A 259,741-nucleotide genomic window follows, 5' to 3' on the forward strand; every position below is an offset into this window, starting at 1 on the left:
GTTAGCGCTCATCCTCCAGCTTCACTGCGTATATGTTATGCTAACATAGCTGTGTCGCTAGTGATCGTGTAACACATCATTATATACCAGCTAGTCCAACTTCAGCAACCCTACAAAAGTCACTGCTGTTTAGTTTTCTGTCTTCATTTATGTTGGAAGTGACAGCAGAGCTGTACGTTTCAATTTATTCAGAACATGCTATATCATGTTCGGGTGGAAACTATCGAGCTAACTCCCTGCTAACTTCTAACTCATTGTTCATTAGACTTTGGGACCTGAAGCAGATGGAGTTTTGGACCCAGATTACTCTGTGAGGCTCTGACTACGGTAGCCGTAATGCTCCGACAATCCATCAAGCGGTGTGGCTTCGTAGCTTACCGAAGTCATAATAAAAGATTTTTTGACAGATTTGTGAGCACCGTGTAGCACATAACATCGGTTCGAGGTCAGTAAGCACAACCAGAATTCATACATAAGGTGCACCGGATTATAAGGCGCACTGTCGATTTTAAGAAAATTAAAGGATTTTAAGTGCGCCTTATAGTGTGGAAAATACAGTATATGTTATTTACATAAAGGTTTGCCCAAACTGAAGAGACATTTCAAACCATCTAATTTTGCAAACAAATGCTTAATGTGATTTGTTGCAAAATACATTTGTTGCAGGAGTGGTACTGATTTTTGGTCTGGATCACCATTTTGCTAATATCTGCAATATAAAGAAATCAACTCTCTAAAACAAAACAAAACAAAAAAAAACTAACTTCATGGGAGCCTCTGCTTCGGCTCCAGCCGGGAGCGAGGAAACTGAAATGTTTTCATTTAATTTCTCTGAAAGCACATCAGTGAGTGTACAAATCCAGCTTTTCTGTGAAGCTTTACACTAAATAATACCAAAAGGATGAGAAAGGAAAAAGATTAACACGACTGATCTCAGCCTCCTCTGGACAGAGCGTTCAATCACAGATGTTTTTCTTTTCTCTCTCTTTGTCACTTTGTACGTGAAGAGGATTTCTCACCAGTGACCACATGACTTCTGAATTTCAATTAGGGACCTGGAGTATATGGACAGCTCTCACTTAGCAAAGATAGGGATCTTTTAAATGTCATATAATCTATATACACTTACCAGTAACTTTGTTAGATACACCTTGCGAGTATTGATTTGGATCACCTTTTGCCTTCAGAACAGCCTTCATTTGTGCATTCATTGGTTTTGAGAGACGCTCTTCTGCAGGGGTGTCGGACTCGAGGGCCGGTGTCCTACAAGTTTAGATGTGTCCAACACAGCTGATTTAAATGGCTAAATTACCTCCTCAACATGTTTTGACGTTCTCCAGAGGCCTGCTAATGAACTGATCATTTGATTCAGGTGTGTTGACCCAGAGTGAAATCTAAAACCTGCTGGACACCGGCCCTGGAGGCCTGGAGTTCGACACGCCTGCTCTTCTGCATACCTTGGGTGTAATGAGCTCAATAGAGTCAAGTAATTCTTCTGCTCAGTGAACTGCTACACACTGAGTATTTTCTCTTTTTCTGGACCAGTCTCTGTTAACCTTGATGGTTTATAAGTCAAACCCTGAACCGGTTTGTGGGGATAATCTTCATCTACTTATTTTCTGTATTTATTTCCTTTTGTCTGTTGAGGCATTTTTCTGTTTTTCTGATTTATGCCAAGGCAACATGTATGTCCTATCTAATACGTGGTTCTGATTAGACGTTATTGCCACTGGTCGTCTTCATGTGACTTATCACGGGTGATTTAAAATGGCGTTTCCCTGTGTGTCACTGTCTGTTGAAGAGGAGGTGTCCTCCAACCGTTGCACATTACTAGATGCAGTAAATAAGAAAATTTGAGTTCTGCTGTGGGCAAACTGTCAATTCTTTTCTATGTTCAGCTCTGCACTTGCCCCACGTGGTGGTGAGGATGTACATGGATTTCTTTAAATAACAGTTGAACAGGAGGTACTTGGGGAAGTGGATGGCGACTTTTTGATGCAACATTTCGCAGCCTTGCCTGGTGCGGCATTAAATGCGCTCTGTGTTTTCCTTTAAGTCCAGTCAATTTGATTTGTAATGACTTTAATCAAGGCTGCAGTCTCACAGGGCTTCACGACGCCTACATTTTGAAACAACAAATGAAAACAAGGGTAGCAATACTTTCTAAATCTAGAATCTGCCTGGTGGGGAAATTAAACTGCAGCTGCCAGTTCTAACAGCTTTCTCTGAGCAAAAATAAGAAAAAATGCAGAAAACCGATGTGAGGTTAAATAGATCTATTTAGAAATACATTATTCATGTGCCCTTCAGTAGACATTAAACTGACTTTAAATTATAGCCTGAAAACATTTCTCTTGCCTCGTTGTTGGCTGAATATATTGCCCTTTTAAAGCATCTGCAGGGATGGTTTTGCACTAATGATTCCTGCAACGCTTGACCATAATCCACTTTACTCTGCTGTAGGTTGATAATATAAATCCCACTGTCACAACAGGAAAACATGTTAAGAGATTTGTGGTTATATTTACAGAGTTTATATCCTGTGTACTTTGGCTTAATAAAGCTGTTTTCTGAGCATCTTATCAAGCACCGAAAACACACAACCAATGTCAGCGTAATCCTCATGGTGCCAGGCGACTGTCAAAGCATCTTTGTTCCTCTGCCCGTCACCTGGATAAAAAGTAAACTGATCCTAAATTGAACAATATACGCTGCCACTGCTGCTCCTGTGAGAGTCATTTCGCATTGACTCTGGAAAATCTTTTGAAAAAGCTCTAAAAAAAAGAGAGAAAAGTTGACCAAGTTGAAGATAGCCTGACAATATCTGGGAAAATATAACAGCAAACTGAAGAAGAAGAAAAAAAGAGACAATAATTTGAGGGAGAATGAGATGGAGGCTCCTGCTGAGCAGAAAATAGCTCACCATCTCGGTTTGTGAGATAACAACAAATAGGAGGCTTCTGTAAATGTCATCCTGTGGGCGTGTGTAATGGGAGGTGTGTCACAGGGTAAATGAGAGACTTTAGCTGGAGAGAACCTCATGATATCGACTGTAATGGGACAGCTTAGGTGATACCTGCAGGAAAATGGAGGCTTCTTACTGAGATAATTATATGACTGAAAACATGGGTAATTTTCATCACAATCTTAAAGAATTGAAAATGACTTGGGCTTGTTGAATATCACTTTAGAGTCCAAGTCATTTACGGGCAAACATGAGAAAATTGGCATTTGTGCAGGTGGAAGCTGAATTTCTGAATTACATTATGTTTTAACAGAACAGGCAGCTCATGTTGTAAAATGAGCCGAGGCTGCCGAGAATAAATCTGAGCTTTTTTTTTTTGCTTTTTTTTTTTTTTACAGCAGAATGTTTTTAAAGGTTTAGTTTCATTAAAAAATCAAAGAAAAGAAAAGAAAAAGATTTTGCTGTACTAACATGGATTAAAATGTGTCTAACACTATCAAACAGATTATGACATCTAAATTTTTAAGGTAACTTCTATTACCTGTTAATGATCCTTAGACTGCATTTAAAAAGATGACATCTTCTCATCTAAAAAGTTAAGCTGCGACTCAAGATCATAGCAAAGTGTGTAATGGACACACTGGTAAACCCTCTGGATGTTCAGCTTTCTCTGTCCTAAGCGTCAAATGTACATGCATGGTTAATTTGCACTACCAGCAGGGGGAGATAATATTTAACGCCAACAAGTCGCTACCACCTGTGGGAGGTATGAAATACATTCCAGGCTCCTTCCATGCCAGGAACTATTAAGACGGTGGCTGATATGTATTTAGAAGTAAATGTGCCAGCAATGTCTCTTTAAATGTTTTCCATTTATTTTTTCATGTTGGCTTGAAATAAAATATCGCCATCTGCTGGTACTGCAACTTACCGCAACTTAAGCAACTTGCGACAGGCAAAGCTTGACATCGTTACACGCATTGCTGTGGCTAGAAGTGCCGCAAATCTGTATTTTTCTGAATGCCCACCAGGGGGCTACTCATCTGGCTGCAAAAATAAATATGATTGTGTAAAAGTGTAACAGAAAAAAGCTATTTTCAGTTCAGATCAGTTCATAATACTACATAATGTTCAGTTTGTAAATTATGGATGCTCTAAGAGTCAGAGTACTTTGATGGACTTCTGGGTATACAGGGTACACCCTGGTGACCTGCACAGAGTGTACCTGCCTGCAACACCATGAAAGTTTGGATGGGCTGCAGCTCTCTTGTGACGCTGAATTGCATAACATGCAGAAATGTGTATCCATTCTCTACCTCTATTCTACCTGGAATAGAGACAGAAAGGAAGATCAGACAAGATATGCTTTAAGCTGGCCTACCTTGCAATTGACAAGTTTCTGCTGTATTTGTATAGCGCTTTACTTAGTCCCTATGGACCCCAAAGCGCTTTACACTACATTCAATCATCCATCCATTCACACACAGGTGATGGCAAGCTACATTGTAGCCACAGCTGCCCTGGGGCGCACTGACAGAGGCGAGCTTGCCAGACACTGACCACCACCAGTAGGCAACGGGTGAAGTGTCTTGCCCAAGGACACAACGACTGAGACTGTCGGAGCCAGGACTCGAACCGGCAACCTTCCGATTACAAGATGAACTGCCAACTCTTGAGCCACGATCACTTTGTTTACAAAACACCTCAGCTTGATAGACTTCACTTGTCAGTGAGGTATGTCATGGAGGTTAACTCCATCTTCTCTACATCGTACAGCAGCATGACTTCAGTCCTTCAATTTTCAAAAAAAGAGCCTTTTCCGACTAAACGGTTTGCAAAGGATAAAAACAAACAGTCTTAGAGACACAGACATCCAGGTGACGAATTTCTGGAATTAGATTGTTGGACAGTGTCAGAAATCTCTCAATCTCACATATTCCTGCTGTCAGATATTTGAAGGTCCTTCCGGCACATTTTTTAAAACTTTCTAGTTTATGCAGAAATTTTTGAGGAGATGTGAAATTCTTTCTACCTCTCTTTCTTCATTCTTCACATTTGTGCATACTACTGCGACAACAGAAAGGAAATGAAGAGCACGAACTGCTATCTCCAGTTTTCCAGTTTAATAGTTCAGTTTGTCCCCTCCTGTTTTAGAACAATGGACTTTTTTAATTGCATCGTGAAGAGACACAGGAAATACACATTTTTGTATTCATTGCAACAAAATCAAAGTAACAAGAACAACAGAAGCGTTATTTTTCAAATATATGACAAGGTATATAATGTCTAATGACTCGACTGGATAAACATCTGACAGCACTGTGTTCAGGTTAATTACACCTGCTAAAGGCTCAGGATACATGAGCCAGGAAGTGCAGGGCACAGAGACAGCTTACATAACTAAAAGTAAAGGATGAGAGCGAGAGTTAAAAACGGGACTGTATTTTATCCATACACAGTGGTGATTAATGATGAAACCAGGCAGCTAAAAGACAATAGAGATGATGCAATCACAATGGAGGGAAAGAAACAAAAAGTAGGAAGTAAAGAAGACACGGTAAACACGCAACAGGCTAGCACTAAAAATGAAAAGCAGAAACCAGGAAATGTCTGTGTAGGTTTTCAGTCATGGTAGCCTTAAGAGCTTAATAAAAGAAGACAACTAAAGAAGTCCAGTTGCTTTCCTGTTTTTAAGCTCTCAATAGAGCTGTTTAGAAGCTGATTCACAAATAGACATAACATTGATCTTAGGCAGCATCATGTGTCGGCGTTGAGAAGCGGTTGGATTATCATGCAAATGTCAGGCTACAGTGCGCTGCTGATGGTTTTTAAACCAAGTTTTCCTCCATGGTCACAATGACTCACTAGTCAGTGATTGAGTCTAACAGACTGATGAGGGTGGAAGATGAAGGAAAGAACTCAGACAGAGGAAGGTAGAAGGCAATGACAAGTCAAGAGACAGAGTTTAAATGGAGCATTAGCTCTCCTCGTCTGCAGAGAATATTTATCAGATTGCTCTACAGTTCCCCAGCTTCGGTTTAAGAGCACCTTGACTCTTCCAAGCTCTCCTTCTTAATAGGAGATAACACTGGTCTAATCTCTAATGGAAAAATAACAGTCCCCAGAGAAACAGAGCTAATCTGTGACAGAGAAATAACAGCAGACGAGGACAACTTTTTAAACATGTCTGCCTGAAGACGACATGTACTTTTAACGGATTATCCTCACACTCATCGCCTTCTCTCCCCAAAAACATTTCCAGCCTCTCCTCTGTGTCTGCTTCCACATAGTGGAGTCAGTGTTTGCCCTGATTTGTATCAGTTATCACGGCAGAGCTACCTTACAACCTTGCTATCCAATAATGAAATGATTTTCCAGTTTCACCTCCAAATGCTCTTATCAGCCATGTTGAAGGCTGTGAGGAGGAGGGTCAAGCCTTCAACAGCCCATACATTTTTTCTATTAATTGTGATCTTTTATCCAGCTTTAAATCCCTCTAATCTGGGTAAAGACTTAAATCTGATAAAAAGTTAGAAATCAATTGGATTTGTTAATTATATCTTTATGGATATGGAGTATTATGGAAAAAAATGCTCAATATATAGAGCCTGATTAAACGCCACGTTTACTGATGTTTACCTTACAAACATAAGATTGTCTGTTGTGTTGCCTGTATTTTCCCTAAGAAACTGCTAGGCACTATTGTGCAGCAGTGCAGTGTTGTTGCTGCATGAATGAACCATGGTTACTTTTCCAATTACAAGCAAAGCAACACATTCACAGTCACACAGAAATGCAAAAACAGAAACAGAATGAATTCTTATGAACTGATGAGAGAGTCCAACATTATCCCGTGAAGGTCAGGAGATCCCTGAGAATCTCCATATTGAGCATTTGAAACATCCAGGAATTTGTTTGTGCTGGTTAGGCAGCGTTTTTGTGCAAAAATTTGATGTGGAGAAGTGGAGCCCAGTGATTTTCTCCACTGACCTTACTACTCTCTACAGGCTCCCAACCACACATGCATGTGGTCAATAAACTGTCTATAGTGCTGATATAGTGCTGAGGGCGAGAGAGGGAAAGTGAGCTCTTCTCAAAAATTGCACGAGCCGCTAAGCTCTCTTTATAAGCACTCCGGTGTTCAGTGACCACAACAAACTGTCTGTTATCTGTAACCTTTTTATTTATTGAAGTTGTTGAATGAAGTAAAAGAAAAAAGACAGGCTAAAACCTCCATCTAAACATAAATACACATGTACTGTGTGGAATCCAGGGCAGTTCTGGTGGGTTAAAACTGCTTTTTCACATATCTTTGTCACATATTTCCACTGAATCTCTTTCGTTTCTTCTGTGTTTTATATACTCATTCAAAATATAAAACATATAGCAAATACGAGTACAAATCTAGGTATAATATGTGTAGCAAATGTGGATTTCAAATGGCAACATGTTTAAGGTGTTAACAAAATTATTGAAAATTAAAGCACGTTGCTGTCATAATTTATTTTTCTGCTTCTGTTTTATAGATAGATTGAGAGAAAGAGAAACAGATCACTTTACATATACAACAGTGATATAAAACGACAAAAATAAAAAATACAAATTAGGTAAGGTAATAAAGAGTAAAAAGTAAGACTGAGATTATCCAAGAGAGTAGTTCAAATGTCATTAATAAATAATAAGTATGATATAAATCTGAGAAAGAGCTGCAAGAAGGTATAATACAGAAAAATGCCTGATAGGTATGTTGATGTGCCACAGAGTTATTGTTCAGTTTTATAGAGAACAGTAATTTCCTGCAGCGTTCTTCACGTCAGAAAGATAAAAACCCAAAATGTAATTCTTCAAAGTGTTATAACTAAAATGCCAATGAATAGAGCTGATTTTAACCATGTTGATTGACTTCTGACATTTAGGGACGAATAAGGCTTTGCACACGATTTAAAAGAGAGACAAGGTTGGAGAGGCAAGTTTGAGATGTCTTGTACATGTGCTATGGAGGGATACTGGATATATTGGGCAAATGATGTTGAAGCTGTCAGGCAGGAAGAAAAAAGGAAAACCACAAAGGAAATTCATGGATGTAGTGAAGAAGGACATGCTGACAACTGACCTGACAGAAGATGCTTCAGATGAGGTGAGACTGAGGCAGATGACTCCTAAAGGAAGCAACAGAAAGAAGAAGACAGGATTTAAGCCACTTTCTCAGATAAGAGCACCGTTATATGGATTTCCTATGTCTCACCTGATCTGGTCTGAAATCCCTGTGATAGACCAAAGTCTCTACTGACAGGATTGTCTTTCACAAGCCTGAAAAAGAGGCCAAAGGAAATACAGAAATCTGGTTCCCTCTCGGAGCACTCGAATATGCTGAAAAGCTAACACGGCTTATTGTCCAGTGACACCATAAACACTCTGCCTAACCCCAGCTTTAATTGATTGTAATGAGCTATTCAGACAAGGCTCCTGTGTCAAATGTCTGAGTGTCTCATTTAACCAGCCCACACATGAATGGAATTAAGTGTGTTCATTAGAGATGAATGAAGGAGAAGTGGAGGGAAGTACCAGCGGACAGACTTTGTTACTTCCTACATGCTGTACTGTAGGTGGGCTGATAATTAGCAGGAAAAACTCTGCCATCTAATTACTCTGCAGTCGGTCAAATTATAATCTGTGGGAGGTCTGGATGATTACCAGAAGCCTGCTATTAGAAAAGAGATCTTTTCCCTTCAGCAAAACATCATGTCAAAATATCAAGGGCTTCAAGCTGAACCAGACACTGCTTTTTAATGAGAGAGCTTCTCCGCTCTGCTCACTTCCCTGAAAAAGCAGCATAGAACTGGTTATCATGAAATAACTACCTTTGCTGTTAGCTGTAAGGTCTCTAACGTCATGTTGCGATGGTTTGATGCCGACATGGTGAGCAGAAAATATATAAAAACCGTATTATGTGCTGATCCTTGTAGCTGAATATGAGGAAGAGTATTACAGACATTACAGAAGAAGTTCGGGGATGTTGAGGGTCATTTGTTTAATTCATTCAGTAGCAGGTGCTGTAAACATCAAGGAAAAAACAGCATCTTCACCATGTTACAGAGCTTCAAAGCCTAAATTAGACTGGGTTCCTTTAAAAGCTTTGAAGTCTGTAATGCAATGATTTTTCTTTCTTTAGTTGGTGCATTAACACAGATGTAATATGCTTACATGCAGTACTGATATGACACGGCTTACTTAAGACAATAACCTGTTCCCACCAAGTGGAGATGCTGGACTTTGGTGAGATTAACGATGATACTTTTTAATAATGTTGAATTTGGAATAGATATTTAATTTAAATGGTGTAGGTGTGTGTGGAAAAAATAAGAGGAGCAAAAGAAGGGAACTGAAGGCTTTAGTGGGTTGTTAATAACAAGCTAACCGGTGCTCTGCCAAAAGTCTAGATGTACCCAACAAACAGCAAAGCAACGACAAAGCAACGACAAAGCCAACACTGGTCACTACCAATTAGTACTTCACGCATTTGGCTGAAGAGTCTCTTTCACTTTGTCTCAGAGCATTAGCAAGCTTGTATTTTCACTATGTACACAATGTGCAGGGTGGTTGAGTCCAGCATGTAAGAAGGCAAGTTGTGATGACCTCATTGACTGCAGTAATCACCTGCTAAAATCTGCCAGCTTTTCTCACTTGATTTAACTATTGTGTATCTGCTACACAGCTTGAAGGGTTTTTTTTTTTTTTAATAATTGCTCAGTCACACTAGATTAAAAGTAGAATTGCAACTTCCCTGCAACTGGGGAAAAAAATAAGTGGTTTCCACTTTTTTTTTGCATTTGCAAGTAACTGTAGGGACCTCTTTATTCACAAGGCGATTGCACATGTTACCTAGTCAGAGGTAACCCAATTCCAAACAACTGTGGTTGACTTTGTCTGAGTATAGTTTGCAGATAACTGCCATTATAAATGCAGACAGACTGCCAGCACTTCGCCATGAATCTGAATCAGACTCAGTTGGATGTTTTCTGGTTATATTATTTTACGCTAGGTGACAAATCGCTGGTATATTATGCTTCCAGGCACCCAACACGTCCCTATATTACAAGATCAGAAAAATTAGAACCGTTTGGAATGAATCTACACATGTACATTTATTTTACTTAAATCGCTTTGGAAAACACTATCTAACATCATTACAGTGGTGAGGGTTACTGATAAGGTTAGGGTTAGGGCTGGAATGTCTATTACCGCGGGACTGTTGTTCTACTGGATTTCATCCACAACCCGGCGCATAGCAGAGGAATAGAACGCCTCGGGATGTGACAAATCGTCGGTATATTACGCATCGGAAGTGAGAGCGGTCTGAAGTGCAAGGTTGCCAAGCACCTGTGTCATTTTAAATTGCTGTCATACAGCAACTATGTAACTATTTGTGACCCTCATAGATTTATGTTTATCTTGATGCCTCGAAGTTGAGTTAAAGACGCCAAGTGGCTGCAAGTGGTTGCAGAGCTAGGTCCATCTACAGATGTTGGCTACACACAAGTCATTGCATTTTAAAGCGATGATAATATGTGTTTAATGTTAAGGTTAGAGTGAGACTGGGACTAGGTGGAGGCCCTACAGCTTTCCTATAACCACCCTATAAATACTTTGTTTTACCATTAATTCAGTTCAAATGAGTCGCCTCAAGATGCTTTAACAGAGTGTGTCTCACAGTAAATAGTGATGAGATTTTAGGACATTGCGTGATATCAAAAAGAAGGAAAACAAATACAGAATAGCTGGAATCAAGTCCCTAATCGGAAGTTCAGTTTTTTCTACCCTGTCTTCAGCTGAGATGAGGAAACACACAATATCTCTACACTATCAAAAGGCCCTTCGTAGAGCCAAAACAACGCTCCATTTTTCCTGCATCCTAAAAAATTGTGAAATCTCACCAAATACAGGGTTTATAATCTGCGTATGGCTACACTACTCACACTCTCAGCCTAATAGTATGTGTAAATCCAAGCATTATGTACTCTTAATTGCAAGTATGAAAGAACATGATTTGACACATAACAAATTTTGCTTGGCTAGCTCTGGGTGAACTGCAGGGTTTAGGGTGAGCAAAAAGTCATTTCAATTGCAAAGTGGGATTAGTAGCCTATTCATGAAAATGTGTATTTCCATCCGCTCAACTGGCTTACAGTACTATTCTGCTATTGCATTGCCGCATATTCTGCTCATTTATTGTGTGAGCGATGACATAACTGGATACTTACTGCATTAGCGTCTTGTACGTAAAGATTAAAACATAATTGCACCATGTTTACAGGCGCACAAAAAGCATGCATCAGCAGCTCTCATCAACATGCAGATCTGTCCCGCTAAACCCTCACGCACCCCTCTGTCATCTAAGCAGCCTTTAATATAGCTGAATATCACAGTAATTACAGATTTTAAAGCTGCTGTTTACATCGCTGTTGAGGAGTAGAGGTGAATAATTGAGGGATTTAAGTCAGCAAACTGGCCAACTGGAGGAGAAAACAGAGCCAGAGATTTTTAATGGGGGAAAAACATGAATAATAACAGCAGTACCTGATTTCAGCAAAGGGCATGCTCTTTAATTTCACTCAGGTTTCTCTATTTTCTCCTGATGTGACTTATAGATCAAACTTACCTGTCCATTCATGATAAAATAAAGAAAAACAAAAGCAAAGAGATGCCAGTAAAGTTTAAATTATTCATCTGTGTGGAGGTGCTGTGAAGTAATACTGCATCTACAGGCAGCACTGGGTGATATAGTTCTGTCTCAGACCACTGACCACTGGTGTAATACTGCTGTAAATGGTAAATGGACTGCATTACCATGGTGGTTTTCTGGACTCAAAGTGCTTTACGCTATAAACTTCATCCAGCCATTGGCACGTGCTTTAATATAAATGGAAGTGATTTCAATTCACCATTACCCACCACCAAAACAATATCTTTTTCATATTGTTTTGGTGGTGTGTAATGACTATGGAGCTGCCTACTTTTGTGGTACACACATTTTCTTAAATATAATAATAAGTAATACTTCTTGAAAGTTCAGATAATAATAATAATAATAATAATAATAATAATAATAATAATAATAATACAAGTGAAACCTTTTCTACAATCACATTGCATTTGTCTGTAATACAGTGATGTAATGCATTACAGTATCTCAATATAATAATCACATTACATTTACAGTTTAAGGTAGTAAAACCTACCATGCCTTGATTCTGCAAAACTTTAGTCACACAAACCTCAAGACTGGTCAGTGACCTCCTCACTATGGATAATGTGTGCACCTGGACCATCGAGGAGATGCTGCTAGATGTTATTGTTATTGAAATTGATTGCAAATAAGTGCGATATGGTGCCGCCAGAGATGGGCAGTAACGCGTTACTTGTAAGAGAATGTCTCACGACAGTGCCGTAAGAAAGTGCGACGTTTGTGGCAACAGCTGTGTGCAGATCAACAATGGATAATATATCGAGTGCAGGGGAGAGTATGAGCGTGCAGCGTTTAAAGCGTGGAAGTACTGACCTTACTTTGAGTTTGATTCCATAAAAAGTGACAAAAACATTAGCGTCTTCTGTGCGTGGGAAGAAAACTTCTTTTTACACCGAAAACCCCCTAAACTTCCAAGCAAGCACCGAGTGCGCAACGATGTAATGGGAAATTCACAGAGAAACTCGCGGATTCTTCCACTGACCGCCGCGGCACACCTGCACCAGGGTAAACCTCCGCCTACGCCACTCCTGCTTTACAGGTGAAAATAGAGCAACAGGACCACTAGTCTGTGACTTTATTTATTTTCTGCTGTGTTTTACTTGCATCTATTTGAAAGAGTGAGTGTAAACACACACAAAAAATATTTTATGTGCTGGAATGTGCAGAAAATAGGTTTAAATATTAAACAAATTTCTTCCAGTCAGAGAATGTTGCATATAATTAAATTTTTGCTTGATGCATAAAGTTAAAAGATTAAAACTAATAAAACAAGTTTTAAAAAGAGACTTTTCCATTTGATTACATTTTGTATGATGGATTATGCAGAAAAAGTAGAATTGGGCTGAAAGATCTATCGCTTTATCACCTATTCAGGTTGTAAATCGTGTTTTTAAAAAGTAACTAAGTAATTAATTACCTTTGAAAATAAGTAATCAGTAAAGTAACGGGATTAATTTTTTGGGGAAGCAGTTACTGATTACTTTTTTCAAGTAACTTGACCAACACTGGGTGCCGCATTAAAAAACCTCCTTGCAGTTGCTTAGTTTGCTAGCAGACTGCAGCGGTTGCCACTAGTTGCATGGAAGATATCAGGTGATCTGCTAAAAATCACAAATATCCATGAAAACTGAGCAAACTTCAATCTAAATTTGGGTTTTTGGAATGTAATGGTTGCAGTGGTAAGGTTCAAATTTTAGTCTGAAGGGAACTGGCAATAGAAATCACATTATTCTTAGCAGTTGCTCTCACTGAAACTTAACGACCAGCTTGTACTAACCAACAATGTGGTTTGCTGTGTAAGGGCAAAACCATACCATAGAGGGTCCTTATATAATTGTTAAGATAAGTGGACTTATATAATGTTTATTGTTATATTGTTAGCATTTACCTCCACACCATAAAAAGCATGAAGTAAAATAATGCATTACTTTTTAAAAGCAATGTGTAATTTATAATATTTTTTTCAGCGTAACAACTCCAGAACAATTTTCAGGTGCCTTTATCTAACATGTGAATGAACATCAAGCAAAACTAGAATAACGGAAAGTTAAATTAAAACATATTTGTTGCACTTTGTATATTTTGCAAAAATACTGTATGGTTGTGACAAACGTGCACAGCACACCATTCAGGAGAAACGCTCAGTGCGGCATCAACCGGTGCAGTTTTAACACGACATTGCTTTAAAACAGAGGCAGCTCCAAAGCTTCAACCACTGTGTGTATCGAAAATAACCAAAGGAAGGGAGCTACATAAAGCCCTGTGAGTCACAGCGCCATCGCAGATGAAAAAGCCAGCACATCAAAGCTCTTTCAAATGTTAACCCAGGATGACAGTCTCTTTCCCTCTACTGTCAACTGATTGGCGAAGAGGGGAAGAGACTGGTATTTATCATCCTAATCAGACGCATTAGATGTATACCGCACTGCCCACAGATGAGACTGAATCCTTTAACGAGTTTAAATTCTAGTTGGCTGTAGAGATTATTTGATCTGTTTGAAGTTTTCTTCAGCGAGTCTCTGATATCGCCGCTGATGCTGAAGATGTCAGTTATCAGCTTTACTTGTGGCCTCTGATCACAACCAGTAAGCGGATACTTAAATGAATCGAGCAGGGACCACTGATGTGCGGCAGCTGAATCATATCATAACCTCAGGCGTCTTAGCACTTGAACAGAGAGAGGCGCTAAGTGACTCTTCACAGGCAATCACTTTGTCACCCTCTGCTCCTGGATGCCACACGGCTTTACATATTTCTCTCATCTCTGGGATGTTAACAGCCATCATAAATGTCAGCACTGAAGGATGAGCATCCTCCCACACTCCAGTTAAAAGGAACACACATAAAAGATGTAAATGTATGTAAATTGTTATGGTTATTGAGGGGGAAGTCTTTGCTGTATGTCACATTCATTTAACAAAGAAACAAAAGATTGCAGTGGTTTACATTTTTTTTGTAAAGAATCCTACCTCAACTAATTTTCTTTCATTTTGTTGCGGAAACACATGTCATCGTCCTGCAGAACCCTTCAGATATGTAAATGTAAGAACAAATTGATTCACAAACACAATTACTGTTTAACACTCCTGCAATTCGTGTGTAAAGCATGAAAACATGATAGTTTTTATTTTTTAAAAAGCATTGTTATTTATTTTCATCAAACAGGCGTTTTTTGTTGATAACCAAACAACCAGAGTTATGGATGAAAGCTGTATATTTCTATTGCATGTCACTCACACTCACATCACTGTATTCACTAACACTACAGATACACTGACAACATTTCATCGTTAAACAAGTGCATTGTCAGAGAGAAACTACACCACTGTCAGTCAAAAAAAAAAATACTGAAGAATAAGACTTTAATTACTCTATATTTAACTTAAAGTCAATACATCTCATGAAAAGGTCAAATTTCACTTCCCCAAACTTTTTTTCTAGCCTCAGTACTGTTGAAAAAAACTCCCAAAAACTAATTTGAGACCACGGTAGTTTTTGGCAAACCTTACCGGGACTTCGCTACGTACTTCTATGTTAGCAACTCAGCTCAGCAGTAGATTCACACACAAATACTTTAGCAAGCATTTCCCATAGCAGGACAGTTTATACACAGACAGTATAAAGGATGGACGTAGCCACTCTGATTTGGCCTGTTGGTCAATAAAGTCCTGTTATGAAGCCTTGAGTAGAGCATTTCAAGCCGTTTGAAACCAGATGCAATGAGGGAGGGGCAGCTCCAACAGTGAAATAGTGTGCAATGAGCATATCTTTGATAAGTCCCTCACAACTCTCTGGATGGCAGTAATTTACAAAATGGGCTTAATGTTGTTATTCGTTATGGCGAATGACCATAAATCCATCAGGGGAATATTTACTGAAGTCACACAGAGCAAGGGAGCCAGGGAGTGTTTTCCCATAGACTTCTACACAACTGTAAGTTTTATTGAAAGAGGTGTTGCCCCCTGCTGGACAATTAAAAAACTGTAGGTTTAAGGCACTTCAGTAATGCTTTTCAGACCTGGAAGCTATGTCCATGTTTTATCCTGTCTATAGGTGCACCTGTGTACTGTGTTCAAAATGACTCGTCAATCAAAGTAAAGTCTCACTGGTTATGATTACTTGTCACAGAGAAATATATATCACAATTAATATCAGTTACCTGTTGTTGTTGTTGTTTTTTAACTTCACAGAGTTTGATGACAATAAGAAAACTGCATAACTTCAGACCTGGTCACATGATTTGAGTTTCATCAAATTAATAATAATAACCCCCCACAACCTGCTAGGTTAATGATCTAACATGGCACCAATGCAAAGTGAATTTAAGCAATTTTTTTTTTTTGCTTTATTTCAATCACATTAAGTTAGGTTATTAGCCAATTTGCACATTTTCTCAACATTTGAGGGAACGTAGAGCCAGAGATAAATAAAATTGGGAACCTGAAATTTAAAATACATGAATTTAAATATGTATTTAAAACGTTTAAGTTAGTGAGTGGACAAACCTGATGACAATAAGGACTTCCTGATTTTATTTTGGAAAGTTCTTTACTCAGTTAATGACGAAATGTCAGGCAGTGTAAACAGCCCATTACACAATTAAACTAAAAGACAGTCAAGAAGCTGTAGCTCATCAGCTAGTGGAGCATTAAGAATGTATAGTTCTTGTGGCTGTGCTCACATTACAGGCTTTGCTGCACATTTCTGATTTTTAACTTGTTCTTTTTACTCTTTTTAGACAATTTTTTAAAGTCAAAAACTTAATTTTTTTTGTTTTAATCGTGAGAGTTTGATACATTCAGCTCAGTAACAGATCAAAGTATTAGACCAAAAGTCCAGTAATGCTTTGAAAGTAGCGGTATGATTATTTCATTAAAGTCCATTAGTCGGTTTGAGGGAGCCGAGTGGAAGTCAGTAGGAGTGGCATGTGGGAGTCTCGGGTATGCATGCTCTCTGGAGTGTCACAGATTATATTCCTATATTCACGGGCTTAAATTTGGCGAGCATGCAGAGCATACAGGATAACTAGCCCGTGCTTTATTTAGAACGTGAATGAAAGAGCCACAATGTTTTAATACAGCATCCAGTTCTCTTTAATACGTCCACTTGATGACAACAGAAAATATACAACAGGAAGTGGGATGTAAGCCTCCCACACCAACGGTACCACTCTGAAGTGGTTGTATAGCCCAATATAATATAATATAATATACTTAGTGCTGTAAGCGTTAATCTCGATAAAATGACATTAACGCCATAACTGCATTAATGCGGCAAATCTCCGTTAATGAGTTACTGCGGATCGCCCCGTGCGTGTGGCTGCACAGCATCAACGCGTTAGCATGGTTAGCTCGCTGACAGTACTAAATATGATATAATACAATAATGCAATTTCCTAAAAACACAGGCTTCCTTTAATTCTCGTGTGACCAGGTCTTCATCCTTTAAATGACAAATTAACAAAATTCTACATAATAGTGTAGAAAATGATCAGCCTCAAATGTAACATGGTTGTAATCTTGTTCGTCGTGTTAAAATGGTTTGACAAAACCAGAGACGCTCACAGTGACACACGGTTTCCACAAATCACTTCACAAATCCCACATTAGTGACTGGTGCCAATGTTATGCTGTGTTTGCAGAGGAAACTTTTGAAAATGTTCTTCTCTGGGTCTTGAGAAACGTCTTATTTGCTTTATACATATGCAGCGTATCATCCAGCACAGTTCAGTCTGCACGCTCATCTGGATGTCAAAGTTACCTGTTGAACCTAAAGAGTGCTGCACTGCAGTAACTTCTGCTGCGAGGACAGTCAGTGCTTCTTCACCAGAGAATGAACTCTCTGGAATCAAGAATGGGACAGACAACAACGCAAAGAGATGAATTATGCACTTTGAAGATTTAGCAACTTTTGTCATTAAAATCCCATCTGTGCATTGGGTCTCTCAGAGAGACGGTGGTGTGTGTGCGTGTGTTGATAAACAGCTGCTGTTGGGCCTCTCTGCTTGGTGGTGTTTTCATTATAACCATGTTTGCTTGACACAGTCTCTCAGATTATCTTTCAGTCTTATTATTCTCCTCTGTCTCTGCTTTCCATCAAATCACAATTCACCTGTCAGATCAGAGCAGATTAGCATTTCACAAACACATTAACCGTCTCTGTGTGCAGTGAATGAGGTGACAGACAGCCGCACTGTTACCGCCAGCAATAAAAACTTCCCCATTCAGAGACATTTAGAGCATTTGGAGATGATGCTCCCAGCAGGCAACATGCAGCAGGGAGGAGAAAACTTTAATAAAAGAAAAATATATATAAAAAGCTAGAAAACTACAAGAAAAGGTTTAATGTTGTGGTGTGCTCAGAAGAGAAAAGAAGAGACTGAAAAAGGAAAGAAAGGAGAAAATGAGTCCCTACTGTATAAAAATCTCTTATTTCCACAACTGCAGCGTACCAACAGTACAAATGCAATATGTGCTTATTCACAAGTGAGCAAGACTGTTGACTTTAAGATGTCACTTAAAAAGGACCAAAAGAATCTGTTCTAGCACAGCATGGCTGGAAAGAAATCACTCAATAAAATGTATAATTGAAATGCTGACAAAAGCAGTCCATAGATGTTTGTTAGCTAAATTCCTCTGACAAAGTACAATTGTACAAGCTCGCACAGTTTTCCTTTAAAGACGTCTTCAAGGTTCCAGAAACTCCAAATTGTTATTCTCCCAAAACTTCCCGCATAATAAAAAGGCATTACAAATGAACAAATGCCAGCACTTACAGAAGTAGTCTTCCTGAGGGCCTGATTAAGGGACAGACTTTTCCACTTCCAGTTAAGCAAACAACATTCATGACCCTCATAAAAATGCACCATCAGCCAAATAACTGCAAACAACCTGATTCTCAGGAATAAAGAAATAAAGTTAAATCAACCCATAAAAAAATAAAAACACAAAATACCTGCAGCCTTTGAATATGACAGAGTGACAATACCTAGAGACTGCTGTAGACATAATTTCCCACATATACATTTTTTTTTTTAAATATTTATAGTAGTGGAAACAAGTTTGTCAACACTTTTAAGGTCCAGCACTGTAGTCTGTTTGATTCACTATATACATAATATACAGTAAAAGACAAAACTGTTCCTTTTATACGTTCTCTATTGCGTGGAGCCGCTGCGTTGTGGCTCAGTGTGCAGTCTGAAGTGCTGAGGGATGACGGACAGTCCGGTCTGCACCCCTCCAAAAACCACCATCTCATCAGGCATTCAGAATTCTTGTTAAATGATATACTCCTTTGGGTTTTCACAGGGGACGCTCTGGGAATCAGCCTGGTTGCTAAAAGCAAAATCCTGGCTGTTTTCCTGCCGGTCCTTCACTTGCTGGTTTCGATATGTCTCTTTTCTCTGGTAGAGTAATCTGCCCGTTATCGCCAGCCCAGTCACAACCACAAAGATCACAACAGCGATGACACCTGCAGGGCAGACATATCCAGGCATTCAGGTTTGGACAGGTCTTTTATGTTATGTAGCCTGCACTTAAACTTTATATTTGAATCAATGGAGCGGACTTAATAATACACAATAGAGTTTAAAAGCACTACAAACTACAAGCCTGGAGAACTACTTACAGAAATCACAACAAAGCTTGCTTAACAGAGATCAGAGGCTGTGTTTCAGAGTAAAAGGCGGTCAAACCAAATATTAATATCACTCTATCTCTGCCTTATACCCTGCAAGTCCTTGTATGTTTGCACACGTTTCAATAAATCCCTGCACCTATTTGAGGTGGCTCAAAACCTGCTCGCAGTGCTGTTTATTAAAAAAAAAAAAAGTTAATTAAAGAAGGTACAAAATAGTGCTGAGCAGCTGCTGTTGGGTTTGTTGACATAGAGTGGATATCTCATCTCAGGGACAAAGATGTAACACAAGAAGCCCTTTAAAAGGTAAACACTAACATTTTTATTTATTAAAGTCTTACTTTTCTTATCTGACTGTAAGTATGCCAATAACAGTAACACGCTTAGCCTTTGGAAATCACTCGTCAAAAAAACATAAAGAACTGTCATCATAAGGAAGCTGGAAATAATTCGATGTCCTGCAGCTAATACCTACAGTCCTATAATTGGGTTAGACAATGAACTGAGTAGAATCCACATTGTAATTCACTTGTAAATCTCTCACAGTGCTCAGTCTCACAGTACATTGTCTGCCCATCTCTCCTGGGTAAGTCGGCTTTCTTGCCCTGCAGTCTGGTTGTTCTAATCTAACTTCAGCACACACTGAACAGAATCTCACACATTTGTACCCAGCTGGACTCCTGTTTGACACATTTCTTCATTCAGAGAAAGTTTCATCTAATTGGAATTCAAAAACAGAAATCAATTTTGCGCTTTACTACTTTGGTTTTAAAACTTTTGAAGATAACAGGGTGAAAGTTTCAGCAGAGGTTTGGTTAGTTCAGCTGCCCTTTGTACACTGAAACACCAGAATCTCTCACTTTTGTCTCGCTACAACTTTATGGGAACACTTTGGAATCAATCTTCATTTTGAATCGTTCTGGAGTGAAGCGGGGCGATGTAATTTAGTTCAAATGAAATATTTTGCTCATCATATCACCTTTGCCAAAAAACCCTTATCGCTGAAATATTGAGTCTCACGTAGTTCAAGAAAAGTTCAACAGCAAAACGCAGCAAAACAAGGTGAAGAAGGTTCACGGTATAGTGAAGTATGTTTTAAAAAAAAACAGTACCTCCAATAAGAGCCGAGTCCGTCCTAATGGCATTGATCAAAGGTTGACCCGAACCTGCTGAACCAGACTGATCTACAGCAGAGAAAGAGAAAGGATGAGATAAAGAGGGAAAAACGAGGTAAATAGACACAGTAAGGATGAAAAACCAAGGGCAACGTGAATTAAAAGAAGAGATACAGAGAGCTTTAATAGAAAAGCGAGGTAAGGTAGATGAATGAGAGGCAATAAGAGGAAATAAACTGAAAAGAAATGGACAAGGAGGGCTATTTAGAGAAACAATAACGCTCATAAAAACAGATACAAAGCAAATACTACAGCAGCAAGTTAGACGACTGTTTAAGGAATATAAAACTGGATGAAAACAAGACCGGAGGAACTCTTTGTAACTCCCCTGTGTGGGTCTAATTAATTACGTTATCAAGCACATTGTCATTTGTCGTCCCAACAAGGTGTACAAATTTAATGACACCATAATGCAGCTCACAAAAAGCAGCTCCCATCAATAAGACACACACACAAACACACACACACACACACACACGCGTTCTAACCTGCTATTGCACAATTATCATCACGTTAAAAGGGTTGGAAATTATTAGGCGTTTAGGCCAGCGAGAACAGCAGTTACATTTAAAATGAAAGGGCAGAGGTATCCTCTGAATGTTTTTTTGGGGCGTGTTTAATATATTTTTCTAGGAATATTAATAGAACTCCCATCTGCAGTGAGCAAAAGTACAGCACCCTGGGTGATTCAAGGGCTCATACAGCAAGGCTGATGTTTCCAGTGCAAGAAAATTGGGCTTTCGCTTTTTATGAAACAACTTTCCAGCCATGGCGTGAGGCAAGAATTCACTGTTGAGCCTCTATTGACCTCCCATCCCACCCTCTGCACATCACGTCTTCTCCAAACTGCAAAGCACACAGCGGGCTATATGCCAGCTTGATTGGACCCAGAGAAATAACCCTGAGCTGGAATGATAAATTCTGGCTGGAGGATTTCTGTGTACCAAACAGTTTACACGACCATCCCTTAGAAATTATGCATATATATACAGTTATGGAATAGAGCAAGTCTTTTGATGTTTAAGACTCTAATAATTTGTGAGCAATTTAATTACCACAAAACAGCTTCTTCACAGATGATGCAAATGAGGCTCCTCCTTTCTTACCTGACAGGTGGTGTGTGTTCTCAGCTGCATAGGGATTGGTTGAAGCTGCAGAGCCACAGTTAGATTGGACTAAAGGTCCAGTGATGATGACAGGGCTGGTGTCTGAGTGGAGAAGAGCTGCTTTCAGAGGACTCATGGTGTTAAAGTGAACCACAGACAGACAACCAGTAAAACCGAGGGACGCCAACTTGGCCAGGTCTGGATCCAGGTCATCAGATTCTGGGAATAAGAAAATATCAGACTCTTGAAATAAAAAATACCAAAAAGTCTTTTTTTGTGACAACCATATAATCCACTTTTGATAGTTTTGCCCTTTTGTTGATTTTATAATGATTTGAAAGTGTAACTTTACAAATCAACCAGCAAGCCTTGTGCAAGGAGAAGGATCGCTCAGTGAACCTTCAGTCAATAAAAGAAAAACTCACAATGCTCACAGAAATAACTTACATCTGACAAAAGTAATAATAAATAAAAATTCTATAAATGTTAACCAATGAAATTCAGACATTGCCTTCAACCATGCTTCAATGTAATTATTTAAAAAATAAATGCATGAAAAAGGCCTGGACAAAAATGATGGTACCCACAACTTAATATTTTGTTGCACAACCTTTTGAGGCAATCACTGCAATTAAACGATTCCTGTAACTGTCAATGAGACTTCTGCACCTCTCAGCAGGTATTTTGGCCCACTCTTCATGACCAAACTGCTCCAGGTGTTTCCGGTTTGAAGGGCGGCTTTTCCAAAGATGCTCAATAGGATTGAGGTCAGGGCTCATCTCATAGAAGGCCACTTTAAAATAGTCCAATGTTTTCCTCTTAGCCATTCTTGGGTGTTTTCGCTGTGTGTTTTGGGTCATTGTCCTGTTGCAAGACCCATGACCTGCGACTGAGACCAAGCTTTCTGACACTGGCCAGCACATTTCTCTCTAGAATTCCTTGATAGTCTTGAGATTTCCTTGTACCCCGCACAGATTCAAGACACCCTGTGCCAGATGCAGCAACGCAGCCCCAGAACATAACAGAGTCTCCTCCATGTTTCACAGTAGGATATTGATATGCTTCATTTTTTTAGAGCTGATGTGCCTTGGCAAAAAAGTTCCATTTTTGTCTCATCTGTCCACGGGACATTCACCCAGAAGCTTTGTGGCTTGTCAACATGTAGTTTGGCTTATTCCAGTCTGGCTGTTTTATGATTTGTTTTCAAAAATGGTGTCCTCCTTGGTCGTCTCCCATGTAGTCCACTTTGGCTGAAACAACGACGGATGGTGCGATCTGACACTAACGTTCTTTGAGCATGAAGTTCACCTTGGATCTCTTTAGAAGTCTTTCTGGGCTCTTTTGTTACCATTCGGATTATCCGTCTCTTTGATTTGTCATCAATTTTCCTCCTGCAGCCACGTCCAGGGAGGTTGGCTACAGTCCCATGGATCTTAAATTTCTGAATAACATGTGCAACTGTAATCACAGGAACATCTAGCTGCTTGGAGATGGTCTTATAGCCTTTACCTTTAACATGATTATCTATGATTTTCTTTCTCATCTCCTGAGACAACTCTTCCTTTGCTTCCTCTGGTCCATGTTGAGTGTGGCACACACCATGTCACCAAACAACACAGTGACTACCTGGAGTCATATACATAGGCCCACTCACTGATTACAAGATTGTAGACACCAGGGATGCTAATTAGTGGACACACCTTGGATTAACGCGTCCCTTTGGTCACATTATTTTGATTCTCTTCTAGGGGTACCATCATTTTTGTCCAGGCCTGTTCCATTTTTTAAATAATTACGTTGAAGCATGGTTGAAAAACAATGTCTGACTTTCATTGGTTAACATTCATAGAATTTTTATTTATTAAGACTTTTGTCAGATGAAAGTTATTTCTGTGAGCATTGTGAGTTTTTCCTTTATTGACTGAAGGGTATCAACAATTTTGTCCACGTCTGTAACTCATTGCTTCGAGTATTTGAGACGTGCATGTCTTTGCTTTTTTTGGCAAGAGTTTAGTGAGAAGCATTGTATCACTAAGAAATGTGTATCTATTGTCAGCCGTAAGTTAGCTTCACCTTGTAAGTTTAATCTATAGTTTTACAATTTACTGGCATGCCACAGCGACCAGACTTTGCTGTTTTGTCTTATTATCAGACTGAACTTGTTAACTTGGTTTTAGGACTAACTTTAAATGTAAATTTAAAATGTAAACGAAATGCTTTACATTAAAAGAAGCCATGTGTGTCATCATTTCAACAACAGCTTTAAAAATATAAACCTTATGGTTTCCATAGGACAGTTTAGTTAATCACTTCAGATAACTGAACTTTTAACCTTTCAGAAGCTTGCTCTGTCAACCAATAGGGTGATCTGACACGACAAAAAGCACGACAAACACTGACAGGTACATTGATCCTGCTTCACATTCCCACGTTATCAGAGTGGGACAATAGTGGCAGCTCATTGACAGTAATAAGGACACACACAACCTCACACACACTGTCAATACAACACAAACCGTTCAGCTGGTCAGCTTTAAAGTCTGCATCCATCACTCCGTTTGACACGTGCACTCTCCAGCTCTTTCTGTTCATTTTATTGACTTCAAACTCTCCATCATTCACCTCTGCTCCTTCACAGCGGTGTAAACAGCAGCTGTGAAAGCCCACATTACTGCTGGAAACAGCTGCATCACTATCTGTTCAGATGACTGAGAGGTGACTGTGGTTTAAGCAGCACACATCTGCATGCTGATGAGAGCAGCAGGAGACACTGGCGCAGCCTGTAAGCTCCTCTCGGCTGATACACTACAGCCACTCTCTCTACCCCCACTTTGTTTCTGTGTATTCCTTCCGGGTCCATTAGTTAGGCTGATGGATGACAGGGTTCGAGGGGAGTGACAGAAAATCCACTTTCCTGCTGCTCTTCAGATCCTGATCTGACTCCCAGCCTCTGCTGGTTTGACAGAGGAGAGGACCGGTCACATGCTGACATGACAGGGTTAAAACCCACAGTGGAACACTGAGCAGATTTACTGCATAAAGAAAAGGATCCTGAGGGGATTTGTATTAGTTGTGTAATAAGACAGCATGAGTGCACGGCTTCTATTACATGTGGATTTCCATTATTTCGTTAATTGTTGTTCTTTTAAACTGTTAAAGATTTTGCCACAGTTTTTCAGTTCTTACATGGTGCAAAATTGTACATTATCTTATGTTCATTACATAGCACGTCCTGATGGATGCCCCGGATGAAAGGCATTTCATTCGGCTGACTCATGTTTCACTATTAATTGCAGAGTGTTACGTTTTAAACCACCAGTGCGCTGCTGTGACTCCGAGTCTTATCAGAAAGCTGTGACCACAGCCTGCAGCCTCTCAGCACCTCGTGTTATTAACAGCTTATATCTCAGCCTGTCTTTGATGGTACTGCTCAAGGAGAGCATGAATAAGTCATGACAGAGCCCATTTCTCCCTCACCCCAGCACTGTTACAGGTCCCAGTTCAAGAGTATGCATTGGAGATCAATGAAGATGTGGTTTACACCTCCCAGAGAGTGAGTACTTTTCCCCAGGTGTCAAATCTGCACTTGTGCATTAAAGCAAACACAGTTCTGATTTAACCTCACCCACCAATCACGGTAAACCCTCGACGGAACCCCATTTGCCAGAATAAGTATCTATTTTTGTATGATAGAAAAAGGAAAACATTTGTATTTATTTTAGTTGTTATGTAATTTTTAAATATCTACATGTCTAAATTGCACATACTGCGATAATAACATGCATTTTACTATAAGTGGTTATACCATCTATGAAGATTTATGCTGTTTACAGATTATACTGTGTTGACCAAACCATATGTTTTAAGGTTTGCAATACTGTATTGCTTTATGCATACACTGCATTATACAGAGAAATGTTCTGAATATTTATCCTAGCCTCATTAATAGAAATGGGATGGAAAAAATAATGGAAGTGTAATGCAATTCAGATTAATGGCAAAAACACAAAAAACACAAAAACTGAATCCCATATTCTCCATTAACCTAATATTTATGAATCCTTCTCACCAGCACATCCTTATACTGGGACCAAACAGATCATATCCATAATTAAAATGCAATAAGTACCAATTTGTGAATATTAACAAAAAGATTGTTTAGCAGTACCATGTTTTGCATAAATGCACCATCGTTGTGTTTTGTTTCATTTGCATAGTATTTGATAGAAATATAAACATCCTTTATTGTCCCTCACTAGGGAAATTCACCTGTTCCAACAGCAACGCGAGAGAGAAATGGAGCAAGAAAATTCACACAACAGTAAAGAATAAAAATACAAGAAATAAGAGACTGTACAGGGCAAATTCACAACACAAGAAAAAAATAATACTGTAAAGTTAGGGTTTCAATAAAATAAGGGTCACTAATTGCAAAATCTGTAATCCCGGATACGTTACTGCAAAAGGCATGACGTTCGAACTCCCCAGCTGTTATTTGCTGAGGGAATTTGTCAACCTCCTACAACAACACCTGCATCATCTTAGACTGAGATTTTGATTTTCTGTGTTTCCTATTTACTGAGCCGAAGTCGTTCTTCATGTTTTCACTATGAACTGGCGATGGGGATGAGTTCTTACGTTTATTTGTTTTTACAAACTACTGCATCTCAAAAAAAGTAATATAGACTTTTTTAAAATATAATTTAATTGAATTAGTAAACCCCCACACTATGAATGTCTCTTTGTGCTCGTAGAACAGTCAACTTTCAAAGACGTTGGCCCTCACGCAATGTTTACGCAAAGTTTCATGAAGACTGATCGAGTTGTCTCGAGTTGAGAGTGAAGCTTCTTAAAGCTCAAGTTGTCTGTTTGAACTAGCTTCCAAGCTTCCATTAATTACCGAAACAATACTGATAATATTAATAGAGATGCTAAAAACACAAGTGCAACAACTGGTGAAGCCAAGTAAGTCATGCATACACTCATCATATTTCAGGCTTAAAACACATACGCAATGATGTTTCCTTTAGCTTGTTGTAATAACATATTTTCCCACAATTGATGAGCATTAAAATTAAACATATTTGCTGTGTAGTTTTATGTTCAATTCAAATTGGTTTTATTAAAAAGCGCCAAGTTACAAGAGCTTACACTGTAAAGACACTAAAGTAATACATGGAAACCCCAACAATTAAACAATGTTTAATCAACAATATTGTATCGTTAGCTTTATTTTTTCTAAAATCTTGTTTCTATTTTTATTTAAGTTAACTGAAATGTTTTTTATACCTACTTTTTAGTTTTAGCTACCCATAATCACCTGTGTTTTATAGAGAAAATGGACAGTGCTATCAAACATGTGTCATTTTCAGGACATCATACATTAAAGTTGATATCATTTTTGGCTTCTGAACTATGGCATCTTTTTTAAACGAAAGATACCAGAAATGTCTGAACATCAGTTCCTGCAGCAGCTATACACGAAGTTCAGGGTTAAAGTCATGATTAAAGACATTTTTCCATTTTGCCTCAGTCTCTTTTTTTTCCAGATAATCTGAATAATCAGGCTTGCTGAGAACAGCTAAAGCTACATTTATTTCTTTAAGTTTCCCAAAGCTGAGTGTGAAATGAGGCCAAACACCCCAGAGCTGTTATTCAAATGAGTGTGAGTCTGAGTGTTCTTTAAGTAAAAGGGCTTCTTCTCTATTTTTACAGGCTCCTCACTTACCGTGCACTCTGCCCAACACCAGCGACTTCACAGCGTTGAATTCCCCATCAGATGTCAGATTGAAGTCTTCTCTGGCATTTTCATCAATCTGAAGGAAGAGAGCTACTTCCATTATTTAAATAGGAAAGTTTTGTTTTAATTTCGGCGACTTTGAGCGGTAGGTGTGGCACGAGAAAAACATCTTACAGAAACGGTATTACGAGGTACTCTAAACGTGCTTCAAATTTGATTCAAATTTGTTTAAAATGGATGTAAAACTATCTCCATCACCTTATGACTCCTATACTGTATGCTGCTAAAGATACAACAATTCAGTATGACGGAAAGTGATAAGATGAAATGTGCCTCATAGTTTACTGGAGCCTCACAACACAGTGAATCAGGAGGCTACACCCACGCAAGACAAGGTCACCTTGTAATTTATCTCACAGTTGATAATTATATAGGCATTCTGGCTGCTGCATCCTGGTTAGATAAAATTTACCTCATACATCATCTGAGGCTCTTGTTAACAAGATAGATTCAGGAGATCCAGATACGATGAAGATGCTTCATATTTCATCTGTGGCTTATTTAATGGGCGGTTTGTCCGCGCTGTCCTGCTATAGCTGCATCCAACTACTGTGGGTGGAAGTAAACTACATTGCTGACTAAGGCTTAAAACAAAGAGGGATTTTTTTTACAATACTGTAGTGTGGTCCACACCAGAACTGCTTGCGTGTGTGTGTGTGTGTGTGTGTGTGTGTGTGTGTGTGTGTGTGTGTGTGTGTGTGTTATTGCCCTTGAGATAAGCTCCTCATTGGCAAAGACATGGAACAAAAAAAAGTTTATCTTAAGTAGCTTTGCACCTCATCTTCTTTATCTGCATGTACAAAAGCACATCATCGACATAAAAGGAGCAGGTTTTACGACACAGTGATGCATGACTTTGCATTATTTATGGAATAATTTTAGCAAGTGGCTCAAGCACCATTACATTACTGGTAACGATACTGGTTACTGGATAATCACAATTAGGATATTGTATTTGATGCAACATCATAACAACATAGCAACATCATAACCTGTTGCATCAGGCTAAATTCTGGAAGTGTCAGAAGAATCACTACACCTATCTCACAATGAGACTGCTGTGACTGTTACGAGCCACACCTGCTAATCATTCTGGAAATACAAAATAAAATGATTCTCAGTGTGTGGTTCAAACATGCAAACTAAATGTTTCCAGCAAAGAAGAAACTCTTGTCGAGTTGTGGCAGCAGAAGCTTGTTTGTATGATGTGTTTTCTGGTGTGATAATGACAGTGCAAAGGAGCAAGTAATATGGAGAGAAACGCCCTCGGGATTGCTGCCGTGCACTGAAATTCTATAGTAGATATCAGCTTTACAACAGTCTGCAAACAGTGAATAAAACATGATGTTGTGTGCCAAAGCTTATGAGATCCACAATAATGAAACATCAGTTTGTAGACTCTTTAAGGGTTATGAAGCGAAGGTGGTAGGGATGTGGCCAAAGGTTTCTATTGGAATGTGTTGCTGTTGTCACTCACATTAACTCTGCAAACAGGATCATTTGTGTGCTGCTAATCTGTCTTTTGTTCCTCCAATGTAAGAAAACAACAACCTCGCAAATTTGCATTAAACGCTGGACTTGTTTTTTTTTACCTAAAACAATACCGACGCCTTTGTGCGAGCTGGATTTCGTTGTACTTTGCCAATTTGCAAACTTGCAGTGATTTCATGAGCTGATGAAGTGTTTTTACCTGCACAGACACAGAGTCTGTCAGCCTCTTGATGGTAACGGTGTGAAGCTGTCCATTGGCCACGTTCCTCACGCTGCTCCTTAACACTTCAGCATCTCTGCTGCTGTCCAGCTTGTATCTCACCTCCAGCTTATCTTCATACATAACAGACACACACACATACTCATCAAATAATAGTGTTACAACTCAGATATATGAAAGAAGTAACATTTCTACACTTTCACAGAAGAAGGATTTGAGATCATCAGCATTAAGTTTGGTCTTTTCCTGAAAATTAGGCTTTGCTACGTTGTATAATCTTCACCAGCAGGGCAAACATACATTTAATCCTTCATATATGGATCTGAATGTTTTGAAGAAGTTGTTGTTCTATTAATTGAGATTTGCATATTAGGAGGATAAGCGCTAATTCCCCATCAATAACAGAGCTAATCCAATTAATTCCCCTAATAGTCAAGCATATTAATTGGAGATTTATCAAAAGAGTGAAGATTAAAGATTGTTTTTAAAAACGAAAGTTTTTTTTCTCACATCTGCAATATTTCCATAAATCAAAGTGAATAAATCATATCACAAGGTTAAAATTACAATTCAATATCTTCTTTTTGAGGTGCTGAGGAGAAGGGGAAATATTAAAGACGTACCACGTACCAGCTACTGCTCTAATAACAATAAATGTATTCTTTAAAAAAGGGAAAAGGGCCCTAAGTGAAGCAGTAGTGCTCGGGCTGAGAGGGTTTAACTGCAGTCAAGGATGAAAAGAAATGAGCCATCTTAGGGCAAACAAGAGAAAGCTCTCAGGGATTTAATTGGACGCTTCATTTTAAGAGCATTTACCTGACGACTCCACGGTCAGCAGCAAATCTTAATGCCCTGCTGTCCATCAGCTTTCTCTGAGTCATTAACACCAGAAAAAATCCATTTACAACTAATCTAGCAGCAAAGTGCCAATTTTATTAGATTCCTGGATGCTGAAAATGTAATTTTCAACTCAAAGTGCCTCGTACCACTCTTAAAAGTCAAACTCACAACACAATTATTTCACACAGAAGCTAAGAAAACACTTCAGCATGTTTCCAGCTCTTTTATTCAGAAGTGCGCTGACCTGCCTCCTATTATCGGCCGACCTAATCCTTATTCCTGCAGTGTCACTCATTGGGTCTCAGAGATAAGTCCAGAAAACACTTTATTCTTAACTTGAGACAAAACCTAATTGCTGGCAAAGCTGGCTGTATAGAAAATGCTAAAGGCTGACGAGGCAAATCCAGAGAGAGGAGTGATCTGACAGATTTTGATGATGGAGAGCAGGAAACGAGGTCAAAACAGGAAAAGTTGTTAGGAATGAATAGGAGAGAACAGGAGGGAATAAAAGGAGAGGAGAAGAGAAACGAGAGGAGCATCAGGGAGGAGAAGCAAATTTAAAAAATATAACTAGACAAAGTTTAGGGAGAAAAATGAGGGCTGGCATTAAAAGTTTCTGAGGTTTCAAAACTTTAAAGTTGGGAAAACTAAAAGTGGAGTTAGCAGGGGTAAGACTGAGAAGAACAGTGTACAAGGAGGATCAAGACACCTCTCAATTAACTTAAGGAGGAGGATAAGGAAAGAAAGGAGATGAGATCATTAAAAGGAAAAGAAGAAAAGACAAACAAGCGTAGGAGGCCTGTGCCCCTCTTACCATGCTTGTTGATGAGCACAGCCAGGTATTCTCTGTAGTAGGAGCTGACGTAGAGCAGCAGAGCTGGACTCTGGTTCGTCCTGAAGCTCAAAGAGATGTTCTCTGCTCTCAGTGTCATCTCAGAGTAGATGGAGGACGGCAGAGCGCTGCTGTTCCTGCTCAGCTCATAGGGCTCCTTGAAGGTGTAGCTGACTGATGTTCCAGGCTTGAAGCTGGCTGACACCTCTGGGACAGGACAAAAATAAATAGGCGAGGATTTAGAGTGCTGTTCAAATTAAACTTTAAAAGAGTTAAAGAGGTTATAGAATAGTGCAACAACATCTTATTGCTGTCATAAATACATGAAATATATGACTTTCTAATAATAAAAAAAAAAGTCAACTGACACAAAATTTTAAACTCACATTGCATATTTTATCATCATTCTGAGGCAGCGGTCCCCAACCCCCGGGCCACGGAGCGGTACCGGTCTGTGAGTCGTTCGGTACTGGGCCGCGAGAGTTGAGGCTCGGGTGTGAAATGTATGGGTTTCACATTATATTTTTATTGTTTTTATCATTAACTCGGTTTCCCTGGGTCTTTTCCCCTGTGTTATGAATAAATCTTCTGGTTTTTTGGTACCGGTACTGGTTTTATTTTGTTGTATTTATCCGCGACACCTTAAAGGCTGGTCCGTGAAAATATTGTTGGACATAAACCGGTCCGTGGCGCAAGAAAGGTTGGTGACTGCTGTTCTGAGGTATCAAAGGTCACTGGAGCTCAAACTTAAACTTTTTACTCCTGCGCAACGAGATCAGCCTTTGGAATGAACCCATCAACCTACAGTATCTATCCATTCATTTTCTTTCTCTTACCCGGGTCCAGCTCGGAAGGGTAGGGGTTTGAGCAGCGATGCCCAGGGTGTCCTCCTAGCTGGACATGCCTGAACACCTCACTTATGAGCCATCCTGAAGACATCACAGCTAAATGCCCAAACCACCTTAACTAGCTTCTTCCACTGTGGAGGAGTAGTGGCTTTATTTAAACTACCTCTTAAATGAAACAGCTCTAAGGGATGAAGTTTGCTTCTGCTGCTTGCATCCACAATATCATCCTTTCAGTCACTATTCATAGCTTGCGGCTATAGGTAAGCGTAGATTAACTGGTAAACTGACAGCTTTGCTTTCACTCTCAGCTGTACCTTTACCACAAGAGAGTCGTACATTGTCCACATCACTGCAGACACGTGTGAGTCTGCAGAGCGAGTGAGGTGTGTTGCCTCTGTGTGACAGAGTGAAGCTCAAGTACCCAGCCTGAACTAGCTGGATATTTGAAACCCACCTTATTTGTTTTACCAGTTTACTGACGTCTCCAGAATTTCAGTTATCAAAAATATCATTAATAATCTTCTGCTTTTCAGCTGATTGCTAGAGCATTGGCAATAATTTGAAAACTTCACATCCTAAGTTTTCAGCCTACATGAAAAAGATTCTAGTTTGAAAAGTGTTAGCTCTGCTTTCAATAATGTAAGAGTAAACAAATTATTTCTGGGGCACAGAACAATAAATATATACAAAATTATCCCCACAGTGTTTTCCAACTTTAATTAACTTCAAATGAGGGCTGTGGTGTAGGAAGGATCGTGCATGTCTTATTACTTAGGAACTTTATATTTCTAATTACAGAAATTAGTCTTTAGAACTTCTTGCTTTCATTTTCCAACCAGACACAGAGATTAACTTTTAATATATCAAACACAGAGTGTCTCACTGTGACTCACAAAGAAAAACAAAGCGTGCATCAGCATCAGCATGATGTGGGAGATCAGAAGATATCGGTGTTTAGTGGGAGGCGGGCTAAAAAAGGACAGATGGTTGAACTCAGTTATAGAACTAATGGAGAACACAAAGGTCAACGTGGTGACGCACTGTTAGTGACTTTAACATCAAAAACAAATCACTAAAATAGACTTCAATCATATGAAACAGTAGCTATCTACATCAAACCACATCAAGTACTTCTTGATGGGTGCTGAGTAGCATAAAAGCAGAAAAATGTTTTCAGTAAAGTATAGGTTCTTAACCTTCAGGCAGCAGGATAAACACTCACTTGTAAGTGCTTTGGCATTATTTCAACTTCCACTCCATAAACGTGAGGAATTTCACCCATCTGTATTAGAAATAACTCTGAAAGACTAATTTTTTTATGGCAAGAGAGGCAATCAGGACTGATCTTCACAGTGAAGGACTCTTCTCAGAGAAATAAAACTAACCTACATACCTTCAAACTATGCTTTAACCTCAGTGTGCGAGATGTATAAGGCAGCTGCGCTGAGGGAAGGGGATGGAAGTATGATGTGACACTGTGCAGCATCCTGTAGAGTTTAGACAGATCCTCTGGAAAGGGGTCAAAGCAGGTGACACCACTGAAGTAAAACCCAATCCAAACTCTCTCTTCTGAATATCAAATGATTTGCCATCTCCAAAACTTTTGCTTTTCACACAGAACAGTGGTGTTGGTCAGGATGTTACAAGAGAGCTAAAGACAGAGGAAGGGGTTTACTTCATATTTCTTATCTTCTGTTCTTCCCACCCTCAGAAGAACTTGTGTTTGGTTTCTTTACCTGTGTGCTTTGAGATAGTCAGCAAATTGCAAAAACAACTAACCATAAGGTCTAAAAATTCCTTAGAATAGAAATGCACAATGAAAAGCATGTGCGTCAGAATAGTTCTGCATGGGGATTCTGACATAGGCTACTTAGATTAAAATACGTTTGTGCATTGATTAGCTCGACGCTTTTTCGAATCCCGGTCAAACTGAACATTTCTTTTTGTATCACAAATACTCATTGTGATCTTTTTGCTCTGTATTTGAGATTTGAAAAGTAAAAGTGTCACGATTAGCTGTGTGGCTGGCAGTGGCTGGACCCAAGTGCAGGCCCCCGAGACAAAATATTAACTTAAGACGGCAGCTTTATTTGCTGGAAACACAAACTTGGCAATACAAAAACACAACTCAAACTAGGATTGCTTAACTAGACTGGGAATGCATGGCGTGGCATGACATAACCTGACGACAGAAGACGAGGGATACACACACAACTAACGTGGAGGACGTAATGACAAATACTGACTGACAGGGGCTAAAATACACTAGCAGGAAGATGAGGAAATGAGGAACAGGTGGACACATAGCTGGAACTTATTAGAAAAGACCAGTGTTGGGACTAACGCGTTATTAAGTAACGCATTACAGTAACTACGTTATTATTGTGGTAACGAGCACATAACTAGTTATTATGCCAAAATCAGGAACGCGTTAGTTGTTACTGGGTCGTTATTCGTTACTTCTTGCGGTGGCTATCGCGGAGCTTCCACAGATTCAGTAACATTAGCAAGTGGTGGAGGCCAGCAGGTGGATGAGGGAAAGGGGACGCAGGAGGAGCAGAGACCCGAGGCGAACTGAACTTCAGGTAAGAAGTTATGACCTGCAGTCTATCTGGGTCAGATATGAACCAAGTTTAGGTGGAGTTTATTTTCGTTATGCTGACTTTTTCGTACTGGGTACTAGCTAGCATGACGGAGTTTCTATACAGCTGGGTGGGTGCTATGATGTTACTGATGTTGAACTTTATTTTGTTCATAAGGTTAATTATTAGAGTTTCCAACCGTCCCGTAAAAAACGGAATCGTCTCGTATTCAGAGAAAATATCATGCGTTTCGTATTGAGGTGAAAAGGAACACAGTTTGTCCCGGACTTCAGCTACAATGAAAAAGACACAAAGCTGGAGTTATTCTGTGTCTTTGCTGCACAGCTGCCTCTTCTTCTCTCATTCCCTCCCCCTCCCTCTCCTGTTTCTACTTCAATCATGAAACTGATCAATGATCAGCTGATCGGCTTTTCTGTCGCAAGTCCCGTCTCTGTCGTTTGTTTTCATTCAAAGGCTTTATGATTTTTCCTATAATGGTGGGCCGGGCTCTAGTCAAAATGCCCTGGCCGATTTTTTGTCCCAGTCCAGCCCTGTATGCAGCTCATCTGCAGTCTGGTGTTACCTACATCTTCCTATTCGGAAGGCAGAATTTCCGAGTTCTGAGTGCAATCAAAGGACCATGACTGCAGTTTTTGTGTTGGATGTAAAAAGCGCACATGACGCTGTAACGTAGGCTAGAATCATGGCGGCGGTCAACGACGGTCCAGGCGTGGGATTTCTCTCGTGGAAATGTGCACATTATATTTTCCTTTCTATTGGTAGGTGGCACAGAGCACTTGTGGCAAGTAAGCAAGCTAGAAGACTGGCAGTCTTGCTGGGTATCCAGTTACGGAAGCAACACATTAACAAGAGAATTCTGAGTAAAATCAAAGTTACTTTCCCTAGTAACTAGTTACTTTGAAAGTAACGAGTAACTTGAAGTAACTGAGTTACTTTTGACAGAAGTAACTAGTAATGTAACTAAGTTACTAATTTAAAGTAACTTACCCAACACTGGGCAAGACTAGGAAGTAAAATTGAATACACTAACATGAGACAAGACCTTCAAAGTAAAACAGCAAACATGACAGGCACAGAACAGACATTGAACTAAGCCTAAGAACAAACTCTTAACCAGAATAACACTGAAACCTTATCATATTCAAAACAGGACAACTAAAGAATTAGAAAATAAACCATAATACAGAAAAACACCAAAATACAAGAAACTGAAAATGCTGGGTCGAAATGACCCAGAACCGTGACAAAAAAGTATTTTAAATGTCAAATAAGATGTCACGATGTGTTTCTAAAATCATGCTTCCATAAAGTTTAACTCTACATTATTGAGAAGTAATCTTACATTAACTAAGAGCTCAGCATTTTTTCATCAACGATGGAGCGCCTTTAAGACATTTTGGTTATACTGGACTTTTACTCTACTCATTCGACCTCAGGTGTCTCGTCAATAAGAAGCTACCCAGCAACAAACAACAAAAAAGACAAACTTTTCAAAAAGCCAAAATAAGATAAGGGCGAATGTCTGGGCCATGTACCTCACCTTGCTGTGGTATTCCTCTACACATAAACAATACATTTGTCATGTTTAATGAAGTGAGAGTACTGCGATGCAGAATGCGTGAAGCAGACTGAGACTTTTATGATGGGCTGATGAAAAAACTGTTTAACCAGATTAAACTAAAACCAGACAAAAGAGAAAATAACTTCCAAAAAGAAACGAGAAATGAGAAACAAAAAAACGAGGGGATACAGACACATGAATAAAGTTAACAGAGGGAAACTCACAGGAGATGAGGACAAAGGACACATTGAGGGATCTATAAAACTCTAAATGAAATCCGTAACTAAAACAAACAAGGACTTAATGCAGTGACAAATAGATAGAAAAACAAAACCTGCATTAAATAAAGAACAAAGAAACCACAGAGAAGTAAACCCAAAGGACTCCAAACAAAAAAGCCTCTAAAAAAGTGAGTGGGACAGACCTGGGGGTCAGCATCACTAAGTATCTAAAACAATCTGTTTTTCTAAGAGAAAAGCTTGTGCAATCAACTTCCTAAGCCATACACAATATTAATAGTAAAATGTGTGTTCCTGTATCTGCTCACCTGTTTGGCAGAAAACTCCCGCATACGCTGACAGGCTGCAGTCACACTGGAAGCCACTGGCTCTCTCCACACAGCGGCCATGGTTCTGGCAGAGCGAGCCGTAGCTGCTGCAGTGACCCGGGCAGCCGGGTTGAACCCCTGGTGTTATCTTCGCCCTCTCCTCCAAGTCCAGAGTGACGCCGTTCAGCTGCAGAGAGCGGATACAGCCCCGGAAGCCTTTCTGCCTGGATGCTGTGCCTCCTGATAACACAAAAATAGGGCATGGCATTAGCATCCCATTTCCATTTTAAACATTAATGAACTAAAACTCAAAGCCTCCAAAACAAAGAGGAAGCAAAATTCTGCATGTTTAGCTAACGATCTACTACAGCATGACAACATGTTGTCTTTGTTTCAGCCCTTCTTTCATTTCTTTATGTGTTGACAGCTTCTCCTGTCGACTACAGCAGATACACATGTCGCCTGTGCTTCCCCGGAAGCTCCAAACTGTCAAAAGTTTTTATGAAATGACTCAACGATAAAACAGCAATGAAGCAACAAACTGTAGGTGGGAAACAGTTTGGGGGATGTAACTTTTATCATCCATCTGTCTGCCTGTCTAACAGGGCATTCTGCATGCTCTCTTTAGTGGAAGTTTAAACCTTGTTTTCATTGTTACACACTCTCTCTGAGATCTTACACGGTCACCGATTCTTCACATAGTTCAAATAAGACAACCCCTCTTTTTCTACATAGATCAGAGTCGATCTATTACCTCGCTCGAGGCACTAACTCAGCAGCTCTTTGCAGTCAAAGTTAGAAGGAGACAATGTCCTGTTGTTCAGCAGCAGCTTTGCACACCAACAAGTCACTGATCTCTGTTAGAGTCTTGTCTAGGCCTTCCGTCTTTGCTCTGATACAACTCCCATAAATGATTAAACCAGCAAAGCACCGCGTAATATGAAACTTGCTTCTGACACAACATAATAGTCATTTGAATCCTCACAGACTCTCCTGGAAGTCATTGTTCATGATTCAAATGTCTACAATCCAGTCATCCTGTCATCCTTTCAACTGTTACTCTTTAAATAATCACTCAGAGAGGTTAGACACTTGGACGCCTTCACTTGCATAACAATGCAACCCTGCAGCGGTCAGACTTACAGTGTAATCACATTTTAATCAGTGTTATAATCACAGCTATTGTACCACAGTTTTCTGCATAGTGATTCAAATTAATACAATATGCAAACACCTTTCTTTAACTGCAAATGTGTCCCGACCCACAAATCTCCAGCTGTAAATGTATTGGAACATTTTACTCTGCACTTATTAAACACAGCCGTACACATACAAAATTGTGACAGTTATTGCTGTCACGTGTTTAAATATGCCTTCTGGACATCCTGACAAAAGACAAACGTTTTTACATTTTCTTCAGTCAAGAGTTTCACATGTAAAAACTGGGAGTTTAGGCTCATGCTGACATTCTTAATCAGTATGATTCTTAATCTCAGGCCATGCTGAGATTAAGAAGATTAAGAATCATATTACTTATTACACCATTTTTTATAAAATTTCCATTCAGTCATGTAAAGGTTTAGCTATTAAGAAGATTTCTTAAAAGTTGTAGATTTGCATTCTGAGAGTCAGAAAGCACAGTTTAAAAAAAACAAAACCTATGTAGTCATCTTAAACTGGCCTTCAACAACAACAACAACCCAATATAAAAGAACTAAAATAACTAACACAATCTCACGCTGTGACTCTGATATTAAAACTACAGCTCACAGCTGGCCTATTATACAACAGTGATTTCAAATACCCAACAGGAAGCAAGTTTGGCCACTTTAAATAAAGTTTCTAAAGGTTCCAGGAAGAACACCCAGCACACATAAAAGTCATTTTTACCAAACACTAATTTGAGCCCTGGGAGATATTCACACAGTTAAGAATTTTATGTTTTTTATGTCTTTTGTAGTTATGACCACCAGTTTTAATTATTTCAGCTTCATTTATCAGGAATTCTATATTTTGTCCCCTTAAGAGGTTTCCTATGGCTCCTAGAATTACCAATGACCTTCAGTCCTTTGCTTTTTTGAAGAGATGAAGACACAGAAAGCTGGCAAAATAGAATAATATATTTTAAAGTGCATTTTTATTAAATTCAGATACATTCAAATATTTATCCAGTAAGTGAAAGAAAACTTTTATCAGAATTATACAATTACAATCATTAGCTTCCACGCAACCAAATCAGAAATCTGCTGACTTTATGTTTCTCCCAAAAGTGCATTTTCAGTCACCATTATCTGCTGTTCTTGAGTTTTATGCATATTTTTTCGAGGAAACCGACATCTTTCGACACAGACGCTCATATTTCAGGACGAACATTTAAACAGGATATTTTTCACGTCTATCCAAGCTTTAAGTGCTCCACTCATCTTTGTCACGTCAAAAACCCCAGATGTCGGAAATATCTTACTCCGCTTCTGTTTGGCAGCCAAAAGAAAAGCTTTAGTAGCGCAGGAAATTTTTAAATGGCAGTGTGTGAGAGTGAAAGAGGTGACTGTAGCAGTGAGCAAAAAAGCATCCCTGAGGACCACCACCTCTGATCAAAGCAATAAAACAGCAGCAAGGAGAGGTTATTAAAGAACAAACCCTCCTACCAGGGAGGCTATCAGAGCGGTGAGGGTTTTCAACAAACATCCTGCCGTACAACTTCAGCTCCAACAAGGATTACAGAGTCTTCACATCAAATGGAAACGCTGCTTAAAGAAAACACTTAAACAGCATAATGAGGGATTTGTGATGTGGGGATCAAAGCATACATCAAAGAATTGAAATGCAGATAAACTCCACCTCTGACCAAAGGAGCAGAGCTACGAGTAAGACCTTCAAGAGAATTTCAGCCTCATATCCATCAAAAATGCATCAGCTCTAACAAGACATTTTCAGTGTCTACTATACGTCTGGATCCTGTGTATTACTGGACACGTGAGACGACATGAGCGTGAATAGAAATTAATTAGTGAAATGGAGATCAAAGCCGATGCGTGTTCAAGCCTGAACATCGAGCTCAACAAGCAAAACGCAGGAAAAAGAAAAGTTAAACTAAGAAGGAGCAAAAGCACAGCACAGCTCTGAGAAAAGACTTAAAATCTCAATATGAAACCAGGATATTTTCTGAAAACACAGATTAAAAACAAACAACCAAAAACAGTATGCTGTAGGATGAGCTGACCTGCACCGCTTGAGCGATGGCGAACAAAACAATCATCAAACACTATATGTGCTTTGTGGGCTGCTTATGCTGCACACATGAAAAGAGCATATAGATAACATGGCAATTTATATATATGTTCAGCCTAAACACTTTACATTTGATGTCTATTCCACCCCTACAGTAAGAGTCTGTAAAGTTGCAATTATAAAAAAGGAAACATACAGTTTTGTTAGCCTGTTTATTCCTTTCTTCACTCATTAACTGTTCCTTATACAACAGTTTCTCAATTTACTCATTACTGAGAAGAAACTTTCAGATGTTTGAGCAAGTATTTTTTACCATCACTGATAAACACTGATTCACAAAATAATCATTGCCACATCTCGAAATTTTGGCAAGATCATTTTTACTCAATAACGGTGTGAGCAAGCTGGAGGGTAAGAATATTTTATAATCTTTACTGAATAGAACACCGAGGCATATAAAAGCAGCAAAAATGGTAGAATTAAAAAAAAACACTGGAAGTTAGGCAATAATCACACATGCCTAGGAACCTGTTTGCGGCCTTCTGATAGCTACGGGTTGCTAGGGAAGAATGGTTCAATCCCTGATTGGTTGCTAAGTGGTTTCTGGCAGTTGCTATGTGAAACTGGGCACCGAATGGTACACAGTGCTGGACTGAAAACCACCTTGTGATTGCTTTAGCGGGTTGCTGTGATGGTTTGCAAGGAAGATGTTGACTCGTGTGCAAAGACTTGACTCTTGCTGAGCAATGGTTAAAGTGTGAAAAACACAGTGCAAACTGCAACTGGAGGCTATGATTTCTCTCCGTTTATCCTGCAAAAAAGAAATAAATTCTGAATTCAAGTAAAACAAATGAGAGAGGAAGGATGGAACATAGACAGGGAGAAAATACTGAGCAGAATAATTAAACAAATTACCGTTTTGTCTCTTTGACGGTATATTCAGAAAACAGAAAAGCTCTCCACTTCAGAATTCACTCAAGAAGTCATTAATAAGCAGTTGTTGACCGGTTCCACTGGCCATAACACTGGCTCCATCATGTTTGACAGATGATGTGGTATGCTTTGGCTCATGAGCTTTTCTCTCTTTGCCCATACTTTTTTTGTACCCTTAGCCTCATCATCATCATTCATGAGGGCATCTCCTGAACTTAACAAAGATAAGTCTATCCTTCTAATGAGTGTTTTTAACCTAGCTAGATGGAAATGGAAACAATGGAAATAATTCTTTGATCATCCACATAAGTCTTTCAGGCCTTTTGGTGTTCTTGTGCTAGTCATTGCATTCATTCATTTTAGGAATGTATGCAGTGATCAGCTGACCTCTGATAAAACTTTTGCTATCCCTCATTTTTTTTTTCAGCCTAATGATGACTTCCACCTACATCAGCATGTCTTTGGACCAGTAAAATGTTATGCAATGCCAGTTCAACACTTTGAATTAACCTCAAATTGTCCATTCCTCTGCTGGAATTACAGTTTACAAATTGTTGTTTTGTGTATAACATTTGTAATGTGAACTCTGATGAACAGGATATGAACAGTCTAGTGAACAATGATAAGTTTAAAAAAAAAAAGTATTTTGTCATCACTGGTTTAACATGCAGGTTGAATATGCCTCGTATAAAGCATATAACTTTTCATAATCAATGTAATTAAATTAGATCAACACAGCACCGAAACCCCCCCCCCCCCCCCCCAAAAAAAAAAAAAAAAAAACCCACTAAGCTGCGCTTCAAAGAGGATTCGAAGAAAAATAACAACCTTGACTTGACAGGATACCGTGCACACCGCACTGTCTATAATAGGACAATCTAGTGCCAATGCAGCTGCATTTCGAGGGATATGAAGGGAAGATCAAAGGAATCCTGAAAATCCTTGTAGAGGATGGAGTCTCATCTACACATCCCAGCATGGAGGAATAAACTGTGCATCAGTTGGTGGATAGTGATGCTGCACAAATATACAAAGGCTCAGCTATCCAAACCAAACAAAACAACTGCTTCTAACCTTCACAAAGGAAGTGATTTCTGCTGAGCTAATTGCCGAGCTCACTTTAAATTGCTGTGTGTGGATTTTTAGCACCTCCAACGCAAACAGCATGCTGGGGATTATAAATCCATGCAAGGCAATAACACGGCTTATTAATCAAGACAATGGAATCCGCTGCCTTATAAAGCAAGGCAGGATTATGGCACATAAGTACAGCATACATTGAAATATGGCTTGTGAATTTATACAAACCAACACAGGAGCTTGTAATTTACACAATAGAACAGTTTTGCCTTACAAATGGAGTCTTACAAATACAATTCATGGGGTAAAATGGATTGAAAATGTAATCACGCCCATGCTGAGGCTTGTGAATGCAAATAACTTAATATTCAGCTTTTCATACTATGTGAACAAGGAGGGACGCGGTGAGATACTGACGATGTAGAGAGAAATCTGAACACTGCTTTAAAGTCACCCCCCTTGCCAAGACACTAAAAGGGTTACATTTCATATATACGTTTTACACTTAAAATCTTATTAATAATTGTGGGGATTATTATGAGTGTAATATAGCTGAATGATATCTTTTAAGAAACGTGTTGGATGACATATTACCCTATAGAGGTTTGATATTTTTAACTTTTAAAGTGAGATGGTTTGGTACAAACTGGGGGGATGAGAGGTAGAAGTAAGGAGCCATCCAGCTGTCAGGGAGGGCTTAATAAAAAACAAGATATGAGATTACAGCCATGCTGGGAGCTGTGTGGAGGATGTATTTAGGCACCGTGGTGGTGAGAGAAATGCTGACATCAGCTTGCCGTGCTGATGTTTAGCAACTAATGTTCAGCATCTTAATCGTAGTTTATTAGCATGCAAATTTGCACAAAATTCAAAGTACAGCTAGGGTTGATGGGAATGTCATTAGTTTTATTTATCCATTTTAGCATATATTTACTAATAAACCAAAGAACCGGACAATATAGCTACAGTTTTGATCTGATGATGGTGATAGGAAAAAAGAAAGGGGCACATGTAAATAAACCGAAATTTTACTGGGAAAAAAACCCCCAACAAAATTGAACAATTTATTGAGGGATCTGTATCCAGACCAAAATTTTTAGACATATCTAGGCGTGATCCTTGAGGCCTTGCTGGTAGTATGGCTAATAACTAACTGAGCTGTTTCATAGAAAATCAAACTGGACGCACGTGTTATTAAGCTGATGCCAAATAGCCCCACAACAGCCACGAGGCATTCATTTAAATATTACTCAAAATGTGATTTGGGGGGGTCTCAAGCCATTTTACTCCTACTGCTGGTCCCAGGCCCGGATAAATGGGAGGGCTGTGGCAGGTAAGGCATTTGTAAAACCTGCGCCAAAAATGTAGATCCATCCAAGTAAGGGAGCAATGCTGCCGTCTTCAAAAAAATTGAGGTTTGTGAAAAAAAACAAAACAAAAAAAACACGTGAAGAAAAATCTCTCATAAATAAACTGCTGGAAAAGGTGTGCATATCTAAGACCCTGTCACTGATGATAAGCAAAATGTGTTTGCCCTTCAAAAGCAGCGTAAATGAATAAATAAATTACATCAATTACAAGTCATTAATCAGTTTATTTACTTTGGTGCCAAATTTTGAGTCTTCTGCTCAACAACATCATTGCTAATATTTAAAACATTAATTCACAAATAAAGCCAATAAAATACAACATAGAAACAAAAAGAGAACCAACAACAAACCAGGTAATGTAGCTAGCATCCATCCAGGTATCAATTGATGTCAACTGCTGCTTTTTTAATTACTGACATAAACTATCAGTATAATCAGTAGAGTATAACTGCTTGCAGTTTAAAGAAAAGCTACAGTATGAACCACCTGTTTTTTTTTTAAATTTACTGTCAGTTTATTGCAAAAGTAATCTTGATGTTCTTTATATTTTAAGAAAAAGACAGCACAGCTTGATCAAGCAAGCACTTTGTGAATGTGGGGATAAAGAACTCCATTTTAACAGGAAGTGACCTCTATCAGAACCACACTCAGGAAAGAGCAACCTTCCGCCATGACTGTTTGAAGGGTGAGGGGGTTAGACACCGAAACCTGATGTCTTTGTAATTATTTCCTCTATTAATGTCTTTGGTTGAGTTACGTTGTTTGAGAGGGACAGGTTGGGTCAGGTGATTTATATACAGCCATAAAGAGATGCTGATTTGAGGAGAATTCATGTGAAACTGACCATGACCATTCGTAAAGAGAGATCACAGACTTTATAGCACTTTAAGAGGCTAACTCATCAGATTTAACAGCTGCTATATAGGAAGCAGCAAACTGACAGCAGATATTTTTCTCTGCCTGCTCTGCTTTGTAGGTGAGGTGCAGTTAATTTACAAAGAGCCTATTGGTTAAACACATGCAGCCAATCTATATTCTCCTTGATTTGTCTGTTCTTGTGACCATCAGACAATTTCAGAGTTTGTTGGCTTGTTTTCCCTTCAGTGTGATTACTGGTAAGAAGTGAAAGACTAAATATTTACAGAATGATAAGACTTGAATTGTACAATTGTACTGGCTGTAAGTTAAATTTTCTATTCTATTCTATTTTTCTATTCTGTAAAATAGTCAGATTGCCTATTCCTATTAATGTACAGAATTCACCTGCTTGCTGCTACTACTGCACATTCACCTAATGTATATACTATATATATATACATATAATGTTCTTCCTCTACCCCCCCCCATTTTTGCACATGTTGAGGAGCATGTCAGGTTACATTTCACTGTGTGTTATACTTATATAACTATGCATGTGACAAATAAGGAACCTTGAATAGGGCTGCGGCATTGATGAAGTTTGTAGCTGGTTAATAAGATAACTGCGAAATTAATAACTTAGAGGTTTAGAGTTCTTTGCAGTTTATTTATTGCTGCAAGAAATCACACCATGGGCTATGTATGTGTGTGTGTATATATATAAATAATCACAACTCCCTACTGCATGCTTATTTATTGTGATTATTGTTCAGTGGTCAGAACCATTGCCTCAGCACTTTCATATTCAATAATGCTGAAGAGCTGGTGGCATCTGGCCAAGAACAGTTTAGCACTCTGTTGTAGATGATTTCTTTTCCTTTAAAGTATGACTCTGAAAGAGGAAACCAGATGTGGGGCCTGCCTTTGAATCCAAGTCTAGGAGGATTTCTCGCAAAATTAGGAGAAAATAATCAGAAAAAAGAAAAAAAGATTTGCTTCTCTTATACTTTTTAAATTTTATTTTTTAAAAAAAATCTCACTCACAGTTTATTTGACCTAGCGCCAAGAAGTTGAAAAGAGCAACTTTAGTCAAAATTATCTTCTAGATCTCAACTGAGCTCAACTGCTAGAGCGCAAATCAAAAAAAGACTGTAAAACCTCTACTTAATCTCTCAACTGGTCCCGAGTGTTGGCTGGATTTTGGCTTTCATAGACATCCTGCAGTGGAGCTGATAGGCTGCACTTGTGAAACACACTTTAGGGTCAAAAACAAGCATTAGCTTTCTAGGAGCCTCTAAAAACACTCTCTCCCACCAAGTCTCTCCCACCTTTTTAGAAATGATCAGGCAACAGGATTTATACAAACAGTAGTAAAAAAAAAAAAAATGGACTACTAATCTTTAAAATGTATTTTTCCACCCAACGTTAGCTTAGAAGCCAAAAAAACAAGGCTCGTATAGGCTCTGATGGTGCAGTAGTCAGCATCTTTCCTTGGCCCTCTCTCTCTGGAGTTGGCATCTACTGCTTGCACCTGTGAGGGGTTTCTCCAAGTTTGCACGTAAGGTTAACTGGTGCTTCTAAATTTGTGGTGTGGATGTGAGATAGATGACAATAATCAGTCAATGAAGAAGTGTGTGTGGAAAAAAAAGCGCCATGATTTTTTAAATTGTTAAGAATCCAGATACTGGTTAAAAAAAAAAGCTCTTGTTTTTGGTTCATTCATATTCCTTTAACTTAGTTTTATTATATAAATTTTCTAAAGGTAATCAGGACCCCCTGAGTGGATCTATTCGCCGTCTGTTTGAGAGCCGGTCCTCTACAGGAGCAACTGCACTGTTTATACGAGGTATCAACAAACTAACACAATAAAACTCTCTGGTTCCTAACAGCAGCTGGGCATTTTGGTGTCTGTGAAAAATGGCTCGACAAAACCAACAGAATTGTTTTTTATTAATAATTAATCTTCAGGGATGTTTGAAAGAATATATATATATCAGCACAATTTAATTCTGTGTGGGGTTTTTTCCTCGTAAACAATAGAACTTCTTTGTTACATTGGATATTTGCCAGCTAAACACTCCAATAAAATGGTCTGTGCACTGTATCTATTATCCTGCACCTGGCCTAAACGTCGGAAGGACACACACCAACCATTCTGCAAAACACAACAAAAATCCTAACATGCATTACTAATTAGTGTTCGGCTTAATGTGCTGAACACAAATTTTTATTGTTCATTAAGGTTAAATTTGTGGAGGATGAACCAACAAATAAATCCAGAAAACGTGTGCCTGAATTTAGCAAACTATAGCGAGAACAAAAACACAACAGCAACAAGAACACAAAGGCACTCAAGAATGAATTAAAACTCAACAGCTGACTATTTAATGCTACACATGCAAATACGAGTCCGTATTTTTTCCACAATTTACTTTTTCCGTCTCTGCAATGCCAACTGTAACCTACGGGTTCCAAACATTTAAAATAAAGCTAAAAGTTGAGGTAACTCTACTTCCTGGCACAGATGGCTATACAAGCTACCGTGAGAATGAAATGTTCTAAACCAAAGCCTTTGGGAACCAGAAATAGCACTGCACAGTACAACAATTCATACAGTGACATCTGATGTGAACTTAAGTGGGAGGCACAGAGTTATACTACGGGGACACGGAGGAAAGAAAAGGACTAAAAGCTAAAAGCAGACTTTAGAAGGAGCAGTACAGAAACACTGAGCTGAACTACTGTTCCCCGGAGAACAAAGAAGATATTGTCTGAGATATAGACTACGTATATTATATTCTAAAGAAGTGCAGGGGAATATATGGAGACAGAGAATTCTTTAAACAAAAGAGACATAAAAAAAAAAAGACACCAAAACCAGCAGTACTACTATTAACAAACAAAAACTGTGCGCAAATGCATCCATGTCATCCTCACCTATGAACAGCTGGCTGTTGAGCTGCAGGTGGAAGTGTCCGTCAGTTGGCGCCTCCTGCGTGGCGACAGGAAGTTCATCCAGTCGAAGCGATGCCTCCTTCACGTTCCGTTCTGCTCGGACCCGATGCCACCGGTTGTCATTCAGCGGGACGCTTGACTCCACACGAACCTCCAGTGGGCCGTTACCAACATCAAAGGAGAAAACCACCTGAGTGGAGGCTGAAAAAGTAGCAAGGGACAGGAAAACAGCGTGATTTCATTAACTGATTAATAGAACGCTTTTTAATAATGATTATATGGATCATTATATAAATTAAATCACAAAACTCATAGGCTGTTAAAATTTAGACTGATTATTTTGTGATAAGAGTCTTTTAGTATTCTGTGTAAATGACCTTAAGCTTTAAGAGGGTCCTTTTAAAATAAAAAAAAACAACAATTCATTAGAAACAACCTCATATTATTTAAGAAGCTTTTAGTAAATACTAACAAACTAAAATCTGTGTATTTCATTGTGCAACTCTCTATAGCGGGGGTCACATCACCTCTACTTTCAGCCCGTATATTGATGTGAAGAAATATAATGTAATTTGACCCTTGAAGTTACTTTTTTTGTTAGGGAGGATTTGTTTATTGTTGTGTGCAATGTTAAAATAAGTTCTTTACAGAGCAAAAATGATTTAATATGAAGGCAATATGAGCAGAGAGCACAAACATGTTGAGGGTTTGGTTGTGTTAGTTCAGTGAGGGAATTAATTAAAAGAAAACAATTTTCACTAGTAGTCAGAAACTAATGTGTACACTCATGTCTGCATTTTTATTTTGTTAAATACGAACAAAATAATTCAATAAAAAAAAATGTTCTAGAGTAGCGGTCCCCAACCTTTTTTGCGCCACGGACCGGTTTATGCCCGACAATATTTTCACGGACTGGCCTTTAAGGTGTCGCGGATAAATACAACAAAATAAAACTAGTACCGGTACCGAAAAAAGAAGATTTATTCATAACACACGTGAAAAGACCCAGGAAAACAGAGTTAACAATAAAAACGATAACAAAATAACGCTGAAAACCGATAAAAACCCTGAAAACCAAACATTTCACACCTGAGCCTCAACTCCCGCAACCCAGTACCAAACGACTCACAGACCGGCTCCCACACAGCTCCCAATTCACATATTCCAAAGAGTGGGTCAACAAAACAAAAGTCACCCAATACAGTAACATTATACAGGCAAAAGTATTAGGCCACACCTCAGTCACAGTCTGTCCAACAACCTGCAGAGACCATCTGTTGTACATCTATCAGCCAGCTGCAGGAAGCAGTGAAGTTAGAATATATAGAGACCTGAAGTGAAACTGAGTGTTTGTCTCCACTTTTCATGCTGTATTGTTTTAAATCTTTTTCTCCTCAAGTCAAGTTCAAGATTTTTCAAGTTTCTCCAATTCTTGGTAAAGTTGCTGTCACTCCCTTCCCTATTCCGGTCCATTTGCCAACCAATCAGCATTTGACCGACGCATCAGTCATCCACGCCCCAACATACAGATGGGGTTTTGGAGGATGGCCTGGGAGCACATTTGTAGTGGGTGAAAGTGCCACTCTGTTCCCTGCAAACAGAAACACGTATGCAGACGAACACATTTGGAGTATCATAAATTATACATCATGGACTTTGAATTCAGGTGTTTTTAATTCTACTGCCACAGGTATAAAAAAAACGAAGCACCTTGCTCTCCAGTTTGTCTTCATAACCATTTGTGAAATAAAGGATTTTCTATACTGTAACAGGATTCTACTGTTGCAGCAAGTTACTTTGTGAAATTTCTTTCCTTCTAGATATCCACTGATCAACTCTAAATTTTATTTTTGCAAAGTGGGAGTGTTTAGTAACCATACCAACTGTCAAAGCCATGTGAAGTGGGAGGCCATGTAAAGTTACAGAGCAGGGTCACTGTTTGCTGAAGCACATAGTGCGTAACACTCAGGTTTTTTTTCTCACACACACACACACGATGAAGCAACTCACAGATCTATATATATGATATATGAAATAAAGGCTGTAACTAAATCCTAGCTGGCTGATAAATCTATAGTGTCATGGTATAGATCATCCTTTCACCAAGCTCTGACAGAAGCCAGGGAAGCAGTTTTGGTAACACTGAGCAGGAAGTGAAAAGTCTACCGTAATCACATTTTAAAGTGCTGCACCTTCTTGCACATCCGCGAGAAAAAAAGCTTCCTGCGGTGTTCATTCGAACAAAAAGACATGATGGCAGTTGTGTAACAAACTCTCATCCTTCATGGTTTGGAAGGAGAAGATGTATTACTCTGTGAGCACAGAACAAGATGAAACAATATCCTGCAGTAACTTCATTTAGAAATTGTTCTCAGGCCCAGCTGCAGCGTTACAGAGTGATCTGAGGCAGCTGCCAACAAAGCAACACTGTTCAGATCTGAAACAACCTCGCTGACAGTGATTTCCCTGAGGAGAAAAGCTGTTGCTCCAGCAGTGTCCCTGTATTCAGCTGTGTATGTGTCCCTTTAAATCAATTTTTTAGGAAAATGCAAAAAGCAGTGCAGCGATAACACTGCAAACTAACCTCAAACTAAAGTGACTATAAAACTGGCTCATAAATGTGTACCTGTCACTTTGCTGCACTGCAGTGCTGTAGGCAAAGTAATGAGCATCCATGAGTGTAGTTCTGCTATTTCCTAAATGATACTATAGAAAGTATATAGAAGATGGACACATGACTTAAACATGCACTCTGTCTGATGGCCAGCATGGAGTGACACTTCTGAGTTCAAAGTTCAACTTTTTTTTAGTTTAAACTCTTAGGGTACACTCATTCTGTAAACCAGGGTTGCCATTAGATGAGGGAAAAGAAGAATTTCAACTTATCAGTTCAATTCTCTTATTGACTTCCACTGGGTTCACATTGGTACCAATCATTTATCACCACCATTGCTAAACAGCATGTCAAAGACATTATGTGCATACAAATTAATTGCTGTGTGGCATTGTCTCATAATTAGTATTTAACAATATAAACCTACAGGCTACAGTTCACTCAGCTTTAACATCACACTGTATTCTTGGCTACTGAGCATCAGCATGCTGTCTGTGCAGATGTTAGCAAAGCGCCAAAGCTGTGTTAGCAGCATAATGGAGTTGTTTCTGTAGATGCATTTTCAACTTTACCATCACATTCTTGTCCTTTTGCACAATAAAAAAAGTGATGTCCATAGCCATGCCAAAGACTGTGCCACAGTTCTCTTCTTCTGGCTTCCTCTGGCTAAATGTCTCCATTAAATTAAATATTTTCAAAAACGATTATTCATTAAATATTAAGTTGCTAGAAGATTCTGCAGGTAGCACAGAAAGCTAGCATTTAGAAATGAAAATTTCAAAAGTAAAGAAGAGAAACACCATTTAGCCATGCTATGACTGTTGATGCTGCACATTTTGTCCACCAGAGGGCGCTCTGCAGTGTCCCTGTTGGCAGCAGGTCTTTGGGCCACAAACACAGCTGATCTGAGCAGAGTTGGGCAGAACATAAACAAATAAAGTGTTAGCTTATTTTTGTTTGGAATTAAAATTCCTGCATGTAAGGTTGAGTTCAGGTACTCGACTTTATCCCAAACTGTTGGGATGATGATTGCGATGATTCAGATATCGTCATTATTCGGTTTCCTGCAGCTAGGTTTGACGGTGTCCTGGAAGAATCGAGGGTAATGTTGCAGCAAACCATTGCCAAAGTTACAAATGGTATCCTTGTGTCAAATTAATGTAGCTTGTTTGCATTCAGATTGTGCAAGACACAGGAAGATACAGTGATGTTTTAAAAAGGTAATATTTGTGCCTACAGGACAGTTTTGACACAGATAAAGTCTTTAACCTCTGGGTTTACACAAATCCAGATTAAAACTTTAAGTTCCAGGTTTTAGTGACACATCACTCTAATCCTCATTAAATTGGTGCCCTCAAGCTCCTACAGTACTCACAGCTCAGTTCGATGCGAATGAAGTCTTTGATGCCCAGGTTTTCCAGGAACACACCAGAGGAGCCCGTGGTTTTAAAAAGGAAGGAGATGTCGGCGCTCAGCTCTCCATGGAAGGTGGGGAAGTGCAGGTACGACGTCTCCTTGTCGAAAAATGCGGCATTCCAGAAGTTCTCTAAGAAGCATGATAAAAACATTGTGTCATGAACATTAAATGTAGCTCATAACACTTATTTATCAATGTTGTGAAGCATTTACACAGTGACTGGAACAGCAATCAATGAAAAGAAGAACAAAGTCAGTGCGATACTTTGATTTACCTTGTATTTTATTCTTAATGAGAAGCAGTTAACAGAGAATGAAGACTTAAAAGGAAATATGGATTAGTAACAGTTATGTTAGTGATAGCTAGAAGGAGGAGGTGGTGCTGAACCCATAAGAATCCATTTAATTCATAATTAATTAAACATTAGACACATAATCCTTTTTTCTAAGCTTGATACTAAAACTTCTAGTCTATTTTTTTTTTTAAATTTAGTACTCAGCATCTTTTACATTAAGGAAATGGCATTACTTCCAGAATTTATAGATCTGTGTCACATGACTGAGATCTCAAGGGAAAGTTCCAACAAGCTGCCCAAAATGGGCCACAAGCTTGTCAACCTTCTGTTTCTGTTCACAAATATCTGACCTCCTCTAAAAAGCAGGGAAACAAACGTGTTTGAATAGACTTTCTGGATTTCTAAAAAGAGCAAAGTCCAAGTCAGAGCATCATCATGTTTAAAAATATCTTGTAGACAAATCATATCTGTAACCTGCTTCCAGGATCAAAGTGTACAATAAAACAGACTGCTTTATGTATTTCTTTTCGTGATTGGTTAAAAATGTCACCATTTCAGAACGGTGAAGACCATGAAATTCTCCAGTGTCAAAGGTTAGGCTTTGATTAAAATGGGACATATCCAGTTGGAATAGATGTTTAATCCCAGTGAAACTTGTCCAAACCAATGAAATCATCGTTAAGCCCTTCCTACCAACTGTCCAAACCGATGAAAACAATGTTAAAACTTGTTCAAAGCTGTCCAAACCAATTAAGTAGATGGTTAACTTTTCAGAAACCAGTCCAAATTAATGCATGACCACAACTTAACTCGTCTAAACCAATGATATTGATGCTTAACACCTCCAAAAACACTGCCCAAATTCAGCATTTAAACAAATTAAAATACATGGGCTGGGATTAAATGGTTAAGCTTTAATGCTGCTCTATTCTACAGTTTGCAGACAGGCATACTTGTGCAATGTGGACATTTGGTATGGCAGATTTAGGACACTGACGGCAAGTCATTAGTGCATATTATTTAACAACCATCCAGAATTTTGGCTAAACAAACCTGTTATAAAAAAAACAACAACCAAAAAACAACTGGCAGGCAGCGATAGAGAGCTTTGTTTTGCCTTCCAGGTGGTCATTTATATAATGATGTGTGGTCACATAAAACCTATAAATAGGATGATTTTTGTCAGCTTTCCGTCTGCTGTAACCAAGCAGTTATGGAGACTTACTGTCTCCATGGCAACGGAGTGGTCCCACCCGGTAGGCAGCCTCCGACCCTGGCCTCTGGATGTCACCCAGCACCAAAGACCTAACCGGGAGGGTGTCCTTATGGGTCAGAAGGCCTGAGTCTTCAGTCCTGTAAAGAGAAAGATGAGAAAGGAAGAAGAGATGAAGAAAAGTAAGCAGGAAGAAGGAAAAGGTGGTGAGAGATTGAGAAAGCAGGAGACAAGGGTGAGAAGAAACACATGAAGAATGATTAGGAAGGAAAACGGGAAAGAGGAGGAATCGATGAAAAAGGAAGTTGGAGTAGGAGCAAGAAAAATGAGAAGAGAGGGAAGAAGATGAGAAAAACCATGAAAAAGGACAAATTACTTTTTATTGGGATTAACTGCTTTGACATGTATGCTAATTAGGCTAATTTGCTTGCATAAATCTCCAAGCAAATGGCACCGCTGAAAAAAAGTCTAGACTGCTGTAATAATCTGCCACAACCTGTTTTATGTGCAAGACAAATTTTCAGGAAGACAATTTAACAGTGAGACAGATCGTATCATATCCAACCTGACACTCAACACTCCATCTCCGCCAGTTTCTGTGACAGCCTTTTCCAAAAGCGCTCTCCAGACAGACAGCCGAATGAGCAGCGGCGTCCGTTTACACACATGTTCAGATAATCTACAAGACAGTCTCGCTGTCAGGTGAGAATTTTATCCAAGACTGGAAATGAGTGGCATACTCGCAAAGCACATCTGTAAAGCCTGTGTCTGCGCTGGAAAGCTTGACAGCGAGATGAGAGAAAGTAGAAGGTGAAGTGTGATGAAAGCAGCAGGATTGTTCACAGCATGAAGGACGGTAAGTAAAGAGCAATAATTTATTACTCGAGGCTAGAAAGTCTGTTTGTCCGTGTATTCAAAAATAAGTCATATTCAGAATAATGAATCCCACAATCTGAAAGGATTAACACAAGAATTTGATCAGAAATAAATACCTGCCTACTTTAGTGTTTTCTTTTATCTTTTAGAAATTACAGCTTTTGGTGTACCTACGTTTTTTCAGTTATCGTTACAGGTAGTAATGTTTAAATGCATGGGAGGTAACCTGAAAAATGCTCATACAAACTCTAAATCTAAGCCCAAAAGAGAGAGCACATACCTAATACCTGCTGATGCTGCATTTTTTAAATTACAGGTAGAGAGCTGAGTGTGCTACTGAGAGCCAAGACTCTGCAGGTTTTGTTTTACAACCCAAACTCCACCTGTCTGATTAGCAGAGAAGACTTCATTAGCGAACTCACTTGCTGAGTTGATTCGTTAGACAAAAAACCCTGCACACTGGCATGTGGTTGGCCACCCCTGCTGTAAATAATTCATTCCAGTACAAACAAATCACTGGCAAACCAACCAAAAGTTACCACAGAGAGGAGGAAGCCCCTCAAACTAGAATGGATCATTAATGTTGGACTGTGGCAGGGCTACCATAGTTTAATTGATGAAATAATGTTGAGAGAGCAAACCTGGCATGAAATGAACAAAGTAATAATAATGCCTATGAATTTTTAAAGGTCAGTACCACTCCAGGCGATCTGCATCACAGTTGCAGTAGTGTTGTAGATCCACACAGTCGCCCTGCAGGCCGCAGGCACACTGCTGGCTTCCTGGATGAGCTCCTCCCCAGTAAGTCTGGACTCGACCTTGACCTGGACCGCCAAGCCACCAGCTAAATGGAGAGCCCTCTGAAACACACAATCATGTTCATGTGTAGCTTCAACATAAAATTTTTTTACTACTACAACTTCTACTATTATTATTATTATTATTATTAAATAACACCAACTAAGGAATTGTTAAATGTTTATCCTTCTACTTCTTTTTACCTATTGCTGAGTTGAAAACCGTGACGCAATCAAAAGGCTAAATTAAAAATATTTAATTGAGATGGACAGCCAGGGATTTCCAGGCACTGGCTCGTCAGTCGCATGGATCTCTCATTATGAGCCAGTTCATGTCAGTCTTGCCAAACAGCCATACACAAACTCATAGATGCATGCTAACACATCATTAGCATAGAAGTTCTTTATTTTGAGTGAAGACACAAAGTTCATCAAACTGTGAGGAGATTGCCGCAAAATGTTCTCAACAACAAACCTAATCGAACCTAAATCATCCCGACTCTGCTGAACATGAACATTTTAAAGACACCCATAAATCAAAGTGGCTAAAGTTAAAGTTATGCAGATCTCAGATCCAGCTCCAAGCCAGCAGCCTCGGAATGAGCAAAGAATCAAAGCAGCTATCAGACAAATTATGGAGAGTTGTTACGTAAATCTGTTGCATCTGCTTTTGTTTGGTAAGGTAAAATGTGTTGGGTAAAGGTGGTTGAATAGCAGCTCATCTTCAGCTAATTGTTTTCACTTCTCTTGGTAAATGCATTGAGGAAATTAATGACTGGTTGTGCCACAATTTTCTCCAGCTAAACAAAAACAAAACTGAGGTAATAGTCTTTGGTGCCAAACAAAAACGATTACAGGTCACCAGAGAACTTCAATCTATACACCTAAAAACCACAAACCAGGCGAGAAATTTGGGTGTAGTGATGGATGCAGACCTAAACTTAGAAAAACACATTAAGACAATAACAAAATCAGCTTACTATCACCTCAAGAATATATCAAGGATAAAAGATCTGATGTCTCAACAGGACCTGGAAAAACTAGTCCATGCATTCATCTTTAGCAGGCTTGATTACTGTAACAGCATCTTTACAGGTCTACCTAAAAAATCAGTCAGACAGCTACAGCTCATTCAGAACTCTGCTGCTCGAGTCCTCACTAAGACCAAAAAAGTGGACCACATCAGTCCAGCTCTGAGGTCTTTACACTGGCTGCCTGTCCGTCAGAGGATAGACTTTAAAGTTCTGATGCTGGCCTATAAAGCTCTGAATGGTTTAGGACCAAAATACATCAATGACCTCCTGACCCAGTATGAACCATCCAGATCCCTCAGGTCATCTGGATCCGGTCTTTTATCAGTTCCCAGAGTCAGAACCAGACACGGAGAAGCTGCACTCAGCTATTATGCTCCTTATATCTGGAACAAACTCCCAGAAAGCCTCAGATCAGCTGAAACACTCAGTTTATTTAAATCCAGGTTGAAGACTCACCTGTTCTCAGCTGCATTTGAATAAAGCACCAAATCCGCACTTAAGCTTAAATTTCAAAACTTACATTTTAACTACTGATTTTATCTACTGTTCTGATTTTATCTGTTTTGATTTTATATACTGTTTTGTTTGTTTGCTTGTTTTAATCAATTTTAAATCATGCTTTTTATTTGTTTTTGTTTCTAATGTCTCTGTAAAGCACTTTGAATCACCTTATTGTTGAATTGTGCTATACAAATAAACTTGCCTTGCCTTCTACCACCAGTAGCAAAGCATTTTGTTTTCAATTGTTTCAGTGAGAGAAGATGCTGTGATTTACTTGAAGTTTTGGAGGAAACTGTAAAGTTGAACTTTTTTGTAATTGTGAAAATAATATACTGCATAGAGTAACAGTTTAGTTTTCTTTGTATATCCTGTCAGTTATTGTTCTGATAAGGAAAATTGGAATTGGCTAAAATCCACATCCTCAATTCAAAGATAAAAATCATAATCGGCCAAGAAAAATTCACTCAGTGCATCTCTAATATCTAAACTACAGCTAGACTGCTTACACATTGGGAAATGTCAAAGTCTTCCATTTCATAACTGGTATAATTTTCCTACACTAACAGATATTCTTCCTGTCAAATCAAAGAAATGTTTATCTTTATTCTCAAAGACTGAGCACATCTTATTTAACTTCAGCCTGCTGCTCTCAATGCCAGCCCAAATTAGCTGACTGCAACTGATGCACTTCTGCAAATCCTTTACTCAAACCTCGGGAAATATCAGAACTCTCACTACAGCATGCGTGCCTTCTAAATACAGGCTTTTTACTTTTAATTTACCATCAGTCTATTTCCTCCTTTTAAAAATAATCTTCAGAAAACTGGGAAAACCTGTGGAGCTTCCAATGCTTGAAACAGACAAATCTCACTCTTACAACTGTTTTCACTGATTTCAATAAACGGAGCCTAAAAAAGAAGCAGGAGATGGAAAGACAAGGTTTTGCATTTGGAAGGGTGTTTTTGATCAAATTAAATTGGATATTTTTGTTCCTATGTAAGTGTCCGGTTCTATAAAATCATGAAATTCAAAATGAAACAACAACTAGACGGATTATTTTGTGATAAAAGCATTTTACTATTCTCTGTAAATGACCTTCAGCTTTAAGGGGGATCCTCCTTTAAGAGAAAATAATCTCTTTTTGAGACAAGATTGTTAGATTTATTAGCTTTCTTTAGTTTTCCTAGAATTCTGGAGCATCTGCAAGCCGCTTTGTCACCCAGCAGCACCTTTAGCGTTGCATGACTTAGAGTCATGTCTGCTGTCATTGATATCTGCTCTGTTCTGCAGGGAACAGTCTTATTATTGGTCTCCCAGCCTTAGTTTTTCCATGTAAGTACATATAAGCGCAGGAGGTGTGACCATATTGGTGGGAAAAACCTAGAAGAGAGTCGTCAAAGGAGCTTACAAAGCTTCTTTAAGTTAGAAGTCCAGACGCTTTTCTTTGCAAGCTCCTTTGACTACGATGACCTGGATGACTGAGAACCTTCACAGACTAGAAGAGAGTCAGCAAAGATAAATTACAGCAGAAAAAAAAAATATTAATCTCACTTTATTTAAATTATACTTTTTTATTTAAACACTGCTGTGAGAACAGCCTTGACCTGTACCAGAATCCCCTGCAGTCATTTGACCAATCGAATGACTGTAGAATCGCTTGCAGTCATTTGATTGGTCATTTTAAACCCACTAAGTATTATGTGGGAGTTGTAATGTCATGAATTATTTCAAACTTTTAAAAGAAAACTGAGTCTCAAAATTTTAAGCACAATTTTCAAATGCAGGCTAAGATGTTGCCATTTGCACAACACATAACTTATTGCACTTTCTTTGGATGCCATATTGTGCCCAAGATGGACTGGGCTGTGAGAAAATAGAGTGCGGCATGGAAAGAGCCCACATGACAAAGCTAGTGTTTGAGGCGGAGGGATGCTTGCCAGCTTCTAACCCTAACACTGAATATATTGTTTTTCATATTGAGGACGATGACAGTATAAGCTGAAATATGTATTTCACATTTTGAGAGAGTGTAGGTGGAGAGATGGCGAGAGGGTGTTTGGAGATGTCTCTGCTGAGTCAGCACTCCTTTATTTTTCCCAGGGAGTGCCAGAGAGTTTATAATGGAACTTCTATTTCTCCGCTCATTCTTCCTTTTCGACCACTTTTCCCACTTTCATCCATCATTCTATTACCCACCAGACCAAAAGTTTCTTCAGTTTCTTTCCCTTATATACTCCATTATAGGTCCTGAATTGATAAAAACTTTCAAGACTCCCACTGATCTGCATTGGATGGGTAGCAATCAAAAGAAAACTAAACTGTTTATCTGGTTAGCTGAGACACCTGACGGACATTTCTGAGGGTCAGTTGGCTTCGTTACTACAGGCTGACATTTCTTGACCACTTTTGGGTTGTTGAAAGGACAAAACTCAAAGGACTTCTTCTAAGTAAGTTTGAAGTCCACATGTGAGCAATATTTTACATTTTCTTTCTTAACCCTCTCAATGCAGGCGTTGCAGATTTGCAACAGTTAAAAGCTAACAACCTGATTACCACACATACATATTTTATGAGTTGTTTTTACTCAGAAGTATCACTGCAGGTATTCTTTTGTGCATTAGCAACAAAAACTTAAGTTGAGCCTGAGAGGGTTAATTGTTTTATTTCCTCCTTTTTTTGTTTAGTTTTTTTTGGAAAGCTTTAGAAAAAGATCAGTTTGCTAGGTTGCCCCTCACAAGCATCACATTTCATCACAATTTGCCGTGAGACCAGCGTTTGATAAGTTAAATCAATGTTTTTATTTTTTATTTCTCAACACCGAACAATGTTCGGGTGCTCTTTTACACAGACTCTGAAAGAATAATCTGTTGAATCCACTGCTACTAAAACAAATTTAATGCAACTTAGGGATCAAAGTAATTGTAATTCTGTTTCTAATACTCACCGCCTCTGAGTCAATGCAATCACAACAAAACACATGAACAAAAAAAGAAAACACTAACCCAACTCGATACTCATTCCAAAAGGGGGAGGTTTTTAACAAATCCTGAACAATCAATGTTTCTGAATCATTTGTGAAAGACAAGAAAATCCCTGCAACCAAACTAAGTTTGAAGAAAGGAGTGAAGTAAGTTTGTTGTTCTCTGGCTGAGAGTGAGAGTATGATGTGGTGAGCTCCAGCTGAACAGAGTCAGCCTAATCAAGTTTTTTATTGATTTTTTTCTTTTTGACCCAAACACATTAATTAAAAGCAAGTTTTTGTCTTATTTGCCAGTTTTTTCTTAACACACATCAAAGGAAAAAGCAAGTTAAAACCTCAACGCCAATATTTTAACTACAATTTAAACATTACAGGGATGAGGATTAAATAGGATGTTTAAATAGTGAGAATTACTGAAGTTTAACGTACATAAAGAAAATTTCAGCAGCAACAGATAACGCAATTCAAGTTGTCTAAGATAAAGCTGTCAGAAACTGAACTGATAAACTAGTATCTATTTTCAGAGAGGGAAATACATAGTCAATATCAAGCACTGAGAACAAGAAATGTTTTGCCTCGCAGCAAATGGGAAAAGAACAGCGAGCCAAGGAGAGGCAGACTTCATGCTACAGAAAAGAGTTTAGTGTTTGCAGGTTGAAAAACATTTTCATAGCTATGTGCTTTTTACACTGCAACACTTCCAGTTGTTCCAGCTGAGCAGCATCAGAATAATCATTTACAGAATAATAAAGAAAGACATATAATGTTATACTGCAACTAACAGCAAATCTTTACCCAAAGTGTTGAGGAGGCGGGACTTCCTGCAGTGGTAGGACAGTTCCTGTTCGCAGTGCTCTGACTGGCTGATGGCAGCCAGCAGCTGCTCCTCTTGAGATGAGTAGTCGAAGTGAACCGAATGCTGGGACACAGCCGGAGAGGGTCGCACTCGGGTCAGCTCAGTGTTGTTGTGCAGGAGCACCATCCATGTGTTTTCCTCTGGTGGGAAAGATGAGCGTGCAATTTATACTCATTTATTATTATTACAATAAAGCTCTACTGCAAAGTTTCTTTCCTAGAATGTGTACCATTTAAATACCATCTAAGTAGCCAGACTGTGAAATTAGCAATATATGCATGATGTAACTACACAAATAAGCCTGTGATGGAAGAAAGTGAAATGGATGACAATTATATTTCTGCTTTTTAGAAAATAGCACAGATTCAAGAGTCGTCTACTTTCGTATAGATATACCTCCATTTTGGTCCTTCTGTTTAGTGTCGTGGAGTGGCTGGAAGTTATTCCAGTGTAAGATGCGTCATGCAGACAACCACAGACTCCCACATTCACACCTACAGCCAAGTTTGAATCGCTATTTAATCTGTGGGTGGAAGTCGGCGTACCCACAGGAAGAACAGGTGAACACAGAAGGACTCGAGCTGAGTGGGAGTTTTTAGCCACAAAATCTTTTGCTATGATGCAACAGAGCTGATGAAGCTTCCCTTTTCATGCTGGATCTTCATATTTTCCTTCAGCACTTTGCTTTTGAGTTTGCCGCAGTGAATCATCTGCTTCCATCTCCCTTGATCCACTACCATGCTCTCCTGTCAGAACAACCCGCTGCATGTCCTCCTTCACTACATCCATGAACCTCTGTGGTCTTCCTCTTTTTCTTCTTCTTGGCAGCTCCATGTTCAACTATTGCTGTGCAAAATATCTACTATACCTTTTCTTCGCATGTCCAGACCATCTCAACCCTGACTCTCTAAATTTCCATTCAAACTGCTCAACTTGAGCTCTTCCTCTGATTCTCACTTCTAATCCTCTACCAGGAGAGAAAGACAATCTTAGCATTTTCAACTCTAGCACCTTTGACTCCGCCTCCTGTCTTTTTGTTAGAGCAACCATTTCCAAACAATATACCATAGCAGGTCTCACCACGGTCCTGTAAACCTTCCCTTTCATTCTTGCTACTATTCTTTTAACAAATAACTGCCCTTTTGATGCTACGTGAAAAAAAGTAAAATGTCAAATTTTAGAAGCTGGAGCTTGGGAATGTTTTACTGGAAGAAACAGGAACAGATCAATTATCCAAATAGTTGATCTAAAGTATTTAATGGTCATTTGATCTTCTGCAAACCAGCCAGCTGATTCATCGGCTAAGTTTTGCAGTTATGTTTTGTTTTTTAATGTATATTTGATGTATAAATGTAAAGTGGTGACATGAAGGTGCAATGGTTATCAGTGCTATTGACTGCTATAAATTTCCCAGTCCTTCAATAGTAAATGTTTGACCTTGTTTCCTAATGTTTATGTCTAACGCTATAATTGACGAAACATAAAAAGTAATACTTTTTTTTTTTCATTTCTTTATGAGTGGGTGATTTCAGCTCAGCTCACTCTGTGTGTGGATTTTTCATGTTTTTCATGCTGCTTCCAAACACATGCATGTTAAGTTAGTGTGTTACTCCTATTCTTAGTGTTAGCCTTGCAATCGCCCAGTGACTGATCTAGGCGGTAAATTTTCACTTTCCGTCAATGAGTTGGACAAAGATAGAAAAGTAAAAACAAAGAACTAAGTAAGCATGTGATTCAGAGAAAGGTAAAGAATGTTATCATAGTTCATTTATATGATTACACAAAGGGCATGAAAGATTGAGTGAAAGAGAAACAGGAGGAGAGGGAGTGATTGAAGTCTAGGATGAAATAAAAAAAGATGAAGGTGGACAATAATGGGGATCTGGGTGTGATAAGCGGGGACATCATTTAAAGTTATGTCATCATCTCAATCATAAAAAAGGTTCAGTGATGATGGGAGGCAGGCAAGGTGTAAAAGCATGTGTGAGTCTGTGTGTGTCACCTGTCATGTTGCAGTAGACCAGCTGTGGTTTGATTGGTCCGCTGCCATCCACGTCAATATAAAAATGTCCTGACGTGTTGCCGTTGTGTTTGTATGCCTCGCAGGACTGTTCGTACACAGCTGGGAGGAAAATAATGAGAACTACATCAACACGCTGACCCACCGGAGCTGCGAGGGGATGAAGATTACACACTGTGGAGGATTACTATGCTGTGGGTGCTGCTTCATATGTATGTATCACAACTGAATCAAAGTCATGTGATCAGAGAGAAAAAAATAATCGGAGGTTCCTTTTCTGCACCGGCATCCCATAAACTAAAGTTTAATCCAACTGGAGATGACAGTAATGACTGATGGGAATACACAGCCTCAATAAATTTAACTTTATCAGACCTTCTCGCCTCTTTCTCTGTGTCTCCATAAGTCTTCCTCTCATCTCCGTCTCAAGCACGCAACAGTACATCTTCTGCAGTCAAAGATTCAAATCCATATCTGAAAGTTCCCACACTCTGCTCTCCTGTTTATCTCGCTTCTTCTCCACAGCTAAAGGCTTTTTATTCCTCACACTCCCCGAGTGTGGTTAGAGACCAGTTTTCAAAGAAACATCAGAAATAAAAATGAGACCATAGGTGAACCGTGTGGGAAACTCTCCTTGTTTTAGTCTCGAGGATTTGACTCGAGGCATTCAGCACACAGCCACTAAATCTCACCTGCAAGCTCAACTCACTGTCACGGTTTTATTTATTTATTCCCTCTTTGGTATTTTAGTCACAGCTACAGTCTCATTAACCTCCATCATATCACCTTATACACAAAAAGGCGTTATAGAGAGAAAAGATGTGCAGGTAATAAAAATAGATCTCAGGGGACACCTCATTTAAAGTTTGATTCCATAATAAAGATTTATGGACACGCAAGCAGTCAGAAGATCACACAAGAGTTTTCATCTTCCTTCAGATAAACAATATTTTCTAAGCAGGTATTTGTCACTATTTATTCTCTAACAAATACTTATATTAATTTTAAATTACATACTTTTATTCTCAGACTCTTTCTACAGCAGAGTCACAGTTGAAGATAGTTCTTATTTGTCTTATTTTGAGCATTAGTGCAGTTAATGCACCATCAGAGACAAGATGCTCACCTCTCTTCTACTTTCCTTCAAGTGATCTTTCTTTTGGCCGGCTGACAATCTGAATGGCAGGCTTCTGGGGCTTCCATACTCATCACATGTTAGTATGTAACAGGTGAAAGGATTGTAAATAACACAAATCAGGTGTCAAAAACCAAGCTGATGCAGAAGTGCTTTAAACCTGGCCAGCAGGAAGTGACTTCCTGAGGTGTACAAAGTCTATTTGTATAGAGGTCTATGGGGAAATGACCCTCAGCTTTCTTTAGTTAGAGTCAAAAAGGGGGATAATGTAGGGTTTACTTCAGAGTGAGCCTCCCTCACTGACAAGTGGTACCATATGAGTGTGCAGGAAGTAGCAACAGCAAAAAAAAAAATCAATTACATACATAGCTGTGTACCACCCTTAGAGTTTACTTTGGTTGTCACACAATAACGACAGGAATCACAGTTTTGTGTCACCAATGTAAAATGTTGGATATAACTTAATATTGTAAATAACTTAATAATTTTGACTGAACCAACCCACCCAATGCATTTTTAATTGATTTGATTTGATTGATTTGCCATTCCCCTTCCCTGTTTTTTTCCCCCTCCTAGTTTAAATTATTCAAGATGAAAAACATCCTCATTATCTTGCTTGACACGCTATCTGTTCCTCATTTGCATTTCATCTGTCCCTCTTACCCCTCCCCCCATCTTTCTCCATTTGCCCTCACTTGTTGTACTTGTCATGTGCTGATGTTTAGCTGTCAGGTGACTCACAGCTGTGGCAGGTTGCTCCGCTGTAGCCGGTGTCAGAGCAGTTACAGTGAAAGACGGTCCAGGATTGGCTGCAGCGGCCACCGTGTTCACAGCGACTGGGAGAACACCTGAGAGAGAGAGAGATATGTATAAACCAGGGGAAGAAATCCCAGTTTCCATCACGTTTTTGCAAGTAAAGAGACCATATCAGCAACAGGAAAAAGCACCATGCTGCATTCATTTTGATTAAAGCATTTTAAGAGCAGACTGTAACGTGTAGCTGGAGAGAAGATCCTGATGCAGGATGCAGATGCAGACAATACTGACAAAAAACACCCCAAACGACCAATTGGGAACAAATGCTTTTTTTAAATTGTTATTTTATGTTAATTCAATAAGCAGAAAAAATAAATGAATAAATAAATAAACATAATCGTGTGGAACAGTAGGAAACCCCAGAGAGTGCAAACAACAATCTGACAAGGACAAGGGGAAAGAAAGAAGGGAAACACAAGTGAAATCAAATGGGAAAAAAAGACCGAAAGCAACAGAAGCACGACGTGAAATCACTACAAAATAACCTTCAAAGCAAATCACAAGACAAGTAACTACCATTAAGACACATCTAATAACCAAACAAAGAAAGAAAAGAAAGAAAAAAAAACACTCAATGAATAAATAAACTAACAGATCCCACGAGAACCATGACAAAGAGTAACAGAACAGCAGCACCTTGAGGAAAAAGGAACATAATGTGTTTCTGCTGCTGATCTAGCAACCGAGCATTTAAGTGTTTGCCTTGTAAACGTTACTTTTGTATGGAAGAAATAAATGATAAAAAAAGATCATTTTAGTTTGACAGTGAAAAATAACAAGATTAATTAATGGGGATCTACTGTGCTTTTTCCCATTTTCTGCTGTATACTGTCACAGATATAAGGAAAATGGTCAAAGTTTCAAAATAAAGAGGTCAGTTTCAGACAGAATTTTTTTTCTACTATTGATTCAGTTTGATGTCAACATTGATCAGAAATCGTTTGCTTTTGTCTGACTAATTCTGCTTGAGACTGTTATTATAACCCATGAAAAAAAACATACTTATATATATGTAAACTAGTATGTTTTCCCTCCACACAGTATTTTGTTCTGCATCAGTGTAAAACACTCATCAGACTATGCCACCTCCTGTGAGTTATAAGAGCAATTTAAAGGATAAATGAATCATCTGAAGATAATATACACAATATTATACATTATATACATTATTCATAGACATAAAGAGTGTATGGAAAATAAATCTTCTCGAAGTATCAGTGCAGCTTGAAGCTGATGTTATATTAACTGCACCCAAATATTCATTTCAATGCTCCTCTAAGGCTGGGGAAGTCTCCGAGTTAAATTATTTACATGTTGTTGTATAATGTGTGCCTTGGTGTCATTGTAATAATGGTATTTACTGGCATGTAAATGCACTTTGAATCTTGGCATCACAGATCAAAAGCGTATATTGAGAAGAAAAACAAACAAACATAAAAAACACCATCATTAAACTAGCTCTGCTTCAAAAAATTCACCTTTTCATTTCACAGAGGAAAAAGGGGTTTTGCAGATGTTCGAGGTCATTTATCCTAAGACTCTAAATCCACCTAATGTGCTACTAAACAGCAGTGAAACGACATAAATCTTTTCAATCATTTCCAGTATCGGTTTTTGTATTTAGGTACAATCTGAGATGTTGCTGGGTTAAAAAGAAATTGACTTCCTTATGCTTAATGGAAAATATCCATTGAAATACCTTTCCTCTGTGATATCAAAAGAATAAATTCATTACTTCACAGACTCGTGCTTTAGATTTTTCTTTCATTTTATATAAAAGGAAAGGTTTTCCAGTGAACAGAGGATATCTTTTCGCTTCTTCTCAGCGGCAGATCTTCTCTGACTGCTGCAAGACTGTTTGAAGAAGCTCCATCAATGACTCCAGATCCCAGGAGACTTTACTGAAGCTATGTGTGTTATTTATAGATAAATATCATACTGCTGTAACCATCATAACACCAGTCCTGTGTGGGAGGAGGGATGGAGTGGACTGAAGGAGGCAGGCAGAGACCGTAAAAATCGTAAGTTTCTGCGCTGGAAACGAAATCACTAAACTCCAACATTTAAAAACTCTGCTCCCTTTGACGTGTGCTTTCCCCTTCCCCTACATTTATATGATCTACAGTGGATATGTGTGCAGTTTATAAGAGAGTTATAAACTGCCTGTGCCATGACAAATATTGTAGAGACTGTAATCATATTTACAACTTGCGTCAATGACTCCAGATCCCAGTTTTTTGTTTGTTTGCATCATCGTGCTTTTACAATTTTTCCCTGACTTGTTGTTTGCAATGTTTGCAAATGTGACTTGTGATTACTTTGTCCACTGTGGGAGATTTGTTGTGATGAAAGGCAATGTGTAATTTATTATAATAAAACAGAGCAATTTGTTATCAGAAAGCAAACATCCACAACTGCGAAGAGCAGAATATTTTGTCACATGATGGTAGAAGGTAAAGGTAAGAAAACAAGTGAAGGTCACTGTTACGTTCCCCTATAAAGTCCAAGGGATGTGGTAAAGTAACAAAAAATATCCAGCTTAAAAAAGTAGACAAGGAGGCAAAATTGTTAAAGGTTATTTAATTTGAATTGATTAATAAATCAAAAGAGACAGACAAGCCGCTATCAACTTTTAAAGAAAGAAAACAAAACCCAGGAGTTGGTCTCTAAACTGAAAAGTCACTGAAACACACTCCTCTCCACAGAGCAGGAATATACAGCCACCCCACACACAGCTCACTAACTGCAAAACCAACAAGCCTCTCTGGCACCAGAGCTCACCATTTCTCTGGACTTATGTGCTCTATCTTAATTGCTGAGTAGAATCAGCTGTACAAAAAGGGTGGCGCCTAAAGCAGGAGAGACGGCAGGAACATCCACACAAGGCTAAATTCACAGGAAGCCCTGCTGAGGCTGTAACAGTCGCAGATAGAAAACTATGTTCTCTGTTTGTCTGAAGATTTTCTAAAGCGCAACTGGAAGAGAAAAACGTTGTCGGCAACCATTAAATGAGCAACTTGTGAAGTCAAAATAAAAGATTACTTCAGCTGTGAAATAATCTTACTAACAGTTAAATGATCATGTTTTATGTAGTTATAAAAACTTGCTCTTAACTTTTATTAATTTAGTTTCTCTTTGCTTCTAAGTTCTGCGATAAGTTTTACTTTTATGAAAACTCAAAAGGCTGTACATCTTTCTGTATCTTCTATGTGCGAGGCTTCGTTTTGTTTTATTTAAGCTGAAAACACAGATCAAGGCACTAATTGCTCTTCTATTAATGACGTGGCTGAAATGGCTGAATATGTCATTATAATATGTACTGTGGCATAATTCATTCTTCTGGGTATTTCTGAACTTCTATCAGTTTATACACTACAGAAACATTGCTGTTGAACACTGCAGAAACATAATTCATACTTTTATTTGTTCACTGGCCCTGAGACTCCAACTCAGATATTTTCAGTTTCCACCAAAATGTGATGGCATGACTGTGACACAGTGTTGTTGCCATGGTTACTCAGGAGGTTACTGAATCAATAATCCATGAGTTGTATTAGAAGGTAAACAAATATGTAAATCCTCTGTCTTATTTGTCTCTTCACTCTGTTAACATGGCCGATAGATTATACCCAGATTATGTTTATTTTCCATAAGTTGCACATAAAAGATGAGTATAGGCAATGTGACATCATGTATTACTGTGTTTAAGCCTTAACACTGGCATTTCGGCTGTTGCCATCTTGTTATTTTGGAGCCAGAACCAACCTTATTTTGAAAAGACATATGAGTGATAAATTACCAACTGCTCCACAGAATGTAAAGTGTAACACAAAGACACAGATACCCATTACAAACTTTAAAACATAATACCAGAACGCTGATAAAAATTGAGCATAGATTTCGAGGTCCAGTTCACTGACAGAAATCATTGAGTTGACACAGTTTAGCCTGTCCTGGCACCCACGTGTCACTCAAAGAAAACAACACTCCAAAGCCAGGGCGACTGTGGCTCAGGGGTTGGGAAGCGTATCTGTAACTGGAAGGTCGCCGGTTCGATCCCCGGGCTCTCTGTCCTGGTCGTTGTGTTCTTGGGCAAGACACTTTACCCTACTGGTGTTGGCCAGAGGGGCCAATGGCGCGATATGGCAGCCTCGCTTCTGTCAGTCTCCCCCAGAGCAGCTGTGGCTACAACTGTAGCTTGCCTCCACCAATGTGAGAATGAATAAATAATGGCGTTGTAAAGCACTTTGGGTGCCTTGAAAAGCGCTATATAAACCCAATCCATTATGCAGTTATAAAACTGCATAATTTTAAGTTTTAATAGATCAGTTGGGTCACTTATGTAAACCCTGGATAAAAATGTGTTTATTCCACTTTAAATTTGGGCATTTTGTCATGCGACCTCTACCTACGTGTCCAGGCTGTACCCCTGTCATTTACTCAATGGCGACTACGGCAGGGTCCAGCCCTCCTGAATCCCTGAATTGGGTAGGTGGTTGAGGAGAGGACTAACGTTAACATGGGAGTCTAGAGGGATTGACTCACCTTTGAAACCAGCCTGAAGTGGCCATTTAAGGGCCTGCATTTTTTGACATTTTCACACAGACTCTATTTTTCCAGCCCCACAGGTTGATGGTACCAACCTTTTTTGGTTAATAGCGGTATCTGCAGTGATATAAAGGTTAAGAATAGTATTAGTGGTGTTTTGCAATTAGGTTCAATTTTCAGCATTTTTTCTCAGCTTGCTTGAGCATTGTCTGTTTGTATTTGTTACTCTGGTGTGTTGAGCTCTAAAACCACTGCACAACAGCAATCTTTGAGACAGATACCTCAAAAACTGTGCTGTACCTGAGAGAAGTTAGAAAATATATGTGACAGATTAAAATAGCCATATAAGCTGCTGTGTCTCTGCTAACCCACATAAAGGAGTAATGTGACCTCATTCTCTTGAGATAAAGACAGAGAGGACAACAGGAAACGATGAGTAACAGTGTTTTTATCTACACCGGTTGCTTTCCATCTGTTCCACGACCGGCTGGCACCTCCAGGAGGTTTGACACAAACACAAACACACACACACACACACACACACACAAAGACAATTTTAAGTCAGCGGTGGATGCAGCGCTCGGCAGTATGTGCAGGCTTTGAGCAGTGTGTTTTTCTCTTCTATCCTAAACGTACATTTCAGTGTGTGAGTTTACTTATGTAAATGTATGTGACAGTGTTAAACTGTGTGTTTGCCCGAACACAGGCAGAAATATTTAAGAGAAAACAGATGACTGCACAGAATCTGCAACCTCGCCTTTATTTAGATAAAAGCCCTAACTCAGCAGCCTGTCAGCCTGCAACAGTGTGATTTTTTTTTTTTAAAACAACCTCCATTTATCTCTATACTACTTTAATCTCAGAGTAAGCTGGAGCCTTGAAGATAAACCACTTAGCTTTTACTTTAAATTCACATTTCCACTTTGCTCCATTCCTTTATTTTACACAGTATATTGAGTGTTTGTGCATGTGAGTCAGTAGCAGGGAGGGTTTCAGGAATGTGACTGTTGATGCAATCAGACTCAGTGTGTCAGTAGTGTATACTGTACATGATCTATATAGATGCTTTTGTCTGACTGCCGATGAGCTTCGAATTCAATGCGGCTTTTGCTGAAATGAGAAGTCTATACACGTCTTACATGTGCATGCACTCAGGGGTAGCAAACAAATATGAATTACTGAGAGCCTGTGAGGAGATGAATGTGTGAAATTGTTTTGCGCTCTGAATCACTTTCGCAGTTTTGTTTAAATGGTCTAAAACATTCACTATCCTAAGAAGGAGCCCTCACACTTAGCTCACACTGCAATATGAGATGTTAGTGATTCGGTCAGCATCATATGGATTCTATGAAGGGCCTCAGTGGTTTTGTAAGACAGTTCAACCTGTTATTCTGACTCTTAAAACCATAAAGAGCCCAATCACAGTTGTTCTTTGCAAGGTGCAGCTTAAAGTTTCCAGGAGTAGTTTGGATGAGTGGCACTAGATTAAAAGACAGATATGCAACAAAATTCAAATTTCTGGCACCGCAGAAGGTATAACTTACCTTGGTATAAGTGGAACATGATTGAAATACATTTTCGTGTGGGCAATGTACCAGGATGGCCGAGTGGTTAAGGCGTTGGACTTAAGTTCCAATGAGCAGGTGCTCTCGTGGGTTCGAGCCCCACTCCTGGTATAATTTGGTACCACATGTGTAGTAAACTAAAGTACCAATGAATAGTGGAATTGTAAAGCACTTTGAAGGCCCTGAAAAGCGCTATATAAATGCAATCTATTATTATTAAACTAGAAGGTAGCGGTGGACTAAATCACAAGTTAATGAGTATCTGTGTTATATTAAAGGAAGACAATGAGAAAGGTCTTTTGGCCAATGATATATATCTGCTACACACAGTGATTTTTACTATATGATATCATATGTTACCTTCTCAAGTAAATGTTTTGTAGTGGATCTCCAAAAGTTGATTCGTAGCGTTTTCAGTAGGAGAAACATTTCGTCACTCATCCAAGTGACTTCTTCACTCTCAGCTGACTGCAGGTTTCCCCGACCTTATAAACAGTACATTTGCATAATGACTGAAACCAGCCCAATGAAGGAACAATGGGCTGGGAGGTCAGTTCCTTCATCATAGTTATGCAAATTCTCATGACCATTGATCAACAACCACTGATCAAAGGCCATGAGTACCATTCACAGAGAGTTGGGGAATGGCTGCAATCGCAGTATTGCAAGAGAGCGAAAGATGTACCCTCAGGCCCCCTCCTTGATTCAGAGATGGTCTTTCCCTTTTAACGTAAATGGCCTCCTTGACTCCGCACTCAAACCAGCGTTCCTCCCTGTCCAGGATGTTTACATCCTCACCATTGAAAGAGTGTCCACTGGCCTGTAGGTGTAAATATACTGCAGAGTCCTGGCCTGACGAGGTAGCTCTTCTGTGTTGTGCCATCTGCTTCACCAGAGGTTGTTTGGTTTCCCCGATATATAAATCCTGACAATCCTCCTGGCACAACAGCGTACACTATGTTACTCTGTTTGTGTCAGGGGACACAGAGCCACAGAGGCTCTGTGTTTAGAAAAAAATGCATCTCAACTGTTCCGATACTCCTGACACGTACGGGATCACTACAGGTTTTTGCTTAGGCAGCTGTTGTCCTTCTCTCCTGGATTGACTGGCGCTTTCTTTTGGCGCCTTCCCAGCTTTAACAAAAGTCCAGCTGGGATAACCACATTTACTCAGGGCCTTCTTGATGTGATGTTGGCTTTCCTCAGGGGCAGATACCCGGATGGCCGAGTGGTTAAGGCGTTGGACTTAAGTTCCAATGAGCACATGCTCTCGTGGGTTCAAACCCCTCTCCTGGTACATTTTGGAATCCCATGTGTGGTAATCTGGAAGTTATCTGTGGGAACTTACTTGCGCTTCCTTCTGCATGTTAGTAAGTAAGTGTTGTGTTAAAGGAAGACAATGAAATGCAGCTCAAAAAGCATTACTTCATCTTTCCTTGGCCTAATGATATATATCTACTAGACACAGTGATTTTTACTATATGATATCATATGTTACCTTCTCAAGCAAATGTTTTGTACTTGATAAAAAGTTACGTATTTCTGGGTTTGTTGGTCACGATCGTGACAGACTATCATTATGTGAGCAGACACCAGGATGGCCGAGTGGTTAAGGCGTTGGACTTAAGTTCCAATGAGCACATGCTCTCGTGGGTTCGAGCCCCACTCCTGGTATACTTAAATAACTCACATCATTTGCCCTGTTCTTTGCCAGAAAGAACATTTATAATTAGGGTAATTGTTCCTGTTATTACTTTGTGTATCATCAACACAGAAGCCAATTGTTTCTGCTACACATGACTTACTCTGCAGATCTGAGATGACTATAAATTACTTTTAGAAAATGGAAACTTGGTTTGCTGTAACAAAGTGGGATCCAATGAGCAAATGCTCTTGTGAGTTCAAAATCAACCCCCTGGTATCTAATCTGAGTGGATAACGTTACCACAGTAAACTGCAGTTTAATACATGCATGAAGGCCAAGGAAAACAATGTAATGGCTACTAACATGAGCATAAACTCAAATATAGTTAATCCTCATTGTGCGTGTATAACATGTCTGTGTGTGCATCAAGTTTACAAAAACACACTGAACTCACCAGCCAATTGCGTTGCTTGTGGCCAAAGATAAGTGATTAACGGAGAGTAAAGAAGGCTTCAGGGGCAAAATACTAGATAAAATATAAAGTGTCCCCTCAGGCAAGTATTTTTCCAAATTGACAAAAAGAAAGGGATCTCACAGCTGTCGACTACATTGCTATGAGTTTTAGTCACATCCATCATGCAGGTATAATCACTGGAGTGACATTTTAATCAACAGGAATGCAGCACAATGTGAAAGTGAAAGCAGTGCCCTGTTGATTTAATTATGTGTTTAGTTTTTGTATAAGTTTTTTTTTTTTCATATTTTGATGTTTCTTTGAATTTTGGTAAATATGGAGGACCAGGTCAGTGTTCAGATAAGGTTGTAAACAAGATGTTTACAACAACAGAATATTCTGCTGCAGGCATAATTGCCTCCACACTGCAGTTTTACTGGTTTTCAGTAAGCTGTGCTTTTTCTAAATAGCTATACTGCACATATGTTAGTGTCATGACACTCTAGCAATGTTTTAGTTTACTCCCTGGTTGTGATCACACATCCTTGGTTGCTTGGCAACTCTTCTTGCAGTGACAAGAGCAATCAAGCTTGAAACCAAGTTTATCTAAGAAAAAATAGCCATCAGTTTGCTTATCACAAACAGACTTGTACATATTCAATATCAGTCAAGTAAACACTGAACCATAAACAATCAATAATGCAAAAGACAAAACTATGTCCAGATGAGCAGATTCAACTTTCTGTGATTCATCTTGTTACGGCCCTGTTCACTACATTTAAAGCTACAGTCCTTGCCAGGACTGTTACAGTGTAACAGTCCTGGCATGACATGTATCAGGTCTTGTACATCACCAGGCTGTACGAGACCTGAATATTTAAGATGTTGGACTCAGATGGGTGTGTACCCATGTGGATTTAGGCCCTACTCTAGCTATCACAGATATTTTTGAGGACAAAACAGTTCTTTTTGAATCTTTGACAGCTTTTCAAGTCAGTTGAAAGTTGGATAATTTTCTTGCTTTACGTGTTCAGCTGATGTCTGTAAAAGCAGGCTTAATCTTTCATAGCTCTAGGTGAACAAGCCTAAATATGATCTTCCACTGGTATGTAGACACCTCACCAGAGATGACCTGGGGGAACAATTCCATGTACTATATATAGTATGTGGTATTGTTAGATATGAATACATGTGGGCTGCATTTAATCATACAAGGAAACACCAAAATATAAACAAAAAACAAAAGAGTAGGCAAGGAAATCTCTTCCAAGGTTGTGAACAGGCTGGCTGAGTAGTTACGGTGTTGTACTCGAGCTGCTTAAAAAACATTTTAATTGTGTTGCTTGCAGTTTGAAGTGTTGAGTATAAAAAACATGGATGCTTCTATATACTTCTATAGCAGTCTCCTTTATATGGAAGGTGTGTGTGGTGTGACCCATTTTTCTTTATATCTCACAAGTACGATTGTACAGTAGAGGCTATGGTTATTTTTGTTTTTTGTCTTGTTCTGTTCCTGCAGCCAGAACTGAGCAGGAGCTGAATTCTCATGAAAAATAATCTGATAAATGTGAGAAAAGAAAGGTATTTAATTAAACCAGCTGGAGGAGATCCTCTTTCTCTGGTGAAAATGTGTAGCTGATGTCTGCAACTGTATTCACGGACGCCATATCATATATAAGTGTGTGTTTTCTGGTTTTTGCCAAAAGGAACATTCATAATTATGATAATCGTTCCTCTCATTGCATTGTGTAATTAGTGTATCATCAAGACAGAAGGCAATTGTCTCTGTTGTGCATGACTTACTCTGCCGATCTGAGAGGACTATAAATTACTTTTAGAAAATGGAAACTCTTACACTTCTCAATGTCTTTCTGCATCTGCCGTATGCCCTGCCATATTTGCCTTTAATATTTACAACAATTAGACCTCTTTTAGCAATCCTGGTGACATAGCTTGCACTAGTAAAACCATTGCTAATTATTGGACATTAAACTGAATTATTGTGAAACTAAACTGGAATGGAGGCAACACGGTGGCACGGTGGTTAGCACTGTTGCCGCACAGCAAGAAGGTCCTGAGTTCAATTCTACCATCAGGCCGGGGTCTTTCTGTGTGGAGCTTGCATGTTCTCCCCGTGTTTGCGTGGGTTCCCTCCGGGTACTCTGGCTTCTTCCCACCGTCCAAAGACATGCAGCTTGTGGGGATAGGTTAATTGGATAATCCAAATTGTCACTAGGTGTGAATGTGCGAGTGAATGTGAGTGCGAATGGTTGTCTGTCCCTGTGTGTTAGCCCTGCGACAGACTGGCGACCTGTCCAGGGTGTACCCCGCCTCTCGCCCTATGACAGCTGGGATAGGCTCCAGCGACCCTGATAAGCGAATGGATGGATGGATAAACTGGAATGGTTACAGTGCCATACTTAGGGATGACATTTCACTTTTTTGTGTGTGGATGACTGATGGGATTTCATGTCAGAAACTTAAAATCCCTCCTCAGAGTCAATCTCATATATGCCTTGATCAAGTGCATTGGAAAGTTATATAGAAATCAGGATGGCTGAGTGGTTAAGGCGTTGGACTTAAGTTCCAATGAGCAAATGCTCTCGTGGGTTCAAACCCCACTCCTGGTATTCTGTGCTTTAGTGAAGCTTCACATAACCCTTACCTTGTGTAACAAACCTAGCAATAGCACTCTCTGGTAAAAAAAAAAAAACATAGCTAAGAAAAACTGAAGTCATTTGCATAATACAGATTTCATATCATATAATAGTGAGCATCATCTGGTTGTTATAAAAAGAGCTTTTGCAATAATTTTTCCTACACTGTTTTGAGACCAGTTTTAAATAAGACAGTGTTTTTAAAGTTTCCATAATGCTTGCAGTGTTTATAATGTCTAGGAAAGCCAGTTTTCATAACTACTGTTTTCCTAGCTTTGGCTGTATGAAGATACTGGGGCTATTCCTCCAGTAAAAATACCTAGCTTGCATTGTAAAACTGTAGTGATTGGCTTACATGTAACATGCGCTTACATCTACTTGGCCATCCTGGTAGTTTGCCCAAGGAAACTACCAGGATGGCCGAGTGGTTAAGGCGTTGGACTTAAGTTCCAATGAGCACATGCTCTCGTGGGTTCAAGCCCCACTCCTGGTAGAGTCAAATTTGCTGTCCATGTGGAGTTCTGATTTACTTTGGTGTTAGTAAAGGTAGTGACTATATCCAAAAAGTTACAGTGATGCCTTAAGTTCCAGTGGGTTCAAATCCCACCCCTGTTAGAGCAGCTGTATTCACTCATTAAACCTTAGAGGAGGGGTGTCCAACTCCAGTCCTTGAGAGCTACTGTCCTGCAGCTTTTAGATGCATCCTTGTGAATGAATGGCAGTTTACCTAAAATCAAACTGATTATATCCAAGAATAGAAAATATATGTTCGCTAGCATGTGTGTGATTAATGTTCATTTGTGAAAATGTAGCATTGTATGGTTTTCTTTCAACAGGTCTGATTTGGATTAGTTCATATTCTTGGATTTTGGCCACTGAAGATGCCAAAAAGCTGAATTATTCCATTAGTACAATGATATTGGCAGATGTGAACACTGTTGTGTTTGCATTCACTACAGCTCCATTATGTTCCCATCGTCACGCACACCCACCAACCGAGGGTGAACATTTCTCAAAGGCTGCTGCAAAACACTGAGCTCTCTTGGGAGGAAATAAATTATTTTACCAGAAAAACAATTTCAATCTGTGCCAAACGCTATTCACTCAACCCTCCCTGAGTCTCCCTGAATATCACATCCATACACCCTGTAGGATCAAAGCACCAAACACAGAGAACACCAGGTGATCAGCAAAAGTACCCGGTGTATTATGTGTGATGCTCAATTCCTTCTCTAGCTCATAAAAGATGGAAGAAAGCAAGAAAATGATGGTGCTAAAAGCGATAATGCGAACAAAAAATAATAATAAAAAAGGATGAAAGGCAGCAGCCAAAATGCTGTATATGAAAGATGACAAATGTTACAAAATGCTATCCCTCAAAAACCAAACAAAGAACCACACCAAGACTGACTCCACCTACAAGCAGGCTGAATAGACAATTTTCAAAGGTTGCCATTCAGCTTGTTGAATGTCAGGAATAGACTCAAAAGAACAACAAATGAATACAAGAGGCAGGAGGAGCTGCAGGTGCACTACCGATAAGAGCTTTAACACTGAACACATGTTCAATATCCAATTTTTAGATCTTGCTCTCTTTAGAAGTATTGCCTTTCTTTTTATGTTTTCTTTTACTCACTGCTTTTACTTTGTATTTTACACTCTCAGTTAGACTTTAGGGACCAATATTGCTTGGTTTGGAACAGGGACAGATGTAGATTCGTATTAAAATACACCATTTCATAAAGTAATCCATGTGTTTGAAAACTCAGGTATATATTTACTGCAGGGCATTTTTACATGCGCCCCCTTACTGTACCATTAAAGACATTTTTCATCAACCCGCCTCTATAGCTAGAAAAACTATTTAATTGACATGTACTCCTATTATTAAACATGGTCTACTTTACTGTGTGGAACAACAATGATTATGGTTTCCAGTCATTTTATTATTTTTACTGTAATTCATCCCTTTGAACTTTATCAAGGCTTACGCTAAGGGTATCGGCAGATGAATGCGGATTCAGGCAGCTGTAGCCATGGGCTGTCTGCTGCGCTTCACCTTTGCTAATTGGATTCACTGAACTGGACCCCTTGAACATATTTGTGGCCGTGGTGCTTTTTGGAGAATTTTAAATTAAACCAAGAAGCCCGTGTACCCTTTTGGGTTAATAAAATGTATTGTTATATTACTTAGAAGTAATTAGCTGCTACGGGTTTATGTGTGACAACTCCTCGATGGGATGACGGAGTGAGTATGCAATGAGTTACCAACAAATTGTAACTGACTATATTATTTGTGCATATGTATGTACAAACGCCCCAGACAGTCAAGGAAAAAGACTAGCATGTTTTATTAGCTAAGGGGAATGTGTGTCATGCTTGTGTATGTGTACAGGATGCTGCAGTCAATGACAGAGCCACTCCATCACATTATGGCTAAAATTAAACATGAATGCTTATCCAAGCAACACAGCGGTAAGGATTTCTGCATCGGTGTCGGTGCGTCTCAGTGTCAATGACAGCGAGGGTATAAAATGATTTAATCTGAGCTCAGTGAGATGGGTTTCTGCTGGTGCTGACCTGTCAATGATGCCGCACATGTCGATTTGCAGCTGGCTGTAATTTCCCAGCAGTCTTTGCTGCACCTTGATCAGGTCGACTCGCTGGTTCTCCACCGTGAGTAGACGCATGCAGCCCTGGAAAGTCTCGAAGAGGTTTCTACATTCCTCACTGTGCTCTTCAGCAGGACAACCTTGATGGGAAAGAAGTTTTATCAGTTAAACAAAAAGACAAGACAACACCAATGAGATTATGCTATCCTCCAAAGAAAACAACAGGACAGGCCAAGTGCACAAGGTGTTAACAAGACCAGTAGTTTGGTTTTAAAGTTTAGTGGTGGTGTGAAAATTACATGTATATTGCAGGAACTTTCAGACTGGCTTTAAATGTATAAATGAAAGCTTTACAGCATGCTTGTGAAGTGAAAACATGTAGCACAAAGCAGTAAAAACTCTGCTTCACACACATTCGTACCAGTGAAAATAATCTGTAAAATTTACGTGATACCGCTGCCTTACTAGTGCATACAGGAGACAGAGCACATAACACCCACTTGCTAGTGAATGTGCCCAAATATTAGTTGCTCTGTTCTTATATCAACACAATCCAACATCACATGCCCTTTGTCCCACAGAGCTGGCTGGTTAAAGATCAGTTAATATCTCATCTGCATTGAACACTTCTGTTCTGTCTTAGGTAAGTCCTTAAGCCCTTTAGAAAATGTCAGAACTGCAGTGCATGAGTAAAATGATGAGTGAGAGTAAAATGAAGTCAAACTCTGGTAAAAGGTCTTCTACCACATAAAGAGTGGTGCTGTTATTTGTGCTTTTTTCTTGTACTCCTAAGTGCCTAAAATCCTGCAAATGTGGACCAGAGTTCACTCCTTTCCCTTTAACACACCTTGGATTGTGTGCACTATCGAGTGCCTCCTAACTGAGAAAAAGGAAGTTGTCATGTTTAGTGACTGGGAAAAAAATTAGGTTGGCATAGCATGAGTTGAAAAGCAGTTTGAAACAGGAAAAAGGGGACTCTAAAAGGAAGTTTGACAGGAAATTGCAGTGCAATAACATCAAAGAGGTGTAGAGAGGAATGAATATCATTACTGGCTTCAAGCAGAAGAGAAATCAGCCGTTTAAGATGCTCTGCAAACGGATTTGACCAGTTGCTCCCGCCAACCTCTGCCAGTCCAGCTTCTTCGCCATCACCACCCTCACTAAGCACCTTCTACACCAGCTTCTCCTCAGCTCTTCTTTACAGTGGATTGGGTGAGAGCTGAGCTCAGGAGGCAGAATTCAGGGAAGGCGGAAGACCGTGGTGCCCGGTACTCTGGCACTTAAAGACCGTGTGTCAAAGCCGGTGGAGCCTGCCTGTGCTATCTTCAGCCTAAGTCATTGGTGCAGGAGGAAAACATCATGTCTTATGCCAGTAAGGCAGGGCAGCTAATGATGATTAATCACTACAGAGCAATTCCTCTCACTTCTCAAATAACAGAGATATGATATGGGGAGTGTGAGCCCCATGAGACCACAACTCCAACATGCACTAGAACCATTACAGTTTGAGTACCAGGGGAACACTGGTGAGGATGACCTGGTCTTCTCATGCAGTTAATAGCGTTCATAATACTGATGATTAGTCTTACGGGGATCATTTGCACCTTTTAATTGGCTATTTTATTGCTTCATATCTATCTTTAAATCATATGAAAACAGGTCATCTTTTTTGTTGTTGTCCACTTACTGCAGCTAGCGCGAGTAAATGTGTAAATGTGCGAGAGTGCACTTGCAGGATGATAAAAAAGCCTAAAGCTGTTAAACACAATGCTAGACTACAATATTGCTGAGCAGAGGGAAAACAAAGGAGATGAGATTTTTAGGCAGCGAGGGAGGCAGTGAAGTATGAACAAAAGGGGGAAAGGGAGGGATAAAAAAGAAAGAGAATGAAGTGGATTGCAGCATGAGGCAAGGACAGAGTAAAGAGAGACAAAAGCAAGATGAGAGAAAGAGTACACTAACTGTATGATGCAATATACACATACATACAATATCACATCTTCTATATAAACATAGCTATGCTCTTTTAAACTGTATTGGAACAAGCTGTTTAATCCTCTGCCTTTAAGCCAACTTAATCTGACTGACTTCCCCTCGTTAACTGAAAATCTGAACAACAGATGGGTGGAACTGTTGTGTGCCAGAGATGACCATATTAGGGATATCCAACCTCTCACTGAAATGAGAATGTGGACCAGTCTAAAGCCTGCATGAGTTTTTGGCATGTAGGGTGTACTTGCACATGTGCTGACCTCAGCATTTGAAACTGAGCCATGTTTAGTATGAGCATCCATCCTTGTAAGTGTGTGTATATCTATATCAATAGCCCACTTGCGCCTTCTTGTTCTAGTAGCCTACTTCTCATCAGTGTGTCCTGGTTCTTCAACATCCGGGCAACATCCAAGCTGGTATGGTTTCAGTTTTCTGTCTTTCGCTCATGTCTGAGGTAGGCTTGGATAGCATGGGGGGGTCTAGCCTAGGGACCCTTGTTGGATACAGGAGCTTGGAAAGAAAAGCATCTGGACTAGTTTAAGTTTCTTGAAGACGTTTCACCTCTCATGCGAGAAGCTTCTTCAGTTCTAAGACCAATTGATGGATTTTAGTCCCAGATTTTTAAGCCTTATTGGGAGTGACCCTATAATGTTCATGGACCTACTATTGATCCTCCGCCGAATCTCACCAGCCAAGGTGGGAAAACAGGTGTGGGTCACTATCAGCCAAGGTTTCAGGTGAACCCACTGTGAGACCTTGCCTCACCCAGTCATGTGACTTACTGAGATCAAATGACTCAAAATGTGAGTGAGCGTTAAGGCGTCTGGGAAGGGATCTCAAAACTGGATTATAGATGGCAGACAGTTGTAAGCGACCCCCTCTGTTCAAAGATGGTCGCTGGCATCCTCGAAAGAGTGACCTTCATCCTTTAGATGCAGATGTACAGCTCAGTCTTGTCCTGTTGAGCTTCTTGAAGAAGCTGAGACCTCTAAAAGTTAGGTAACAGCACCTTGACTGCCATTAGGTATCAGGATGTTGTTGCCTTAGACCCACTGTCAGACCCTAGTATGTTGGTGCAATAGGTCAAGGGTTCCTCCTGGTGCACCACAACGCCTCATGTGGTGACAGTATGCAGGCAGTTCGGGGAGGATACCACTGAGTGCCAATTCCAATTATTCACTCCCAACCCCTGGGAGTCATTTGGTACCGGTCCATGAGAGTTGAGGCTCGGGTGTGAAATTTATGGTTTTCAGGGTTTTTATCGATAACTCGGTTTCCCTGGGTCTTTTCCCGTGTTGTAGTTGTGTGTCTTATTTTGAAAGAAATATTTACGTGTTATCATAGCGACCAGAGAACATTAAGGGGGAGAGGGGGAGGATGTTACTCTCAATGTTGTTGGTGCATTTCAGGAGGACGCTGCTAATAAAGTTACACAATTACACAGTGAATTTGCATTTATTATTATATTTACATAATACCACAGTTTTTATCTTGGTCGTATCTTTTTATTTTGTCGTATTTATCCGTGACACCTTACAGGCCGGTCCGTGAAAATGTTGTCTGACATTAAACCACTCCGTGGCGTAAAAAAGGTTGGGAACCGCTGCAATAGAGCACTTCTGGGACGTTACATTTTGGTCCATCTGATGCCACCAGTTTACACCTCAGACTATCCAGAAGCTTGTTGATGTGCTGGTTCAGAGCTGGGAGGAGATTCCCCAGAACACCATCCATCATCTTATTTGGAAAATGTCCCAACATCGTCAGGCATGCATACAACCACCAGCCTGCTGCATCATTTTTTCATTTTGATTTTCAGGGTGTCTTTGAATTCAGTCCTCTGTACGTTGATAATTTTTATTTCCATGAAATGATGTAGAATCATTTTGTTCCTCCCGCATTACTCAATCCATATCAGTAGAGATATCAAGGATGATTTATTTTCCACACTAGTTTCTGATGTACTTTGCCATTCAATTTATTATACGAATCAGGATTATGCAATATTTAAACAGATTGTTCGCTTTTATTCTCAGCTTCCTGAATTTAATACGAACACACCCACACAGTCACGATGAAGGAGGTTAGCTGTGTATGCAGTGTTAAACACCTCAAAGATTATTTTTTCATGAACATCTAGCTTTCCAGAGAAATACTTTTAAAATCAGTTTTCAGGGGATCTTGTAACTGAATAAGAACTTTAATTACAGCCAACAGAAGGAACAGAAATCTTCTAATTGCTTTTCCAGTTAATCTAAGCATAGATATAATATGTAGAAACACATATACTTAAGGAATTTCAAAGTTTCTTAGTTTATAAAAGCCCAAAAGCCTGAATTCACTCTTACCACCAAAGAACAGTTGACTTTCTGCGGTGATGGGAAATGAGGGAGCAGCATGAGCAATGCCCCCTTCTCCTTTATCCACAGAGATTGTCAAGCGACCGCGTCTGGCTGTAAAATCCACTGCATGCCACTGACCATCATTTAGAGCAGCACCTGAGAAAACAGCAGGCGACAACCCTAATGATATTTTATTTCTTTTTATTTTAAAAACAGTATTAAAAACATAAATCAGTAAGGGGTTGACACATGAAAGGTTAGGATTTCATTGTGCAGGTTTATACACTGACCTGCGCTGAGCTCTAGCACCACTGAGCCACTTTTATGGATCATCAGTCGGAGTCTGGCATCACTCAGATATAACCAGACCATGCCCTCTTGTTGAGGAAGGCTAAAGGTGAACAGAAGCCCTCCCTTGTTCCACGTCCTGAACTGGAATCCGACAGACACACCACCCGGCGAGGACGCTGTAGTCCCGGGCAACTGGAGGAAGCTCTGTGGCCCGGGGAACGTCAAAGCAACGGAAACTGGCTCAGCACAAGAAAAGGTCACATTGCCCTGAGAGAGAAACATGAAGAGTGGAGAGTGGGGAGGTGGGAAGAAAAAAAATGATTACTGGTGAGATAAAACAACATAAAACATGAATATTAATCAGCTGCTGAGGGCGTGTCGCTGTGACCTTGTGGCGCAGCGATCTCATCAGCAAGTCTCCTTGAATATAGCAATATAGCAATGGCTCCTAACTAAAAACAGCAATGTCACCCATCACAGAGCTGTACAGGGAGGTAGATATGCATATGAACAGTGCTATACAGGCATTTCCACTGCGACCCATTGTTTTGAGTAGTGGTAATGACACTAGGTCCATTGCTAAGGCTGTAGCAGTTATATATTACAGCCCCTGCTCTCTTCTGGGAATATCAGCCTGCTATCTTTATAATGCTCTGGAAACACAGATGACATCTAAAAGCCCTTTGTAGAGCTGTTAAAGTGATATATGAAAGTATACGGTGGAGAAAGCTTCACCACTGCAAAATAAAAAGTAAAAAGTGGGCTATAAAATTCCCCAAAAGCCATTTACTAACACATATGCACAACCAAAATACTCCACATTACTGTTGCCGTGCCTTTAAGAAAGGCTAAAAGTGCTCTCTTTATCAAGACAGACTAGAACAGTGTTAATACTCTATTACTATGAGATGTATGGAGCTCTTGTAAAACAGCCTCTATTAGACCTTCAGCCATGCATGTGAATCTCTGAACCATTTTTACCAAGACGTTTTGCTTCTCTGCTCTCTCATCCTAAACTGTAATGAGAAACCATTTGTTACAAAATGGTTCAGAGTTGCTCTCCACTGAGTTCGCTACACTTATTGTCATTGGAGAAATGTTTTTTTTTTCTTTTTCTAATGATAAAGGCGAGGAAGGGCTTACTAGAAATTTAACCACCATCAAGGCTCCTCTGTCTTCTCATCGCTCAGTCTCCTCGTTAGGAGCTCATTAGCATCATTAACCAGCTAGCAGCGCCGCTGCCGGCATCCACATAATTTCCCAGTGGTGCTCTGAGGATGTGAACATGTATGAACACACCTGCACGTACAAACACATTCATCTACTCTCGAGGCTAACCTGTCGTTATTTATGCACGCGGAGGATTGGTGAGTGCTGGATAGGCAGCAGAGGAATCTGCCTCGTGCTGTTTGTAGGGATTTCTTAATAATACTAATAATCAAGTCACTAAAAGAAAAAAAAAAACTGAGTCACGAGTCTGCAGTTTATACTTTTTTTTTTTTTTTAGTGCCTCCGATCTAGCTATTGATGCTGTGTTTTCTCTCAGATATAAAACCCACAGAGCCTGGGGAGTTTGAGGAGCTAAACATTAAAGCACAAAATCAGTCGTTATCACACTATATATATATATATATCAACCCTCTCGATGCACTGATCAATAAATTATCAGAGTGTGTAAAGGATGGATTAAGCTTTAAGAAAATAGAACATGTCTAAAGATAAATATAAGGAAAGCTGTACAGCTCACACATGGGTCATTCTGCAAAGCATTTACCCCCTAAAAGTCTATTTTCTTTGCTAATTGTGGTCTATTGACTTCACCTCACTGAAAATTTCAGTCAGAACACTGTTTCCCAATAATCTTTCATCTATTGGGAAATAGATGAAAGATTAGTCCATTTTTTTTCCAGATTCTTGAGATGCTCAGGAAACCTCAACCAAATCTTCATCAGGTATCAGGTTACTCTACTAACTGTACACACTAGTAATTGTTTCATAATGCTTATGTCTTTAGAATAAATTTATTTTTCTTCCAATTGATTACGACTCCTGAAGAAGAAGCACAATTAAAAACATCCATAAGTCATGTTTAGCTTTTCCTACTCTCAACTAATTTAAACTTCTCAGCCAACAAATTGTTACAGTTATCTTATCTAAACCATTAGATGTAACACCACCCTCTCCTTTGCTAATAGTCTGCTCAACTATTAGCCCTGCGTGTTGCAGATATTTTATGCTGTAATGTTGTATCTCTTTCTATTTTAGGAAGGCAAGAATCAACACAGTTTTGCAAGATACCCAGCTTAAACCATGAGTAGCCAGGTTTTTTTTTACATTTATTTAAGTAGAGGAAGATGTCTTGGGTTCTAATCTTTGAACATATACATATACACTCACACACACACACACACACACACACACACACACACACACACACACACACACACACATATACATATAATATACATATATATATATATATACATATAATATACATATAATATACATATATATATATATATATACATATAATATACATATAATATATATACATATATATATATATATACACATATAATATACATATACATATAATATACATATAATATACATATAATATACATATAATATACATATATACATATAATATACATATATACATATAATATACATATAATATACATATATACATATACATATACATATAATATACATATACATATATATATATATATATATATATATATATATATACATATATATATATATATATATATATATATATATATACATATATATATACACACACACACACATATATACACATATATATACACATATATATACACATACCGTAATTGTCGGGCTATAAGCCGCTACTTTTTGCACAAGCTTTGAACCCTGCGGCTTTTAGTCAGGTGCGGCTTTTCTATGGATTGTCCATGATTTTTGTGATATCGTAAGACGATTTGTTTTGTTTGTTCCGCTGTTGTACGGCACTACGTTGCCTGGCGGAAGGATCGGGGTTCAAGAGTGGTATGTTAGTCACATGTCCGTCCGCCAGGCAACGTAGTGCCGTACGAAGTAGCGCGAAAAACAAACTTCAAAGTAGCGCTACGCATTCAGCGGGAGGCGTGGATGACGAGCGGCGATAAACTTGCGAAAAGCAAGTTATGCCCAACTCCACCGGTGGATTCTGACAGCGTGGAAAAGTGCGAAAACATCCACGATCACCAACGGATTTTGAAGGGTTGGACTGCTGCATGATGGAGAGGAGGACACCGCCACGGCCCTTCTGAGGGTGTTCGACTCTGACACTGACAACGAGGATTTCTTTGGTTTTGAAAGTGACAACGAAGGAGAGAAGCGGAGAGTGGATGACGAAGCCATCCTGAGCCTGTTCGTTTCCGACATTGGAGAAGAGGACTTTGGTGGTTTTAGAGCGCAGGAAGAAGAGAAAGATGGTGAATGACTGACTTTTCTTCTTGTTAAAGCCGTGTCGCTGCACCTGAGCCTAAAAGGTAGGCTGAATCTATTGTTCTGGTGTGCTGTAGGTTACTGTTATGTACTACATGTGCAAATATGTACCCATAACTTGTTTTTCAAAATATTAATAAAAGGGGTGTGTCTCCAAACAGCCATCTCTTTCCTGACAATTCCCTTTGTGCATATTCTCTTACATATGATAAGTCAACATTGAAACACCTGCGGCTTTTGGTCAGGTGCGGCTAATGTATGTACAAAACAGGATTTTCCCCTGATTTTAGCTTGTGCGGCTAATATTCAGGTGCGCTTTGTAGTCCGGGAAATACGGTGTGTATATATATGTATATATATATATATATATATATATATATATATATACACACATATATATATATATACACTGAACAAAAATATAAACGCAACACTTTTGTTTTTGCTCCCATTCCCCATGGGATGGACGTAGAGACCTAAAATTCATTCCAGATACACAATATAACCATCCCTCCCAAACAGTGGTAACAAATCAGTCCAAATGTGTGGTAGTGGGCACATCTGCTATATTGAAATAATCCATCCCACCTCACAGGTGTGCCACATCAGGATGCTGATCTGACATCATGAGTAGTGCACAGGTGTACCTCAGACTGCCCACAACAAAAGGCCACCCTGGAATGTGCAGTTTTGTCTCACAGCAAAATGCCACAGATGCCACAAGCAATGAGGGAGCGTGCAATTGGCATGCTGACAGCAGGAATGTCAACCAGATCTGTCGCCCGTGCATTGAATGTTCATTTCTCAACCATAAGCCGTCTCCACAGGCGTTTCAGAGAATATGGCAGCACATCCAACACACCCAGCACGCCCCTGCGGGCGGTTTATCCTTCAAGCTCGGGTCCTCTACCAGAGGCCTGGGAGCTTGAGGGTCCTGCGCAGTATCTTAGCTGTTCCCAGGACTGCGCTCTTCTGGACAGAGATCTCCGATGTTATTCCCGGGATCTGCTGGAGCCACTCGCCTAGCTTGGGAGTCACCGCACCTAGTGCTCCGATTACCACGGGGACCACCATTACCTTCACCCTCCACATCCTCTCAAGCTCTTCTCTGAGCCCTTGGTATTTCTCCAGCTTCTCGTGTTCCTTCTTCCTGATATTGCTGTCATTCGGAACCGCTACATCGATCACTACGGCCGTCTTCTTCTGTTTGTCTACCACCACTATGTCCGGTTGGTTAGCCACCACCATTTTGTCCGTCTGTATCTGGAAGTCCCACAGGATCTTAGCTCGGTCATTCTCCACCACCCTTGGGGGCATCTCCCATTTTGACCTCGGGAGTTCCAGGCTATACTCGGCACAGATGTTCCTGTACACTATGCCGGCCACTTGGTTATGGCGTTCCATGTATGCCTTGCCTGCTAGCATCTTGCACCCTGCTGTTATGTGCTGGATTGTTTCTGGGGCATCTTTACACAGCCTGCACCTGGGGTCTTGCCTGGTGTGATAGACCCCAGCCTTTTATATATATATATATATATATATATATATATATATATATATATATATATATATATATATATATATATATATATATATATTAGGGGTGCAACGATACACAAAATTCACGGTTCGGTTCGATACTTTGGTGTCACGGTTCGATATTTTTTCGATACAAAAAAAATGTTCATGCCTTCTTAATTTGTCATTTATTAAAATTATAAATATATATTTTAACTCAAAAGTACAGTTTTTAAATTTAACCCTAACCCTTGTACGTGTTTTTTATTTTGACAGCGAATGCGCACCTGCGGACCACTTATGTGCAGCCCTGGTTATTTAGCTCATCATATTGCAGCCACAGAAATTATTTTGTCCATGAAACCATAAAGCTGCACTTTCTTTTTGCCTTATAGTCTGATTTGTCATAACTTCTCCGTTTTGTGGTAAGCTTTTCTTTGGCTGTCACTTCTTCACCCTGACCTGTCTTATTTGGCTCAGCAGAACTGAAATGCTTTTACACGCTCACTCACATAAGCTCAGCGATATTGCGAGCCCTGTATCTGATTGAGGAATCACTCATCTTTGGAAAAGAGAGTTTATTACAGAGAAATGGCTCTTTCCAAAATAAAAGCTATACTATCCGCTTCTTCTGGGCTATATTCTCAGCAGCATAAGGAGAATCATGTGCTAACAGCTGTCTAAATGACTCGGCTAAAGTTAGTAGCATGCTTGTTGTTTTTGTCTTTGCACTAGGATGATGTCGGTGTAAATGTGCAGTCATATTCGTTGTGTTCCCACTAGTGCTTTCAGGTTAATCTCGTTGAAATGACCTTAACGCCACAACACGGCAAATCTCCGTTAACGAGCTACCGCCGATCGCCCCGTGCATGGGGCTAGACGGCCAACACGTTAACGAGCTAACTGCTCTAACACACTAGTTCCCACCCATGTAATTGAGCATTGTGTGGCACATCCAACATGCTGTTTTACTTTAGTCCATGACTCGCTTACCTTCAGGGTCATACGCCACATGAAAACCAAAATAATTCCAAACACCACATCTGAATGAGGGCGCTCAGTGGATCTGCGCTTGACAGTGCAGCCTAGGCGGAGTAGTCGAACGCAGATTCACTGAGCGCTCAACACAGACAGCATCGTCAGAAGGAAAGTTGATAAAATAAATTACAAATGTTGTATTGTTCGATACATATGCGTACCGAACCGAAAGCACTGTATCGAACGGTTCAATATCGATACGAATATCGTTGCACCCCTAATATATATATATATATATATATATATATATATATATATATATATATATATATATATATATATATATCCATATCCAGAAATCCTACCAGTGGCTGGACAAAGCTGGACTGAAAGACAGCACAGAGGCACTAATCATGGCAGCACAAGAACAAGCTCTGAGCACAAGATCCATAGAGGCTGGGGTCTATCACACCAGGCAAGACCCCAGGTGCAGGCTGTGTAAATATGCCCCAGAGACAATCCAGCACATAACAGCAGGGTGCAAGATGCTAGCAGGCAAGGCATACATGGAACGCCATAACCAAGTGGCCGGCATAGTGTACAGGAACATCTGTGCCGAGTACAACCTGGAAGTCCCGAGGTCAAAATGGGAGATGCCCCCAAGGGTGGTGGAGAATGACCGAGCTAAGATCCTGTGGGACTTCCAGATACAGACGGACAAAATGGTGGTGGCTAACCAACCGGACATAGTGGTGGTAGACAAACAGAAGAAGACGGCCGTAGTGATCGATGTAGCGGTTCCGAATGACAGCAATATCAGGAAGAAGGAACACGAGAAGCTGGAGAAATACCAAGGGCTCAGAGAAGAGCTCGAGAGGATGTGGAGGGTGAAGGTAACGGTGGTCCCCGTGGTAATCGGAGCACTAGGTGCGGTGACCCCCAAGCTAGGCGAGTGGCTCCAGCAGATCCCGGGAATAACATCGGAGATCTCTGTCCAGAAGAGCGCAGTCCTGGGAACAGCTAAGATACTGCGTAGGACCCTCAAGCTCCCAGGCCTCTGGTAGAGGACCCGAGCTTGAAGGATAAACCGCCCGCAGGGGCGTGCTGGGTGTTTTTATATATATATATATATATATATATATATATATATATGTGTATGTGTGTGTGTGTGTGTGTTAATAAAAGTAATATAATCAGGACAACAAGACAAGAATAGATGGTGCGGTAACAAAATGTAAATAAATAAAAAGGCAGCTAATGAAATAAATGCAAAAGACTAAAAGAATCCAAACATTTATGATAATGCCAGTAAAGGCATTATGTTACTGATGCAAAGAGGCGAACTGTTTGAGAGCCTGGAGTCACAGCATATAGGTGCTTTCTTGAAAACAGAAAAATGGGTGTTCTTGGTATCATGTACTTACCCTGACAGTAACTTGGTGGTCACTATTCTTAGCCAGCTCTATCAAGTTGAAGCCATTGTACAGCAGGTTTTCTATGCAGCCATGGAGGTCCTTACTGGAGGCGTCTGGCTTCTGCGATCGAAGGCTATGGACAGCTCCTAAACTCAACTATGTAGAGATCACAATGAAAAAAATATTGTATATTTTCTGTGCACATTTATATAAACACGCCACTGGTCAGTTTTATATCAGTGTGTTTTAGCACACCTGTTCGATGGCCCAGCGACTGAACTCTGCCGGGAGCTGCACTCTCTCCGTGTTTTTGTCCACAGTCAGGTTGAGGTGAGCACTTTTTTGCTCCAGTACTACATGGTGCCAATGCTGATCATCCAACAGGCTGCCAAGGGAGGTGAGATGCAGTGGTTCAGGGGAAGTCTTACCTGAAAGAGAAAGCGGGAGACAGAAAAGATGGGTGAATAAAGAATAACAAGAGAAATGGTGAAGAATGCAAAAGGAAAGACAAAAGAAGAAAGTGTTGGAAAAATACATTTAGGATAAAAAGGAGAAGGAATGGGGCAAAGGGAGAAGTGGATACAGAAGGTGAAGAAGGTAAAAATCAGCTAGAGGTAGAAGAGAGGTGGGGTTGGTCATGGAAGAAAAACAAAGAAGACTGATGGATGGCAGGGAAAGAATAAGAGGTGGTGGAGGATAAAGCAGGCAGAGACAAATAGATCGTTATTGAAAACTGCTCAGAGTGAAACTGAAATTACAAAGACAGACTTTGTTTTTTAATCCACACACCAAAACTGTTTTATTTGTAAGAAACAAGAAAAAAAAGAAACACTGTACATCAAATTGGTCACTATGAAATGGAAAAGAAGTGAAGCGCTCATCAAATGATTTCACTTATGTCATTAGGATTATTCAGTTTTCTGGTGGCTTTTAGCACTTTTTCTATTTTTACCTGATTTGACAGCGACTTTTGTTATATGACCTGTTGGCTTGCATGGTTGTCGATATCTGACCCACTATTCTGGGGAACAACAACAATCAGACTTTACACTGCATCTAAATATTTCATTTTTCTCTGAATCCCACAGCGAGGATCACTGAGAGGTCACCCTTGGTCATCTCATTAGCAACAACTAGATATAACTGCACGCTAACACTGAAAAACAAAGCCAAATATGTCCTAATGCCTAATCTGGGGGGGAAAAACTGGAGAAGACACATGGCAAGACACCATTAAAGATAGATGAGCACCAGCCGGTCCTAATAAGTGGATCCATCTCTATTCCCCCCCTAGGGATGTGAAAGAAACTGTGTTTCTGCTTACAGGGGGAACTGGAGAGAGCAGAATACTGTCAGTCATTAAAAATGTATTAGATATTCTTAAGGGAAAAGCAATTTCAACTTCAGAGAAAGAAACAGACCACTTGGAAGCTGATGGACAAATATCTTTGATATTTCACTTCGGTCTGTGAGAATATATACAACCTAGTGAGAAATCAAAGGAAAACCCTGAACTGTTCATGCTTACAGGTAGAGATCATGCACGAGTTGTTTGGATCAACTCATCTTAAGGTGCCTACGCTCACCTTTCCCTTCAGTCAGTTTATTGTCCTTGTAATTGTTTGTCTGGTCCTCTTCAGCTTTACCTCTGCTGAATCTGTCTCGCCTAAATACAACTAGCCAGATTTGTGAGTTTGTAATAAAACAAGTATTCCAGCAGTTCCCAGTATCTCCTTGTGTTTTTCCTAATGTTCTTACCAATGTCCTAATTTATGGTGTGGGCTTAACCCCTTGTTGGAAGTGTTTTCTTCCTCTGGCTGCCTTTAAATGTAACTCCTACCTGGATTAAAGGATTTGGATTTCTAAACTTACGCTACTTCCTGGTGCTCTACATTTACGCCCTTTCTTCTGTTTGTTGCAAGTTTAATACAAAGCTTAAAAACTCTCTGACTTAGGTCTAATGAAACTGTACAACATCAGGTGTTACAAATGAATATTGTCTCCTAACACGTCAGTCATGGGCTATGATGCACAGCTGGAATTCCTCCACCTTTTGCTGCCACGCGTCTTCTATTGCCACATTTTCTTCTTGTTGGTGTCCCAAACATTTAGTTTATCACATTTTACTGACTGCTGTCTGCTTGAGATAAGTTACTGTTCTGTTGTTGTCGTTTTTTCTAACTAGCGCTGTAGTTACAATAACCACTACATTATTTCAAGCTTGCATTTCTGTTTGTTGGTTGGTAGAGTTGAATAGGTGGTCATCCTGAATTTGGAACATTTTTTTCTAGGCTACCTTTAGCCTTTAGCCTTCTGCTTAGGAACAACATTTTGGAGCCACTACAAAAGAAAGATATTGCTGTGATTTGATGATTATGGTGCTTGTCTGGGACAGTCTGTGTATACCCAGCTTTAGAGAGTCACTTTAAATCAGCACAAAGCTCTTGATATAAGTGGTCTGCACAACATCCCATATGACAATCGACAGGGAGCAAGAGGTCACTGTAAAAAGTATGAATATGGTTTCATATGTCTGCCCTTCACAGTAATCAGCTATTGGGAGGATTAAATGATATGCTAGACCATGCTCTCATTTGCCATCATTGAAAAACCAAATGAAGAAAAAATGAATATCTTTTCAAAGAATTACATTTCTATCCTTCAGCAAAGTTATCAAAGAATCAATGTCAACTCAGACGATGTTAAAGAATGACTCTGCCACATGCATATATTGCAGCTCTGGTTAAATACCAAAAGCTGGAAGGCCAGCTTTTCAGGTTATTTAAAATACATTTGGCAAAAGATGACAAGTCCTCCTCCTCAGTGTCTTTTCAAACTCAGACAGCTAGTTGATTCAAACCCAGACCCTTTGTGCTTCGAGGGAACTTCGCGTACTACTGCACCACCTTTCCACTCTAGCATGTGGGAACAATAAGTTCCAGAGGTTGCTACAAATACATGCAACACGCTTTTCTTTTTTCCAAAACTTCAATCTGATATAACTAAATGAAATGCCAATCAAATATTCTATAACTTTCACCTTTCACCAAATCTTGGACCAGATTAGAACTAATTTTAACCTCGAAAGGCCTTAAACCCTTAAGCTCTAATTAACAGAAAATTCTTTACTTGGATAAACACGAATTGTTGCAGTTTGGTACAATTCAAGAATAGTAATAGCACAAATTTGAGTGACCAGAAAAACAATGTTCTTGGATAGCTCGTGCTTGGAAGGAAGAAACATTAAAACTCTTCTGATGTTAACACCTTACTGAGCTTTGAGCTTTCTTTTGTTTTTTAACTTGAGTTCGTCACGTTTTCATATTCTTACATCAGGTGGAGTGAAGAAAAACAATTTTATTATTTTATCAGAGAAAATTAAACTAATGATACAGAGGAAGTCTCTCCTGTCAACACAGTTATTGTGATGACTTATTTGATTAGAGTCTGGATGAACAGAAAGAGACACTGCAATCAATACGAGAGGAAAGATGAGAATCTCTTTATGGGCTTTGATTAATGGAAAAATTACTGTGTTGTAGGAGGTAGAGAAGAGGGCCTTACTGGATGGATGTTTCATTAGATGGATGATTTGATTACTGCATGAATGATGGGAAAGAGAAAGCAGGAATCAATATCAGAGATCAGAGGCCAAAACAGAAAATTGCTTTACTAATATTAATAAATAGAGCCATCTCTTTCCATCTCTTCATCAATCTTTCCTCGTGCGTTTTCTGTCTTTCGTATTCTCCAATCGTTTTTGGCTGTGAAATCATCGCCTCTGAGGGAGGAAACTTTTCCAGTTTTGAGGACCTAGTGTTACAAAATTTGAGACTGTCTCAGCTTTTTTGTCATCACAGTCCTCTGTTAGACATAGCTGTTAATTAAACAAGTAGTTTAATTAACAGCTATTTATTTAATCAGCAATGCAGTCAGTTTAACTCAGTATGTTAGATATAAATGATATAATTATGCTGAGCCGTAGAAGAGCTGCAATCAAGAGGTTCCAACAAACATGACAATGAAAAGGAAAACTTGTAAATATTTACAACCTTCCCTTCAAGGTCATCTTCATGTGCACCTCTTCACTACTGTCACTGTGCCTGATATCTTTTAGGTCACTCTGGAAGTCCCACTATAACCAGTTGTGTTGTGGTCCTGAGTCTTTGACCCAGCATTTTATGTTTTTGAGTTGCGTTTGTCGTTGTTTAAGCTTGTAGCTGCTTACTGTTCAGTTGTCGCTTTTGTGTATTTTTTAAAATGTATCCTCCGTTACAGGCATTTTTGTTTGTGCTCTTAGTTTAGTCTTTAAGTGCCTCCCCACGTTTTGTCAAGTCTCTGTCTGTTATGTTTCCCTGTTAAGTTATTTCTTGTTTTATTTGGGTAACATTTGTCTTGTGTGTTCTATGTTCAGCTTTACTTCGCTTGTCTCATTATCCCTGAGTTACACCTGCCATATTTCCCACCTGTTTTTTCCTTAGCCTCATTATCATTTGTCCCTTTGTCCTGTCTCATATCTTCCCAACCTTTGGGATTATTTATCCCAGAAATGTGTTTCTTTGCATTTCTGTAAAAAGTCGAGCAATAAGCTGCATTTGGGTCCACTCTCTGCCTACCACACAGCTGAACCTTGACTACTTGAACTTGTGCATCTTTGCTGGACCCTGCAGTGGATGAAAACTCCAGCCTACTCATTTAGTTAGGTAAAAAGATGAAGTCAGAGCCACGATGGCATGTGCTATCATGGAGGTCAGTTGTGCTGAATGTTGTCAAATGCCTTACTGTAGAACCTTATGTTGACAGTATGACACTGGGGGACAATTTCAATGTGTACAATCTTGTGAATGTCACAAAAAATGACAAACATGCTCCAGGTTATCTCCCCCAACTGATGTGTGGCTTTGGGCTTAGACACTGTGCACTTCTCCTCTGACAATTTCTGGTTGCTGACAGGGTTGTAGCCAAAGCCCCGGCTCTCATTACCAGTGATGATACTTATTAAGGTGACTTCTGAGTCAGTTTGACATATAAGCTGATATTTGCTCTCAACAGGTTTGAATTCTGCATTCATATTGTAGCACAGTGGTGCAGTGGACTGCTGCCTCACATATTCATATTCAAAAGTCCTGATCGGTTGGGGCTGAATTAGAATCTTGTCCAGGCTTTCCATGGTGTAACCTGCCTTTCACTAAATGTTACTCAGCCTCCTTGCAACCTTGGGATAGATAAACAGTTCAGATACACAGATACAAGTAGTCAAAATGGGACTAGGCCAAAAAACAGCAGTCCAAAGATGAACATGTAGAGCTTGGCCAACTACCAGTCAGTATGTTTTTATTTTTTAAATTATTAAGTACCCAGTCATACAAGTCTTTGATCCTATTGATTGAAACCTGATACCAAACGTAATGATTGTATGTTTATTATTATTTATAGTTTATTTTGCCATTCTTCAGGTTAATGGAAAACATGAGTATTTGAATTGTATTTAATACCATTCATTATTCATTATGCCAGTGTTTCCCAACCTTTGGGAGCCACGTCACATATTTCACATTAGAAAAATCACACAGCATCATGTTAGGGCCTTCATCTGGGTTGGAGGTTTCTCCAGGACCCAGGTCAGATTGACTACTTTTTCTTTACAAATATTTATGTATTGCTATTATGTACTGTGTCATCTCACAGCATGACTATTATGTAATTTCTTCTTCACCTTCTTATGTTTTACTGGTAGTTGGCAACCATTTAATTAGAGCAAGGCAGTTGCACTGCCCTCTAGTGGAAGAGAATGTAATTGTTCTGCCGGTTACTCATGCCGATTGCTTAGAGTACTGATCAGATGGAACCAGATCACGGCACACCGGATCACACCTCAGTGGTTGGGAAACACTGTATTATGCACTGTAGATTTATGACCTTCACACTAAATGTGAAGGTCAAGTGTCAGTTCTGATATTTCCACCTTCCAAAACTCTTTTGTCTGCTCACTGTTATATCTCTGCATTAAAACTCTGTGGATCAGAACTTACCAGGTTGTTTAAATAGAACCAATTAATGTAACAGATCACTTAACCTTGCACACACAAAGCCAGGCACCTTACAAGAAACACTTACTCCTACGTGCTGGAATAATCAATAATATACCATAAGGTAAGTACACTGAACAAAAATATAAACGCAACACTTTTGTTTTTGCTCCCATTCCCCATGTGATGGACGTAGAGACCTAAAATTCATTCCAGATACACAATATAACCATCCCTCCCAAACAGTGGTCACAAATCAGTCCAAATGTGTGGTAGTGGGCACGTCTGCTATATTGAGATAATCCATCCCACCTCACAGGTGTGCCACATCAGGATGCTGATCTGACATCATGAGTAGTGCACAGGTGTACCTCAGACTGCCCACAACAAAAGGCCACCCTGGAATGTGCAGTTTTTTGCGCTATTGGGGGTCTGGGGACCCAGAACCGGTCAGTATCTGGTGTGACCACCATTTGCCTCATGCAGTGCAACACATCGTCGCATGGAGTCTATCAGATTGTCAATTGTGGCCTGTGGAATGTTGGTCCACTCCACTTCAATGGCTGTGCGAGGTTGTTGGATATTCGTGGGAACTGGTACACGCTGTCGTATACGCCGGTCAAGCACATCCCGAACATGCTCAATGGGTGACATGTCCGGTGAGTATGCTGGCCATGCAAGAACTGGGACATTCTCAGCTGCCATCTGCCCTGAACAATGTGAACCATGATTCATCCGTGAAGCGCACACCTCTCCAACGTGCCAGACACCATCGAATGTGAGCATTTGCCCACACAAGTCTGTTACGGCGACGAGCTGGAGTCAGGTCAAGACCCCGATGAGGACGACGGGCATGCAGTTGAGCGTCCCTGAGACGGTTTCTGACAGTTTGTGCAGAAATTGTTTGGTTGTGCAAACCAATTGTTCCAGCAGCTGTCTGGGTGGCTGGTCTCAGACGATCTTGGAGGTGAACCTGCTGGATGTGGAGGTCCTGGGCTGGTGTGGTTACACGAGGTCTGCGGTTGTGAGGCCGGTTGGATGTGCTGCCATATTCTCTGAAACGCCTGTGGAGACGGCTTATGGTTGAGAAATGAACATTCAATGCACGGGCGACAGATCTGGTTGACATTCCTGCTGTCAGCATGCCAGTTGCACGCTCCCTCATTGCTTGTGGCATCTGTGGCTTTTTGCTGTGAGACAAAACTGCACATTCCAGGGTGGCCTTTTGTTGTGGGCAGTCTGAGGTACACCTGTGCACTACTCATGATGTCAGATCAGCATCCTGATGTGGCACACCTGTGAGGTGGGATGGATTATTTCAATATAGCAGATGTGCCCACTACCACACATTTGGACTGATTTGTGACCACTGTTTGGGAGGGATGGTTATATTGTGTATCTGGAATGAATTTTAGGTCTCTACGTCCATCCCATGGGGAATGGGAGCAAAAACAAAAGTGTTGCGTTTATATTTTTGTTCAGTGTATATCCGATTAGACTCCGTGTAACACACATAAACACAGATGATGTTCTGTAGCTGAACGACATCTTATCCCAGAATCAGTCAGAAAATCTATTTTAAACTTTTAAAATATGTGTCATTTGATAAATTGTGCAAGATTTTATTTATGAACATCAGAGAAAAAGACAGAATATCCTGAGTAATTGTCTTCAGCGTATTCACCCGAAGGCCTTACTAGACAAAACTGAGAGAAGATGCAGATTAGATCCATTTTTTAATGACTGAAATCTGACTTAAATGGAAATGTGTGTGCCCACGAGCAAGACGTTGTTGAGAAATAGAGTGGGAAAAAAGTTTGAAACCTAGTTTAAACTGTGAATGACTGCAGCAGTTCTTCCTCAGACCGAGTCTGCTGTCTCATCATTATAAGTCTGTACTGAACACAAGTTTAAATCATTTTGTCATTCTACTCATGCCCGCAAGACACTATCGCGTCACTGTATCTTGTCTCCTATTCTATTACAGCTCCTCAAAATCTGATTGCTCTTATCAGAAAACTGGCTGGTATAATTATTTCAGCAACTGACTGCCATAAAACACCATGTCTGTCACAGAAACTCGCTAATGATTCACAGCTCAGGTCACCAAGTGAGAAGTTTGCAGGAAGCTTTTTGCTTCCTCAGAAAGTATTTCTAGTGCTTTTTCCCTCCTGCATCATGTGAAGTGAGGTTAATCATCTTTTTATCTTTTATTTCTTTTCACTTTTTATTGTAGACTTAATTTGCACAATAATCTAAACTAACAAAAATGACACATGCAAAAATCACATTTGGTCACATTAAGAGAAGCTGATCAAACGAAAACCAACAGATACAGGATCATTTCTCATCTTAAAAGAGTCATTTAATATATATTGAGCATTTGAGTGTTGCTATAATTTGGATATTGTGAAATACTGTGGGATTTATTGAATTCTGCTGTCGGGGCTAAGAGCTTAATGTCTTCTTTCCAAAGCTAGCAAAGGTGCAAAGGTTCAAGCTTGCATTATATGTATGTGCTGAAGTAGCTGCCAACAAATTCAAGCATATAGTGGACTATCTGATCTCATTTATCATTTTTATTTACAGGCAATGGGAGAGCCTGTGAGTACTTTGTGAATAGTTCTGTTTTGGGCTTAGAGAGTTCAGTGATCCCAGCAAACATCGCTGAGACAGAAGTTTTGTGTCTCTGGACAAAAATGGTCAAAGGCTGTAGCCAAAAGTGTGATTATGAGGCAGCCAGCCAGAGGAGACACATCAAATAATAGTCCAGTCATACCCTCTCATACAAACCAGGGAAAAACAATCATACAGTACTGTGGAAAGAGCCATCTTTCTTTACATTTTCCTTCTTAGGAACCAGGCTTTCTGTCATTTTTTTAAAGTGGTCTTGACACTTGATCTTCAAGTGATCTCCTCCAGGATTTGTAAAGGTCTTTCAGCAGTCTTTGGTTGTGGTGTTTTCCTCTTCTTGTCTGTCTGGTCTAGGCATCGACTCAAAATTATACGTTTTTGTTTGAAGTGAACTGAAGACAGTCATGAAAAGTGAGTGAAGAACTTATCAGACAGGAACCTCATTGAACCTGAAAAGAAGGCACTAGCCAAAGGACTCCATTTTGCCATTTCTCCATAATAGCTGCCCACAGGGGATCTAATCACAGCCACGAAAACAACAATCCATCCTAGCTCCCCTTGTGGGGAACACACCCCATTACATCAAAAACTCCACTGACTTTACCAACAAGTTCCAGAAACTTCCTCTGGATCCGGATTAAACCAAAATGTTCTTTGATGTGGTTTCACTCTTCACTTGCATACCTGAGGCAGTGGAGACTGTCAGAAAACGACTACAGCAAGACAGTTCCTTAGAAAAGAGAACCAGCTTTACCCCCGATAACATCTGCAAACTGTTAGACCTCTGCGTTACCACCACATATTTTAAATACAACAAGGGTGTCTACAGACAAAAACATGGATGTGCCATGGGCTCTCCGGTGTCACCCACTGTGGCCAACATTTACATGGAGGAAATGGACAGTAAAGCCCTTGGCAGCACGTAGCCACTGGTACAGATACGTGGATGACAACAGGGTCGAAATCAAAAGCCAAGAAGTTTAAGCCTTCACATCAACTCAGTGGATAAAGTTCAACAGGGAAGACACAAAGGACAACAGTTTGCCACTTCAGTACTGTGCTGTGCACGTTGAGGAGAATGGAAACCTCAACACAGAAGTTTACTGGAAGCCCACACACACAGACCAGTACCTACTCTTGGACTTGGACGCGCTGGAACACAAACTTGGAGTAATCAGGACCCTGCAACACTGGGCAGAAAACATTTCCTCAGAGGTAGAAGGGAAAGAAAAGGAACACATACATGTAAAGAAAGCTTTTAAAACATAGTTATCTTAGTTGGGCTTTCATCAAATCAGTGAAGATGAGTTTTAGTCAAGACAGCTCATTGAAAGTTTGTATTAATTTACCAAACTGCAGTATAAATCCCTTTTTTTCCTTTTGCGCAAGTACCAGGATGGCCGAGTGGTTAAGGCGTTGGACTTAAGTTCCAATGAGCAAATGCTCTCGTGGGTTCAAACCCCACTCCTGGTACACACCTTTTCCACACCTTGGCTCATGTGATGATCAATAGTGGGCCAATGAACCCTTTAATATACAACTCCCACTAGGGAATCTCCATCATTTGGTCTTAGAAATGAAGAAGCTTCTTGGATGAGAGGTGAAACATCTTCAAGAAACTCAAAGAAGTCTAGTCGCTTTTCTTTCCAAGCTCCTTAGCTGTTAGCATTGTTAAATTTGCTGAACAACAATTAAGTTATAGAAACCTTGCGACCTTGCAACAAGGTCCAGAAAGCTTTTCTAGTCGACATTTAGAAAGGCCATCTGGCCGACAGCTGGGAAAAATCAGACAATTACAGGATGCTTAAATGTAAATTTTGAGATTTCATTCTAGTCATTAAAACAAGCACTTAAAGACACAAACATGTCTGACTTCCCAGCCCAGACTGCTTGAGAATTAAAACTTTCTTTTTTTCTTTTTTTTACTGTGAAGAGGAGATTCATTGCTCTATGTTTTCAGTCTCTACCTCACTGCATTACCTCAGTACTTATAATTCAAAAAACTCACCAGTGAAGCCTCAGATTGTTGTCTTTGCACTGACTTTGGTACAAAATCGCTTTGATAGCTGCAGCTGTAGGTTTTGCATATTAAATATGCAGAAAATTGAGGAAAATTGAAAGAAAAACAAATCTGGCTGTAATAAGTCTGTGACTGTTGATTAATCTTAGTATCTTAAAGTGGACCTTTCAACCTCTACAATATTTTCTGTTATACTGTTACAATCATTGATAGTCACATCAAACAAGGTCATCCATCCATCCATTCTCTTCCACTTATCGGGGTTGCAGGAGCATTGGAGCCTATTCTCGCTACCATAGGGTGAGAGGCAGGTTATACCCTGGACAAATCAACAAGACCAAAGAAGGCCAAAGATTCAAAATAATAAAGGCGAAATATGTGCAGCAATCGCAAATGTAGGCTTCATGCTGCTCTCAGTTCTTGCTTTCAGACAGTTTTTCTACTCTTGGCTCTCTATGATGCAAATGGTGCTGATATCTGTAATATGGTGGCACGTTGCTCTGACTGTGACCACACAGGCCCCATCCACCTGATATTCAAAATGACTAAAACAGTCTCTATTGCAAGGTGCAGGAAATTTCAAGAAAGCTGTCTTAAAGGCATCGAGAAGGGAGCAAGAACAGCTTGTTTCAGAGAGTAAATGAACTGAGAGGTTGAACCAAAGCCCAGCATAACATAAACATTTCAAATATGTTTTGAAATGAAATGATATATGAAATAATGAAAACTAGTCCAAGAATTTAAAAAAAGGAGATGGAAATGAGCATAAAAGGTCCTCTTAAAAGCTAACTTCAAAATTAATTCTCTTCAAATGTATATTCAGTTAACCCAAATTTATAAAGGCCCCTGGGTTTATAAGTTGAATGAACTTAAAACGACCTGCTGTAAAGTAAACTTTTATTGGAATTTCTTTTGTGGGGTAGTGTGATATTTGCTGTGAGATTTCATAACATGTTTAGCTGCCAACGCAGTGTCACAAAATAAGATTGGCCAGTAATTACACCCTGCAGTGCAGCCAAGTAGGTGACTGTGACTAATGACCTGGTTACTACTTTCATATCTAGGAAGCAAGTAACAAGGCTTCTTTATGTGCTGGGGCTTTCCATACAGTCAGCTATGTATTTAAACTTCTAGTCCTTATATATTCACTACACATACCTGCTGCAATCACACAGATTCCATCAAGAATGCAATTATCTAAAAAGAGATGGTCGACAAATTGGCAACGAGTGACAGGAGAGGTGATTTTTTTAATTTCTCTCATGCAGAAAATTATAATTGGTTAATAAGTAAAAGGAGAGTGACAGGGGCAGGAATTAATCACATTATTTAAAGTACTGAACTGCTGAAGGTACTAGCATCTGCTAAAAAGTAATTCATCTACCACCTAGTTTTTAATTTGTATTTTGGTTCCTCAGTCATCAGGACAGACCTGCTGTTTGTGCAGGGTTGTTACTCAGTGTTGCCTCATAATGTGGACAGCATCTGCTCCAGGAGGGTCAGACCTGGATGTGTTAGTGTTAGTACAAAAGTGCACAAAGCAGATGACCCGAATTGCACAATTCGTAACCTAAAAACGTTGTGCAGAAAAGTGAAAAAGAGAGAGAGGGAGAAAAATGTAGAAAATATGAGGCAGAAAGATGAAGGACTGAAAAATGGTTTACGGAAGCTTTTGAAATAACATAAGAGGAAAAGAATTGCTCTGGCATATCCAAAAGACAGAGATACATAACAATGAAGGAAAACAGAAAAGATGGTTGGAGAGAATATCAAAAAGGTCTTTGTGTGTGTCAAGAAGGCAAGACAGGAGAATGAAAATTAAAGTACAACTAAAAACAGCCAAAGTGTCTCTTCTGATTAAAAATAAATAAATAAATAAAACACTGAGATGTGGGCAGAGAAACTCAGAAAAACAACACTAATTAAATCAGAAAAAGTCTTGCTGAGAAACAGGGTGGAGAGGAACAGAAAGAGAAACCACAATGAAAGCTCTGTTGCTATTATTTCAAAGGACTTGGGATGTTGCTATGTTGAGTACGTGTGTTTGTTCACACTAGGGATGTTTCTTATGACTAATTTACTAGTTGATTAGATGGGAAGAAAAATTCTAACTAATCAACCAGTCTGCAAGTATGAAAACAATAAGAAGGCATTTAAATCCAAGTCAATCTAATGGATGAGGTTAAACATGGACAATAATCAAAATGCAGCTGAAAAGTGTGACGCCATGCATAACACTGTACACGCTCAGTGTCAGATGCTGAGTGTTGCTAACATTAGCAGTGGTTGTGCCAGCTGCCTTCTTTCCCTGCAAATTAACATCCACCCGCTGTGCTAGATGTAGTTCTGCATTGCTCTGGGCGAGCGGTAATCTGCCAGCTTATTCTGAGGCAACAAGGCAGAGAGGGCTGGTGTCATCTGCTCGGGCTAAAAGTCTGTGTAACATCTGCATAACATCTCAGAAGTGACAGTTAACTGGCAGTGTAAAATAATACAATTAGAATAATTGCTCCACCAAGTATGTATAGCAAGGGTGGCAGTATTTAAAAACCTAGTCAACTAGTCGCTCACACCCCTGGTTCAAAAAGGGGAGGCAAAAACTGGAAGGTGAATGGCCAGCTTGGCTAAATAGCAAAATGAAAGGGGGGGCAAACATTACATTTTCAGCCAATAGGAGGATGATATGTCCTCAGCATCGATGGCAATGCCAATGATACCTAGCTAACAGCAGTATACTTACCATACATTTTTGTATGTTTTCTATTACATGCTATATGGTGAAGTCAGAGCCAACATAACAGCAAAACTTTAACAAAATGTATAATTAACTGCAGTCATTTGTTTTAATGTCATTTCTTTTAAGTCTATAATTGAGATCAAACCACCCTGATGGGTTACTGAACAAGTACAGGGGTCCCTTGTTTATCCTCATTTATCGCGGGAGTTACGTTCTAAAAATCCACGAAGTAGCCAACTTTATTGTTTACAATTATTATGGATGTTTTATGGCTGTAAAACCCGTCACTACACCCTTTATACACTTTTCTCCGACAGGCTTGAACATGTTCACACTTTTCTCTATGGTTTAAACACTGCAAAAGTTCAAACCTTCGTAGAAAAATAAGTCCATTGTTATAAAATAAAACCAAAGGGACCAATGGTGCAAAACGTTTCATCGACATTTTTGTGTTTATGTGAGAAATCTTACAAACATACAGTACAGCACTTCAGAGTCACACTGCTGGCGATCGAAGATTAAGATAAATTTGACAAACTGAATGCATTCTGTACTGCACAGGAGACACGACACAAGATTGATTGACAATGGTCTACAGCCAATCAGGACGCCGAACACAATGCGCTGTTAAAAAAAAAAAAAGCGTGCAAAATTGCACCAAAAAAATCAGCGAAACAGCGAGACCGCGAAAGGTGAACCGCGTTATAGCGAGGGACCCCTGTACACAGTGTATATCCCATATGGAAGCATACTAGAGAAATGATGCCTAATCTGATTAAGTTAGAGCGCTCTCGTTATAATTGATTTAAGTTTCTTGAAGGTGACAGCCCACCTTCAGAAAGCTCTTCAAGGTGATCAACTTCCTACAATGACATTTTGAAAAAGTCTAGGTCATTTTTTGAGGCGGTAGGGTTTCTTTGCTGCCTGCGTTGAGTGCTGGAGGGGACATAGCGAATGTTGTTTAAGAAGTCGTAACCTTTCTTTAAGATGTTACTTTCTTTAAGGATGTGCAAAACAAGTTTTACAGTCTCAGAGAAGAGACACAGCGATGTCTCTGACAGATGGATGAAAGGTAGAACAGATGACGGATACATGAGGGAGGGATGGGAGATAAAGATGCAGAGATGAAGAGCATTTGTGAGAAATAGAAGTCAGGGGGTGGATAAAAGGGAAGATGAAAGCAAATAGGAAGCGATGGAGGAATCACTTTTAGTAGACATGAAATGGTGAGAGGGCAAAAAGATGGAAAGATAGATGGATGAAAAGACCTGATGGGAATCCTGATGACTGGCAAGCCATATGTTAACGATGGCAGTCTGACAGCCTCTGGTTTAACCCTATTCACACACACACACACACACACACACACACACACACACACACACACACACACACACACACACACACACACACACACACACACAATCTATACAGACTGTAAGCCATGCATCAAGGCTTACAGAGTCCAGCCCCAACACATGCTACAGTGAATGGGTACCATCCATCACGGCTGTAACTAGACAGAGATGCAGCAGCAGCCAAGACTAAACCAATCAGATGGTAGTGTGTGTAACGACCATCTCAAACCAAAAACAATCTAAAGTTATTTTAGAGTTTGAGCTGTCCTCAAACTTATACAGATGTTTTTTACCAATACAACCCTGGAGTGACAAAAAACCTCTGTGTGCTAAAATAACATAGAATACCAGAACCAGAAAATAAAAACAGAAATAGCATGTTTCTTCTCAGAGGAAATGTGCTTAACTGCAAAATCGGTGTGCTAAAAATGCTCTTACCAACTGCAGTAGCATGTCTGAGTGCTAAGATGCCTTTCTTTTGTCTATTTGTGTACAAACCGCTGAAAGGATTAAAAAAAACCTGACGTAGTTACTGCTTGATTATCAGTTTGATTAAAAAAATCTTACATATGGACACTCAAAAAGCCTCTTAGACTAAAATGTATACTTATGTCAAATATCAAGAACCACATTGCATTTTTACATGTTGCCATTCTTTATACTTCAAATATTTGTTCATAAATGGAAAGTCAGAGCAACAACAAGCATTACTGATAACAGATAACCTTTAAAGGTATCACACAGAAAGAAAATAAGATCAGTGGTTATGTAGCAGCTGGGAGCTCCACAAATAGCTTGACAATATGATGCAAAGAATGATGAGCCATCAGATGATTTTAGCTTCCATTGAGACCAGCTGATCTTCGGGGACTGCAGGGAAATTTGAGTTAAGAGCCAGAGCTAATGCTATGCTGCTTTTTTGTGCATAGGGTGCAGTTAAAAAAAATCTGGCAATCTACCATTAAAAAAATACCAAACATATAGGTTCCCTCCAACCAGCTGACCTCTGCAAGCACCTTGCAATTAAAAGTGGTTGTCCAGAAGCTGAGGATGTTGCATGCTCAACCACCGGGACACCAGTTGGTCACTGCAACTATTTGCAATGGGTCGCTTAATGTAACAGAAATTCAGTGCAATCACCAGATCACCACCACTCTAGTGTGACAGTGCCATTACATGTATTATGTGTGTGCTTTTGATTTCAGCACACAGAAAAACATCAACTTTCAATCTGACCAGACAGACTGGCAATAGTACAACAGTTTTCAGGAGAGTGCAAAGCTTTGAAGCCCAAAGGAGGCACAGAAGGACAGGAATGGGACAGTCACATCGCAAATTAACCCACAGCATTAGACAGTCAACACAGTTTACTGTAGTGTCCTGGGGTGTCTAAAAATACAGGAGTCGTTTGGTGAAACTGACACAGTCTTGACTCGCGACCTTCCAGTATATCCTCCCTGTGATGGTGTCCTCCTTACCAAAATCAAGCTGAAGAGTCACTGTTTTCACACAACGAGGAAGAAAGCATGCAGTGAAGGGGCACGTGTGCAGGGGAAGTTCCACTGTGTGATCTAAAAAAGGCAGTAGCACTGGACATGTACCAGATTATGACCCCGACTAGGAGATCAGACAAATTTATATCAGGTTATAGTTTTGGCCAATAACGTATCTTTTTTGTGTCTATTTCTTTAAATACATTTTTTTAAAAGAGGTTTTTAATAAATCTGTCCCACGTTTTTCTCTTAAATACCATTACTTCTACTCCAGTATGTATGAGGAAAAGTCTGCTTCCATAAATGGCTACCATTATGTTTGTGTTGTGTTGTACCTTGTCTGAGCAGCAGCTGTAGCTTTCCTCTCTCTAACTCCAGGCTGAGGCTGACGCCTTGCTGCCCCTCTGCATGCAGCAGTATCCCAGAATTCCTCAGGGTTTTAAACTTCAGAGAGACAACCTCTTTGGATGTCTGCCACGGCCCGGGACTCAGCCTGTACACCAGGCTGCTGCTGCCACCGTTTAGGCTCACCACATCAGAGGCTAAAAATCAAAAACAAAATAGATTTCATGATAAAAGAAACGAGAGCAAAACATTGAAACCAGAATCTTAAGCAAAAGCTTAACAGTTCATATCATATAACCCTGAAACAGACAACAGTCCTTGTGTTTGTGCAATTTTCCTACAGCATCAGATTGTTCAAAGCTCCGACTAATAACTGGGTGTCAGAATTGCTATTAATACCATGTAATATTCTAATTCAAGGTTCTTAAATAATGCTTATGCTACCCTGCATAAACTCACAGTTACTCACACTTGTTACTCATCTACTTGTACCTGTAATTCTGTGGTTGTAGCAGACAATTTGTTAAACAGCGAGGGAAAACCTTGCAGCAAGGACTGAATCTGTATTCTGCTTAACACTTTTCATCAAGAAGTCTCTCAGTTACTGCGTGCTGCTCGCTGGGGATTTGGGCTGAGGTCATGTGAGGAAAACGGTGTAGGTGGTAAAGAATGAACTGCAAATACTGAACTGTTTAAAGAGAGCTGCGGCTGAGTACAGCATCAAAAGCCTTTTCAGTTGTACAACTAATTTCTCCGACTGAATGTTTCTTAATGGACTTGGCAACTCTTTGGCTTCCTAAGGCTTACAATCAGCCAACCACTTTGCTTGCAGTAATGCTCTTATTGCATTGTACAGTGTATTTCCTGCTGATTGCAGAGCAGTAGGCTTGGGCTCAGAAGCACTGAGTCATCCTCTGCGACTGAAAGCTAAAAAACATTACTTGAAGTCGACTCTGTGGACTATCAAGCCATTCTAATTAAGTCCCAGATTACATTTTGTTCTACAATATTACGTATTATGTAATTACAATCAGCCATATCCCTGTAATTATCCCCAGAACATATTGTTGATTATTTTTGACTCACTACCTGCGTACTGAAATAGCACTGGACATAGTGAGTGCAGTAATTAGCTGGACATAGTTTTACACACATATATTTGATTGATTGCAGTAAATATAATCATAGAAACACACACATATGACAATGGGAAGAAATTAATAAAAAATACATAAATAGAGGAGACAAGTCCCTGTAGCTATGCTGTTGCTTTCTAGCATCAGTTAATTAGCAGAGAGCAATTTAGACTGGTATGAATATCATACTTCAAAGACATGTGGTTATCAGCAAGAAGGCCTACAAAATGGACTAGTCTGGCCCATGGGATGGTTTCAGGAATACTGCAGAGAAGATGGGGAAGAATGTTTGTATTTCCCACTGTTTGCTTCTGTAGGAAGCATTGGGTTACAGGTTGTTAAGAATAGAGGACGTCAAGGGACTGGTTGTCCAATTCTTAATGTCATTTGAGTCAGAGATCTGAATCATAATCGATGTTTAGCCTTCCTAAAATCAAACTGGACTTGTTGTTCTATAGATCTGGAGGTATTTTTATAGTGCTCCTGCACACTTAAGATTAACTTGCGCTTTAATAACTTAAACATTTGACACCTCTGTATTGCAAGCTGCAGACAGCACAATTGTCTGTGTCTACATTTAAGACAAACTATCCCATGGGTGGTAATAATTTAACTCCAAAAGTCATCCTCGTGGTGCCAAGAAAATAATCTTTACTCCATGACTCACTGTATAAACTTTAAATCCATCCAGCAGATGCTGGTATCTTTCAGGACCAGCTTAACCACCTACTGTCATTTACAGACTTTTGACGCTAGTGCAAAAAGAAATCTTCCTTTCACAGAAAAATGCTCTTTTGCTGAAGATGTAGTAAAAATACTCCTCATTTATACTCCATTATTCTGCCTTCTTACAGTGTTTTACACTATTAGCAAATAATACAGATCATCACACTTCCAGCACTTCCAGAAACCAAAAAGCTCTGGTGTGTGGCTAATTCCACTAATTAACTTTTTAATCATGAATAGGTTTTTTTTTTGTTCAGGTTTGCATGGATTTTAAGAAGTTTAAACTCTCATGTAGGCCAGGGAAAATGTTCTCCATCCATTCTTATAATGTTAACTACAAAACACATTATTTTGTGTTTCCTTAAAAAAGACTAATATCCACCGAGCATTTACATTCAGTGCATTTCTCACACTGTGGCAAACCGTTTGTCACCAGCAGCTATATCGCAGCTCCCTGCGATGTATTACATTTGTTTTTCCGGGGAGGATTCTGCCGTGAATGCTGCATTAGTTTTCTGCAGGAACACCAGGAATCTTCTCTGACAACTGTGACACCAGCTGATAAATATAGCACACAAATATATCCGTAAGTAACTTTTGAATATTTCCAAACGACTATAGGCTATTCATCAAAATCCATGTTTTAATGTTTCTCCAAATCCATCTTCTTCTCACGCAGACAACAGTAAATACAGTTAAATAAGGATATATACAATGGTTTTAGCATAAATCATCTTTATACTTGGCAGATTACATGTGATGAAGATGCAAGTACAAGATGTAAGACTATAAAGACAATACAGATGTCACGTAAAAGTGGCGATCACCAAGAACAAACTAAAGAAAATCTGAGGACACTGTTGGTACAGTTTCACACTGCCGGGTTGTTTTTATTAGAAGAACAAAGAGTCTTATAAGAAAAGAAGACTATGTGTCTTCTTCTAAGAGTGACATTCAGTATGAATTAGAAATAAATGGAAAAAGTAGAACACTTTCAAAAGACATCTTTTGAAACCAAGTCGTATTTGTGAAATTGCTTTTTCTTTTTTAGTATATTCAAAGCAAACGAGCTGATGTCCTTTTATTTTTATACTTCTATTTTAATATTAGAGAGTGATATTATACCCCTCTCGTCAAAAAAAGTGACAGGTTGCTTCCGGAGCTCATTAATTATTCATGAGCTCCGGAAGTCCGGAAGTAGGAAGTAATTAAATTATCCCCTAATTAAATTAGCCCCTAATTAAATTAGCTCCGGAAGTCCGGAAGTAGGAAGTAATTAAATAATAAAAATATGATATTCATAAAAATATGATATTCATAAAAATATAATTGATTATTTAGAAAGTTTCTTATATATCAAAAAATAGCATTCTTTTATTTCTTTAAGCAATTAAAAAATTTATTTATTTTTTTATGCTCAAAAAACGCCATCTGGTGGTGGGTCAGTGTGTGCGCGCGCCCACGCGCGCCCGAGGCTGTGTGTCTGGGCGCGCGGGGGCGCGCCCGTGTCTCCGGACCGTGCTCTCTCGGGCTCCGTGCTCATGTGTTTAAAAATGTATTAAACCATATTAAAATTGTTTAGTTAAACTTGTGCTTTTGTAACGTTCAGTATGGCCACAAACACATGCTGCATGCCTTGGGGGAAAACTTTATTTAGATTTATATGCATTTGTAGATTTAGAATAAAACTCATACTCAGAAAAAACAACTCGCGATCCCCGCAGCCCCCTTAACCTAATCCTTAGATACATAAGCAGGGAAAACTCCTTAAAAAACCCTCCGCTATTTCTCCAAAACCCTACAATAACTTGTTAGGGTACCCCCTCTATTCCCAAAACCTTATATTCGATAACAGGGAAAATCCTGAAAAAATCCTTAGTCTTTTTTCTCAAATTCAGCGCCCCGCGGCTCCCTTCATGCTCAGCCAAACAAAGCCAAAACTCCTTTTAAAAATTTCTCCGCGATTTCTCAAAAACCCCTAGAATAACTTGTTAGCTACCCCTCTATTCCCCCAAAAAAAGCGCTATAATCCAAAAACATTGGGAAAGCTCCTTACTCTTTTTTTTTCTTCAAAAACTTGCCTCTTGCTAGCTACCTCTAAAATTCTACGCAGAGTCTAAGTTCTACCTCGCTCTTAATCGCACCGATCCCGCAACAGCTTCCAGAGCACAATTTTTTCCTGCTTGTTCGCTCCCCGCTCTGGTCCCGAATGCGCTGCTTACCTCGTTTGAAAATTCCCCCCTTAGACCAACTCCGCCTCACTGCGCCCCGCTGCCAATCACATAACCCTTGCACCGCTCCCTTCGCACCCCGGTTAGCCAATCCGCTCCAGGCTCGATTACTCGCTCTCCCGCTGAGGTTAAGACTACCCCCGAGCTCCCAGAAGACCCCTGCCTTCAGCCATATCAACAACTGGAACCGCTCAGACTGCTTGCGAGTTCGCATAGGGAGCGGCCGATTTCAACAGCAACTTGCGTCTCTTTCCTTATCCGCATATCATTCGGTAAGTGTTAATCTTCCTCTCTAACTACATTTTTGCATTTTCCTTTTTACCATTCTGTCAATCCTTTCATTTAAAAAAATAAATAAATATCACAATGGTTTGTAACAGGTACAATACACCATCCATCCATCCATTCGCCTCCACTTATCCTTTTCTTAGGCTCGCGCGGTGCGCTGGAGCCTATCCCACGTACAATACACTTTAAAATATATATAAGCTCCACTTTTAACTCCCGTAAAAGTTTATACATTACATGTCTACATCACCTATCATGGCCTCATCAGGTATCTCATATCATCTTGTTATTGTTATGTTATTTGATATTTTGCTAGTTTGCGTGTTTTAAAACGCTTTTTGTTTTTCTTTATATTTTTAGACCCACATGTGTTAACCTGATCCCTGCGAAACACCAGCTCTGCGTGGATTTTGACCGCGAGTGACCGGATGTTGTTTCCGGCCTGAGGTTGCCTGAAATGCCGTGAGGCTCGTTTGAAAGATTGCGCCCGAGACCAACTCCGCCTCCAAGGCATGCCTACCTTTAGCTGCCACCAGTGAGATATCAGAGCCGGGCTCCACATATCCAATCAGGAGCACGAGCAAGACAGCTTTTGCAGACTCTCCAGAAATATACAAGTCCTTACCAACTGCTCTGCAACCCAGTGTTTCTGGTCCCCTCACTAACATCGCTTTTTGAGATATTTTTTATGAACCACCAAAAAAGCAATTTTACCCCACAGACTGGGTCTGAGGGCAGCAGCGGGGACAAATGATTGTAATGAAGCGACGGACATTTCATGGCTGGTCTTGCATAATCGTGAGTTATTATGTCATATGGTGATAAGTACATAGTTTTGCAAGAGGCATACAAGCACTGTGGAAAAAGTAATCATAAAACTGTTTTTGTGAACACCCTACGTTATGCTTTAAAAAATGTGATACATGTAATGTGATCATCAAAGAACATGATTTTTTTTAAAAAAAACTTTTATTCTTATGCTTTTAAAGTATGTCAGATTATCTTAAAACACTTATTTGTATGTTATAATGTTTTTCTTACACCATGTGTAATTTTTATAGACACCTTATTCATTGTATCAATGTGTAATTATGTATCTTTTGATAAATAAATAAAATATTTAATCTTGTATTTGTGTACTTTCTGGTGATTCAATAAAAAATTAGTCACATATCGCTCTGATAAACACAGATCGCTGAAAGAAATGTTTGATGGAACAAAGGAAACAAGTGTCTTGCTGCTAAACTTTTAAGTCACCAGTTTAAATGAGAAAGTCTGTATGTAAAACATGAAAAACTCCATATCAGTGATATCTACAAAGGTGTACTCATTTCTTTGTAATGGTACTTTACTGTTCCAATGAAACAAAAAGAAAATCTCATTTTTAAAGTACATTTTTCGGCCACCCTGACCTATTTTCAGGGGCAAGAATGTTGATGTTAGACTGTGTTTTAAATCAGGTTGTGATCTTAAACTAACTATCACAGCACTGATTTCAGTTGTAATGTCAATTAGAATCCCAATTTGGCTTTTCTCCAGTCAGTGTTATGGTGAAATTTAACTTGTTCTTTTGTGTAATTGCACATGGCCCAGCAAAGGACCCCTTAGTAAACTGTACAGCATAAGTTTTCAATTCACTTTTGTCAGAAAACTTCACAGTATGAGAAGTTACAGCACAGTTTCTCCAAACGTGTGGTTCTTTTTCAGCCAGCGTGCTTTTAGAGCATCTACATTAGCTCATGTAGTAAAAGTACAATCAGTAAGTGTACTTTAACATTTGAGATTCCAAGTCACTCTTGCTTAGATCATGTGAACTACATCATGAAGCTTTTTTTGTATAATGCATCAAACGTGTTCAAATCAGTTTATTTTCAATTTATTTTAACTAATCTAGAGACAAGCAACTCCTTTTTAGCTTCTGTTATGTATTTACCTCTCACACCTTAATCTAGATGTTAGTGTTCTCAGAGTTAACATGTCTCATGTTGCCATGTTGTATTTCTAATACCCAGCCTCAGTGTTCGCCCTGTTGACCCTCAAATCCAAACACCAATGATAGATATTCACAAAATTCATAAGGAGATTCTTAAGGTCTTAAGTTTTGTTGTTTTTATGTTTTACAAAAAAAAACTTCACATTTTTTATATTTTTAAACGAAAGTGACATGCAAGGATATTTTTCTTTAGTGATGTTGCTTCAGCAATCTCAAATACTAATTATTCTGGGAATTTTTATGGTCAAACTATGTGATTTTCCAAATGTGTGTGTGTGGAGTAAAATGACCTTGTTCTTATGATGTTGTCACCGTGAATCATTTAGGATTAACAACACAAATTGTATCGATAGCAGAAACAGTCTTATAACTTATAATTCTCACACGTTACCGCTAGTTTTACAAACGCAGTCTTCTTCAGGTCTGTTTATGTAGCTTTTATGAAACTGATTTTCCATAGTACAAGTAGAATTTAATTTTTCTTTGCTCTCCAGTATAAATGCAATAATTTGCAGGCTTTTTACTGAAACTCTCACAATGCAACACTCAATGCTCAGAGCTTCATATATCAACAGCTCTGAAAATATCTTCTTTTTTAAAGTAATGTAGGACAGGATCTCTCACTCTCTGTGTCTCAAAAAAAACCCAACTAAACTGGCAATCACCACTAAACAAATGAAAGTAGTTTATGGCTTTTTTATCAGCTGCATTTCTTTCATTTATGTATTGATCCCATTGTTTATTGGTAATGCTTTTAGGTCACTGTTTTAGCATGTCTGCCTCACACTCCATTTAAACAGTTTAACAGATAGTGGGGTCTGGTAAGGAAGTTGGGGGGAAGCAGACAACTCCACAGGAAGAGTCTTTTTGTCTTTTCTCCACTGTAAAAGATAGCAAGGCAGTGTGAAACTTTCTTTGCGGGAAAGACAAAACTGAGAGCCATGCTAGGCTCAGTGAGAGACTCTGCTCACCCTCTGCCCCAGCGATGGCAGTCCCTCACCAAGCTTGATTTCTGTTCTTTGTCTTGATTAAAGAATGTTAGCTACCGCTCATCGCTTGTCTGCAGGCTTTATTAAACGGAAAACTTCCACAACAACCTCTAAACAGTGGTTTATGGCTTTTTGTCACCTGCAACACCATGTAACACTTGGATGTTAGATTCTTTTACCAGTCAGTGTTGTTAGCCCCAACCCCCAGGCTCCAGCTGTCTGAGCTCTAACCCTGGCTGCCAAATGTCCCCCTGAGGCCTTTGTACCTTTTACCACCAGACTAAGTTTGTAGTCCTATCTACTAATATTATTTTATTTTTTTATTATAGCACAAGTTTCAGTTAGGTTACTACTTTGACTTCCTCAATTTGAGCACATTTCTGACCCGATACTTTATCAAGCTTTTACTCGAGTGTTTTTGACACTAGCAGCTGTACTTCTACTTAAGTGAAAATTGCCTGCAATTTTGCCACCTCAGTTGCCACTTTTCTGGAGTTTGTACACGTTTTATATTGAAACGTTCAACGTTTTACGTGTTATCCTTGATCACAGTTCTAAACAAGTTAACTTTCTTCACTTCAAAGTAACCCAAAAAAGAAACTATATGTCCAGTTCTCTTTACTCCAAACCTGGTTTAAGGCTATGCTGTTGTTGTGATATGGCCATACAAATAATATTAAGTTTAATTAATCTTTTAAAAAATGGCTGCTTCATGGCTACCTGTTCAGAGAATTTGCAGACTTTTATGGAAACTGTCACAATGTAACACTCTCACTGTCAAAACAGGGTTGATCCATGTTTCTATGAACACTGATTAATATATCAACAGCTCTGAAAATCCTTTTTTTTTTTTTAAGTAAAGCAGAACAGGATCTCTGTATCTCTAAAAATCCCAACAAAACTGGCAATCACCTCTAAACAAATGGAAGTAGTTTATGGATCTTTATCACCTGCAACACCATGTAACACCTAGATGTTAGACTCTTTTACCATCACATTTGCAAGGGTTTATGTGTTATCCTTGATCACAGTTCTAAATAAGTTAACTTTCTTGACATAAAAGTAGCCCAAAGAAGACAAATATATGTCCAGTTCTTTTTTACTCCAAACCTACTGATCGGAAAACATTATGTGATGCTGGAAGTTTTCATCCTATCCATCTGCAAAACAAGTTTACCTGTAAGCCAACACATTAGACGTAAGCAAATTTGTGAAATTCCTGAACAATGTGCTTTGTGGAGTAGCAGTAGTACTAGAACTAGTACTAGTAGTCCTAGTATTCTGCAGCAACCAGGCTTCAAGAGTGATCACTCTTCTGGCTTTCAAATGGTGAAAACATGTCACAGTCTTAACCGCAAATCAGAAATGTTGGTAAATTTAAAAAGGAATTTAAACGTCAGCTTTGACATAGACACAGACTTTATTAATGCCACACTCAGGAAATTCACATGTTACACATGATTTAGTTCACCTGCTAAATCCCCAGAGCAATAACCCCATCAGCATCATTAGCCTGAGTGTTGATCCTCCAGGTGAGTGAGTGGAGTTGAGTGTGTGTGTGTGTGTGTGTGTGTGTGTGTGTGTGTGTGTGTGTGTGTGTGTGTGTGTGTGTGTGTGATCAGAGGTGAAGCTGCTTTCTGCAAAGTCTCATCAACAACCAGGAAGAGTCTAAAAGCACTAAATATGAAACAGACCATTTACCATACCCAACACTGAGCTCCTGCACAGTCAGATGGAGTGAAACATAATGTCCCAGTGGTGTTCTGTTGGATTTAGCAGGTGAGCGTTGTTGCCAGTCAAAACCTTTTTGGAAACTCTTTACAAGAATCAATGTAATTATTTGTTTTACTTGAATCAAATGTATTGGTTTATATACCTGAAATACAACTTTTTTTTGGAAACCCGTTACATCAAATAAAACTTTCTTGGAAAAGCATTGCAAGAATCAATCGAGTTATTTGTTTTACCCCATTCAAATCTATTGGTTTCATTACATCAAATTAAATAATTTTGGAAACCCGTTACATCAAATAAAACTTTCTTGGAAAAACTTTACAAGAATCAATGTAATTATTTGTTTTACTTGAATCAAATGTAATGGTTTATATACCTGAAATAAAACTTTTTTGGAAACCCTGTACATGAAGTAAAAGGTTTTTGATCTTGTAAGTTCTGGCTTTAATATTTTCAGCTGATAAAGTGAACTTCATACAAACTCTGTGTTAGAAAAATCAAACTGTGTCTCGTGCGGGTGTATTGTGACTGCTCCATCACAATGTATAATTTGACTTGTGAGGTACACACAACAAGGCCAACAAGAAAAAGTGAATTAGAGATTCATTACAAAATACAAAAAATAAATAGTGCACAAATTTAAAACAAGCAAAACACCTATGCAAGAGTAACTACTAATGATTTACAAATACTTGTCATATACAACCAATACACTCAGAGAATTTTACCATATCAGTATAAAGCTCTCTGTAATTCCTGGACAGTTCGTGAAATAATTTAAACACACACACACACACACACACACACACACACACACACACACACACACACACACACACACACACACACTCAACTCCACTCACTCACCTGGAGGATCAACACTCAGGCTAATGATGCTGATGGGGTTATTGCTCTGGGGATTTAGCAGGTGAACTAAATCATGTGTAACATGTGAATTTCCTGAGTGTGGCATTAATAAAGTCTGTGTCTATGTCAAAGCTGACGTTTAAATTCCTTTTTAAATTTACCAACATTTCTGATTTGCGGTTAAGACTGTGACATGTTTTCACCATTTGAAAGCCAGAAGAGTGATCACTCTTGAAGCCTGGTTGCTGCAGAATACTAGGACTACTAGTACTAGTTCTAGTACTACTGCTACTCCACAAAGCACATTGTTCAGGAATTTCACAAATTTGCTTACGTCTAATGTGTTGGCTTACAGGTAAACTTGTTTTGCAGATGGATAGGATGAAAACTTCCAGCATCACATAATGTTTTCCGATCAGTAGGTTTGGAGTAAAAAAGAACTGGACATATATTTGTCTTCTTTGGGCTACTTTTATGTCAAGAAAGTTAACTTATTTAGAACTGTGATCAAGGATAACACATAAACCCTTGCAAATGTGATGGTAAAAGAGTCTAACATCTAGGTGTTACATGGTGTTGCAGGTGATAAAGATCCATAAACTACTTCCATTTGTTTAGAGGTGATTGCCAGTTTTGTTGGGATTTTTAGAGATACAGAGATCCTGTTCTGCTTTACTTAAAAAAAAAAAAAGGATTTTCAGAGCTGTTGATATATTAATCAGTGTTCATAGAAACATGGATCAACCCTGTTTTGACAGTGAGAGTGTTACATTGTGACAGTTTCCATAAAAGTCTGCAAATTCTCTGAACAGGTAGCCATGAAGCAGCCATTTTTTAAAAGATTAATTAAACTTAATATTATTTGTATGGCCATATCACAACAACAGCATAGCCTTAAACCAGGTTTGGAGTAAAGAGAACTGGACATATAGTTTCTTTTTTGGGTTACTTTGAAGTGAAGAAAGTTAACTTGTTTAGAACTGTGATCAAGGATAACACGTAAAACGTTGAACGTTTCAATATAAAACGTGTACAAACTCCAGAAAAGTGGCAACTGAGGTGGCAAAATTGCAGGCAATTTTCACTTAAGTAGAAGTACAGCTGCTAGTGTCAAAAACACTCGAGTAAAAGCTTGATAAAGTATCGGGTCAGAAATGTGCTCAAATTGAGGAAGTCAAAGTAGTAACCTAACTGAAACTTGTGCTATAATAAAAAAATAAAATAATATTAGTAGATAGGACTACAAACTTAGTCTGGTGGTAAAAGGTACAAAGGCCTCAGGGGGACATTTGGCAGCCAGGGTTAGAGCTCAGACAGCTGGAGCCTGGGGGTTGGGGCTAACAACACTGACTGGTAAAAGAATCTAACATCCAAGTGTTACATGGTGTTGCAGGTGACAAAAAGCCATAAACCACTGTTTAGAGGTTGTTGTGGAAGTTTTCCGTTTAATAAAGCCTGCAGACAAGCGATGAGCGGTAGCTAACATTCTTTAATCAAGACAAAGAACAGAAATCAAGCTTGGTGAGGGACTGCCATCGCTGGGGCAGAGGGTGAGCAGAGTCTCTCACTGAGCCTAGCATGGCTCTCAGTTTTGTCTTTCCCGCAAAGAAAGTTTCACACTGCCTTGCTATCTTTTACAGTGGAGAAAAGACAAAAAGACTCTTCCTGTGGAGTTGTCTGCTTCCCCCCAACTTCCTTACCAGACCCCACTATCTGTTAAACTGTTTAAATGGAGTGTGAGGCAGACATGCTAAAACAGTGACCTAAAAGCATTACCAATAAACAATGGGATCAATACATAAATGAAAGAAATGCAGCTGATAAAAAAGCCATAAACTACTTTCATTTGTTTAGTGGTGATTGCCAGTTTAGTTGGGTTTTTTTTGAGACACAGAGAGTGAGAGATCCTGTCCTACATTACTTTAAAAAAGAAGATATTTTCAGAGCTGTTGATATATGAAGCTCTGAGCATTGAGTGTTGCATTGTGAGAGTTTCAGTAAAAAGCCTGCAAATTATTGCATTTATACTGGAGAGCAAATAAAAATTAAATTCTACTTGTACTATGGAAAATCAGTTTCATAAAAGCTACATAAACAGAGCTGAAGAAGACTGCGTTTGTAAAACTAGCGGTAACGTGTGAGAATTATAAGTTATAAGACTGTTTCTGCTATCGATACAATTTGTGTTGTTAATCCTAAATGATTCACGGTGACAACATCATAAGAACAAGGTCATTTTACTCCACACACACACATTTGGAAAATCACATAGTTTGACCATAAAAATTCCCAGAATAATTAGTATTTGAGATTGCTGAAGCAACATCACTAAAGAAAAATATCCTTGCATGTCACTTTCGTTTAAAAATATAAAAAATGTGAAGTTTTTTTTTGTAAAACATAAAAACAACAAAACTTAAGACCTTAAGAATCTCCTTATGAATTTTGTGAATATCTAGATCATTGGTGTTTGGATTTGAGGGTCAACAGGGCGAACACTGAGGCTGGGTATTAGAAATACAACATGGCAACATGAGACATGTTAACTCTGAGAACACTAACATTTAGTTTAACGCGTGAGAGGTAAATACATAACAGAAGCTAAAAAGGACTTGCTTGTCTCTAGATTAGTTAAAATAAATTGAAAATAAACGGATTTGAACACGTTTGATGCATTATACAAAAAAAGGTTCATGATATAGTTCACATGATCTAAGCAAGAGTCACTCGGAATCTCAAATGTTAAAGTACACTTACTGATTGTACTTTTACTACATGAGCTAATGTAGATGCTCTAAAAGCACGCTGGCTGAAAAAGAACCACACGTTTGGAGAAACTGTGCTGTAACTTCTCATACTGTGAAGTTTTCTGACAAAAGTGAATTGAAAACTTATGCTGTACAGCTTACTAAGGGGTCCTTTGCTGGGCCATGTGCAATTACACAAAAGAACAAGTTAAATTTCACCATAACACTGACTGGAGAAAAGCCAAATTGGGATTCTAATTGACATTACAACTGAAATCAGTGCTGTGATAGTTAGTTTAAGATCACAACCTGATTTAAAACACAGTCTAACATCAACATTCTTGCCCCTGAAAATAGGTCAGGATGGCCAAAAAATGTACTTTAAAAATGAGATTTTCTTTTTGTTTCATTGGAACAGTAAAGTACCATTACAAAGAAATGAGTACACCTTTGTAGATATCACTGATATGGAGTTTTTCATGTTTTACATACAGACTTTCTCATTTAAACCATGGTGACTTAAAAGTTTAGCAGCAAGACACTTGTTTCCTTTGTTCCATCAAACATTTCTTTCAGCCATCTGTGTTTATCAGAGCGATATGTGACTAATTTTTTATTGAATCACCAGAAAGTACACAAATACAAGATTAAATATTTTATTTATTTATCAAAGATACATAATTACACATTGCTACAATGAATAAGGTGTCTATAAAAATTACACATGGTGTAAGAAAAACATTATAACATACAAATAAGTGTTTTAAGATAATCTGACATACTTTAAAAGCATAAGAATAAAAGTTTTTGTTTTTTTTAAAAAATCATGTTCTTTGATGATCACATTACATGTATCACATTTTTTAAAGCATAACGTAGGGTGTTCACAAAAACAGTTTTATGATTACTTTTTCCACAGTGCTTGTATGCCTCTTGCAAAACTATGTACTTATCACCATATGACATAATAACTCACGATTATGCAAGACCAGCCATGAAATGTCCGTCGCTTCATTACAATCATTTGTCCCCGCTGCTGCCCTCAGACCCAGTCTTCTGTACTGTGGGGTAAAATTGCTTTTTTGGTGGTTCATAAAAAATATCTCAAAAAGCGATGTTAGTGAGGGGACCAGAAACACTGGGTTGCAGAGCAGTTGGTAAGGACTTGTATATTTCTGGAGAGTCTGCAAAAGCTGTCTTGCTCGTGCTCCTGATTGGATATGTGGAGCCCGGCTCTGATATCTCACTGGTGGCAGCTAAAGGTAGGCATGCCTTGGAGGCGGAGTTGGTCTCGGGCGCAATCTTTCAAACGAGCCTCACGGCATTTCAGGCAACCTCAGGCCGGAAACAACATCCGGTCACTCGCGGTCAAAATCCACGCAGAGCTGGTGTTTCGCAGGGATCAGGTTAACACATCTGGGTCTAAAAATATAAAGAAAAACAAAAAGAGTTTTAAAACACGCAAACTAGCAAAATATCAAAGGAGCATAACATAACAATAACAAGATGATATGAGATACCCGATGAGGCCATGATAGGTGATGTAGAGATGTAATGTATAAACTTTTACGGGAGTTAAAAGTGGAGCTTATATATATTTTAAAGTGTATTGTACGTGGGATAGGCTCCAGCGCACCGCGCGAGCCTGAGAAAAGGATAAGTGGAGGCGAATGGATGGATGGATGGTGTATTGTACCTGTTACAAACCATTGTGATATTTATTTATTTTTTTAAATGAAAGGATTGACAGAATGGTAAAAAGGAAAATGCAAAAATGTAGTTAGAGAGCAAGATTAACACTTACCGAATGATATGCGGATAAGGAAAGAGACGCAAGTTGCTGTTGAAATCGGCCGCTCCCTATGCGAAGTCGCAAGCAGTCTGAGCGGTTCCAGTTGTTGATATGGCTGAAGGCAGGGGTCTTCTGGGGGTTCGAAGATAGTCTTAACATCAGCGGGAGATCGTAAAATCAGACCTGGAGTGGATTGGCTAACCGGGGTGCGAAGGGAGCGGTGCAAGGGTTATGTGATTGGCAGCGGGGCGCAGTGAGGCGGAGTTGGTCTAAGGGGGGAATTTTCAAACGAGGTAAGCAGCGCATTAGGGAGCAGAGCGGGGAGCGAACAAGCAGGACAAATTGTGCTCTGCAAGAAGTTGCGGGATCGGTGCGATTAAGAGCGAGGTAGAACTTAGAGTGTGGGTTGAATTTTAGAGCTTGCTAGTAAGAGGGAAGTTTTTGAAGGAAAAAAGAATAAGGATTTTCCCTGTTATCGAATATAAGGTTTTTGGGAATAGAGGGGTAGCTAACAAGTTATTCTAGGGGTTTTGGAGAAATCGCGGAGAAATTTTTAAAAGGAGTTTTGGCTTTGTTTGGCTGAGCATGAAGGGAGCCGCGGGGCGCTGAATTTGAGAAAAAAGACTAAGGATTTTTTCAGGATTTTCCCTGTTATCGAATATAAGGTTTTGGGAATAGAGGGGGTACCCTAACAAGTTATTGTAGGGTTTTGGAGAAATAGCGGAGGGTTTTTTAAGGAGTTTTCCCTGCTTATGTATCTAAGGATTAGGTTAAGGGGGCTGCGGGGATCGCGAGTTGTTTTTTCTGAGTATGAGTTTTATTCTAAATCTACAAATGCATATAAATCTAAATAAAGTTTTCCCCCAAGGCATGCAGCATGTGTTTGTGGCCATACTGAACGTTACAAAAGCACAAGTTTAACTAAACAATTTTAATATGGTTTAATACATTTTTAAACACATGAGCACGGAGCCCGAGAGAGCACGGTCCGGAGACACGGGCGCGCCCCCGCGCGCCCAGACACACAGCCTCGGGCGCGCGCGGGCGCGCGCACACACTGACCCACCACCAGATGGCGTTTTTTGAGCATAAAAAAATAAATAAATTTTTTAATTGCTTAAAGAAATAAAAGAATGCTATTTTGATATATAAGAAACTTTCTAAATAATCAATTATATTTTTATGAATATCATATTTTTATGAATATCATATTTTTATGAATATCATATTTTTATTATTTAATTACTTCCTACTTCCGGACTTCCGGAGCTAATTTAATTAGAGGATAATTTAATTAGGGGATAATTTAATTACTTCCTACTTCCGGACTTCCGGAGCTCATGAATAATTAATGAGCTCCGGAAGCAACCTGTCACTTTTTTTGACGAGAGGGGTATAATATCACTCTCTAATATTCCACTCAGAGTACAGCCGGCGAAATATAGGCGGAAACTTGAAATAATACACAGAGACGGCTGTGGAGGAAATCCCAGGAAACCGTGTTTGCACATGAATAGTTATTGTTTGCTAAGTATATTCTAGCATGTATATGTAAATATATGGAGTTGCTTTTGATATTCATGAGTATGTCGTGTTTTGATTAGAGCACAGAAATCAGGGCAGAGCAGCAAATGAACGCTGAGAAGACAAAAGACTACAAACACCTGCTCGTTTAAGAAAATGAGCAAAGCCTGTACGTCTGACTGTACACTTTAGCTGTAAAGGGAATAAAGACCAGGATGAAGAGGAGTTCCATTCATTGAAAATATAGTCTAATGTGTTTAAAGTCATGCTGAGTCAAGAGGATTCATATTTTATATGGAAAAAAAACAACAACTCACATATGTTATGTAACTGAATGTGAATAAATCTGACAGCAATGCTTATGTGCAAAACCAATGTCGTATTTGTTTAGTTCATTGTACTGATGCTACGGCTGCTGGGGCCAGCATGTATAAAAGCAGCTCTTAACTCTTAACAAAAGGCTTTCAGTGAAAGAAAAGCAGCCCAATAACAAAATCATGAAATGTATACATTTCTCAAGAAAAGACTGAATAAAATTCAGGTGATCCAGTCGGGATAAAGAAGACAGAACTTACTGTAAGGACATCCGTAGGTTTCCAGTCGCAGTCCGATCCGTCCGCTGGGATTCCAGTCCAGAGGAATGAGGCGGAGAAAACGTGCAATCGCTGGTTGCTGCAGCTTGTATTGAACCACATTGTCTGCATTGCTGTTACCTGGAAATGACTAAAAACATACAAGCAGAGAAAAAAAATGACATGTAAATATTTACATATATAAATATTTGCACTGGAAATTCAAGTTTTTTGGTTTCCTGTTTGTAGGTTGCCCAACCAGTCTACATGTGTTTTGTGGACTTTGAGAAGGTATTCGACCATGTCCCTCGGGGGGTCCTGTAGGGGGTGCTCCTGGAGTATGGGGTGTCTGGCCCATTGCTATGGGCCATTCTGTCCTTATACAGCAGTTGCAAGAGCTTGGCCTGCATAGCCGGCAATAAGTCGGACTCGTTCCTGGTGGGTGATGCGCTCCGCCAAGGCTGCCCGACGCTGTACCGATCTGTTGTGGTGAAGAGAGAGCTGAGTGTAAAAGCGAAGCTCTCAATTTACCAGTCGATCTACGCCCCTACCCTCACCTAAGATCACAAGCTGTGGGTAGTGACCGAAAGAACGAGATCCTGAATACAAGCGGCGGAAATGGGCTTCTTCCGAAGGGTGGCTGGCCTCTCCCTTAGAGATAGGGTGAGAAGTTCGGCGATTCGGGAGGGGCTCAGAGTAGAGCCGCTGCTCCTCCACATCGAAAGGAGCCAGTTGAGGTGGTGGCTGGGGAGAGGGAGGTCTGGGCTTCTCTGCTTGGGCTGCTGCCCCGGATAAGCGGAAGAAAATGGATTGTAATGTGCTTGCAGTCCGAGCTTTCTTGACCAATCGTGTTTGAGGAAGCTTTGAGGGCATATAATTCACACTGTATAATCCACATTCCCAATAATATAATAATATATCAACCAAGACTACTGTCGGCGTATCTTTTTGTTGTTTGCTTTCTGTTAATTTTTTTTTGCATTGTTGAAGAATGAATGGCTGGGGGAAGAGGAGGTCTTTGATTGGGTGTCTTGTGGCTCCACCTAAAGTCCTGACATATTGGAAAATCTCCCCCAGGGACTAAGCCACAAGAGTAGCCTATGACTGCAATCATCTTGATATTAAAGAGTAAGATATGATATGATATATGTAGCAAGCTGTAATGTTTATCATGTCAAAATTTTCCCACATTCACCAAAGCATCGAAAGCAAAAATATAAAAGCAGTAAAGTAACATTTTTAATTGACGATAAATCGGTAAGTGTTAAGGAAGCACCGAAATAACTGAAAATCATTTAGCAGCTGTCCACTCAACAAGATCAACCGTCCCATTAGCATCATTAAAAGGGGACATTTACTGTGTACAGGGTCAAATACATCCACATGTAGTGCAATTACTGATGCAATATTCACAATATTCTTTCCTTGCTCTGATACTCCTTTAATCACAACGCTATTCCACCTTTTTGTTGAAACAAATAAGAGTTTTGTGTCTGACTGTGGACTATTTCAATCTTTAATCAATGGGCTGTAAAAGCAGGACGATCAATAGTAGTGATTCAGCTTCTGAGATGGAGGGTCAGCGCTTTTTCTGTATTTCTAAAAACACAAATTTATGATTATTTGTAGCTTTTTTATTTGATTTAATCTCAAGGTCATCCAGTCTAGGCTGTTTTATCTAGTTCTCACTTGGCTTACCACCTATGTAGACACACAGCGCTTTTAATTGGGTAAAATGAAAGGCAGAGATATGCCATCTGTGTTGTACTTAAATGTATAAAATAAAGCTGATCACACTGGCAGCTTATATAATGACCATGTTAAGGACACAGCACATTTCCATTAGGAATTGGAGACACACCATGCTGTATAGAAAAAGCTGTTTCTGATGGGCAGATGAGGCAGGAAGCAGAGGTGAGGGGGAAGTTTAACAGCAGTTTGTATCTTTTCAGATTTGGAAACTTTTCCTTTGAGGAAATTATATTCATTAACCTACTTTATGCTAAAATCCTTCCATAAAATGTGGAGTGTTAGCAGCGAATTGGTTTGTCGGTCTCTCTCAGACTCTGGGCATAATGCCTGATGGATTTCTTTCCATCTCCTCCATCTGGCTATCTACCCTAATTACATGCCTCCCTCGAAGTTGACACGCAGGTTAACTCGCTCTCCCAATACTGAATAAAACTTAGACACTTAATTAACTTATTAATTCCTCTGTAATCAAAAGAAAGTGAATTGGATCACATCATATGATGAAAAGAGACTCTATGTTTGACTGAAAGGAAAAAAAAACATTCAATGTGAAATCTGAGAATTCATTTTTGAGACTTTTATGTATGATTTAGTTCACTTTGTTCTTTAGAGGATGAAAACTTTAAACTCTTGGTCTTTTGAAACATCTGAAAATCCTCACATATAACATGATACTGATGCTCTCTTAAAAGAAAACATATACTCAGCTCTTAAAGCATTCTTATATTTAAGAAGCTGAAAACAGCTGAAATTTTAAGTGGAAAGCTATTATAAGGTAAAAAAGAAAAGAAAAGATTAAAGCAGTTAATTAATCTGCAACATCAGTAAGTTTGGAATAAATTGTATTATTTGTATCATGTGATCCAATTGCACCAGGTTTTTCTTAACAGGAATGTTCCATTAATGTTAGGAGGTTTTTGATACTACATGTTCCTTTGAAGAGACTAAAAGAACAATAGATGATTGTTAAAATAACAGCATGTTGTTTGCAGACAGGATGTGAGCATAAATATTCTGACTCAAAGATGAAAAATTTGTGAACCAGACCTGCAACCTTGACTCAAGACAGAGACCTCATCAGAGAGGAGGAGAAGGCATTACTACATTACTTTAAAGTGCTGGAATTCAGGGCCAGTGCTGTTCTGCTGAGAAAAATCCGATACAGAATTGTTTAGGAGTGTAAGAGTAATGTTTCTGTTCGTATGGAGTTGAGTGAAAGCTGCAGTCCAAAAAAGTGAGAGGCTGAGTGTTTCATCTGCTCAAAGCATTGAGGCAAACAGCAGGAAGGATGCACCAGAGTGATGAGTATCAGTGGAAAATGACAGAGGGGGAAGAGAATCACCTGGCGAGAAGAAGGAGGGCGATAAGCAGTAAAGACAGCAAATAAGAAAACAAAATAAAGTAATAAAGGGAATTTGAGAAACAGGGAAAAGTGAAAAGAGCAGGACTTGTTTCCTCATCTTCAGCCCTCCAGGCAAGAGAAAGCAAACAGATAAAGAGGAACGAGACAATAAAGAAAAGATGGATTGCAGTATTTCCAAGCACCCACGGGCTTCTGAGGAAAAAGAGAGAGAGAGAAAAAAGATGTCATCCTCAGAGAGGAAGAGGAAAACAACAAATTCCCTTCCCTGGTCTTCTGCCCACTAAAGCAAAAGTCGCAAATGATCCAGGAACTCTGCCATTAACTTTCTCTTCTGGAAGAGTCTTTATGCCTGGCTGACAAATTCACAAATTTCCAAAATCCTTTGAAATGTGACTGGGTTTGTAGAGAACTTGTGTAGCACCTCAGATCAAGATGTTTTTAAACTGTTAGGAGCAGTTTCCTCTGCTTTCTCAGAAAAGATCCACAGTTCTGAGATTAGTTGGATTAAAACTCAGCTCGACTTCTAATCAAAGCTCCTCTCTGCAGCTCTGTAACAAATGCGCTTTCTTCCTGGATCAGTGTCCATGTACACAGTGGAAAACTTTACAGGTTTGTTGTTTGAGCTAGTGTCCAAGTCACAGGGAGCATGCAGGTACATATTTTGAAGTGGCTCACTGAGCTGACAGGATTCATCACTGTGTTTGCTTTCAACACCAAAACTACTTAGTATTCTAGTGCCATTATACTAAACCATGTATCGCCACTGCAGTGGGACAAATACAACAGAGTCCAACATGACACTTGTGCAATGAGAAAACGCCAAAGGGAAGTGCTGTGTCTACGAAGAGGCGGGAGGCGATGCCTCGCTGCGTCTGTGACCCATCTTGTTGATTTTTTTCATTAATCAGCCCTACAGAGACCAGCTGAGGCTTTATCACTTCATGCCTATGTTTTGCCATGTTTCTGCCATGTTGTTAGTTGTGATCAGTGGGGGAAAAGTAATAAAATGATCCACAGGAAGGTAACAAATTACAGAAGAATTCTACAGAAGGTGTCTGATTAAGGCTTTGGGCCTGCACAGGATTTCCAGAACAGCTTCACTGATCCTTTCATGTCTATTTCACCCAGTGCAAACAGTACTGTGATGAGTACACAGTCATTCATCGCAGCACAAACGTGATCATTTTTGGTTAATTTGCACTGATCCTTACGGAGACAAGTGGAAATAAGCCCCGTGAGCAAAATCCTCCTATGGTAGAAAGACTTACTGGACTTAAGTGGTTCTGGTTTTCCTTTACATTTGTTATCTGTCTGTGTACTCTGGTTCTGTCTTTAGGATGTACTTTAGTGAAACACCTAACTGAGTGTGTAAGAGTGAGGGCTTTTTTATCACGTGGCCTAAAAATGAAATGTATATAAAAAATGAATTAATGAGAAGCACAGAATGTTTTTGTTTTTTAAAACACACGCTCTTTCCATTCAGTCTCATCTATACTCCTGGGTCACACACATCTTCCACTAATCAACAGCAAAAAGTGTCAAGCGATCAAGTGTATGATGCAACATCAGCAGACATTGTGGATGGACTTAATTTGTTAGATCATTACATCTTTTTTTAAGATCGAATGGCCAAGGGTTCATCGGAGTCTGTGAGTGACACATGCCCTTTTCTGTTCTCTTAGATGACTAGTTGTAGGTGAAGCTGTTTTGGACAGATAAGAGCAGAATAATGTGTTTAATCACTGCTTTTTGTCTTTAAAAACAAACAATGGCCTTAACCTTCTTGCACTTAAAATGCAATAATCACATGTTTGATTTGAGATTAAAAATCAAAGGTTCATCGTGTACAGCTGGGGTTAGCCTTTATAAGACAAATCTGTATTTTCTGATAGAAGGGGTATGTCTATAAGTCTTAAATGTCGGATCTTATTTGCATTTAGTTTGAATCATATTAAAGGGTACAATGTAAGTAGAGTGGTATTTATATATAATTTATTTTAGTCTTTCTGACTTTTCAAAGCGCTTCAACAAGCAACAAAACATAAAGTGCTTTGAACAGCAAGAGCAAGAAGAACTGTTATTTAAATCTATCCATCTATCATCTATCTATCTATTTTTGACTGCCCCATTTGACTGCCTCTCTCCTCATGATCTGCAGCTAACAGTGGTGTCAGAAGGTCTGCAGACTCAGCAGATTCCAACCTGGGCTCATACATCAGAAATGAAAGGATAAATGCATAATGGCTGAGTTTATCTGTACAGGACAGATCAAGCCACAACAAGACAACACATCACTTCATATGACTTACAATAAATGCATCCTGTTTAGTGATCCCTGGGGGGAAACACCACAGTGCAATACAGGGTAGGAGCTTAGACTTATTAAGTTTTTGACTCATTTAATGTGGCTGGAAAGAGTGATTGTTGGGGAAACTGAACAACTCAATGCCACACACATCCAAAAAGTTCTCTTTTGGTTCACTTATTTTATTGTGTAACACTTATTGTGTCTGTACTGCAGGTAGTGAGGCAACAGAATCAGCAAAGACAGCAAGCTCATTTATTCAGCATCTGACTTTAATGCGGATGCAGTGATTAGCTGCTTACAAAGTCCTGAAATAGGATTGTTGTTTCCAGGTTGCAGTGAAATGTGAGTTGAAATTGTGTAGTGTGTGGACTGTGTATGTAGACTGTGCTTCTTTGTCAATTTGGCACTGGGGTAAAAGACAAACTAACAAAATTTATGGATGCATGGATTATGGATTACAGCATTGAATTCAATTTGATTTTCAATAGCGCCGCAATGTCCTTTATGTTGTAAGGTAGAGACCTTACATCAATACAGAAAAAACAGAGAAAACCCCAAAAATCAGGACCCCTGTGAGCAAGCACTTTGGCAACAGTGGGAAGGAAAAACTCCCTTTTGACAGGAAGAAACCTCTGGCAGAACCAGGCTCAGGGAGTCAACAGTCATTGTGAATTTTTCCTGGAAACAGGAGAAACCTGGGGAAAAGGATTGTTGGCAGGAGAGCAGCTACATTCACCAGTCAGCATCACAAAAATAGGAAGAGGGTATTTTAGTCTGTTGTCACTCTGGTCTATGAAACTTCTTTATTTTGTGTGTTTGTTGGTAAAAGACTGCTGTGTGTGGTGAGGTCATGGTGAAGAATAGAGACAGATGAGCTATGTTCCACATATACAAAAACAGACTGAAAAAGCCCACTTACAGGCACTAATTATGTCAGACTAAACGATTCACAATTATATCTAAATGATGTTCTCCTGCTGGTGTAGCCAACGTGTTTCTTATCATGCTGGAAGTGTAAAAACAATCCTCGGTCTTTCTCTCCATCTGTCTCATAGCAGTAGCGCCGGTGGCGTTTTTCTATTTCCCACACAGCACTGTATGTTTTATGGAAGCTGGACAGCTGCCTTAACAACTACCTGTTCAGCTACCTTCCCTGCTCGTGGATGGAAGGGGGCGGGGGGGACACTTATATCACAGGGGGACAATAGAACTATGGAGAAGATCGCCAAACCCTACTCACCCCTATGCTGTCCTCCTGTCTGTACTGCTTCCAGTTGTGTCCCGTGTCACTGAACATCAGCAGGTAGGACGTCAGCCAATCCGAGCTGCCATAACGGCCTTGTGTGGCAACAGCTGAGATCTTGGTGCGCTCGCCTAAGTCGACCTCCAACCACTGATACTTGTCTGAGATGAGAGGAGACCAGCCTCCAGCTCCTGCAGACAGATGTGAATATAAAAAAAAGACACCATTTATAGATAAGTGATGTATTAGATGTCCATGTAGATTGGATGAGATGAAATAAGTTCTGGTGAGGAGAAAAGAATGAATTGCATTGCTTGACCTTTCATTGTGAGCCAAAAATCCCACTTTTCAGTTATGAAACCCGAATAATGAAAATTGATTGAACCACAGTATGCATCATTAGAACCATTCAGAAGCTATACTCAAATATAAATCGTACTTTAAGAACTCTCTTTAGGAACTTAAAAAGTTGAATTTGTCACGATGCACAGGGCCTTAAAGTTTTGGAACAGTTTTGGAACAGAAGCATATTTATAGGTCACATGTAAGATTAAAAGATGCAGAATTCAATTCAATTCAATTTTATTTATATAGTGCCAAACACAACAACAGTTGCCTCAAGGGGCTTGCCTCAAGGTAAAGACCCTACGTTAAAAGCATTAAATATTTCAAAGCAATGAAAAAACCATCTCCAGATAATGTCTGTGTGTAAACTGTAGATCCATAAAAGATCTGCTTAAGACAGCGACACTAAACCTGATCACTTCATCCTTTTAAATTTAATATATTCCTTATTTGATTAAATGGAGTTCATTCTGCAAAGATATCCTGTTGCAGTGGTGAATGTTCATATTTAAATTTCCAATAATGAGGTCAGTAAATCTAACAGTCCATATGAGCCAAAAGCTTAGAGGTTAAACTGCTCAAAATGCTCCATTTCAAAACATTTTTCTCTACCTACAGCTCTGTATAAGGTCAAGGAGAAGAGGAGGTCACGCAGGCGCTTGAGCTGATAGGTAGCCCCACCTATGTGCTTATTACATAGCCAGTCCAGAAAGTTGGCTTAAGGGAGAAGAAAGAGAGCTAAAATGCTTTGCTTCACACAGGATGAACTGTGGGCTGCACCAAGGCCCAGAATAATATGAATAGAGATCATTCTGAACTATGAATCATGCACAGCTACTCCAGTAGAATCCAGTAAAAAAAAACTGAACTGGAAATGAGTGTTATAGGTCCAGGTATAGGTTCATTGCCATCCATCCATTACAGGCACAGCAGTCAGACAATCTATGACCTCCCTCTCCCTAGCCACCTCCTCAACTCATCTGGGAAGTCACAGAAGTATTCCCAACCAGCCAAGAGCTATAACCTCTTCATTGTGTCCTGGGTCTGCTCCAGGGCCTTGTTCTCTAAGACATGCCTGAAACTATCTCACCTAGGAGGCATCCTGAGACAGATACCTGAACCACCTCAACTGGCTCTTTTAAATGCTGAGGAGAATCAGCTGTACTCCAAGTGCTTCCCAAATGACCAAACTCCTCACCCTGTCTCTAAGAGAGAACCCAGCCCCCCTCGGAGGAAGTTTATTCCCGACCCTCGCATTAGAGAAAGTACACTGATAGTGTGACATGAAACCGTCCTGAACAAGTGAAGGTTTAGTAACAGGGCACATAATCAATTTTCATAATGTGTAATTATGAGAATACACCATTGGAACAGAATATGGAAAAGCATAACAGATCCCCTTTAAGACTGAGCCAAAGTGAGGTCCTGGAAATCAATGTAAGTCAATATAATGTCCTCCGAAGTGGTAAACCCCAGTTGTGTGTGTGTGTGTGTGTGTGTGTGTGTGTGTGTGTGTGTGTGTGTGTGTGTGTGTGTGTGTGTGTACACATTAGTGAAAACATGCACACTGCTCACAATGCATGCAGAAGTGTGGGAGTTATTGACAGAAGTCTGCCTGGACAGATAAACTGGAGTTGATTAAATGGGCTGCTGCACAATAAAGAGGTGTTAGAAGCAGAAAAAGAGAGGCAATTTCGTGTGTGTGTGTGTGTGTGTGTGTGTGTGTGTGTGTGTGTGTGTGTGGTTGCACGTGTGGAGCTCAAACACCAGATGGACGAATTCTGAAGAAGGAGGCTGCTGACCAGAGTCCCACTGAGCTCACAAGCTAACACGCCCATGCTGCGTGTCAGAAAGCCGTAGAGAACATAAACACGCTCGCAGCCATCTCTCATTTTCTTTTATCAGCTTGGAGCCAATTATTCTCTCAAAATGGTGCTGTGCAGGCAGGCTAAAAGGCAAAATCATGCACAAAGCTAAATAGCTGCAGGACCTCCTCTTGCAACCCTATGACAAAATCTAGACCATCAAGATCAGATTACAGAACACCGGTGTCATTCCAGATGGCCACTTGTAAGATTTGGTGATTATGTTTCCTTAAAAACCTGCTGTGTCACCGAACACCGTATCCTAGCCAATTATGGCTTAGAGCAACCTGCATCATGAATAAAGGAATTAAAGCAGAAAGAACCAGTGACAGAAGCTTTGGCATAACAAAACACATCACAAATTCCAGCTAAAGGCTCATCGAGTATCCTAGACAAATACTTGCATCTTGCCATGGCCTAAAACAACAAAAGAACAACGGATCACACTGACTGTCTCATTTCCAGGTGATATCAGGTGGCTTGAAGTCATATGTTATCAGTTTGGCCCATTAGATTTAGCTTGCTGCTTCCACTTGTCAGCTCTGCAGACAGTTTGTGCCATCATCTGAGAATGAATGCAGACCATAGGCAGCACTGTTACTCACTGGTTCCTTCAAAACGAGGTTCTTGAGCATAATTTGTGCAGGGCCTTGCTTTGTGGAGTTTGCATTTTCTCCTGTGCTTTTATAGTCTTTCCCTGAGACCTTCATTTTCACAAAAGAGATTATAAGCCTTCGAAAAACATGACAGATTTGAATGTTTCTGTCCAATTTTTGGGAGCCGGAGCTGGGTCAAAGTGGAAGCAGGTTTAGCGGGGTATTTCAGACGTCAGTTTGCCTAGCAATGCTTACAAGTTCCTCCCAGTGGACTCAAAGATGCTCCCGGGCCAGACAAGTTATATAAACTCTCCAACAAGTTCTGCGGTTTTCAATATTTTGAAAACTGTCCCTACTGACAACCTGAACTGTACAGGTTGTCAGTAGGGACAGTTTTCGAGGTAAAGAAGTTCAAATGGGAAACAGTAGTTGGAACAACTATTTATTTTGTTTATCATTTTAAAATAATGCAGAACAATGTGGCGGCAGACTGATGGGAAAAAAACTAAACGGTGAAAGGAAATCCGTGCCGGTCTGGTGGCAGGTCCAGTCTGATCTTTAAAGGCCAGAGCTAAGAACTTGACTAACAGACGTGTCCAGTGACAGCAGAACAGAAAAGAGCAGACACTCTGACCTTTGCTCATAAAGATAAGACTGTGGAGAAAAGAAGAAAGAGATTAAAGCAAAATGACTGAGAGGCTAAGAGGCGTTACAAAGATTTACTGTGTCCACCCTGTCACAGTAACTGCAGCTAATACAATGGAGGTGAAGTGATGGTGGATGGTCTGAACACTTTGTGTCACGGCTGTCGCTTTAAATCAAAGAGATCGTTTTGGATTCTTTCTCCCCCACTGTCTGTCAGCATACCTGATCTGACCACCTACAAAAAGAGCTAAAGGTTAATGGAGGTCAGGAGTGTGATATCACAGCCTTTATGGCCAAACAGAGGATGAAATTATGAATGTAGCCCGACGAATCGGGGCAGAGTCACGCTGCGCTGCATACATTGTTATTTTGCCAAGATCTGTTTTGGATGTTTATCCAAAAGTCAAATAAACAGTGATTAACGTTACACCTGTTTCAACTTTTCAGATAGTTTTACTGACAGTTGTCTTTTCAAGGAATACTCTTACCACACTGGCAAGTCCACCCTTGGGAACTTCCCAAAACAGTTTAACCTTTGGGCTGCTGAGCAGCTCAAGGACTCTTCAGTGATGGAAATTTGGGAGAGCCAAGTGCATTTCTTCATTCCCACCCAGATTTATCATGATGGCCTTTAGGGGTCAAATTTTAGATCACCATTACCATTTTCCCACAGACTCTTATAGATGCAGAACCTTTGGAACTAGTGGATCTGCTGGCCATTCCAGAAGAAATGATTTAAGGCACTTTGAATTTTAGAAACGAAACCTACACCTGAATTTCCAATCTTCGGTACTGAATGATAACATTTAGGGCATTTCAGTCTGGTGTCTCAACTCCACACAGAAAGCCTGAAGACGGTGGATTTGACCCCAGAACCCGCTTGCTGTGAGGTGACAGTAGTAACCACTGCACCACTGTGAGTGTCATGCCCTAAGAACCTCCTGCAGTCCAAGACAAGCCACTTGGTGACAGCTGTAGAAGTGAACGGGAGTGCAACTGCTTGTCCGTCTCTCTGTGTTACGTCCCACACCCCCACAATCCTGAATTAGATAAGCAGTTAAGAAAATGGGTGGATAGATGGATGGATTCTGGAGCGCATGACATACAATTCAGCACTGAATGGAGAGAAAATGAGGTGTTTTTCATAATTAGCTGCCCGAGGGCAAATGCAGTCTTTGTCTAATATTAATTATCCAACAATATTGGAAGCTGACAAGTACAACGTTGGTGAATGAGTATAAACAAATTACTATTTCACCTTCAATTGTGCGCTAATACATGATCATGCAGCTACAGGCAGACAGACTGAGTGGAACAGAACAGAGGCAATGACCAGAGGAAGAAATAAAAGGAACTGAAAGACAGACAATTAAAAAAAGTGAGACAGGAAATGGTAGAGAGAGACAGGCAGCTTAAAGGGATAGGAAAGCAGCTGGAAAGACATGTAACAGATTGATACAAGCACCCGACCCAGAATGAGCACTGGTCATTTGCATGAGAATACCAAGTCTGGAGGGTAATTTCAGCAGCCTGATAACATGTCAGTCGGACAGAAAGTCCACCAGGAGGCCAATGAGCTCGATGCGGCACTGACAGCAGCACCAGGCTGAGGAATACTGAAGGTTCTCTGCAGGAGAAGCAGGAAAGATTCATCCATATGAGATGCTACAAAAAGAGCCCATGAAGAAAGTAATACATCTTATTTTAGAGTGTAAAAATCTCAATTTGCAGAATTTGCTGAAATAGTTTCAAACTAATCAAAGTGTTCGTGGGGTTTCCGACACTTGCAGTTGACTTGATAAATATCAGGTGTCCAAACTAATTAACTAATTAATGAATCTGTTCTGACCTTTGTGATAATATTGCTGTTTTTGCAATTTATGGAAACAAGAAGATTACTTTCAAAAGATCCAGCATCATGTAAATTTGGGGAATTTATGAATTATTCAGACTAGAAACATGAGCTTGGACTGCTGCAAATATAATTACATGCAGGGAAAAAAACAGATACTTAAGTAATACTATTTTAGAAATAACAACTTTTTGGAAACCGCAGAGCGTAACTGAATATGAAAATCAATACCTGATTAGTTGGCTGCTCTTACATAGTTCCAATTTACAGATTCCAATTAAAGTTTAATTCTGCCTTCAAATCCAACCCTTTGGGAAAATGATTACTGTGGCACAATAATTCTTTTCAAGTCAATTTCAGCATAATTGCAGTGGCGTCACTGATAACTGTCAGCGGCGCCTACAGAAGAAAGAAAATGTTTAAACATGAAGACTGCTATTAACATTTGGCAAGAAGACCGAGATGGCTAAATGACTTCTTACCAGTGAAAATAAAATGTAATGCAGATGAAGCAGAAGATGGACAGGGGCAATTCAGCGAAAGGATGAGGTGGGATGGGCAAGATATATGGAAAGAAAAATGGAACATCACGAAGAGAAGGAGAGAGTGAGCGGCAGAGAAAGGAAAGATAAATGAAGGATAACAGTAACCAGTGGGGAAACTGAAATAGATGAGTCATTCATCCTCCAGGTTTCTGTTAATAGGCCATTCATCTCCAATCAATAGACTATAAAGGGGTTTTTATCCACTTCTGGTGTCCCCTTCAGACCTCCAATGTGATCAGCTACATCAGGTTAAAGTCCCAAGTACATTGTCAGGCCCTCAGGTGAATGTGTGAATGCAAAGGGAAGGTGCTTTGTTTCATAAAATGTCTGGCTTAAAAGGATATTTTTGTTTCCTTTATAAATGACTTTGGGATTTTGTTTTTTTGTCTTTCATTTGCAAATCCCAGTGTTGCTGCCTTGTTGTTGTATGGCTGCTGTGGCTGAAGAGGCGGAGAGGGTCATCCACTTATTGCTTTAAACCCTCCAGTCCTGGGTAAGACATCTGTTATCTGCTTGTGCTGGGAGAAGAGCTCTATGTACAAATTTGCTTGCGGTATAAAGTACTTTGAGTGGTTCCTCTGGATCTCTATTATCATCCTCATTATCATCAGATTCTTCCTTAGGTCTTCCATATATGTGAAGAATAGTATAAAGCCATATACAAACAGTCCATTCATTCCTTGCGTGCGTCAGTAAAATATCAAGCTGTAGTTTACATAAATGTGCAATATTTCCAGACTGAGGTGAGTGGTGAACCTCGAAGTTCTCAGCTGGTTTGGTTTTACTTTCTCTCACCCTTTACATATAATGACTTCCACTTTCTTCCTTCTGGAGAAATACAGAAATACAGATCAACTACTTGATCGACACTGAGGTTTATACACAGACATAGAGGATTTATTACTTTATAATTTAGTACAAATTAGTCTCATAAAAAAATACAGAATTGCACTCAAAAAATGATAACAGCAACTTCAACTTCATTGTAGTTACTTGAACATGCACACTTACAATCCTCCACCAAGCTTCAACATATTAACATTTTGTATTTGAACATGTTAATATGCCAGTTTTTAGCTCAAAGCACCACTGTCCCTGGCAGGGAAAATAACTGATCTTTGAAGATCACAGTTTCTGTCAAACAAAAGGCTGTAATTCAAAACTGGTTCAGTGGTTAAAGGAAGCCAAAAAAATTGTTTTTGTTTGCTATCAGCGAACACAGACCTCCCATGATTAAAGAATCACTACAATCTTCTGTTCTGAGGCTGCTCTGCTCGTATTCACATTTTTTTGGTGTATAAATGTACTTGGTATACCATGAAAAATGGAATTGTAATCTATAGTTATTCCATTTAAAGTGAATAATCTCATCACATATAACACATGTTCATGACCTTCACTGCTCATCAATAACAATAAAGTTTGAATGAGTGAAACATTATAGATTTCTTGTTATGGTGTGCCGTGTAGGTCATATTTAAAGCCTGATAATCGGTGTTCACTTAGTGGATAAATGAAGTGAGAGTGAAGCGGCTCCTTAGAGAACAACCAGAGGAAGCAGAGTTTGCAGCAGAGATGGAAATGAGTCGGAGACATTCATTTATTCATCGATTTCCTCGGCAAACAGCTGGGAATGCTCCCTGGGATCCCGAACCAAGAACTTCCTTATCTACTGGCAACATACTAGAGCAAGATTAGGAAAAATAAATGCATGAGGGTTACCGCTGTCTTGAAATTATTTGTTAGGACATTGAACCAGATGTTGCTGTGGGATCTCAGCTGGTACTCTATTATAGCCCAGGAGTTCTTTCATGTTTAAATGATCTGTTTCTACAGACTTTCCTTCACACATTAACGGCAACCCCTGTGGATACACTGTACTACTTAAAGAATGTAGAGTTTATTCTGGGTCTTTTGACTGTACCTGGATTATTTTAGTGCAGGGGTATAGTAGGGCTGGGCGATATATCGAGTTTTTAAAAAAAAAAATATCGATATATTTTCATACGAGATATAAGATGTGGCAATATCGTTTATATCGATATAGTCTATGTTACGTTATAATTATACTTGTGGAGCCGCAGGTTTGCCTCTCTTTCGTCCACTTTTGTCTCTACGCAACGTTACTCTGCCTTGCCTCTCCTTCACTGAACACAACTCCGCCTCCCCCATAGCTTCACCTGCAGGCAATGACAAGATGAAAGCGGAAAATCTCCGTTAGCGAGTTACCGCGGATGGCCCCGTGCGTGGGGCTGGACTGCGTCAACGTGTTAGCGAGCTAACCGCGCTAACGAGCTAACCGCGCTAACGACATGCAGCCAGGAGGGGCTGCACGGCCTAAAATCCTTTCATTTTCTCAAAACTCGACAGTGCGCCTTATGTATGAATTCTGGTTGTGCTTACTGACCGCGAACCGATTTTATGTGGTACACAGCGCTCAGCAATCTGTCAACAAAAGTTTTAATATGACTTTGCTAAGCTACGGAGCTGCACCGCTTGATGTCGGAGGATTACGGCTACCGGGGAGGAGCCTCGCGGAGTGATGCGTACTGTGTGTGTTTAAGGACCACAAATGGCACTTGTTCAGAGACGTGGTGCAGCTGTGAAATCTGTCTCTTTGTTATTACGCTCAGCGTCTATTAGTTTACATTTTGACTGCACAATTGTGAGCTTTTTGTTATGCACAAAAACAACATTTTCTTTTATTTATGGACCATGATTATTTAATAAATGCTGATAATTTTTTTTGAGTAATTTCTTCATATACATCTACGCTGTATGTAAATAAAAGTGCCCGTGTGACATCTGGGACACAGTGTGACTAAGAACTCTCTTTTTGTTCTTAACTTATGGCTTTAAAAAAAAAAAAATCGAGATATATATCTTATATCGCCATCCAGCTAAAAAATATCGAGATATGAATTTTGGGTCATATCGCCCAGCCCTAGGGTATAGCATCAACATCATGTTTTTATATTCATGTAAATTTAATGAACTGGAAGCCTGAGGAAGTTATTTTGTCCTATAATGCTCTCCTCTGTGGCAAATTTAAAATGTATGGGTCGGCTGGGGGCAATTCTAACAATTGTCATATTTTTGTAAGACTACAAATTTCAATCTAATTTCAGTAAACAAGCTTGAGTCCGAAACCTGACTCTGCACATGCTCAGTGAGATCCTGTCCGAACCTTGATAAAGGTAAGGACACGAGTTTGAAGAAAAATACTGATTTTGAGGAATAAAACTATACATATTTTTCTTCAGACTTAATCTTTAACCTATATATTCAAAATGACAACAAACAACTCGTGCCACAAATTTTCAACATGACCCCAAAATCAGGTGCATCTGAAACACAGGTGCACATCAGTTATTGTAACGTGAAGTAGAAAAGAAAAGTGACCAGTTTTCTTGTCATCGGTTAGCAGTAGAGCTGGGCGATATGAGATTTTTTCATATCACGATATGTTTTTTTCATTTCAGGCGATAACGATATCTATCACGATATAAGCCAAATAACTATATTTGTAAGATTTAAATGTGCCGTTGCTCACAAGTAAAATGTGAAATAATCAGCAGCTTGTTTTTATTTAAATATTTATTTCCCATAATAAGTTCAACAGGGTAGATGTACTTAAGGAACATGAGACTTTTTCAGATAAATAAAGGCAAATATTGCAAACTACACAAAAGGCAGCCGCTAAAGCGTTTAAGTTTCAAAATAGAACAAACGAAACAGACTAAATTGTCAATTCCACTTAGAAACAAAATATTAATTCTAAAAATAAATCTTAGTTTGTTTTACAGAAGAACAGACAAAACTGACTAACTTTTGTCAATATCAAATAAACTGAGAACTAAAAGGAAATTCTCAATCTCTCCTTGTTGTATAGCTGAGCTTTTCAAACAGTTTTAACAGTTACTTTAGTCTGACAAAAGCCGAATGACGAATTAGCGCTTCCAGTCAGAGACTGAGGCTACGTCCACACGTACACGGGTATTTTTGAAAACGGAGATTTTCCGTTTTCGTTTTAAAAAATAATCCCGTCCACACATAAAGGCAGAAATGAAGGAAAACGCTGCTATGAACATGCCAAAGCAGCAGGTGGCGCTAGATTCCTAACCGTGCAGAAATGTTGGCCAATCAGAAGTCTAGAAGCCTCGGTGGGAAAAAGTAAACAAAGCTGCGGCATAGAAGCAGAACCGAGTCGTATGTGTGGAGGGACAGTAACTGTGTGTATATGTAAGCATTTAAACACTGCAGAGAGTAGAATTAACAGTAACAGTATTGTAGAAATTCATTTCACCGAAACAATAACGTGGCGCGCAGTGTGACGCATGCACCAGTTTATTGTATTTCCAGACTTGCTTTCGGCACAATTTACTCTGTTTTTTGTCAGACTTGAAATAGCCGAAATACCTTCAAACTACGGAACTTCTATGGCTCTTCCGTTCGACAATCTCTCCGGCATTGGAACCATCATCTGTTTTCTCTTCGGTCACGCTCGGTTGATTTTTCTAGTCGGCACACTCATTTCCTCCATTACGCGCTGGCTCCATTACCCGCTGGCTGCTTCCCAAACAAACACACGGCTTGGCACTTGTGCTGTACGTAACAAGTCACGCGACGTGACGCTGCGGCTGTGATTGGTTCGGCTCTGCGCTACTTAATTTGGATTGGCTGACCTTTTTTTTTTTTTTTTGAGGACAAGAGCGGCGAAGTCTATCGCGATAGCTTAATTTCTCTATCGAGTAAAAGTTATATCGCGATACATATCGTTATCGTTCTATCGCCCAGCTCTAGTTAGCAGTACTACACAAACTAATAAGAACTAAAGTTCACAGAGAATAGCAAACATGACCTTGACCTTGGGCAGACTTTTGATGAAGATCCATCAGGTGACCGTCTGAAACTTTCACCAAAATCCGATCATTCCAGGAGGAGTGAAACTGTGGGTAGATGCACGATAGACACTTCACCACAGCATAAGATCATCGGTGGCCGATTGAGCTAAAAATATTGCAGTTGCCTTGGTCTTCCAACCTTGATTTTTTCCCACAGTACAGAAATGAATATTTATGCCTGTGTACCACTGAGATTTTTTAATATATACAGTATATACTGCATAAATATACAGCACAAAGTGTCTGTGATATTGATGGCAGCAGTGAGAGGATTTATGTGAGAAATTACTCAATATATAAAATCCTGGAGGCACATTCTATCTCTTCTCTGTTTTCTCTTTTTACTAGTGTTTAACGTAACTACAAAACATGGAAACAAGACATTTCACTTGGATTTCGAGGAAATAAAAACCCAATCGTATACTGTGCAACATATAAGACAGCTGAAACAATTCCAGTTGCAAACTCAGCTCATGTTAATGATAACTGTGTAAACGCCATCAAATGAGACAGATGCAATGGATAGTGCATTTACACTCTGAAAAAAACAAAAAACAAACTTGTGTTGTTTTAGTTAATGGTAGCTATTAAGCTGCGCTTCTCTGCATGAATCCTGAATCCTTGTAAATAATGACAACGCTGGCGGATACTTGCTTGTGGGTTGCTTGTGCACGCTGGTATTATGTAGGTGCTAGCAAGTGTAAGTGCCAGCAAGTAGATGAAGATACCAGGAGTTATATTTGTGTAGTTATAGTTCTGAGAAGGTGCAGGTCTGTATATGCTGTAGTCTGGATCAGAGACTTAATGTAGTATTATAAATCAAGTCAACAGTCTTATGTAATATAGCTTTTATTTCTAACTGCTTCACATCCTAACATGCAGTGCCTTTAATCAATCAGCAGTAAGTATAATCTTCTTTATGGGTAATATAAAATGGTCTCAGGTTACTTTTAATATTAGTTTTAAGAGTTTTCACAATGTTCACAAGTCTTTGAAATCTTGTCTCTGTCATCTTTGCGTCTCCTAGTTAATGAAAGACCACGAAATGTCAGTTCCATTACAGCAGGGTGGCTTTTGAACATCAAATGCCAGCAAAGGGCAACAATGAAAAATTAGCTCTTACAGTCTTTAATACACGGCCTGAAGTGTCACTGCAACGCCTGCTCATTTCTTTACTACCAAGCAGAGTAGAAAGTCAAATTCAGATTTAATGAGTCACGCTCTATTATAATTGATGCTAAAACAATTTAGCATTTAATATAGAGCGTGCAGCGTGTTGACAGAGTACTCCTACAGATTGCTCAGATACAAATGACAGAAGTAGATTTTTTCCCCTAAGATCAGACTGGCACCTTCTTGTTTACTGTAAGCCTCACATACTAACACGCTGTGTTGTTCAAGCTTGCATTTTTTTCCCAGTTAAAAACATTCAGGTCCAAATTAAAAGAACGTATCACCATTCCAACTAATAGTTAATCAATAATCCTATTTTTTCCCCAAACCATGCCAAAGGCACAAACACTATTTGCATCAATTTTTTGCATATTTCTCACACTTACATGTTTCAGATCATCAAATATATTTTAATACTAGTTAGGTACTTTTGTTTGGAAGTAGCAGAATCTGTTCCTCACCTTCTCTTTTGTTGAGTTTGGCGAAACCCGGGGCGTGGCTGCTGGACAGCTGGGAAGAGCTTCGGAAGGAAGATGGCGGCAGATTGGAGACCAGTGCGCTGTCACACACCTCTGTCGAGAAATATCAAAACATAAAGTATAATGAATGTCCTTCAGATTTTGACATTTACATGTAAATGTCAGCATGTGCACTGCTGTGCTTTTTGAGGGTCTATAATTACATTTGTTTCAACATCTCCACACAGATATAACCTCCTCAAAATATTCCTAGACTGAACAAAACAAAATTAAAAGTCTGAGAGAAGTAAGCATAGTTGAACACAGCTATGACGCATCCTGAGTAAGAGCACTCTTAGCTCAAGAAATCTGTTACTGGGCTTCAGTGCCAGTTTTAGCCCTAATAAGCAAAGAGGAGCAGTGGATGTGTTATCTTTGAATTGCAGGCTTAATGTCAGCTACAGTTCCTCGCTGCACAGTTAAGTAGTTCACAACAGTAGGTTGACGCGGGAATGTCTTTTTTTAAGCTTTAAAATCAAGAAAAAAAAGAAGAAGGAAGCATTCAAACTTTTTATCTGACTGAAAAAAAGCTGAGTGGTTCAAAGAGTAGAGATCAACAGCAAAAAGCACAATGAGAATATCACAATACCCGACACAGCTGGAAATGGATTAGTCTCCATCTCTTAGCCTGAGTGAAAACCTGATGAAATGTTATAAACAGCAGGGTGGGAGTGCTCTGATGCTGAGAGGTAAAAGCGTTGTCTCTGCAAATGATCAGCTTTTTTAAGATAAAAGAAGTTTATTCGGACAGCTTTTGATTGTTTCATTCTAAAGTCTTAAAGAGGCGCTAATGACAACTAAAGTGTTGAGCCTGTGAATATAACAACATGAGTGTCAGAGAGGAGTCTAATCATTCAGGAGCTGGTTTAATGTTCCCCAGGTAGAAACGGGTCTTTCAGCAGTAATGGCTCCATATTAGATGAATGAACAGCGTAATAATGTCCAGTTGGATGAGTAAATGGTGTAATTCTGGCTCAATGGATAAATGAACGTTGCAATCATGTCGTGTTGCGGAGATGAATGGCGTCCTGAGTGAGTCATTATAGGCTGGATGCTGATGGGGATGATTCAGTGTTGTCAGAGGAAACCTTTACATGTTTCTCATATTTAGTTTATGGATGATTCCCTGAAATCAAAACATAATATATTGAACATTATGCGGTAATTAACATTAATTACTCTTATTTTAATTGGAGCCTCTCTCACAGTCTCCAATAAACCTACAAAAAAAAGAAAGCAAGCACTTTTTTGTTCAAATTAAAGCAGCTTTCTCTGTCATTTATTATAGCTACATGACATAGAGAAATCATTTGTAAAGGCAGAATACAAATGAATGTTTGTTTTACTGTATCTGATTGTCTTTGGTCTGCACAGCATAATCACATCCCACAGATATACACACGGATTCATGATCACCAGCCCCATAAATATTCATAGTTTTCCTCTCAAGCTGCAAACTGTAAGCTAAAGCCAAACTATCACCGCCTCCATCCAAAGCCTCTCCGTTAATGGATGTTGTTCTCCACCACTGAGACAAGAGCCAATTACTATGATTCACGCAGCAGTCCGATCTGGGCCCAGAACTCTGACAGCAAGGCTTTAGTTTCGATTACTCTGTCAACATCAGTGCACTTCATCTCAACAACACAAGGTCTTCATCCGCCTCCCGATAATTTCAAAGAGGAATACCATTCCATTTACAGCAGCTCTTTTCAAATGAAATTTGTAGCTAGAGCCAACAACAATATTGGCCTATTTACCTGTAGTTAAAGAAAATTTTGTATCAGTTTAGAAAAGAGCAGGATTTTAAATTTTAAAGCACTGACGATGCTTCACAAACTGAACCCTGAAATCCTGGAATATTTATTTAGTAACTGAGGATGCCAAGTATTTGGATACACAATTAAATACACTGTAGAGCCCAAATGTGGCATTCACTCTCAAGATAATGGTCTAAATGTAATTTTTTTCTCATTTGAATGCTTCAAAATACTGGATTTTTATATTATTAAATCTATATCTTCGGCAGGTGTTTTAACCAAACTGCAACACACGATAGAGGATTCAAACACAAATGCAATGAGCAACAGCTGTACTTCCAAACACACCACAAGTCAGTTGAGGATTTACCGTTTTACACTTCTGTTAAAGAGAATACAGAAACAGTCAACAGTCTTCTCCAATATGGTCTCACATAGGAACCCTGAGGGGTAGCTGTGACTCAGGTGGTAGTCGGGGTTGCCCACTAATAAGAAGGTCAATGCTTCAATCTCAAGCTACAGTACTTCATGTCAAAGTGATCCTGGACAAGATACTAAGTGCCAAAAGCAACAGTTGATATATCCATCACAGTTTGTGACAATGTAAAGTGTAAAGTGCTTAGAGTGGTGAGTATACTACAACATATATACCCAGAATATTTGATCAAAAGGCTTCTTCACCATTACTTATGCATTAGCTGTCTCCTGCAGCACATCCAGTACCTGCATGTAGCATTTTCTGTCTGCCAATTTTATGTGCTGATACTATTTTAATCCTCCTTAGGATAGGAAGGAGTATTTGCCTGTAACATCAAAAGCACTGCAATGTACAGTGAAAAGCAATACAGTGGGCAGCTACTGCTCAAAATTCAATCGAAATCTATCATAACAATTTTTGTTTGATTTAATAAAAATATAAAGACTATCATCAGCCTTAATTCCAAGCTGCTTTCAGCTAGAAAGATCTGTACACTTTGCTATGCTATCCACCCAGCAACAGTTTGTAGATAAAGTTAAAGAGCAGCTCAACATAATGAGTCATTTCACAGATTAAAAGTCTGATATTTCCTAAAGGAACTAATACAAAATGAAACAACAAAAAAAAAGGATGGTGTGCAAAGACATACAAATAAATACTAATTCTTGTGTAGTGCTGTGATAGACACGTTTCACAATACAGCTGGGGAGCTAAGAATTAAAGCTTATAATTATACAGTCAGTTTATTAGGTACACCTTGCTAGTGCTGGGTTGGACCCCTTTTGGCTTCAGAGCTCGTTTAAGTCCTTGTGGCAGAGATTCAACAAGGTCCTGCAAACATTACTCACAGACTTTGGTCCAGACTGATACTGCTGCGAATTTGTCGCTTGTACAACCATAATGTGAATCTCCTGTTTCACTGCATCCCGACGTGCTCTACTGGATTGAGATCTAGTGACTATGGAGGTTATTTAAGTACGATGAACTCAGTGACCTCATGTTCAAGAAATCACTTTGACATATTTTGAGGTTTGTGATATGGCATTTTATCCTGCTGGAAGCAGCCATCAGAAGATGTGAACAAAGGCATCAACAAGCTAAGAAACAATACTGAGGTAGGCTGTAGCATTTAAATGATGCTTAGTTGGCACTTTTGATACAAGGCAGAATGGTTGCACGTTTATTCACTTAACCCAAATTCTGACCATACCATCTGAACGGCGAAGCAGAGATTGTTTTGTTTTTCCAGTCTTCAACTGATCACTTTTAGTAAATTCTTGCAAATTCTGGACTAATTTTCCAGTTTTTGGCTGACAGGAGTGGCACCCAGGATGATCTTCTGCTGCCGTAGCTCATCTGCTTCAAGATTAAATGTGTTGCACGTTCAGAGATGCTCTTCTGCACACCTTGATTGCAATGAGTGGTTATTTGAGTCACTATTCGCATCAGATCAAAGCAGTCTCCTCTGATCTCTGGCATCAACAAGGCATTTTCATGCAGAGAATTGCTGATCAATTGATATTGTCTTTTTGTCAGACTATTCTCTTTAAACTCTAAAGATGATTGTGTGGGAAAATCCCAGAGGATCAGGAGTTTCTGAAATACTCAGACCAGCCTGTAAGTCACCAACAACCATGCAAGTCACTTATATCATGTTTCTTTCCCATTCTGATGCCCAGTTTGAACATCAATACTTCATCTTGACCATGTCTATGTAGCTAAATGCACTGAGATGCTGCCATGTGATTGGCTGATAGATATTTGCATCAGCGAGCAGTTGAACAGGTGTACCTAATGAAGAGGTTGGTGAGTGTATATCCACGTGGAGGGATAAATGTCTATGAATATTTGGTCCAGCTGCTTGTTAACATTAGAAAGCCTTCAGCTTGGCCTCAGTGGCACTGTAATTTGATTGTAAAATTATTGGGTATTAACCGAGTCTGAACTCTGTTTAGTACAGTGTGTTGCAGCAGTTATCATTAAACATCAGACCATATAACACAGTTATACTGCACTTTATAGTTACCAGAGTGGAGCAGAGGCTCATACATATTTAATTCTAGCATTTTAAATGCCATCCAGCTACTCAACAATCATCAGAAGGCGTCCAGCTCTTTTGTCCTCTGAAGTTCCTCCTGATAGTCTTTATTCCTCCAGGCTATGCCCTTACTGACACTTATAACTGTGGGTGGTGGGGGAGCTCTCAGTATGAAAAGCAGGTGAATTACAGTAGTCTGAAGAGGTGAGATGAGAGGGACGGCTCTCCAACGCGGAGTGCTGTAATCCCTGAGGAGATAATGTGTGGTGAGAGCACAGCCTCGCTGAGGAAACAGCCGAGAGAGAGCAGTGGAGTTTTAAAACACAGGGCCACTTTTCCTCGACGGAGCTGTGGCATTTAAAAGCCGATGTCCCTGACAGTGTGACTAGTGGAGCACAAACACAGACAGCTCAGAGGAAAATGGAGCTAAATGTTGAATACCTGCTGGCCTCTGTAGCCAACGAACCTCAACACTGACCCTGGCTGTGTTGGACAGAGAGCCTTTCTGAATATTAAACTGCTGCACCTTCCTGAAAACACCTCCTGTCTTTGTGTAAGCTTCACATTAAAGGGTGTTAGACTAAAAAAAAAAATATAATAATGCTTTTAGGCATTCAGATCACCACAAAAACATTATTCATGATCAAAGTATTATAAATTTACATAGAAAAGATAATTCTTCAATCTTCGGCTAAGTGAAATATCTCCTGGCAAAAAAAAGAAGCATTCTTTGCCTTTGATAAAACAAAAACTTGAGCACCAGAACTGGAAGCATGTATTGAACTCTGAGTGATGGGAAATATCCTTTCAGTTCAGTCAAAAACCTCCTGGACACCCATCACTCAGCGTCTGCACTATCCATCAATTCATAGAGTGCCAACTTTATCGTTGCACCAATGTGACAAATGGTCAGTTTGACCGCATTAAAAAACATTAAAGGAAATTTTGAAAATATCTCTGGAGGGTATAAGGAAAATACATTTTATCACCCCTGAAATGACAGACTAATACCAGAGACAGAGTGGCTCATTCACCTGCACTGTCCACTTCTTTACTGAATAGAAAGTGCCCACTGAGTCCGTGACTGAGCTGGGGACCCTGAATACCGATGAGCTCCATCCATCACCTCAGCAAACAGAAGGTCTTGCACTTCAGAGCTCTATAAGCCCCACAAACCCAAAGTTCAGTGCCTCTCAGTATGAGCCAACTTATTTAGCCGTTCAAAGCACGTAGCAGTAAGCAGGATAATGAGGCTCCAGCGATGGTTGTTTTTGCTCCAGAGCGCTAACAATCATCCTCAAGCAGAAAACATCAATGCTCATTTTACTAATCCGCACAACGTCTACCTCCAGTTTGACCCAAGGGGGTTCAAGCCTGCTCCTGCCTGGATATACACAGAGAAAGAAAGAACGCATTAAAAATACAACACAGTGAGCTTTTTTGCATTTTGTTTTACTTTAGCTCTGCCGCGTGGTTTATTTTTTCAATGTTGCGAAGCTAAAAGAAATAACCCAAAATCTTATATTTTGAGTTGTAACTGGTAGAAGGTATTTAAAAATCGTCTCCAAATAGACCAAAGATCTTAATTTCATTATCAGCTCAAATGGTTTTGACATTTAGGATATTTAATTCTATCTTGTGCTGTCTTATCAATAGGGATGGGTATCGAAAACCGGTTCTTGTTGAAAACCGGTTCCCACTGTTTCAATTCCTTGGAATTGTTTGCCATTTTAGCAAACGATTCCCTTATCGATTCCAGTCGGCCTGTCATGTTTTTAATTCCACTCCGGACTCGTGAATCTCAACCCAGCAGCAGCGGTAATGTTTGCACGTCCTCTCCCGTTAATGCGGCAGGTAAATAATCAACTAACAGTGCATATTATGTTAGCGCGATCTGCCTTATTACAAAACCTGCCATTACTGTGCATTTAGGTGACCATGATGAGAGAGACAGACAGAGTCTGGCTGGCTCAGATTCTCGCTGCAGTCTACCGGTAGCGTCTCCTTTCAGGCCAGGATAGACGAATGTCTCCGAGCAGTGACTAAGTTTGTGGTCAAAGGCTTGCACCCATTTGCCGCAGCAGATGCCCCCGATTTTCGGTAAGTGAATGTGTTTAATTGTAGGCAGGGACATTACTGGATATTCTTGTGTAATTGCTACTGAATAATTGATGTTATACTTTGTTATTGCTACAGAAGAATATTTATTTTATTATTTTACATTTACAATTTTTTTCCTGGGGACCCTGTGACACCCCATTGAAGGCTGTGGACCTCTTAAGATCTCACAAGATCTCACTGTTGGGTTTGTAAGGCCATGTTACTCCTAAATTTCTATCTTGTTCAAAGAGAAGATATAAAACAAAGTTCTAAGCTAATCGACCTTAGTGTTCTCCTTTTTTAAAAAGAATCAATAAAGAATCGACTCATTAAACAGAATCGAAAATGGAATCGGAATCGTGAAAATCTTATCAATACCCATCCCTACTTATCAATGACATAGGGGGTCTTCCATCTGAAACTTAAATACCCATGTGTCACTTAATTTAGTTTTGAAGTCTATTTAAACTTTTTCCCACTCGTTCAGTCCAGTTTATTGTTGTTGCACTTGCAGAATTTATTGAAACCTTTGGCCCAATATGTTTTTTAGATTACGTGCTTTAGCTTTACTTCTTTAAGCCTGGTTCTTTAAGGCTGCTAAATCATTCAAGTTTACCCAAGTTTATATAGTTAAGTAACCCTTTAAGTCCTTGAATATTGGTCCACAGTATCGTGAATAACCTTAGACTTTTATGAAAGACATTTGGGAAAAATGCATTCACATCAGTCCAGACAGCGATTTGCAAAACTCCATGAAACTCTGACAAATTTACAGTAATTAAATAACTGTCACCAAACTTGTTGGAACATAAATCAAATGCAACAAATCCAACATCCCCTTAGTGAGAAAACAGTAAATGATTTCTCGATTGGTTGAATGAACTTGCCATGCAGTTTTGAAAAATAGCCCCATAAGTTGTTTTTTTAGACCAGGCGCGCAAGGGAGGAATAGGTTAATTAAATGAAAAGGTCAGATCGACAAGTGAGAATAAAAAGAAAAAAAAGACAAAATGTACAAAAAAATGTACTAAATGTAGGTTTATAGGCTTTTAATTTTAAACATCAAATTTTAAAAACATACACATTACTCACACTACTTGACGACACTGTCTAGATTAGAACTTGACTATATTTTCTAATTTTTAAGTGTACAACCTACATTTGTTTATACAAATTGTATGACTGTTTTCTATCACAGTGCTATCAGAAGAGAATAAAACAAAGAAATAGTCATTGTGACATAAAAACAATGTTCATCTTACAGTAATTTTAGATGTAAAACCACACCACTGCCTCACATATTTTATTTGTTTAAAAGATAGAGGGAGGCAAGAAAAAAGATTTAAATTGGATTGTTGTCATGTATCTGTTGACCAGGATTCCTGCTATATTCAGATTTCTCTGGAGAAATTCCTTTTGAACTCACACATTTAACCTTAAACTTCAACAACATCAACTCTTCTGTCAAACTGACCGTTGCCCGTGTTGAGGTTCTAACCGGCAGTTTTAAGTCAAACACTTTTGATTTTCCAAACTCAGACGTACATATCACATAACTATTTATTTCTTTTATTCTTTGGAGATTCACGAGGTTGTCTAGCGTGAATATGTTCCCTAGGGTCATTTTGTTGATTTAAAGTTCTAATGTAGTGCTCTGAGAGCTCTGACACAGAAAAAACACCTGGACAATCTTCGTTTCCCATTGTCCACTTACCCAAAATGAAATTTAAGTTGTTGTTTGACAAACTGAAAGAACGTGTGCATCACTGACTCATAAGCATAAGAGGACAGAACAGACCTATGGAAAGCCTGAAAGAGGTCCAGAGGGTGATAGGAAGATGACCTTGCAGGGTAATAGAGTTTTGGAGTTTTCTTGATATTTGTGTGACACTGAAAACACAAGATAAAGAATTATATTTCTTGCTCACTGTTTTTAATGCTTCAAAGTACTAGATCAGCTTTAAGGAATCAGTACTTTTCGATGGGCTTCCTCTTGTTTGCTTCCTGTGTTCTTCCCTGCAAACATCTGCCTGTCTGACAGCTACCAAACTGAGATGCTCAGCACTTTAACTCATCTGGCTGTGAGCAATGGCAAGGATATTTGTTCTTCAGCTCCAGTTCTTTAGCCAGATGTCGAACAGGTTCCTGCATAATGCCGATTCATTCTGGCCTTATCCAGCTAGAAAACACCAGATAATCAACTCATTATGTGCAACACAATCTGTGTGTGTAAGGCTATACAGTAGCCCACACACAATCCGACACTGCCTTTGAAAGCAGAGAACAATCATCCTTCTTATTGAGGCTCGTCACACTGATCAGTGATGTGGGTGGCTGTGTGGGAGACAGACATCAACCAAATGAAGTGATCAAAACAGCAACGAGCCACAGAACCACAGCATTTAAAATTCCTTCATCTTGAAACTGCCAGGTTTAACTTGCAAAAAGACTTTGGTCCGTTTATATGCTGCTAAAACCGAGAACATTTATCATGAATCACAACGCCTGAGATATGCAGATTTAGAAGGAGTGCTGCAGGAAACACCAATCATAGTGATGGCCCCAAGAGGATATATATTTAATTTAAAAAATCCACTAATTCACTGGCAGCAATAGGCAAATGATTTTAATATATTTGCCCCAAAATATGTATTAATAGAGAGCAGCAGACCAACAAGTCTCTGCGGGGAAAAGAAATGGTACAAAATGTAATATTGTTCTGTCATTCAAGTAAAATGCAGGGATGTTCATATCATCCAAGCAATGGCAAATCTAATTTATTTCAAAAAGGAAACACTGAATTGGACACTGGGGATTCATAAAATTGAAAACTGCATTGCACCAGCAGAAGAGCTTACACTACAAACTATTTTTATGTAAATGAGTGCCACAGTGTAACTTTTATCTTTTTTCATAGGGTCAGTAGCCATAAATATGAAGCAGTATTGTAATATGAAACTATATTTTATTGATTTTCATTTTGCTTTATGCTTAAAGGGCAATTTTTTGCATTGATATATGTTGGTTCAGACCCCTTAAAGGGCACTTCACCTCAGGAATCAAATGCACAAATGTCATTTTTCCTCTGGTGCCATTTATCCACCTGTATTCCAGTGTGATTAGATGTGTGTTTTTAAGACGTCTAGCTTATCCTGACTATAATATAACTGCACCACAAAAAAGAAATAAAAGTAAATCTGTTGGAAAACTGAACAGCATCAGTGTCTCTTTTCATGTCATCTTACCACAATTTTTCTTTGTGCTGAAATTCACTTGCAAACCAAAGGAAACGTGCAGCTAGTTGACATTACAGCTAAGCCGAGTGGGTGTAATAAAGATTTTAAATCTACTTTGTTATGACCCTCTCATCACAGGTAATCCTTTTGCACAGTTATAGTTAATGAAGTTCACATGAAACTGGTTACTATGTTGATTTTTGGAGTAAGCCGTGAATGATTTCCAAAAACACTGTTGTTTTTCAAATTTGTGGAATTTTAAGCAGCACAACGTGAGTGCCTTTAATTGTATTAAACTGAAGAGAAGGTACACATACAGTTCCGGTGAGAAGTTTACATACACTCATAATTCTGGCATCATTCTGACTGGATAGTTACTCTGGGTAGAAAAACAGATAAGATCAGTTAAATCTTTGGGATCATTTTCATGTTAGCACACCCAACTATGTACAAGTTTCAACCATCTAGCTGTTGATTTGAAATGAAGATGAAGAATTAGCGCTGCTTCTTCGTTCTTCTATCCACTTTGGCCCATATACCAGCACCACAGTCAGCAAAACAACCCCAGAGGATGCTGCTGCCACTTGTATGATGCTTAACAGATGAACAGTGTTCTTTGGTTATAAAGCCTCATCTTTAACCCCCCCAGCATACCTGTTGTCATTGTGGCCAGGTAGCTCTTTGTCTCTAATGAACATAAAACTTTTGGCTTCTCTGAGTGGAAAGCTGCAAACTTCAGTTGAGTTTAGGGTATTGATTTTGGACCGGGGTTTTCTTTATTGGTTAAAAGACCAATAAAGAAACCCCTGTACATTATACATCCTTCAGCGGCACTTTTTAAAAGGTTCAAGTGTAGCTATATATTTGGACCTGTATGTATACCTTTGACCCTGTGTGGGTCAAAGGTGTTTTAAAACACTAAAACACAAATCTCGGACATGTAAAATTGATTTTGGGGTGGACAATCCCGTTAAGCTCAACCTTAGAGGTAACAGATTTTAAACAACTGGAATGACTGATGAGTTAAATCATCAAATCTATTCACAAATTTTCAGAGCTATGAAACAAGAAAACTGTGTTAACACTGAAACAGCACTAGTTATTAACATTGTGCTTTACGCTGAAATACATAATCTATTACATTTTCTTAAACAGAGAAATTATCTTTGTGCTAATCAATTTACTTTATTACCAAGACGTGTTAAGAACAGGAAGTCTAATCACAGCTGTTGCCTTGACATATTGTTACTTTTCTGGAAAGCTGTGCATCATGCTACAGCATAGGTTACAACAGAATTATCACATTACTATAAATCAAGCTTAACTGCCCACCTACTCTTTAAATAGGATGAATAATATAATTGATTAGACATTTTACAACTTAACAGTTGATTTCTTGCTTGTGAAAATTATTGCAATTAGCTGGTTGGTGACATAATCTTTTTTAGAGAGCATTTAACTTACGCCTTATTAAAACTATTTTAGGCACTTTAATAAACTACAAAATACAAACAATGATTGACAGGAAATGCTACAACCCCTTTTTCTTTGGCTCTGGTATCAAATTAACATAGGCAGCTCAGACTTTTTGACCAAGAGAGAAAAAAAACCACTCTGTCAGCACAACAACATGCTTTAAATCTGGTATGACAGAACTGGTATTAATATTCAAAGTGCTTTCACGGTTGAGAGGAGTCATACTTGGAGCAGATTTCTGCTCAGGCCAGAAACTTTCATCTGAAGAGCTTAGTGCCAAGTACTAATCGTACTCTCTGCCAGGTGTTAAGTTACTCTTTAAGAGCTGACTCCAAAACACTGTGATATTTGATATTGTAAATAAAACTGAGCTCTGTCTATGAATGTTGGCGAGTGTTGTTAGAGGGACACTACACAAACTGAGAGTGACAGAGAAAAAGACAACATGTTCAGGTGGGATTCCTTCTGGCTATAAGCTGTATAGTAAAGTTTTAAACCAATACTGCATGAACACAAAGCCATGTTAAGCTTCTTTTCCTCCTCTAGAGGTTTATGAGGGCCATCACTGTAAACAACAGCGGTGGTCAGCTAGAGAACTGCTTGGAGTAGATGCTGCTTGCAGAAAATATTGTCAGTCTGTGGGGGGACAGGTTTCCTGTAAAATGAGGTCAGGATCCAGTCACTGCAACAGCAAGGCAGCGAAGATCACATCCACACCCACTGCAACCTGCTGCACAGAGACCAGAAAACCTCACTGCACTGTCACCGCTATAATATTATTTTTTTTATATGAGCATCAAACCTAACAAAAAAAACCCTTGATGTCATAATGACAGAGGACATTTATAAATCGTTCTATAAATTCTGTCTCTCTCCCTGCGTGGTGTCCGTCTGTGCGCACAATCGCTTCACACCTTCACTAAACCACAACAGGAGCCACATTCACAACAACTACTTAGTTTTACTTTACAGCCAGCTTCCCCAAGGAGACATTAAAATAAGTGCTCTTAAAAAAAAATCTTCTCTGCAGATAATTTGATGTTCTCGATCTTCCCTTGCCTCTTCAGCAATTCCAGCTCAGGTTTCCTCAGGGCTGAAACACAAAAGCTACTAGGTTTTCTCTAGCTAACAGCAGAGATTGAATGCTTTCAAAAAGTTGTAGAGGAAAGTACTGAAGCATAACTTTTGGCTTGAACTGTTAAATCTTCACAGTGCAGGGTAATTGAGGGGAGCTGGAGTTAAAATATGGACTCCAATTAGGCCTGCAGTCACAAATGAAGGCTGTTATGGTGACTATCTCCTGTCATAGTGGGAAAGCGTGAATAAAACCCAATATTATGCCTGGATGTTGGACTTTCTGTCTGACAGATTCCAAAAAGCAAAGGTGAATAAGTGCCTCTATAGAGAGCTCTTTGTTCCCTCCAGATTTCCTCATAGTTGTACTTTGTACTCTTTAAACATGGCTGTGACTGCACCTATTGAAATGGCTTTACTTTAAGGCTGCCAGTGTTCGGCAGCCTCGCCTCTGTCAGTGCGCCCCAGGGTGGCTGTGGCTACAATGTAGCTTGCCATCACCAGTGTGTGAATGTGTGCGTGAATGGGTGCATGACTGGATGTGTAAAGTGCTATACAAATACAGGTCATTTACCATTTACCATTAAAAGCAAATGGCTCTGATATTGTTCGCTTCATTGAGCCTTTTATTGTAGTAGAAGGACTATGATCTCCAACTGAATCTTGGAACAGAGCCAAATGTGAAAATCAGTAAAAACTTTATATTACCCACATTTTTATGGATCACCTTTAAACTTCACAACAATATTCTAGGCCTTGGGGGACATAAGTACCTAGGTTGACTAACAATTTGACCTTGGCTTTCAATGTTAGCACCTAAGGTCAAAGCTGACCTTGAAAAAAACTTTCAAAAAAACATATTAAGTACTTTATATCAAGATTTACTAGGTAATAACTAGTTTAAAACTATCCATGAATCACTTTTTCCAGATTAACGTTGATTCAAAATACACCAGTATACCACTGCTCATTTATTATAGTTTACTCCACCATCAGTTGTCATTCTTGTGTTACTCCATTAATCTGGAATTAATTTGTAACTGTTTGACATGATGTTTCACCACTTAAAAAAGCACAAAGAGTAGTTATGAATGCGTAACTGTGGTTTTGAGACACTCAGAGGTAACAAGCGATTCATTCATTTGCACTAACAGTTTCCCAACTGGTTCTTTAGAAAACATCATCATCTATCATTTACTCATTTCATTTCTTTACTTGTGCTTTGATAGTAAGGCAAGTTTTGTGTTGATGTATTATGGTAATGCCACCCTACTTCGGCGATATAGAGGCAGACCGCTGACAGAGCAAACCAGATGGGCAGGTCTGAGATTTTCCCACTAAACCATCTCTAGGGTTTACAGAGAATGGTCTGAAAAAGAGAAAATATCCAGTGACGTGCTCCAGAAAACATTTCTAAATGCTCAGCTCAACAGATGAGCCACAGACAACCAAACTGGGTGCTACTACTGTCAACTAAAAATAGGAAACTAAGTCTTAAAATTGCACAAGCTCAACATTCAGTGTACCCCAGTGCTGCTGCTGTTCATCTCTATCCCTTTATAACCACAATGCACCCATCTGATGATGGTGCTTCCCAGCAGAATAATGTGTTAAGTCACAAAGCTCAAATCATCTAAAACTGGTTTCAAGAACATGAATACGAGTTCACTGTATTCAAATGACCTCCATAGTCACCAGATCTCAGTGCAACAGAGCAGCTTAGGGATGATGATGGAGCAGGAGATTCACACAATGGATGTGCATCTGTCTGCAGCAACTGTGTGATGCTATCATGTCGATATCGACCAAAATCTGAAAAATGTTTCCAGCCAAAATCTTACAACTAACATTAACATCCATTTGCACCATAAAGTTAAACTTGACTTGACCTTGAGTCCAAAAACATCACTAGTTGCAGAACTTTTGAGACTTCATCAGTCAGCCAGACAGGCAATCATTAGAGTCCTTCTTTCAGCTCACATGAAAAAAAGCACACAACTTTTCTACGAGATGACACACAAACTGATAAACCAGCATCGTCACACCAAAGATGAACTCCAATGCCTTTTCAGGAAAAAAAGCAGGTCTGGGTGATCATGGTGGTTAGGGAGCACGAGATTGTAGGTGGCATTGCTCCAGACCAGTATTACACACATTTGTTCTCAGCCTGCCTTAAATTGAATCTTTTGCTGAAGCTTGAAGTGTTTTATCTCCAAGTTGATAATACACCCTGTAGAGAAATTCAATTTTTTGGTGTTTGGTTGCTGGGTTTAGAATTTATCACACAACTGCAGTATGACTGGTCAAGACCTGAAATCCCCTCAAGCTGCACTTTTCTCCCCGAGGACCATTAAAACACACGCAGCTTGGATAACCCTTTACATTTCATCTCTGGAATAATATCATGCTGTAATAAGAGGGAAATAGTGTGATACCACTGGCAATATAAAAACTTGCAAAACGGGTAAAATATTTCATGAAATTGAAACAAACACTGATTTTCATCTAATTTATAGTTCAGATTTTTATTTTTTCCTCTTAGTTCTTGTTACTGAAAGTTTAAGAGTTAAAATACGATGAAAAAACAGCAGCTATATGTTTTCCATATACATTTCTTCATTATTTGTAAAGCACCATAATAGTTCTTGGCATAAAAAACATACATTCTTCATGGTCATGGTCAAAACACCCACAAATGTAGTTGAAGAACAATTTTAATAAGGGTTGTTTGAGAGCTGCATTCACTGATTGTTTTTAGGTATCTGAGGTGTTAAGGGATGAGTAAAACTCAACTGCACAATTTTCAAGGGCATTTTCTGGGAAAGAAGTTTGCAGCGGTGAGCACCTCATAGCAAGTTTCTGGATTGAACAAGCATGCCTCCATCTCATCTTATCCCAGCATCCTCCTGTGTCCTCTGTCACAAATCCCCCCTGACACTTGTCTCCACCCACTCCACGCTGCCTTCACTCTCTTCTTCACCTCTCTTGTACTCCATCCATAGCTTTGTTTGCTGTACCTCTGCTACTTTTATCTGCCCGGTTACACCAGTCTTTCTCTCATCCACAGATGTATTCTTGCTTCTACTATTTCATTCCTCTTCTCTCCGGAGCATACCTCCACCTCTCTAGGCTCTCTCTCACCTGCTTCCTACTCCCACTACAGATCAGTGTCATCTGTGAATACGATACTCTGCAGAAACTCCTGCCTGATCTCATTTATCAACCTGTCCATCACCACTACAAACAAGGAAGGTCTCAGAGCCAACCGCCACCTTGAAAGCATCTGTCACTCCTACCACACACCTCACCACTGTCTCGCTATCCTTATATATGTCTCATACATGTCCTGCATAACAGTCACATACTTCTCTGCCACTCAACTTAATCAACTTAATATCATTATACCTTTTGTTTCTTTAAAAGTCATGGTGACAAAATCTGAAATAAAGAATCACCAATTTAAATTAAAATCACCGTAAAATGCTCTTAAAGTTCACTAAATTTCACCCAAATTAAGGTTCTAAGAGCTTTGCTCCCTACAAGTTTCACTTCCACCATAAGTAAACAACATTACGTCTTCATTAGCGGCTCAATACAGAATGCCAACACATCACCTTTTCTGTCTCAACCCATCAACATCGGGGATATAATTAGAGAAGAGAAATGATGAGTTCCTTACCAATAACAGGATTGGTTCATATGTTTCTCAGACAGTTCCCATGGATTTTTCTAAAGTAAACTATTTTTGCTTCCATCTCAAACCCGTGTAAATTTTCCTGACACAATATATAACAGTTTCCATTTTAAGGGATGCAGAGAATGTGCATTATGGATTAGGTGGGTTGGCTGTGCCACAAGCAGGTCCAGATGTGAGTTCAAGTCGAGCCTCTTTTCTCTGTTACTCGCTCTTTAGTTTTATTTGGAAAATCTAATAAGTTGGGTTACAGAAAGAGCGACATGAGGTGTAATATAATTTATAATGATGTTAAAAACAGGATACTACACTCCATGCCATCTACATAGTTTCTGCTTGTGGTTATGCACAGTAATAACATTATCTAGTAAAACTACTGAACATTTTGGATCATTTTCATGGGGAAGACAGAACTAGAAAAACTTTTTAAAAATGATCCAAAACACTCTTAAATGCCCCACAGAGTTGAAAAGGGTGAAAATCCCTGTGGGTGCATCCACTATGAGGGACTCCGTTTTTTAATCCAGCGTTAATCTAAAACTATTCATGAGAACAGCTTTAAAAAAGGGATGCCTGATGGCTTAGATGCAAAAAATAAATCAATGAATATATTATAAATGTCTGATGAAGCTGAATTCACGTCTTCAGCCCAAAGTCATATGAGATTAGATTTCATTGGCTATGATGAAAAAAACAAGGAAATTAGATCCTGACTAATTCTTTAATGCAGAGAAAACTCCCCTGTAATCGTTTCAGGAAGTAGCGACACTGACACAAATACAGACAGATCCGACCACTCTTAGCAAAAATCTGTTGCTTAAACATTCACTTCTCTGGACAGACATTAATATTTATAGCACTGCTGCCTTGCAGAAACCCAGTACTCTAGAGGCTTTGCAAAACTGAGGGCTGCATGGGAACACATAGACACTAACACTCCCTAAAAAGCCAGCGGGGGTGAAATTGTAGAAGAGGTTCAGCGTGTCACAGCAGGGAAACAAACAGGGGAACTATTAGCTAGACGTTTTTTCTTATCATCCCTTTTTTCTCTCCTTCTTCATTCCTCACCTCATCCTAATCCTCCTCTTCCCCTCTGTCTTCTCTACACTCTTATCCTCGAGTGCTTATCATTTCTTTCCCCATACACAGTCTGTTCTTTGCTTCTCATGAAGTCAAATCATCTCCAAGATGTGAGGTGGGGCATCCAGAGAAGCAGATGGAGGCCGGTACACACATACAGCAAAATCAGTGAGGGATAAAATGGGAAAGGCAGAGGAAAATGTCACTGCAGTTGTGAGAAACACAGAGGGAATACTCCAGCCAGACAGCCTGCTACCCCTAAAATTTAGCCTTTCATACTTTATACAGCTCTCCTCACTTCTCATTCCTCCTCTTCCTCACTGTCCACCTATTCTCCTCATCCTCTTGTGTTTCACCTCAAAGTGCTTAGTTCTGATTTACCGCTGTCTTGTTCAGCCTCACCCTTCTGTCTTTAATGGCCACTGACTCAGCTCTGTCCTCCTCTCTAATACAAACTGACTGGCCGTGCTTCTTCTCATCAGCATTTGCTGCAGAATATCAAAGGAGCAAACTGCAGAGCTGTTGGACACTGAAATCATAAAAAATAGTCAGCAGAGAGAACACTGAACTATGATCAGCATCCATTCTGGTGTGTAAAGATGACACCCTCGAGCTTGGACTGAGGTATAAAGTAAATTTGATACACCAGCTACTTAAAACTGACAGCAGTAAAAACTACTGTTTACAGTATGCTGCACTGGAATTTCTGACTTTGTAACAAAACCCTGAAAGAATATTGATTTATTCCATTTTCCATAGCTTCTGGAAAAGTATTATCAGCTCCGAGGTTAGGTTTGACATCCACACTGAGCATCAGAATGAAGAAAAAAGGTGATTTAAGTACGTCTGAATGTGGCATGTTTGTTGCTGATTTTCCCCACACAGACATCTGTGAGATTTAAAGAGAATGTTCTGAAGAAAGGGAGAAAATATCCAGTGAGTGGCAGCTGTCTGGATGAAAATGCCGTGCTTATGACAGATATCAGAGGAGAACGGCCAGACTGCTTTGAGCTGATAGGAAGACAAAAGTAACTAAAATCATCAGTTGTTACAAACAAGGCATGCAAAAGAGCATTTCTAATAGACAAAACAGCGAACCTTGAAGCAGATGGGCTACAGCAGCAGAAGACCACACCGAGCACTAGATACAATGTGTATCAGCTGATTCAGTTTTCAAATGGTTGGGTCAGAATTTGGCCTAAACAAGGTGAAAACACGGACCTTTCCTGCCTTGTATCAACAGTTTAGGCTGCTGCTGGTGATGTGTGGGCGATATATTTTTGGCACGCTTTGGTAGTGGTTTCAACTTGCACATGAAATTAATGCAGACTCCATCATCAAACACCAACTTAACTAAACTGTAATTATTGCCTCTAATAAGGCAAATAGTAGAAAACGGCTTGACTAAACCAGAATGAAATGAAAACTTCCTGGAGTGCAATGAAGCCAGTGTGTCTGTTTTACCAGACTTTTTGTTCTGGCTAAACTCTTTTCCAAAATTTCTCTATGCAATTAAAAATCAGTAGTAGTAGCAGTAGTGGCAGGATCTACTCTGTGAGTGTGAAAATTAAACCCAGAATTATGCACAAATTCCCTGAATGAAACAAACTGATAAATTGCTGAGTTCAGGATGATGCGATAATAAACAACTCAGAGTTGTATATAAATATCTGGTTGTTTGCTCAAAAATTGCAGACACCAATTAGAATTTTTTGTTCCATCAAATTTTTAACTACAGCTAAAATTTGAAGATTACAATGTTGAGAAAGCTGAAAATACAACTTCCAGTTTGCTTTCTGGACCAATTACGGACAAATTCGGAAACTCTGGTTGGAAACTTTATTCACACATGTGATCTGAGCCTCTGACACACAGGGAAAAGGGTGAAAAGAATTCCAGCTGCAGGCCATGACACAAACCTTCAGGACTACAACTGTATTAATACAATGCTGGTGTTAAATAACACTGAGTAGTTTGTTTGAGGGAAAAAATGGGCACAAAAGAGAAAACACTTTTGAATGCAAGTGTGTCCAATTCAGAAGAAAAGTCTTGTCTTTCAGCATAAACACTAGCTTTGCAGGAGAATTGCATGGACTCTATATTGCCAGTATCTAAGTCACACTGTGAGGGCAGGATGATGTCGGCTTTTCCATAAGTGGAAAGGAAGGGGTCAAATGATGTTGAGGAAAAACCATTTTCACATTGCGACCTCATCTAGGGAGCATCAGACTGAGATGCAGGGTAGACACAAAGGCCAAAGGATACAGATGATACAGAGAATACTAAAGATCCCCAAACGATGACTCATTATGACTTTTATGACTTCCTTAGGCTCTACCACCAGGCTGCAATGAGTACATCCACAAGACAAATATCACACCATGCAGAGCTCTAACTACTAAGTTCAAGGAATTCAATTATATAAATATTTTTCGCTCTTCAACAGTGTCTTGTACTAAAATAATCTAATTAATTAGTAATTGGTGAATTGTATTGGGTTGCCCCATGAAGTTAATTTGTAACTTGACATTCAAATTGCAATCAATTAAATATTCATCACGTTCATATTCACCCAAAAAGGTTTTTAAAGTCTTTTAGAGCTCATGATCCCCAGAGAACAAACCCTGATGTAGCTGGTGTCACTGCAAAGCTTTTCTCTACCACCACCAAGAGGCCAAAGTTTCAGATATGTATCAGATATAGATGAGACAGTGTGTCATGAACATCAACACCATCCACCTGTAGAGTTTCCATATATCATCCAGGCATGCGTTCTTGTCTCCTTCACATTAAAGGGGACCTAATGCATTCATTTTGGGCACCAAATACTTATTTGTCAAATCTACTGGAGCCTTTTCATCATTAAATTCAAAGTATTTTTCAAAGTATTTAAAGCATAATCTGTTATTATACTAACTGCAGCAGAACTTTGACAAATGTGTAATCTGTCTCATGAAAGGCTAATCTCTGCTGTAATAGAGGGTGAAACAGCATGGCAACTCTGGTAGCTAATGCAGTTAGAGCTGGTAAGTTTGATGTCCTCGGTATATATATCAAATTATGACACTCATAACTAATACAGTATGAGCTGCTGCAAATAGAGTTTTAAGTGTAAAATCCATTTACTGTTAGAGTCTACAGTCTCAGAGTGATGGAGCATCGTGACCTCCACACATGAGAGCTGATATCTGAAGCGACAACAAGTCATCTTCGATGACAATGGCTGCATTTGATAAATGGCTTCATTGTTTTGGGAGTCAGACTTCTGCTAGGGACATCCTTGAACAAACACCAGTCCAGCAGATCCTAATATCACAAGGCTGGACTGTAGCTCCCTTTTCAGCTCCTGGTTTAACTACCTGTTCCTGGGTTAATAAATCCAGATTCATGACCGGTGGTTTCTCGTTTGCTCTGCAACCTTGACTTCATCAAAACCCATTCATGGTTCCACTTTGCCAGCACGCATTTCCATAAATGACACTAAAGAAGAAATATGAATGGGATTTACCCTCAGTTACTTTCTATCCCCCCCCCCCCATCCCCCCATCCCAGCTCTTGCTGATGCTGCCCTCTCATGAATCATAAACGGCTGGGAGGTTTGCAAGGAATTTCACCACATATTCACACCAAATGACAATGCCATTGTTTTTCTCAGCTACCTCACTGAAAAGCAATAAATTCCCCTGAGACAGGGCTGCGCCACACCTGAAATGACTTCAAGTTCACACTCTCCACCCTCAGGATTTTCTTTACCAGATTAATCCTGGAACAGATGAGGGATACTTCATGAGCACAGAGATTTAATCAAGCCCTCCTAATATTCCCCTGGAGCCTCCACAGCTTAAATAACCAACTCTTTCTAAAGGCAGCCAATAGCCTTCATTGGGTGAATAATAACACCTCTGATTTTGCCATTGAGCCTTCAGCATCTCAATAATTTACTCTAACTCATATTAAATCCCTCCAGCCTGCAGCAGCTGAATAATCAAACTTTTCCTTCAGCATCAAGCATGTGAATAACCAATAACGATGCAGATCTTACAGCCTAATTAGCTTAGAAACAGGTTACTAAGTTCAAGATAATGAAAGTAGGATTACCTGTCCAATTATATCAACCATCATGAAGCTCAGTCATAGGACAAATGGGCAGAGGCAGTCTGAAACTCAGTAGTCTGACACCTGACTCATAAAGAGCATTTAGTTTGACTTTCAGGCAGGACACCTCAGGCTCTCTCTGCAGGCAGAAAGTAAACCGACTACAAAGTTTTAATTTTATTTGTCGTACTGGGAATGTGGTGTTACGTTTCGGTGTGTCAGTGTTTTGTTTTTGCGTGACTGTTATGTATTTCCTGCTTTACTTTGAAAGTCTGTGTTATCTTAGTGTGTTCAGTTTACATTTTCCCTGTCTCGTCAGTTCTAATTTGCCCCAGCTGTGTTTCCCTCCTGTGGTCCATTCCCTGATTGCTCCTTCTATGTATTTAAGCCTTGTGTTTCAGTGTGTCATGGTCGCGATCTCCCCCGTGTTGTAAATAGTTTGGTGTTTTTGTTGTAAATAAATAGTCTGTTGTAAATAGTTGTGAATGGGTTTGTTAATATTTTCGTTTGAGACACCTTCGTTTTGGGATTTTGGTGGAGGGCCTTCGTGGTTTTATTTTCCTTATTTTTATTTTCCTGCGTTGCACCCCGGTTGCCTAGGCCGGGGTGTAACATATGGGGGCTCGTCCGATCGCTGGAGGGTCCGAGGGCCGCTTCAGCCTCCGTCTGTCTTCGCTGGAGGGCCCAGGGACCGCTTCAGCCGACTGTCTTCGCTGGAGGGTCCGTGGGACCGCTCCACACTTCATCCGCCTTCGCTGGAGGGTCCGTGGGACCGCTCCACACTTCATCCGCCTTCGCTGGAGGGTCCGAGGCACCGCTCCAGCCTTCATCTGCCTTCGCTGGAGAGTCCGAGGGACCGCTCCGGCCTTCGTCTGCTGGAGGGTCAGTGGGACCGCTCCAGCCTTCGTCAGCCTTCGTTTGTCTTCGCTGGAGGGTCCGAGGGACCGCTCCAGCCTTCGTCGTCTGCTGGAGGGTCAGTGGGACCGCTCCAGCCTTCATCAGCCTTCGTCCGTCTTCGCTGGGGGGTCCGTTGGAGGGACCGCTTCAGCCTTCGTCCGCCTTCGCTGGAGGGTCCGAGGCACCGCTCCGGCCTTCGTCTGCCTTTGCTGGAGGGTCCGAGGCACCGCTTCAGTCTTCGTTTGTCTTTGCTGGAGGGTCCGAGGCACCGCTCCAGCCTTCCTCCGTCTTCGCTGGAGGGTCCGTGGGACCGCTCCAGACTTCATCCGTCTTCGCTGGAGGGTCCGTGGGACCGCTCCAGCCTCCACCAGCCTTCATCCGGTTTTGATCAAACATTTCACTTGGGGTTACATGTTTGATTTTTGGGTAGGGGGAAATGTTACGTTTCGGTGTGTCAGTGTTTTGTTTTTGCGTGACTGTTATGTATTTCCTGCTTTACTTTGAAAGTCTGTGTTATCTTAGTGTGTTCAGTTTACATTTTCCCTGTCTCGTCAGTTCTAATTTGCCCCAGCTGTGTTTCCCTCCTGTGGTCCATTCCCTGATTGCTCCTTCTATGTATTTAAGCCTTGTGTTTCAGTGTGTCATGGTCGCGATCTCCCCCGTGTTGTAAATAGTTTGGTGTTTTTGTTGTAAATAAATAGTCTGTTGTAAATAGTTGTGAATGGGTTTGTTAATATTTTCGTTTGAGACACCTTCGTTTTGGGATTTTGGTGGAGGGCCTTCGTGGTTTTATTTTCCTTATTTTTATTTTCCTGCGTTGCACCCCGGTTGCCTAGGCTGGGGTGTAACAGTGGTGACTCAGAGGAACCAGTGAGTCACCATCATTTAAACACAGAGGGACTAGGGCGAAAATGCAAATCAGTGTACACACACACAGCAGGGATCGTGTGGTATTATCTGTCATTAGGCTAGGATTAAAGTCACTCAGTGTTCTTGAGATTATCTGTCATTAGGCTATGATTATAGCACACACTCCAGCGGATGTGAACCAGCTCAGAGGGGAGATAAAATCCTCAAGGAAGACTGATGAGAGAGGGGGAGAGTATTATGAAGATGAAGACATGCAAAGTAAAAAAAAATTCCATTAAGGCTAAACTATTTGAGAAAAATATCCAAACGCAGTTTTTCTGACCAATTTTGCAATTTCTATTTAAATTGGAATAATTTTCCAAAAACTGAACCAAAGACTTTTGGCCCAGTAAACAAGATATTTTTAAATCAAGAGTAATTGCTGACATTTCTTACATAAATAAATAAATATAGGGACATGTAGGAATAATTTAAACAAGCCAGCAATAACACCGGGACAGAGAAAGCAGATTAAACACGTAAGAGGCCACTAGTTTTCCTTTTTCTTGGCTGTAAACACAGATGTTCAGCTTAAAGGGTGACAAAATGAAAATACTGAGGTCAACCCATGTATAAGTATTCCACTTTTGGCAATGTATAATGTCAGTAAGAAGGGCTGTCCTTAATACAGTCATTTCAGGCAGGTGCATCTCCAAGCCCCACCCACCTGCTGTTTAAACCTTCTGTTTGCAAAGAGCAACCAATCAGAAGGATGTTGGCTTAAAGGGACAGCGGATTCACTGTATTCACTATTGTGAGTACAACATCAAAGTACTCATAATGCATTGCCTGTATGCAAAAACAAAACAAAAAAAATGCAGAGTAGCAAAAAAACTGCAGTTTCTCTGATGGCCACTTGAGGCTGGCTCCAGAAATGAGACAGTTCAGTCCCCTTTAACTTCCATGTATAAACACATGAATTTCTTTTGCCATATTAAGTTCTACCGACCGTGGCTCAGGGGGTTGGGAATCGCATCTGTAACTGGAAGGTCGCCAGTTCGATCCCTGGGCTCTCTGTCTTGGTCGTTGTGTCCTTGGGCAAGACACTTTACCTTACTTTCCTACTGGTGTTGGCCAGAGGGGCCAATGGCGCGATATGGCAGCCTCGCTTCTGTCAGTCTGCCCCAGGGCAGCTGTGGCTACAACTGTAGCTGCCTCCACCAGTGTGTGAATGTGAGAGTGAATGAATAGTGGTATTGTAAAGCGCTTTGGGTGCCTTGAAAAGCGCTATATAAATCCAATCCATTATTATTATTATTACATAAGAAACAAGAAATGGGCATTTCTGTGTGAAGCCTGCTTGTTTAGTTTTTTTCTAGGTACTCTGGCTTCCACCCACAGTCCAAAACATGCACCTTAAGTTAAATGATGCATCTAAATTGAGCATGGATGGGAGGTAGAGAACTTATACAGGGAAAAAAAGCACTGAATGTATGATTAAATGAGCCTTGTAGTCTAGAGAGCTACATAGATGTTCATTTTCCATCTCTATGGTCCACCCCCTCATCTGTAACAGCTGTATGCAAAATGATCTGTTTTATAACTCAACTGTTTTCATTTGGTTAAGGCTTAATGTTAGGACAAGTGCTAATTACTGTCATTTCTGGTTCTAAAAAACCAACACGGTGGTGGCGAGAATGCTCATGCTTAGAATTCAACATGCGAGGCCCAGAAACCAATGAATGCAGATTATCCCTGCAGGACATGTGCCCCACTATACTTCAAAAGTTCCCGGCCTCCAAACTCCTCAGATGCCAGCCCAAATGAACATCTGCGAGATGCCCCATACTAAGTCCAATCCACTGAGGCCCTCACCCCACAAAACCCAAAATACTCATTACCAACTATGCCCTAATGGGTCAGAGCTGTTTTAATTTTTGTTTTAATGTTGTGATTCATCAATGTAAAGCCTTTCCCCCCTAATCCTGATGAAAAGTGAAATATTGTTAGTGAAGAAACACAAATATCAAACCTCTCAGGGTGTATTTTAGCTCCTTCAGTTCATTCTGATAAACAGCTTTAGCCAGACCTTGCCCCTGGCAGCGGCAGAGCACTGAAACAAATGAAATGTGGAGGGAAAAGTCGACGTGGATGATTATTAAGTGAACGATGTGCTATAGGTGGACTCTCTGAGGAGTAAATAGCTGAAGGACAACTTATTGGTCTCAGGCATCTGTGGTTTGTGTTTGGTTATAGCTTATAAATTGCAGAAACTCCTCTGGGTCCAGAAGCTTTTCCATCTCGGCTATAAGGTGGTTTTAATTTCATGGCAGTACATATACTTTGAGTGGCAGCTTTTGTTTTCTAAATTTATATACCCTCTACAAGTGTAGTTTTTCATGTTTAAATTTCCCCTTAAAAACCATTCATCCACATATTGATTTATCCTTAATTCTGTAAGATGTCAGGGTATGGCTTTTATAAGTGTATTCTTCATCTCAGAATCATTATAATTTTTATTGCACAGAATAAATTAAATACATAAAAAATTCCTCTTTCTTCTCCATCCTAAAGAAGAAATCTGCTAATGTTCATACTAATACACAGCTATAGGCACAAGCTTCGCCTTCTGTATGACATTATTGTGTGTGTGTGTGTGTGTGTGTGTGTGTGTGTGTGTGTGTGTGTGTGTGTGTGTGTGTGTGTGTGTGTGTGTGTGTGTGTGTATTTCTTTTTTCCAGCTGCACTGACCCATTCCCCCCACAAGGAACATTAAAGTTTTATTTCTCGTTTCTCTTTCTTTCAGGGAGCATACTAGTCTTCATTCTATCGACTCCTGAGCCTGCCTCTGTCAATGCAGTCTTACGTTTAATCCACCGGTAATGTTCTAATATAAGTAACTGAGATTTACTTCATTCTCAAATGATCTTTATAGCATGACACAAAAGACAAAAAGTGACCCTTTTACTGTAAAAATTGAGTAACTGAATTAATTGTTCGGTGGTTACTTACTACATTAAACTCAAAGGCACAGATCTTCACTCTCTGCACTCTGCAAAGCATTTTAAGATCCTTCAACTCCTGTTTTTAATGTTACGCCCCACATCTTCACAAATAGTGGCACAGAATTGTTTACAATAACCAAGCTGTGGAAAGCCCAAGTCACACAGGCCTAGAGAGTGGTTTGCGACCTTCTGATCATCACCAATCATGAGGGAAAAATGTGTATTCCCCCACTGAGTGCAGGCAATTATTGGTAGTTGCAGTAGCTGAAGAATTACTGGTAAGTTATCCCTATTTTGTCAAATAGACTATGTGCACGTTAGCATATGCTACTTCCGGTGCGGAAACTCCTGTGGGGAGCTTTGTTTCCGGTGTCCTATTCACGCCCTGTTTACGGTCCAAAACAAGTTAAGCAAATGAATGAATCAAGCGGCGATTTACATTTCTATAGATGTCTTGGGCATTTACCCAATATATCTGTAAATGATGTTCATCGACTTGTCGATATTTTTTCCCCGAGCCTCAGAGCAAAATAGAAAAGGGATTCAAATGTTATATTTCTCAGCTGTCCCTCGTTTATTGCAGGTGTTATGTTCTAAAAATAACCAGCGATAGGTGAAATCAAGTAGCCAATTGTATTTTTTGATGGTGCAAAACGTTTGGTGGACATCGTGGACATACAATACTGCACTTCAGAGTCACACTGCTAGCGATCGATGCAGCGATTCTGTACTGTACAGGAGAGACGCCACGGAGGAGATCGTCTGCAGTGGCAGGACACAATGTGACGTAAAAAAACGTGCAAACTTGCACTAAAAAAATCTGCAAAACAGCGAGGTGAAAGGTGAACCGCCTTATTAGCGAACGACCACTGTAATTTTGAAGGTAAGTCACAACATACCCTTCGTAAATACTAATGTATAGAAACCCTTACCATTCATTTTTTGTGTGGCTTTTTTCACAGTTTGTTAACATGCTGTGGAGGTGTGTACTTGACTAGCTGATATCGACATAACGGGAAACATCTGGTTTGACTATAGTTCACCTGTAGTTTGAATGCTGAACATTTGCCTGTTTAAATCATAAGACCAGTCACTATACAGAGATGTGCTTCTAAATGTGGACGATGTGTCTTCTGCTGCAGTAATGCAGTTCTGCTTGTGTTGAGCGATGTAAACAACTGATCGATCTAAATTCTTTAAACGTCAAAATTGATCATTAGATTTTTTTATGACACAACAGTGGTGAGTGTTCCCACCTTCTGCTCTTGTAACTTAACGCGATCTTTCTGAAGAGCAAAGTAAAGCTACCGGAAATGTACAACCCTACATCCGGTCTCAAACCAGGAAGTTAGCATTTTCTCGTGCACAGGCTCAATTAAGGTGATTACTGGTAGACAGTAGCTTGAAACTGGTTGCAATGATGTATGCAGCTTGTCTGCAAAATGTTGCAAGCAGTAGTGAGATTGACAACAATATCCAGAAATGGTGAAAGCTCACCTTCAAAGTAAACATGGCACCTTTTAATTGATTGCAGCAGTATGTTAGAGCTTTTACTTTGGGTGCAAACCTTCACCATTTTGGTTTGAATTGCACTTTTTTACAACTGCTTTGGAAGTAAATAGCATTGCAGACAAGTCTGTGTCTCCTATCCAAACTGCAGGTGCAATCACAAGGAGGTTTTAATTGCTGTACTGCCCTCCTTGCGGCCAACTTCATCTATCAACAAGCAAGCAGTGTTTTTCTCTAGTGACGGGAGGTTGCCAGTAGGTCACCAGCCTTGGCCTAACTCAAGTACTGTATTTACTACCTTCCAGAGCCAAAATAAAAACAAGATAGGGAATATAGTGGACCAAAATCAACTGTTTCAAGTTATTCTGTATTTTGGGTGCAAGTATGGATTGGCAAACAGATATGTTCACAATGTGAAGTTTATTACTTGATTTCATCCTGCTGATGTTTTTAGCTTCTGGCATTCAACCCAAGGGGTCAGGAAAACGCTTTTTTAAATAACTACAATTACTTAAAGCATTGGACATGCACATACAAATGATTGCTTGTTTCTGAATTTCATGTTTGCAGCACCTCCTTATAATAAATTAGAGATGGCACGATACCACTTTTTAATGTCCGATACCGATTCCGATATTATAAATTTGGATATCTGCCGATACCGATATGAATCCGATATAGCGTATTTTGTAATCAATACAACTGTTTTTTATAAATATCATGCCGCATTTATAAGTTCATACTTAAGTTTTAAAAAAACAAGAGATTGAAGCTATTCTGTTATACCTGTATGCAAAAAATACACTCCACCCAAAACATTTTCTAGTTCAGCAACACTGATCAATCTAATAAATTTAAACCTACACCATCCTCCCTATTCTGGTATTTTAAAGAGTACTTATCTTCCTAACTAATAGGGTTGCCAACTCCCAGCAAAAATATTAGGGAGCCACCCCCCGCCCTTAATCGATGTAATCAACTTTAATTTAATGCAAGTGTAAAACAAATGCACAGAAATCAATTATTTTTCTACAATAATTAAATAGATTCAACATCTTGCTTCAACAGAATTGCAGACTGCACAGATGGTACCTTCCCAAAGGAAAAAAGTACTATGGATTTCTATACATTTAATCAGATGACCACTTTTGTTGTAAGATTCAGATAATTATTTATTCAAAGTTTTTAAATGACATAACAAAGAAAAGTATTTCTTTCAGGGATGAACTTACACACTTGCTTTACTTCTCTGGGATAGTTTTCGCTGAGATGAAATGCTGCGGTTAGGAAGCATGTAGCGAGGCTCCAAATTCTCCAACAGACCACCGACAGGTCTTGCAGACAACAGCCGCTCTATCACGTGACACATACTGCTCCGATGAGCTGGGTTACGCTAAGTAGCGCGTTTTGTGATGTGATTTTGTGATACTTCGGGTCGGATCACATTTTTTATTTCTCTCCGATATCCAATCCAGTCATTTAGGTCAGTATCGGACCGATACCGATACGTAATATCGGATCGGTCCATCTCTATAATAAATACATGACAGTTAGTCATCTGCAGTGTACTGGCATCACTCCCTATCACAGCCACATGGCAATCTTCCTTTTTGGATTACATAAATGTTTAAACAAAAAACATATCTGCCATATGGCCTGGTTTGCAACCTCAACCTAGTCTGATTTTCCAGGGTTGCTTTCCAGACCAATGTCAGCAATCATAGGTAAACCCCAGCTGAACAGCTCAGCAGGTGAGCCAAGAGATAAACATTATGCTGCAGCCATAACAGTAAACAGTTTATGACATATGCGTGAAATTTTGAAGTAATCAGTGTATGAATTCTTAAGTTATGACAAAAAAAAAATTGTGCCTTTTATCGAAAAATTGTAAACGTTTTTCGTTGAACCAAAATGATCACGTGTGCCAAACACAGACAACAGTTTACCCACTTCAATCTCGGCAGCTGTATAAGCTGTGCAACTGATTAAATGCAGTGCCACTATATAAGATGCTTCACAGTAAATGAGCAGTTCTTTTATTTTAGCTGAAAGTTGTTTCCAGCGACTGGCGCCTGTTCCACTCTGTAAGGGGAGCGAGAGGCCTACAAGGTTCTGTGAGAATAACAGCAAGCCAAAAAATGTTTAACCTTTACAAAATCTCACTATTCTGTTGGTATAAAACTCAAAAACATAATACACACGTTTTCTTTTGTATTGTATTCTACACTACTTTTACCTATACAAGTATTCATTGCCACTGGTTTGACTTCAGTCACCCACTCATCTTGTTTGGATGAGCAGTTCTTAAGAAAAGTGCAACGCACAATCTGTCCATTCTGCACAATCAAAAACAGAATGAGTCAGTTTATCCTTATTGTTCTCTTCTGAAACAGTAACGTAATGATTCCTGCATGTGGCATGTTCAGGGGAAATCTGTAAATATTACGTCCGAAAAAATAACCTGGGTTACTCTCTCTCCAGACGCACTCCCGCAGTGTCGTGGTCGCAGGAAGAACGGACAATTCGAAGAACAAGATTCCTCCTCCACAGCTGTCTCCAATGCACAAGCATAAAAATTCATTACTGAGGAGGCGGGAGACCAATATTGCACCCAAAGTAGCCTCTTCAAAATCTTTTTTTCATAATTTGAACAGATGGAAAGCGTGTGCTAGAACACCCATACCTCTACACTACAACTTTTCCTCCCCTGGAAGTTCATTACTTTACCACAAACGCTTCATCCACCTACACTTATATAGTACACCAGAGACAACAAGCTACTCAGAAGGATCTTAGGATTCAAATAAAGTGCATGATATTAGACTTCAGAGATTTACCCCTTGAACTTCACTGATAGTAGACTAGATATAGCAGTAAGAACTGGCTGACTTTCTGCAATAAGACTTGGTTGATGTCAGCGAGCGTCCACATAAATGAGGTACAAACCTCTAATGTGGATTTTTTCTTAATTGTTTTCTTTTCTGAGTAATACTGTCAGGAAGAGTAATAGCTGTCTTCATTCTTCATAATGGAAATACACACACACATAAAACAATTAACCAATAAAACCCCTCAAAAAGCAAAAAGCAAAGCTAATTAAATCCAGTAATTAAAACAGGAGTCTCAAAATTTGAAGTAGCGCAGCGCTCATATTTAATAAAATAAATCAGAAGAAAGCAGGTCATGATATAAAACTTTTAGAGGGCACAATTAGAGACACAGCAGTTTTGAAACAAACCTCTAATTACATTACTGTTATTCAACGCAAGGCTTCACTGTTCTGCAGTTTCTTGCTTTGCATCAATTCTACCCACTCAGTATAGCAATACAAAATCTTTGGCTCCTTCAATGCTCAGTGCAAACCGCTCCATCGTCAGGTTGTGGACACATTTGTGGTTTTAGCTGAAATTCTGTTCTCGCAAGGTGAATTTTTAAGAGATTCACATGAGTAAACTCACCGCTCTAGTAAATGTTTCTTTGCTGTCTTAAAGATTTTGCAGGTCAACCTTCATAGTGCAGGTTGTTTCCCAGCAGGCAGCTAAAAGGATTCACTATAAGCTCTGATGTTCAACATGCTTCACACCGAGGCTGGTTAATATTGCTTTAAAATTCCATTTAAGCTTGACATCTTCTCTTAATAAGGATTAAAATATTAATTGATGTTATATAATATATACATTATATGCTATTATATATATTAATAAAATAAACAGTTTCTTTAAAACTTACTGGAGGAATTAATAGCCCCCAAATAGTATTTAACCTTCAGTATAGAGAACGTTATTTTTATTGTCTTCCTCCCATCAGCCCTAACCAGACACAGCAGTTTGGTCCCCTCCCTGAGCCTGGCAATCGGGAGTTCTCCTTCCCACTGTCACCAAGTGCTTGCTCAGAGAGTCATTTAATTGTTGTTTTCTTTCTGCTATTGTACGATCTTTACCTTGCAATAAAATGTATTGATGTGACTATTTGGCTGTCCATCCATCTTTTCTCTTCCACTTATCCTTATCTGGGTCACGGGGAGGTCGGGTGGCTGGAAAGCAACCCTATAGAAATTAATAAATAAAATGGAATTGATTTGCAAATTAACAAATGAATAGTCATCTACACATCACAATTTCTGTGCATGAAATAAAACTAAAAAGCATCGGCATCATAAATGAAATGTTATAATGTGTCAGTTTAATTATTAACTTTCTGCCACTGTACATATGTCCCCCTCTCAATCAGCAGTCTGTCAGAGTAGGACAGAACCATAGACAGTATAAAGTGTGGATGTAGTTACCATGACGTCACTGTGTGGTTTCTGAAAGACTTGAGATGTGTTTTCATTGTTGCCATTCTGTGTTTTGAAACTGGGACCTAATTGTGAAACTGCAAGCTAATGAGAACACCCCAGATAATCCTCCCTTCTGAAACTTAAAGTGGCCAGAATTCACATAATGGACTTAATCTTTTATTTTGTATGACCTAAGAAGACTGGCTGAACCTGAACACTCTTTAGAAAAGTGCTTACTGAAGTTAACTCCGTGGGCGGGTTTCCTACAGAAAATCATGGGTATTGTCCCCTGATCGCTATTAAAACGTCTGCAGGTTTACACTGGCTTCACTTTTCATGTCCAACTTTTGTACAGCCTATAGTTAGGACCTTCTTCCAGACAGTAGGAGGTGTATGAGAGTAACTTTCCACATTCTGCATGTATATCTCTGTGTTCAACACAACAAAATGGAGCAAAAACATGTTTCAAACAGGAATAGTGGTGCACTGACAGCACATTGTTAACCCAATTCAAGCACCAATGGCAGCTGACAAATTCTACAAATTCTACAGATTCTATGTTTCTATATTCTAATTTTCAATTCCATTTGTACTCCTGCATTTAGAAAAAAGCACTTCTATCCACATCAAGATTTGCTAACAGTTTGTTTAAAACCTGCAGGGTTTTATTCTCATTACCTCATTCTGACACCTAAAACTGACCTGAGGCTCGAGGCTCCAGCCGATAAACAGTTACTCACTGTTTTTGGAGCTTAAATGGATATTTTAGTTTTTATTTTTGTCATATAGCAGCTGCTGAACATACATTGACTCTTTTATGTTTTCATATTGGAAGGCGATTAAATGCACACTGGCTTTACGGCCCTGCGGGTAGCTGCTTCACACACCAACTTCCCTGAATCTCATCAGCTCAACTCCAGTGACAAAGCAGCTCGCTGCTTCGGCTAACAAGTCATCCGAGCGCCGTCGGTTGTTAAAATATGTATCTCTACTTTGTTGTCATTTAGTGCCACCTCCATAATGAACAGTGAACTGTCTCCGTGGAGAATTGAGATGTGAGGCTCAGGCTAAGAACTTGCAGCTGGGATCCCTCCATCTCTGCAGTCTTAACTTATTATGCTGCTGTGGTTTATGGTCCGTGCATGATGAGTGTGCTGCTGGGTCACGCTGAGCGAGATAATCACAGACAGAGACAGATACAGAGAGAGAGAGAGAAAGAGCCTAGCCAAGGAAAAGAACCACAAAGCAAAAAATAATGAAAACTGAGAGAGATCGACAGAAACACTGACTGTAACAGTGGCAGTTATTTTTTTAAATATTCATGCAATACTGGCAGGCCACTGCCATGGCACGACTTGTATGTATTTTCTAAGCTTTAAGTATGTGTTAGTAAACAGCCTTATCATTTAAAAGCTTCCATAAATCACTGATTTTTCCTGTCACTGAACATGTGAGACTCACTTTAAAAGCTAATTCAAGGCAAACGGACAAATCCTGAGATGGAGATCCATGATGCAGTTAGCTAAGCAGCTGTTCTAGGGAGTAAATTTCACTCTTAGTCAAACATGAAGAGAAATGTTCAGACTACGGGTTTTGAACCTGTGGCTCTGAGCCTCACGCAGCTATTTGTCAGTCTCCAGTGGTGATCACCGCAGCTTTGACAAAAAATAAAAAGCTGCTGTTGGCTGCTCCCTTGTCACAGAGGGTAGCGCCGCATGTTTCATCTGGCAGATTTTTTACGCTGGGTGCTCTTCCTGACAGAGATGGATAATGTTTTTCTTTAACAGTTAATTATCATTGCTGCCAGTGATTCTTTACATTCTAATTGTAACATGTATGCAATAAGCAGTAATAGCTCCTGCACGCTGTCATTGACAATGATGCTAATTTCTTCTTTCCCAGCTTTTACTGTGGGTACACCTCCTCGCACATAAATACGTACATGTGGAGCTGACAAGACGCAGCTGCATTGCTGTTTGTTCATTCATTTGATGACAATATGTTATGTTATTTTAAGTGCAATAGCTAAAAGCTTCTCAAAAAGTGTTAAAGCAAAGAGGGCAGAGCTGAATAACATGTCGACACCTTCCACTGTTCATGCGTCACTTGTGCTTCTCGTACAAGTAAACTGCAAATGTGTGATGGTCTCATTCTGACGAGAAAATCAAGCTGCCATCACAAGTTTTGCCAGATTTTTTTGATAAAATAGTTCCTTGTTGTTGTTTTGTTGTGAGAAAAGAAAAGCAACATTTGAAAGATTTGCTTTTTCAATCAGAGCTCCGTTATAAGGGGTGTTTTGCAGCCACATCACAAATTAAGTGTTTGAGTTGTTTCAACCAACAACAACTACAAATAGAGACATCTTATTCAAATGTGGGATTGTTGTGGGAGGCCAAGCGCTCTGTTGCTAATAAACCCTCAGATAAGCATTGCCATCAGCATTTACAGATACGCAGCACACCAGAATAGACTTTTTCACTTCTACTATCTTTGTCTCAGGATTACAATTGCACATATTACGTGTTAGACTGCAAATCTTCTGGATTTCCCTGTTAGCTTTCTTGCACGTGCAAAGGTGGCACAAATGGCTTGTCTGTTATTCCTGTGATACCGATGGCAGGCGACTCCACATACAGCTCCACACACCTTCAAGCTGAGCTGGAAAATGTGCAGAAACACATCTATAAGGGAAGCAAGGTCTCTCAGAAAAAAAAGATTTTGGGTCATAAAGTATTAACAAACTGTTTTCAGCTTCACGTGGAAGGACTCAGTGAGCAGGGAGGACACATGCAGAGCGGGAAAGATGAAGAAATGCGGAGGCATGAATTGGAAGAACAGTGATGGCGCAGTGAGACATCCTCTTTGATCCAGGTGTAGAGAAGAGATTTGGGTAGAGGAGGACAAAGAGAAAGACACTCGAAAGGAAAACAAATAGAGACGCATCTCTTCAGTAGGACAAAGGGAGTGGAGAGACACTGGCAGGAAACAAAAGGAAGGCTAAAAGAAAAACGCAACAGGCAGAGAGACAAGTCGGACAAGGAGGAACGGATGGAGAGTTCGCACCACATCTGAGTCAGAAGCAGCAGGAAAGCGAGGAAACAACTGAAGGAGAAACACAGCAGGTGGAAAAAGAGAGAGAGCCTGATATTTTGGTGAAGCTCTAGATGTTTTATTCAAGGAGGAAGGATGGAAACTACAAAGCCATCTACTCTAACTGCTTACACACGGCTTTGTCTACACTCTTTCCACAACACCATTTATCCATCATCTGTCTGCAGAGTGTGTCTCTTTCCTTACCTCATTACTGTTAGACAACAAAATCACACACAAACTGAAAGAGACTTTTTATGCGCCTTGTTGCTCCTGGTAGTCTACAAAGGGTGAAACATTAGGATTCTCTCTTTGCTTTTATGTTTAACTTGGTATTTCCACTCAATGATGTTTCAAATTATATAGAGACAAATAAGTTTCACAGAACTGTTTCTACTACTGTGTCTCAGAAATCCTAAACCTACAAATATGCAAATATCCATTTCAGAAGATGAGATATTTCATTATTTCACTTTGCACTTGTCTAAGTGGCTCACTCATATATCCTATACTGGGGTCTCAGTGCAGCCCATCACAGTCCAGCCTCTCTCCTTCCCTTAAGCAAAGAAAATTCACTTAACAGGGGAGAAGATGAGGACTAGCTGCTCCTTGTAAACAGAAGGTTTGAGATGACCATGTATATGATATCGGCTCTCTAAAACAGCACACAACCCCCCCCCTTCAGCGGATGAAAAGTGAATCCAGCCTTCTGGTGTCAAAGTGCCCATATATCATTCTGCACAGTGAAGCTCAAACATCCAAATGCATTAATAAGCACAACACTTCATGTATTTTCATGACTGCGCCCTTCTATCAAGTGGAAATATTCAGGATGTCTAGTGCATGCTTGCAACACTCAGCCTGACAAATGTGGTGTCTTTGGAAACTTTGAGGTCTCCACTTGAATTTCAAATAAAGCTCTGCGAGTGTGAGCAATGTTTGGCTGCACAGCAAGAGTTTCTAATGACTGTGGGATTCAGGGGGTCAGTGACTGTAAATATGGACGCGAGAGGAAAAGGGAACACGAAAAAGAAAAGTGGAGGACTTGCAGAGTAAAAGAGCTATGGAGAAGAAAGTGAAGATAACAATATTTTACACAAATCACGTCTTTAAGAGTGTAAGGTAGGAAAGCTATGAAATAAGAAATGAAAAGAAATCACTGAGCTGCGAGAAAAGAGAACAAGACAGGAGGGCGGGAGAGTCATTTTGCCATCTGTTTCCAATGTGTACAAGCGTATGGCATCTCCCTCTCTGCTCCTTTTGTCCATCTCTCTCCCCTTCGCCTCTTCTTTCGGGCAGAGGAAGATAACAGCAACGCCCAGCTTCACATTCCCACAATGACACATAACTAGAGACCTGGAGACTCACTAATGCTCAACTCAGACATGATTCAGTGATGAAAAGTGACATTTCTTCACCTAAGACGCAACCCAGCATCCTCTCAGTCCCAAGCCCACATCTACTGTACAAGCTGCATTCAACCTCTCTCTCGCTCTCTCTCTCTCTCTCTCTCTCTCTCTCACACACACACACACACACACACACACACACACACACACACACACACACACACACACACACACAGCTTCACCCACACTCTTGTACTCCGGGCAGGCTCAACATGCTTTGCCAAGCACAAAATTAACCAGAAAGCAAACACATAACCTTGCTGTATGGAGTGGATGAACTCGATTCAGTGGTTATCATAAAGGCTTCAGCCTACAGAGGTTTGAACACACAGCTGAGACCTTTTACTGACAAACACTGAGCTCTGTGAAACCTTCTGGGCTGCAGCATCCTAAATACAAAGGTTTTCAGGAGGCACTGTGAGTCTGAGAATCAGGAATCTTTGGAAAGATGTAATACAAGGGGCTTAATCACAAGGGGAATGTTTTCTAGAGAAGTTGACTTGTGCAGGAGGCTTAAATGTTGCTCTAATAAAAAGGGTAAAAATATCTTTAAAAACAATCTACTTCTTTAATTTCCTCTGATTGGCAACGAAGACGCGCTGAAAGCTGATGAAGAAGAAGAAAGCTCTTTATAAAGCTCGAATGTTAATTTAAAAAGTAACAAAAACATATCGGTCCCCCGTGTTTCTATCGCTCTAATCAGATGAATGGTGTCGTGTTTTAAGCAGACTCCCCGCACTTGCTGCGCTACCTGCGGGAAAAGTAAAAAACGCACAGCCGGCTCACCTTCTCCGGTCGTCCCGTATGCGCAGGAGAGAAGCAGGGCGACCTGAGCGATAATCCCAGCAACTCTTTTAGTTCCCAGATCCATGGTGAAGCGGTGAGAGGCTGCAGAGAAGCCCGGCGGCTGCTGGAGGAGAGAGACGAACGAACTCTCCTCTCCAGCTCCAAGAGAGATCTCCTCAAACCAGAACTGAAGGGGAGGAAGGGAGGCAGTGAGGGAGAGTGAGAAAGAGAGAGAGAGCGAGTCGAGGGTCTTACTACACGTTCCCAGCGGCAGCTTCCGTGCGCCTCCCTCTCCTCTGAAAGCTCTTCTTCAGTCCATCGATGTTTAATAAGCACAGTTTCAAAAGCCCTGCGCCTTGCAAGATTGGGTCCTTCAGTTCCAATGGGGTAATAAATCCTGCCAGGCAGACTCGTTTCACGTGAAATGCACATCCACACACAAATCCACGCCTTACTCAACACTTCATTTTTATGGTGTGTGCATTTTAAATCTCACTAACTCGAATGCTTTTTATTTACAAAAAGTAAAGTAGCTGTGCAAGCGCCTAAATCTGTGTACATTTGGAGCAAGTTATATTCCCGTGTGGGCTTAAAACGTGCGCACAGCTGGGGAACAAACATTCAACACAGTCACATTAGTTTAACAATAAATATAAACAAGCAATACAAAAAGTTCATAAGAATGAAGGCGATGTGTAATAGCTAATAAAAAAAAGGCTGTCATTACAACGTTCAGCTGTAAAATCTCATATAAAGCTGTATTTACATTTCTTGGGGAGAAATGAGGGGCAACATGTGTACAACTCCAGGAAGTACTGCCAAGACCCAGGCTAACCGAATCAGCTAGTGACTGTGCTTTACATTTGCTACCACACAAAGAGCTGAGCATCATCAATCTTCTCACCCAGCTCTCTAAGTAATCAAACAAGCATATTTTCCACAATCTTTGATTATCTCGTTGTTTTAAGTTGATTTTTTCAATTGTCACCAAGACATGACAAGTGTTTGCATTAGCATCTCATTACTGTCTTGAAAATGTATTCCACAAGTGCCCTGTACTTGGCTGTCTGGGGAACATTGGTGCTCATCTCTTTGAGATGCTGCAGATACATTAGAAGAACAGGTGGCACCCAGCGAAGGTGAGTCTGCAAAAGGAAAATTGTGGTATAAGCATACTTAATGTATTTGTGAGACAAGTTCACCAAACTAAAGCATGCTCTGCTTTGTTCTCCTTTTTAAGTCAGATGGAAACCATCATTTATAACATGATCCTTATTTTAAATAAGCTTTGTGACTGAGACACTTCTGTGGCCATAGATCAGTGAGCAAAGGGTTGCTTTCCCATAGACCTCTATAAAATCTGACTTGTTTTTAAACCCGAAGACGTGCCCCCTTCTGGCAACTGGAAAAAATAATGCAGGTTTTAGGCACATATGTGCTAGCTTCCCTTTTCAAATGCAGAAGCTACAGTGTCCATCTTTATTTTAAACTGAAGAAGAATATCAGCCTGTGTGTGGTTTTTTTTTTTTTAAATGACATTGTGCTACAGAGGGTACTCTGGATACATGGTCAGTGATTGTTGGGTTGTCAGTTGGGTTTTCATCAAACCAGGCAACAGTCGGGCACCATGTTGTGGAAACTCCTGTTCTGGAATAGCTAATATGGATATCTCCCAATTTGAATTTAAACAATAACAATGTTCTCTTTGAGCAAAATGGCAGCTGTCAAGTATTTCCCCTCTATCCACGACAAAACAGACAACAAGAAAACCTGGCCTTTTTTTGACCCTGCGCCAAACCAGAAAAACTCTTTGCCCATCGGTTCCAGAAACGACTGCTCTGCTAACAACTTGAATGATGGTGCTGATCAGCAGCTCGAAGCTCCGGCAGCCTGGAAGACATCAAACATTTTGCCGGTGCCTGATTACCAGCCTCTGGATGTTTTCAGTGCGGCAGAAGAAGATCCTACTGTAGCGTCATGGAGCGAGGCGGATGATATCTGTGAGCTCTGCATCAGGCTCAAGGAAATTGAGCTATGCAACATGATAGGAGAGACAACGAGCAACCAGGAGAGTGAGTGTGATAGCAATTACCTGTGATGTTATTAGACAACTTAATAGCTCACTTTAGAGCCACGGGAGTTAACACAGTTGGTTATTCTGCAGTTTTGATGAGTATCATCATTAGTATAACTAAACTAAATTAGTATCATTTAGTCGTCTGAAACTGATAAAGGAAAAGAGCAGAAGAGATATATGAAAAGAAGTGAAGCTGTGAAAACAATTGTAATATATTGTGAACAAAACATTCTGTTAGTGCTAAAAAGTTTTCAGATCCTACATAATATGACTGTCAAAGTACTACACATCACACGTCAGAGTCCTGCACTAAAACTGCTGCAAGTTAATGTTTTTAAATATGATAATAAATGGTTTAAAATAGTAAAAATGAAAAATGCTCAATTTAAACAATATTTTTAAATGTGAAGTTCACCTGTATTTTTCATAGATGAGACCTAGATTAGATCAGTTCAATTTAAAGTCTGCCAAATGGCTTATAAATTAATTGACTTGTCACTTTAGTTTTACATGTATTTATTCTCAAGTGGTTTTAAATAATAACAGAAATATTTAAGGTCTGTTAAATGTAGGGGGGTTTAAAAATGCATTTATTTCACAGTGAAATGTAGAAGCTTGGATTAAGTGAAAATATATAATATAATATAAAGAATTTTATCCCCTCTAATGCTTATTTAAGTGAAATTCTTGCAGTATGTGATGCATTACGGTCTCTCTCTCTCTTTCAGAAAAGTTTCTGAGGAACATTGGGTATTACTGGGTCAAGCAGAAGAGGAGAAAAAGGAAGTAAAAATCTCAGAAAGACAAAAACATTAAAATGAACTGCAATGACAAGCAATTACGCTTTTGAGCTGAAATGTTTTTCTGTTTGTGTGGGTTCTCAGTTTAGCCACTTGACTGCTTTTGCTACTATGTGCATCTTTGTCCATCAGTTTTTATCATTATACACTAAAACACTGTGTAAACACTGGAAACCTGCAAAACCACAAAAATTGTAGTATCACACTGAGGGAAAGAGGAACGATATCTGCATTTAACAACTGCTGGTCATCACCCAGTAATGACTTAGCTTCCGAGGGCAGAGATGTGATTTCCTAAACTGGAAGTCTTGAAATATTGGACCCCAGGAGCTAAATTACAATTAAATCAGGATGGCTGATGGATTTCCGAACCCATCAGCTAGTCTAATGGTTTTATCAAGACATGTGAATGTGATATCAGAAGCAAGTTTTGTAACTTGGCAATGATCTTGAAACTTCCTATCTAGTAGAATGGGGAGACAGCTTTTATTTCAGTGGTCACTGCCACGTGAAATATAAAGTGTGGTGGACTTTAAAGAAAACTGCTTTAAAACTTCGCTTATTTTGGCCACCAAAAGTCTTTTCCCTCCACCAGTTATATTCCTACTGCACTGTTTCACAACATTACACCTTTATTTACTGCTCAAACCAGAGTGCTGACATTAAAAGTGTCTCGGCTTCTCCCACAAAAACAACAACTGGGATCAAATACCATGCTTATTTGCATGATGGATACAGCAAGCTGATAAAAATTAAAGAACACTACAGTTACCTACAGCTTAGTAATCATGTTTAAAGATGTAGAAATGTGCCAGTTGTAACGATCTGCTTTGCACATGTATCGGTGTAGCAAGAAAATTAGCCAATATGTTTCCCATTTGACGCTTGATTGGCTTTTTGGGGGGCAGGGGTGAGGCAACAGGCACTCAGAATTGTCCCATGGATTTTTATTCACGATTCTTTGAGCCATGTCTCCTCCTCATACACTGAAAAAAAGGCCATGTTGGATTTACTTGATTCAATAATGGACATTGGTTGCACACAAATGTTTTGCTTTGGGAGAAACTTAAACAACTGAGTTAAATCAACACAACTTTTTCATATTCAGTAAACCTGTGCATTTTGTGTTCATAAAACGCGATTGAAACATGTTCAGATGAAGTAAGTTGAGCTCCTGGAATATTTTAATTCTTCACAATTTTGTCATTTCATTTCAACACTATTCAATAACTTTTACCCCAATACTACTTGGTCACTTAAATACTACATGCTGTCTTCATATTACATAATGTTCAACAAAGTCTAGATCCTGGTTACCATAAAAATTTAATGGGTCTTCAACAACTACCATCCTTCTATCTTTATCCTGGTTGCAGGAGGGCTGGGAAATAACCCTGAAGTGATAGGTTACGGTGCAGGGTACACCCTGGACAGCTGAGCAGTCTATCACATAGAAACAAACAACCATTTACACTTACATTCACAGATAATTTAGAATCACCAGTTTACCCTAACTCTAATAACTGCATGACTTTTAACTGCGGGAGGAAACCAGAATACCCAGAGAGAAACCTGCAAACTAGCCAGAATGTGGATTTGAACACAGGACCTTCTTACTGTGAAGCAACAGCACTAACCACCATGCCAACAATCTAGGAAATGTAGGAAAGGTATGATTTCCTGTATTTGATGCAGAATTGTTTTGTTTTTGTAATAATACACAATAAATAGCAATAGCATGCAGGTGGTGCGTGTGTAGGTCTCTGCCTCTTATAACTCCAGTGATTTTCCTGCAGTTTGAAATCTTGTGCAATCTTGTGAATTTCATGAGTTCAGCAACTAACCACTCTTACTAGATTGTATCATGTCGTCTCAACAAGAACAAATTAAGTTGTTGAATTTCGTACAGATTCTTCATGATTTAATTACGTTCATAGAAACATGAAATTATTGTGTTCAAATTACAAGTTAGACTTTTTTAATGTAACAACCACCCAATTTACTTTTTTTGGTATACTAAAAAAAGTAGAGGTGGCTGCTCGACTTGACTGAGATGGATGCCTTCCTGAAACCACAATCTAAAGAGCGCGAGTCTGAAACCCGTGCAGTGTCGTGGGATTTAACATTGATATATTATTGACTTACTTCACTTGAACATGATATGACCAATTTAATCTAGCCTCTCTGCATATCATGTAGTTTCTACACTATGTAGTTACACTTAACTTTAAAGCATGAGGCAATTGTGTTAATTACACGCAAGATGCTTACGTAAATCCAAGAGCTGGCCAGTGTGCATTGTCTCAGATAAAGTATATCAACAGCTTGCGCTGTGCATGCCATTATAATCTGAAGTATCCGGGAGCTGCTGCTAATTCAAATGACAGAACAACAACGTTGCCAGGCCAGTCGCTGTAGGTGGCAATAGTTTGCTGTGCTCATGTGAAGTAAAGCTTGCATTGTGAGAGACAAAAGCATCTGATTGGCATATAAAGAAGAGGAGGCTATAAAGGTCCCCAGATAAGCACATTCAAAATCTACTTTGGTCTGCTACTTTTTTGTTGTATAAGGTTTTACAAACACACACACAGTTACACATACAAAATGCATGGAGTGCTCTGATGGCGCCCAGATTTTCTAGACACTAGGTTAAAATTTGCTCTACAGTTCGAAGCGAAATTTGTTCTTGGCTTTACTTAAGTCAAGAGTAAGGGGTGGGTTAAAGCAACCGTGATTCAACACACAGTAGTCGTTTGAGACCAATTTGTGTAACACAGAAGTGCCTGGGGATGAGGTTATAATGTTACATTCAACAGATCGGGTGCAGTGCAGAATATTGAGTGCATACATTTAGAGAGAGAAGCTTTCGGTTGCGTTCGGTCGATAATGCACGGTCAAGAAAAAGCCCTGAAAACAGAGAAGAGAGGGGAAGGCGTGCAGAGAGTCAGCAGGGGGATCTGATAATGAAAACCTACTGAGAGTATAGACAGCAGGGGAATGAGATGATAAAAAACCTGTTGAGAGCAAACACAGTGGGAGAATCAGATACAAACACTCAACATTAGCATCAGACACCTTGCTGGCCTGTGGACATACCGCACACAGAGAAAACAGCTGCTGCTTAATGTTTAAATCAGACCAGTGAGAGGTTTTCAAACTATGTCAATGTGAGACGTGCAGAAAATGCAGAGACAGAAAACAGCAGGCTTTTGGTGGCAGAGGTCAAACTGAGAGTGACACACAGCAAGAAAGTTATAGTAGATTGATAAGGTGAGACAGAAAATCTAAAATAACATTTTAGAAGCAGGTAAAGGGATAATGAACGCACTTTTTTTTCTCTTTCAACTAGCTTTGAACATCAAAAAATACTCAAAGAGTAAAATATGGGGAAGGAAAGACAGACAAATCTTAGGTTTTGTAGAGTCTGAAAAGAAAAACAACAACTTCACAACACGGGTGTAGTTTCGACTTTGTGAAAGGAAGATTAGTTTTTGCCTTATCTGACAGGTTTGACAGAATCACTTGGCAGTTCTCAGTGAAAGCCTACAATGGGACACTGGGGAAAACCAATTTGCTTCTTTTCAAATAGAAAAACTTTCAAAGAATTGTGTGTAAAAAGTGACCAGATTTTCATTTACAGGTTAAAGAAAGAAAATAAGACTCTTTGTGTCCACTTGGTTTGGCACTAGTGAATACAGTACAGATGAAAGCAGAGCAAGGGAGTTAATTGTGACCCAGACGTTACCCATCAACGAACACTTTAATGTCCCTCCATCCTCCATAGCAGAATTTGATCTCTCTGGAGTTAGTCAGTTAAACCTGGATGGAGCTCATTTATCAGACTGTAACATCTCATCTTGTCTGGTTGGAGATTTTGGCAGCAGAAGGAAATCCACCCAAATTGTGATGACAGCACATCGTGACAGGCCTGTGGAGAAGTGCTCGTATGATGAGCATGAAAGGCCACTGTCAATTAAATGTTAACTTTTGCTTCAATATATCTCTAATAAGATAGTCCCTTCAGCCACCCATGTGAAAAAAACTGCCTTACTTTTGAATTATCAAATTGTTTGAGCGTACCCTTTGTGGCCTGGGGGGATTTTATAGTCTGGTAGTGTAATAATGCTCATAACAGTGTGATGGGACACTGTTAGAATAATCAATCCTCTATTTTAAAATTGGGACACTGAACAAAGCTCAGCAAAGTTTCCATTCTGCCAGAGCTGGCAGGGAAATGAGACCAAAACAGGAAGCACACCCATGAATTTGTCATTCACACAGACTGCAAATTTTGCACTTGTTGGTTGCTTTTTCTTTACTTTTACATTTAAATCGTACTAAAAACTTCTCAGCCGGGTTAAGGTCAGTGAGCTGATACAGGACTCTGTCACGCTTCTTTGTCAAGAATCCTTTAAGATCCTTGAGGTGTGTTTTGGGTCACTTTCTCAGATGTTGTGGTGTACATGGTGGTTAAGTCTTGTTTGATGATAAAAGAGTCGCTCAGTCTCCATCCAGCTGATTTTGAGATGTATGTGCTGCTTGGACTGATGCAGTTTCTAATGGAGTGAATCAATCCTTTGCAGCAGTGGCTGTCATGAAACAGCTGTTTAGCAGGCAGGATGTCCACCCAGATGCAAGATTTGGGAGACCTGAGTAAACTCAAAAAGCAGCTTTTAAATGTAAGCTCTGACAAAATATAAAACAATTGCAAGTCAGGAAGAAGAAATACAAAACTACAAGTCTTTTATAAAAACACAGAACACCGAGAAACACAACTGAAGGTAAAGACTTGTGGAAAAGTTAAAAAAAATTAAACAAGAAAGAACTATTGCCAAGACAATAACTCTGACTCACAAGCCTGAAACAGAAAAACAAAAATACAGAGAGCAAAACCAAAAATCCACACGAGCCAACAAAAAGATGAAAGCCTGGCTCCAAGGCCCAGACACATGACGATGGCCACCTTTGGTCTTCCTTTCCAGAATTTCATCACAGCATTTCATGGTTCTTGTGACTGAACTTGGTGTCTTTTGGTGATTAAGTGCTGCTTTGCTTTTCTTAGCTGAGCGGGGAAAACAATTACCCAATGAATTACCAACGTAGGCAGATAGGACTGTTTTTATGTATACCAGCAGTAGCTCAACACAGCACAACTGATGGTCTCATTAGAGGGTGAGAAATCCCACAAACTTTTGACAAGTTGTCTGTTAATTAAAAGGCACCCCGCATTGATGCTGGCAAGGATACTGGCAAGGATACTGCCTTTCTTTTGTAAAGTTGTGATCACAGCAAACACTTTGATGGATCTAAAATCTGACACATATTCATGAAATTATATACAGGTTTTATTTGTCTTCAGTACCTTATTAATTTTGTGTTTAGTCTATATATTCTTACTGGATTTATTATGTGACTCATATCTCTCTTCGGTTTTCTCATATTTTATTGTAATTTATTATCAGAGTATTTTATTTCCATGCTTACTTTTATCTTTGCTGGGCTTTATTAGAAATGACATCACTTCCTTGGTGTTTCTAAACAAGAATAAAAAGCTGATGAAAGCTGAACTTTTGAGATCTCAGACTAATTGATGACACTAGATTGCTTCACTCCCACTTTGCAGAATAAACCAAACCAAAGAAGTAAAAGGTTTAGTGATTGAATAAATGCAAGCAAACTTGCTTTTATTTGAGCACTCATTCAACCATCAGCTCCCAATGGATCCTTCACTGCACTAAACCATCTCCTCTTCTGTCAAACGCAGAGGAATTTCTTTCTCTGATCTGCCAAGTTGGTCGGTAAAAGCTTTCAGCAGATTTTGAACCTGATCCCCGACCAGCAACTTGTTACTTCTGCACCACATAGCAATTAATGAAATATTTTTCCTTTACCATGGTAACTTCCTGCACAGCTAAACAGAGATGCTGAATGGACTTCTGAAAAATAGAACGAGGAGCTGCATGAGAATGAGCACAGAGGGAGAGGGAGGCCAGTGTAGATGTAACTACAACTAAAAGTAAGTAATATAGATGGTTTTTAATTATGGCTTCATCTATGATGGGTATTTTTTAATCTAAATTCATTTCATTATACTTCATGAGCAGAGCTGAAAATTCCTCCTGACAGAGTGTGAAAATAGGTGAAAGGATCAACTTGGGATCTGTTAGTATTTCTGTGCATGTCTTTGGATAAATATTGATAAGAGAGAGAAGCTTTTCATTTGAGACCATTCACTAATGTGCTGTCTGAGCCACTTTACAGTCATATCATGTTTGTTTCTACAAATCAGGACCTTTTTCTAACAGAGCATGGAGACAAATCTTACTATAATATACCAACTCTGACTGGGAGCAACCAAACCTGGCACGCAGGTACATCTTAGGCCTCTGAAGGTTTTATCTACAGTATATCACATTATCATGTTGTAATGCTGCCTAGCAACCAGAGGATTTTTTTCTCTGTTTTGTTTACAAATAGTCCCAAAGAACGACTGTTAAGAGACGACTATTCATAAAGTTTGGGAAAGTTGCAGTCAGCTGAGAAGGAAGAAGTCATGTGGATGAGTGATGAAAGGTTTCTCTCAGTGAAAACGCTGCATCCAAATGAACAGAATCAACTTTCTGCAAACAGACTTCACAGTTTCTGAGGAGAAAACAGCAGAAAAGAGAGAGGGAGGGAGGGTGGGGGGTTAGGGGAAATATTCGACACAGAGTTAATGAAATGCTGCAGGTTAGATGGTGCAGAGATAATGTTTGTGGTCGATCTCATTAGAGATGCTCACATCTCCAACCCAATGCACAAAAAAAAAAAAAGAAAAAAAGATTAAAGTTTAGCTTTTTCCCCCCCACAAGATTCAGCAGCAAAATTACCAGCATGATGAATAAACATTATCAAATAAATACAACAGCTTTCAGCATGTGAATGGGCTACTGCACAGGTAGGTCTGAGCTTCCAAGCATTTTGAAAGCAACTTTTAAAGCATACTTTAAACTTTATTCATCTCCATGGGGATCAAATGCTGGGAACAGCCCAACTGATATCACTGTGCATTCTATGACCGTTATCAGCGACTATGATAATGGGCATTTGGGAAAAAACTATGATAAATTTTGACATTTGAAGTTTTGCATTTGTCCAACAGGGAAGCGCGTATTGGTGCTGTCACTCACCGGTTACCTCAACAGTTAGACGGCTCATGTAAATGCTTGCAGATCTCCTGGAGTTACATTTGAACATGCTGGGTACCCTTTAGCATCATTTTGCTTGTAGGGTTTCTTTGAATGAGGTGTATTTGAACCAAAACCAACCTCTTTTCCTAAAGTTGAACCAAATGTTGGTGCCTAGACCTAACAGAACAGAAATGAAAGCAAAAGTAAAGATAAAGAGAGAAAGAAAAGAAAAGTAATCAAATAAGCAGCACTTAAGCAAACCTCCATATGGCACCACACTCTTTGGGGAGTATTTACTTTAAAGGGACTAATATTGTATTTTGTTTTTTTGTTCTTTTTAAATAAGTTTGTAGTAAAGATGAAGGTAATATGACAGGTGTTTACTTTGAAGTTAGTAATGGATAAAAAGTATAGATTTGTAAATTAGTGAACATATAAAACTTGAGCTTATTATATAATAACTAACTACTTTCTCTTAGCAACACATTCTTTAAAGATATAACACATTTTGGGGTCAACTTGAAAGAAAGGAAGATGTGAATGTAATAAAAGTGAGATTATATTTTAAGTCTTCATAAGTTGCTTTGTAAATGTTGACAATACACAGCACCTCATAGTTTCTAAGTTCAAAGACTGTTCTGGTAATTTTCGAATTAACCTTGAAGACTGTGGTGGATTTAAGCCAAATTTTAACGGGTTGTTAAAATGACTCTACTCTACAGCCTTACAAAGTTTTATTGGAATTCATTAAAAACAAATTATGATGTTTACAAGCAGAAAAAAGTACACAAATGCACACAAACACTACCAACAAACATGACCTAATGTCTAAACAGGAATGAACCATGGCCTAATGGTAGATTGTCTGTCACAGATCAAAATGGCATTTTTTGATGCCCTGAGGTAAGAGCAGTTTGACCGCGCCAACCTCTGAGGAAACAAAAAGCTGGAAAGTCCAACAAAGAAGCTGTTATAACTTCTTTGCAGTTTTGCACTTTCTATTTAACTTCCTGAGTATAAACACTCTAAAAGAGGAGTGTTTTTCAGGCAGTCCTGCCAGAAACTCAATTAATTAGGTTCCAAACTCACAGTTAGCAATTGCTCATAGTTTTACACAGCTAATTTAAACTCTTCATCAAATGAAATGATGTACAGTCTATAGAACAAGACTCCCAGAAAGCTAAAGTGACTGACTAGTGCTGCCACGAACCAATCCAGCTATTAATGAACTCATTGCCAGTAGAGTATCTCACAAGTTAAACTTGCAAATCGTCCCTATGCCATCAAACATCTCGAAGCACATTTCTTTCCAAGATGAAATTCTCTGACTCAAAGCAGTGGATTCATCCAGCATTATGAAATGTAAGGGAGAAGCACATTTATTAGTAGATAATGGAGTAAAGTGAGGCATTAAAGGCTCAAAATGTCTCTAACATGATGAGTCAGATTGCAGCTGAATGATGTGAGCCCGGGCTACTGCTTCGCCTTTTGTCCACGGTTGTATTTGTGTTGAATAGCAGATGGAGAGAGCTGGTGATCAGTGCATTCTGCCTCTGCTTTATATTCACAGCAGCAGCTGCAGGCTGTTGGAGGCCTGCTGCCTGACCGGCCGGCCAGTTGGCTGAAGCAGAAAAGACACTCAGAGTTTCTTTGAGAGCAGAGCAGAGATCAAGCTGCTGGGAGCCAGAAAAGAGGGAGCGAAATTAACGAGTTCTACAAAGAAGTTCAGTCTTCTGTGTACTGGAAACTCTCTACTGCATTCTAGGTACTAAGAGCTGGAATGAGAGTTCCTCTGTTGGAAATTAAAGAGCCATTTAAGTCAAATAGCACAATGAGTTACCCGCTGTTGTATCTGGTGCTTTGTAGAAATAGCCAAGATATAAGGTATTACAGCTACAATAGATATCGGTGTATTGCATGAGAATCGGGGCCGGATTAACTGGATAGTGTTATATGTGTATAATTCAGGAAACCTCAAGTTTTCTGTGTGGTTGAATTGGTAGCTATAGATATTCACTTTCATTTCATTTCATTTATATAGCACCAAATCACAACCGCTGCTTCAATGTGCAGGATTTTACCAACATGGAACGGCCACAGAATCCTAACAGGACTCCAGCTTCATTGTAGCTGGAGGAGTTTGTCTACAGGGAACTGTGTACATTCATGCCTTGAAATGGTTTACATTGTTACATCTGATGCAGGTGTGTCACGATACACTGAAACTGATGAACTGATGAGTGATATTTAAAAATTAAATATTGATGATAATAATAATAAATAATAATAATAATAATCTTCTATCCTCTTCTGCTTATCCAGTTCAGGGTCAAGGGGAGTCTATCCCAGCTACTGCCAGGTGAGCCAAGATACAACACAGTCAAGTCGCCAGTCTATCACAGGGCTAACACACAAGCATTCGCACTCGCATTCACACCTATAGGCAATCTCTTGGGCTGTGGGAGGAAGCCGGAGTTCCCAAAGACACGTGAAAAACGTGCACACTCAACATAGAAAGGCCAGGTGGTAGATTTGAACCCAGAGCCGTCTTGCTGTGAGGCAAAAGTCCTAACCACATTATAATAATATTAATCCAGCAGCAGTAACTACTGAAGCTTGAGGCTTGGCAAAAACGACTCTATTTGTTCTGTCTGACCAGTTACCTTGCAATGACCAACTTTGTCTCCGCTGCTACTGCAGTATCAGGGAGAGTTAAAGAGACAGGATTTTGGGGATGTGGATAATTTCCTTATTAATTAACATCAATCTCACTGACTAGTTTAAAAGTAAGAAAACACTTAAAACTGTCAAATCTGAGCAGTGTAATGGACAAGGTTAAATTCAGTCTGTAGAAGTACTTTGGATATACTGTGGGGGGAATCAATCTGCAGTTTCTGTAGCTTCTCACCATCTTACAGCTGGAGCGTACCTTAGCCAAAACTAGCATAACAGTTTCTATCTCACAACAAGGGCGTGCATAAATATAAGCAACAGATGAAGGACAGAAAATAAGTAAATTGATTAAAGTTGTCATCTCTGGTCCTTCTGCTTTGACCCGTGTTTTTTACAGTGTTGTTAGAGTGCAGTTGTAAGTCAGTAGAGCACTCTTACTGCACTCTTAATATGTTTAATGTGTCACTGGGAATATGAAATTTTGATTAACATCTCAGTGCAGGAGTAAATGAATCACCAGTCAACTGGTTACCAAACAGCATTGAGAGCACATTGCAAGGTTGCTTATCCATAAACATCCATTTGCATGTAGATGATAGCTGTGCAGGATTTCAAATTAAAATTCTGATATTAAAAACTTCTATTACCAAGTATCATATTACCGTGCATGTTACATTTCCCCCCAAATAGACTGATGCATCCTTTAAAGTTTTAAGCTGAATGAATGAGTTATTTTCATAACCTTCAGAAACCCTGGAAAAAAAATCTCTGCAACCCCGTCAACAACACATCAAGGTGGAGTCTCGGAGAATGCGGGGTAGAGGGTGGGTGTGGGGTGAGGGGGTGAAGGTGTGCAGAGAGGCATCCCAAGGCCAATTTCAGTGTACCATCACATGTTTGAGTACCCTTGTAATAAATAATGAAAGCAAATATATATATCTTAAAAATTCCTGTTTAACTGGAAAGCTTTAAGTACACGATACTACACCAAGTAATACAAATAATGCTGGCATTGTACATAGTCAGAAGAGGTTTAGATGAAACAAATAGAAAAGCATAATGTCATTACGCTGCTACTTACACACATGCATATCCTGGACATTTAACTCTCACAATCACTTTATTCATGCTGGGTTGGGAACACATTTGCCTTCAATTCTTTGTGTAATAGATTTAATAAGGTGTTACCGGCACTCTTCATAGATTTAGCTTCATATAGACGGGATATGATCACACAGTTGCTGCAGATTTGTCAGCTGTCCGTCCAAATTTCGTATTTGATTACAGATCTGGTATGTGGAGGCCATTCGAGTACAAGATTTTTCCAATCTTCTGTTGGACAGTTTGAATTGTGGTCTCAATTTCCTGTTCTTAACTGACTGGAGTGGCAACTGGTGTGGTCTCGTGCTGCCGTAGCCCATTTCCATCAAACTCCGATGTTTTGTGGGAGATGCTCTTCTGCATACCTTGTTTGTACAGAGTGGTGAATTGAGTTACTTTCAGTCCTATGAGTTTGTTAGTAGTGTGGCCATTCTCCTCTCACATCTGACATCAACAAGGTACTTTCACTCAGAAGTGATGCTGGATATGTTCTCTTCTTCAGACCTTTCTCTGTAAATCCTGGAGAAGGCTGTGCAGGAAGAGTCCAGTAAATAAACAATGTCTGAAATACTAGGGCTGGGTATCATCACTGTTTTCTATTATTGATTTGATCCCCGATCCGATTGGATTCGATTCAATTTTGACTAAGACAGTCAGAAATATTATGATTTTGATAATTTATCAGTACTGAAACTTGTGAGACTTCATCAGAGGTGTAAGCACCACCTGTAAAACACCACATACACAACTCACAAGTTCCTGGCTCTCTCGACTCCCCTGTAGAAATGTTTCTCCGAGAAGGGGCAGGCAGTGAGGCACGGCCCCCGTCCTCCGGCACCCCCCCTGGAACTTGTAAGTTGTGTATGTCCACTCAGGCATCATTGATACCTTCTCTGAGATAAACCAAAGAAGAAGAAGCAGAACTGGCTGCTTTGGCTTTTCACCTAATTGGCGTCAACATCATGTCCTAAAAATCATATTTATATACAACTAAACTGTCAGTGCAGCAAATATGTAAATAGATTATTCATCATCTAGTGAGGAATCATCCATTTTTAACATATTCGGGAGTCAAATGTAGTTGTATATAAAAACATATTATTTAATTTTATGTTCAAGTTCAATTTTAAAACTTTAAAATATAATAAAGTCTATTTTTAGTTTACTTTGTTAATAAAGACATTTCTTAGGATTTTCAGAAACACAAACATTATACATTGCAGATTGCTTCATATTTAACTTTTTCAGCTGAGGCGTTCAAAATAGATAACAGTCCCATTACACTGTGACAGTCACAGTGTAATGCGGGCAGCTGCCTGCCTAATATAATGTAACATCATCACAATATTTTACATAAAGTGAGCAAATGTACCTTTGTTCCCTCAGCTAAGACAGCTGGGCTGCAGTAGCTTGTGTTGAGAGTGACATCTGTTTTAAAAGCAGGGAACAAAAGACACTGAGCAGCACATCAGTCAGCATAGAAACCGGTCAAATTGTTCATGTGTGTTCATGCACAGACTACATGTGCATGCTGTTGTGCACATAAACTCACAGATGTATATGATAACTCAAGTTTGTGGCATTAAATTTGTATTCTTATTCTAAAAATGTAATACAATACTCACATCAGGCCATCTGCCAAAACCAGCAATGCGACATTCATTCATCGTTCTTCCTTATTCGGAGGCTCGGTTTGGTTTCAGCAGGCTGTTTCGACCATGTTTACATGCCTAAGTGCTTTGAGTTGCTGCTGATGTAAAAGGATGATTATATATGTGGTTTGCTGTAATGAACAGTGGAACAGATGTAACTAATAAAGTGGTTGCTAAAGGTATGTAGCATGACTTTACTGGACTATACATTCACGCTTTGTTCTTAGAATGTACGTAATTTCTTTTTCTGTTTTCTGATGATTTTTTTTTCCATTTTGTTGTTCTCAATTTTATAAAGTAAAAAACAAAACAAAAAAAACAATCTACTCTACATTAGGCCGTCATTTTTGCAGAACCATTTTTTAAAGGGTGGTGAAATGTTTTTAGTCATTTATCAGAGTTGATGTGATTGACTATTCATGTTTTAACACTCATCTATAAGGTTTGCTACAGTGTCTTTTGCACAGGTGAGTCTGGAGTATAAAAATGCCTTAACTGTTTTGAGAACTGCATTAAGAGTGATGAGAATGACATACCTGATGTGAGAACTGCACCAAAGTGATTGAGAAAACCTGTAAACTCTGAACACACACTTTGTGAATTTACATATTTCTATCAAATACCAGTGATGTTAAAAAAAAAAAAGGTTCGAGTTTCCCAGGCCTCAAATAAGGACAGTTTCTCCATCACAGGGTCTTTGACTACGAGTGACCTGGGTTAAATTTAAAGTCCTGTTCTGCTTTTTGTAGCATTCATGCTGACTAACTTGTCATTTAGTTTACATTTGTGAATAAAAAGACATGAACATTATCCTTTTGGTGTCTCAATACCATAACACATGCTGTAAATGTGCATTTACCGCTCGAGCAGCCAGCTACTTGCTTTTATGTTGAGGTTTTTAACCATTAGTAGAACACATTACATTCACTCTTTAGTTCATTTCCTATTAGGGTCCACGCTTTGCTCGGCCACACTTCCTTACAAAGCTACTCAAATATTCACATCTTGAACCATTTGTGGTGATGTTGTGTGCATTTCTCTGGATTATATTTCTTGGAGTCGGGGTTTCTTTTGAAATCAATTTTCATTTCTTACATTTTGCTATAAGTAGATTTAACTGTGGAAAATATCGGCTCATTCCACCCAGTCTTGTATTGTCTAGATGTTTTTTGTGTTTTTCTTTTTAAATTTCTGCTCTTCAGTGAAGCAACAAAATCATTGTTTTTTCTTACGTATTTAACTCAGGCTAAGAAGGGCTGAAACCAATCCCGGCTAACACTGGGCAAATGGCAGGGTATAAACTCAACAGGCTGACAGTCCATCATGGGGTAAATGGTGCAAGTGTTTTATTCACACAGAATAAATACATAACCCAAAGTTTGCTACTGGAGACAGCATGGTAGGCAGATTAGTATGGCCTCTTCACTGCAAAAGGTCCTGGGTTCAAACCTGTCTGGAGTCTTTCTGGAGATTACATGTTGTCCCTGTGCCTGTGGAATTTCCTCCAGCTACTCTGGTTTCTTCCCACATTTCAAAGACAGACTCATTTGGTTAATCGGCCATTCAATATTGGACATAGGTTGATGTGAGCTTGGTTCCCCTGTGATGACCTGGCAAGCTGTCCAAAGTGTAGCTTACCTCTCACTTTATGTTATGTGGATCCATGGGCTGGTGCCTAATCTGGATCACCAGTAAGGAGATGGATAGAAAATGTTTATTTGGTACCTTTTACAGTATCACTTGTGCAGAGAGTATAATCTACGTTTTTGTGGTTAGTGTTTAAAGAAGAGTCACAAGACTTAAGTTTTCATAAGAACAAAATTCTTTTTTGTAATTTGAACTTTCGTATTTTTTTTTGTCATCATGAAATAAGGGAACAGGGCCACCTGACCATGAAACTGCTTGATATCAACTGTCCAATTCATTTTCAGACTCAAAAAAAAGTGGGCGATTGTGTATGAAAATGGTTGTTATTCCTAAAGGCTTTGTGCAAATTTTTTTTTTTTTTAAACCCCTCGAAACAACACTGAGAATCTGCTTTTTACAGCCACGATAATTGATTTAAAGCTTGCAGAACGTTTTGTCCAGCCCTCATATATTTTTTCAAATCCACATTTTTTTCCCTCCCAGATCTGTTTCAGGGTTACAACTTTATTTTAGTATCTGAATTGGGTTTCGGTAGACTACAGTTGTAGCACTGAAATACAAATAATGTCAGTTATGATCCTTACAAAGACTGTGCACCCTTTTCCCCAAACCCAGCATTGAGCAGGTAGTGCACAGCAGTCACGGGAAACACTTTGACTGAGCACTACACTTACTCTTGTCCCGAGCAATACATTGGCTAAGTCAAAAAAAAAAAAAAGGACCAAATGACAGATTTCTTGAAGTATTTGGAAGATTCAAGACAAACTTTTGTGACTTTGTAATGCTCTGCAGCTCAATATTGTTCAGAGTCTGTATTGAGTGGGTACATCAGTAAGGTTTAAGGTTAAAAGTTACCTGGAAGGAGATGAAGAAAATGTACTTTGACTGTTCTATACAAAAAGAAAGTTTGTGTCTACTATGTAGATATGATGTACAAAAGTAGTCAGGTCACCCTTTAGTAAGAAGAGGCTCTGTTATGTGATAACAGAGTCAGAATTTCTGTTTTCCTTATCTGCTTTCCTTTTGGGCTTCTAAGCAGCACAAACCTTTGAGACGAGTCATGTAACCTTTCTAAAAGCACCGAACTGCAGCAACATTTGAACAAAAGTCATTAAAATGTCATTTCACCTTTGCCAACTTCAACAACATATGCCAGACATAATTAAAACTACACAGCAAAGAGGAAGTCGTAATTAGCCGCTGACAAAATGTTTCTACACAAAGTAGTTAGACTGACGTGATGAAATAAACTTCATCTGGGACAAAGTTAACAAACAAGTATCACTCAGATCACCTTCACATCATCCTGCTGTCCTCGTAACAATCTGTGATCAATCAAGTCCCAATGAGAAGATTAAATTTAAGAATATATAATATTAATCAGGGGCATAAACACCAACTAGACAAGTATCCATTTAATTATCTCTGCTGTCTGGATTTAATGAAGTTCACCAAGACTTAATGATTAAAAAAAAAGAAAAAAAGTGTACGATGTTCACTGCTAACTAGATCCAGACTTGTCTGTTTTTCTTGGGGTTTTGTGTAAGAAGGTGAATTGTTAGCGAGCGTTAGAGAGCCTCAGGTGTCGATAGTTCTGCTTTGTTTAATCCTTACCTGACAGGTGGTGAGAAATGCCTTCAGGCTGGCAGTCCGATGAGGGCGGTGGCAGGTTTCACCAGAGAGGTTTTTCCTGCCTTTGCTGGGTGGACTGCAGGTTAGCTGCATTTCATCAGATCTTTTAGAGGAGAGTAATGAGGGTTTGTTGATCTGACAGTCTTTAGTCTGTCTGCAGCTATATGTCTTTATCACTACAGGTCCAGGGAAAGTATACTTAGTATTGTAAGACTCATGCTTTGTGTATCTGATATAGTTTAAGGCTGCTGCATTATCCATTTGCACTTATTACTAAAATCCACTTACTTTGTATTAAAAAAAGAGACCATAATAAGAATGCACTACATGATTTGAAGTTAATATTAAAATTTTGTTTCTTTCCAGGTCCATTTTTTTATATTCTGGAACTATAAGGTAGCCTTCTATGAATCTGACAGGGTGACATGCAGCAAAGGTCCCCTGCAACACAAACATTTATCTTAACCACCAAGCCAATTAATTTGTATTTTGCAGGGGAAAAAGAAGTTCAAATCTACTATTGTAGATGTCTGAGAATACATTTAGTACCAGTAGCAGCACCAGTGAAATCTGATAATATCTTATAAAAAGCACTGAGTGTTACAAAATCAATGGCTGCTTAAAATGAGTTTCCTGGCAACTTTCTGCATTTTAGAAAACAGGCCCCTTTGCCTTCTTTGTAAAATTAAAACAAGGGCATTTGTCAGCACGTGCAAGCTATTTCTGCATTGCTGAAATCTTGCAACCTGGAGCATTTTGCATATCAGAAACTCTTACAATGCATGCACTTTAAGTCAGTGCCACTGTCAAAATCAACAGGACACGAAATCTAGAACTGATAGCTTAGGTTTGAATTATGTAACACGATTTCACTTGAAACCCAGATGAAAATTATACTAATCTGTGTCCAGGTGCTTTTTTGTTCTCATCTCACTCTTGGAGAAAAATATTTAATTATTTAATAAAACATCAAATTTGTCAGTGAAGAAAAAAAATATAGTAACACCAACAAACATGACTGGGGCTCAGAAAAAAAGTTTCAATCAAAATAAAGTAGGTGAGCAGGAGATATTTAGTCAGCTTAAAAGATTTTCTTCTGCACCACTGTAGGGGTCTTGAACCCCTTCTGCTCTGGCTCACACTGCCTGATTCAATTCAATTTTATTTATACAGCACCAAATCACAACAACTCGCCTCAAAGCGCTTGTAAGGTAGACCCTACAATAATACATACAGATGCAAATGATTGCAGTGACTCCTGTCTGAGGTTTATATATATATATATATATATATATGAAACTGTATTAAGACAACATCCTTGATTTACTAACATTAAAAATAGCCTCAAGGTGTTTCATAGACTAAGCCTGGATTTACAGTATAAAACCAGGGCAGAGAAGAAAACAGCATTAAAAGCAAACTCTGAATAATTTTATGTTTTATCTCTGAAACACTGGTGTTAAGACAACAACAGACAGCAACTTCTCTAATCCGGTTGGTCTCCCTTTCAGGGCATTTCAGGTTTCGATTGTTTTGGAACAAAGCTGATCAGACCGGCAGCAGCCTCCTCGAAGCGCCAGACGTCTGAGCTGTTGGCCGGTTCACTGCAGCTCATCTCTTCCAGGAATTAACACGCTTGCTGCTGGATTACACAACAGCTCTACTGTTGCAAAGCTCAGACAATTAAACATCAGCATAACAGCTGAAAAAGAAATAAGTCTATGACATGCTTACATCAAACTTCTTATTTTGTTGCCCTCTCTATGAGAGCCCAATGAACATGTGGCTTTTTGTGGCTAACGCTGATTTTAAAGAGTAAAACAATGACAGATCCCATTCGAAGTGAACGCAGGCTGACTAAATAATCATTTCAGCATGAAAATCCTTAAAATAACTAATCTGTGCACCAGATCGAGATTGGTTAACCACTGTGGGAGACTTTGATGGGTTCAACAGCTCTTCCACCACCAAAGCACCAAATGAGTAAAAATCTTTTAAAAGTTGTTTTCATCCCTCCAGTAGAGTTCAAACACAAAATCAGAGCCAAAGGACACAGAAGCTGTGCTAGTGACACATTGTGGCCTATGCTGGTTTTTCTTTAAACTGGCGATCCTTTTGGTATACACATTTGTTATATTGAAAGAGGACTTCAATATCCTTAACTCTTACCACCTTTGCATTTATTTCAAATACATGTTTACTACTTACCATGAAGACAGCACCAAAATCTTTACCGAATGCTGGGGACAAAAGCAGAGTGCATAATCACTCACTATAATCAGTATCACTATAATGCTGTGATATTTATAAAATTATTATAGTCAAAGAATGATTCGAGTAAGTGTTGCAGCACAAGGACTGAGCAGTGGAAAACTGCCAGCATGGAGGATGCTTTCACGAGAGTATTTAGACAGAATTATTCCTTCAGATTTTTACTGGATGCACACAGCTAGCTTTACTTTTTAGGTAGGTCCTTGCTTTACCGATGAACCTGCTGGAGATTTCTTGATTTTACTGGTTTACTCTTGGTTAAGTCAAAGCATGGATCAGGAAGAAAACTAGGAAAGAAGATGAGGTCACATAATTAGAACCTCCCAGGTAAGTAAATCACAAGTTACTACAACAACCTGGCAAAGATTGAAGATTTCAGATGGCTGTTTAAGTCTTTGGATAATGAGTAAGCAGATGTAACAGGATATATCAGAACTATTCCCAAACTCCACCAGAGAGCAAAGAGAAAGGGAGAGAGTAAAAGAAGGCAAAGAAATAGCAGGAGCCAACCAAAACCCAGACAGTTAAAGGGATGTTCTATTACTACTGCATCCAATGAAGCAATGATGCTTAATCAAAACCCATTTAGTACAGTAGGATGATCCTCGCGGCTAATCCATTGTTCAAGAGTAGAGTTAAATGGAACACAAGGATTTGCTTCTGGATGAAAATACACCATTGCTAATTCTATATATATATAATTCTTGATGTTCAACTATTTGAATATGGATGTCCAAGCTGCCCGATACTCTCAAAAAAAAGTAAAGCTTTAACATGAAGACAGCTGACAAGATATTAATCAACATGTCAGTCAGCTGAGTGTAAATTGATTCCACCAGAGCTTCTCTATTTTTGTGCATTAATGGATTAATTAAGGAACGGAGGAGAAGGGGTTTCATTAAACCTGAAAATAGCATTTCAATTTGCCTCCTTCATTAAAAATGTTTTTGGGAGGAAATTTGTCTGAGCCCAGATCATCAGCTCAATTATAGTGCGGAAATTAATCATGTAGTTCATAAATTACTTATGCACTGGGGTTTAATGTGGATTTACTTGGATTGTATTTTTGTTGTAATTTGAAGTTACTGAACGGTAGATACATTTACTCTTCTCATACAGCTGCCAATGTACAGCTCTTACTCAGCGTCTGTGTTGCATGTAAGTGCAGAGTTGAAGAAAAGCTTTATCCAGATAGCTCAATTACCCTGACTCTGGGCTGCTGAACATGGCGTGAAGACAACAGGCTCACCAGTTATCTGTCAGTCAGAATAACAAAAAGATGAAGTTGACATCATCCATTGGTTCTGGGCTAAAAATTCTAGAGTCAAAGCATTGTTTTAGCATATATGCACAAGCTTTTTTAATATATTTAGATATTTAGGGAAGAGGGTGGATTGCCAAGTTATCAGGTAACACTGACAAGCTTAGTTAATGAGCTGCATCCATGAACTGTAAAGAAAGCAGACTTTGTCTGCCACAGATTACCTCCAAGATGCCTGGAGAGCTATAAAAAACAAACAAAAAAAAAAAAAAAAAAAAAAAACCTGCAGAGGTTAGAGCACAAGCTTTATCAGTTTGTGTTCTTTTTCAGGGTGCAAAGAAGAGTTATTATAGTTTAAATTTTCTCATTAGCTTTCGTTTTCACTTTTTGTTTTTAATTCAGCTTAGTTTCAGTTAGTTTCCAGAGTGGATTTCCTTGTCAGCTGATTTCCCCCATTCAAATTTTAAACTGTTCTGATCTTTTTATGCTTTTTATGCCATTTTTTTGGCCCATTTTGCTGAATGGGACCACATTATCAGTGTGATCACCAGTTTAGCTTGCAGGCTGGGCCATGTTTTAGCTCAGTGAGATGAGCAGCCATTCTCAGAGTAGGAGGGTCAGGTTAAAATCCCGCTTATGGCAATTTTTTTTTCAGTTAGCAGTTTAAATTCTTTAACTCTTTTCAACACAAATTTCACCTTCTTCACCTCTTTTCAGCAGAATTTTCAGTTTTTTCACCTTTTTTCAGCGCAAATTCCAGATTCTTCAGCTCTTTTCAGCAGACAATTCAGATTTTCAACTCTTTTCAGCAGAAATTTCAGCCTCTTCTCTTTTCAGCAGAATTTTCAGCTTCTTCACCTCCTTTCAGCACAAATTTCAGTTTCTTCACCTCTTTTCAGCACAAGGTTCTTCTTCTTCACCTCTTTTCAGCACAATTTAGCTTCTTCTGCACAGTGTACATTTTTTCTCTCATCATATGTTTGCTTGAGACCAGAACTGGTTTTGGCTCAGTGGGATGAGCAGCAGCCGTAAGACCTGGTGGCAAAGGTTTGAATCCTACCTGCGGCGTTTGCTGCACATCTTCCCTGCTTGCATGTACTCTGCTTTATTGACACTATTCAATGTACCCTTTCAAATACAGAAGTTTTCAGCAAATAGTTCAGCTTCTACACAGTGTTTTCAGCAGATAGTTCTCCTTCTTCTGCTGTTTTCAGATTCCACGGCAACTTTTTCTAGTTTCAGTTTAGCTTTCATCCCTTAACTGCAAAAGCCTGATGTGGCATTGTTATCGCCTCACCGGGTGTGCAGGTGGCTTGGAATGCAATAACTCGGGAACAAGATGACATAGGATTCTGAAATCCATACCATAGATGCATCTACTAAAAATCTTGCAAGAGTTCAAAACCTGGTCACCTTGACCTGAAGGTCCAGCAGTGATAGAGATTAGGACAAGACACCCTGGAATCTGCGCTGCTGTCTCGGTGCAGTTTAATAAACTCAGCTGCCTGCTCCTTGCTATCTAAAATATAACAGGACACTGGTGTAAATTCTCGACCATCTCACACTTCTGTTTAATCAGTTTTCTGTCTGACGTTTATTCAGATGTGTGAAAACCAAGGAGGAACCCACCCGGGGGATTAATAAAGTTTCATTTTATCTAATCTATTCTAATAACTTTAATCTCAGCCAAACCGATTTACTCACGAACAAATAAAACACTGAAAAAGCCAAACAATAACATTTTTAGGTTATCTAAGTGACTTATATATTACGTTTAACCTGAGTAGTGAAAGACTGCGGTGATCTGAAAATGATGTGCTGGGAGTTTGATATTCTCGGCATCTCTAGTGACCCTCGAGCTCCTGACTAGCTATCGAGCTGGTGGATAACAGACGTCTCTGAAAACGTCAGAACACTTTTGCAAATATGATATCTTGATAAACCGAGCAGATACTTGAAGTTTACATAGCTACATTCTCGCCTGAAAATATGTTAAAAATTTATTTTGTGACCCAGAAAGAGTAATAAGAGTAATATTAAAAACTAACAGCCGCCATTGTTGAAAACTGGAATTGGCTGGGCCGCGCTATGAATTCTGGGATATGGTGGGCCACGAAGGACACACCCGACCCATCCTTCAAATTCGGGGAAAAGGAGGACGCATTTGTCGGTTGCATTCGGAGGAGTTTACTAATTTGGACAGCCTTCGTCGCGGCGCTGTGACATAATCACGGCCTCAGGAGGATGCAGCCCATGAATTTGGACACCCCTTTAAAGTACACAGAGTGGAGGCTGATTGGCCGGAAAAAGGCGGGAAGAAAGATGATTAGACTAGACCAGTGACGATGCAATAAGCTTGACAGCGTGGGAAAGTGGAAGTGGTGTAAAAATTAGATTAGCCACAAAAACCTTATTTGTAGCAGGCTTTAAAGAAGTCAGACCTAAAGTATTTGGACATTTTTAGATGGAAGTCTTTTAGCATTAACTTGAGGAACTGACTTCCATCCCTGGGGGTTTCTGCAAGTTAGTTTTGTGATGGACTGGGGCCTGTCCAGGGAATACTCTGCATTTTGCCATCTGACTGCTGGGACAAGCTCCAGCTCCAAATATGATAAGCACTACAGAAAAATGGATGGATAAGAAGAAAAACTGACACAAAAGATAGTAGTTAATAAGGAAAGAGGTTGCCATCCCCTTTGTCAAACCAGCTGAATGACTGCAGCATCCACCGGAGCAACAGAATTTATAACCACCTGAAAGGGCCTCGTTTCCAGAGCTTCACGATGTCCTATACCCAGACAGACAAAAATCTCAGAGCCCTCAAATCATGTTGCTTTGCACTTAAGAATGCACTTCTACTTTTTGTGAAGACCTGAGTGGCTTTTGTAAAAATGACACAAAAGAGAGTTTAAATGTCCCAGAGGGACAGCTTAGGTTGTCAAAGTTTTCTACTACGCACCACTTCAAAAGGCAAAACAAGCTGTTTCTTTCCCTTCAATGGTTTTAACCTCTACAGTTTGAGAACCACTGGGTAACACACAGAAATTGGACAAATCTAGATTTGAGTTCACACAGGTTCATCCTGTCACACAAGAAAACAAAAACCCCCAAAACAAAACAAATATATGTTCACACTTTACAAACCAACATGATAAAAGCTCGCTGGCTCAGCTTTCGTGAGGTTGCACCCAAACCACCTTAGAAAAAAAACAAAAAACGTACAGAACTGTAAAAAGCTTGCAGTGCAAGGTGGTAACTGATTTATGTTTTCCCCTCTGGACTTACTGTAGTTGCATCTGCTCCCTGCTGTGGGGAGTTGGGGGCCCTCTACTACAAGCCTGTTGTGCTCAGCATATACTGATACCCATATAGAATCAGCAGAACTATACTGTAGTATGAACACAGCCAGGGGGCTACCTAAGGAGGAGGCAGGCTGAGAGCTTTTTGATAAAGTGCTCTAGAAGTAAAGTTACTGTAGATGGACCCAGCATACATCATCAGCAGAGTGAGACAATTTCAGAAAGGGTGGAATAGAAATTGTGGTATGATAAGATCCACCTCTTTACAGACCCTTAGCTCACAAAGTAATCATTTACATGAAACCAGTGGAGACAGATAACTTTGCATTCATTTTCTTACTAATGAAAGTTTTTTGGCTGTAGAGTCTGTAGGACAATTCGCTGAAAGTTTCCGGCATTAAATAAGCTACTTGTGCTTAAGTTCAGTCAGCAACACAGACGGTGAGGTCATCAACAATTTATAATAAGCAAAGCGGATCAGTGATGCAAGGCACACATTCCGGTTTTATAGCTTTATGCCGCAAAGACCCAGAGTTTCCAGATTTCCAAAGTTATCACTGTGTGATACAACAGCATCCATTCACTAGTGAAGTTGCCGGTTTTTCCTCATATTGCTTGTTGTAAAAATCGTTAACTCCAAAAGGAAAGCAGCAGAGACTGTTCACAAATCCTTCTTGGACGAGGTGGGCACTGAACATGAGGACTTGCTCTTGCATGTTGAGGCTGATAAAGTTGCGGTGAAGTGCTACAGTGATATGTTGAACTCCTCCCACAGATTCAAGCATTTTGGGAAGCAAGAAATAAAAATCATGAAGAACTGATGCACGGCTTCTTGATTTGGGCTTTCTCAAAGACTTGATGACTAAATTAAACGAGCTCTGAGCTGCAAGGCAAAGACAAAGATTTGGCAGATATGATAAACACTCTCAAAGCATTCAAAGCCAAGATGGGTCTGTGGACCATACAGCTGAGAAAGGGGAGACTGTCACACTTCCCAAATTTAAAAAGACTGGCAGAGAATGTAAGAGAGGCTGACCGTTTGTTGACAAAAGACGCAATATTTTTCAGTATGTATGCATTTGTAAAATTTTATTTGTTAGAATTTCAATTGGTAGATTCTGGCCTTCATCTAAATGTGTAAAGTGATCTTGGCTTGGAAAAGGTTGATGACAATACAGAATATTGTATCAAAACAAAAAAGGAAAAATTCAAAAATCTTGTAAAAACAAGGTCTACAGTTTAAAAAACAGCTACTGTGGGGAACTCAGTCAGCTAACTTTGTCAAATGACTGTGTTAGCTCATTAGCTGTTAGCTAACGGTACCACTGTGTGAGAATTGCTTTGCTGAAATGGTATTAAAATGTCTTGGAAAACAGAAATCTAAAGAAAAGCAGAATACTGACTGTGACACAATGCTGTTAATGGTCAACAGTGATGAATGCAGAGCCACCTAATGGCTGGTGTCTCTGGCCTTTTAATGAGTCTTCAATCCCACCTTCTCACATTTCAAAAGCTACTGCAGACAAGTGGGCGGAGCTCCATATTAAACAGGAAATTACCTCACTAAGGGATCTTCAAAATAATAAAAGCAGCTGACTCTTTTTAAGGCTTGCAGTTCATACACATTTTTCTAAATGCCCCAATAAACTCCTAAATTCATATGAATATATAAATAACAAATGTTTTTTTTTAATTTAACATTTTTTATGTGTTGTTTCAAAATGAAATAAAAGCAACCAAAAAAAAAACCCCCCACAACAAACAAACAAAAAATACATTAAAAAAATCCAGTGTAAATGCAAGAACATGTGAGCAACATGTGAGGACATTTTACTTTTACTTCACTCTTTTCTCAGAATCTAAATCAGTCCAGTAATTATCTCAGACTAAAGACATATCATTTATGTACGTTATCAAAACCTTCCAAAAATGACTGCAATATAATTTTTTTAAAAATACATAAAATTAAATGATATTTTTAAGTAGCAGGTCCTTAATGTGCAAAATAGTTAAAGTTAGTTCAACTTAATATTTTTGACCAACTCAAATAGAAGCAAATGTTAGATGAACTTAACCTAGTCGAGTTAGGAGTGTTTTTTTCCCCAACAACACATGGACAACCGGGTTAAAGAAATGCAAGAGGAGAAAACTCAAGTAGAGGAGAAGTACAGAGATATACAGTGCAAGTTCAAAAACATGAAGGCAACACACCAAGAGATGCAGAGCAAGCTCTATGACATTGAGAAGAAAAAAAATGAAGGCCTGCAAGTGATGTTTGATGAACCCCTCCAAAGAAATACACACGTGTTAAAAGAGAAAGAAGAGCAGGAGGCAACAAACACAGAATTGCAGTGCAAACTCCAAGAAAAATATCAAGCGATGCAGTGCAAGCTCCAGCATATGGAGAAGAAAAATGAAGGCTTAAGTGTAATGTTTTATGAAGCGCTGAGAAGAAGAGATAAGATAAAACTTTATTAATCCCTCGGGTGGGTTCCTCTTGGAAATTCGGTTTCCAAAAGCACAGCACCGACAGAAGTTACAGAGTTACAGAATATTATATATACACACACACACACACACACACACATATAAATACAGAGACATATATAAATAAAATATACGAAGGGGATAAATAGAATAAATAGGAATAAAAATAAAAATACAAATGAATTGCACATTTCAAGTATTGAGGTCTATTGCACCGCTGACTATTAACAAAAGTATTGCACAGTGAAGTGAAGAGGCACTACAGCTTAGTTGTTCCCCCCTCCTTTGTCCTCCTGTTTCCCCTCCCTCTCCCCTCCAGAGGGGAGTTAAACAGTCTGATGGCGTGTGGGACAAAGGAGCTTTTAAGTCTGTTAGTTCTTGTCTTGGGGAGAAGCAACCTGTCACTGAACAGACTCTTCTGGTTGTTAATGGCCGTGTGCAGAGGATGCCCAGCATTGTTCATAATGTCCAGCAGTTTTTTTAGTGTCCTTTTCTCTGCCACTGTCACCAGAGTGTCCAGCTTCATGCCGACCACAGAGCCAGCCTTCCTGATCAGTTTCTCCTGTCTGGATGAGTCCTCCTTTGCTGTGCTGCTCCCCCAGCACACCACAGAATAGAAAAGTACTCCAGCAACCACTGACTGGTAAAACATCCTCAGGAGCTTCCTGCAGATGTTAAAAGATCTCAGCCTCCTGAGGAAGTACAGTTGGCTTTGGGCTTTTTTATACAGGTGCTCTGTGTTGCATGAACAGTCCAGTTTGTTGTCCACCCACAGCCCGAGGTACTTGTACTTGTTGACCACCTCCACCTCCTCCCCCTCTATCTGAACCGGCAGTGGACCTGCTCTAGACCTCCCGAAGTCCACAACCAGTTCCTTAGTCTTTGAGGTGTTGACTAGAAAAGCGCTATACAAATGCAGGCCATTTACCATTTACCATTTGTGTGACTCCATGCGACAAAGTTCCTCACCAGACTTCTGTACTCCTCTTCCTGATCATCCCAGATACACCCTATGATGGCCGTGTCATCTGCAAACTTCTGAATGTGGCATAATTCAGAGTTGTAGCAGAAGTCAGAGGTGTACAGGGTGAAGAGAAGAGGGGACAGCACAGTTCCCTGTGGTGCTCCTGTGCTGCTGACCACAGTGTCAGACGTGATGTCCTTCAGCCTGTGGTCTGTCATTGAGGTAGTGACAGACCACAGTACGTCAGAATACACAAAGAATACACAAATGCTGAAAGAGAAGGAACAACGTGAGGCAACGAACAATGAAATACAGTGCAGACTCCAAGACACAGAAAAAGAGGATGAAGCATTGCAAGAAAAATGTTACATAAAGCACTCCAAAAGAATGCAGACAAGAAACAACTTTAAGAGACACAGAAAGAAATGCAACACAACGTTGAGGAGAACAATTTTAAATTACGAGTATTTTACAACAAAGCAAAGGACAAAAACAAGGAAACTGAGGAAAGAAACAACAACTGAAGGAAATATGCACAGAATGGCAGTCTAAAATTCAGGTAATGCTGCCGAAAAATATTCATCTGCAAGGACTGTATACCAAGCACTGTACAGAAACTAGAGATGGCACGATACCACTTTTTTATGTCCGATACCGATACCGATATCATAAATTTGGATATCTGCCGATACCGATATGAATCCGATATAGTGTTTTTTAATCAACAAAACTGTTTTTTAAATATCTTGCTGCATTTTGTATAAGTTCATACTCAAGTTTAAAACAACAACTACACTAAAGCTATTCTGTTATACCTGTATGCAAAAAAAATGTTTCATAGTTCAGCAATACTGATCAATCTAATAAACTTAAACCTACACCATCCTCCCTATTCTGGTATTTTAAAGAGTACTTAGCATAAATATTAAGCAACCTAACTAATAGGGTTCCAACTCCCAGCAACAACAAAAATAAATAAATAAAAAATAGGGAACCACCCCTCACGCTCCACCTCATGATGCTTAATCGACGTAATCAACCTTAATTTGATGCAGTGTGAAAAAAATGCACAGAAATCAATTATTTTTCAAGAAATATTAAATAGATTCAACATCTTTCTTCAACAAAATTGCAGACTGCACAGATGGTACCTTCCCAAAGGAAAAAGTACTATAGCTTACTAGGGTATATATATTAGACTTAATAGTTACTATATACAGTAATGGACTTCTATTTATTTTGCATCAAATTAAAACTTTGGGTGTCAGATAATTATTTATTAAAAGCTTGACATTTTAAATGAGAATAAGAAAGAAAAGTATGTCTTTGTGCCCCCTTTTCCCTGTTAATGCCCTATCGGCCCCCCTGGCTAAACTTTGCTAGATCCGCCCCTGCACAGTTACCAGCGTCAGCTACGTAGAAAAAGATCCTCGAGTAGAAAGTAATATTAAATACATTCTAACAACAGCTGATCAAGCTTAAACGTGCTTCTGTTGTTCAGCCGCTGGTTTCCTCTTTCTGGTGCAAAGTGGGCCAAAAGCAAACTAGAGACACGGACTCACACAGAAAAGCCGATCAGCTGATCGTTAAGCAGTTTCATGATTGAAGTAGCAGCAAGAAGAGGCAGTCGCTTGTTAAGCTTAACACAGGAATGCTTTACAAACATTCAGAGATGGACTTACACACTTGCTTTACTTCTCTCGGGGATAACTTTGTCGGAGATGAAATGCCGGGTTGCTAGCGAAGCTCCAAATGCTATCCAGACCACCGACAGGTCCCGCATGCCACAGCCGCTCTATCACGTGATGCATACTGCTCCGACGTGCTAACGTTCTGAGGTGAGTTACAGCGTGTTGCAAGTTTTGTGAGGTGCTTTCGTGATATTTAATGGATCGGATTACATTTTTTATTTTTCTCCGATATCCGATCCAGTAATTTAGGTCAGTATCGGACCGATACCGATACGTAATATCGGATCGGTCCATCTCTAACAGAAACACTCAAATGCAGGAGGAGGAGCAACAACAGGAGAAAACACACAAAGACATGCAGTGTTGGGTTCAAGAACTGCAGAGGACACATCACAAGTGTTCTGCGACCAGGGCCAAAAACAGATTGTTGCTCCGCAGAAATAGTTGCTGTGTAGCTATTCTAAATTTGGACTAGGGAGGTAACTCAAGCTTCACTCACCTCACATTATATACCAAACATACCCACCCCAATGTGGTGGTTTATTTAGCCTCTAAATACACCAAAAGTATGACTGTCTGATCGATATTTGTATTAATGAGCAGTTGAACAGATGTTTCCAGAAAAGATGAATGTACATTCTTTGCTTGAAATGACTGTACATGGTTACAAAATTAAAGACAACTCTTCAGCAGTGTATGGACTACCTGCCCATACTATTTCAGAATATGTTTATGCTTTGTTTCTTTGCCTGCTTTCATTTGATAGCAGTAATAAAGACACAGATATGAGAAAGCGACAGAAAAACCCAGGGATATAACACGTATTGTAGACTCACTGAAACTTTTGGTCAGATTTTTCTTGAAAGGCTGAAAAGCTGTAAAGTTCACAGAGTAGTAACTTTATGAAAAGTTTAAAGGGAATCTGACATTATTATTTTAAATTTAAAGTGCGGAGAAATTGTCACACTTTCTATTTACGTACTAAAATGTCTTTCACATCACTCTCTATCTCCATAGAACATCAGTCACATGTGACATTTTTGATATACAGGTATGAACTGACTTTCATATTTAAATATCGTTACGAACAGTGCACCTAAGATGAAACATGAAGAGAAAGACATGCTCATAATTGAAAGCATTGCAAATCAAATCAAACTTTATGGCAGGAGAGGATTTATTTTTCTTTGATTTATTAAAAAAAAGCTCTTAAGTCCCACTTTAATTTTTTTGAGACAAGCTGCAGGCTTAAACGGAAAAGAGAAAAGATGAAAATGTGAAATGGCTGAACTTTGTGAAGGATATGTAATCAGAGCTGAAGAAACTAAATTGTTCTTTCAATCTTATTATTAGTATTTGTCTATTCGCTTTGTTCAAATGATATTTATTCATATAATGTCTGACAGAAGCAAAAATTTAAATGAAAATAGTGCAAAGTGAACCTCAAAAGCTATGTTTGGCTTTCCTCGCCTCAGAAGTCAAAATGTCTATTTAAAGATAAGAGACGGCAGAGCTCCTTAAGCCTTCTCAAACATATGGAGGGTATGCAATTACTGTTATAGTTTTATCTCAAATCAGCTGTGAAAGAGAGAGTGGTAAATATCTTTCAGTTGAAGGTTATCTCTTACTGTGCATATTCCTTTCATTTGTCCTGCTTGAAAAGAAAGAAAGAAAGATCCTGAACTGAGGTCTAACTGAGATAAACTTAACAAATTTCCTCACTTATTTCAAGTGACTATGACTTTTAGTTTTCTTTTGCTGAGATAACCAACCTCAATAGATCTGCGAACACTCTGTGAATTTATCCAGGTCTTATCACATCAAGTTCAGGATCAGACCGCTATCTTGTATTGCCGAAAGAGATACAAAGAAAAGCAGAGTCAGCAAAGCAGTGTTTGCATTTTCCACAGATAAGGAGACGGTGCAGTACTTCACTGAGGACGATGGGACAGGAGTTAATAAAGAACTGTTTACATGCCATTCAGTAGAGAGCTCCTTTGAATGTTCAAGGAAAGATCAACAGAAACCACCTTAGATATAGAGCTGTAATTATGTTTCTGTTCACACAGTTTTTACGCCTCTTTTGCTTTAGTTTTTTTCATTATTTTCCATTAAAACTGAGCACCACCTCACATGAATGGGGTCATTATAGCATTGCAGTCGAAAGCCCAATGAGGTCATTTGTATGCGACACAAAACAACAATGGGAGACATCGAAGCTATGGTATACCTACTGCTCGATCTATGGCTGTACTGGAACTGTTTGTATGTTATTTCTCCAGGCCTATAGGGGGCGCAGGTTTGCACAGTTTGCTATGTTGAGCCAATTAGTTAGTGATGGGATTTCCGGCTCTTTTTAGAGAACCGGCTCTTTCGGTTCGGCTCACTAAAAAGAGCCGGCTCTTTCGGCTCCGAACCGGCTCTTCAGGTTGTTTTGTTGCTTTAATTTATTTATTATTAACAGTATTATAAAATTATGCACAAAAGGAATTACTAACGTAAAAAAAGTGGTTTTATTTATATATGTTTATATATAAATATATGCGGTGGTCCCTAGAGACAAAACACGTACAAACTCCAAGACACATTTCTAGCATGAACTGAACTTCCAAAGCAGAGCTACTAGATCACTTAAATTACACAATTGAAAGCATGTGTGTATTGTTTGTGTATTTATACACAGGCACTCATATATATTCAAATAATTTAAAAAAAAAAAGTTCATTTACCTGTTACTACCACACAACAAATCCAGTCATTGGTACTTGCTGGCTTGTGTAGCCACTCGGTAACAAAAGTTCAACACTGCCCCCAGCATCCTGGAGCACTTCTGTTGTCTTTTGTACGTGTTTTGAGTTTTTATGTGCTTCTGAGTTTTTACGTGTTTTGGAGTTTGTATGTGTTTTTACGTGTTTTGGAGTTTTTACGTGTTTTGGAGTTTGTACGTGTTTTTACGTGTTTTAGAGTTTTTACGTGTTTTGGAGTTTGTACATGCTTCCGAGTTCATACGTGATTTGAAGTTTGTATGTGCTTTATCTCTAGGGGCCACCGTAAATATACTTTTATTTATTCACTCCACATAAAATGTAATAAATAAATCATATAATACAAAAATCAACTATTCACATTTCAACTTTTAACTATTTAAATTTTCAGCTTTTTCCTTTTACAAATTTAAAGTGAAACAACACAAAACACTGCAAACCACAACACAATTAAATATAAATTAAAATATGAAAACAAAAAGAAACATGCACATTCTCTGTCAAATGGACCTGCATGAATAAACTTTCTGAATCCTTTATCATCTGCAACTGAAAATAGTTGTGGATGATTACTATACCTTTCTAATGTGACGTTGTTGTCCCTGGCTCTCTTTCTCTCTCTCCCCCTCTGGATCTGTTCCTGTGCTACTGAGTGTAACTACCGCCCCTCCCCCCTCTGCCCAGCGTAAAGCACAAGGCTCGCATGCTGAGTGAAGCAGAAAAAAAGTGCGAGAGAGAGGGTGAGAGAAAGAAGAAAAAAAAAACACACGTGACGGCTCGCGATAAGGAGCCGGCTCGCGTCGTTCACGTCAAAGATCCGGCTCTAAGAGCCATTTCGTTCGCGAACGACCCATCACTACAATTAGTCACTAAAAGAAGTGTGATAGGAAGTGTTTGCTCATGAGTGAAGCAAGACATGGTGTGTTTTCCTCCGATCCAAAGCCATCCACTCCGTTAAATCCCTTTGAGTGGCAATATGAGTAAGTTTCTTAATTGTGTTTACCTTTAAGAGAGGGTATATGACATTATTGAAGTGATTTGGAAACTTTTGATGTGTTTTATATGTCCACTTAAGTTCGACCCAAGCTAATGTTTATGTGACATTTCTGTATTCTGTATCATTTCAGTTTCACACTTTTTTGCATTAAATCCTGTCCAAATACAACACGTGCCTGTTCCTTGGAGGAAGTGATGCAAGAGAGAGTTTAGCTGGCTGTGAATCTCAATATAGGACACTGGGTCACATTGGGTGCAACAGTACAATGGCCTTTTATCAGGCTCAGTGACAACGGCTTTGGCTTTTATGAAGTTATTTCCCTCATTCCCAGGTCTCTAAAGCGGCGGTTTTGATTTGTGTGAAGGAGCCGCACCACTGACTGGCCAACAGGTGTCATACAGTCTGCTGATGTCACATTTTCATTTAAGAACTGAGTTGAGCCGAGCCAAGTAGGTACTAATGGGTAAGGGTTATTAGAGAGTGTGTAGGGTGCAGTTCCACCAGTGGCCACTTGAGGCTTAAATTGCGATTCAGTCTCCACAGACGTTAAAATGTACTATTATTAAAGGAGAAATTTAAAAAAAAAAAGTACAACCTGGTGCAAAGCAATTTTGTTCCTATCTAATTTTATACCTCACAGCAATGATACAGGTGTTGAATTTTTGTGTAGCTCACCATGTTGTTGCTAAACAAGCTACCTGGCAGTAGTTGATATTGTAGTTCTCCATCCCTTTACTGAAATATGGTCTTGTTTGCCTCCACGAAATGAAAAGCTTGTACTTTGTTCCTTTAAAAGATGTCAGAAATGACCATGATCGGTGGCAGCTTAGCTCAGTGGGTGAGCCGGCTACATGCCACATGGCCAGAGGGCAGTAGCCTGAGTTCGAGTCTGATCTTCTGTCTCCCCCTCTCTCTCTTCACTGTCTCATGATCCATTAAAGGCCAAAAAATAAGCAAAATAATATCTATTAAAAATCTTAATTTTTCACTTTTACTAAAAATACAATTATAAGTTAACTTACAGTGCATACACTCCAATCAGATAAAAAAAAAATCAGTAATTATTAACCATATGCGGTGAGTTAATCCGTTAATCTGTGACTGTTTGTATTTGATTTGTGTCCAAACAACCAGCAGTGGAGGAGCAATGAAAAAAAAAGATAGCAAAGTCTACATTCATATTTTCTGAACCCACAGTAAGAAGAGCTTCCGCAAATTTTCAAAGTGAGCGAATGAGCGAGCAAGCAAAATTTATTACTACAGCACTTTTCAAAGTGTTTTGTTGAAAACCCAGGGCATTTCAGTCTGGGGTCCAGAGGAGAGACCTGCAGCACACTTACTGAAGAGTTTAGAGCTGCAGCTTTTCCTTCATCAAAGGCTCCTCAGCGAGATGCCAGCATTACAATTCAAAAAGCATTTATTCTTTACAGCTCAACCTGAGTGACCTTCACCAAATTTTCACCATATGATGGTTTAATGAGAAAAAAGTGGTGCAGCTGGATGATGAATTACTGTGGTAAAAGGTTGATCTAAGAGTTCATACAAACAACAAAAGCCTGAGTAGGAAATCATGAATGGTGCAAACCCTTTGGGACGCTACAGTGAGCATAGTGCCTTTGTACTACAAATTGCATTCACCTGATCACACAGTGCTTATCTACACCTAAGTACTTTTTATCTAAGATTCACACACACTCCATGGATACATCAGGAACAACTCAGGGTTCAGCATCTTGCCTAAGGATACTTCAACGCATGGACTGGAGCAGCCAGGGATTGATCCACTGACCTGATTGCTTTACCTGCTGTTTTACCTGAGCCACAGCAACCTGTAGAAGAATCATCTCCATCTGCAGTCATGTATAAATGATTGAGCAGTATTGCTCTGCTCTGGGAGAGCAGCAGCAAGATCAGATAAAGTATTGTTTAAGTTAGACACATCAAAAGAGAAGCTAGGTTTGCAGTGTGGAGGCACTACAGGCAGGCTAAAGAAATGTTAACAGCTCACCATATGTCAGATTTTCAATTGGATTGAAGGTTATCAGTCGAGCTATGTAGGCTTTCACTGAGATAAGCAGTCAGACCTGAGTGCTTAACTTTCATATGCGCACCTCATGTGAATTCATCTTTATGTGTTTGTAAACACTGCTTTACAGTCTGAAGTGCAACATGTTGCCAACAAAATTTTAGTGTTAACTTCAACATTGTCAACAGGCGTTTTGAGGAGTTAGTTGTCAGGACATTTTGAGCGAGATGTGAGATCAAAAAAGGAAGAGCCTCACAATTACTGACATAAAACAGCAAATTGAGAGCCTGAAGCTGCCACCTGAGTCATCTTATATGTCAAGTCTGCTGAGACTTATCTGCAGCAGGAATTAATCCCTGCATGTTCATTAACAGCAGTGAATCCTGCAGCATGTGAAGGAGCATGTGGGAACATCACAGTAGATTCACAAGAGGGCATTTATGAGCTCTAATGAAATCCTAGAGACAAGGACTTCAATATTTATGAAATTATAGAACATTATTTATCACATTTAAGAGATCTGTGTTTTAATATTCAGGTTTTAGTTTAAAGCAGACAAGCCAAATGACTGTCAGTGCTGATTACTGTGTGAATGATAATATACATTTACAGAAGTGTGACATAATTCCTAGATGAGATCCCAGTATCACCGCAGTAGAGAAAGTATAACAGAACAAAAGAAAAGAGCCAGAGGGAAGCAGTGATTGAACTGTCACAGCAAGGCACTTTCACTCACTACTTAAAACATACTCACCATAGCTCTGATTTGGTAAAATAGAAACAGTCACTTATAAGCTCCAATTAATGCCACCCCTGCCTACCTACCTCTTAGTAGTGCTCCTGCCCCCAAAGGTCCTACGTGTATAGTAACATGTTGTGATATTATGCCTATGGTGTAATTAAAAAGGAAGAAACCGATTGCTGCACAGCACACCCAGCAAAGCCACATGAATGGCAGTACCAACTGTGACCTATGCAGCTCCTGTCCACCCCCCAAGACTCAAGGTGTGTAAGAGAGGAAACAGGCCGAGGAGATGATTAAGACCGGGAGCAAGAGGACAAGAAGTTTTTTGTACTTCTTGCTGACTGCCTGCTTGAGTGACTGCTCCTTGAGGTTCGTATCCAGCTGCGGAGCCCTCAAGAGTGTTGTGAAGCGTGATATTAGATGCTGAACTTCACAGCAGGAAGCTTCCTAACGATCTCTGAGCGCCTATGACCCGTCAGCTATGACTGACAGCTGGAACAAAATGCTGCTTAAAGCTGTCTCTGTGCCATGAAATGAGGGGGAGAGGGTCAACATACTATACCCCCTGTTAGGGCAGAGTCACTGTCTACAGATTAGTGAACACCTTGCAAACACTGATAGGTTTGGATGAGACTGAATGACAGATTACTAGACAATACGATTTCTCTGCCGCAACCCCAGTGACATGAAGGCATTGTTTCGTAAAAGGAAACAGGTGAGACGTGGAAAAAAAATACATCATACAACACATTTAACCAAGTTGAAATAAAAGGAAAGATGAGAAAATGTGCTTTAAAATACAGACTAATGGTTGAACTCTATTATTTAATGGTAAAGAGACTGACTTCTATGCCTTAGTGCTTTTTATCTAACATTCCTGCACTGATAGACGAATCAGAGAGCAACTTGTTGCTCAGTATCTTGCTCAAGGATACTTTGACGTGCAGACTGTAGCAGCCAGGGGTTGAACCACCAACCTTTCAGTTAGTGAACGACCTACTCTACCTCATGAGCTACATACTGATATGTTACCCTTCTAAGATAAGATGAGCTAAGATAGGCTTATTAGTCCCACAGTTGAGAAATTAACATTATTACTGCAGCAGAGTGGTCAGAGCAGGAATAAATAGAAGCAACCTGTGAGATGGTAAAGTCTAAAGTGGTCCCAGTGGTAACAGGAAAATTAGAGATGTCTGTCCAGAAAAGTACAGTGCTAGGAACTATTTAAAAGGTGGGTGGTCTGAACACCTGCATCTGCATCTTAAAATGTCCTACGGCAAAATGCCGAAGCATCCATTTGGGTTTGGTGAGCTCTGAAAATCTGTCTGTGGATGCAGCTTGCAGTCGAAGCAGGGGTTATGCTGAAAGAGTCAGTAAACTGATGCTACTGCTTGATGTGCTTTGAGTTTTAGGTGAGAGTACAATGGTGGTACATGAATTTCAGTCCATTTACAATGAACTAAACTAGCAGAGGGGAAAACACTGATCTTATGAACTGGATGGTGTGGTTAGTTACATTAGTGAGTAAGGAAAATAGCAAATATCTGGGCAGCACAGTGGTGCCTCAGTTGCCTCGCATCAAGAAGGTTCTTGGGTTAACCGGATCCAAAGACCTGATTGTCAGCTTGTTGGGGACTCTTAAGTGGCTGTTGGTGTGAGGGTAAACTGTCATCTGTCTCTCTGTGTTAGAAAAAGGCGAAGACGTCCCCAAAGGAAGAATTCGTTTTCATGCATTGAATGCATGAAATACTTTGAAGTGAACACTGAATACAGTGGGACCTCATCTAAGTTAAAACCTAGTTTTATGCAACATAGTGCTGTGAAAGGGTAATTCCTCGACCTGCAATGACTCTGCAACTGTAACTGTAATCAGACCACAGGAGCAACATGTATGTGTCAGCCTAATTATTTGGTTTTACAAAATAAATAAAAATGACTTACTGGTAGTCAAAAAGTGTGAAACCCCTTTCCAGTGGTTAAAATTCTTTAGTAAAACAGCTGCTTCCTAGTATGGAAAATGTTTCATTTTAAATTTTTTAAAACTCAAATGTCTAATTGTTTTTGTTTTGTTTTTTTAATTGATGGGCGTTTTTAATATGCCAACTGAGGCCTGTAGTACCCAAGATGGGTTTTCTTTGCAATTTCTGAGCATTGCAGTTCACAGTCTGACCTTGGAGTGGAAGTCCCCTTCAGTAAAGATTGCGACTTTGTGTTAATGCACGCCTGAACGCTCCACACCAGGAAACTGCCAAAAATTCTGCTTTTACAGATATTCCTGATGATCAGCTAATCAGATGCATTTGATTAGCAGCACCTGGTTGGTATTTAGCCTCTAAATTCCCATGGAAACAGTAAAGGTATTTTCATAGGACTGCATAGAGTCCTGTTAAATCTGCATCAAAGATTGTGCTGTGCTTCAGTGCCTATCTACCCATCCAAGAATTTATTATGCATGCTTGTTTATGTTATTTATCATTTATTACTAAATATCCTCAAAAGACAAGCTCAAGACCTTTCAGTTAAAATGTCAGAGGTTCTATTCTTTATACTCTAATTACACTGTTTACAAAGGTTTACAAGCTACCCTTATGACCAATAAAGTGACTTTGACATTTGCAAAATCAGTGAGGTTCCACTTTAAAAGTAAAATGTGAGATGAAAGTGGCCTGTTATCTAACTGGTTTGCAGGTTCGTATGTAGCTGAAGTCATATTATAAAACTGCACTGGTTTGGGGCTTAAACCTATAAAAAGGAAATTGCCCACATATACATTCGGACAATTACTCATTTCTAATAACCTGCTTCACACTCTTTGGAAAATAACATAATTTCCTTCTCTTCACTAACTCTTAATGCATTTAGAGCCGCCTTAGGCTACACTCTCCATTCAGATTAAATTTCTGCTTCACGTATGTAATTTCCTCCCGTGCCTCTCCGCCTGTCTCACTCTCTGTCCATGTCACAGCAGCTCTTTCTCTTCCTCCTCCTCTGTCTGTCTTCCTGTTAGTCTCGGACAGTTTTTTCTCTGCAGGGCTTCTTCCTGTCACAACAGACATTTGTTTCCCCTCCACCAGATCTGACAGCAGCACAGATCTGAGCAAACTATTTCTCCCTTCTTGTAAACATCCATTACTGACCACTGAAGGAGAGAGGGGGGAGTGCGTGTCTGTGTGTGTGTGTGTGTGTGGGGGGGGGGGGGGGGGGGGGTGTAAGATGCCACAAGGTGTTTCTTTTAGTATGAAAAAACCTTGAGAAAGCTTTGACCTCAAATCCCCAACAATATGCCACATTTTCATGCTGCAGTTTGCTTCCATTACAAAACCTCGGGCCATTAGTTGTTTCCAACAGTGGTTCACTTAAAAAGAAGACATTAGCAACGCGCGCGGTGGCAGCCTGTGAAGTAAGATGACAAATCTCTGAATGCAATACAGACTTCTTGGCTTCAGCCCAGTATGTCACGTAGGCTTTTAATGACTGAATATTGACATTATGAAATCCTCATCATTAAAGAAATTACATTTGAAGCTGCATTAATTGATTTATTGGCAAGAGGGGGAAGAAGAATGCCACAATCTGCTGAAAGAATCAATACAATCGTGTTATTGCTTGATGAAGCTATTATAGCCGACATGCTTGCAAACCAGTGCCTATTTACTACAGATGTTCCTGGCAACTAATAGATTTAATACATTTAACAAGCAAAAAGAAAAACATGAAGACAGGAGTACAGGTGTAAGAAATACTAAGATAACTATAAATCAGCACTAAGCACTGAATATTTGAACATAATAATAATTGTCTAGTGTAACAACCCTTATTGTGTTATAGGACACAGTGGGGGGGTTGCAGCCGTTACATGCTGCTCGTGTGTTCAGAGAGAGACCTCATCATTGTAACGGGCTGTATGTACGGACAAAGTAGACCCAAGGAATCTGGCTTGTATGGTCTTATGTTGCTAACAACGAATAAAGGTTTGTTGTTCGATTTAACTGACTGGCTTCGAGTTATCTGGCTGGACTTGCTAGCCGCTTTTTCCTCGCCAGACTGCCATTACACAAGTCGACTAATTGCACACATTGAGCTGACGTGTATCACAATTATTTGATGTAATGTTTCTGATAATTGATGCTTTCCCTCGAAGCTCTGTTTGACTGCTGACTGCTAGCTGCACTGTTCTAGCAGAAGATGTTGAATTGAATTTGCAGGATGCACGATCAAAAATATTTAAGAGCTGCAGAGTTTGTTAAACCTCAGTTAATGCAGCTGCAAATAATGTCTTCCATGTTAAAGGACTGCATAGTGCCACATGTCCTCATTGTACCTGAATGGCAGTTGAATTTTTGCAGCAAGATGTTAAAATGCGTTGCCCGTTGGCACGCCCACATTAGAGATTATAGCAACGATGGTGTTTTCTTCACTCTAGTGTCAAGTGTTCACTGCTGTGGTCAAAAAAAGACTGTAACTCTCGAACGAAGGAAACCATGTATAACTTTAAAGCAGTGAAATCCATCACATCCTGCTCAGTTTCATCAAACTTCTGACTTTCTTGTGACACTAATGCTCTGAGTGACAAAGAACAAATTAAAACACCTCATTTCCCCATCAGCACTTTCCCACAAAAGGTCAAGCAATCATTGAACAATTCAGCAATTTTATGGCCAAGCTGTATCATTCCTCAGAGCTCTGAACTGTCCCAGCGCTCGCCCTCAAAATGTCACCAATCATCTGTTGATTCAGTATCGTGATGTTTGACCTGAACTACTATATGTGAACTGTGACTTTTCCTCTGGGCACAGATATTCTGCTGTAACGATCCACTGCAAACCTGCTCGCTCCGTCCTTCGGCTGTTTGAATTGTCTTCTGCGGGAGCTGAACTGCATTGAATTAAAGGAGATACTAATGACTCCGCTGAATTAAAGCAAAGCCGTTTGCTGCTTCAGTAGCTGCAGGTTCAAAGGGTTAATGGATTATTTCTTCTTTAGGGCCAAAAAGGCAAATAGCGTGAAGACATTTTAATCTGAGTAGAAGATATCTTGCTCCTCTTTTATCACTCTCTCTTCATGAGAAAGTAGAACCTTCAAACTTTTAAATCCCCTCAAAGGAGTAGCAGCAGAGATTCAGCAGGTCATTTTTATCACAGTAAGACTCTTTTATGTTGTACCAAGACTAATTAATAGCTTAATATTTGCTGTTTTGTCATAGCACAATTAATTAGCTAATGCCCCCTGATCTAAATGAGGAAAGGAAAATATCACTTTATATCAAGGTTCTGCTTTTCAGTAATGGATGAAAACTAAAATGAAAACTGACAGTTATGTTGACATTCATTAGAACTTTTATTCTGATTAAAATAAATAGTGCTTACAATAATTAGTGGGTCTAGACAATTTATCAAATGTTATTTTCAATCAAAATTTCAGCTTTCAATGAATATGAAAACAAGATAATAAAAATAAAATGTCTGAGCTGCTTTCTGTTTTACAATGATGCTCTCTTTTTATGTTGTGTTATCCATCCATCCATCTAATACTAATATTTCCTACTGTTCATCCAGTCTCTGCTTGCAGTATTGTAAGCAGAGACAGCAAGACCTCTCTCCCAGACACCACCTCCAACTCATCTGTGGGGACAAAGATGTGTTCCCAAGCCAGCAAAGAGATTTCTCCATCATGTCCTGGGTCTTCTCTGGGGCCTTCACCTGCTAGATCAGGCCCTAAATCCTTCATCGATGAGATGCAGAGGCATCCTAGTCAGATTCCCAAACCCCCTCAAATGGGTCCTTTTGACGTAAACGACTAATAACTCTGCCCTGAGCCTGACCTGAATGACCACGTGCCAAGCGAGACCTAGCACCACTGGGAAAACCTTTACACTTAGGCATGAAGGTAAAATTCATGCTTCATTATTACTCGGATGTGAATTTTCTATTTTTGTATTACAAAGTCACACGTTGCTGTAATCACAACAGGATTTCAGCTACAATTTTGTCATTACTTGGGCTACAAAGGTACTTCAATTATCTGCACGACTGACAGATAACTGATAATTGACAAGGAAAGAAAAAATGTTTCTTTCTTCCTACGCGTTTGCACTGGAATCAGGGGATTTCAGCTTATGTGCAATGAGATGGAAAATGATGTAGTGTTTTACAACATTAGAAGAATTGTCACATTATCATTACTTTTAATTTAATTCCATTAAAGCAGGGGTGGGGGACTCCTGGCCTCAAAAGCCGGTTTTAGGTTTTAGATATCACCCTGGGGCAGCACACCTGAATCAAATGATTAGTTCATTAGCAGGCATCTAGAGAACTTCAAGACGTGTTGAGGAGTTCATTTAGCCATTTAAATCAGATGTGTTGGATCAAGGTCACATCTAAAACCTGCAGGACACTGGCCCTTGAGCCCTGGAGTTCCCCACCCCTGCATTAAAGGATCCGAGTGCCATGGTAAAGTGCAAATTATGCCCAAGGACTGACAGATTTGGATTACACTGCTAACACTACATCCACTCTTTAAAAACTTCAGTATGTGATGCAGCATGCTACTGTATGACAAAGCTAGCGAAGAACTCAGAGTGATGTTAAAGTTGAATGTTAAAATAGTAGCAGGTAACGTGTAAACTACTTTTTTTTTTTACCTATTTGGTATACCCAAAGAGAAAGCTTAAGAATCAAAATATTAAAATCAGTTGGAAAGACATGATTTGAAAAGTAACATCTTCTAGTCTTTCACATCTTCTGAAAGTAAGTCCCATGTGACTAAAATGTCAACATGAATGAATATTGATGGATATAAATATTATATGAAGTGGACAGGCAACCAGCTTTGACACGGGACATTAGTCTTTTATAAATCTTTGCTAAGTCTTCTAATGCAGTGTAAGCATGAGTCTACAGTTTGTTTTATTGCTTGGGAAAAAGTTTTAGCAAATTGAGGCTCAACAAAACTATAAAGTGATTCTCTGTGTTGGACATAAAAAAGAATCACAAAGATGACCAACTTCCAACTTCATCTGAAACCAGCCAATCACAGGCTGCCACTGTAATGGTGTTGAGCGATGGATTGTGCTCTGATGGTATTCAGCCCTTCCTACAATCACAAGAGCCGGTCTGGCCTTGGTCACATCACATTGGCTGTCTAAGTGGGACTCTCTCCGCTCTTTGCAATTATCAACCATTTGACACAGTCTGAGCATCTCGTGTGGAATATGAATGAGGAAGATAAAAATACAGAGCTCACAGTGAACCGGAGCCTCGTACCTGAAAGAATTATCAACGGCTCGACTCCCATCATTGTCCTCACCGAGCGTTTTCTAACATACAACAATTATCTCATTTGTGGCCACTTTGCTTTTGTCCATCTTCAGTCAGGTCATTTATTTCCTTTGAGAGGCGGATTCCTGCTGTAAATCCTAAATATCAGCCAGTGTTGCAGTTTTTTAGAAGATGTATGGCATAAAGCCCAGACTTACTATTGATGTGAAAAGCTTTTAGTGATGCCACTAATAAGAGCTTAATGATTTGTGTGTGTTTTGTGTGTATGTGCTGTGTCTCATGGGAGTCTGCTCCACTGATTAAAGGTCAGGTCCAGGCAGTTTTTCACCGCATCCTGTTTACTAACCTTTGACTAAAAGGGGGAAACAGGACTTTCAAATGTCCGCTTTTGACTTGACCATCCTAAAATATGCTAATCCAAAAGACATGTGTGTAAATTAAATCCAGTTATACCCAGTTATGATATGTGACAGAAGAATTGCTTTTGAAGTAACCTAAGGGAAGCGTGTTAATCACAGAGGCTGTTTTAAGACAGATTGATGGACATTTAACTGGTTTTGCTGCTATTTTCAGACAATTTAAAGAACTGCTTTGTACTGTATACAGCTTGATCCACAACGTGTTGGGCAAAGGCACAATCTTATAGTTTTATAATCTAACAAAGTAGATTTTAAACTAAACAATAAATATGTGATTGAAGTGCAGACTCTCAGCTTTAATTCAAGGGACGCTACTACTATGAAAACTGTTTAGGAATTACAGCTATTTATATCCATAAAGGTGATATGGTGACATTCAGTCACAAATATTCAGGTGTTTAGTCAAACGTAACCACAACATAGGAGCATTTAAACTGGATCTCCACCTCAAAATTACCTGTTAATTTGTGTCATTTTTATGGTTCAAAGCAGCAGCGGTTCAAAAGCCTGGTTTACATATGAATGTTAGCAATTTATGATCCTGCATGACAGTGAAATCTCTTCCCAGCGAGGTTAATATGGCTCCATTCAGGATATCAAAGACCTCAAAAAGATGATGCAGAAATTCAGTGCTTTCAACCTGTCAGGTACAGAATTGGATTTCAGTGGAGGAGATTCAGGAAAGCAAAGCAACAGACCACCGACTACAACATCATAAGTGAAGAAGAGACGACAGTGAAAGGGAACTAAGATAAAAAACATGTTTGGATATTTTTCCAGCTTTCATGTGAAGTATTGGGCCGAGTGAAAGAGTGGCAGAGGGGGGAGGGGGGGATATCAGCTGTCTGTGGAAATAAAAGACACTGGGACACCATTATACACTCACACACACTGACTTTCTCTCATACTGGTCAAGGTCACTCTCAGTTATCTGATCTATGAGTTCTTTGATGAGCTTCTCTAGACTCCATGAGCAAGGCAGTCAAGACAGTGTTATGGGTTTTATGGTTTTTACTGGTTCAAAACAGACCTTCAGGCACTAACTAAGCAAGGGTACGCTGCACACAGGAACAGTATTAAGCCTGTTATTTGACGAAAACTGTGGATTTTTATTTATTTAACTGACAAAAACAACACCCAAATAATAAATTTGTCGTAAGCAATGCAGAACTGGCAAATCACCTTTTTCACTCACAATCTGTTAATAGACCTCTCTGCATTGAATCATACTTCTATTAATCTCTGTCTCTCTTCCACAGCATGTCTTTTTTTTCTGTGTCCCTCTCCTCACTCTCAACCAGTCGCGGCAGATGGCCCCGCCCCTCCCTGAGCCTGGTTCTGCCGGAGGTTTCTTCCTGTTAAAAGGAAGTTTTTCCTTCCCACTGTCGCCAAAGTGCTTGCTCATAGGGGGTCATATGATCATTGGGGTTTTCTCTGTTGTATTATTGTAGGAACTGCCTTACAATATAAAGTGCCTTGAGGCGACTGTATAAATAAAATAAATTGAATTAAATGACATTTAAAGTCTAATTGAATTGACACAACATTTTTTTCTTGGCAGTGGAGGCATGGAATGACGGTGAGTGAGCTGCCAGTTAGGTCTTCATGTGAGTGGTTTTCAGAGTGAAGGTAGATTTATAGGTGAACTAAGTTCCTAGAATGAGGCTGACTGACACACAAGTGGAATTTAGGGAACAAGAAGGGCGAGAAGTGAGCATAAAGGCCATTACACACCAAGCATGTTGTGAAAAAGAGACACAAAATTCAGATTTTTTTAGATGTAAAGACAGAAAGACTTGCGATTTCTGCAGAAATTTCCCCCTTAAAAAATGAAGTCTTTAAAAGAGTAAAATAACATCAAGTGATAATGAACTGGTCCCGATGTGGAAGAAACAGAGATTCTAGGTTCATACAACAAGAGAAGACGGCAGCAGACAAAATTTCATGGTTTGATCTAAGAGTTGAAAATTTATCACGGGCACTTTCGTACATGTTTCAGGATGTCAGTGGGTAAAATAGTGCTATATTCAACGCCAGTAAAACCAAGGAACTGGTGGTAGACTTCCGCAGGCACAAGCATTCTCCACTGCAACCACTGAACATCCAAGGTATGGACATTGAGGCTGTGGACAGCTACAGGTACCTTGGTGTTCATCTGAACAATAGACTGGACTGGACTCATAACTCAGACGCCCTCTACAGGAAAGGGCAGAGCAGGCTGTACCTGCTGCGGAGACTCAGGTCGTTTGGAGTGGAGGGCCCACTCCTGAAGAAATTCTATGACTCTGTTGTGGCTTCTGCTATCTTTTATGGTGTGGTCTGCTGGGGCGGCAGCATCTCTGCTGGGGACAGGAAGAGACTGAACAGGGTGATCCGAAGGGCCAGCTCTGTTCTAGGATGCCCTCTGGACCCAGTGGAGGTGGTGAGTGACAGGAGAACGGCGGCTAAGCTGTCATCCCTGTTGGACAACATCTCCCACCCCATGCAGCAGACTGTGACAGCACTGAGCAGCTCCTTCAGTGGGAGACTGCGGCACCCACGGTGTGGGACGGAGAGATTTCGCAGGTCTTTCCTCCCCACTGCTGTCAGACTCCATAATAAAGACTTTAACTGATCAAGCACACACATCCATACATATGCAATAATACTAAGTGCAATAATCCTTTCTGTCATCGTTGTATTTTTACTCAGTTGTATATAGTATTTGTATTCTATTTTTATCTTATTGTATATTTATTTTATTGTATTCTACTGTATATAGTATTTTATTCTATTCTGTACAGTTGTGTACTGTATTTATTCTTATTGTATTCTAATTTTTGCCTCATAACTTTTGCACTGTCCACTTCCTGCTGTGACAAAACAAATTTCCCACGTGTGGGACTAATAAAGGTTATCTTATCTTATCTTATCTTATCTTATCTTATATTACTGTATAGACAGAGAGTGAGAGTGGAGAGCATATAAACACAGTGCTGCAGCTGAGGGCAGTAGAAAAGTGACCCTGTTAAAGAGAGTCAACACATAAAATCCTTGCAAATATTTTGTGGGTTTTTCAAACTCATCCCTTCTTATCGCGACTGTTCACGCTGACTGCCAAATTTCACTGGATGATATTGTGACAGATATTTTTTCAAACCAACCAAATAAACAGATCTGGCCAATCAGGTCCCTGCATTTGGGTACAACTGAATTTTTTGCTGAAAAATTGTACTGAACACACAATGATATACAAATAGTAAAATAATAGTATTTTACCTCAGACACACAGTAAGATGCTGCTCAGGTTCAGTCGGCTAGGATCCGGAAAATTTGTAATTTTTGCAGTACCCTTGGTGTGCAATGTCCTTTAGGATGCTCTTTAGTTTTCGTTCCCTTGTTTTCCACTGAGTTATCAGTTCTTTTACTAGTTAGCTAAAAATATACAAATTCAACTCAATAGCAACAACCAACCCACTGATGTCATATCCTGTACTGGAACAGGATGTCATTATACAGGCTCTAAAAACATGTACTTCAAACACTTGTACAGCTTCAATACAGCTTCACAGACAGCGTAAAGTTAACTGTGGACGTTCTTAGAGTAGGACTCCATGGTGTAAATTAGCCTAATATAAGATGCAGTGTTTCATGTCCACTTTAAGGATCTTGCAATGAGTCTGCACACTCAGAATCACATGCACACAAAGCAACGAGCGAGAAAGAGAGAAAGTGGTGGATGACACTAAAGGCAAGCAGAGACCATCCATCCATCACAACTGTCACCGGGCAACAGACGGGGCTCATCGTTGACAGATTTCCAATCTTTTATAGAGCCGACACGCACAGACATCTTAAAATCATTAAATTATCTTTGAATAATTTGAATCATCTTCCTCCATTTAAAATTACATAATATCACAGGATCTTTACCTTACAGTACAAATCACCTTGAGGTAGCTGTCGTTGTGATTTGGTGCTATATGAATAAAATGTAATTTAAGAAATTGAATTGAATTGAAGACTTTGAATATCTCCTCACTCACAGTGCATAATATCAGAGATTCAGAGAATCTAGAGAAATCTCGGCACAACAGACAAGACTGAGTACCAGTGTGGGATGTCTGTGATCTTCAGGCCCTCAGGCAGCACTGCATTAAACACAGACATGATTCTGTCCTGGAAATCACCGTGAGCTCATTTAATATGTAGTGAGGCAAAGAGAAAAACTGTTCTTGAAATTTTTTTAGGAAAATGTGGACACCACATCCTAAGGACAGAGGAGGAGCGGGACCATCCGGCCATATCAGCACTCATTTTAAACGCCTCCATTCCCAGATGTTTGTGGACTGTCAAGAAGAGGGGATGCTACCCAGTGCTTAACAGAATGCTGCCCCAACTTTTGAGCTGCTTTCTATGACCCTAGCCCATCAAATTCTAAATTAACCAATATTTTAAATAAAAGTATTATATTTTAAGAAAAATACTGTAAATGTACCTCTTACATTTTACACAGCGTCCTGACCTTTTTGGAACCTGTATGTAATGATTGTATGGTAATGTTATTTTTATTTTTTACTTCAGCTGCATCCATTAATCTCCATTTCTTCCCATTTCATCAGCAAGCTGTGACAAAGCGCTCACATTAGAAGCAGACTCCCCCATCAACACTCCAAACATGAGTCCCCCCCCACACACACACACACACACACTTTATATGGTCGCTTACAAAAACTAGGAGATGTGGACTTGTTCCCAGTGGTATGTGAGATTATTTCCTTCTATCTCTTCATCCTCCTTCCCCTGAGTGGCTGCCGGAGTCCTTCGAAGGCAGTTTAACATTCAGTTCCTGTCCTTGGAGAAAGAAGAGCCTCTGTGCTCGTCCAATCAAAGATCTTCAAGCGCGGCTCTGATTACATTTTATAAACAAAAATCTTCAGTTTGACTCACAGAGGAGATGCTTTGAGTAACGGGTGGAGAGTCTTTTATAAAGACTCTGATTGGGAAGATGTTCTCTTCATCATCATCTCCTTCTTCTTTTCTAGCACACACTCACACATACAGTGCACATAAGTAAATCCCCACATCCACATCCATTTATTATGGAGAAATGGAAAGTGACAGCCTGAGACTGTGAAATATGCCTGATAATGTTAACTATGATAAAGTAATAAAAGTATAGCTGTGCACACTTGTTTCCTTTAATAACTTGATGTACTTGATTAATCTAAGTACAGAAAACTTCTGGGCGGGTAAGCACAAAGACTCCGAGGCTGTTTTAACAAGAACACTTCAATTTAGTAGCTTTTTGATCATTTTGGGGTAGATTAGGATTATTGTGATGTGGATGGGATGAGTTATTGCTGTCACGTTTGCTGGTACTGGACTCAGAAGGCAGGACTGTACTGTGCAGGCAAACAAGTGCGTACATTTACAACACCAGTGATATTTACATATATACAGTGAGACAGGGAGAAGAAGGCTTCCAAGGATACGTCCAGGGCTGGGACACATGCTCACACTCCACTTCATACAGTCCAAATCCAAATTTCACACCGTCCACTCCAAAACCATGCTCATTCTCACTCAAGCTCAACCGGAAAGGGTCCAGGGAAGACAGGTTCAGGTCCAGGAAGGTCTACCAGAGAAACACTCAGGTACACAGGGAGATCAATAAGAGCCTGAGCCAGGCTACACTAACAAGTACAACGCTCTAGCAAGGAACATCAATCCAACCAGCCCTTAAGTATGGTTGGTGTTCATCACCTGTGATGAGCTACAGGTGTGTGTACGTGTGTGTGAAGGCAGGCGCCGCCCTGTTGGATCATGACAATTGCAGCTTTTCTTGATTGCTTTTCACGCAATTCTCACATAAGAAGTTTTACTTCCTTGTGGAGCAGTACTGGAATCATTGTGTTTGTCCCCATCTATTGTTTGTACTTAACTCTTAAGGATGTTTTGTAATTGTGCTGTCATTTTGTCAGGCAGAACTACAGAGCTCTCACTTACCTAATACTGTCTGGCATTACATTAATGATTTCCTCCATGATTGTGTCAAGTTTGAAACAATTCCATCATATTTCATTGTTGTGTCTGTTCACTTTTGACCCTACAGCTTTTGCAGCAGTTTTTTTTAAAGGCGGTAAGGTTTTGAAAAACACTGTTACGATCCAATGTTGTCAGTGTTTTGTTTTATGCGTGACTCCTCCCACCAGAGGATGGCTGTGGGTTTTTTCCCCTTTCTCTTTTAGGAGTTGGACACCTGGGCGTGCCTTCTGAGTAGTTGGGTGGAGTCTCTTCCTATCCTTGGATTGGATAATTGGATAATCACCTCCAGTTTTTAACTACCAGATGACAGCCACCTGGCCCCCTCTCTCCTAGCCTCCACCATCCAACAAAGAACCTGTGTTTTGATTTGTTGCTGTGTAGAGTTTCGTTGACAAAGTATAACCGTGTGTGTCTGTGTCTGGTGTTGGTATCTTAATTTTGTAAATAGCTGTAAATAGATTTGTAAAGTAAAGTAGCAATTGAGTATTTTGTTCACCTTGTATATATTGTTCACTGCAGCAGCCTAGTAGGCGTGAGAAGCCATTTTTGTTGATTGAGTTTTCGCCTGTTTTTCATGTAGAAAGTTAGGTAAGTGAATTGTCTTTTGTTTGGTTTTCATTTTGTGTAGGAAAGCGTAGGGACCATTAGGGAGTTTTGTTTGTTATTCTTGGCACTGCTCACTGCTGAAGCAAATAAATGGCTGCTTAGCATTTTAGAAGATACTATTGTTTGGGTTCTTGCTTTGGTGGAGCGGGAGTGGGCCTTTTTTTTTTTGCGCGTTCAAGACACACCTAGACTAAGAACGTAACAACACATAAAAGCATTTTTTGTTTCTATGCCTTAAAACAGTGAAAAAATGATTTTATTCACTGGTCACAAAGTGAGAATTTACATGACTGACCCTGCATGTTTGGACATGCTATGGAGATTTTGATTGTTTTAGTGAGGTATGACAAAGGCCTTGACTATTTTGAGAACTGAGTTAATGATGACAATGATGTCTATGAGTTAAGAATTGCATCAAAGCCATGAAGGAAAACAACGATTACTGACTATAGTTCAGGGTTTGTGTTCAACGGTTGTTGTTCAGTTTTAATAAAAAACAGTGTTTCTATAACAGTGCAGTGTATGGGGCACAGGAATGTAACAAATGAAGATCTCTGGGGACAGATTTCCAGGACCAGGGATCTGATATTGAATTAGTATGTTTGTTTTTTTCCTTTAAGGCAATAAAGAGACTTGTTGTTACCACTTAAGTCTCTGTTAGATCGTATTGAATGTACTGCATAAACATCAGTTTTTGCATATGCTAATTTCTGTTGTGGAACACTGACATTCATTATTAAAGCCATTACCCACCATTTGTTATTGGATGGTCTGCTTTGTCCCTCCTTAGGCTCCATTAATAGTCTATTCTTATTTGGAAGGCCACTTTTAGTCAGCTTCCAACTTCTATACCAACTTGTACTGCTCTTTATAACTTGTATCCTCTGTGTTATTCTCACTACTCACTTTTAGTAATATGCAGTCAGACTAGACAAATGACCATAAATGACCATTTTTTTCCCCGAGGCACCATGTCTGTGTACATTTTTAAAATAAATCAACTTTTACCAAATTTTTCAGGGTCCAGTAACATGAAAGGAAAATAACTTATCCATCACACTCTGTATATTGAATCTCCGTCACTGTAAGGGTATATCTAAGTAAAGCCACAAGGACCACTGTAAAAGAGTGACAGGATGGCCTTTTACGGACTGATGAATGTATTTCAAGGATAAAGAAACAAACTGTTATTGACGATGTGTTTCAGTTCAGTACAATTCTAGAAAAGGAAATGTTCAATCTCTGCATGTAATTGTAATCAAATATTTTTTTTTTACTTTTAATGGAGACATGGGATGCCGTGTTGTGTTTAATTTAGTGGTAACTCAAATAAAATTTCCCTGTGGAGAAGTTAACACCATTGACAACATGATGACTTTGCGTCTTCATATTTGCATTCAAAAGGCGGCAGGGTAGCACTGCTTGCCTGCAGACCCCTCACTCTCTCACATACACATGCGAGCACACACACAATGTGGGCTCTGTGGGAGTAGATTTGAAGCATGCTTAATTAATGATTTGATAACTGCTGAGGCGTTAAACTGAGCGCAGGGAAAGGAGAGAATCTCAGATGAGGAGTGAGAGCAGAGCTTAACAGACTTTTAATACAAAGTGAAGGGTTTCTCTCAGCCTGCTGCAACACATTGTTTTTCTATTCTTCCTCTGTCTGGATCACTCTTTCTCTGCCTCAGTCTTTCCATCCCCTGCCTTCTCTGCCTTGATCTCTGGCTCAGATTAGTTCAGCAGGATGCCTGCAGCACGCCGCTGGTGATACTGTAAATGTGGAGGAGGAGAGCTCTTGTCTCTGCACACTCTGAGCTCTCTGTGGTTCCCGTTTCATTCGAAAGCAGTGGTGGTTCTTTTACCTGGCCAGAGTCAGGTTTTTAATGAAATGTGCGAAACTTCAAAGAAAAGGTAACCTTGTAATTTCAAAAGAACCGACCCAGACTAAAGTTTGTTCCAGCTTAAACTTTTCTCAGAGAGGAATTCCTGCAGGTTAAAGATGTGAATTTGAGCGGTCGGCACACAAAACTATCTCTAAGTCCTTCAGTTTGATAACAGTTATAGGTCTAAACACTGCTTGTGAGCTTCAACTGAAATGAAAATCAAGCTCAAAGCTGCCTTGATCAAAAATACTTTACTAGATTGTGAGAATAAAAGTTGTCAAGAATTACCAGTCGACAAAGGCTGGCTTCAGTGTTTTATTCTTAATTTAGTTTTACAGTTTTCAGTAACTTAGTTCCCAACTGGTCTATAACATTTAGCATGACAGGTGACAGACAAATGTACCATCTCTCCTGTGAAAATCGTGAAGCATTTAGTTAAACCACAGAGCCAGAAACATGAGCTGCATGTCTAATTTTGTACATCCCTAATACTTTTCCTCATCGTGCGTCTCCATGTGTTAAATCGACACCATCATAACCACAAGCGCCATTGAAACCCCAAACTGCAACCCACACCATAACACATGCCATAGATTGATATGCAACTGCCTGGATATGGTAAGTGTGCAATGCTTTGATGCAGTCTATTTAGTACCATCAATCCCTCCTATGCAAGTTTTCACAGAGTTTTCTAATTTGTCAGTGAAAGAATAATCATCATCATTTAAACACGAGGACTGAAAGATGTCCTCTGGTGGGAAAAAAGTCCCAGCATTTTTTGTTTCTGTCATGGACTGCATCTAAAACACAAGACATTGCCACTTATGTAGGTTTATTCATAGGGGCTACAATGTCAATTTTTTCTATGTAGTGTATTTTATTAAATGTAAATTACTACTACTTTACAAGGAAATAAAATACAAGTTCATATTCACAGACACACACACACACACACACACACACACACACACACACACACACACACACACACACACACACACATACAGACTCAAACATTCACTGAAGGAGTTTAAATCAGCCATTACAGCCTTCTTGGATTCGCTTTGATCTGAGTGTCGTATGCTTTACCAACAAATGGTGAGAATGAGGTTCAGTGCAAACATTCATGTGCTTTATAACGCTAAGCTACAATACACCAAATACCCATGTTGGTGTGGACTTCAGTGGAGAATAATTCCAAAGAGATGAAAGAGGATGAGGCTAGGAAGAAACGATGATTGATGGAATTTAAAGCCAGAAAAATACACGTACATCTTCAACAGAACAGGAGCAGCTGTGGGGCGGAAAACAAGTCAACAACAAATGTGAAAAAAAAACAACAAAAAAAATCAAAAGCTCACACACTGTGGGACTCCAATTTTCCCTCTTTTGTCCATCTAATGAATAGCAGGTATGCTCAAAATGATAATAATGGATTGGATTTATATAGCGCTTTTCAAGGCACCCAAAGCGCTTTACAATGCCACTATACATTCACTCTCACATTCACACACTGGTGGAGGCAAGCTACAGCTATAGCCACAGCTGCCCTGGGGCAGACTGACAGAAGCAAGGCTGCCATATCGCACCATCGGCCCCTCTGGCCAACACCAGTAGGCGGTAGGGTAAAGTGTCTTGCCCAAGGACACAACGACCAGGACAGAGAGCCCAGGGATCGAACCAGCAACCTTCCGGTTACAGATACGCTTACCAACCCCCTGAGCCACGGTCATACAGTTTCCATGGTGCGACAGAAAAGACAAAACTGGCTTCTGGCAGAGTGCAAGCGCATTTTTTAAAATAATTTTTTTGTTTACATGGAATTAAAATGCACACCGTAGCATAATTTGAAAAGCCCAAGACCCCAGTAGCATTCATGCACAAGCCTTGTGTATTCATGTATAAATGCTGTTGGGATCTTGGGCTTTTCAACATATGTATCTGTCAAAATTTAATATAGTGTTATATATTTAGTTTGTCATTTGTTTCTGAGTTTCTAGTTTTGCTCTCACCTTAAAAGAGTAGATATTTGTCATGGTCCTCCATCGTCAGACCAGTGTTTGAGTTTGTTATCGTCTTGAGATTCATTCATTTGGATTTAAGAGATTTTTATGTTTTAGTCTCTTTATTAGTTGGTCTTGAGTTTTGTATTCTGTAGTGCATCTGAGTTATTATCTGGTCTTGTTCCCAGATCTGTCTGCTCTCTCTGTGTTCTGTCTGTTTTCCCTGTTGTTTCATGTTATTTTGTACTTGTTGTCCCTAGCCATTTCTCAAACATGCGTATTTACTGTGTACTCATGAATTTGTGATATGTGATATGTCACATTCCAAGTTCTAATTCAAGATACGCATCAAGTCCGAAAATCAAAATCAGTAAAGGAGACTGGCTAAAACTGTAAGTAAAGTTTGAAATATTAGTCTTTCTGTGAAACAAAATAAACTTTTAAGATATTTCCAGGCAACAATGTGGGCATGTAAACTTCAAATATCGGCTTGAATTATCGAGACATCGCCTATGTGCAGCTCCGACATTTTCTGAGATGTCTGTTGAAATGAGTCTTTTGTTCGTCTTTATTCCCTGATGTAAAAAATGTGCTGTTCTTATTTTAATGGCTTACTCTGAAATAAATCTATTTTAGTCCAGGAGCAAACATTTTCACGGGGAGCAGAAACATCTGGAGTGGCATGTTGATACCTGCAGATTCTGAAACAGATCATATGTATCTATTTTTTTTTCTTAAAGAAATCTGGTAATTACATGTATTATCTGCAATTTCCATAGCAAATATTTATCACATTTGTAGTAAGAGCGGTTAGTAGTAGTAAAAACACTGAGTTGCGATGTCATCAAAGGCACTCAAGCACACTCATGTGCTGCGTTCTCCCGTCTCGGGAAGTCCGGACTCCTGCGTGAACTTGTGAAGTGCGAAATAGCAAGAACACAAGTACGGACTTGAGTATTGAGAAACAGCCCCCAAGTCTAGTTCAAGTGTCTCAGTCTGAGGCTCAACGTATGTTATTTCCTGTTTTATTTTGAAAGTCTCCTGTCTGTGTGTATGATGTTCAGTTTTGCTTCCCCTGTCTTGTCAGATTCTGTTCAGCTGTGTTTCCCAGGTGTGTCCACTTTGCCTCATCTCCTCTGTGTATATGTTGTCGGCAGCTCCCTCCCTGGTTGGTCAGCTGTTTGTTTACTGATGTTTTTCCAGCATTAAATAAATCTGTGACTTTTAGTTCACTTCTGTTGGTTCGGTCTTGCACTTTGCACCCTCTACCTGCCACACACTCACCTCACACGACAATATTTGTTTTAATCCAGGGTGTTGTTGTGGATATTGTGGAGAACTACAAATGCCTCTCCCTGTACAACTCCTCCATCTGAGGCACAGTACAAAGTGCAATAGTTACACCCTTTTGCACATGCTTCACAGTAAAATAACAAATAACCAATAATAGTTTTAAAGTTGACATTTTAGAGTAAAATGTCTATCATATAATCATAATCATTGTAACATACTGGATATTTATAATCGAGCTATTTGTACATATTTCTTATAGTTTGGAACTTTGTATTATATTGTGTTTTTTAATTTACTTCAGCCTGTTACTGTTCTTATTGTCTTAAAGCAACTGTAACCACATCATTTCCTTGGGGATTAATACAGTTTTCTGACTATTCTGATTTTTAGGACAGTTTATGAATTCATCTTGGCATCTGGGATTGTTTGTTTTCTGCTTCTCTTATAGAGCAACAGATTATGAAAATAGATTAAATGACAAACCTTAATACTTAAACACACACTGCTGCTTGCTGCATCTATTTTCTGTTTCAGCAAGACATTTATATTCTTATCTCCTGTGTTTTTCTTTCACTAACAGGTGATGTGTCCATTTTTGTAATTTTATACTTTGTGGCATCACAAAATACATGGATCCATGTCAAAGATGACAGCACTGTGACATTTTTATTTAAAGATACTGGCATGCCGTGAAGGAAGCATTTGTCTTTGACGTCATCAGCGAACCAGGTACAGTAACAGCAATTTGTCTCCTGAACCTTCGGTCTGTGGCTCTCCTCCGCCTTCATTAACCACCCAGCTGCAGCTCTGTTTTTCTCTCTGAGCTGCAGGCAAAGTCAGCCAATAAAGAAACAGGACAATTACACACATAATGAACAGTGCCAAGAGGAGAAATAAAAATTTAAACTAAGCCAGGTGAACTGATGAATGAGACAGGGGGGAAAGAGTCAAATGTGTTGCCAGGTTTATGAAATTAAACAGAAGGATGTGAAAGGGGTCATATTGGATAAATAATCAAACTGAAGCTAGGTGGGAATTAGTCCAAGTTTTTATGAATTTCAGTTTCTCCTCATCAGCAACTGGTTCCAGATCAGATAGCAGAGGTGATGCATACGAAGAGGGGCAAAGGCTCCTTTTGATATAAGACAGTCTTTACATTTGTAAGTATGTAGCTCCTGACTAAATCTAAATCTCACTGTTGGAAGATAAAAGCGTTTTTATTCAAGAGCAGAAAGTTGTGCTCACTGCAGAAAGAGAACTACCTCGTAACTCTCGGCCTCTGTCTCTGATGACCTTATTTTCTCTAAACTATAATTCAGAGGTCTTGAGTTAAGCGGCATTTTGATCTAAATGATGTTATTAATCAGCAGCCGGAGGAGGGGAACCACTAATGACCTTTATAATGAGAGGGCGGGAGTCAACACGCTGCTTCTTCTCTTCCTCGACACCTCCTGCTGTGCACTTTTTACCCCCTCGAGTGTCATTTTCTCTCTTTGTCCTCATTTCTATTCTACTTATTCCTCTCGCTTCTTGCCCTCCTCTCCCTTTTCTTTTCACGTGCTTTAATTATTTGTTCGTGTTTTAAATCTCCTTCAGGGAAAATTAAGAGCATGAATTAGGAAATGGTGCTGAAGGAGAATAAAGAACAAAAGCTTTTGTTCAGTTTCTTAACGTACTCGGTGTGCATACATTTAGTAGAACATGTATTCCCAGTAGGAAGCAAAACCCCACAGAGAGCCGCTTCGACTCACTGAACTTCTACAAGTCTGTGTGGCTGCCAGTGATAAAACTCTCATTGACTATGTGACTGTCGTTACTGTAAAGTTGAGCATTTCTTATAAGAGAAAGCTTAATACATTTTCTGGCAAATGTTGTTGGTTTTCTGCATGTTTTTAATAATTTATCTGCCTTAAAGGGGACCTCTTACTGTGTTAATTAACAACTCCTCATTTTTATTCTTGAAATGTACTAGAGTGGGTTTGCATGATCCAGAAGTCAGCAGAGTCTTTACTTAACTTCCACAGTCTGACTGGAGCGCTTCAGCTCACCCACCGTCATTTTTGTTACTCTGTTTTTTAAGCCGACGCTTGGAAGAAATCTTACACAGAAAATTAAGATAATAAAAACAATGACTCTAAGTCTGCACAGTGCAATGGCACAGTGGTTAACACAGCAGTGACAGCTGCGTTTGAATCCACAAGTCGGCTGGGAACCCTCTGTCTTCTGTCTCGTCTGGCATTAACATCAGCACAGATATTTTTGCGCTGGGAGCTTCATGGCATGGGTTTGTATGGCCAAGCAGCTCCTATAAGTGGACAGTGTCACAGTTATTCATTTATACTGCAGAAACAAAACAGTACCTAGAAAGCTCCACCATCCAGAGCGCTAATCCTGCCAATCCTCCTGCTGGAGACTATCCTGTCTGTTTGGTGGAGAGTGATGGCATCTGGTGTTATTTGTCAGTGCACCTCTGTCTGGCACTGATAATCCAAAGCGTTTCCTCTCAGATAATTTCTTTACGGATAATAAAGAGTGTGGTCACAGTGAATATAGTCTGTTGTTTATGACCTCCTGTAGGCGTCATCGTGCCTGGATCAGTTCAGGCTCCTTACTATGTCAAACTGTATTACTTTCTCCCTTCGCTGGCTCCCAGTTGACTTCAGGATCCAGTTTAAAATTCTTCCCCTTACACGCTGAGCATTTCATAGTCGGGTTCCTGCATACGTGGCTGATCTCCTTCATAATCACTCTTCATCTTGCTTGCTTAAGTCTAATAAACTTACTGTCAGTCCCAGAGATTTTTACACACGCCTAAGGTCTCAGTGTGATTGGGCTTTTCAGTCCCCTGAACTGTGTAATACTCTGCCTGCATCTCTAAGATTTGCCAATCCTGTGGATGTTTTTGAAGACGGTTAATAGCCTCTGATTGAACACAGATTTGGGTGACACTAGTTGCAGCAGCCCTGCTTTTAGGTGTGCTGAATTATTCTTTTTTTCTACTCCAGTCTTACTATTTTGTCCGCAATTACTTATTATTTTCAATTCTTCAGTTAGTTTATTGATTTACATCCTAGAATTGTTTCATTCATTTCTTTTTTATTGCTTTCAATTTGCATGCTGTTTTAAATTTTTGCATTTTAAGTCCATTATAATATGTTTTTTAGGTATTTTTTTGTGACAAATCCCTTTAAAAAGTCCAATATAAAGACATTTTGCTTGTTTGATCAGTGTTGACAACAGATAAATCACATGGGTGGCACTTCATGCTACAGGCCCGCATTTCTAAACTGTCCTTGAATAAATTGTTATTTAGTAATAACAAAGGGAAAGGTTTTAGCAGGTTTTAAGCCCTTTAGTTAGCTGTTCAGTTGGTTTTGTTGAATTTTGTTCTAATTCCCAAAAAATGTGCTCACAAGGATTAATCAATTTAAGCCATGAGAAAAGATTTATATGACTCATGACTGGAAATGTTGTTTATGTTGAATAGCGTGTTTGCTTGCAGACATCTGCATGTTCTGCAGACCAACTGTGCACTGACTATGAAGGGTTACACCAGCAATTAGCTGGAGTTAATTAACTGGAACTGAGTGCTGTGTAAATGTTTTCAATAACAAATATCCCCCCCCCACAGGAACTATGCTGCGAATTCACAGTTAAAGATCGATTCTTTCATGGGGAAAGATGTACAACTGGTGGTATGAAATAAAGCATTAATATCTGGTGATCGTAAACTAACTTTAAGTATTCAGTTTATGTTGGGTGGGTAATGTAACAGTGCAGGTTAATGGCTTTATTCTGTTTTTCTATTTGAGGGATTTCTGCTGTTTCCCCCAAAAAGGCTTTAGTCTGAGGAAAATGAAAATTGTAATTGTACAAAAGGTTGTAAGATGGGCACAGGGAGGAATAGACAACACTGATGTTAACACACGAAAACTCCTTGCAATCCGGGGAGCTCTCCACCTGAAGTCCAGCACCCTGAGGCTCTATGAGCAGCAGGAAGACGGAGAGTGGGGATTAGTGAGTGTCAGAACCACAGTTCAGGGTGAAACATGAAGCATCCACGAATACATCAGGAAGACGGCTCCCCTCGGGCAGCTGAAGACAGACAGTGATGAGGAACAGTAAGAGGAACTATGACCAAACCTCTGCACGGGATTGGTCATCCAGTAGACTGCAACATCAGGAAGAAGGAGCACAAAGTAGAGAAGTACAACGAGCTGAAGGAACAACTGTAGCAGATGTGGAATAAAAAAAACAAAGTGGACCCAGTGGTAAAAACAGCGTTAGAAGCTGGTCTTTGACTGGAATAGGAGCAGCTAAGATACTGTACAGAACCCTAAAAAGGTCTCTGTGTTGTTAGTGTGAGTGTCATGTTGCTATTATCTGTACTGTCTGTCTTCTGTTTACTCTGAGAGCAAAGAAAAAGCTTATTCTGATTCTGAAAAGGGTGAAGATGCCATCAAATAAGAGTTACAGAAGATGGAAATAAAAATATTCCTTTGGCTGTAAAGGTGTGACTGAAATGCATAGTGTTACAGAATGCAGCTATAAATATTATGTAATAATAAGTTGATGATTTCCAACTGCGGTAAACAGTGACATGCCTCCAGCTTCCTTCAGGCAGACATCAGATCCGGGACGTGTTAGCGTCCTTCTGTTCCTCAAAGTTACAGATTCAGTCTGCTGCAGCTGAAATATGAAGAGACTGATTTCACTGCTCCTAAAAGACATTCAGTATAGATGAAAGTGATCTGAAATTATGAGGATTTTTGAATTATTATTAACTACAGTTACAGCAACACAAGGCACATATAAATCCTGACAATCTCTGGAGACTTTTTATCCACCCAGAGTTTTCACAGCTTTGCTGCTCATCCTCTCTGCTCAGACACTGAAGCTGGAGTTTAGCCAAGGACGTCCATTCACCTCGATAAGTTCCAGTCACTGAACAAATCCTTGTCCCACTGGACAGAAACACCTTCTCATCTTATTGTTGCTGCTGCGATGAAATGACCTTGGACTTTTGGGTGTTGGGAAAATGTTAACAAAACCTTTTGAGGAGTTTTGTTTTGTTTTGTTTGTTTTCTCTTAATATTCAGCTCCAGGAGATAAAGAGTCCTCGGGGAGACGGACGTCCACAGTCACAGGAAGTTCATTTGGAGCTTTCCTTTTTATGTGTGAAGCTGCTACACTTCAATTGTTTAGTGCACAGATGGTCCATTAGTCACTGATTATTTTACTTGATGATAGTTATGAGATTAATATGAAATGAGAGTCATGTGCCTTTGTGCTGGTCCTTGTTTGTCACCTTGCCTTGTTCTTACTGTGAACAGAAGTGAACAAGCAGGAAAGCACATAACAGCTTTAAATTCATTTAAGCTGCATTTTCATGGACTTGGTTTTGTGACCACAAAAAGTATTTTATTTATCCTTTCGTTAGTATAATGCTGCAAGTAAAATAAAGGATTCTTACTTAAACACGAGAGTCTGAATTTTTATTTTTAAAGGTGCTGCTTTTGCTTCACTGAACGTCTTTTTACAGTCCTGAAGAGTAATTACCAATTTTCACCCTGAGTGGCTGAAAGTCATCAAACGGCTCTGTCCTCTGCTCTACGGCTGAGCAAACAGAAAGGAGAGGAAGTCATTTAGAGAGCAGGATTTTCCTTCAAAACTGCTGATTAAAGCACATTGGATTAAAAATGACAGAGGATGGTTCACTGTAGTGAATTTAGGAACCTTTATTTATTATCTTTGTTTTTTAACACACTTTCTAACTAATTAATCTTTTAGTGAATATATAGAACACATAAGGCTGGTATGTGTGTCTTCCTCAAGCTCAGGGCAAATCCTGATGTATGCATCCTGGATGGACACTCACTAACCTCTCCTTTTTTCTTGTCGATGCTCAAAGTGCTTCAGCATGCCTCAGCTGGACTTTGGGTGGAACCCTCTGCTGTGAGGAGCTTTCACATCTCGACATCAGTGGGATCGTTCACCTGATGAAGCTGTCTTATTATTTCAGCTGGGTATTTGATGACTGGTAGGGCATAGCTGTTGATGATGAAGGCTTGAATTTTAATGCTACTACTGAACTGGTTTCTCCTTACATGTCTTACCCTCTGGCAGTATTTGACTACAGCTGACCTCCTTGTGCTTTTATCATTGAACTGTGGGATATGCAGGTACTTGTAACTGTCCTATATGTCTGTATGTATCCTATCCTGCCACTCCTCACCCCAGATTGTCTTTGCCACCAGAGTGCCACAGATAGCAAGTCTAATTTCCATCCTGATGTCTGTACTGTAGGTCCGGGTGAGTTGATGTCTCACTTGCTGTTTGTGTACAGGTTCTTGTCTTACCCATGTACAGGATGTAGCTAATGCCCACTTTAATCTTGAATCTTTGACCAGATCTGACATTGAGATGAGTTGGCTGAAGAGTTTCAGGTCCATGGAGAACAACAGTTTCTTAAAACTGATAGTCTTGGAGTCTTCCAGTACTAGACTGACCTTTGATCCATCGTTATACTTGCACCAAGGATTACTTCCTGCTCTGTTTGTGTACTGCTCTAAACCAGTAGCTGGTGCTTTGAGCCTCTGGTTGTGGTGTGCTCATGTTTTGACCCAGGCACCTATTCAGCTTGGTTGCACTGATGTCTGAGAGGAACTTCCACAGTGCTGAGAGGCAGATGAATCGGCGGTAGTTCAATGTTGATCTTTCGTGATCAGGCTTGTCCTGCCAGCCAATTAAGCTGTTCATTTATTTCTGCTGTGAAGTGCACACGGAGTGCTTTTTCAGCTAGAATGGATCATGCTAGGCCTGGTGCTCTCCAGTTCTCTGTGTCTGAGGCTCATTGTTGGATGTCTGCCTTCATGATGTTGACCGGTTCTTATTCCAGCAACAAGTCACCTGTCATTGGTGTTGTGTGACAGCTCTTTCCTCCAGATGTTTTTGCTCAGCGTCACCTCTGGATGGGTCTAGCTTTATGCCATTGCTGAAGGTACACCCTAAATGAGTGTTTTGAGAAGAAGCCATGTATTTTCCTGGCTTCTGCTTCTGAGGTGTATCTCTTAATGCACGCTTTACCAGGCAATGTAATAGGTGCAAGAGAATGTTATTTCTGTCTTAGGACAGAAGTACAAGTTGGTCATTTTTGCACCTTTCCCTAATCCTTGAATATTTGGTATCTCAGAGTCCAATCCAGTCCCCAATGCTGTTTTTGAAATAACCAGCCAATTAAATATTAAGTTGTAATTAATTAAAGTGTGTTTAAATGAATACCTTTATTTCTGAATGAATTTCAGTGTTGTGGCATTGCTGTGTATGATATTCAGAACTGTTCCTGACTCACATAGTGGTCACATCCCTCACACAACAGTCAAATATATGAACCTAAAAATATTCCAGGTAAAAAATAACCACACACACACACACACACACACACACACACACACACACACACACACATATATATATATATATATATATATATATATATATATATATATATATATATATATATATATATATATATATATATATATATATATATATATATATATATACGTATATATATATATATATATACGTATATATATATATATATATACGTATATATATATATATATATATATACGTATATATATATATATATATATATATATATATACGTATATATATATATATATATATATACGTATATATATATATATATATACGTATATATATATATATATATATATATATATATATATATACGTATATATATATATATATATATATATATATATATATATATATATATATATATATATATATATATATATATATATATATATACACAACAACACCCAGCACGCCCCTGCGGGCGGTTTATCCTTCAAGCTCGGGTCCTCTACCAGAGGCCTGGGAGCTTGAGGGTCCTGCGCAGTATCTTAGCTGTTCCCAGGACTGCGCTCTTCTGGACAGAGATCTCCGATGTTATTCCCGGGAGCTGCTGGAGCCACTCGCCTAGCTTGGGAGTCACCGCACCTAGTGCTCCGATTACCACGGGGACCACCGTTACCTTCACCCTCCACATCCTCTCGAGCTCTTCTCTGAGCCCTTGGTATTTCTCCAGCTTCTCGTGTTCCTTCTTCCTGATATTACTGTCATTCGGAACCGCTACATCGATCACTACGGCTGTCTTCTTCTGTTTGTCTACCACCACTATGTCCGGTTGGTTAGCCACCACCATTTTGTCCGTCTGTATCTGGAAGTCCCACAGGATCTTAGCTCGGTCATTCTCCACCACCCTTGGGGGCATCTCCCATTTTGACCTCGGGACTTCCAGGTTATACTCGGCACAGATGTTCCTGTACACTATGCCGGCCACTTGGTTATGGCGTTCCATGTATGCCTTGCCTGCTAGCATCTTGCACCCTGCTGTTATGTGCTGGATTGTCTCTGGGGCATCTTTACACAGCCTGCACCTGGGGTCTTGCCTGGTGTGATAGACCCCAGCCTTATATATATATATATATATATATATATATATATATATACACACATATAACTCTTTTCAGCACTGCCTCTTGTAAAGAATTTTAGTGGTGAAATTTTAAATGGCTGTGGAGGAAACTGAAAAGTTTTTGATGGTCCACTGACACAAACAAAAGTCCTGATTAGTTCTTCAGTCAGTGGTTTTTATTTCCACTTGGACCATCAAAACTAAGAGGCTGTGTACTCTCTGCACCACCAGCTGCTGCAGATAAGAACTCCAAACGAGCTGCATGTACGTATGATGACAACAAGGTGTTGATATCCCTCTCTGCCTGTTACTTCTGTCTTCTCTTTGCGTGTTGTCAGTGTTGGGACAAAGAAGAAAAACTACTGCTACTGTGGCAAAAACCCCTCCTGGTTCCTGGTGGAGCCAAGACTTTCTGTCTGACACCCTCCTGATAGAATCCAATGGAGACTGGACTCTTCCAAAGGTTTATCAGCAGCAAAACAGCAGCACAATTACACCACAATCTACAATGGAAATGATTACTGGGAACAGCTTCTGGAAATTTACATAACTTAGAGTGAATGCCTCTCTCTCTCTCTCTCTGCATCTCTGCTTTTTTTCCTCCTATCTCTTCAATCCTGCAGCATCCCAGCATTGTTCTCAGCTCCACAGTTAAACCTGTTAACTTGTATTACATGGAGGTAAAGGATTCCCTCACTGTAATTCACACTGCAGTGATGTCCAGGACTGTTGTTTTGCTTTCTGGCAGGTTTGAGTTAAGCAGTGATTAGTGGTGGAAAAGGGAAGAAAACACTGTCCTTTCCTGCTAAAGAAGCTCAGCTCACATAAACATCTATTGTCTCTACCATCATGGCTCCTCCATCCTAACAGATAAACAACTTGTCGCCTTATCTGGCTTCACCAACACAATTTTTGTCTTACTGGAAAAAAAGTGAAACACTGTAACAACCTTACAACAGTTTGTGACATACACACAAATACACAAAATGTATTAATTCACGATTATTATATAAAGTACTGCACAAATACTGAGCTACTTCTCACTTCATGCAGCCAGACTTTGGTCTTGACCGGTCTCCCCAGGCTTTCTGAAGCTCTTTCAAAGTTTTCTTTGGATATTGTCACTCATTTTCACTCCAGTCCACGTACTTGATCATTTTCAGAGGGTTTTTTCTTGTTTGTCCGTTTAAGACATTTAACACTGACCTATGAATTATTCAAGCACAGAAAAGGCACCTAACTCAAGTGATGAACCAGTGTTATCGCTACACATAACAGACAGCTCATCAAAGGACCATTTTTAAATTCTGTCTGCTGGCACTTTGTTACTCACATCCTGTCAAGAGAAACATATCACTTGTTCCCTTTTTTTGTTTTTGTTGAATCCACAAAATATGCCAACAACAACAACACGTTTTTACAGGCATAAAATAGTATTTTTGAATCAATGAGGTGATTCCCAAAGAGTTTTCAGTGGAAACCTTGTCATACCTCAGTCCTTAAAAATGTGAGGAGAGTGGAGATATCAGAGGACAAAAGAAGTGGCAGGCCTAAATCTACATTTATATTTATCTATAAAATCTACAGCACATGAACAGTATCTGACACTCATGTCCTTAATGGGCAGAAACTACGTTACAGGACCTGAGAGATTCGTCTGGCCCTTTCAGTTGATCGAACTACTGTTTGCTGAAGCCTCATCAGTAGTGGTCTCGATGGAAAAGTGGCTGTCAAGTTGATTTCTCTTCCCATAAGAAAGGAAAATCAGGAGCCCTGGAGAACTACTCCTGAGAACTGCTGCAAGAAGTTTACATAAGAGAGTTGTTGTGTTTAAGAAATATCAACTTTCAAGCTTGTTACAATTGTGCAAACTCTGTTTTTGCCTTAAATATTGTGTTCCCAGTTACATGTTTGCACATGTTTCAAACGCATGCTGACTGTAACAGAAACCAGGACAAGTGCTCATACAAACAGATCCATTTTTAAAGTTTGGTCGAGTTTTCCTCCTTTGCAAGGTCCTCACAGATATTCCTCAACAGGTCCTTCATGACAGAGAGATCAGCCATTATGCAAATACCTCCAGAAATCAAAGCGTGTGATGCTTTCCACTGGAACTTGTCAACATCAAATGACTGGAGAAGTGGAACTTGTTGAAAGCAATCAGGCATAGCAGTGAATCTCGACTCTGACACGGTGGACAAACTCAACCGAGCATGTAACAAATCACACCGTGACATTCGTCCTGTTTTTGCTCGACAGTGTCCCCGTGGGAGAGGAAACTCACTGATCCAACCAAGCATGGTGTGTGCCGGGATGCTGCTGCGATCGACAGCTTTTATTTAATCAACATGTTTTACACACGTGGATGTTTGACTGGGGCACCTGGGGACCTCGAGAATAATTTACAGTAAGAAGCAATTATAGTAACAAAATAATAAAAACAACAAAAAGTATTTCTTTTTAAAGTATTGTTAGTTGTGAAAGTAATGTCCACAGAGTCAGTGTGACCACAGGCGAGTGTCAGCACGTAGATCGACTTATAAATCGACACCTTCGGGGTCAGCTCTCTTCACCGCAACAGACCAATACTTAAGCTCCTCCATGCCTTCACTGACCTGGACTGGCCACTCCATCCTACTCCAGCTGAGAACCACAGATTCAGACGGAGGTGCTAATTCTCATCCCATCTGCACCACAATCAGCTGCAAACCACTTCAGTCCAAGCTGGAGGTCACGATGGAGGCCAATGAAAAAGCAGAGATGACTCTCTGCTCTCCCCACCTAGACAGCACCTAGAAATATTATGTAAATATTATGAACAGCATTAGTGACAAAGGCTCGGCCTGTCTGCCCAGACTGACTTACAGCTGGTAATGTGAACCAAGCTCTCACCGTGGCTGTGCAGAGACCAGCAATGATTAAAAACAACTAAGACGTGGCAGGGCGTGCCTCAGCTGTCTCAGGTGCAGAAGATCAATAACGATAACGTCCCGTGCAGATGATAAAAGCAACACTGGAGTCCTTTGCATTTGCAATGACAGAGAGAGTAGCCCCACTGGATTCTGTGTGTTATCTTAATTTAGGAACAATGGCAAATATTAAGTGAACAAATAATTCAGTTTATTAAAACTGCAGAAGGCAGAATTGTGTACATGAGTCCCCAAAACATTTAGATTGTGAAAAAAAAATCATAAGGAACAAACTGATAAAATTATTTAAAAGAATTACGGGTTAAACATTTCAAAAGGAGGTGTCGTTGCTCCTACTGTCTCTGAAAAGCAAAATAAAACAAAAACAAACGTTCAGCCTTGAAGACCTAAGTTTAGGAGGAGTGTTTTTTTATGCAGTGAATATTTGCCAGGAGAAGTGTGCAGGAGCAGTCTGGAGACAAATCCCTGAGCTGAGTCTTGACACTTTATGCTAATCTGCTCTATTATTTGCCTCTATTTGCCCTTGATGGAGACAGCTGCACCCTCAGGCAAGTTGGAGAAACAGTTTTTGGATTAATGCCTGCCACGACAAATGCACACACGCACACAGAGCGAGCCGGTGCTGATGTGAGTCTGACTTTCAGCACTGATCTGTGTCACGGCTCAAGCCAGCAGACATTTATAACATTTGCCATCCGAAACACCACGACACTTTCTCTGTATGCGAGCAGCTGTTGAAATCTCTAAACAGTTCATTTTTTCACGCCACATTTCTTCTCTAAACAGCAATGTCGCTCTCTGATAGACCCCTGTGCCGGTTTAACACAGAACTTAATGTTGGGCGCTGCTAAGAGCCGTGGAGAAGAGGCTGCAGCCAAAAGATGACAGCGGTGTCAACATTCACGCCCACCTCTTCAGCCCCGGTCAGCTTGACAAAGAGAACCTCAGGGGTGAAACGAAGAGGAGAAAGCACTAATGTTTCAGCGCTCGAGCCAGCCAGAACAGTTCAGCCAATCGAGTGGAAGAAGCTCTCATATTCAACTCTTCAGCCACTGATGTGCAAACTAGAAATATTTAAGGAGGAATTAAATGTGTTGGGGAACAGGGCAAAAGGAAAATCCTAATTGGAATATACTATTTAAAACTCTAAGGTATGTGCAGAGCTGTGCCCCTCACTGAAATATTAATACAATGCAAGCACGTATAATGAGAACTTTTATTTTAGGCAGTATGTCTTCAGCCTATTTAAATATTTAAATATGAAGCAATTTAAATAGTTGTTTTGCCAGTTTTCAAAAAGAGATATTAACTGAAAAGGTATGTTTAAACTCTTGTGCATTTTCATACTTAATGTGAAACATCTATGAGTCCCTGAAAATTACACCCAGCGTTTTCAACACTGTTTAATTCTGATCAAATATTCTGGTGTCAAATTTATTCCTGCTGACAAAAAAATTTGAAGGTGCCCCTGAGTACAGCAGACAAGACGCAGGCAGCTTAACAGACTTTCAGCCAGAAACTACACAAGGGATTACTGTAAGTCAGGGGTGGGACACTTCAGGCCTCGAGGGCCGGTGTCCTGCAGGTTTTAGATATCACCCTGGGTCAACACACCTGAATCAAATCATTAGTTCATTAGCAGGCATCTAGAGAACTTCAAGACATGTTGAGGAGTTAATTTAGCCATTTAAATCAGCTGTGTTGGATCAAGGACACATCGAAAGCCTCCAGGACACCATCCCTTGAGGCCTGGAGTTCCCCACACCCCTGCTGTAAGCCATCAAGATCCACATTCTGTAAATTTGCAAATGCAAATTTTAAATTTAAAGATGCAAAATCAGAGGGATGCCAATGGCTGTGCAGGAGAGATATACACTTGTGTTTTTTACCTCACACAATATATTAATAATGAGTAAAAAGACAAACAAAGTGGCATAAACTAAGAATAACTGTAACACAGTCGACCCAAGCAAATGAAAAATGGTCTTCTAGGAGGAGAGAGACGTCCTGGGAGGAAACCGTCTCGTATCTCAGGTGAAATAATTTTCCTTGGAAAATGGGAAAACAAACAGCAGACAACAACAACAACAAATACTAACATGAGGCCGTGGGTTGTCATAACTCTAATGTCACACCAGCCATCTGCATGTCCTCCTTCACTATCCATAAATCTTCTCTGCATCTTCCTCTTTTCCTCATGCTTGACAGCTATATTCAACATGCTTCATCCAATATATCCACTATCCCTCCTCTGCACATGTCTCAACGGTTTCTCTAACTCTGTCTCCAAACTGCTCAGACTGGGCTGTCCATGCTGGTCACTCTCAACAAAAACTTGCTATGGAGTGAAAATTAATAAGTGCATTTTTAAAGCTGTGTATAAAAAAGGACATCCCAGAGGGTGCTGCACTAGTAGAAAACAGCAAATGTGGTTCTGGTTGTCTGTATGTTGTATATCTACAATGTGTAAGTGTGTAGAGTGTCATACTGCTGTCTGCAAAGCTAACTGCCCCAAAGTTTTACTCTAAAACCCAATCAAATATGTACAAGAACATCACAATTAATTTGTTTTTAGTTTATTAATAATAGTGAAGCTTTTTTTGAGTGTGAAAGAAAATGAAAATGCAGTGAACAAGCAGATCATTTCAATTTTTTCATGTGCTGCGTCTGCTAGCTAGCATATAGAAGATATCTGCACAGCTGGCTCTCGTTGAGCAAACAAGTATACAGCCTCTGTGTGCATATTAAATCTGCTCATATGCATAACATTAATAAAACACTTAAATACTCCTCGCACTATTTAAATTCAATGAGAAGTTCAGCACAGCAGCTCAATTTTACGTAGGAGACAATTCAGTAGTTTAAAATGTTTTTATCTTTTTCATCTGATACAGCTCCACACTGATTTGGAAGAACAACACACAGCAGACCTCAGATTATAATAGAGCATTTTACATTTGCATTTTAATTTTTGTGAATATTTCAAGCATTTAACCCAGTCTGTTGGGAGGAAGAGGAGAAAAAAGGTTGTTTTGATCCAGTGAGCAGTTTCATCTAAAGTCAGCATTTGCTGTGTTTTCGTTTTAATGTTTAGCCTTTAGGGGAAGGTCTGGCCACTTATCGATCAATCTATAATGAGAGAAATGCCACTGCATCGCTGCGGATCAGCAGATTGGCCTTTCTGGATAAATCTCATTAACTGGGCAACATTGCCAGTCTGCTGTCAGTCATCAAACCAAAATGTCAGGAGAATTCTGGCACCTTTGCTCCGTGTGCTGAGGGATTTTAAACAAGCCGATCAAACACGGAGGAGGCAGAAACCTCTCGCTCGAGTCTTGTCAGAGCGGGCTTCTAGCGCTCAGATTTCACTTTAACTACATAAATGTCATCCACAAAGGCCGTGGCCGGGCCAGATGTCCATGTGAAAAATAAAAGCACTGGGGTCAAAGAAGCATAATTACACACCTATTCATTCTGCAGTATTAAAATCCCCAAATCTGCCTGGCAAAACTTACAAAACTTAAAGCTGTGAATAATCTTTTTACACTAAGTATCACGTTACCCCAAAGGCTAGATCTTTCATGTTTAAAACAAACTTATCAGCTAGTGTCAACTCACACCACATGGCCAGTGACAGACCGTTCAGTAAAACTTAACATTCACAGGCAGGTCTGGTTTGGGATTAAATTAAAAGTCTGCCTTTAAGCATCGCATTTGGCTGCTGTTATTGTTTTTCTCTTCATACTTGCTTTAAAGAGATCCCTTCTTAAAGTAATGAAGCTGGAAGAGCTGTTAGGAAAATCTAGTCTTTATTAAATGAAAGACGTGATGCCAGGTTTCAGCGTTCCAAACACATAGACTCAGTAGATATTTCTCAAAATATTCTAACAACAACTTGGGAAATATCCTCTTTTAATTTCCAGACTGTATTTCTTTGTGGAGCTGTGATGAGCATCCAGAAGAAAATGTGGCAATCTTGGAGGGGGAGACAGAGGACTGGAAGTTTGCTGCTTCTGTCTTTACACTAGTGGATTTTTTTGTGGATGTATGCAAGGAAAAAAACCAGAAAGAAGAAAGAAAAGAAAATGCTGGTAAAGGATTATGTCCAATATTTAAAATGCTTGTCCTTTCCAACTAAGAAATGCATTTAGAAATGAGTGCTGTGAGATTTGTGTTGCTAAAAATATCAAACCTGATGCATATGCCAACATTTATTTATTTATTTGTCTGATTCAGACTACTGAAACCTCATTTCCATTGTGTTTGACATGAATATAAGACTGTGGATTTTGTCCAGCTGTCACACTGATGAGAAAAAGCCAAATTCATGCAGAAAACTATAAAAAGAATCAATGATTAACGACACAAAAGAACAAAACAAAGACAACAACGACAGAATCATGTGTAATATAAAGATCATGACACCACCATCATTTACGTTTGCATCGCTTAAACGTAATTAAATTCCACCAAGGCCTGTGTAGAGAAGAGGTGTCATGGTCCTGGGTCGTTGACCCAGCGTTTTGTGTTTTGTGACTATTTCCCTCTGTTCTAGTTATTCTGTGTCCTCCCCCCTTGTGTCCGGTTCGGGTTCTAGATTTCCTGTTTTACTTTGTAGGTCTGTGTCTCGTTATGCCCATTAAGTTCCAGCTGTGTCCCCTCCTGTGTGCCATTTCCTCATTACCTGGTGTGTGTATTTATAGTTGGTGTCTGCCTGTGCTCCTCGTCGGCTCGTCTGCATTCCTCCGTGTAGCTCTGCATTCTATGGTGTTTCGTTCTGCGTCTCTCTGCCCCGCACCCCTTTTGTATGGTCTCAGGTTTGTCTTTAGTTTCTCCCAGTTTAGGTTTGTAATTGCTCATGTTGAGTTGCCTGTTTTTGCCACCACCACCACCTTGTAAATAAACATCACTCTGTCATCAGTTCGCTGCATCTTGGGTCCTCCTTTTCCTCCACACCACACGGCTCCCTCCGCCAGCCGTGACAAGAGGAAAATGTTCAATATGGACCAACATGGATTTTGATCCATATTTTGTCAGCTGCACATTCATGTGTGATTCTCCTGTTCCCACACATCCCAAACATGCTCTACTGGATTAAGATCTGGAAGGTGACGGTGAACTCTGCGTCATGCTCAAGAAACCAGTTTGAGTTGTTTTGAGCGTGTCATCCTGCTGCAAGCAGCCGTCAAAAATGGGGACACTGTGTCCACAAAAGGATGGACGTGGTCAGCAACAATAATCAGGTGGGCTGTGGCGATTTCAAAACAAAGTTTAGACGGTACTAAGGGGCTTAAAGTGTGCCAAGAAAATACCAACCACACCATTACACCACCTATACCTGCCTGAACTATTGATACGGTGTTGTTTTTAGTTCATCTGCACAACCATCTCCATGGTTTCCAGGAAATTCCCAGTGTCTCATCCGCATGTGCATCTCTTTAGCTACTTGCTAGACTCATCAACTTGGTTTTTTTTCAAGTGACCTTTGTAGCAGGCTCTTTCTGCATGAACTGCAGGGGGCAACTACTGTGCTTTAAAAAGTAAGTCCAATTGCAAGGAAGTCTTTGGGAAAATGACCTTATTGTTCACTTTATTTATTACGGCTTTCCTGAAAGTTCACAGATTTTATGAAATGTGCTGTGTTTTGAAATGTTTTAGTGTCTTAAGTTATCTTGGGCCTTTATTCCAACTTGGACAAAAGGTATCCATCATTTCAACTTTCAGACATCCCACTTCATCAGAATCTCTGCTCGCACAACCTAAACTGCCTGGATGTCATTTCTCACTTGGGAAATATAGCTCCATGATTTCTGTTTGAAGGTAGCAAAAGATATCGCCTCCGAGCAGCGCGCCATCTCACTCATCAACATTTTGGGCCTTTCTGCTAAAGAAGAGCAGATACAGGGAGAAAAATCTGGGTAGGAAAGAGCGGGTGTGTGAAATATATTTTGACAGTTTCCAGCTCATTCTGACAGATAAGGAGTGACTCTTCAGGGCTGTCTTGGATAAAAATATAGTGGAAATTCAGAGCAACGTTTCAAAAGGCTGAGCAGCTTCCCTGCAGATTTTTATCCTGCTGGGTAGCTTTTTTTTTCTGTCCCCCTGTCACTAGTGAGTGGCTTACACCACACCATCACTGCCAACCAGCGGGGGATACAGAGAGATTGTTAGCTACCTGGAGCTCTTGTCACTCAGGTCTATCTTAATAGAGATCTCACAGTTTGGAGCAACCAGTGAAACCCAAAGCCTTATGAGGAGACAAAAACCAGCCCAGAGCTTTAACACCAGAAGCAGTTGTGACTGTTTTTCCTGTTGTTCGAGTAAACATGTTTAGCTGCACCAACACAGAGCTTCACATTCCCATACGTTATCAGTGCTTTCCATACCAAATCTGACTATTTCCAAAACAAGTCTTCTTTTCCCCAAGGTCTGATCAGGTTCCAGCAGTTTAACTAAGTGGTTACGATAAGAGGGGAAAACTTATGTTCCATTTTATACATTTCATAGCACGACGGGTACTATCAGTATAGTACAGTATCAGCGACACATATGTTGGCAGTGTGGAGAAATTTTGTGTTAGACCTGGGTTATAAGGAAGTCTTACAGATGAACAAAGCAAAGGGGAAGAAGAAATGGCCTAAACAGACAGACAGACATCCCAACAGTACAAAGAATGTCAAAATGTCCATACCCTTACTGTAACTTTTTAAGGCTAGAAAGTGATAGCTCATAATATGAGCTGAGTGATGCTCAGAAGGTTAGAGTAGAAGTAGAATAGTAGAGAAATAAGTTATTGAAGTTTAGTGTATCAGTGCATCATACTGTGAATAGAGTTTAGATATACATAAAAGTTTTAAACTGATTTGAATGTAACTGAGAGAAACAAGTATTCCCGATCAAAACATGACTTAGTGCTTGGTGGCGAAACTCCTGTTGGCGAGCATAGCAGTAAGAAGTTTCATGTAGTTGGTCACCAGGTTTACACACATCTCAGGAGGGATTCTGGCCCACTCATCTTTACAGAAACTCTCTAAATCCTTTAGGTTTCTTGGCCGCTGCTTGGCAACTCAAAACTTCAACTCCATCCACAGATTTCATACAGGATTGAGGTCTGGAGACTACCTAGGCTACTTTAATGTGTTTTCTTTTTAAAAAAAATATATTTATTCGCTTTACACAAATTGTGGTCACAATAGAATGAGAACATTGTGATTATACATAGAAATAAAGCACAAAAATAAGAAAAAAAGAACAGAGATTTGCCTCTTGCCAAAAGGATCTATTTCCGAAATAGTATCCACTTGATTTTTAGGAGATAGGTGCAGATTTTCTACAGGATTGAGGTCTGGAGACTGGCTAGGCGGCTCCATGACCTTAATTTTTTTTTCTCTTTAGAGTCTCCTTTGTTGCCTTGGCGATATGTTTTGGGTCATTGTCATGGTGGAAGAGCCATCCACAACCCGTCTTCAATGTTCTGGGTGAGAGAAGGAGGTTATCGTCTAATATTTTACAGTACCTGGCTCTGTCCACTGACCCCTAAATGCTGATCCAAGCTCTAGGGTTTGATTTTGGTTTCAGCACTTTGTCCCAAGCCCTCTCTCACTTTAGATATTCACTGGCAAACTTAAGACAGGCCTGTGCATGTGCTGTCTTGAGCAGGGTGACCTGGTGGGCGCTGCAAGGTTTCAATCCATTACAGCACAGTGTGTTACCAGTGGTGTTCTTGGTGACTGTAGTCCTAACTGCCTTCAGGTCATTAACTAGCGCCCCCTGTGTAGTTTTGGACTGATTCTCCACCTTTCTGATGACCATCTTCACCCCATGAGGCAAGATCCTGCACAGAGCTCCAGACTGTGGGCGGCTGACGGTCATTTTATACTTCTTTTATCCCTGAATAAGCACACCAACACAAAGCTTCTTGCTGAGGGTCTTGTAGCCCATTCTAATCTACAATCATGTCCCTGACATCATTTGCCCAAACTGATTCTGTGAACAGGTGCTTTATGCAATAATCAGGAGTATCTGTAACTGATCTATTGATTGACTGTAGTCTATGTACCACATGGACACAAAGACAAAACATTTAGAATTCATGCTTCAGAGACTTGCTGGATATGCGGCTGATTATAATGCTCTGTTTTGGTTTTTTTGTTACTAAATACTTAGCAAATAACATATTTGTGCAATAGAAACTGTAGCAGTGGCACCACTATAGAAGTAACCAAATAACACAGTAGACAAGGTTTACAGCCTGTCTGTTTAAGTTTAAAACTGCAACACTGTAGCAGTCTTAAACCCACTTCATCCCCACAGACTATCATTAAAAAAAGGAGTTTATAAAAATCTTGACAGGAACTTTAAAACACAGGAAGCTCGTATCCTCTGCACGTTTAAATTCATGTAAGTGTTGATGTCTGTAAAAGTTTTTACTGTGCCAAGGAAAGCAATTGGTAAGTCTTTGAGTTAAACTCGTTTCCTATAAAGCATACACACACATTTAACAGGTTCAAATGACTTTGAGTAAAATTCAATACTGCACGCTGTGAGGTAGCTGCACTGAAGTCTGCTCGTCTTCTTCGCTCTCTGGTTTCCATTCAGCAGAGCCTCAGCGTAAACGTGCAGTCTTAGTTTGCAACAAAAATCAGGAGTCTGAGGAGAACCCTGTCAACCAGTGTGCGTGTGTTTTTAAATAACCAGCAAGAATGCAATTACCATGCAGAACCAGTAGCAGGAGACACAGAGGTAGGTTTGTCTACATTTGCATGTCTGTAGAAGGAAGGGGAGTTCCTCAGAGGTGGTCCCACACATACATAAGCATGAGAGATAAAAACTGTGTCAGCCTGCCATGTACACGTTTAAACCCTCTATCCTTGCTATCCGTCGTCAGCAGACGGCATCTCTTCATCCTGTGAGGCTAGCTGTCACGCAGCTGTTTAATGAGATGTAAATTAATGTTATACTGCTTTTAATTAATGTAGCAGATAGTCATAAGTCTTAATAAAAAAATACAGAGCTATTAAATTTAAGTGTCTGTGGGGAGACAAATGCTGGCCTAAGTGAAAGAGCTGCATCTTGCGATCCTGTTCATGAATGAAGCGGAGACGAGAGCATCTGCGATGATGAGGGGTAGCATTACCAGCCTGAGCCAGTTGATCTGATTCCTACCCTCGGACGCGGTCATGACCTCTGGGTTACGACCAAAGGGAAAAAATTATGAATCCCAGCAACTGCCAAAAAACATCCACTGTAGGACCTGTGACTTTAGACTGAGGGAAAGGGTGAAGGCTATAATACAGCGGGGCAGAGAGAGATTTTGCTTTAGGGAGAGTAAATGCATCAGTTTGACTGGAGATTTAAGGCTCTAAGATTCTGACAGAGACGTGAGACTGGGAGGTCAGTTCTTTCATCGTAATTATGCAAATTCTCATGACCATTGATCACCAACCACTGATCAATGGCCATGAGTACCATTTACAGAGAGTTGGGGAATGGCTGCAATTGCAGCATTGTAAGATGGTGACAGATGTACCCTCAGGCCCCCTCCTCGATTCAGAGATGGCCTTTCCCTTTTCACGTAAATGGCCTCCTTGACTCCGCGCTCAAACCAGCGTTCCTCCCTGTCCAGGATGTGTGCATCCTCATCATTGAAAGAGTGTCCACTGGCCTGTAGGTGTAAATAGACTGCATTTACCATACCTGACTTAATTTGTTAGACTTCACCTTCAACATCTTCTGCGTTCTTGTGTCATGACGGCTGATCATTGGTTCTGTGCCTGCAGTGGCAGCACATCAGAGCATAATCAGGAGCACCTGCGCTGCTTTTTTTCTAAATTGTTTATCATCACTTTGCTTCCTGAGCAAAATTCAAGGGTTCAGAGATGCATGTAGAGCAGTTTCAAATGAAGTGAAAATGAATTTGTCAAAGTGAAGATAATCAAAGGTACCAAATGAAATATTTCAGTGTAAGTTAAAAACCACATATAAAGCTAAAAGTGCACTTTAGGTGTTAGACTTTGAGTTTTTATTGTCCCGGTGGAGTGGACAGCAGCTCAGTCTATGTTTATCATTTCCCATGCAGCCAGTGACTGAGCAGATATTAGCTTGGCCTTATCAGCACAGGCCACAAAGGGCTGAGGGTGAAGTGGAGCAGAAACAGCTCCTCAGGGATACAGCTAATGATGGTCCCCACTGATGGAGCCTGACACGGGGCCTGAGGTGTAGCCTCACTGTGGAGCTCAGCAGCAACAGCCACCACTGTGTAATTTCAAAGATAACAGAGAAATCTTCTTACTCTGTAAGGCTGGAGTTAAGAGTATTGATGTTAACTTTCTAATTTTAGCTGATTATAATTGAGAGGACAGACTGCAAGGTCAGTGTTAAAATCCTCAGAGGGGCCACAAAAGTCCAACTGAAGAGCACGAAACTCTCCGCTTCCACATCAGGACAAAGTCAACTACAATAATCCACCAATACTCAAAGAAACCTGTCCTCGATCGTTCAGTCTCAGTCAAATATATGTGGCTTAAATACCTGATGAAGATGTGTTTGCAGTTACAGCCTTTATATTATACTCCAACCAGACTGGGAGTCAGCCTTGTGAGATTATTTTATATCATATTTTTGCCTTAAAAGCAGATCAATTATTTACCGCACACAACCAAAAATCATAAGATTGCTTTAAACTATTTTACTCTCTGTACAAGAGATAAGGAGGAGGAAACTGCTAAATTTGGAAAACCCTGTTGTCACGGTACTGGGTCGTGTGACCCAGTGTTTGAGTTTTATGTATTTTTGTATTCATTTTCAATCTAGTTAATTTCTAGGTTGCTGTTCAGACCTTATTTCTTAGTTATTACTGTCATCTGCCCTTGTCCCCAGTCTCCCTGGTTCCTGCGTCTATGTTTCATGTCTATGTGGTTATGTTAAGTTCGTGTCATGTTTTATCTCCATGTCTATGTCTCCGTGTTTCCTGTTTTACTTTGTAAGAGTCTGGTGTTCTTTGTTCATTGTAGTTAGTGTTACTCTCCCCTGTATTGTCATTATGTTTCATTTGAGTCAGCTGTGTTCTCATGTGTCTCCACTTCCTCTGATCACCTCATGTGTGTATTTAAGTCCTCTGTTTTCTGAATGTCGTTGTCAGGTCGTCTGTTATCTCCACCATTGTCTTAGTTATTGTCATTGTTATAGTCATAGAACTTCATAGTATTTGTTTCTTAGTGTTTTTTAGTTTGCTTAGGGTTCCATGTTTAACTACTGCTATCATCCAAATAAAGGATCGCTTTCTGTTTAAACCTGCAACTCCTCGTCCACATCTGCTTTCGGGTCCTGTTTCAAAAAACACACCGGCGCACCCCGCCGTGACACCTATATATCTTGACTGTGGTACTTTAAGTTCGACCCTTATTTGACCACAGTGGATGGATCTGCATGTTGATTTGACATATTTTTTACACGGGATGCCCTTCCTGACGCAAACCCTCCAATGTACTGCAAGGCTGCATTAAATACACCAGCTTTGTGACCCCTGAGGTTGATTTTGTGTCTTCTGGTCTCAAACCAGTGGATTTTCACAGCTAAGATGGACATGGGCGATTTTTTTTTTTTTAAATCTGTGACATAATTTGAGTCAATGTCATCTTTTAAAAAAGCTGTTTTTATTGAATTGGTGAATACAGCTTTAACCTCATCTCATGGGTATGAATGTGTAACTGAAGCAATTTAAAGTAGGACAGTCTTTAGAAAGAGAAAGAATGCAAGCTCAGCTAAACTGTTTTCCTGGAAGAATGAAGGTGTATTAATGTGGGGCTTGAGATAAGAGCAATTATAGAGAATTCAAAATTCTGAAGAACTATGTGCATACACAAGGGCGTAGATTTGGCATGGACGGAAGGGACATGTCCCCACCAATATCCAACGATTATTGAATTGTCCCCACCAATAATTTGATCTCTTCGAGTAAAGAAAAACAAACCCGATAGAAAGAAAAAAAACGATCTGTCAACGTCTCATTCACCCAGCGGTGCAGAAAGAGTTAAATTACGTTCTCTACTGGAGTCCTACCTCATGTGACCTACCTCTGTTTAGTTTTAGCAGCGGCAAGCCTGCGATGCAAGGACATGCAAGGAGGAGAGGAGGATGGCAGCAACAAGGAAGAACCTGGATATAAGAAAGTATTTTTCAAAGAAACCTGTAAGTCACTTAAAACCAAGTTCACTCATAAAATGTGTCCGTCTTAATAACGTAACAGGCTTTGGCCCACATCAGTCTAAAACTGTATGCAACCATGAATAACGTGTTTTGTAAACTAACTGCACAACATGCAGCACTATTAGTTCTCTCAGTCCCAGAGTAGCATTTCTAATTTTGATTGAAGCTGTCAGAGAAAACGGCAGCCTCGAGCAAGTCAGGATATTAGTTTACAGAGGCTGTTAAAATTATATGTCTAACGTTAAAATGTTGGTGACACAATAATTTCATCCTAATGGTACTGACATATTCATAGGGTTGATTTTTGAGACAAAATATAATGAGGTAGTCATGATTTTGCAAATATCCACCTTGTAGTGCAGTTTGCACAAATTGTTTTAAAAATGCACTCACCCTACAAACATTACTGATGAGTCAAGATCTGCACAAATTGACAGAAACACTGAAGCAGCTGCACATTTTATTCTTATTGTCATGTATGTCCTATTTGTCAGGCGACAGAGGCAGCTCTGCCATGTTGTAGCTCAGAGGTGAGGAGGCAAGGTCACAGGTGACTGGCTGATGATTTGGTGCTATAGATTAACTAGTATTTATCATCATAACAATTGTTAGGCTGCTGGTGTAAATTGATTCATTAGTGTATATTTGACAAAGAATCTGAATTGACATGTCTCACTTTTTATATGGCACGAATCAATGTGTTATTTTATCAGGTAGCAATATGTCCTAGTGCAGTCGGAGGGGAAGAGCCAGGGTCAAAGGTGAGGCACATCAGGCACATAATAATAATTTTAATCTGAGGATAAAATGCATGTACTGAGGCTGAAAGAAGCTTCAGTGCTCTCAGAAGACTAAAAAGATGGGTAAGGTTAACAATGACTCAAATGAGATTAAACTGCTGCTGTATGTCCACCAGAAGAGCTGGACAGTATAGATGTAAAACAAATGTGCCAGCAGTTTATCTCAGTTAACGAGAGGAGCAGGCATGTGTTTGGCTCCTTCACATAGTGGACATTGAGTTGTTGTGTGGGTCAGCAGTAGTCCGTGTCTGTTGCTGTAACAGTAGTTCATGTTTAGAATAGAAAATCTCAGCTCACTGATTTGATCGGGGCAATAGTGCCTAAAATGTTGCAGAGATCTTTTACTTTGTGGTAATCTTAGACGAGTAGTTTTATGGACAAAAACCACCAGATCATTCAGTGTTCTCTTAGTGCTAATGTATCAGAGATGTTGGTGTAGTATAACTGAAGTAATGTTGTTAAGTCCTTAAAGTCATATTCATGAAGCTATTTTTATTTTTGTAT

General features: G+C 39.6%; 1 protein-coding gene, 2 long non-coding RNA genes and 6 other non-coding genes across 9 annotated transcripts; 7 read left to right on the forward strand and 2 right to left on the reverse strand.

Moving 5' to 3' along the window:
- Positions 1-14,805: 14,805 nt before the first annotated feature.
- LOC113011429 (contactin-associated protein-like 4) lies at positions 14,806-178,205 on the reverse strand. Its single transcript, XM_026151015.2, has 24 exons — positions 178,024-178,205; positions 141,112-141,222; positions 128,723-128,916; positions 122,063-122,210; positions 105,451-105,657; positions 89,100-89,272; positions 88,854-89,000; positions 81,456-81,723; positions 81,172-81,321; positions 76,800-76,971; positions 63,276-63,382; positions 61,382-61,501; positions 59,319-59,519; positions 53,909-54,071; positions 52,348-52,475; positions 50,786-50,956; positions 46,779-46,997; positions 36,370-36,609; positions 30,793-31,017; positions 29,118-29,251; positions 27,356-27,443; positions 21,628-21,846; positions 20,459-20,530; positions 14,806-19,181 (listed from the first exon to the last, which is right to left on the reverse strand). The coding sequence occupies exons 1-24, from the start codon at positions 178,106-178,108 to the stop codon at positions 18,988-18,990; spliced, it is 3,936 nt and encodes a 1,311-aa protein (XP_026006800.2). The 5' UTR covers positions 178,109-178,205; the 3' UTR covers positions 14,806-18,987.
- trnal-uaa (transfer RNA leucine (anticodon UAA)) lies at positions 69,492-69,574 on the forward strand. The gene has a single exon. It is a non-coding gene; the product is annotated as a tRNA-Leu (tRNA).
- On the forward strand, positions 70,678-70,760 carry trnal-uaa (transfer RNA leucine (anticodon UAA)). Its single transcript has one exon. It is a non-coding gene; the product is annotated as a tRNA-Leu (tRNA).
- Positions 71,055-71,137, forward strand: trnal-uaa (transfer RNA leucine (anticodon UAA)). The gene has a single exon. It is a non-coding gene; the product is annotated as a tRNA-Leu (tRNA).
- trnal-uaa (transfer RNA leucine (anticodon UAA)) lies at positions 74,110-74,192 on the forward strand. The gene has a single exon. It is a non-coding gene; the product is annotated as a tRNA-Leu (tRNA).
- On the forward strand, positions 74,630-74,712 carry trnal-uaa (transfer RNA leucine (anticodon UAA)). The gene has a single exon. It is a non-coding gene; the product is annotated as a tRNA-Leu (tRNA).
- On the forward strand, positions 98,898-98,980 carry trnal-uaa (transfer RNA leucine (anticodon UAA)). The gene has a single exon. It is a non-coding gene; the product is annotated as a tRNA-Leu (tRNA).
- LOC145422081 (uncharacterized) lies at positions 108,429-110,970 on the forward strand. Its single transcript, XR_013903471.1, has 2 exons — positions 108,429-109,825; positions 110,202-110,970. It is a non-coding gene; the product is annotated as an uncharacterized LOC145422081 (long non-coding RNA).
- On the reverse strand, positions 118,812-121,369 carry LOC145422082 (uncharacterized). The gene is made up of 2 exons (XR_013903472.1): positions 119,976-121,369; positions 118,812-119,593 (listed from the first exon to the last, which is right to left on the reverse strand). It is a non-coding gene; the product is annotated as an uncharacterized LOC145422082 (long non-coding RNA).
- Positions 178,206-259,741: the final 81,536 nt, after the last annotated feature.

Source organism: Astatotilapia calliptera, chromosome 18, assembly GCF_964374335.1.
Source record: "Astatotilapia calliptera chromosome 18, fAstCal68.1, whole genome shotgun sequence".
Taxonomy (NCBI): Eukaryota; Metazoa; Chordata; class Actinopteri; order Cichliformes; family Cichlidae; genus Astatotilapia; species Astatotilapia calliptera.

Bases quoted from the DNA above. Each gene is read 5' to 3' on its own strand.
- LOC113011429 (XM_026151015.2), bottom strand. From the start codon at position 178,108: ATGGATCTGGGAACTAAAAGAGTTGCTGGGATTATCGCTCAGGTCGCC. The intron at 46,998-50,785 runs GTGAGTACTGTA...CTACTTTTTCAG, and splicing joins CATTCGCATCGAACTGAGCT to CCTCCACTCAGGTGGTTTTC. The intron at 36,610-46,778 runs GTGAGGATGACA...TTGTGTTATCAG, and splicing joins CAACAGCCAGCTGTTCATAG to GAGGCACAGCATCCAGGCAG.